The sequence below is a fragment of the Trachinotus anak genome, unplaced genomic scaffold (genome assembly GCF_046630095.1).
Source record: "Trachinotus anak isolate AG129_WGS33_773 ecotype Australia unplaced genomic scaffold, CSIRO_AGI_Tana_v1 ptg000019l, whole genome shotgun sequence".
NCBI classification, from domain to species: domain Eukaryota; kingdom Metazoa; phylum Chordata; class Actinopteri; order Carangiformes; family Carangidae; genus Trachinotus; species Trachinotus anak.
Genome location: NW_027273870.1, coordinates 6837701 through 7060647, shown reverse-complemented (window position 1 = coordinate 7060647; position 222947 = coordinate 6837701). Strand labels below are relative to the sequence as shown.

At 40.6% G+C, this 222947-nt stretch overlaps 17 protein-coding genes and 1 non-coding gene across 58 annotated transcripts; 6 read left to right on the top strand and 12 right to left on the bottom strand.

The window, feature by feature from the left end:
• Nucleotides 1-6311: 6311 nt before the first annotated feature.
• Nucleotides 6312-11887, bottom strand: LOC139636720 (C-type lectin domain family 4 member M-like). The gene is made up of 7 exons (XM_071505002.1): nucleotides 11736-11887; nucleotides 11317-11433; nucleotides 10156-10254; nucleotides 9263-10057; nucleotides 8968-9110; nucleotides 7851-7960; nucleotides 6312-7731 (listed from the first exon to the last, which is right to left on the bottom strand). The coding sequence occupies exons 2-7, from the start codon at nucleotides 11423-11425 to the stop codon at nucleotides 7593-7595; spliced, it is 1395 nt and encodes a 464-aa protein (XP_071361103.1). The 5' UTR covers nucleotides 11426-11433; nucleotides 11736-11887; the 3' UTR covers nucleotides 6312-7592.
• Nucleotides 11888-14256: 2369 nt separating this feature from the next.
• On the bottom strand, nucleotides 14257-17888 carry LOC139636982 (N-acetylaspartate synthetase-like). Its single transcript, XM_071505436.1, has 3 exons — nucleotides 17591-17888; nucleotides 17028-17192; nucleotides 14257-16157 (listed from the first exon to the last, which is right to left on the bottom strand). The coding sequence occupies exons 1-3, from the start codon at nucleotides 17802-17804 to the stop codon at nucleotides 15796-15798; spliced, it is 741 nt and encodes a 246-aa protein (XP_071361537.1). The 5' UTR covers nucleotides 17805-17888; the 3' UTR covers nucleotides 14257-15795.
• Nucleotides 17889-29650: 11762 nt separating this feature from the next.
• On the bottom strand, nucleotides 29651-34719 carry rtn4rl2a (reticulon 4 receptor-like 2 a). The gene is given in 5 exon segments (XM_071505151.1): nucleotides 29651-33027; nucleotides 33206-33439; nucleotides 33601-33827; nucleotides 34414-34521; nucleotides 34524-34719. Coding segments are annotated over 5 exon segments (1518 nt in total). The 5' UTR covers nucleotides 34612-34719; the 3' UTR covers nucleotides 29651-32166.
• A 15223-nt stretch (nucleotides 34720-49942) lies between these two features.
• crybb1l2 (crystallin, beta B1, like 2) lies at nucleotides 49943-54778 on the bottom strand. Its single transcript, XM_071505271.1, has 6 exons — nucleotides 54658-54778; nucleotides 53376-53476; nucleotides 52898-53016; nucleotides 51855-51987; nucleotides 51597-51739; nucleotides 49943-50732 (listed from the first exon to the last, which is right to left on the bottom strand). Exons 2-6 carry the CDS (start codon nucleotides 53469-53471, stop codon nucleotides 50561-50563), a joined length of 663 nt encoding a protein of 220 aa, XP_071361372.1. The 5' UTR covers nucleotides 53472-53476; nucleotides 54658-54778; the 3' UTR covers nucleotides 49943-50560.
• Nucleotides 54779-58416: 3638 nt separating this feature from the next.
• cryba1l2 (crystallin, beta A1, like 2) lies at nucleotides 58417-65478 on the top strand. 2 transcript variants are annotated; one of them, XM_071505147.1, is made up of 6 exons: nucleotides 58417-58550; nucleotides 58853-58929; nucleotides 59021-59139; nucleotides 63095-63236; nucleotides 63513-63655; nucleotides 65064-65478. In XM_071505147.1, exons 2-6 carry the CDS (start codon nucleotides 58855-58857, stop codon nucleotides 65209-65211), a joined length of 627 nt encoding a protein of 208 aa, XP_071361248.1. In that variant the 5' UTR covers nucleotides 58417-58550; nucleotides 58853-58854; the 3' UTR covers nucleotides 65212-65478. The 2 variants fall into 2 exon arrangements, with proteins under 2 accessions (XP_071361248.1, XP_071361249.1); XM_071505148.1 differs by lacking the exon at nucleotides 58417-58550 and adding an exon at nucleotides 58553-58610.
• Nucleotides 65479-65993: 515 nt separating this feature from the next.
• Nucleotides 65994-80963, bottom strand: unc93b1 (unc-93 homolog B1, TLR signaling regulator). Its single transcript, XM_071505145.1, has 13 exons — nucleotides 80760-80963; nucleotides 77723-77839; nucleotides 77436-77577; nucleotides 77159-77312; nucleotides 76903-77064; nucleotides 75662-75791; nucleotides 75432-75525; nucleotides 74136-74260; nucleotides 73787-73969; nucleotides 73327-73612; nucleotides 73094-73215; nucleotides 72856-72978; nucleotides 65994-69422 (listed from the first exon to the last, which is right to left on the bottom strand). Exons 2-13 carry the CDS (start codon nucleotides 77837-77839, stop codon nucleotides 69210-69212), a joined length of 1851 nt encoding a protein of 616 aa, XP_071361246.1. The 5' UTR covers nucleotides 80760-80963; the 3' UTR covers nucleotides 65994-69209.
• A 132-nt stretch (nucleotides 80964-81095) lies between these two features.
• Nucleotides 81096-84637, bottom strand: timm10 (translocase of inner mitochondrial membrane 10 homolog (yeast)). Its single transcript, XM_071505149.1, has 2 exons — nucleotides 84427-84637; nucleotides 81096-82341 (listed from the first exon to the last, which is right to left on the bottom strand). Exons 1-2 carry the CDS (start codon nucleotides 84495-84497, stop codon nucleotides 82146-82148), a joined length of 267 nt encoding a protein of 88 aa, XP_071361250.1. The 5' UTR covers nucleotides 84498-84637; the 3' UTR covers nucleotides 81096-82145.
• Nucleotides 84638-84803: 166 nt separating this feature from the next.
• On the bottom strand, nucleotides 84804-95108 carry LOC139636794 (BTB/POZ domain-containing protein 18-like). Of its 10 annotated transcripts, XR_011694465.1 has the most exons (8): nucleotides 94950-95107; nucleotides 93679-93794; nucleotides 92522-93579; nucleotides 91696-91791; nucleotides 89612-90116; nucleotides 86572-88485; nucleotides 86203-86293; nucleotides 85540-85657 (listed from the first exon to the last, which is right to left on the bottom strand). XR_011694465.1 is itself a non-coding variant. In XM_071505129.1 (7 exons), the coding sequence occupies exons 2-7, from the start codon at nucleotides 93779-93781 to the stop codon at nucleotides 85299-85301; spliced, it is 4014 nt and encodes a 1337-aa protein (XP_071361230.1). In that variant the 5' UTR covers nucleotides 93782-93794; nucleotides 94950-95108; the 3' UTR covers nucleotides 84804-85298. The 10 variants fall into 10 exon arrangements, 9 of the variants coding, with proteins under 9 accessions (XP_071361230.1, XP_071361223.1, XP_071361229.1 ...); XM_071505129.1 differs by lacking the exon at nucleotides 86203-86293 and having other exon boundaries at nucleotides 84804-85657; nucleotides 86572-88464; nucleotides 94950-95108; XM_071505122.1 differs by lacking the exon at nucleotides 86203-86293 and having other exon boundaries at nucleotides 84804-85657.
• Nucleotides 95109-95222: 114 nt separating this feature from the next.
• ctnnd1 (catenin (cadherin-associated protein), delta 1) lies at nucleotides 95223-122564 on the bottom strand. Of its 13 annotated transcripts, none has more exons than XM_071505132.1 (23): nucleotides 122417-122564; nucleotides 114762-114909; nucleotides 112619-112693; nucleotides 112397-112522; nucleotides 111873-112159; nucleotides 111633-111723; nucleotides 110894-111084; nucleotides 109414-109669; nucleotides 108550-108621; nucleotides 107448-107598; nucleotides 106634-106835; nucleotides 103664-103781; nucleotides 103278-103434; nucleotides 101982-101999; nucleotides 101604-101669; nucleotides 101310-101437; nucleotides 99865-100015; nucleotides 99536-99731; nucleotides 99238-99431; nucleotides 98902-98949; nucleotides 98697-98779; nucleotides 97824-97918; nucleotides 95223-97385 (listed from the first exon to the last, which is right to left on the bottom strand). In XM_071505132.1, the coding sequence occupies exons 2-22, from the start codon at nucleotides 114900-114902 to the stop codon at nucleotides 97859-97861; spliced, it is 2811 nt and encodes a 936-aa protein (XP_071361233.1). In that variant the 5' UTR covers nucleotides 114903-114909; nucleotides 122417-122564; the 3' UTR covers nucleotides 95223-97385; nucleotides 97824-97858. The 13 variants fall into 13 exon arrangements, with proteins under 13 accessions (XP_071361233.1, XP_071361234.1, XP_071361236.1 ...); XM_071505133.1 differs by lacking the exon at nucleotides 122417-122564 and adding an exon at nucleotides 122144-122410; XM_071505135.1 differs by lacking the exon at nucleotides 97824-97918.
• An 8159-nt stretch (nucleotides 122565-130723) lies between these two features.
• On the top strand, nucleotides 130724-138620 carry slc43a3a (solute carrier family 43 member 3a). 4 transcript variants are annotated; one of them, XM_071504691.1, is made up of 13 exons: nucleotides 130724-130895; nucleotides 131333-131717; nucleotides 132968-133097; nucleotides 133753-133799; nucleotides 134969-135045; nucleotides 135182-135274; nucleotides 135762-135901; nucleotides 136007-136149; nucleotides 136715-136858; nucleotides 137024-137131; nucleotides 137236-137422; nucleotides 137871-137994; nucleotides 138234-138620. In XM_071504691.1, exons 2-13 carry the CDS (start codon nucleotides 131534-131536, stop codon nucleotides 138381-138383), a joined length of 1527 nt encoding a protein of 508 aa, XP_071360792.1. In that variant the 5' UTR covers nucleotides 130724-130895; nucleotides 131333-131533; the 3' UTR covers nucleotides 138384-138620. The 4 variants fall into 4 exon arrangements, with proteins under 4 accessions (XP_071360792.1, XP_071360795.1, XP_071360793.1 ...); XM_071504694.1 differs by having other exon boundaries at nucleotides 130725-130895; nucleotides 131333-131548; XM_071504692.1 differs by lacking the exon at nucleotides 130724-130895 and adding an exon at nucleotides 130932-131148.
• LOC139636539 (uncharacterized) lies at nucleotides 137874-148474 on the bottom strand. Of its 3 annotated transcripts, XM_071504689.1 has the most exons (9): nucleotides 146088-148321; nucleotides 145813-145999; nucleotides 145078-145409; nucleotides 144834-144898; nucleotides 144017-144174; nucleotides 143293-143808; nucleotides 141193-142685; nucleotides 139620-140288; nucleotides 137874-138001 (listed from the first exon to the last, which is right to left on the bottom strand). In XM_071504689.1, the coding sequence occupies exons 3-9, from the start codon at nucleotides 145225-145227 to the stop codon at nucleotides 137963-137965; spliced, it is 3090 nt and encodes a 1029-aa protein (XP_071360790.1). In that variant the 5' UTR covers nucleotides 145228-145409; nucleotides 145813-145999; nucleotides 146088-148321; the 3' UTR covers nucleotides 137874-137962. The 3 variants fall into 3 exon arrangements, with proteins under 3 accessions (XP_071360790.1, XP_071360789.1, XP_071360791.1); XM_071504688.1 differs by lacking the exon at nucleotides 145813-145999 and having other exon boundaries at nucleotides 148179-148474; XM_071504690.1 differs by lacking the exons at nucleotides 145813-145999; nucleotides 146088-148321 and adding an exon at nucleotides 144269-144316 and having other exon boundaries at nucleotides 145078-145135.
• A 1472-nt stretch (nucleotides 148475-149946) lies between these two features.
• noctb (nocturnin b) lies at nucleotides 149947-163466 on the top strand. Of its 2 annotated transcripts, XM_071505712.1 has the most exons (6): nucleotides 149947-150104; nucleotides 154537-154837; nucleotides 160668-160810; nucleotides 160927-161101; nucleotides 162081-162412; nucleotides 162486-163466. In XM_071505712.1, the coding sequence occupies exons 3-6, from the start codon at nucleotides 160676-160678 to the stop codon at nucleotides 163005-163007; spliced, it is 1164 nt and encodes a 387-aa protein (XP_071361813.1). In that variant the 5' UTR covers nucleotides 149947-150104; nucleotides 154537-154837; nucleotides 160668-160675; the 3' UTR covers nucleotides 163008-163466. The 2 variants fall into 2 exon arrangements, with proteins under 2 accessions (XP_071361813.1, XP_071361812.1); XM_071505711.1 differs by lacking the exons at nucleotides 149947-150104; nucleotides 154537-154837 and adding an exon at nucleotides 158008-158685.
• Nucleotides 150112-154484, top strand: ccdc175 (coiled-coil domain containing 175). Its single transcript, XM_071505695.1, has one exon. The coding sequence runs from the start codon at nucleotides 150374-150376 to the stop codon at nucleotides 152735-152737; it is 2364 nt and encodes a 787-aa protein (XP_071361796.1). The 5' UTR covers nucleotides 150112-150373; the 3' UTR covers nucleotides 152738-154484.
• Nucleotides 163467-165176: 1710 nt separating the features above from the next.
• Nucleotides 165177-184602, bottom strand: elf2b (E74-like factor 2b (ets domain transcription factor)). Of its 12 annotated transcripts, none has more exons than XM_071505705.1 (12): nucleotides 184151-184551; nucleotides 180140-180274; nucleotides 179944-180000; nucleotides 175997-176157; nucleotides 175609-175861; nucleotides 170519-170632; nucleotides 169836-170024; nucleotides 169303-169389; nucleotides 168968-169160; nucleotides 168124-168525; nucleotides 167809-167986; nucleotides 165177-167365 (listed from the first exon to the last, which is right to left on the bottom strand). In XM_071505705.1, the coding sequence occupies exons 4-12, from the start codon at nucleotides 176069-176071 to the stop codon at nucleotides 166751-166753; spliced, it is 2106 nt and encodes a 701-aa protein (XP_071361806.1). In that variant the 5' UTR covers nucleotides 176072-176157; nucleotides 179944-180000; nucleotides 180140-180274; nucleotides 184151-184551; the 3' UTR covers nucleotides 165177-166750. The 12 variants fall into 12 exon arrangements, with proteins under 12 accessions (XP_071361806.1, XP_071361807.1, XP_071361797.1 ...); XM_071505706.1 differs by having other exon boundaries at nucleotides 175609-175858; XM_071505696.1 differs by having other exon boundaries at nucleotides 168968-169163; nucleotides 184151-184550.
• A 356-nt stretch (nucleotides 184603-184958) lies between these two features.
• mgarpb (mitochondria localized glutamic acid rich protein b) lies at nucleotides 184959-199815 on the bottom strand. Its single transcript, XM_071505710.1, has 6 exons — nucleotides 199516-199815; nucleotides 196299-196399; nucleotides 195352-195424; nucleotides 191403-191696; nucleotides 187926-188864; nucleotides 184959-185554 (listed from the first exon to the last, which is right to left on the bottom strand). The coding sequence occupies exons 1-6, from the start codon at nucleotides 199586-199588 to the stop codon at nucleotides 185517-185519; spliced, it is 1518 nt and encodes a 505-aa protein (XP_071361811.1). The 5' UTR covers nucleotides 199589-199815; the 3' UTR covers nucleotides 184959-185516.
• Nucleotides 193216-193307, top strand: trnar-ucu (transfer RNA arginine (anticodon UCU)). Its single transcript is given in 2 exon segments — nucleotides 193216-193252; nucleotides 193272-193307. It is a non-coding gene; the product is annotated as a tRNA-Arg (tRNA).
• A 5663-nt stretch (nucleotides 199816-205478) lies between the features above and the next one.
• Nucleotides 205479-208404, bottom strand: LOC139636564 (ras-related protein Rab-33B-like). The gene is made up of 3 exons (XM_071504739.1): nucleotides 208047-208404; nucleotides 206034-206212; nucleotides 205479-205861 (listed from the first exon to the last, which is right to left on the bottom strand). The coding sequence occupies exons 1-3, from the start codon at nucleotides 208263-208265 to the stop codon at nucleotides 205531-205533; spliced, it is 729 nt and encodes a 242-aa protein (XP_071360840.1). The 5' UTR covers nucleotides 208266-208404; the 3' UTR covers nucleotides 205479-205530.
• A 488-nt stretch (nucleotides 208405-208892) lies between these two features.
• Nucleotides 208893-218673, top strand: wiza (WIZ zinc finger a). 2 transcript variants are annotated; one of them, XM_071504737.1, is made up of 9 exons: nucleotides 208893-211291; nucleotides 211893-211966; nucleotides 212510-212995; nucleotides 213200-214009; nucleotides 214184-214537; nucleotides 215459-215673; nucleotides 215785-215956; nucleotides 216046-216205; nucleotides 217393-218673. In XM_071504737.1, exons 2-9 carry the CDS (start codon nucleotides 211954-211956, stop codon nucleotides 217547-217549), a joined length of 2367 nt encoding a protein of 788 aa, XP_071360838.1. In that variant the 5' UTR covers nucleotides 208893-211291; nucleotides 211893-211953; the 3' UTR covers nucleotides 217550-218673. The 2 variants fall into 2 exon arrangements, with proteins under 2 accessions (XP_071360838.1, XP_071360839.1); XM_071504738.1 differs by lacking the exon at nucleotides 208893-211291 and adding an exon at nucleotides 211312-211711.
• Nucleotides 218674-222947: the final 4274 nt, after the last annotated feature.

The following is a 222947-nucleotide window of genomic DNA, read 5'->3' as shown; positions in this document are numbered from 1 at the left end:
TTGTTTGTTTGTTTGTTTGTTTGTTTGTTAAAAGTCTGGCAGCTGCATTTTGAACCATTTATATTGAGAAAGGGTGGAATGGTTCAAACCCATATAAAAGGAATTACAGTGATCAAACCGAGAGGTGATAAAAGCATGCCTGAATGTTTCCAGATCCTTCTGAGAAAAAAAATAAAAAACAGCTTTAATTTGGCTTTAAGAAGTCTGAGACCAGGTCTCCTCCAATTTACATAAAACTTTGCCCCTGACTGTAATGTGGGGATTTGAAGGATTGTTTGCTGTTGGTTCATGTAAATTTAAAAATATATATATTATTTAAATTTATTTGAGTCTGTGCTAAACCAGAGACAAGCTCCCACATGAAACTTCATATATTGCATACATAACATATGAAGTGAAAAAGACAATGTTTTGTCAGTATTGTCAGACTAATATAAACCAAGCATTCAAAATGGTTAATGGCTAAAAGAGGAAAAATAGCCTACCTGAAAGAATCGCCTGGTAAATCAATGCTTGGAGAGCTGAAACACAGCTGAGTGTGTTGAGTTAGAGAGCGGGGAACAAGATAAAAGGAAGAAGAAAATATTGCAAAATACCACAAAGGTAGAGTGACTGACCACTCCCCCATGAGTGTAATCTGTAACTAGTTGAGGCGGCAAAACTCTAAGACTCCTAGGCCTGTCACAAAACAGCACGTGACAATGTGTGGACACCAACGTGTGTGTGTGTGTGTGTTCAAGTTCAAGTTCCACAGACAATAAAATGACACACCAATACAACAATGGTACAATCTGTAATATGAAGAGTTATGAAATTTTCTTGTTGTTGATTTCACATGAATGTCTGAACAAAATATTTTAGTTCAGTCACAAAAACATCCAGAACTCATTCACATATTTCATGATTTCATTTGTAAGTTCGTCCAATTATAAAATGCAGTTTTTGTAGATCCTAAGGAAAACATAAAAGTAGAACAGAGGCGCGTCTATAGACACTGTAGAAATGTAATGTAATGATCAGTCTAGATCGCACAGATTACGGGTGTTTCCAAGAGCACCTGTTACTTTAGTTCATGTATGTCCAGCAGAGCAAAACAGATGATCCTCTTTATACTGCGGTAGTGGTGCACTTCAACCCTTTTGTGGTCAAAATGAGTATTACAAAAACAGTTTCAGTTTCATCTGTGAAAACAACCTCCAAAAGGCAAGTGAAAAGAAAAATTGGTGGTGGGTGGTTTCAATTAAAAATAAAAAATAAATTTTAAAAAAGCTGAAGAAAAGAAATTTTAAAAAAATATATGTTTCTCTTGCCTCTCAGGGTTTTTTTTCTGATGACAAAAAAATTTGCTTGCCCCTCAGGGCAGTAATAATAGAAATAATTAATAAAACATAGTTTGGTCAAGATGTTTATATGAGTGCATCAGTCCAATTTAGTTTTTATCCTACTGTATCTCACATCATAAATGGTAACATGCTAGCATCATCAAATGTGTTGTGCTTACACCGCCACACATTTGACATGAAATGCATAAAATGCTAAATTTCAGGGAAAATGTGTTTAACTGTCTTCAGGCAGCTGTACAACATTGGAAGAATCATTCATGTTCTGGTTTTTTTATTTATTTATTTATATATTTTATTAATTTCTGATTCAGATTTAAAGGTTACACCTTTAGCGTTTCGGGTCAAATTTGACCCATCTTAGAATTCATTAAGAAGCACTGAAAAAAAACTCATTATCATCCAGTATCCCATTTGTTCCAAACATCTCTTATGGGCACAAGTTTGTCTTCTCACAACAAGCCAATCTTTAGCATGATTTTCATTGTGAATGACAAAAAGTAGCCTAACCTGTTTCAGCATCCTATACACTAGAAGTGGTGTTACTGTTAGATTTCTGTGTGTTTTTATTATTACACAGTATCATTATACAATTATTGTAGTATTCTAGTACTATTATTTTTTGTGAAATGGGATCAAAATGTATTTTATCATATTTAGTAGGCCATTGTTGAGGGTGTAATGAAGTCTTTCTTTTGCTTTGAAAAAATAAAGGCATATTTCACATATTTAAACATGAAAAAGGGTCAAATTTGACCCAGACACAATAGAAGGGTTAAACACACCAATTGGCTGGAGGGTATTGAAATATTGAAATAGTTTATTTATATTATAATCTTTCTTTAAGTATTGCAGCATATTTGTTACAAGTATTTAGTTTGCTCCTGTCCCCCTAAGTGTCAGTAGAGTTTTATTCTGAGTACAGAGTCCACCCTTCTCCCAACTGTGCACCTTATGATCTGCAGTGGATACCAAAATACCACTCAGACAAACAAAGTGAATTTCAAGGTCAGAAAAAAAGGTCTGTCATTTCTACTTTCTTTGTTCTACTTACAACAAAAGAATACTGACATTTTGATAAAAGTTTAATGCAGTTGTTTATATGATGCTTAGATGTTTTGATTTTGCTATAAAGAGGGGGCAAACTATCTAGCCGCTTTCCTAACGAGGACATAATTACATTTAAATTTTGTCCGCTATGTCACAATGTGGAGTTTTAACACAGTGTATCAATCACATTGTGTGTTGAAATAAATTTGAAGTATGTGAGGCTGAGACTTTTTCTTGTACCTTTCTGAGGAGTAGTGTGAATGTACATGAAGCAGCTCCCACACAGCAGAAGGGCCAGACTGAGAACTCACCACCTACCTGTTTGAGTGGGTGGGGTAATGAAGATTCTAGATAGACAGGCAGGAGAATACACAGAGACACGCACATAGATGTATGTGTGTGTGTGTGTGTGTGTGTGTGTGTGTGTGTGTGTGGGCTGAGGACTCCATCTTCCACACCCACCTGTGGCTGACCATCACTGTCCTTTGGAGTCTCTATTTATACACCAAGCATCAAATCTAGTCAAAGTTCTCAGTTTTTGAGAAAGGAATTTGTTTAGTTTTACATAGTGAGTCTGGGATCTCAGTGGCTTGCTTGGTAAAAAAATCAATCAATTAAAAATCTAATGTTTTATCCAAACCACTTTACATTTAGCTCTTTATTCAACCAGCAGCATCAGTACAATTAGAATTTGGAAGTGAGCGAATGGAGCCCAGTTGAAAATAAAATGTTTTGCCTGTTGTTTAGACAAAAAAGCAATTTTGTCTCATCTTAAATTATATAGTAACATGTCATTTTTTCAATCCATTCCCTCCCAAATTTTTGTGTCATTGTCAGGAGCATTCACCATTGTTTGACCATTACAGTAGTTATAAGAATCAAGGCACCTGTAAATGTCCGCTGTTGGGTCATGAAGCAAGGATACCGGGAAACAACACGAACTACACTTCCCTCCATGTTGCTGGTGGGTCACATCTTATTCCTCAAGGCAAAGATCTCAGCTGCACTGTTTCAAGGCATTGCATCAACCAAAATGGCTCACCAAATCAGCAGAGCAAGTTGTGCATGTGGCATAAGAGCTGACTGGTACTGATCAGCTGACATTCTGAAGTATAAAGTAAAGCTGCACTAAGTGTATGCATGTGTTGACTTTACACTGTGAGAATGATAAATGGATAAATAAATGTGCTGTAAAGTATTGCACATTAACATTTGCATGTCTCCAACTGTTCAGTTGTTCTGAACTAATGTTTGTTCAGTTTTTTTTTTCCTATTTCCAGATTTCTGGACTGTATTTCAACGAGTTTGTGTAGTTAAATTGACATAGACATTTATGTTAGAAATTGAATAATTAATTCCCCTGTTTAACACTAGCACCTGCAACTTGCCTTTAAGGCTCAGAGTGATTGCCAGAAATACTCACAGAGCAGATGGGGCTCAGCAATGAGGAGCCACAGACACATGGAGGATGTAGAGAAGAGTGAGGGAATGATAGCTAAGAAAATGGACAAACAGATCCATTTAAGATTTTGAGATAAAGTTAAGTAAATTAACTGTATAAAACATTCTTCTGCTCTAAGTGAATCTTATGTTAAATGTATTTATCTAAAGACAGTTGGCATTTCTACTATAGTTTTCATTATTTTCAATATATTTGGGATGCCTGTTGTTTTTGGATGATGAAACTGAAAAGGTCAAGTTTAAACATGTATAAATCAAAAAGTTACAATAACTCCAACAATGTTGTGCAAGTTCACACCTCTTAAGATCTCAGCTCAAAGTTCAGTTTAGATTAAAATAAACTAGATCACCTTTATTTCTTGTTTGTTTTTTTTATGAGCTGCTCTGATCTATTCTTTTTCAGCAGAACCTCCTCCTACCCATCCATCCCCAGCCCCCAATCATTCCCATATTAATCTACTACAGACTCACAGACAGAGATTATTAAAAGCCAAGAAAAACCAATGCAAGAATACGTTTTCTGTGCATATGCTGTAAATTGAACTTAGATTCTTGTGATCATCTTTCACTCGCAGATATTTCAAAGGACTGGTTGGCAGTGTTGGGGAGTAGTGAACTTCATATAATTAAACTAGTAGTTTAACTACATTTTGCAATACTGGTTCAACTATAGTCATATGTGCATAGTGATTCAAGTTGTTAAATTACTATTTTGCTGTTTCATGTGGTTAACTACTGAAACTACAAACAATTTTGGGGCCATGAAAGGCAGGGAATGAGGTTTTATTTTACAATTGCTTTTCTACTGTAATTGAGCCCCCTTTGACCAGCCTGATCCCTTTTTTCTTTCATCCTGATCACTATGAAGGCATGCTTAGGCAGGTAGTCAACACTGCACACTTCACCTTTGTTTAGTGTATGTGCAAAAACCAAGGGCAGGTGTTGCTCAGTGCTCACACAGCAACAAAAAAAATTAAAGCACATTCAATAAACGTTGCTAATTTAGTTTGTTCATGCATAACCCTGAACCTTTATGACCCTACAGAGCCACAAAAGATACAACTGTTTTCACAGGCTAGTGACAAGTAAGCTAAGCTTTTGTGTGAATTCCATAGTGTGCTGCTTTCATAAAATAACATTAGTTCCTCAGACATGTCCAAGTCAGGAGATCAGGTGGTGACACCAGCAGACACCACCTGTGACATCAAGTCACCCAGACTTGATTTGGGTGAATGTTCATCATGAATAAAATGGTTTTAATAAACTACTGTACACACTAGCTGAAACCTATGATGAAATCTATCCAAAAGAATCTGAGGAGGAAGGAAGGAGCATCTATAGTAGAGATAGAAATGAGAACACACTCTCCAACAATTGCGAAGGCGGTCTGGAGAGGAATGAGTAGGATCTCTGGTATGGGGCTGCCAGGCCAAATGGTGGAGGAGATTCAGGCAACAGTGCGATAGATTTACCCTTCTGTAACAATATATACTGTTTTGCTGTTTAAGGTTGCAGATGGTTATCCGTTCAAGCGCACTCTGACGCTGTGGCACAACTGGCCTACATCCTACATCTTCTTTTCATTTTGGCTCCAACTTGTCAGCACAGGGCTGTCTCTCATACAATCAATACTTTCACTGCGTTCATTGCTGACATTGATCTATTCAATAATGTACTGTTTATATGAATTAAGATTAGTTGATGTAATGGTTGATATATTTGCTTAAAGCTGCAGTCATTTATTTTTTTATTTATTTGTCACTTTGGAGCAAGAGGAGAAAAATACATATTATCATTTTATAAATGTTATGGAATCATTATGAATTACGTGGGCATTATGGAGGCAGAGGAGATCTAATGAACAGTGGCGGTTCTAGCTTGTATGGCGCCCTGGGCCAAGCGAAAGATCACATTGTTGATGAAACAGAAACAGAAAATGTTCATTATGACTTCAGACACAACATGTTTATTCACATTTAACTAAATGATATATGATATATGAAGCTTTCTATAACCTTAGCTAAAGTGCTTGTGGCCTGTGTTGCCTGAACATAGCCACAGACAGGACTCTGGAAGAGACTCTGGTGTGACGATCATGTATTTTGTAGACCCGCCATTACATTTCCTTCAAAATGTATTTGTTGTTTCAGTTTAGTTGTACAGAAATGTCATTGTAAGGAGACAGGGTTGCTATAGTTGGTCAGTTTTTGTTTGTTTTTTTTCTTTTTGGCGTACATGACTAATAGCATTCCCTTTTTTTGAAAGTCAGTATTGGTCCTGGGCCTGGGGCCTTTCTGTGTGTATGTTCTCCCTGTGTCTGCGTGGGTTCCCTCCAGGTCTGGGTCCAAAGACATGCACATTAGGTTAATTGGTGACTCTAAATTGCCTGTAGGTGTGAATATCCAAGGTACATAAACATACTGGTGAACTCTGAATATAACTCATTTCACAAGTGAACTATTTCATTTGCAATCAGTTTATTGCATGTCTTAACATGAAAGAATATTTATAAGTTTATTGAATTTAGTTTATTTCGGATATTAGTTCAAAATAATAATTGAATTCTAAGCACAGTACAATACAGCCTTTTGTCACATGTAGATTTTAGTAGTAAAAGCAATTCAATGGATATTAATAATACAGTAGTAATATGATATATTTATTGCTGGGCCCATTTCCCCTGAATCAGTGTGTGAGCCACTTTTACTGTGTGAGCTAGAGCCCTCCTGGTCACATAAAAAGCAATATAACCGAGTACAAAATAGCTAACATCAGTAAACTAACAATTAATGAGTACAGCTCTTGGCAAATGCATTCATTAGTCACTGAATCAACTAATCACAGCAGCAAATTATCTAAACATAATCTGGAAGTGTCTTTTTCTATATAAAGGTAAACTGTAAATTAGATAGCTATCATTAATCATTCTTTAAAAAAAAATCAGTAACAGCACGTCTAATCATCAGAGGCACAAATTACTTATTACACATCATCACTATTACACAGAATTGTCTCTACTGCTGTGGCTCCCAACCTGTGGGCCAGGGCCCACTAGTGGACCGTTAAGGTACTGCAGGTGGGCCGACAAATTAGCAAAACGGTACAATTTTGTTGAAATGTAATTACATAAAAATTCATTTTTAAATGTTTAAAAACTCACTTTCATTGTCTTTTTTGTTTTCTCATAATTAGACCTATCACTGTGAAAAGCCAATGATCAGCCTGTCAGACCATATTACATGTTTGTGTGCTATCTCAGTCTAATTGCACGCTAAAAGGTTACGTCCATAGTATCAAAATGGATAGCCGTCAAACAAAAAAGAAAAATGAAGCTTCCTCTGCTTTCAGTTCAATCCTGAATGTTCAATCATCATCATTTTTAAAAAAAAGTGCTCTGAGAAAGTACTATTTGGCCTACTGTTACGGATGAGGGTGGGCCATGAGTTGGAAAACGTTGGGGACCACTGCTCTAGAGTATGTACACATATCAATGCAAACCTCCGTTCCCTTTAACCAAGCTGGTTCCAAATCACCAAGACAGTTTGCTCCAAATGTTGATGTAAGTTCTATCTGTATTCACTAGGTCAACCACTGAACTTCTTCATACATTACTCACTGCGAACCAGTTCATTTCAGGTTTTAGCTATTAGCAATGCTGCATTTTTTTGTTTTACACTGATATTACATGATGGTCATTAGTGCAATATTTGCCAAAGCTCTGGCCCTCACTGAACAGGAAAACTAGTTCTCACAGATATAGTTTTGTTCTATATTACAGTTCTCATCATTCCAGTCGCCTTTCCCTGATGCACGGTGCCAGAACTCCACACAGTCCTGGTTCCTCCCGTCATAGCTGTTGGGCTGGCCTTTACCCCAGAACCTGTAGGACAAGGTGAGACATCCAAAATAAGACTATCTGCTCTATCCTTGTGCAGATGAAGTCAACATTGCCAAGAGTTTTAATTCTGTATATTAAAGGATGTGAGTTTAGTTTCTTACGTTGTGGTCAGTGGTGTCCCATCCACCCATTTCCACTGGCCTTCTATTCCTTCATCAGTCAGTCCAATCCAGACTTCTTTGTCACTTCCATACAAGCCATTGATGAAGGTCTATGAGGGAAGAGACATACATTTCAATGTTCCTGTCATACTTATCACAAATAAAGTGACATTAAAATAGTATATCATACATAAGGTTACAGATGATGTATATTTACATATGTATGTTAAAGCTACAATATCTTAATTATGATTTAATAATTGACACTATAAAGGAATTAAGCAACTAACTGATGAACACAGTGGAAGATTTAGCAGCTAAAGAACCAGACATTTACCTCAAGACTGGCCTGGACTATAAAAAAAACTAAATAAAACTATATTCCTGTTTAAGAAATACGATAAAGTATTAACTGATGGACTAAAACCTGCAAATCAATCATGTGCCCTTAATATAAATACATTAGATTCACAATTTATTATTATTGGTATTATTATTATTACATTCTTGATCAATAAATTAACCATTTCTTTTTTTCACTAGGTCATTGAATCTTTGTTTGCTGCATTTTTAAAAGTACCTTTATCTTAGTTTAGCTTCTTGTGTGTCACTTATTTACCTATCTATCTCAGGTTTGTGTTTGTTTCAGGAGGTTCCTGGACACTATAAACTGCCAAAACATCCTGTAATATATATGTGTTGAGGCAGTAATAATTGATTTTGCGCAGCAGAACTAGCTGTAAACATTTTATCAATACATCATCATCTCCTAAAGTGATGTATGCATTGATGAATTGAAGTCTAATATTCACTCTCCTTTTAGCCCTGATTTGCTCTCTCGTAAATATCTACTGTGTGTACTGTATTTATATACAGTATATGTTTTTGTTGCTGACAGATGCTAAAAAGCTTGAGAGGAACTGCAGTGTCAGGTTATAATATTTGTGGGTTCATAACTACATGCCACTGCTTTCACTTTACACATAGTCAGTTGATCAATTGTTAATATGAATATATTAATTCGTGGAGCTTTATTAAAGTAAAATGCGCTTAGATTTATATGGTGACCTTTTAGCATAGAGTTATGATGACAGATGATGCACACAGATAAACACACCATTTCATTTTGGCTTTTTATGATTGCCAGGTCTGCTCCTCTGCTTTGACAGTCTTCTCTGCTCTTGCTCCAGGTTTTCTTGCCAACAGACGTGAAGTAGCAGCTGTACTGAAACTTGTTCCATCCAGTGGGACACTTCTTATCTGTAAATGTGAGATGTTCATTCATTAATAACCAAACACTAAGCATTTTTAAAGTGATATGTAGTGGTTTTCTGTGATAAAATAACTTTCTCCAGGTGAGGACACATTTTGCAAAATAACGCACATTTTATTGTCAGTTTCTTTTTACTTACTTTGGATCGTTGCGTTCAGTCTCTCAGCTTCATCCTGTAGAACATCTTTCTCAACGGTCAGGTTCTCAATTTTCGACTTCAGCAGGTCTCTCTCCGTAGTCACATTTTTGCAGCTGCTTTCAAGCTCTTCTTTTTCCTGAGCTAAGGACGCATAATTGACCTGCAACTCATCTGTAGCTTTTTTAAGTGTGTTGTAAGTCTCCTGCAGAGTGTCTTTTTGTATCGTCAGGTTTTGGTGACTGTTTGACAGCTTGTCTTTTTCACTGTTAGAGAAGTTGTATTTGTCCTGTAAATGTTCTACATCCTTAATCAAATCATTGTAACTCAACTGCAGCTGCTTTTTTGATCTGGTTACATTATTCAGTTTGTTCTGTAAATTGTTCTTCTCCCTGGTCACTGAGTCAAAACTGGTCTGTAACTCATTTTTGCGTTTGAGCACTGAATCATATTGTTTTCGTAACAAGTCTCGGTCTTTTGACAAGGCATTGTTATTAGTATCCAGCAGGTTTTTACTGGCTTTAAGCTGTTCAAGCTCTTTGCTTAAAGCATCATTACTGGCCTGTAGCTGGCTTTGGCTAAGTTTAAGTTTGTTTGTTTCTTCAGACAGTAAGTTGTTATTTGTCTGTATTTGGTCTTTCCTTTTAGATAAGTACTCATAATTCTGCTGTAACTGATTACGATTGGTTTCAACATCCCGTTTCTCTTTCTTCACTGTCTTCAGGTTCTCCTCAAGGTTCTCCATCTTTGTAGTCATTGTTGTTAGGTTGTTTTGTTGGTCTTGCACCAATTTTTTGTCTGCCAGAGAGGAGAAAAAAATATGTTGTGAAGTAATTTTACCATAACAACTTTCTACGACATGTGAATAGTTGACAGAAACAAGGAGGTAGACTCACAGTGGACACTCTGCCCGATGACGCCAGCCAACAGGAGAACACACAGGATCCCGAGGAAAACTGTGGCAGCCTTGTATGGGCTGCTTCTCAACACATAAACTACAAGAGAGCAACCAAAATAGAAAGGGAAACTTTAATTTGATGAAGTGATCTGAGGAACTTGTAGTTACATGCATCATCTGGATAGAAAATCTCAGTAGTATTGCAAAATACTATACAGAAGATTTGTATCAAGCCAAAGCGCTTTACACATAAATTACATATATAAATTAAAAATCTGAAAATCAAGATACTTAAGCCCAGTCATTCAAAAATTCTGCAAATCCTGTATTGCCATTGAATGGCATTGCTCAGTGATTTGCAACATTGTCCACATTGATTGACATTGATGGACATTAATGTCCACATTTTATTTTATTGCCTCACGGTAAATACTGTCATCTAATGCCCTGGTTTACAGTGTGTTTGGTTTTTCTGTTTGTTTGGTTTTTTGTTTGGTTTTGTTTTTTTGTTGTTGTTTTTTTAACCACTGAGGAAGATGAGAGTATGTGATTAGAAGAGCTCTGGTCAAACATCACATGGTTTAATTGAATGAGGAAAATAGAGATACAGGTATAAGTGAAAGCCTAAGTGACATTTATATCTGATGCATCTGTTCTCATTGCTCTTTGTTGCACTTTGCATATTCTACCTCAGCCAGGTGAACCCTTTTTTCAATTGTTTTTTCTTTGTTTTTTCATTAGTTTTTTTTTAATTTCTGGTATTTTTCTATTTGTTTAAAACATATGGAATATATGGAAATGATTGTATATTAGGTTGTGTAAATTGGCAATTAATTGTTAAGGGAACAGTATGTCAGTATTGTGTTTACAGCTTATCGTGCTGCCCCCAAGAAGCCAAAAAATACAATAAAATTTAAAAAATGAAGTAATGTAGCCTTAATTCCATTAGTTCCATTGGTGTGCATTTTAGTCCATTACATTTTCTCCATTGTAAGCAGGAATCTTAAGTATTTCCACCAGCAGTGAGACTAAACTAAAACAATAAAGTTGTGGGCCCTGAAAGTTGCTGAAAAGCTCTTTAGAGCTGAGGGGAACTGATTTAGTTGTCCTATCATTGTCTCACCCATCTCTATTTAGAATGAAGTTCTAATTTTATTACCTGAACAGTGGAACTTGCTGCTGCCATCCGCTAAAAGCTTCTTATATCCAATTTTACTGTCTTCGATGTCCATGTTTGTCACTGTAGAGGCATGGTACTCGACACTCATCTTTGCATCTGCAAAAAAAAAATTGGTAACATTAGTTTCTGAAATAGCTGCTGAGCTTTTCAGTAATGTTCCTTTGAAATGTGTCCCCTTTCATATATTTCTCTTTTGTTTATATTCCTCTTTTTCCTGTAAGTTGCCCTTTGTGTTACTTTTCCCATGACTCAAACATCTGCATTCAGTACATTGTCAAGGTCCCCGTTGCTGTTTACTTCAAAAAAAAAAGTTGGTTTTCTAGGTTTAGTGTTTTTGTAGTGTAGATAAAGATAAACTAAATACAATGAATCTAAGATGTAATGAGAAATAACCTTACCTGTGCTTGTAGAGATGACAACAGTCAAAGACTTGGAAATATTAAAGAATTTGGTTCTGTGCAAAGAGTGAAACCCAACCTCGTCAACTTCCTGTAACTGCACCCTGCAAAAGCCTTGCACATCTGCTTCATGAAATGCCACACTCACAGTAAATCCTTGGTTGGTTTCCTTTACACTTGTGGTCAGTGGGGCAGAAATTGTGGGTTGGGGAGTAGGTGGAGCAAGAGCCTGCCTCCTTCCTAATTGATGGTGAATTGGTGAATGTTCGCTTGAGATGTTTCATCTCAAGATACCTATTCAGTTTTAATTAGAACTGCAATTTACTTATGGACCAGACAAAATGAATTTATTTGGGAAATAAATATATGTGCATGGTTGGAGAGAAAAAGCTTCCACCTCTCAGACCATTGTGGCACTTGGGTGAATACCACTGAACCATACTATGTTTGAGATTATGGCAAATAAAGTTGTTTCTTTTGGCCCACTGAGACCTTTACATAGTGCAGCAGCAACTATTTGCCAATTTCACAACATGAAATTATGTTATGAGGAAGAAGATATTTCACAAAACATTCAATTGCTGAACATGCAGTTTTTACAGCAACTTACTGTGGAAAAGTCTGAGTCAGATCGATTGCTCAAATTTTGTTCCAAAATCCATTTCCTGAGTTAAACATAAAACTATACTGTTTTTAATTTTAATGTGATCATAGAGCTTTGCTTGGTTAAGATCTACTGGAGTAGTAATTTGGCATATAATCTTTTTTTCCTCATATTCATTTGAACTCAGTGGACATTTTCATATTATTGAATAATGCAATACATTCATTCATAAAATTATTTGTGCTACTTCTACATACAGTATATTCTCTGTGGCAACTGTATTTGAAAATCTCACTCATAAGTTCACGTTTCTGGATCACAATAATAACACAGTGGTAATTGGAACAATTAGGCAGGAGCTAACATGTCAAAAGCCCTAATGGGTCCATACTTTGTCAGCCATTCAACAACTCATGCTTAGTCTGGTTACTGTTTGAATGTCACAGCAAATCAGCATTTTCTATTTGACACAACCCATCCTGAACATACAGGGCAATAGTTGGGTAACACACAGCTGTATTGAGTTATGCAGGTGCTGCATTGGCCTCCCATCAGCCCTGACCTCAACCCCACTGGCCGGATTTGACCCCCATTCACATTAATGTTAATAATTCTGTGTTCATTACATTCATTACATTTGATCAGATAAAAATGGACTGAGACTTGTTTGCACCCACATACAAATGCTGGTGAATCACCTGCGTGTTCCTGAGTGTAGGTATTTTCTGGGAACATGTTCTGCTGTTACAGGGTAATAGGCCTACTGAGCAACATTCTGTTTTTTGGGGGTAACTTAAACAGGACTTGTACTCCACTATAGTATTATATTTGTAACTATAGTTGTAGTTAATATAATATTTTTAACTACTGGGTATCTATTCTAATATTGCCAAGTCCGCATGCAGATCATTAATGAGCGTTCACCATTGGCTGCGACTATAGTCTGAGGACCACAGGATACTGTGATTTTGATTTGTATATCTGTTGCCTGTGAATACACCAATGGTCTGCTCAGTTCTGGATGATAGAAGGATTAAATAGTTTGAAGTTAGTTTACCTTTAGAAGAAATGTGGTGAATTTGAAAGATGAAATGACCCATAGCACACATAAAAAAGTTTTTTATAATTCATGTACTCCTTAACAGTGTCAATCCACACTAGAGAAGATCTTGCAGTGGGATCACATCAGCCACAACACCTGTCAACTTGTTGACTTCTGACCCCTTAGTATTCAGCAGCCGTTGCTGCATTATTACATGAGTCCTCAGTAGTCATGCGTCAGACCACACCCATCTTTGAATTCAGTCTTCATTTCGACCTTAACTATACACCTAAAAGGCATCTATGATGACACACACACACACACACACACACACACACACACACACACATTCATACATACATACAGACTCTCTCTACAGTCAAAACAGCTAAGGTCTTTGTAAGTACAATGCTGCACCCTATAAGTAAGCCTACTTCACAACATACACAATAACATATAGGCCCACAGTCCTGGTCCTGACTAGCTCTCCCAGGAGACAGAACAGGTCAAGCCTAACTTGAGACAAAATAAGAGGAAGTGAGTCCTGACAGAGCTGTTGCAACTGTTATAGCTGTTTTTTCACAATCAGTTATAGGAAGTAGGCATTTAGGGTCAGATGAGAAAGATGCTATTGAGATGGGAAATGTTAGGATCGAGCATTTTTGGAGCTGAGTTGTAACATCTTGTGTGAAACCCTCTTTATAGAAATGCAACTATATACATTATATAGCCTTTAGTTGTCAGGTAATCTAATTGAGATAACGATCTCAGACCAAACAGAAAAAGATATATCAAACATATCAAAGTACACACAACAAACACAATCAGACAAATAAACAGCATGTACAGCAGCACATACAACAGACAATACATTGTGCGTTTGTGTAACATATTTATTTAGTTACTTACACATATTGGCTCATATTCAGGAATCTAAACTGACCTGAAATAATGATTGAAAATGTAGTGAAATAAAATATATTGTTTATACATTATACATCCATAAATCATATATATATGAAGACCATGTTATTTTACTCAACTTTCTTTGAGCTTCTGAATCATTAGGGTCTTTGTCCTTTATTTCAGAAACTTCCTCCTTTATTTCATACTCATCCTGTTCTCCTTCCTCATCATCATCATGATCAAATATATAATAAGGGGCTTTTAGAGTTATGAATGTTTATGTTGACAACTGCAGATCCTGAATGATATGTGTATAAGGCCTCAGACAGGTTGTCCTTATAGTAACCTCTGTGACGCCTTGCCCACAGAGAAAACATTCAACACAAGAAAAAAGTGGTTCCTGTAATATTAACGGCATAAAAATTTTACAAAGTTACAAGTCCTGAATGTGTGTGTGTGCTTATTATGCCAGGTGTGGAGTGAGATGCGAGAAAGCCCCATCCCATCCTGTATACTGCTGTACAGCTGGGAGACAGGAGATGTGTGTGTGTATGTACACAGTTCTGCTGTGTGTGATTGAAAGAGAGACTGGTTGGTGTGTGTGGCATCGCATTTGCTGCATGCCACTCTACAATTCAAATTTGACCTGTAACACCACAGATGTAACTTTTAAAAAAGAAAAATTATTAAACTGTGTTTTATTATATTTAGTAGGTCATTGTTGAGGATATCATGAAGTGTTGTTTTGATTAGAAAAAATTAAAAGTATGTTTCACACATCTAAAAATGACCCTAACACAATAGGAGGGTTAAACCCATAATTAGCCCTGAATTGTTCACCAACTTCAGAATCTGGCTGAATTTCTGTCACGTTGGTTGTCGTTTGACGTGCAGTGGGTCATGATTCCTGACAATTGCCTGAACAATCAGGAATCTGGTTCTTGGATATTTTATTGGAAGTCAGAAATTTAATCTTACTTGTGTAGTATTTTACATATTGTGGCTTAAACTCTTGAGACTGTTCTGTGATATAAAACTGAACTTCACTTCAGAGGACAGACCATTTAGTCTGTATCTTCATCTGCAACTTCGTCTTCTCTTCTTACTCTCCATTCATACTATAACTGCACAAAGATATTCTGCTTATCTCTTTCTTTTTCAACATGTTTGAGAATTTGGTCATTTTGTTTGAATAACTATGTTGTGGCCAGTTCTTTGATCCATACAGTGTGAGCATAAAAGTCAAAGGTTCTGCCTGTGCTGAAAAGTTGATTAAGTGAGTTTACACAATATACTACATTAATAGAAAAATACCTCAGTGTGAATCCAGCTACAACAATTCTGTTGTGTCTAAGAGAAGACGGTCATTACTCGCATGGTCACTATGGTTGCTGCTCAGACAAACATAGACATAGACCATAAGTCTTTGAGCAGCTGATCAATGCTGGTGTTTTGTTTTCTGCACTGACACTGGGTTAGTGTTGTCCATTTTTAGTGATCTTGCCATTTTACAGGTCCAGCCTGTAGTGGTGATGGCGGACTCTGTAGAATATCATTTCCAGTAAGGACCCTCTCGCACCAGGTGTGACATACCCATCGGTGACCCGCACACAGCGGAAACCCAGACGCTGGTAGAGCTGGTGGGCAGCCAGTGCATACGCCGTGGTTCCCAACACAACAGAAGAGTAGTTGTGAGCGGCTGCATATTCCAGCACTTTCCGTCCCAGTGCAACCCCGACTCCACACCGCCGACAGTTCCGGTCAACAGACATCCGCTGCAGCTCGACAGCACCACCTGAATTCTGCTGGCTGACTGCTGCTACAACACCCGCCACTTTGCCTTCCAGCACTGCTACCCACAGACAGGAGTCTGAGGTGGAGGTCAAGGACACAGCATGAACATAGTGAATTAAAGAAAATACAGCAGGAAGAAGCAAATCATTCTGTTTAAATTATAATTCAACTCCTTTGTTCAGTCAGTTAAAAAACATGGACAATGCCCTTTTTCACTCCATTATTATCATGTGTTTGTAGTCTTGTATGTCCATTATCAAGCAATACTTCAGACAGACACATTGGCACAACAGTTTTGAACTTTAGTAGCAATATGACTGATGATTTTCTGTGATACTTACATGAGTCATATGATCACATTATGTCGTTCCTACACTGTAATATTTTTATTACCAGACATAGAATATCTGTCTCCATTTCAATTAACAAACCATGATGGAATAAGTCCAGGACTTAAATGTTATATCCTTGAAAAAGTCTAATGCTGTATTTCATTGAGAAATTAAAAAAAAAAAATAACCAAAAACGAATGGATTATTCTACTGGAAAACTCGAGAAGATCCCTTATCCAAAGTTGCAGCCTCAGTAAGGCTCAGTGTATCTAATTTTCATTTTTAATCTCATTCTCATCTATATAATCTACCGGTATTTTTGTAAATGACTTGTAAACGTAGATGGCAAGGCTTCAACTGAAAGCACAACTTTGGTAGTGATAATCAATTAAGCAAAACAAAACAATTGTATTATTTTTTCCCTTACATATATTTCAGGCCTTGAAAAGAAAAGGTATACTCTAAACAGGATGGGATACATTTTCTTTGATACATATATGTACAAACTAGAACTACTGGTGGTAAATTGGTCTATAACACTGCATATGAATGTATATGCATAGACAAAAATGCATGTGAAATGTAAATAAAATTACAAAATAAGCAATGTATACCTGGTGAGTTCATGTAAAACCCCTCAATGTCACCCATGTCTCTGCTCATGGCACGTTCCATATAACCATGGATCACATGCCTGCTGTAGAAGTAGCGTCCACAGAGCACAATGGCTGGGAGGAGTCCTATCACCCACCAACACATGGTGATGGCAAAACATAGAACTGCCAGAGATAAGACAGGGACAGATGTGTGAACATAACAAAACTATAAAGTCGTAGTACTTTTACTGTAACTTTCCCCATGAATACAGAACAAAGTTGAGGCCAAGACCAAGGGAACAACACAATAGAACAGAAGAAAAACAATGTCAAATTTGATTCAACATACATACACACAAGGAAAACACAATAATTAATGCTGTTTTTACAGCAATCAAGAGACTGGTCTTTTGCACTAAAACATTTTTTAAGATGTGTCCTAAAAAGAAATCCTGAGCTTCTCTGGTTGATCACAATCACAGTCTGAGGGCACAGTGTCAGGGTACTTGCAATTACCACTTTACAAATTGTTTCCAATCTGCAGAAGCAAAACAGACACGTCATTTATGGATTTATCTTACCTGTCATAGCAGTGTAGAGCACAAGACTCTCAGGGTGATGTCTCAAGCCTCTGAAGGCTGTGTCTGGTACCATCTCCATTAGCCCTTCATAAAAGATCCTCTGTACCTCTGGTTTGTCCACTGGGGTAAACTCACGCACAACTACAGTTGGGAGTTCACATTTATGTCCTTTTTGATGCATTTTGTGATCCTTTTTCTGTGCTTTTTGCTCCATATCAAACAAAGAATTATGTGATACAGTCACTAAAGTCCAACTTCCTTCCTCAATAATCCTTCCTTGTTTTGTATGTTGAGTACTCTGTGTGTGTTGTGTAAGTTTCTCTTAGTTTTTTCTCTTTTTTTCATCAGGCTTGCTACAGATAAGATCCCCAAGGCATGTTTCGAGGGCACACACCCTCTTATCAGTCCCCATATGTCAAAACATTTGTTGCAGGACAATAATACTAACTTAAACTAAAGGGAAAATCCTCAGTTTTACACATCAAAGTGTGTACAACTACATGTGTGAAAAAAGCTGCATGAAGCCTTTTCTGTCTACAGAGGGATCTGCACAAAATCAGATAAATTGCCTCAAGTGATCGTTTGAGTCAGACGACTCAGGATCTTCTTGCTATGAAGCAACAGTCCTAACTGTGAGCAGCACCTGGCAGTGACACTTTATTTAAAGGGGCTATTTGTAAGTTTTCTCTGCCCTGCCAGGAGCAGGTGGTGGTGATTGTCACTTGACAAGAGCTTCAGCCATCGCTGTCTTTATAATTCAAGTACAACAGGTTATAAAACGCCCTCTGAGCAGCCCTACATCTTCAGGGCAGAGTGGAGGTTACAGTGAGTTGCCATGGGAAAGTGACAAGACGGGCTGGGGATGGCTGGTTAGCATGCTACTTCTTATTTTCAGTAAGTAGTATAAGGGACTAGAATTTGAAATTTGATTACAGTTACTAATCCCAGTAACACTCCATTACGTCAGCCACTGCCAGGATGGCATCATGTTTGATAGGAGTCTCTTCATTATCTTATCTTAAATACATATGGTTCAGGAACATTTTTAATCCACCACTAAACTTCAGATTGCACACAAATTATACAGACAAATGACAGAGGCAGGCTTTGAATGGGTACATTAAACAAGATGCACAAACACCAACTGTTTCTATGTTGGCTCGAGGCTTAAGATTTAGCCACAAAAGATGCAGTTTATCCATTAGTACTACAAAGGGATGTAGCTAATGTAATGTAGTCATTTTATCATAACTTCCACAGAATGAAAATAGACCATGGTATTGATGGCAGAAGGCAAGCGGCTTGGGGGAGGCAGGGAAACTGGCGGAGAATGACTCACTTCGAGTCCAAGAACTCTCAAAGGGTCTAGGGGGATCAAAAAGAATCAGTGTATATCAGACAAGACTAAGCATGCCAAATGTGACATGAGGGTGGGACCAGTTGGATTCTATATTTAACTGTGATGACGCCTATTGTGATGCATGTGAAATGATACTGACACATAGTATGTTGGAGTGGTGGAAGGCCTGAATGAAAGGCTAAAACAAGAGACAAAAACCATTGAACCTTTGATAACAAGAGCACTTTTTTTAAGGATCATTACCTGCAACTATGTCAGTGTGATCTGAATGATCACACTCATTCCTTCGGTCTGACAAGCACCTCATGAATAATTAAAAAAACATAAATAAAAATTGCACGGTCTGCTTAGACAAGCTTTATCGCACATCTTCAGAAGGTAGCCTGTTTCCTACGCAAGAATAGTAGACAGAATTTTATAATAAAGCAAGCAAAAATGAATCTCAATAATGTCAAACCAGAACTCATTAATGAGGCAAACCTTGAATAGTTTTTGAAATATTCACTCACAGGACCACAAAAAACAAATGCACCCACACAAATTCTCCCCATCGCTCATTCCCTTTGTCAGTATACATACTAGCAGCACATGCTGCCTCCCACTCACTACCACACACTTTTCCTATATGATTAGCATCATATCTATCATTGCTATTCTCATTTATTTAACCCTCTTGTTCTATACTATACTCTCCTTAGCTTAAGAAAACCCATGATTAAAAAACAAGCTCAAGATCTATGGGTTTAACAGAGAATTTATCATTTCTAAAGCGATAAAAACCTGACAATAGTCAACTAGACAAATTATCTTGTACTGTAAATTTACCACTTATTTATTATCTGCTGTATATATATATTGATTCCTGCCATGCATATTTTTGAGTGCTAGCTAACTAACCTCAAGGGAGCATTATTAAAGATATAGTTTGACATTTTGGGAAGTATGTTTATTTATTTTCCTGCTAAGAGTAAGACGAGAAGGTGAATACCACTGTAGTGTCTGTGCAGTTATTACAGAGCTAGAGCCAGGAGGCAATTAGCTTAGCTCAGTGCAAAGATTGGAAACAGGGGACTCTCTTCAAACTTCCGAGTCTTTCGAGTCTTCATCATTACATAAGTACATTTATTAACTTTGAGGGAAGTAATGCCAGCTGTATCCCCCGCTTCCAGTTTTTATCCTAAGCTAAATTATACACTTCCTGGCTTTAGTTCCACGGTTAGCACCCAACCACAAAAGTGGTCTCAATCTTCTCATCTAAATGTCAGGTAATTTTCAAAATGTTGACAAGTTATTTAAAAGCCACACTCGCCACGCATGCAGCAGACTATCCTATCAATATTTGAGGTCATTCAAGCCTCTCCTCTGATTGGCTGTTTCATCATGCAGCCACAATATCTCATTCTAAAGTTAAACTGACCTCAGTGGTACCACCTGGGATTCAGAGAGAGTTTCCTGTCAATTAGTCATTGCAGCATCGTTTGATCCTTTCCAGGGAAGATATTTCCTGCTTTTCAGCATCTGCATGTATTGATTCCAAGGTCAGACTGGGTGAAGATTTCTCAGAGCCAGGAGAGTTTCCTGTCAGCCTGCGGTGTCATTTAAGCCTCTGACTGATCTGCCACACTTTGATCATCCATATCTGGTGTTCCCCCAGACACATTTAGATATTTGTTTATCCTAAAATTGCAGTGGCATGAGTGATAGCTTGTTTTTAACTTAATTTAGCTGGTGACTCAGTAAACTCAAAAGGAACCCACAGCTAAAGCCATTACAGGAGACACATTTTCTTTAAGCAGTAAAATTTGAACTATGCAAATTGTGTACTGCCATCCATAAAACCTTCCCACAGAGGATGTAAATACACCATAATTTATATGAAGAAAATCTGACTAAGCAACCCACACCTTTAAAAAAGAAGCTTAAACAGTTTCAGAACATTTTGTCAAACATCAAAAATAGGTGCAGTTGCAGCTGGTTCAGGCTATCCTAATGTGTTTGGCTGCAGAAGGGAGTTACTGATGTTTAGCTGAAACAATACAACTGAAGTAGCGCCGAAATACAACAAAAAGCTATCATTCAAGTGTCTGTCTGACTAAACCTCAAAACAAATTCTAGAGAAAGCCATATCCCCAGGAAATTCAGGAGGCAGTGACCTGAAGCAGCCATTTAAGACTTCAGTCACTTATGCTAATTTCTCTGCTCTCACTGGAAAGGAGAAGAGAGAAATGGATCAGAGCCAGGAACACAGTTTCCTCAGAGTAGCAGCAGTTCTCTCACTTACACTGCAGGGAAACAACTGTCCTTGTTATGTTTGTTAGTGAGTGCTGCACTCAGTCGAAATCCCAGGAGGCCCAGGCTGTTCAGTTTGTGCTGAGTGGGCTATAGTGTGAAGGTCTCTGTGCTGGTCTGTCATTTCTATGTTCCCCCGCCATGCCTCTGGTCAAGTTGTGTTTGCTGCAGTTTCTCCTGCTTCCTGGTGAGAATTAGTCACCATCAAACTGTCTACAGTGCAATCAGAAAGTAAGATGCAGTGATACGTTTTTATTATTTTTACTCTAGCTCAAAACTAGCTCAAAACAAGAACAAAACTACGAAGAAAATCAGACAAAGCAAAGCAAAAAGTGATGATGGCCACAAAAGGCCTATATCTGTTCACTTTTGGGTTTCCGAAAAATATTCAACCAAACAGTAAAATGATGACTTTCCTGAAGTTTATATGTACTAATCCTTTCTAATTTCCTTTATTCAGTAGGTTGTTTCTCCTATCCCTCAGGGTGTGGGCACACAGCTATTTCCTGGAGGCAGTTCATATCAGTGTAAACTCAGATGCTCCTCAAGGCAGAAAGGCAGAACCTTTGGCCTCTTTGGCCTAGAAAAATACTCCAGAATGTTTCACTATTCCACCCACAAAACTGCAAATCAATATTTTAATTGTTTTATTTCTAAACCACTCTACTGTAGTAGAGATGAGACAATCATCCTGTCCTCATTCTTTCTGGCTGATAAGCTCTGACCAGGTCCCTCTGATCCATGTATTTACTGCACAGTAGAGGAAACTGACACAGGGAGAAACCTGTTCATTGTAGACAAACAGACGCCTAGATAAGAAAAGGCAGTGCAAGGTAAGTTTATTTGTATAGCACCTTTCAACCTCAAGCCATTCAAAGACAATGTGAAATGAAAGACAATAAAGAGCAACAACCTCAGGCTAAAAAGCAGTCTTATAACCCTCCCTGTTTAAGGTCAGAAATGTGCTTGGAGTCCTGTGCTGTGTCTCAGTTAGTGTACTTCCATATTTACACTTACTATTTTGAGTGCATAAGCGCGTTCCCATTGACAAGTTAGGCAACATGCAGTGCATTATAAATTCCTGGTAGATGCACTTAAAACAGTAAAAAAAAAAAAAAAGAAAGAAAGAAAAGTGTAAAACGCTGGACATTTCTCACCCTCAACAGTCACCATGTTAGCTACATAGCAGAAGGTGACGGATCACGTATTTTCAAACTTGTGGAAACAGCGACAGGGGGAGGAGGACACATCATCTGCACCATTGGCAGCCTATTTTCATGTTGCATGATACAGGGGGCACACACACAAAGTAAAACATTCAATCTCAAGTTTAGAGTGGAGTACATTGTGACATCGTGAGGGTTTTAAGTTACCCTTTAATATAGATATAAAGAGATGAGGCAATATGTAAATAGGTTATATAGGGATGTGTGCATTTTTTTTTATTTTGAATTAAGTGATAAAGTGTCCTTCTGGTCTAAATTATGACTGCATGAACACTACATATCGTTCATGATCAAGAATGGTTTGATCCTCTATCCTGAATAACAAACATCTGAGGAGACAAAATGAAGAAACAGTAAAATAGAAAAATGAGTGAAAACAACACCTCAGCGATAGGGACAGTCATCACTTGTAGAACAGAACAGAACTCACCCAAGGATGGCAGAGGAGGAGAAGAAAAGAAGAGGAGTTGGAGAGAGAGAGAGAAAGAGACAAAGAGGTGGGAAGATGTTGGGATGAACACAAAGTTTCATTCTGTGCTGCAGGAAACAAGAGAGAGCTGTGATAAGGAGAAAACAGGTGGAGAGGCTCCATGTGAGTCTGAAAAACGTGGACAGAAAGATGAAAGAAGGAGGCAGTGATCTGGAGAGGGCCAGCTTCATGGAGAGGTTTCGGTTAAAGCTTGTGCTGTAGTAAGTCTGTGACCGTTTTAATCAGTGAGGCACAGAGGGAAATTAGGACACAGAGGAGTGGGAGGACTAATTTATTGGTGTTGTATCATGATTACATGAGATAGAGAGATCAGACATGCCCACCCCCTAGTTTCCAGAAATATTTTCTCTGAGGTTTATGGCCTCTAGCAGTTAATAACATTAGCCTAAAGAATTTACTGTGGGACAAACCACAGCTTCCTCCAGACCATAAAAAACATTTGCAGAGTTCAATTCCAAACCACTGTACATCCACTTTAGGAGGAAATTATGAAGTATTTATCCTTCATAATAGTGACGTTGTCTTTCTATGTCATGTATGATGTGACAAGTATGCAGTTTTCTTGTCATTTTGCAACTCCTCAAAGGTGTCTTCATCAACATTAGCTATATTAGTTTACTACAAGCGATGGGGTTCTCCATGAACCCACAGTTTTCCTGCCAACAAATAACAGTTATTTCGCATAATAGTAGTAGTGTTCGTGTAGGTGTTTTCATCTGTGTTTTTCTCATTGGTTTGAAGTGGGGAAGAGTTTATTAAGACAGCCCTTTGGTTGTTTACTTGTGTTGCAAATTTTTAATTGTATTTAAATCTGATCAAATCGCACCAGTGTTAAACCCTTAATGAATATTGCTTACTGTAAGGATGTTTTTCTTTTTATCTAGTTGGGAAAATTTTAAGGGATGTGGTTAGATCTTTATAATTTTAACATCCAATTTTCAGGGGCTATAAAACTTTATTTATACCAAGCACAAACCTCTGATGCTGAAGTGCTCAAAATTGCAATTGCCTTTTGAGGCCAGCCCCAAAAGGTGAGACTCCATGTTAAAATGTCCAACTTTACAGCAGAAATAAACATGTTTATAGCCTGGTACAAATAACGGTTTTGGTCTCTATAGCTAATTTCCTCCTTTATGACAAGGCTGAAAGTTATGCATAACTGAGATCATGGCTGCTTTGAGTGACAGGAGGGTGCCATCACAGTTGGCTAGCCCCATGGTTTCTGGCCACTAGTTGTCTTCTTTGCATCACCTGAGCTAATTCGAGTCACTGAATTTGACCTCCCAGCTGTTTTTGTGGTGTTTTGCCTTGTGGAGGATTTTTCATGCAAATATTGGACAAAAATTATATGGCTTACTGTGCGGTTAATTGGCTAACAGCGTGAGTAAGTCTGGGATTCCTGTATTTTGAGATGAGTGAACTTATTATTGAACTCAAATGTTAGCACTAATTAGCAGGTATCAGTATCCATGCTTACATACCTGGCTTGTTAGCTTACCTCATTAACTAGCTAATTAGCCAGCAAATTAATTAGCCTTGGTTTATCCTTCAAGCAATGCCCAGCTATGCTAATGATGCTAACAGGAGCATATGTTTGCCACAGTTATTAAACCAGCATGCATATGGCTCCACCCATGCCCGCCCACTTTGCCCATGTTTGGATTAACCAGGAAGTAGGGAAAGTCAGGAACTGCCAAGATGGTGACAGCAGAACAGCACACTCTGAGCCTCAAAATCACCCCTCTGAAACCTATGGGTGACCTCACTGAGGCTACATCCATCTTTACATACAGACTATGATTTATACTTGTGTGTTAAAGGATTACACCATACCAGCAATGTCCAAGTACATAGGCTCTGTAGCTAGGTAGAATACATAGGCTACGCTGTTGCTACATGCCAGGGCTACAGCAGATATGAAGGTACCACGTGGACACTTCTGGAACTGTCATCAGGCAGCTTGTGTTTCCTGCTTCAGCCCTCTGATGCCGTTGGAGACTGAGAGCTAAGACAACATGAAGCAAGTTTAAAAAAGGCTCAGTTATGTTCTTTTTTTCAGAAACATAATATACAGTTAGTAGTCATCCGTACTGCAAACCCTCTGCTCGTCACAATTGCCACTCTCTATCATATTTAATGAAAGAACATAAATACGGTGCAGCGTATCTGATATTCATTAATGAAATTATGTGTAAACACATTGACTGTGAGGAACACATGACAGTCCCATACCTAATCCACATTCTTGAAAGTGATACATATAGATATATCTAAACAACAATTGGTTTCAAGCCCTGAAGGGTCCAGTCTGCTTATGAAAACTTGATGTGGACGTTTCTCTGATCTGGACAACTAGGCCACCTGGGCACACTCTGCTGTTTTCTTATAGATCAAATATAATGTCAGGTTTATATGACCTGATTCTAATCATATGAATCTCACCCATAGATTGGAAATAAAAATGGTCATAGACTCTGGGTCTGAAAAGTGAAGTTAATGTGGAAATGTCTTGAACCTGCATTCTATGTAATGACATCAGGGGGCAACTCCACTGGTTGCAAGAAGAAGTCTGATTGTATTGAAGTCTATGGACAAATGGCCATACTTCAGATTTAATTATTTACCTCATTAATTGTTTCCCTAATGAGTTTATGGTCTCAATCACTAGTTTCAACTCTTCTTCTATATAACATGATGTTCAGAGCATGGCTACCGTTTGATTGACAGACTGTACTACACATGGCAACCTGACAACATGTCAATCATGATGTCAGGGTGGGTTGCCACTAGTGCCTTTGACTTCAGCATGAGGTGATGATGAAGTGTGGGCAGAATCACTGAGGTGTTGAGAGAGTTTTGGAGTGAAAAATTAAAAAGTGAAAAAGAGAAGTAGGAAAGGTCAGGTTTGATAGGTGATAACTGCCTCTCCTGGACTAGTGAAAACCGTCATCTATGACCACTGCTGTGTCTTGTAATAACAGTTGAATGTTTTCTGAGTGTGTCCATCTGTTTGCTGTGTGTTTGCGATGATATATCTTTGCATATCCATTACACTCAGCTCTGTGTGGACACTTTTTCATGCGCACATCAGTGTTTCTGTAAAAGGGTGGAATTTTATAAAAATATATTTGCCGGGGGAAACAGCATCACAGCAGAGTTCATGACGTATTCATCACCTCAGAAACGCTAAAATATACACTGATATGCAAATGTTTATGTCTTCAAAAATGTGCACATTTCAGAGCCACCTAGTTGAGAAAATGTGGCAAGTATATCCACGTAAGAGTTTATCTTTTGTTTGCATTGCTGTAGGTGTATGTGTGTGTGTGTGTGTGTGTGTGTGTGGGCATGCATGTGCGTGGATCCCGCTTGTGTGATGCGATGAGGAACGTCTGTCTTCCAGTGGGCCTCTCTCTAGGCACACCAGCAACGGCAAACACTGCCAACGCGGGTGCGTTCGCACGTGTGTGTGTGCACACTTGAGCCTTCCAAATGTTCTCGGCTGTGAAGAGATCCAAGTACATGACTCAAACGTCACACGTCTTCTGTTGCTATCTTTCGGTCTCCCTCTCTTTCACACAAATTCTGATTTCCATCCTATTCTGTCAACATGAGCTCTGTTTTCTACCCCATATTGGCGTCAATAGCTTTTCACCTTTTCCAGGCTTTTTGTTGCAAACACACAAATACAGCCACTATCTATTTGCACAGTGAGTCTCTTCTGTGTCATCTGACATGACTATGCATGTAACATCACACACCCCAGTCTCAGATATCACCAAAGAGGTAAAGTGACTTTTGTAGTTTATTTAAAGTATTACTTGTTGCTGAATTGCATTGTATTGTAAAGATGTTGCTTTTAATGCATCCACCCCTTTTTGTCCATATGGTCTAATGCAACTATTCATCTGCATATTCATACATTTCTATGCTAGTCGTGCATGTGTTTCATATTTGTCTAACTAATGACTGCACCTCAGATCAAAGGGCTTTTTGTTGTCTTGTCGCAGCAGCCGACTGCTATTCTTATCTCTTTGATATGGAAAATATTTCGATTCCTAGCACTGGAAAGAGACGACAAAATCAAATAAAGGGAAAAGATGTGTGCAAAGGGCTTCTATGAAGAAACTGCAACCAAATATTGTTACAGTAATTAAAAGTTATTAAGGAACTAAAAAGGAAAACATGGGTGAAAAGAACTGGACACAGAAAGAACTTAGTCACAGCTACTGACTGAACAGACGCACAGACAATAGAGGTGACACATTTCTACTTCACATTATGAATGAGTGAGAGAAAATCCATGAATCAGAGGAGCTTGCCTCCACATGCTGGAGGTTAACATGTTAGGAAGACAAAGGAACAGACAGAAGAGATGTGAGAAGAGGGAATAGAAAGAAAAAGAGGGGATGTGTGAAAGCAAGAGCACAGAGACCTGATGACAGAGATGTCATATTGGAGTCTGAGAAGTTGCACAAACTCAACACCTGAACACATGAAAAGATGAACAACATGCAAATTGCGTCTGTGCATGAAAAAGTGAGAAAGCGTTTGCATGTTTGTATATATGTGTGTGTTTGTGTGAGTGAGGGGGAGAGAAAGAATGAGGGATGGGGCCCAGCAGGTGGAGAGAAGTTGTAACCAACTAGTGACGCACTTGAAGAAGCGCGCACCAACCACCCTCCTCCCCGTCTCTGCTTTGCCCCCTCTCTTCTCATGAATAAACCGAGAGTCATTAATATTCATCTATTCCACATTCAGCTTCCACAAACATGTTCACGCCCCACCTCCCCACCTCACTCACAGTGTTTCCCATTGTGTCTGGTGGTTGAGTGGCATGGATGTCGTCCAATTGAACCCACACAGTTTATATGTACTCTGTGAAGAAGGTGCGTCATGGAATTTTTCTGCCACACATAAGCTTGAAGACCAATGAGAAAGTGAAGTATGAGCTGTCTTGTGAGCTTCTTTCATCCTTATATAGGCATTACAAGCTGTGATTCCTCTGACTGAGCTCAGTGCCAGAGTGTGATCTCTATGTGTATGTGTTTGCAGTGTGAGTGTGACTTTTGTATGTAACAGCTCTCTGTGTGCTTTGTTGTCTTTTTGCACAGAATGAAGTCTGGTCTTAACATATTGTTGGAAGAGTAATAAAAATACTTGAAGATTTTGTCTCCTCACTAAATTGTACATGAGCAAAGCATAAATCGTCCTTTACCCACCAAGTAATGGTTTCTGAATATTTACCTGCCTGCCCAGTAACTCTGTGCAAGATGCAAAGGTCCCATGACAACAATGAAAGTTAAATGTTTCTTATTAACAACTACCAATGAACTCATAAACATAAGCTGTCATTTGAAATGGGAAAAAACAAAACAGCCAAACCATTTAGCTGCAGAACAGCTTCCAGAGTTCTGGCTTCAGTAGGACTTTGTACACATGACACAGGATACATGCAGCCCTGAAACTCGAGTGCCTGAAGACACAGCCAAAACAAATTGTTTTGAACATATAAGTTAAGGTTCACTTCAGATTACAAAAACACCCGTTTACTTGAAAAGTTTACCATCTTCTTTGTGTAAACAGTGTCACAGCTCTTATCAATCAGATTAAGTTTGTTTTTATAGTTTTTCTGTGACAAGATTTTGTAACATCCTTAATATATTATATCTGCTCCTCAGGGCACTCACTAGCATTGTGTCCTACGAATGCAGTGTCCCGGTCGCTCTGGATAATCCACAGACCTCACTGTGTACAGGTTCAATTGCTGCTACTTTCTACTGAATAAATAGTCCCTTTGAAGAAGAGTGAGGTGATCTGCAGAAACCCAGAAATTGTTTCTGGAAAAACAGTTTGCTGTTGAGCTTTTATGCATGCTAGCATCGTGGCTCTAGTTATGGCAACATCGGTCAGTTGGTCCGCCACTTTGATCCAGAAACTACTGAATGTATTGTTCATGGTGCCAGGAGGATGAATCCTACTGACTGTCCTCTGACTTTTTGTGCAGTGCCACCAGTGGCTCAATGTTTCTCCTTTTCATATCAAAATTTTCTCTAATATCAAAATATATTAACAACTATATGTTTTTCCATGACAGGAGGAAGAATTACTCACTGATCATATGGCCATGTGACATGAAAAAAGATGAACTTATCCTTTAACTTTTTGTCAATCATCATTACATTTTCAAGTTTCTCTTTGCTTAAGATATAATCACAGATTTTTTAAGGTAGACCTGTCTGAATATGACAAACTAACTGCTCATGCTCAGCACATTATTGATTTTGTTAACAGTGCTTCTGATCCTGTATTAGTGTTTGAATGCTTTTTTTCTGCAGGTGATGCTCAACCATGCTAATTATCACAATTATATTATTGCTATCTATGCTGTTGTTCTGATGATCTGTCAGCACATTGCGAGAGCAGGTGTTGTGTGCAGGTGTTAGAGACGCTGGTGAAGAGTAATGAAGGTTATATTGCTCATGCTCCGTTTCCATCTCCACACTTCCTGTTTTTCGTGTTCCTCAGCTGAGCAGTTCATAGCTGAGAAAGCTGGACAAAAGCCTGGAGGACTTACACAATGGCATCTGTGTCTGTGTGCACATGTATATGTGTGTAGGTGTGTATGAGCTTTCATTGCTTCAGGTGGACAAGAGCCAAGACACAGAATGAAACGCTCACATAGAAAAAAAACATTTAGTTAAAACAAGTATGAATTTATTCTTTCTTTATGCCGCATCTTTCAAGAACATCTTTTTTTCTTTTACAGTAAAAATAAATTACAAATAAGCCAATCTGTCATATACAATTATTTTTTCTTTCTTAGATACAAAACATAGGACATGCACATTGACAGACTAAACAAGGAAACTGGAGAAAATGGTATAACTGGCACTTTGGTCGTCTGAAAATGACCTCACTGTCATGGCCACTGAAGAGCACCCGGGCTCAGTTCTACCTCGTCCACAAGACTTAATAAGCCACTAAACGACGAGATGACACTGAATATTTCCCAAGATCATTCTTACTCAGGAACTACTAAAAACTAATCTTTTCAGTAACTCTGAAAGCTGAGGAGAGAAAAAAAAAGATCTAATCCTGTTGCAAGGCTAACTGGCTTTGTGAGTGGATCTGTGTGCGTGTGTATGTGTGTGCGTATCTGCCTCACTTAAATTACCTCCTACTCTTTCACTCCTACTACATATTGGCCTTGCCCTCTATGCTGCAGACCCTCTCCTTTCTTCCTTTAACTGCCCTTGAGAGATGGCGAGAGCTTTAGAAAAACTATATAAATAAAAGAAGATAGAGGTTGCTATACATCAGCAAGCCAGTAGTATTTTGCTTCCAACCAAGCAATGCGGAAATCTGTTCTTAATAGAAATCGATTAATAAACACTGCTGAAGGAGAACGCGTGGATGCCTATATTTGGTGACTTCCTCCTTCTCCCTATTTTCTTGCTGCTTCCGCTGCTCTCTCTAAACATTTCTTCTTAGTTTTGCAGCCTCAGCATTTAACAAAGCCTGCAGCTTTGACTTTAAAGCCCACTTCTCTATTACTTCACATCCTCTCCATCAGTCTATCGGCACATCCGTCTGTCAGTCCTAATTTGACCTGTGCTCTCTCCAGCTCCAGACTCTCCCACTGCTCTCTTAGCCTATTTACAAATCAGCCAATTTGCACCTCTTCTGTCCATCTGGCATCGCCCATCGATGAGTCAGTGGAGCGACAAACCGACTGACGTATTTGCCTTTTGCAGTGTTGCCAGCTTGTGAATCCATTCATCCTCATTTATCCACACACACAGATGCCCATCACAGCCAGAGCCAATCCAAGTGGCCTCTAGCTGTGACATCAGGTCCATGTGGTCAGACCTTTTAGTTCGCTTAAATCGTGGATTATTCACACAACGGCAACCTGCTACTTTTTGATGGATTTTTTGTTTTAACTCATTTTTGTCCCACATTTGTTTGTTGCCATCTAGAGCACCTTAAATCCCCCTTTTTGTTACATTCTGTAAAACATTGCCCCAAAGAAAAGCATGATAGACAGCATCACTCAGGAAATATTCAGTATATCTTTTTATCTAGATCTTTATCTGCATCCAAGTCAACAATCTTTACACATTATATCAATATGTCACAGAAAGACATCCAACAACCAAAATCTCTGGCTTCCTGACAGGAAGCATTCGTTCCCTGTGGTTGTCTCAAACGACACCATATTTGCAGAAAATGGTGGATAGTATGATGGATGGAACAACTAGTGATGAGAGGGTTTATTACTTTTCTCCTACAGGTTGCTGCTTCTACGGCCAGCACTGCCCTTCACAGTGTTTCACTGTACTCTCGCTGCTTCTCCTCTTATTGCTGCATATGTTACCCCCCTCCTTTCTCCTTTTTTCCTCTTCCTCTTTCTAATCCTGTGTCTCTAGAAAGATCCCTTCCCCTCCCCTCGCTGTCATTTCTCTTGTTACTCTTCCTTCTTCTTTGACATCCCTGTATCCCCCCCCCCCCCCCGCTCTCTCTTTCTTTTCCTTCCCTCTCAGCTTCACAGAGTATTTTCTTCTCTTCTTCCTCTCCTGGTAAACACTCAGCCTCACTGTGCATCGTGCTCTGCCCTGTAGAGGCACTAGCCTTCACAGTTTTCCTGGATAAAGATGAAAGTGATAGTGCTGGACCACAGATATCAGTTCGAACACTCACTAAACACATAACTATTTACATGACACTTTAAGTGGTTACAGTATTGTCATTACTGTGCACTGATTCTAACAGTAATTGTAGTAATTGTAGCAACCAGTTAATTGGATGCACTAATAGCACTAGGCAGTTAACTAAGTTGAGGTGACAAAATTAACAACATCATTCACAACTGCTATCAAATCGTGTTGATATTAGAGATGGACTCAGCCCTCATAGCCCTGATTGCAGGGAATCGTGACATCATACAGGTGAGACGCAGAAAGCCATACCTGTAGAGTATTGTAGATATATATGAACATAGCTGAAGAACTCTTAGCAGCCCTGAAAAGTGTTAAGCCCTGTAGGTGGTAGATTCAGAATCTAACCGTTCCCCCTATCTCCATCGCTGCGCCTTGTAGAGTGGCATACAGCTAAGCAGGCAAAGGGGGTGTAGAGAGTCTAACAGGGGTCCTCACAGCCTTTAAAACAGGCTGGAAGGGATGGGGGGGATTGGTACTAAGAGTCCAGTTCAGCCGAATAGTAGGTGGAGGTTGAGGCAGAGGGTGAAAACAGAAAGGGCAAGTAGTGAGAAGAGTGAGGGCGAGCAGGATGAGGGAGAGGAGGAAGATGGAGGCAGGTCAAACTCGGGTGGACATTCGAGCTCGAAGCACCGCACAGTGACACCTGAGTCCTCATTGCCGTAGTTTGCCCAGTACTCTTCTGGGTCAAGTTTGGGCAGCGCCAGCTCTTCCTCCCCTAGCTCATACTTGACTACAGAGGTGGTTGTTGATGGGCCTTTCCCGTACAAACCAGCCTTGACAGTCTCTGAGGACTTCTCAAAGAGGCCTTTCGTGGATGACTGGGGCTTGTTCTTGTGGAACCACCAGCGGGTCTTGGTGCTGAAGGTGGTGGTGGTGGAGCCAGCGATGGAGCCTGGGTCGGGCAGGGGGCAGAGGGCGAAGTCCATCTCACGAAGGAAGCGAAGGTCCTGGCCACGGCGGGTGGAAGGGGAGGCGCAGATCACCTCGGATGAAGAGACACGGGCCTCACGGAACCACTCCCACAGGGCGCGGGACTCACAGCCACAGGACCAGGGGTTGGCATTGAGACGGAGAAACTCAATGCCCTGGGTGTCCCTCAGGGTCTGGCTGGGCAGTTCTGCCAAAGAGTTGTTGAAGAGGAAGAGCATGGTCAGGCGGCCGAGGTCGCGGAAGGCGCGGCGGTTCACCTGCCTGATGCGGTTATCATGGAGGAGAAGGCGGTCAAGGTTGACCAGGCCGCGGAACACATTCTCTGAGAGAGTGCGGATACGGTTGCCATGCAGGAAAAGCTGGCTCAGGTTGATGAGGTCAGAAAAGATGTCATCCTGCAGGAAGTGGAGATTATTCTCCTGAAAAAGGGAAGAAAAAATGGTAAAGGGTTTAGCATGAGAAGAACAGACACTCTGGGATTTGTAATATTTGATTCTGGACATTTGTGATGCTGTGTGTATGGACATGTGTGGGTGGCTGCATGAGTGAGTATCCAAGTGTGCGTCAGTTATCAGCATGTCTCTCCAGCGCCCCTACCTGCAGATAGAGGAACTGCAGGCTGTAAAGCTTGTGGAAGATGTCATGGGGCAGGGCAGTGAGCCGGCAGCGGTGCATGTGGAGGCTCTGGAGTTTCTCTAGGCCGCGGAAGGCTCCCCCCTCCAGCCGGTGGAGGTTAGGGTTGTCCCCCAGGTCCAACTCCTCCAAGTCCCTCAGCTCACTGAAGGCCCCTGCCTCAATCCACGTGATGTTGTTGGAGAACAGCCACAGAACCTGATGAAAGAAAACAGAAAGATGCAGAGGTGAATATTTTTTTCTGTGGATAATCTTTAAAGATACGTTGAAATCTATCTTTTCTTTGTTTAAGAATGAAGAGACTGCTTCAAACTCCTCCATCCCTTCATGCAAATGCAATTTTCCACATTGCTTCTTACCTGAGTTCCGAAGCCAAAAGAGCCAACTCTAAGCTCCGTGATCCGGTTGTTCTGGAGGAACACACGCTGCGACTCATAGGGCACTCCGACCGGGACGGCGGTGAAGTTCTGCGCCTGGCAGCTCACAGTCATGGGCGTCGGGTAGCACACGCAGAGGTGCGGGCATGCCGACGCCGGACTTGGCTTGCCGAGGACCAGCCAAACTACCAGCCAAAGGGAGAGACCGCCTGGATGAGGGAGAGCGGGGAGAGAGGAGAAGAGGTGAGCGGGAGCTGTCCGTGGGGCTGAAACCAGCCATTACCAGCATACATACAACACCGAGTCCGAACGCTTATTTCTCCTGCATGTTACCATTGCATCTGTACTTTGCTGATATTCAATTTACTGCAATTGCATCGAGAATAATAATAATAATAATAATAATAATAATAAATGAAGTTTGCGCTTCAGCACTACACTTGCACCGAGCATTACGCACAGCATCACAGCAAAAGTGTTCGGTCAAAGCATAACAACTGTTTTTTACAGTTAACAAAAAATTCTTATTATATTCATCTTCAAATCCTGGATAACATTTATACTATTATAAATCATAAAATAAGTAACTGTCTGACAGACTTCCGAGTTTCCTTTCGATTATATATCATCCATGTATCCAGTTCGATGTTACTTTGAATATATCAAAATTGCTCTAGAGTTTTTAGATTAAAAACTTAGAAATTGTTTCATAGGTTCTATTGAAAAGCACAATCAGCTCTATGTCTGTAGAACCCATGCGGTAACCAAAACCAAAGTAGACAAGGAGAAACTTACTTTTGCAGTTGCGCATGATGGAGCATCGTCGGCTCCGAAAAATCGAAGAGGTTTCCATCCTGAACCAAAGCCCAAAGCGAGTTAGCCTAAGAGGGCGAAGTAAAGCCTGCTATCTCCGCTGATGCCCTGGTTCCCGAGTCGGAGCGACTGAGAGTGTGCCGGTTGATGGCCACCAGTGTCCCATATATACTCCAGCATCCCGTTATTGCCTACGGCAGAAGGCACCGTGGAATCTCCTACGTCACCGATACGGGGTCATGAATGAGTGAGGGCGGCAAGAAACGGAAAGGGGAGGGGCCGACCATAGGGGATTCTCTTGGAGAGCTTGTACGCGCGTAAAGGCTTGTTGGAGACGTGCGCTCAGACTCTGTGAGAGGAGGAGACTTTCTCGACGCACATAGGAACATAGAGGGAGGGAGGGCCAGAGAGTGAAAGTAAAAGCAGTGAAGGGAGGGGGGAAGAGAGGGAGGAGCGAGCCAAGGCACAGTGCCCGGTAATGATGACTGGGTTCTGTGGAGGAGCGGAGAACGGGTAGGAGAAGAGCGCACAGCTCCTTTCCTGGCTGGTTCTGTCAGAGACCGTTATGGTCTGTTTCCGGCGCGCTGCAGCCAGACAGAAAGATACAGAAAAACGCCTAGATGGTTATGTCTTAGGAAATGAGGATGCCCCCGAATTATGATTCAGCCACCAGAAAGAAAAATCAGCGCCAGAAGAGAGTCACTCAAAACAACCATGGTTGAGTAGTATTTGTTGTGGAGGTTAACTACGACATGGTCCAGTCATGCTGTTTGTACCTTAATTATAGCTCCTGACATAATTCCTCTGATGATGGAGATATGAATTGGATAATCAAGGCAACAGTGATCAGATAAAACTGTGCTTTCTCACTATTTAGGGACACTTGAATCAGTGAAACCAAATAAGATTAAATATGAATCAGTTTCAACTACATTTTTTGAAGTGAATTGGACAGTTGAAGTGCACTTCCTCTCAATACTTATGTGTAATTTCTCTGTTTTTATTGCACTACTTCAAATATTGTTAATTAGCTTCATAAATGGGGGGAAATGGGCAAGTAATGAAGCCAGAAAACAGAAATAACGCAAAAGACAACAGATGCCTTAATATGCATGCCACTTCAAGTCTGTTTCGCTGTGTCTGTGCCTCAAGCTGTCACTGCTTGTGTTTGACCACCAGCTGTAAGATAGCTTGATGGCATCAATTGTGATAGTGATACACTGTGATACAGAAAGCTGTCATTTGCCTTTACATTTGATCAATCCAATTTTTTTTAAAGTAGTTTACCATTTGAGCAACCAGGAAAACAGAAACTTGTGTACACAGCCATCCAATACAAAAGTCCTATAATCAATACTTCTTTTGTGAAAATTTTGATTGTATGGAAACTAAAATTGCTCATTCAACTTTCTTCTGCTGCTTTGATGCTAATTACATTATGTACATCCTTTTTTCTTCAGCACAGCGATTTCCAATACAGTGCAGTTCAATACGACTGCAGCATAAAGTGCCCTCTCAAGCCAAGTCAATACACAATGTAATCAATTGAAGTTGTATAGTCTCAGCAAAGAAAGTCAGTGTTATTAGCAGGGCTATTGTATGATATAGGATTACATTGTAGATCTGTGCATTTTTCTTGCCACTCAGTGCATCTATAGATTGCTCAATTATGCCGTGACCATGTAAAGAACAAATTTATGTCGAAGATGACAGAGCAGTACTCAGTATTATTCTACATAAATACCAGAAAAACGCTTTTTGTTGCCATTTAGTGCAATTTTGAAATGTCACAGGAAGTTGTACACTTGTATTAAAGCTAAGCAATGTGATCAACAAACATACAATGAGGTACCACAGCTGCAGTGCTTACATATTGAATAGTATGGAAATAGTATGCTTTCAGGTTTACATCAGCTTTTCAAAACAGTACTCTGTTTTGCTTGCTTCCCCGTTTCCTTAATGTATCACTCAATTCTTGTTTATTGAATGATCTAGGAGAGCTTTGTTACTATTAATCAGTTCAGACATGCCTGCACAAAGAGCTCGACGAGGAGGCATAACAAGCTGTATAAATATGTGACCTTGAAGTTTTATGGCATAGTTTTCAAGCCACATTCTGAAATGATGATGAAAATAACCTTCAGAGTAACATTAGTCAGGCTTCAGAAGTGTGATCACTTAGAAGTGGTCAGAATCAACCTTGGAGAAAGATTCCAGCTTTTTGCTATGTCTGACATGAAAATAAATAACTGCTGCTCAGGCTGAGAGCCATGAGGAGACAGACAGCACAAGAGCATCCATTCATAGAAACACACAGGCGGCTTAACAGATGAGCTCATGAGGCAAGAAGTAGTCACATGTAAGGGCGTTAGCATGCATGGCTGCACACACATCAACACGTGTACAGTACAGTATACACACAACGTTTTCTCCTTTCTGCACAAAGCCAACTGAGCCACAGGCATGACAAACAAATGAGTAATTGAGGGGATCCGTTACACGGTGTGTTGTTATTCCTTCTCACCTCCTGCTTTATCCTTATCTGGACTTGTGGACGCATACAAGTTTTAGTGCCCACTGGCCACCTGGGACCAACACCTTTCAGGCTTTCCCTTTACACACACCCACAGTACCAGCCGTGCAAGTGTGTGTGTGTGTGTGTGGGTGTGTGTGTGTGTGTGTGTGTGTCAGTGAGTTTAACTGTGCATGTGTGTTTGCTGAGGCACCGCTTTGTCTAAAAGCCACTGCGGCGTGTCAGTCAATCAGTGTTGTGCTAGTCACCCACACAGCAGGTTTGCGGTACTGTGTAGGCACCGTCTTCTCAATGAGTATGATGATCCCAACATCGTGTTTGTGTAATCCCCACACAGAAACAAACCAAGGCTTCCCCAGCCCGCACTCACTCCAGCACATCTGCCAGCGCATCTCTCTGTCTGTCTGCACGTCTGTCTTTATCTGTCCCTCATGCTGTCCCTTGCCTTACTCACACTTTGCTCAGCTTTGATCTACAATTTGGTACCAACTGAGGAGTGCGTCACCACACCTACCAGCACGGCGTGTTGTAATCTTGCTCTTTGTGGTGTGAGACACCCTGAAATGAACAGATTTAAAGTCTGGTGACCTACATGAGCCTCCAGGTGTGGCTGCGCAAGTCTGTCCTGCGTGATGTCAACACCGTCACACTGACAGCAGGTCAGATGGCATGTTGGTCAGGGAGATGTAGCAACACACAACCTAAACACACCAACATGTTCTCAGGCCTGTGATGAAGATATGAAATATTATTGATCTGTTATTGAACTGCAACCTCTTTTGCACAATTCCCATTGGTTTAAAAACACTTCACCTGGTTTTCTTCATTAACATCCTGAAGAGGTATCAATTTTAAAAGGATGCTGAGGGAGGGAGGATGACTTCTCTTTAATGAACTTAATCAAAAGACTGTGTTTGCATGCACGACTCGTACACTCCCATTGAGGCAGGCTAATGAGGGGGTACGAGAGACACAATCAGGATGCGCACACGTGCCCACTAATGGTAACAGCACACAGTGTGATGTGCACTGAGCAAATTCAGACGCGGAGAGCTGAAGACACAGACAGAAACACACAGGACATAAACAGCATAGTGTCACACACCTAAACAGTGAAACAAAGAAAACCAGGACTTGAACTTCTGAACGTGACTCAACATGTCTAATTGTTAAGGAGCAAACTGTCGCTCTCTGGCACAACCCGTCTATCTCTCACACACACATTCATGGAGGCAGCAGCATCTTTCAGCGTCTGTCCAACTGTCACCAACAAAGACGCTCGTGCTATTATTCCCTGCCTTGCACATCTCCCCTCACTCACATTGCTTTTCTCTTTGTCTGCCAGTGTCTCCCTCCCTTTTTTGCCAGTATCTTTCATTTGTTCTGTCCCTTGACGTCACCACTTCCGCTTAACCATATACTGCTGCCTTCTTTCCACACACACTGGCACACACAGCCTGCAGCACAATGGATACTGGAGTGGCATCTTCTTATAAGGCAACTACTTCTTGAGTTTGTAAAATGCTAGACAGCCAGTTAGGGAGAACGTCATCTCTATTGTGGCAAATATTTTTAGAACAAAATATTCTATACTTCAACAAAAGTTTAAAACTTTTATTAACAGTAAATTGTATCCATTTTATAAAATTATGAAAATATGTAGTAAATGTAGACCTATTAAGATATATTATTATTACATAGTTTGTATTAGGTGTTGCCTAAGAATTTATTCTGAGTACTGTACAGGGCCAAACTGACCTTCTATGGGACCTGGGGGCAAACATTATCTGTGAGCCCTTATTGATGCTCCACTATTCTGCATTTTGTGCACTGTGTATGTCATTAGAGGAGAACTTCACCAATTTTACAAAAGACACTAAGTTTATACATTATGAAGAGTTCTATGTGCAAACATTTGTGAAGCTAATATCTTTTTTAGTGCTGGAGAACATTTGTCAACTCTGAGAAAATAACTCTGATGATGTCATCGGGGGTTAATCTAAGTTTTGGTTTGGGTTAGGGTTATAAAACACTATGTTACACACAGCAAGTTTAAAAAGGCTTTGGTGTTTACCAGACATGGAGGATCTAATTACAGAATTCCCATAACGCAATAGGAGTTGCATTATGGGAAATGTAGTATCTGCTGTTATTGAAGCTTGAGCCTGGGTACTAGAAGTCACAGATGAAGGTATTTCAACCTCTGTTGCAATAATAGAATAATATGAATAAAATAATTAAGATAATACTGTGGCATTCTGACACAGGGCCCCTCTACAAGCTTGTGTGTGTGTGTGTGTGTGTGTCGTAACAGGGACCCACTTGTAAAATCACTACTGATAAAATCACTAGTCGTCAAAAACTCCACCAGGTGGTTTTATAATGCCCCTGTAATTTGACTCTGTATTCATGTGTACAGTTGTGTTTTCCATACAAATTTGAAATAACCACAAATGAATTGCAGAAGTGTTAACTTGGAGCCTTTGGGTCCCCTGGTGGTCCGTCACTGGGGCAGCTCAGTAATCCAGCTTTGTCTCCAGAAGGTGTGTTATTCTGTACCACAGACTGCAAATACTGTTGTTTTGAGTCTTGAGAAATTATGAACAGTTTAATAAAAGCTGGGCCTTGCATGTCCAGAAGTACAGAACATAAGTTTACAGAGTAGCTATCATGAACCAAATAAACCTATCATGGAACCCGAAAAGTCCTTTATACAGGGATACTTTCTTCTGTCGAGGCCATTCAACAAGAAAGGGGCTGGACTCACTCTGCTTTCTTTGGTCAGTGTAACTTCCTGTCCTCCTCTTTCATCTCCAGCAGAACAATTGTATAACACTCAGCCATACATGTTTGCATGTGTTCAAATCAATATTGTCCACTCTCCCTCCTCCTCCTCCATCCCTGCCTCATTCACACGCTCGCTCACTCACTGTATCCATTTTTCTCTTCAGAGGTGATCTGCTCAGTCTCCACTCACTGCTTCCTGTTGCAATTACCGAAAACATGAAAGCATTTTCCACTCACATCTCCATCTATCTATCTCTCTATCTAGCTATCTATCTATCATCTATCTATCTATCTATCTATCTATCTATCTATCTATCTATCTAGCTATCTATCTATCATCTATCTATCTATCTATCTATCTATCTATCTAGCTATCTATCCATCTTCAGATTCAGTGTATGATGAAAACACTATATGTAAAAACATGTGTACGTAAAACATACTGAAATGAGGCCCAGTCACACAGCAGCTCTATCACTGCCTGAGATCAGTGTATATTTACACCAACCACAGCAGGTGATCCTTCAGCCATGAGGGTCACTAACTGTTCTGGCGTCTGAGGGAGGAGAGAAAAGGAAAATTTATCTTGGAACGATTCCCGCTACGAGAAATATTTTTCACAGCAGAGGATGTAGTGCTTTTCTTATCATGCAGTGACCACACACATGCTTCCCTTTAGGGAGCCTTTTCCTTTATCTACAAAGGGCTGATGATCAAGTCTGTGTTTGATCAGGTTGTTGCACAGAGGGCAGATAATCTGCCAGGCCATATTTTCTACATTGAATCAAATAGCAATTGTGTTCTTCTTTCCTCTGATCTGTTGCAGCGTTTGATCCACTCTGGGTCCATCTGTGCCTCAAGTGAGTTTAGTTCAGTTCTCTGAAGCTTTACTGACAAAGCACACTGTTACTGTTAATGATAGATTCACTTAAGTTTGCAAATTTATTCTCTCTCTCAACTTCTCGTTTCACACATCTCACACCAGCATGCTTTACATCATCATTTCCTCCAAGTATTGTCGGTGTGTGTTTCGCCTCTGTGTGTCTGTGTGTGTGCATGTATGTGTTTATTCAGCACATACATTTTCTTATTAACACCTCTCTCCAGGTGTAAGGTTTTTTGTTTTTTTTGTTTTGTTTTTTTTTTGCTTTGTATTGATCTCAACAGTCTTCTACTTAAATACACATGCACATCTACAGAGCATATTGTGTTTACAACAAAAAACATAAATACTAGTTGATTCAGCCTCTTGTTGAACTGAATGAACTGCTGTCATGTTACATCACTACACCTACAGTGTGGCTGCAGGTGGCACTTCCTCCTGCAAACTTGACAACTGCCACAGACTGTAGAGACACAGCAGCAACTTCCAAGTACTTCAGCTATTGTCTTTGACAGGCTTGTCATCTGAAAACCCAACACCAACCTTGTACATCATCCCAGCTGCCAAAATATAAACACAGGCATTCATATCCTAGCTGTCAGACAGCAGAAGCTAGAGATTTGTGTCCTTAGTGGGGATACTGCAAACCATATTTCTACAGCACCAAACCCTGAAATTAAGTCTAAAGGCCGGGGTATGTTCGGAACAAACTTTCTATATGCACGGCTGGATTACCAGCTGGGTGAAACACAATTGGTTTGTGTTAATTTAATAAAAATTTTGTGAATATGCACCTCTAGAGCTTAAATTAAGAACATGATAAAGGGTCCTGCTTTATTATCTAATCTTTAGATCAAAATCTTCAGATTTGTGCTTACATGTTGCATATTCATAATTCAATTTGTATAATAAAAAACACACAACAAATCTGTGGCCAGCAAATATTCCAGTGTAAAAAGCAGGCTGTCATAGATATTGTATTTAGACATGGCAGTTGTTCAATTGGGAGAATAGCACAGTCTCCTGGAAGGCATTTGTGGTGTAGCACTTGGTGATACACACAAAAAGTAACAGAAATAGTTCTGTTAACAATTAAAAAAGGGAGCTTGAGAGAGAAGTCCAACTCCCATATAACCATCTGATCCACACACCTGGCCGCAGTTCCAAGGTGAAAATACACACTCATGGCACTGACTGCTTATTTCACTCATGATATGTCTTGTATTATATAAAAAAACATATTGATTTGTTAACAAGGTTAAACACTTGATTTTTATCAGAGGGGTTTTTAACCGACAATCACAAAAGAATAATTTAGAGTTAAACCTGACTTGCATCCTAAACCTCAACAAAGCCTAATTCCAATGATTAACCTCTACAATACAGACCGCCCATAACCAAAATATACTCTGAGAAATGACTCCGAATTAACTTTCAAAAACACGTTTTTACTTTTGGAAATTCTTTGTCATCATTTGGCCATACTAAACATAGAAATACATGATAGTCGATAAGCACACTTTTCCAGGACGCACACTACACTTTATATTTGTTTGGTTATTGTGGATACTGGACATTAGCTCCCTTCACTCAGGATTTAGAGGCTTTCATTAGTATCTGTGTCCACCACTGACCGCCTGAGAGAAAGCATTCAGTTGCTGTGACACCCCAGTGGCACCACATTTACAGGTAATGGACTGGAGAATAGATAACATGAACAAACAAGTATCACAGTAAAACATGGATTTATTACTTTTCTCCTGCAGGCTGTTGTCTCTGAGACCAGTCCTCCCCCTCGCTCCTTTCTCTATCCTCCATAACTTCACCCCTAGTCATCAGTCCTCCTCTCTTTTCTCCTTGCATCCGTCTGTTCCACTTTCATCTATTATTTTTAACCCTCAGACATGCCTCATGCGTGACGCAGATGGACGCGTAATACGGACACAGTAAACTAAAGAGGGAAAGGCCTGGGCTGCAGACAGAGAGAGAGAGAGAGAGAGAAAGAGAGAGAGAGAGATTGATGCGAGAGAGGGAAACAGGCAGACACAGGGGGTCTTGTTAGGGAGACAAGGAGGGAGAAAGACTGAGTTAAAGCCTGGAGGCGAGGGATGAGAAAGAGAAATGTTATCATCCTTAGTTTTACACAAAGCTAGGAGCAAAACAGGTAGCACCTCCCTAAAATGTCACCTGTCACACATCACGTTAACACCTGCTTGCACCACTTTTTCATCCCCTGCTGTGGAGTAAACAATGTCCAAAAAAAAAAAAAAAATCAGCATTGCACTATTCCCACTTCTTCCCTCTCCCTCTCTACCCCATCTATCTTCCTGAAAGCTCCACACACCCACTCATTTGTCTGAGCAGAAAGAAGAGGAGTTACTTATCAATCTTACATCACTCAACAGTCAGACTTTTAATAGAGGCACTGAATGAGCATCAACGCTCTGTGACGCACACCAACTGTCAGGTTGAAGTATTTATGTGCTTGTGTGTGTGTGTGTTCGCACATGTGTGTGCATGAGTGCAAATATGTGTGAATGTATTTGTGCATGGTTAATTTGTGTGGCAGCATAGCAGAAACTAAACAGAAATCATCAACAGAATCATAGGAAATTTACCTCCATATGGTCCAACAGGTTCCCCTTTCCCCTCCACCTTACAATAATGAGTTACCATTACTCATAATTGGACAATGACACTAAAATTGTCAGTCCCCTCCTACTCAACATACGTGTGCAGGCTGTTTCCAAACTTATACATCACAATCCCTGCACATAACAATGGCAGCATCCAAATAACTGCTAATTGTAATGATTAATAAGGCTGCATGTAGGACTTTATTATTCAAATATCACAGTAAAATTAGTACAGATGACACATTTAGTTTCTGGAAAAAACTTAATAGCAATAAACAATACAGAGAATCATCTGCTTGGTGGTTTCATTTTATCTGCCTGTAACTCTGACTAAACTCATTAGGCTTGCTGAGAAACAGTTACAGTGCACTTTGTGGGAAGGAAGATGATGACTTCAGTCTAATGTACGGAGGACCAAACAAAAAATAAATTCATGGGGGAAATACAATAAATAAAAGAAATACTCATATAAGAAATACATTTTTTAAATAAAATGGTAAATGCTAATAAATGAACACATTAATGAATGTTAAACTTACAAGTAAAGGAAGAAAATGTATATTAAAATAAACAAATTTCAGAATAAAAGGGGGGGGTCAACAAAATAGACATGTAAATTGATGAATAAATACACATAATGTTCATGAATATAAAAATACATTTATACATGTATATTATTTTTATTCAATTTTTTAAAATCTTTTATACTCACCTTTGGTCTTAATTTTCCCTGAGCCAAAATGATACATTAGGATAAGATGAGATAAAACTTTATCACCCATTTTGGATTTGCATAAAATGGAAATTTTAGATTTTAGTTGACTAAAAAATGAGCGAGTTCAATTAATGTTGTTCACTCAGCACATTCATGTACAACACTGATTATCAGTTTATTTTATAATATCATATCTATAATGTCATATCTGATCCTCCATAACGCAGCTCTTAGGAGACTGGGATTGTAGTTTGATTGTTGATTTATTAAACTTGACAAATCCATGGATTGAAGAAATTCGATTACAGTCCCTACAGCCTTCATTGTGAATGGTTTGTTGTATGTCCTCTCTTCTACAGAAATTGAAAATCACACTGTTGTTATGTAAAACCCATTTCTTCTTCATCCACTGAGGTCTGTACTTGAGTGACTTCACCCCTGTGGGAGAAGAAATGTGATGGAGAACATGTGTTGACAAACAAGGTGCAAGCACACAGTTTCTAATGAATGTGATATGTTTTTATTGCCACCACTTAAGGACCACCTGTCTGAGCAGCCAATCAGGCAGGAGACCTAATAAATCACCAGATGGAGTGAGAAGAGTAGCATTAGAATTGGAATAAAAGGAAGTGGAGAGGAGAAAGTGGAGACTACTCAGTGGATATGTAGCTGTGTAACGATGTGTGTTTGCTCTCTCTCTCTCTCTCTCTCTCTCTCTCTACCCATTATTAGGCAGTATGGTACCTCAAGGAGTCATTAAGCTCTTATAAGCTATCCCCATAATGTCCTGCTGCTGAGACAGTCCCAATTCACAGAATGACATCAGAAGCAGGGCTGGAAATAAGAGTAGCCGTATGTGTGCTTGTGTGTGTTTGTGTGTGTGCGTGTGTGTGCGTGTGTGTTTGTGATTGTGAGTGTGCCGGCTTGTGCTTGGGTCTACTCATGCATTCACATCCATATGTGTGTGTTAGCTTGTGCGTATTTGCATGTGTGTGCGAGCGTGTCAGTCTGACGTCAATACTCCTCCGATCCACATTTAACTGCATAGTGAGGAAGGCTCATAGCACCTTGTAGGTGTCTTATCTCAATTTATTTATAGACTGAACTAAACTGGGTGCCAGTGTGACAGGTGAAGGGTGTTTTTTCCCTCTCTGATTTGAAGGGAGAAAAAGGGGTAAGCTGAACTAAGAGAGTTTATTTCTGGAGAGAGAGTGCATGGAAATTAAAATGGGTTGTACTGATGTTTCAAAAGCAGATATAGAGGTAGAGGGATGAAAAAATAACAAGGAAAATGGTGCATCATCGCATATTAAAGTAGACTTGGAAGACCCAAGACCTTTGCTAAAGCGGCTTAAATTTGGGTTTTTCTTATTCCTGTCACATGATGTCAGAGATATTTCCTGCACAGCTATAAATGAGCAGAAAATCACCAAAAATGATACACAAAAAGTAAACATACAGTGAATCGACCGAGGCCACAAGCCATATTTCTTTAAAGTGGCAAAATGTTGACTTTTTCTCAGCTGGAAGACCTCTTCCTGTTTTTCTATTTCTGTTCCTCTCCCCCCACCTACATGTTTGTGTGGTGACGACTGTGTGCTACAGCTGTATCCACGGTATCTGGGAGGTCTCCATTCATCGTGCAATATTCATTCATGTAATAACTGAGCGTTTCATTTTACTCTCATAATTGAATAACCCAAACCTGCCACTCAATTAGCTGTCACAGGAGAGCAGCAAAGAGGGTGGGGCCACATTTGAAACCTCATGTCCCTCATCATGGCAGCATGGGTTTATTTAATGACACTAAAGAGCCACGTCACAGTGAGTAGATCTTAAAGTTGACATTTTGTTCAAGAGAAATCTTTTTATTTCCTTTGGTGGCTTCAAGTACTACAATACCCATAAGTCTCATCATGTCTTTGTTATGGAGAAGAAGGCAGCCAGAGTGAATCACAGCTGCATCAAATTCAGAAGGCTTTGTTGTTGCCTCTAGGACCAAACATTGCACTGCTGGTGAATTCTTCAAACACTGACCCAGAATCAGAGAGTGAATTGATTCATAATGCAAAATCTATTAATGATTAATAGGAGTCTTCAAAATGTAAACTCAAGCTTCAGTTGCCATTAGAGGCGCAGCCAACAGAATTTTAAGCTCAGTTATTGACTTTCTCTTACTTCAATACAGGAGTTGCAGTGACCTTTGCTCCTTGTGTCTTTTATATTTTGTCAGTGCACCTGACTATTTTTCAACACAGTTGCTCTTCTTTCACACTGATGATTCAGCCCGGAGAGTTTCATGTTCATCCAAGTCTTAGCAGCGCTGCAACTGTTCCAACTCAAACAATGTCTGTGAAGAAAATCGACAGCATCCAGAGCTCGTGACGCCTGAAATATCTTTCCACTTTGGGACTCTGCACGGGCAACAAACAGTTGGCTAATACCATCTAGTTAGCCATCAAGATGTTATGGAGTTCCCTGTGATTACCCTTATGTAATCAGGAGTTTAGTGAGATAATGCAAATAATACAAAGTAGTTATGCAAAGATATAGATGTAGTCCACAGTTCGAAGAGGGCTTACAGGATTTCAGTTAGTTATTTGTGCAAGCTGGAGTCCAAACTCCTACAAAGCAGTGTAGAATGCTACAATCAACACAACATCAACAATCACAATATTTATTTTCTAGGTTAGTACCCTGTCTGATTTCCTGCAGTGCCTGAGAGTTTTTACACAACTCCCAGCAGGATCAGGGAATAGCGATCCACAAGTGCAAGAATTCAGAGATCAAAAATAAATGAACCCTTCCACCTTTCTTGTCTGATTTCTCCCTCCCATCATTGTCAGAATACCACAAGAGGCGTGCCATTGACGTCAATTGTATTTGGAGTCAAATTGAAACTAAAGTTCAAAATCTTCTTAAATCAGCTAAATGCACAGAGCTGGAGCCACTCTCTCGTGGCTGTGCTCTGTTCAATTTTGAACCTGCACTTGTGCTGTGAAAACCCTGTTACGCGGAAATTATACTTCTGCCGAGATGCACGTAAGCCGTGTTTCAAATCTGTGCACAAACAGTATGATGAGTAACCCAGGCAGCATCCACATCTCCCAAATCTCAGCCGTGTAAAAATCAATCAGACTGATTGATCCCAACTGTCTGTTAGAGGGAAATTGGAAACAGAAGCCTGGAACTGATTTGGACACTTTAAAATTATACCCAAAATTCTTACAAGTACAAAAGAAAACAGCAACATGAACATCTCTGAACAGAACCTGTGCATGTTTACTGGCATACAAATTTAACCAGACTCACCAGTCAAAGTATTAGCCAGACTTACCATTGTAGATTTAAAGCAGCTGAAATTCACCAGTCTGAGACTTAATGATTGCAACATGTTTATGCGACTTTGTTCCCCCATTCCCAGCCCCATCTATCAATGTCTGTCTCACACAGAATCAACCATTGAACACTGTAGGCTTCAAAAGGTGATATTTTACAGGGGCTTTGGTTGTTGTATTTCATCAGATTGTGCAGGTGTTGTAAGAACTCCATGTATTTTGCATCATTACTTGACTATGGACAGTATTTTTCCACAGTGCCAAACTTGTTAGATTTCTCTGCAGGAACTTTGTTGAGACAGAAGAACAGAAGTTGCTTCGTTTATGGTATCTTTTCAACAAGACGTGGTGCAGCATGGAACAAATTTTACAGCTCATGGTCATTATAAAACCACTGTGATATTCACATTACATCAAACCACTTCCTGGATACTGGGATGCTGTTTACTGAAAAATCACCATGTATGAACTTTAACCTTCTTTGTAGACACATTTCAAACAGTGGGAATAAACATGTTATTGTGTTGCATCAGACATGTCTTAATGAAGCGTGCCCTCTTGTCATCATGACAATATTAGTCTTTTGTTGCAGTTAAAAAGAATGTATGTATTAGTCAGGGGGTTGGAGAGAACATAGTATTTATGCACTGCATGTACTATTTCTGGCCTAACAATGACTGAATAATACTCTAATGCAGTGTACTCAATATGGCCTCATTTTACTTGCCTAATTTGAAGCACTCTCAGTAATCTATAAAAAGCCTAATCATCACTGACACAACAGCATGGATAACATGGTACAGAGAGAATGTGCAGATTACATTATGTAGGATGTAGTTGGTATTTTTCAATATTTGATCATCCTTAGGGGAAGAATTTAGCATTGCATAAATGATCACACTTTATAAAAAGAAAGTGTGAATGCTAAAATGTGGTCAAATCCATTTCAGTGCTGAAGTTTGCAGACCACACCAGGCATCAATATTCTCTTTGGTGAGGAAGATAAATAATGAATCTTTCATTTCAGAAAGCCTCAAAACGTGACGTTCTGTTTTATACAGAGCTCCATGGTAGAGGAGGTAGAGTGCTTTCTTCTTTCACAGTTCAACAATATCAGTCCAAATTGTTTTCCATCAGCAAAAATCAAATCTGTGTCTCTGCACGCATTATATTGAGTGATTACACTGTGTTTGGACTGGGGGATAGAAATGGCTAATTACCCGAAGATGTGCTCTAACAATAACAAATCCAGTGAGACGGTCGATTCTTCAAGTTATTTTAAGTGTGTGCACTAACAGTGCATTTTGAGACTCAGAGAAGAAAATGACAGCAGTCCGATTAAACATTTGACCATGTTTTGTGGCATTGTTCTGGAAGGAAGTCTCACTCCTACACACTTTCTAAATGATGAAAATGTGTGAGATCATAAATCTCCTAATGTGCGGTTCCAGTTGATTATAGACTATAGTTACAATGTATTATACAATAAACCCCAAAGATATTGAACCCAAAGACACAGGAGACCCTAAAACTAGAAACTCTGTTTGAAGTGACACTTTTTTGTTGGGAAGTCCAAAGCATAGACTGTAAATGAAGATGGACGTAGCCTCATGGTTTCTGAAGAGCGGTTTTAGGATGCTCCGCTGTCGCCATATTGGCAGTGCCTCACTCTGCTCAACCCCTGGCTAATTGGCAAATGGGCAAAGAGGTGGAGTGTGTGTCCCAAGATTTCAGTGCACACCAGTTTGTGGCAAGCGCATGCTCACTCACCTGTCATTCAAAGCGCCACAACCTCAATTATGCAGAACTTCAAGCCATCATAAAATTTAAACAGATGAGTTGAAGATTTTCCCATACAGTTGCCATTAAAGGGGAAATTAGTTATAGAGACCAAAACTGTTTTTTATACCAGGCTGAAAACATGTTTATTTCTGCTGTAAAGTTGGTCATATTAACATGGTAGTCTGTGGGGATTGACTCACTTTTCGAGCCAGCTGCAGGTGGCTATTGAAGGAACTGCAGTTTTTGGTACTTGGTGTTGGCTTGATTTTTCAGTCCAGGAGGTTGGTCCAAAGTGGGGATGTGTTGATCTATTTTTCTGTACTGAAATCTCCATCTACTCAAAAATGTGCTTTTACTTATTTTTACTTGGATGTTTGAGCTTCACTTTGCAGAATTTGCGGTTTTGGTTAAATGTAAATATACACTTAGCGTCTGAAGATGACCATGATTGTTCTATATTATATCCATGATCATTACAGTCCTCTAACCTGAGCAAAGTACTTATCTTAATCCAAATCTTGATCTTTCCCTAAACTGAACCAAGTTTTTGTACCTAAGCCTAACCACACCTCTACCACGGCATTGTCACATCATAAAAGTTAGTTACTTATTTTTCAACTGATTTTAACACTTTATCTTTGACATAAGTCCTGCTGCCATAGGGGCGCTAGTTCAGGAAATGCTCCTATAGGTCATGGACCACTTGTGATCCAGGGGTTTTTGAAAAACAGGAGGCCCCTTATGTGTTTGTGTCCTGGAGCCCATTGTGTCAGTCCATCCATTTAATGTATACATGTCAAACCACACCTGTTAAAGAAGACTTCATTTCAAGTGGAGCAGGATGTGAGATACTTTATTAGGGTTTAGGGTTGATGCAGATTCAGGATCTGAGCACAGAGAATTTGCCTCCACGCTCTTATTGTGGCTTCCTCCTGTCTCACATCCCCCACACAAGCACACACAAATCCACACTGGTACCCACCCCACCCACCTCAGTTGGGCTCTAACGGGCGAGTGAGGGCTGACGTTGATGGGATGTGGAAGCAGAGTGTGTGAGGGGGAGAGAGGGAGCAAGGGGAGGAGAGAGAGGAGAGTGTGGAGCAGGGAGCTGACAAACAGAGACGTGAGAGAGGGAGAACAAAAATGGAGAGAGCACTTATTATCAGATACAGTCTCAAAGGTCCATGTAATTATCTCCTCTTCCTCGACTTCATTTTGAGTAACTTTTCATTGGTCACCAGATTACAATGTTCCCACACCTAAAAATAACAACCTACAGCTTTCCATCTCCATCCTGCACTCAAACCACCGAAAGTTTTTGGAAAAGAGAAGAAAATATTACACCCTCTCCCACCTCTCTTTCTTCACCTTCCCTCCTCTTTCCCCTCCATCTCTTTTCCCACCCTCAGCCTCCGTCCCTCCTCTGATCCCCCTCTTCCTCGCCCTTGCCGGGTTTCACTTGGAGGACATGGTGTAGCAGCCGTGTGGGTGCCACTGCATGTCACGGATGCGCCTCATGGACTGCATCTGGGGGCAGCGGGCACCATACTCGTTGAAATGTCTGTAATCACCCTTCTCCAGCAGGTACTGGCTGCCACGGTATCCAGGGAACTGATAACCCACCCAACTGAGGAGAGGAAGAGGAGAGAGGAAGGAAAGGGAATTTACATTTTTAAAGAAGGGATGGATAGCAAGAAGAAAAAAATGCAAGAAATTACGAGAGAGAAATGTGGTGAAGTGAGGAAACAGATGCCTGATAAAACTGAGAAAATTGAGAGAAAATTGAGAGAAAATTGATTCAAGGGAGGAAAACAAAGTTGAACGATGAGTAACAGACAAGCAAAATGTGAGAGCAAGATGCTAGAAAGACTGATGCAGAGAAATTAGGAAGGACAGAGATCCAACAAATAAACATTGATCTGTTTGTTATGTTGTCAGCATCAAACTGCAGGTCAGTCTGCTTCCCTGCTGTTTGTTTCAGATAGGGGGGGAGCTACAAATGAAGTAATCACAGTAGTTAAGAGGCAGCGTTTGCTGCCTGCCACACCTCTGAGAGCCTCAGCCGCTGACGCCGATGACACCCTTATCTAGCTGGTGATGAGAAAGCCTCTATTCCTGAACTCGCTCCCAGGCACTCAGAGCACTCAGATAGTTGGTGATTATGCTGCTGTTTCTGCAGTTTGAGAATGACGTCCCGGATGTGGAAGCTGTCTGACACACGTAGGAAAATGTGGGGCTGGACTTTTTTTGACGCAACTACTGCAAAAGCAGGGTGTACTGTTTGTAGTTGGTACTGTTGAAAAATATATGATTTGACAATCGAGCAGGAAGGATCTAAGCATGCTGAGGCACGGCTTTATGTTTAAAGGAATAGTTTTGGGGAAAAAATTGTCTCCTCATCTAACTGTGAGCAAGAAAGCAAATAAATGCATTTCCCAAAATGTTGAACTATTCTCTCTGAAAAAGCAAGAAAACGCTTGTAACAACTCACGTTCCACAGCTGACCATGATGCTGCCCACTCTGTCAGTGAAACCGTAGGAAAACAGGCTGGGGACATCATCGTCCATGATCTCCATCTTACGACCCTTGAACTCTCCGACCTCGTACAGGCAGATCTTGTGCTTCTCAGGATCCTGCAAGGAAAAAAAAAAGTGGAGTAAGCAGTTGAAAGAAGAGCAAACTACCACCAGGAAATGTGTGGGAAATGTAGATAAATCTTCAGCCGAGTGGACAGGCATAGGGCTTTACCATGCGGACGGGCCTGAAGGACAGCAGGTAGTCGTTCCTCTGGCAGTTGCTCCAGGAGTCCCAGCGGGGGTATTCACCCTTCTCCAGGATGAACATCTCACCACAGAAGTTCATCTGCTCAAAACCCACGAAGCTGAGGAGAGAAAGAAGACGAAGGAAAGGGGAGGAAGGTGATGAGATCCAATGATCATTGGACTGAAGTCCACCAGTTTTATATAAAAACGTCAGTTACTCATGACAAGAAGTTCTACTCATCCTGTGAAAAGAGTTGTATAACGTGTCCAGAGTTCAACAGTTTGAAAAGATAACCCCTGAGATGTCTCAGAAGTATCTCAGTCTTTGTCGCCTCAGTTTTGATATTTCTTTTTGGCAAGACCACAAACAGCAGGGTCTTTAATACCACAACTGACTGACTAACTGACTGATCATATTACCACCATTGGTCAGCCCTGTGACTGAGTTAGAGTTTTCCCATTGGCCATTGCTCTTGAAAAAAGATTCGGCTCATACGTTTGTGGTGGATCTAGAGACTGGATATAAACCTAGTACATGGCTAGACCGTGTATGGGTGCCAATTGGGGGCTTAGGGCTACACCTCTTGTTTTAATGTGTCTCTTGTATGTACCCCTTTTTATGGAAGTGTGATATAAATAAGAATAAATCTCTGGATGTGACCTTAGGGGCAAAATGGGCAAAGCACAGTATAATAGACACTTTGTCACTGTTCCCCTGTTGTCCTTCTATTTTCATATTGGTCTTGAAACTTTATCTCATCTCTTTACAAACAGTCATTGCTGTTTGTTGCTGTGCTATGTCAGTAGTTTAGGTATTGAAGTTCATTCTACTGCTGCACTCTCTGCAAATCACTCAGGATAAAAGCATGAGATGAATTCCTAAAATGCGGTGTGTGAAATGTCAGATAATGGTGAGGTACAGCAGTGAAATTACTGCTCTTTGCTCAGACAAGTGTGGGTGCTGGGTACATTTTACTCTCATGTGTGGGAGGATGTGTACATGTGGTTGTATGTGCACAGGCTACTTACGGTCCACAGTCGACGCGCAGGGAGCGCACCCTATCCATTCCCATGTCGCACACATTCATGCACTCGCCGTTGATCTCGATACAGCGGCCCTGGAAGTTCTCCTGGTCATACACACACATCTAGACAGGTGGGGTAAAAGAATAAGAATGGGGTGAGAAAGGAGTTCACAAAGTTGGTTTCAAAGTCAAGGGCAACACTTGAGATGAGCAAATATAGAACTGAAAGACTGTGGTTGAGGAGAAACTTTCCATGAGGAGCTCTTAAAGCTCCTCATGGAGCTTTAAGAACCTCCTTAAAGCTCCATGAGGACCCTTAAGAGCCAGTAGGTCGTGATAATAGACATTAGCCCAGAAGGTAAACACAGGGTCTGGCCAGCTGCCTGACCCTGTGTGAAAAAGACTGTATCGTATATGTCTAGATGTTTCATCATCAGTACTGTATGTGTGATGTACTGTATGTGTTTGTGTGTGTACTGTACCTTGTAGGACATCATGCCCATCTCAGACATCTTGTTCTGAGCCGCCTTCCCATCAGTCTGGGAAGCAGACTTGGATTTCTCTCCTCCAGCAGACATGATGACTGAGAAGAAGAGAGTCACAATAAAAAGAAAATGCTTGGGGTGGTGGTGATGTAAAGTCCTCTCTAGTGTTATATGTTAATATTTTCATTAGATTCTCCCCTTGACTGTGGAGAAATTCGCAACATCCTCCCTGCAATATCTCAGAGTAACATAACAAAATATCCTAACATAATATAGCAATTTATTTTTACTCCAATTTCAACCTTAATGTTAATGAAGTAATAATTTAAACATAGTGACTGACTCAGATAATAGAAGTGGAATCAGCAGTTGCCAAAATTGTGGCAAACATAACAAAATTATGCATCCTGAATATTCCAGCCATTCTTTATTTTTGAGCTAAGCACTGTCATTGTCTTTTTATATGACCTGTTATTTTACATCACATGTCGAAGGATGTGTCCTTTGGAGAAATCATATTTTAACAATTTGAACTTTTGTTGGTATGAATGTTAAAATTACATTATTGCCAAAGTTTAATTATGTATTACTGAATAATTACTATTTAAAATCATTTGTAATCAATTTGTAATTTACCAAAGACCACTAAAGAAACTCCCCCACAGAAACTGAGATAACCTCCCTTCAGCAAAAAAGAATAAGAAATTATTTGCAAATATTCCAAAACAAAGCTGAATTCAATTCAAACTTAACCACACAAACTACCATCTTGTCACTTGCTTTACACTCATATTTATATTAAGAAAAAACTTTTCCATCAGAATTCTATTAAAAAAAGCATCAAAAATTGAAAATCAAACAAATTTCATTCTTTGCAAACACCAAAAATTTTAACAGATTTCAGTAGTTTGAAACTTTTCTCAGTTTTAAACTGAATATTTAAAAAAGGAGCATTCATGCAAATTCAGAGCTGCATTTGTAGAACCAACTGGATTTTTAATGTTATAGTTAAGATTTAAGAATTGGTTTTGGCATAATTTGTGCTCAGAATAAAACAAATGTTTATTCTGAACAGGCCACATTGCATTTATTGACAACTACTGGATTTGCACGAAAGAAATTCACATTTTACCAGCACTGTTTGACTTCCTGAGCTTCAGCTTGAACTATAATTGACATGCTAGGTTGTTATCATTATAAGGTATTACATCAGGTTACTCTTGCTCTCTGTCTACCTCCCCTTCTGTCTTTACTGTATGATGTTTGTCCACTGTCTTACCTGTGGCAGTGTGTGCGTAAAGGAGTAGACTCGGGGCTGAGACTGGTGGTCTGTGTGAGTGTGCGGTGGGCCCCCCTCCACTTTTATATGCTGGCGCCCAGAGAGAGGGGATTATAGACACAGAAACAAACTCGCTGAGCTCACAGCCCCCACAGAATAGAAATACCCCATCATCAAAGAGAGAGAGAGGCAAAGAGAGAGAGAGAGAGAGAGAGAGAGAGAGAGAGAGAGAGAGAGACAGTGGGGCAGAAAGAGAGGCAGACATGCCAGGATATATGTTGAAAGAGGAGAAGAATATGAGGAAGAAAATGTGACAAAAAACTAAAAATCTGTATATTTCCCTTTGGTTTACTTACTGAAAAACAAAATATCATAATATGAATCCATTAACAAAAAAAGAGACAGCTGAAGCAAAGTGAAGTAAAAGTGAGACTTTTACTGTTTCTGGAGTGGCCTTCTACATACAAACTATTTTCTAAGCCCATAATAATGATAGCCAGGCTGACCAGGTTCACATTTAACAGCCTGTCACAAAATTATTCACCCCTATTCCCTTCAGGGCTGTAATCAAGAGGTACTGGGACAAACAATAACAGGAAAAGCAATAAGCTGTGAGAAGCAATAACCTTGCTGTTCCACCTCTGGGTTAGCACAGAGGTTCAGAGTGTGCATGGACAAATAATCTGAATCTCCCTCTTCATCACAGTGGGAGAAAGCTATTAAATTAAAGCCCTCTGCCTTTTTTCTTGTGTGGGTGGGTATAATATTGTAGTGGGTGTAAGCTGCAAGAGGAAAGTCCATAAGATATGTATTCCAAAGTGCACACAAGAGAACAAGCAAACCTGTCGGCTGTAGCTCTGAATATGTTCGCACAGGTGAGGTCAGACGGTGTCTGATATCAAGGCTTTACATGTGCTGGTGAGGACAGGAAGGAAGTCAGGGAAGCAGCTGTGCACCAGATGAGATCCTAATGCCCTGAGGTAAAAATTTTAGTCCCCAAGTTTATTTATCCTGCAGTTTGAATTTCAAATCACCACTTTCAAGTGGGCATCAGTAAGAGATCAATGGAGGAATGAATGAAGGTGTGAATTGCATAGTTCCCTCTCAGTGAGAGTGAATGCATAATGGAAATGGACGAGAGCAAGAGGAAATTAACTGAGCACCCTGGGGCACAGCTCTTACTCATACATTTTAGGCTACTCGGTCAAGATCCTCCAATCACAGCTGGATTCTGTGATTGCACACAGTCAAGGCCCATCATCCAGCAAAGCGTGGGGATACACAGGTGCATCCAATGTGGAAGTCCATTATTAGAATATTAGACTATATTTCCTTTCTTTTTATGACTGTTTTACTGACATCTTTCCTTTAGCGAATCGTGATGATGAATAGTGTGTGTACAGTCAATATACGAAGTAGGGGACTGACATGATAAGCATATGCAACACTGAAGTTATGCAGCTTACACGTCGTGTGACGTGCTGTAAAATGTCTATCAGTCCTTTATATAAAATCTGATCAATCCATTTAATCTGATGACAGATAATGATATAAAGCCAGCAGAAGAAAATGATGTTTTCCAAACCACAATAAAACATACTCTTTAAAAAGACCATTGATCAATATCTGGAACATGACTGCACCAAGTCTGCGAAATTCACCTGGCAGATGAACAATGGTTTGATTGATCTGTAATCCCACAATTTGAGAATAAATAAAAGAGTTTATTGTAAATAAAAGAGTTTATTGTTCCTGATATTTTGTTAATTTTTTTTATTTTCATATACAGCCCATATACAGGCCTATTTGATATCTTTTGTTTACATCTTTAATTTTCTGTTGAATAAATGAATATAGTGTAGAAATACCCGACAGCCTTCAGTACAAAAGGACACCACACCATCTGAGCAAAACCAAATTTAAAGGGTAAAACAACAAACAAATGATCTGAAAGTCACTGAAGTCGATTAAAGGTGACACTAGACTGAAAAAAAAAACATGATGCATTTTGACCCATTTTGAAAAAATGCATCTTTTGGGTTGTTGCATCTCACTCTTTCATCTCTGTCTTATATCATTAAGTGAATGGACCTTCCACAACAACTATTTATATACCTAAATATCCATCATTTAAGTAAGTTGACTTCATCCTTTATAGTGCATGCGTCCGAGAAGTTGATGTGTGTGCAGGGAATTAGTCGGAACCAAATTTTCCAAATGTTAGGTGGAGCATCCCGAGGGTCCTCTAGCAGATAATAATGGCCTTTTGGTGATGTATATCCATGTGAGTGTTTTTGAGTAAAAGTCATTCACGTCAAAGCATTCAACAAAACAATACCCTCTGTCTTTCTATCACGTAAGAATGGAAAGCTCTTATGCATTTTAGTTGTAAAGGAAAGAGTGATAATACATCTGCATTAAAAGTTAAGTGTGTGTGTGTGTGTGTGTGTGTGTGTGTGTGTGTGTGTGTGTGTGTGTGTGTGTGTGTGTGTGTGTGTGTGTGTGCCTGCTTGACGGTAACTTGGTACCAGCTTCCTCAGAAGCTCTCCAGATGAAATGGGAAGGACCAAGCAGCAGATAAAGCAGGGGTTGCTGTTGCTGTGGTAACTGGGGCCCTGTGTCTGAAGTGATGGACTGGGGGGATAGTGATAAAACATTTGTGCAAGAATGTTCTGTGCATGTGACACAGGGACAGCATTTCGAAAAAAGTCACAAAGTTATTCTTTTCATGTCTTGTTTTTGTTTTTGTTACAACAACATTCACTTTTTTAAAACACTTTCAAGAAATCATTATTACCATACTGTTATTATTAATTTTTAACTATCATTCATCATTAATTGAATATCGCTATTCCAATTTCCTCAACTTATGGGACGCACCATTCAAACAGGCTCGCCGGATGGCTGTCCAAATCCTCCTCATTCTCTGCCTATAGCCCCGGCCATTGTTGCTCTATACGATGGCACTGCTGACCTATACGAATAGACCAACAACAGCCCCGCATTCACCACCCGCACCTCTCAGGCTGCGCTGTATATGATCTGCTGAGTCGACAGGTCGCATAGGGTTACAAAGAGAGGGGGGGTGGGCGGGGGCGGGCCCACGGGTGCGCGCACAGGCACTTTTTGTTTTTTATGGTGGAGCACACGGGCCCGCCGACCTCTCACCTGCGTCAAGCTGCTCACAGTTAGCTAGAGAGAGACCGGAAGTAGCTATTCTCCCCTTTGCCCTTGTAATGAATATATTATAGCCAATAATTATTGATTATTTCATATATATATATATATATTCAAATCATGATTAGCCTATGTAAAACATCAAAAAGCATCAGATCCTCCCAATTGAGAAGCTGGAAATATATAGAATGTTTGATATTTTTAACAAATTACTTAACTGATAAAAAATTAAGGCAAAATTTTGTCTTATTGTGAAATTTAATTGTTGATTAAGTTTCCTGTTGATTAATAATTGATTAATTAATTTGCCTAATCATTCAGCTGTAGCATTAGGCCAAGGCAGCAAACAGCTCAACTCCTCAAAAATTCACACACTCACAATAACAAATAAAAAATAGATCATCTGGATTACTATATAATCCATACCCAAATTAAGACTTTGTGTTCATTCAAATAGTCATTGCAAACTGCGTGTTATTGTTCAATAGAGTTTAATTTTGAAGAAGCTAACCGGAAGTGTCATCCGTAATCGAGAGGAAACTTTGCATTTGACAAACCCGTCGCGTTCATCGTCGTTAGCGCGGAGGGGCAGCACGCGCACGCGCGCGAGCACGGCCGCGCCGCGCGGTCGCCGGTATAAAACGGAAGCGCCAGCGCGAGACAAAAGTTTACGTCAAGAGGATTTTGTGTGTGAGGAGCGCGAGGAGAGCATCCAGGTGAGACAAGCGGGAAAAACGAGTGGCACCTGAACGTCACTATGGGATCTATTCACAGATGTAAATATTTGCATGTGATAATATATTGTAATAATAATATTGAGTTGTATTGAGTTCATACTGGCTGCAGGAGAAGTTCAATGTCCAAACATGGTTCTGTAGAGCAAATGGAAAATGTTTAGAATCACTTAAAGTTTATGTAGATGAAAATTATGCCATTAATTTGAACTGTTACATTTTAATGTTTAAACCCATTTTCTGATCCATGGCCCCTGCTCTCTCTCTTATCCTCTCTTCCATAGAAATGTATAGAGTCACTAGAACCCACATGACCTCACCCATGTACTTCCCTGGCATGGGCTCAGCCCCTTTCTTTAAGGTGAGTTCTCTCTCTCTCACACACACACACACACACACACAGACATACCGCACACACCCTCATGCCTCCCCCTGTCTTCCCCTGTGTACAGGTGACTGTGTTTGACCAGGAACACTTCCAGGGCAAGTGTTTGGAGTTCACCTCCGAGTGCTGCAACATCCACGACTGCGGCCTGGACAACATCCGCTCCATCCGAGTGGAGAGTGGAGCGTGAGTCACACAGCCTGTACGCCTGCTAGTCTCTGTGGACAGCTGACTGACTCTATGTGTGTGTGTGTGTGTGTGTTTATGTAAGTGTGTGTCTGTGAGACGGAGGTAGAAAGATGATGAGATGGGAAATAGTGACCAGGCTCCCACCATATGTCTTCTTTTTCTCAGTTTACTTTTTTAGAAAAAATACCAAGAAATCATGATCACCTGAGGAGCTAACGGGGTCTTTTACCAGTCTGAAAGCCATTTAAACAGCAGGGTTTTCTCTGTGTGGAGGCTATTCAGACCTGGCATATGCGCCTCGCCTGTGGTCAGCAGTTATCATTGATCAGCAGTAGATAATTTAAGGCCATATGGGTGTTTTTATTGCTTTGATAAAATTATGTGCCACTTCCTTTTCTCACACAGTGTATCCATAGAAAAATGTCAAGGTCCCTCCGCTGAAAAACTTTTAGAAACTGGAAACTGCTCTGAGAACTTGTACCTAATATTATATTATATATTGTTAATCTCTAGTTTAATGGTCTGAAAACTTGATTTCAAATGTTGACAATGATAATTCTGCATAATAAGTACTTTTTCTTATTTTATTTATATTATATTGCTGATACTTTCGCACTTTTACTGAAGTAAAATTTGAATGCAGCACAACAAAAGAACATTTTTATAGTGTGGCAATGCAACTTTCACTTAAAGGTGCTATATATAAGTTGCCACCAAATGTGGTTTCTTGCCAGGAGTGGGTGGTGGTGGTGGTGGTGGTAACGGTTGCTTACCAAGAGCTTCAGCCATTGCTGTGCCTTACAACAGGTTAGAATAAGGCCTCTGGAATGCTGAACTGAGGGCAGTCTGGATGTAACAGTGACTGACTATCGCAAAGCAGCATTACAAAATAGGATGGGCGGGGGTTAGGTGGTTATCATACTAACTTCAGCAGACGAAAAGAAGTGACAGAAATAGAAACAAAAAAGTAATGTAGATTAAATGAAGTTAAATTTCCACCATTGGAGAGAGTCCACCTAAAAGGTAAAAAAAAAAAATCAGTTCAATTGTACACTATATTTAGAATCTTTACAACTCAAACAGCTGATCTGTGGCGTAATACAGTGTGCAGCATAGGTGCATTTATGCAAAGGAATGCGGAATTCAATGGCTGAGAAAACGTAGAGCCAAAGGAAAGGGATGTCTACTGCAGGTTACACACTGACAATAGATAAATACCTTATACAATCGCCATGTCAAACAACCCAAACTATCACTTTAAGTAAATGATTTGAATACTTCTTCCACCATTGGGTATTGTCTAATAAGATTTTAACCCCTAATAAAAATCAGTGAATCTGCTTCATCAGGACTGTGTGGGTGTTGTTTGATCAGATTTGATTGGTAGTACCCCCACAGTCTAGGGTTGTGGCGATGGAAGATGATATCATCAAAGTGATCGTTGATAGCCCATGCCTTTTCCAATATCAAGACAATATTTGGCTTGTTTTCCCATTAATGTATAAGCGTATTATTATTATCATTTATAGTATTAAATTAATGTTAATTTTAATTTGCCCCACCATAGTTTAACATATATAACCACACATAACCAATGCTTGCAACACCAAGGTGGCACACACAGACTCCGACCAGCTGAGGCTCTGCTTATTGTGTGTAGGTGTCACACTGTGATTAAACAGAACGGAGGAGATCAATAGACAGACAGAACATTGTGTTCAGTTTCTTAGATGCTGCTTTTTATGGTTATAAACAGGACTTTTTGGCTTTCAGTTCTCTCTCCCTTTCTCTGTATGGAGATTTTGAGTGAATATTGTGATAGCTCTGATTATTAAGTGTAAATAATTAAAGTTTTATTTGTGATGACAATTTTGGTTTAACATCAGCATGAAATGCAATCGTCATCCTATTGTCATCACTCAAGGTACGCAAGAAAGTGAGAGAGAGAGACGGTCATATTTGCTATTGGCAGTTTCACAGGGTGACAATTGGACTATCAAGACTATGGATAAGATCGTGCAGCCCTACAACAGTCATTACACTGTCTTTTGGTGTAGAGACAGGAAAGGGCCAGTAAGTTAAAAACTGACAGAAAATTCTCTTTGTAATGAAAAGAGTCAAAAGAGTATGGAACACTTAAACGTAACGTAACTTCTTTTTGCTACGTAAAAGTAGCAAAAAGTCAGACCTAAGAGTTGTTCTCAGTTCCTGATTGCAGTGACTTGTAAGCATAAGGGTAGCAATAAATCAGCCAATAGCAGGCCTCCAAAGTATATATGTAAATGCTACATCACACACTTTGATCAGGTTGTAATGTACAACTTTTAGGTAATATTAATTAAACAGCCAGTTTAGCTTATGAAATGAGACGAATCTAAGTATGTTGATATCTGATGTACTAATTGGGACTCATTTAAAAGAAAACTGTTAAATTAATTAGAATTTAAGGTTATATCATTGATAGCCATTCAGCATTTAACATTTTCTTCTTCTGTGGGTATTAAGAAGGCCCTTTATTTTGCATCATTACCTGCATTTCCTAAACATCTTTTCTTCCTCGGAAAGAGTGCCATCACTTCCTCTGCATACATCATGCAGCCATCTGTAGGAAAAGTTCTACCAAATAATTTAGGAGCTGAGGACAAGTTTTAACAATCAGGAACTTTTATGCATTGTCAGGCTTTTATTTTTAACTGAGTATAACAGTGAACTGGTCTCACCCTGTTTTTACGCAAATAAGACCAGAACTTTACCCTAAGTAGATTTATACAGAACAGCCCAGGCCTGAGTCATGGTGTTTAAAGCTTGCCAAAGTCAGAGCAGTGATTCTTCCAACACCTGCTGAATTAAGCAGATTTAGCTCCAACTTATCCGGGCTGAGCACTGATTCTTATAGAGAGTGCAACTGTGTCATTTAGGTAGGTTTGGGAGGGAAATATGACCGCTGAATAACAGCTCAGACTATTTTGTTGAAGCTGAGTGGATGAATACAGGCCATGGTGGTTACAGGTTACATTCAGAAACATGACTTAGCCACCTGCAAGTATTTATTCATCCTTGTAATTGTAATTTAATTCAACGGAAGTATTGTCCTTGCTTGGTTGTTAACTAAATTGTTTCATAACCAACAGGAACAACTCAAAAAGGAATGATTGTCTTTCTTTTTTAGTTAATGTAAAAGCTGACCCATAGAAAAATGAATGTTAAAGTTTCCAAAAAAAAGATCCAAATCCATTTTTAAAATGACCTTTAAATTTATTTAGTAATTTTTCTTAGTTGAACAGGAATTAAACTTTTACAAAGCAGGAAATGATGGAAATGCTGTTATGATGTGAAGTACTTAAGTAACTGTATAGGTTTACTGGTGTTTCACCTTAAAAAGTCCCACCTTTACACTTCTCCTATGTAGGAGATGTAGGCCTCTCTCTGGAGCTCTAGTAACAACTGGTCAGTGAGCCAATCAGAAGAGAGTCTGAGCTTCTTTTCTGATTGATTCTGACTGAAATAAAAATAAAGCAGATTTCATGTAAACACTCAAAGAAACCAAATCCTTCAAGGTTGGATGGTGGGTCCTGGTGGGCCGGGCTTGGGGCATGGCTGACAGTGGTGACTGCTTTGTTGTGACATCACAAAGTTACAGAAGCCCCTATAGCTCGTTTTAAGACACAGTTTCTGAATATGGGCTGTGTGCATTTCTCTGTGGACTGAGCACTTTGATACTTTCACAATATTAATATAGCACCTAGACCTGTTTTGTAATCATAAAAGATATGGAAATTTCCATTTATACAATATGGGACCTTTAATTTCCCAGCTGCAGACTGCTCCCTCTCTTTTGTCCGATGTCCCCTGTCACTTGTCTGTTTTATGTTCAGACTGATTTCAGACAACACTGTGAAAGATTTTTTCCTCATCCATCTGACAACCTTGCCTCTTCCCTTCATATGTCCAGCTGGGTGGGTTTCGAGCATCATGACTTCCAGGGGCAGCAGTTCATCCTGGAGAGAGGCGAGTACCCCAACTGGGAGGCCTACAGCGGCTCCCTGTCCTACCACATAGAGCGCTTCATGTCCTTCCGCCCCATCTACTGTGCTGTGAGTACCTGTATGGGAGGGGGAGGGCTAAAATGAGACAGAGGAAGAGATAAGTGGGAATGACAGAGCAGGAGAGGCTGAATGGAAATGACAGTGAGTGACAAAGTGACAGAAGGAGGAAGTGATCAGACGAGTGAGCCACACAGTGCAGTGACTGAGGCGGTTCAAAAATAGAAATGAGACAACTCAGTGCTGAATGTCTGCTAACTGTGTACGTCTGTATGACAGACCTGATGCTAAGTTTGACACTGATTCTCTGCTCTACCCTCTTCACAGTCTCACCAGAGCAGCCGTATGATGATTTTTGAGAGGGAGAACTTCATGGGCCGCAACACCGAGCTGTGCGACGACTACCCCTCCCTGCAGGCTATGGGCTGGTTCAGGCCTGAGGTGGGCTCCATGCATGTGCAGAGTGGAGCGTAAGTCAGCAATGGGTTGATCCTATTACTTTCTGATTCAAGTTGGCTGATGATAAAATGATAATAATTAAAATTCTCTGAGGACTTTAAAGAGAAAAAAATAGAGAAATGAGATGGAAGCAGAAAAATCAGCTAGATTTCATGGTTGAAACAGGTGTAAGTGAACTTATATACCTACCTACTCTTAATGTAGTTATATCAATTTGTACCAGTTCAAAAAAATTCAGGTGGCGGATCATAACCTGAAGCATTCTGTTACAAATAATTTTCTATTCTAATCATAATAATAACAATTTGATTTGCTTTGTACATGCACAGATATACTCTTACGGTGCTGCCTCTTAGTGTCTTTACTGTCTGTCTCTTTTACAGCCGCATCAGTTTAATTATCTGAGTTACTCCTCTCCACTTTAATCCTTAGAGCAGCTTCAGTGCTAGAAAACAAATCTCAAGTCTGCACTACAGGGTTACACTTCCAACACTTGCTCAAAGCTAGATCACACTTACAGAGGGATGCATCCAAAACCATGGTGCCATTATTTGTAGCCACACTATTGGAATGGCTGTTGGTTTGTTGACTGGTCAGTCTGCCACTTTGGTTCAAAGTGAAATGTTGCCACAGTTATTTTCTGGGCTTTCATGTTCATTGCAGAATGAATTATAATAACTTTGTAACAGCATTTTATGCAATACTGCCTGCAAAAAAGACATTTCCAGCTGCTTTATGTTTTGTGCTAATTCGTAAATGTTAGTATGCTAAATTGGTAAAATAAGATGGTGAACGTTAAACATTATATGTCCTTAACATCTGCATGTTAACATTGTAAGGGTGTGCATGATAAGATGACAGCCACTACCGTTTTTACACTTATGTCACCACAATTGCTGCAGTTCAAAGGCACATATGGTCCTAAAATTTTACATCGAACTATTTGGTTTAATTTACAATGAGCAGTGCAGCGTCAGAGCCTCACTAGCATGGCTCCACAATGTGTTTGACACATTTGCATTGAATACATGTTAACAGTCTATAGGAAACCTATGGAGTCTTAAGTAAGGTCCTAAAGTTTTAATGTTTATATTGTAGTGCAACATGTATTCAATTAGAGCTTTGGAGCATTAATTATTAACTTAAAAATTTGATAAGAAATGTCCCACTCACTACACAATATCACAATTGTGTGTGTGGGGGTTTTTTTTTGGGGGGGGAGATTTTATGAATACAAGACATTATCAGATTATTTACTTCTCAAATGTTGGTATTGGCTCGTATTGGAAGCTTGAGGAGTTAAACCAAAGAGAGACACATACAGACAGAGAATGTCTCTATGTGAAGCAGCTCTTGAAAATTAAATTCAGCTCCTCTTGCTTACTCTAATCTGCTCCTACTGCCTTTGTCTTTGTACAGCTTTGTGTGCTATGAGTACCCAGGCTACAGGGGCCAGCAGTACATCATGGAGTGTGAAAGACACAGCGGAGACTACCAGGCCTGGAGAAACTGGGGCTCTCACTGCCAGACTCCCAAGATCCAGTCCATCAGACGTATCAGGCATTGAGAGGGAACAGATAAGGAGCAGCAACAGCAGCAGAGCCTCGTCTCAAGCTAACACCTGGGCACTGTGCTTTGATGGCCCGGATATAAGTTCAAAGCCAACTTTAGGTTTGGCTCTGAGCTTCAGCATCAGCAGTCTGCACTGTGACTACAACACAAACCATCAGTGACGTAGCAGCTACCTCTTTTATCCCAGTTCATATTTCTGTTACTCTGATACTCATTTTGTTTTAGGATAAGTAAAATAAAGTTGAGATTCAGAACATGAGAAGTCCTCCCTGTAATTCCTGCATGAGTGCACATATTCAGAGACAAGGACGTTGGCAATTTACAGATCAGTTCGTCCATAAGTTAAGAATCAAGAATGGAGCAGAAACAAAGGTCACTAAGCAATAAATGCTAATGATCACATACCAGTTTGCGTGTGAAACTATTAAGGTAGAAATTTTTCCACATAAGTTTTCATGGGTTTTAATTGTGTTGTATCAGAACACACTTAATGAGTATGCAAATGAACTGAATATATCATGTGCAAAGTACATTTGTGGAAGTACAGACGTACTGTTTAAGGTACAGGCACAATGTTTGAGAGCTTCTTTGCTGGTAAAACAATCTTTTACTCATTGGTCCATATTACTCAAGCATCACAGACTCCCTGTTGAAAGTTCAACAGTTGATTGTTATTATGTAATTGTATTTCTGAGGTTTTCAACAGCTGAAACAGAACTTTTACTTTTTCCAAGTTCATTATAGTATATCTAATCTTACATAAGTAAAATACATACATTTTCATGGATGTAATCTTTATTCATAAATGTGTGGGTATGTAAATATACTGTGTCACAATAACTGTGATGAAACATTTAGTCTTGCTATTCTTTGCATTGGTTACATTACTTTAAAGTTTCCATGGCGATAAGTGTTTGGCTGTCACCACTGGCTTAATATAAAGTTGGTGACTTTGACACCCACTCATTGAGGGAAATACAATCCCAGACAACAGCTATTAACTTTAACACAATCTTATATTTACAGTGCAATGCATTACATCAGTTAAAGGACCAGTGTGTAGGATTTAAGGGGATCTACTGGATTGAATTGAACATTCACTTTTATGATTTCATTAGTGTATATCACCTGAAAAGAATCACGTTGGTTTTTTTGGGGGTGGGTGGGGGTTCGTATACAATCAGCCTGTCATATCTTCATAGGGAGCAGGTCCTCTTCTGTGGAGCCCACAATCTGTCACCGTCATGCTTCTACAATAGCCCAGAATGGACAAACCAAACGCTGGATCAAGAGAGGGTCTTTCATGTTACCTGAAGGCCACCATAGACTCTCCTACATGCTTGGAAAGGGAAAGGTGAGGGGTATTTTGGTTGCGATCTGCAACCTCACCACTAGTTGCCACGGAATCCTACACACTGGTCTTTGACAACTTCATGGAAATCAGTGCAACACTGAGTACCTTATGGTAGGATCACAGAATTCCACAGGTGATTTGCATCACAAAAACTAAATGTTAAATATCCACGTCAGAATGTATATTCTATTACTTTCTTCTACAGCTAGTTTACATAGAAATCCATACTGTAATTATTTTAACAGGGTAAACTATAGGTTATTCTCTCCCAATCCTAAATTCTAACTATAGTACCAACAAAAATAAAAGAAATATCAGATCATCAGTGTGAAAACAAACATGCAGTCCTGAAAAACTGCCTGGTAAATACAGGTTACTTTCAGGTGAGCATGATGTAACTTCAGAAACTGTAAATGGTCAGTAAAAGAAAAGTTATACTAGGAAATGAAGTGACACCTATACATTTATATTATAAAAAGTACAGTCTAGACCAGCTCTATTTGAAAATTTCTGTTGTAATTTGGTGCTATGTAATTAACAATTGACATGACTTTAAAAAAAATGACTACAGTAAAGTAGAAACAGGAGTGACGCATAAGTTTTGTATCTTGCATAACTAAACCTGCTGTGCAGTGATGACAACTCAACATTCCCTCCCCCAAACACTACATGAGCCAATAGCAGGTCCCCAAACTTGCCAACTTGTCATGATTAATATGCCTTTTTCACACATTTTGACTTGTCATAGCAGCAAAAGCATGGGTGTTACTAATAACATCAACAATGGCTCAGTTTCATTCAAGCACTCAAATATGTCAGTGAGCCAATTACACAATACCAGGACCCTGAAACTGAGGAAGCTGAATGGGATTCCTCAGCCGTAGTTAATTTTATAATTTCCATCTGTGATTTTTCTGTTGTGACGTATCAAAATGTCTTCCAAGTAAAGGGCCTGTTGGGAGTGGGCATTCAGCACAAACAAAGCTGTTTGCATCATGAAAAATTAGATATCAAATAACTGTAGTGTATTTAACACTTTTTAATACTTTTTAAGCCTTTAATGAAGACAATTTTTTCAATACTCACTTGGATTTCTAAGAACATGTGGGCACCATAATATGTGTGCAGTTTCAAGACATGATCTATGTTGTTTGTTGTACCAATGTCTATGCAAGTTTGTCCTGTTATTTTAACCACGTCAGCGGCGTGACTCTAGGGATGGCAGTGTCGGTCACATCGCCACTTGAAAGATTGAAATGTCTCAACATTATAGCGAGCCACAGTCCTGGCATCAGTTTTTAATGATTTTTTATTTATTTCTGGAATAGAATCCAGAAGTTACAGTTTTACTTTGGCTCTATGCCTACTTAACATCAACGTGTTACTCAGTCCGCATTAATAATAATACCCCACTGGTTACTGTCTACTTCAGTCAGGTATGGCCAATGCTGACCTCCAAAACCTGCTGCCTGCACAATGAACAATACAGCATAAACATACATTAATTTACATTCATATTCAATGACGTGGGTCTATGTGAGGTACTTATCCATAGTCAGTGTATTACCTGCAATAGATTCAGATCAGCGCGCTCCCAGTTTAAAGAAGAAGCTGGAGCACTGACAGAAAAAAGCTAGTGTCAGTTGTGTCTAATAAAAAGTGTTCGCTTTATTTTTAATATTTTCACCGCTCTATCTGCCGTCAAACAGCCCTTTCCTTTGGAACTATATTCTTTCAACCATTTAACTACCATATTACTACACACAGGTACATCACTCAGCTTCTGTGTCGGTGCCCTGGCTGCTTTTCTAAATTGGGAGAGCACTGATCTGAATCTACTGCAGGTAATAAATTGACAATACATAACTACATAGAACCCTACGTCAAATAACCGGAACATTTTAACTCCTCCCAAGACACAGGAAACTTACACGTGTCTGGCTTCTGATATTAAATTAGCTTGCTTTCTCAAAGAAATGTACATAAACAGTGGAAGGTTAAAAAATGCTGAAATATAACTAGAGCCGTTTATGCTGTTCACATCCAGCTGTACCATGCAGGCTCTCTAAATATGACTCCAATGAAACACACCTCTCCCTGCAATTAAACACAAAAAAACAATTCCTCTTTTCTTTTTCTTTCACTTGCAGTTCTTTGTAAATTTACCAGTTTGTATATTACAGAGTTTGTAGAATGATGAAGCACAAAACCAACAATCCCCTCTATAATTATGGGTATTTTTGGTAAATATGAGCCACAAACTGCAGTGAAAGGAAAACAAAAGTATTCTTGTTGTATTCTGAGTTGTCATCTTGTTTTATCCAGTATGTGCTACCCTTTGATACTGTGCCTATTGTTACATAGCAACATAGTTCTTTCAAGTTTCTTCACCTTTTTATCTGGATGACTGTTATGATTACAGCTGGTCATGGATTTTGAGCTTTTTAATTACAGCTTATGCTAGAAAACATAATTTTGTTTAGAGTAGTATGATTGCGTTAAGTTTAAATATCAACATAGAAATATGAATGGATTCATGAACACAACAGCATCCAGCACATCTCTAACTCCCTTCTTTTTCCTTTCTGTCATCCTCCCTCACGCTCTTCCCTCTCTCCATCCTTCACATGGGCGTCCTCTCATTTGTGGCGCTGACCCTCTGCCCCTCTCCTCCTGGCTCTGGGTGAGTCAGCTCCATGGGCCCCTCTGTCTTGGCCTCCTTCCTCCCTGTCCTCGGCACCCATCTCTTCCACCACATGCTCTTCGTCCTCCTTCTCCTCTTCATCCTCCTCACTTTTGTCAGAGTCTGACTCATCTGAGTTGTCCTCTTCAAGGTAGCGGTAGCCTTTGACCTGCGTACATAAAATGGTATGTTATATTAATGACTGTGGAGAGAAAGTGAATCTCTGATTTTGGCTCTGAAGTTAAAATGTGTTTTCAGTCGCCTTTTAGTCATTTCTTAATTTTTCACAATAAAGCTCTGACTATAATGACACTTCTGTGTAAAGGATTTCCTCCATGGGGCTGGTAGACTGAGGACAAATCACTGTTTGAAATGTCACAACACCATAGATTTAACAATAAATGAATCTTTACTTCTGCATGACACAAATAAATATTCTGTAGTGAATTAATACTTTACCTGCTGAGAGTAAAATTATTGTTTGCTCCTGTAAAACTCTATGCATACATAAAGAAATGTAGTCTGTCAGGCAATGGCATGGGTTTGCATATGGACAGTAGGGACATGTCCCTACCAATATTTTGGGAGGATAGAAATGTCCCTACCAATATTTGAGTTTGTTTGAAGTGAAGTCATTCATATGTACGTATGTCATAAATGATCCCAGAAAGGCTGCTTTCCTCTCCGAAGACAGTCACACCCACCAAAATGACAGAAACCACAACAACTACAGTCAAGCTAGCTTCCAGAGACGATAACCTGCTGCCACCACAGGAGGGCAGTAAATTACATGATGAATGCAAACAGGTATCAGATCCTTTATGGGACAGAAAGCTGTTCTGAGATCAGATGTAAGGAGATATGTCACTTCCACATTAGCATGGTTGTGACTGATGTCTATTTTTAGCTTTGACTGGTCAAACACTGCTTGCCTTGCTTGTCCTGATGCTAACGAGTTGAATATTTGAACTTGATTTAAAATGATTTATGTGAGTTTAACTGTTCTTACATTCATCTGCTGAAAGTGGTAAGTTTCTCTGAAATGAAATATATTTAAATATTCACAGGTTCTGGTTAATTAATAGCCAACACAATAACATGATGCATCTTAATTGATGCATGATAACGGACTGCATCTTTAAACATGTCTTTTTTATTTATAGTAATTATTTGTGTTATTTTCTTGTTTTTTCTTATCAAAAATTCAAGTTACTTATTTGTAGACCTCAAATTACTCAATGGCCTTTGTGCCGCAAATTTTTCTGTGACATCACAGGCCAAATTGCCTTGCCCCTAAAATGACAAAATTCCTACCCCAGTCACCAGCCTTACATTATAAGATTGTTAATACTGACGCATCACTGGATATGCAGCATTTTACTGTTGTAGCTGGTCAAGGTGCAAATTTAGCTTGGAGCTAGTTGTGCATAGGAAAACAAGGGGAAAGGAAAATGGCAACACTGGTAGGCCTACTGAATATAAAAATGATGATGTTGTTTGCAAATATATTATTAGTATTAACAAGTAAGTTCCTAAAGTCTTCGATCTTTTACTGTGTTGAGTTTTATTTCGATGTCAATACAGATCTTATATCTAAATAATCATTTGGCTGACAGCGTTAAAAAGTCCTCTTTGTTTTGGAAGGGTGGCGGGGTCGTTTTGTCCCCACCAATGTTGAAACCAAACCTAAGCCCTTGCTGTTAGGATTAAATCAGTTTCTGGATTGACTGTTAAAGCTTCAAGCAGAAGATCGCTTGATTGGTAGAAATCAACGAATCGTGGCAGTCTGGTCTTTCTCCTGAGTTACTACGGAGTAATTGTTTAATCATATGATCTGTAAAAAAGTTTAAAATACCAATTACAATTCCCTAAAGCTCAAGGTGATGCCATGAAATTGCCTGTTCTGTCCAACCAACACTACAAAACATAAACATGTTCAATTTAGTATCATATAAGACAGAGAAAGGCAGAAAATCCTCACAATGTTAAAGCTATAGGTAATATTTGGCATTTGTACAAGAAAAATGACACTTATTAGAGTGTCTAACAAGCTTGCTCTGTCAAATGCTAGTGTGTCAGGTCTATATGTAACCAACCCCAAGCTTAACAGAAAAAGCAATAAAACAACTTTACAGTAACGGTAGCACTGACGTCAAACAACACTGCACTGAGGTCAAACAGAACAGGGATCTGCTGAAGAAAGCACAGCAGTGGCAGACTGATTTCACACTGTGAATTTCTGTTCACTGTTGGTGTGACCTCGTAAGAAATACTAAGGCCATGAAAATACTTGTTGCTGACTGGCTGTTTGGTAACAATTCATTCTCCTTTTGGTCAAAGGTTTAAACCTCGTTCTAAATTAGTGCCCAAGGTATATTAAACTGCTGGTAACCGTAGCAACGGCACTTCTGACTTGTGCTAGATTCACAATTCAAACCACAGGTTAAAAATGACTCTATAAACATTTAAAAATTGATTTCTATTTGAATGCAGCTTATTGTTTCAGCTGAGTGGCTGAATGTGTTATTACAGTGAGATAGAAAAAATATTGGACCAAGTTGTTTGTTACCAGGACACCTCCATGTATTCTTGCTTTGTTAATATGCTTTTGCATAAATCACTGTATAAGTAAACTTGTCTAAACTTCGATGGCATTAAAGCTTCTTAATTTCATACACACATGAGACCACGTGCAGAAGTTTATATAGTTAATAGTGCATGTAAAAGTAATGAGGGTGAGGGTGCAGCTGTGGCTCAGGAGGCAGAGCAGTGGTTTGATTCCCAGCTTCCAGATTCCAGTCCGCATGTTTAAGTGTCCTTGGGCAAGATATCAAACCCCAAATTGCCTCTGATGTATGTGTGTGTGTGTGTGTGTGTGTAATAGCAAAGCACAGTATGCATATAAGATGTCCTGTATGAATGTGTGTGAATAGGTCCATGCGCAAAACATTACTTATTTTGATAAGTAATATAAGTGCAATATACGTAGCGCTATGTAAGTGCAGTCCATCTACCACTTACTGTGGTCCTGCTCTGTGAAACAAGCTGCCATCACAACTATTTCCACATTGAAAAGAAAACTCAAAGTTTGCTTGTGTGTGTGTGTGTAGCCGCATGGCAGCACTTGTTTATCGTACAGTTTGTTACATGTGCAGCAGGGGTTTCTATTTGATGTGTTGGGGATTTTTCTGCCAGTTATTTTCTCATGTGTACGCCTGTATTTTTATGTTTTTTCTTTCAATGTAAAGCACGTAAAGTTTACTTGTAATGAAATGCGCTACAGAAACAAAATTGCCACTGCCAATGGCTGCCCACTCATTCTAGCAAAACCTGCTCAGCCAACATATATGCAACAGAATTTGTTTCCTTTTTTGCAATTAGATACATAAAGCATGCGAAATAACAGCACATGTAGTGACTGATTCATGTTGCTTCTTCTACTATAGCTGGGCTCAGTGGCAGCTGAACTCCTAGTTGGAATTTATAAAGTTAACTACACTAAGACACCTTCTTCTGAGGCAGCATAATCTCTGGCTGACAAAAAGAATCAGCTAAATTTGACAGATTCAGACAGTCACTCATGACAGACTGTGACCAGTTACCTTGTGCCGTGGCCGAGGGATGCGAGGCAGTCTGGGGCGTATGTCATTGGCCAGCCGACGCTCCATCACCCAATAGCAGTAGCAGGCCAGCAGTAAAGAGGCCAAAAGGATGGAGAGTTTGGCCTGAGGGGTGGGGAAAAGAGAGGAAAGAAAAGAAAGAAAACATGAACTTAATTTTTTGCAGTACATAAAACACAAACACACACTAAACATTCTCTAAACTCACACAGTCACATACCCTCATAGGCAGGTTGGACCACAGGTAGACTATGAAGATGGCGATGGCCTGCCACCAGTGGTAGATGGTGTACACAACGTCCAGACGTTCTTTTTCCTCAGCATACAGCATACCAAGCAGAGCTGAGACACACACACACACACACACACACACAGAGGAGTTCATGCTTACACATGTCGCGTGTGAGTTAGTTCGCTGTACATATATAAACCTGGGCGACAGCTGTTACTCACTGCTGACGCCCGTCTTGTTCAGGGCAGTGCCGAGACCCCACAGCACGGTGATCACCAGCAGAGGACCCAGATACTCTGCATAGGTTTGGCCCTCCTCACGTTGTAGAGAAAATGCCAGGAGAGCCACCAGCAACACAAAATGCACAACAGCGCCGCTCACCAGACACAGCCAGCGTGGGAGGCGCAGGATGCAGAGGGAGAGGGAGGAAAAGACGGAGCAGGAGAGGCCATAGACGCCTATGAGGAGCCACAGTTTTTTCAGGCCCAAAATGCAGACGCCATATGTCTGTGGAGGGAGGGAAAGTAAAATACATATTTTTCTTATTACTACAACCTACCTGCTCCTTTATAAATCCACTTGAATTTTACATTTGAATCTACTTAGAAACAATTAAAAACAATATTAAGCGTTAAACCTACTCTACTATTAGTTACACAAACTCCACTGCAAGCACAGTACCAGAGAGAACCCGGTGATGACAAACAGCACTTCAAAGCCACTGTAGATAAAAAAGGGGCAGAGCAGTCGCAGGCGGTAGTCCCTCAGGTGTTTGAAAGGCAGCTGGAAGATGTTTCCCCAGCCGATGCTCCGAAGGTCGATCTCCTCTGTTGGCCGGTAGGCGGCGCCACACAGCGCAAGGAACTGTGGACAGCAGCAAACAGAAATGACTTTATTATGAATTGTTGTGATTGACCAAGCATGTAGAGCAAAGATCAATCAAGATCATCACAAAACAAACAAATGATCTAAACACACTGAATCCTAGGGAGGAAGAGGCATGTGTCTCTGTGTGTCGAGGAGATCTTACGATGATCATGGACAGGAAGGCAAAGCCCATGAGGACACTCTCCACCTGGATGAGCAGCATGGAGCGCGGCAGGTTGGTCAGCACGGTGGTGTTGAAGCCAGGGATCACTCCACTGACTTGCGCTCCTGGTAGAGGAAGAAGGAAGTTCAGATATTAGCAGAGGTGATGAGAAGCCAACATCTTTCAGCCCCACACGTTCTTTATCAAGTCACAGCTGATGTGTCTGACTCTATGAGACCGTATCTCTGCTTTTTAGAAAAATAATGTACACGAGAAAGCTGACAGGGTAACTAAGGATAACTCTTCTATTTTGAAGAGGCCACCTGTGGTCATGTGGAGGTCTGAACCAGTCTGCAGTTGTTTCCGCCTGTAAAAAAGGAAACACTTTTGCAAGGAGGGAGATAGCATGAAAAGCGCCTTGCTGTCTACTAAAGTATAATGGACAAACGCCTATAATACATGTAGCTCTACTTCATGCAAACCTATGAAAGTTTTACAATAGGAGTCTAGGACTAACCATGTGCAATGCATTCAGGAAATCCAAGAAGAATTCATTCAATTCAGGCAAAGTGGAATTTAATGCCACAAAAATCCTATGAAAATGTATTATTTTCATTCATTTATTTATTTATTTTGGCCTCTTTGGAGCAGCAGAACAAGATGAAAACATGGACAAGTCCAGTAATAATAGTGATAATTCTTCTTAGGCCGGCCAGTCCAAGTGAACTCTTTCATATTTCACATATTAATATGAACTATTGTTTGTACAAAAAACAACTGTAAGTTACATCGTAATAGTACAGTCTATCATATTTGCGTCTTGAATTCTAAAACTTTTTTGGTCAATGTTAACAGTTTAAAATTACAAATAAGTAGCTAGAAATATAACATTGATTCCATACTCAATAAAAAGCACCCTTGCTCAATTCAATGCACTGATGATGTTTTGCTGCTACAGTCTCAGTTGGTCTGTCATGACCAAAAGCTTACAGTGGCAAATGTTTGCTAATGTGAGCAAACTTTAGATAGATATTTTTGCATAGCTTATATTACTGAGTCAGTGCCTGAACTGCTCCATGTGCTACTGTTACACCATGTTTTAGCATCTGCCATCATCCTAAAACTGTGACTTGTTGCTACAGTGGCTGCTGGTCAGTAGGAGTTGCATAGTCTGGCCTTAACCGTAACGATTTCTATCTTATTGGATAGAAAAGAGTGAATCCTCGTACATTGTTGCCCTGTGATTATTTGTGTGTAATCACTCATCAGTGGAGGTGAAGTGAGGTGTGTCTTTACCGCAGACTTTGACATTGCAGAGAATGTGCTTGTCTTCATGCAGGTAGCTGTTGAGGACGAGACGCATGGGGAACTCCGCAAAGACAAAACTCAGCTGATGAGGAAGAGAGGGAAGACGGGGACAGGTGCATTTTTTTTCGAAAGAAGTAAAAAACTTTTCTGACAATAAAAACACTGCACACAACTTGAGGAAGATAGTTCTTTCAGTCTAGTCTAGTTCCAAAACTCACATGGAAGATGATGTTGAAGACTGATTGGAAGACGATGATGTAGCTGTGGCACACTCCTTTAGGAAGCTTCTTCTGCTCCTGCACATGCTCCTTCTCATAGTTGACGTACTCGTAGTACTGCTGCGCCATCCTGCATGCATTTGGCGTGAGAAGAGCAATGTTCATGTGTAAACACTCAAAATCCATGGTTTGAGTTGCTTTGTCTTTCATTGTTTAACTTCAGAAATGTACCATTCTTGTCTTGAGTCTATCTTAAAAAGAATATCTTTTTTTTTTCATCAGATTTCTTTTAAAAAAAATCTAAATCCAGTATTTTATGTGACCAATAAAGTAGTTTTTGGCTGCCCTCATTGGTCATGTGGTGATAAAAGTATCTAAATGACACATCTGGTTGGGACCCTCTGTGAGTTGAGATCTGTGGTATGATGGCTATGTTGACTTTTAAAACTTTGATTGTCATGCTTAAGTGTTGTTTGTTATACTAGAAATGGTCAAGATTAATGGTTATGTTTAATTTTTACATGTGACATGAAACATGTATGGTTATATGGTTATATTTTGTCATTGCACATACACAGTGGGTCACAAATATCCTATTATATGAGGTTAGAAAATAATTAGGCACACACTGCGAGGCTCACCTGGTAAATTCTGTAAAATCTGGAGACCTTTTGTGAGATATGTAGCAGAGGAGCTAGAGCTCCCTGAGAACCCTGCAAATGTGATTATAGGATAACAGTACAGTCTAAATATCAAATATCCCGCTCTGATAGACCCTAAGAGCTAGGATGGTCTCTCCTGAACTTAATTTTTCCTGTTTTTAAATTGTTTGTTTTGTTTTTTATATTGTCAAATATATTTACTTGTTTACTTGGTGTACTTTTATTTTATGTACTTTACTCACTTTGTATGTGGGTGGGTGGGGGGGTTGTATGTGTTTTTGTAGGCTCATCATTTAAAAAATGCAATACACAGAGATTCAAAAGATAATAATAATAATTAGTGATTGCATTACAGATTGGCAGGTTTAGTGTAAGGTGAGAAACTGTTGAGTTAGTGAAGATATGTGGTGATGGTAAGCGCAGACAACCCATCTTTCCATTGCCATCCCAGCTACCTGCGCTGATCGACCTTCAGTATACTCTGTGTGATGTGACGTCATGAGGGTCAAGCTTCAATAGCTTATGAAACATCTTCAGCCACCCCCCACCCACCCCTCCCACACACACTCTGTTTCTCACCTAGTGATGTAACTTCCCAAGGAGGCCCAGAGCGGCACAATGGCCACACCGATAGCTATGGCTGATGGAACCAAGGTGTAGTAACGCTCCCAGTAATTGGTTGAGACAAAAAGTGCATAGATTCCTGAAGCCAGGAACATCATCCACTTAGTACCTAGAAACCTGAAGGACACATAGTGTACGTATAGAGTATGTGAAAGGCTTAATCATTTGAGTTTGTGTGTGTGTATGTGTGTGTGTGTGTGTGTGTGTCTACCTGATGAGAACAGGGGTGTACAGCAGGCCTATAATGGGCGTGACGTTAATGCCCATCAGCATCTTGCGGTCGATGTCCTCCAGGCCGAGGTTGCTGTACTTCACCTCACGGTATGTCATATCATAATGGAGGATCAGCTGCATTTGCAGAAGGCCTTAAGCACACATACACACATACAGACACACACAAAATGAATGTAAAAGAACACGAGAGTCTGCAACTCTGCCTGTTTGTTTTTCTTTGTCCCCTTCACTATCTTTCCTCCTGTCAAACTCACCCATATATACACTGTACACAATCATGGCTCCAACACTGGCTGCAAGAACATTTTTGATGACTCCCAGCCTCTTCCTCCTGTAGTATTTCCTCTCCTCTTCCTCCTCATTGTACTCTGACTGCGGACCCAAAAACTCATCCATCTGAGGAAAACGTTATTCAACTGTTTAAAAAGAGCAAAGGCAGTAATATTCTATCACACTCACAGAGGAGTGTGTTATCTTACAGCTGTAAATTAAGAATGGCAGAAACTGTTCCAAGGTTTTACCACAGGACAGCTGACCTCACCTGGCCCTGCATGTTGTCATCTTGCTCCACATTCAGCAGTTCATTCACGCCGCCATTGGGAGGTGCTACAAGATTATCAGCATCTCTGATTTGCTCTTCTCCATCAGTTGCCTCCATCTGGTGACCAAAAGGAGTAACATGCTAGATTACTGGATGGTCAATTGCACTTTCTCTCACCGAAACCAGTCACTGGAATGTCCCTGTAACATTGTTCTTATTATGTACCAGTTGAGACTAGGGATGTCAAATCTTTTACATACTAATGAGACAACATTCAGATGCTTCTATAAGTTTTCACAGGCCACAAAAATTACTTAAATAAATTATGTTATAACTACAGCTTATATAGTAATAGCAGCAATTCTTGCAGTAGTAGTAGTATTTGTGTCTTCTGTTAAAAGTATTTGGGTATCTGTATTACGGTTACTATCACATTCAAAGTATAAAGCTCATCATCTAGGTAAGGGACTGTGTGACAATTACTGGGTAAGGAGGGTTGCTGACAAAAATAAGCAAGGCCTTCCCCAGTGCGATTCTTTGAAAAGTCACATTTACTTAGAAGAAAAACTGCACAACCCTCACCCAAATATCTCAAAATAATATATTTAGAGCTGAAATGCTTGATCAAGTAACAGATTAGTTGATCCAAAGAAAATAAAGCCGCAACTATCTTGATGAACTGAATAATCAATTGCATAATTTGTTCTATCAAAAATTGAGTTTCTGTGGCCTCTCTTATGTGACTGTTTGTTGGTTTTCCCAATTTTATAATATTAAGAGCAAAGGTTTAAAATTTTGTCTCATCAGACTAGAGAATCTTTTTCCTCATGTTCTCAAATGTTGTTCGGCAAACTCCAAGTGGGCAATGTGCTTTTTACTCAGAATGGCTTCCATTGGCCACTTTAATATAAAGGCCTGATTGATGGAGTGCTGCTGATTGTCGTCCCTCTGCAGAGGACATCTGAAGCTCCAGCAGAGAGGCCCTTCTTGCTTGGTTCCTCTGTTTGAACACACAAACAACTCTGGTGTGAGTCCCTGTGGTTCTAAACTCCCTCCATACTGAGGCCAATCTGCTCCTGGGAATATCTTTGCCCTGATTTAGGCCTAACCACAATTTTATCACAGAGGTCTGTACAGAGTTCCTTTGACTTCATGACTTGCTTTTTGTCCTGACATGCAGTGTGAATTGTGGGACTGTATATACACAGGTGTGTACCTTTCTAAACTATGATCAATTAATGCAATTTGCCAAAGGAGGACTCCAGTCAAGTTCTAGATACATGTCAAGGATAATTAAAGCAAATAGTATGCACATGACCACAGTTTGGAATGCCACAGCAAAGGGTCTGAAAAATGTAATAAATAGGAGATTCCACATTTTGATTTTTCATAAATTAATAAAAAAAAACTTCTACACTGGGTGACCCAATGGCGGAGTGGTTAGGGTGCATACCACATGAGCAGATGCTCTTAGGAGGCAAGTGCTGGTTGGACTCCTGACCGTCCCAACTCTTTCCTGCGTGTCATTCCCCCTCTCTCTAAGCCCCTTAACTGTCACTCTCTACTGTCCTGTCAATAAAGGCAAAAAATGCCCTAAAAAAAATCTAAAAAAAAACAAAAAAAACTTCTACACCAGAGTTACTGCCTGAGTTATGGCTAAAATCATGTTTTGTGAGGTCAGTGACCTTCACCTTTGACCGGCAGACAACCAAAATCTGATTTATTCTGTCTTGAGTCCAAATGGATGTTTGTGCCTCACGAAAATGGGATGGATGGACGAACAGATGAACAGACAACCCAAAAATAGTTTCCCTCTTTAACAGACCAGCTGTCCCACTAAACCTGAAAACCCTGAATGAAAAAAACAGCCTCTTGATGGGTTTGAGTCTATAGTTTTTAAGCAATAATCAATGATCTTCAAAACTTTACATGAGCATACTAAGAAGGGATGTAATATTTCAGTAAAACACAATTGGTGCAAGTGAATATTTGTTATAGTGACAGCCCAGGACATGGTGCCCACTTTTGCTGAACCCACCCTCTGGGATTTTGGAAATAGTGATGTACATTTATTGGACAACACAAAATAATCAACTCACAGACAAAGTAATAGAGGATTAAACTATAATAAAAAATAATTGTTATTTGCAACCCTAAATAAATATATGGCAAAAACGTCAAAATGGTGAAAATATAGCCTCTTATTTTTGAATAAAGAACTACTGAATTAGCATTTATTACAGCCACCACATGTGAGAACCAGGAACAGCTTTCTAGCTTTCTATGCTAATTGGATCTATGAGATGAATGAGGAAGCACACTCTCAGCATTCGTTGATTTAAATGAGTGTGTTTGACAATAAGCATATCTCACACACTGAGACACTCCAATTTTCACAACAGGATTTAATCTGTCTTGACAGATTAAGTTGACAAAGGAAGTTTAACTGACTCTGTAATGGTTCATACACATCTCAAGTCAACTCCCTAATTCTCACCATCGATCTAACCTTGTGATTTACAATATATACCGTTTGTATACTGTCCTGTGGCGGTTTTTGTTCCCTTTATTGTAACTCAACCGTGTGATTGTTGTAAGAGGATATGCCCCATGTTATTGCTAACATGTTCTTCAAAATGTTAGCAATAAATACAACATGCTCCAAGCTTCATGGACCTCTACACCAAACTTCAGCGTGTTTTACCAACACCGGAATTGAACATAATTCTAGTTATTTATGGAGACGTGCAGGTCATTTCCACTATTTCCCCTCCTTTAATATTCCTGAACAACTAAACATGATAAAAGCGGGTCAAACTCTTCTGTATCCTCGATTACACTGTTTGACATTCCTGCTTGCTTGTGCCGCAGGTTGTCTGAAATGGGTTTTATATGACACAGTTCGTACCAGTGTCTGCCAGCCATTACAGTTTGTCTATAAACCTTTCTTTAAAAAAAAAAAAAAAAACACACCTACCTCACACACACCACGCCCTTTTCTTCTATTTACCATGTTGACACCTTGAAAATCACCTACCGTGTTTGCTGCGCGGGGTTCCTCACAAGCACCAAAAAAGAAAAGTTTAGACCACCTGAGGGACGGAAAACGCAGTCCACCTCTGTCCCTGGTTCACTGTCTGACTTTGAAGAGCTTAGTTCCCCTTTCCGACGTACAAGTGGCAGGCATAAATACGAGTTTCACGGGGGAAACGAAAGTTATATTCACTTCCTCATTGAAATCTGCCACATTTGTCTTAAAGGTACAGGCAAACATTAAGGAAACCCCGCCCCCTCTCTGCCAGCACTGAGAGACAGCTGTGACTGCGAAATGGTACCTGTGGGATAGTAAATAGGAATTGAATACCTCATAATGTTTATATAAAGTATGATGTTGTTTAATTTGAGTACTTGATAACAATGAAACACTACAGCTTCTCTAATATGCAGATTAAAAAGATGTGTCACGGTGGTTAGCACAGGGAGAAAAAAAAACAACAAAAAAACCATCACAGTCAAAAACATGGTCCACTGACATACAGCACAACACAGTCTACACAGGCATGACAAATGAGCAAAAAGTTAAGTCCATTTTCAATACACATGTAACCAGAATGACCCAGCTATGAGCCCGTATCTTTGTCGTTTCAGGGCTGAAACAGAGTAAACTATACAGTGTGTTGTATAAAAAGACATTTTGGCTCACACCATACTGCAATACATAATTAATTCAGTGCATGCCCAGATCCACATATCCGATTTGCTGTATTTTGCTGTTGTCACATAAGTGGCACTACTTTGTAAAAATGTATCCCTACCTGAATATAATGTTGTGTTGAAACCTCATGAAGAGGGCCCATGTTTACTTTGAGCCCTTTCAAAAATAAAAAGGTCAAAGGGTCATCTGGGATCAAAGACTAGTTTCTAATCATTCTTTGTGTTTGTTTTAACCTGCTACTAGTGCCAGATGGTTGGAACAACAACGTTTCAGCAGCAACAAAGCATTTGAGTTTCTGCACTGTGAGCAGCTGAAAATAAGCACAAAGTATGACTTAGAAATAATGTTACACGTCCAAGGTCTTTCTTCTTTCCAGTCAATTTTCAGGTGACTCCTTGAGGACCGGGCCAACCTGAATGTAAAACAAATTGGAACGATCCAGAGAGGTCACTGGATCGATCTGAGCAGTTTCAAGATATGCTACCGATCCACCGAGTGCTCCGGTGCATCCTCCAACCCTGTCCTTTTTATCATCCTCTACTGCAGTAGAGGAGGCAGTTTGTCTGAGTGGACCCCAGTATTCATTTAATATTTTTTATTAACCCGCCTTTACATTAAAACACCACTCTCTCATGTTAGAGAAAGTAGATATGCTAACCCCGTCCCGACACCTGGTAATTCCCCATGTCATTTCCTTCATCAGTGTCTCTATCCGCTCCCGACAGCTGCCTTCCTCATCATTTCCTCATCCTGGACTGAGAGCTCTGTCAGCTTGCGTCCCAGTCTCTCATGAAGGTCCAGGTATTTGGCCACGCACCGGTCCAGGCACACTGACTCCCCCTTCGTCAGCTCTGGCTCCTTGTAATGTGGCGGTACACACTTCCTGTGGCAGGCGTTCGTCATTCTGGGAGAAATGGAAGCCAAGGGTCAGTCAAAATGTCACATGTAAAGATGAATAGGGCTATTAGGCTATTTTACTATGCCTGAGCATCTTAATATGATGTCCCACCAATACTCAAAAGTCATTGTAACAACTATACACTGGTTTCTTTTTTTTTTTTTTTTTTTTTTTTTAAATGTCGAGTGTAACCTTCCTTGACCAAGTACATTGTTTTAACTGTTAAAACCTCAAACTCTTGAGTATTATTCTGGTAACACTGGCACAGAACAATTAATTTCATTATTAGTTTACAGATTATTTCACAGTTTCTTGATTTATCATTGGGCCTATAAATCATCAGAAGACAGAAGTGTCTTAGTCATCAAATGTCTTGTTTTATTGAGCCAACAGTTCAAACCCCAGTTTATTGCACTGGAGGTCATGGGAAATCAGCAGATGTTTGGAATTTCTATTTTAAGAAAGATCTAAATATTTAATAGATTATCAGAGAAACTGCCAATGAAATTTCTGTGGATTTGGTGTTCAATATGCCTTGATTTGAACCCATTAACTCCTGTGTCTATGGGATTCAAACACCACTAGGTGTTGCCAAAGTCACATAATGAGGCTTTAAGTTTGACTGCATGATTTTACTTTGTTTTTGTTTTTTTTTATAGGGATATTACTCTGTGATAAACAGAAATTACAGAAGTTGTCTTCAATTATCTTCTCCACAAAAAAATACATCTAATTTCCTGAGACTGTTTCATAAATATTGTTTACAAGTAGCAGTGACATCCAAAACAAATATTGTCACATTGATGGTAGGGATACTGAGTCAATCTTGTCTTTGTCAAGAGATCCTTTTTCACTGCAGATATGTGTCATGATAGGAAAAGCACTGGTGTTATTAATAATGTCAACAATGGCTCTGTTCCATTTCGGTGTCCCACTAAGTCACGACAGTGTGCCAGTCTGCACAACTGCAGGACCCTGAGACTGAAGAAGCTAAATGGCCATCATTAATTTAATTATTTACACCTGAGCTTTTGCTACTGTGACATGTCACCCGACCCTAGATGACCTAACTGGAATATAGTCATTAAGAAACACCTGTGTTTGTCAAGTCAAGACATCCCTCGCTTTCACTGTCATCCTAGCCAAAGGTTTGCTTTCTTTTCTGAAAGCAGTTCCATCAACAGTCAAACTGCAAAATGGAGATATTGTTCACAGGTATCAATGTGAGTGCTTGTTATTTACTGTACCACTGCAGTTGGATGCAGGTAATAATATTACAGAGAGGACACCTCTTCAATCTTTCCCTTTCACCATTATTCTAAATGATAGTTATCACAGAGCGTTGTCAAGCCCTACATGTAGGCTGTCCGCAGGTTGCAGATATGTTTAGACCTTGATAAGTTCATGCTCGTCTAGGCAATAATTGCTTAAAATGTGTTATTGTTTTGGGATCAGTGTCAAAGTTACACTTGATATTTTTGAAATATTTGATCATGTGGATGATTCAGTTGTTGGCTGCAAGCACATACTGTATGTGAGCACTTTATTTAATTCAGCATTAATAAGCTGTTACTGCTGGCCCACTTTCAACAGATTTATTTCATGGGGAGGAAACAGACCCTCCTGCTGTTGAGTAATGGAAAAACAAATATGTATTTAACCATAAGGCCAAAATATAGCCCACATACTTTTACAATTCTCAATTCTGCTATCGGTTAAAATTACAATGTGCAATCCAAATATTATTCAAAATCAAATTAATCTAAATTATTTCCAGACTTCACATTGTTTATCTAGTGATAGGCAGTCTTATTTTTAAAATACCTTGTGCATGATCACATCCACGTTTTGCATAGCTCTGGAGAAAATCTTGTACAGCTGCACTTAGCTCCTACAATTCAATGTGCAGCATCGAAGAGGCATTTACAGCTACGCCTGTACTCAGCTAAGCTTTGTAAGACCCCTTCTCACCACATCACGTGTAATCTGATGAAGACTGTTAATGAAGACCATGAGCCAGCGTGCTGCTGCCTGAGAGGAGGCGTAAATAAGAAAACAGCTAACTGAGCGGTTAGCTGCTCTTGGCTTTACCGGTTGTACATGTCAGCCATCATCTCCACTTCCAGCTCCGCCGCCAGCTGCTGTGCCTTCATGGGATCCATGTCTGCGCTTCCCTGCTGCTCACCTCACACCCGGCTTTTACCACACACTCTCCGTCCCGGTGACCCTCTCCAGCGGACAGCCCACAAGAAACCTGCCCGCTGCTTCTTCTGTAACCTTCAGATCTGCAAGAAAACACGTGTGTACGGTTTCCTCTCCTACTTCCGGTGTCAATAAAGTTGGATTCAGACAGGCGGGGAGAAACAGTGCGCCCTCTGGTGCACATGGTGAGGACGCAATCTTGGTGCTGGTGTCAGGGAAACTCAACACTGGCATGAAAAGACAGACTGTTTTGTTTTGTTTTGTTTTTTTTTTAATAAACCATAATTATGTAATTTACATAAAACTGCGCTTTACAAATACAGGCTCAAAAAAAGGTTTTTTTTCTACAGTAGTTTGTTACTTATAGAGAGACACTGCCACTGAAGTGTTTTACCTTAATCAAATTTCACTCAGAAGGTAAAATGAATAAAATTATTGACAAACAGTAATAGTGTAAACGACATTAATACTTTTTTGTATGAATGCTTAAGCATATTAATGAAAATTAAACAACCATTTCAAGTTTGTATACTGAACTAAATGAAGCTATAAACATATCTTTTTTAAATGTATAAAGCTTATAATTGCCAGATAATGACCAATGATGAAAAACAACAAAAAAAGGATGTACAAATCTATGATACATAGCTTCACATCTGTGAACATAAATAAAACCAGAACAGAGAGAACAATAGATCTGACACACCAAAGTGCTGAACTAGTCACACAACAAATTATAAAACTACGCATTTATACAAGAGTTACTCTGCCTCATCTCCAGTCACATCAATCTCGTTCACATCTTCCTCCTCTTCTTCATCTGGAGTTATCTCCATGTTGTTGAGTCCATCGTCACACTCTCTGGTTTGAGGCACTTTGAGTGGGGAGTAAAGCAGAACATCCACCTCCACTTCCTCCTCCTCCTCCTCTTTATCTTCATCCCAGCCTGAGGTCCTGAGGATCCCACCAGCATCTGACAGAGGTGTCTGTGGGTGGGAGTTGTGCTCTGACAGCAGTTTGATTTCCTGAGGTTGGTGAGTGTCACTGTGAGACAAGCCCTCGTCAGTGATGGCAATCTGCTGTGTTGTATTTGACTCCCCTGCATCACAGGTTGTTCCTGCTTTAAAAAAAATAAATAAATAAATAAAAAATAAAAATCATAAAGGAGAGTCCAGAGTGACAAGGACGCAGTTACTTTCCACACCTGCCTTACAAACGCTAAGTACAGTGAATTCACCCAAGGATTATACCTAAGTATAATTGAGGTACATGTACTTCACTTGACATTTTCCATTTTATGCTACTTTATACTTCTAGTCCACTACATTACAGCAGGAGATATGTCACTACATGTATTAGACAACCTGATTTATCATTATCACATCCTGCATTCTGCCGAGTGTCAGCTGTTCTCAGCCCTTTCATCTGTTTGCGTCTCTCCTACTCTCTGTGCTCACATATACAGTATTTTAATACAGCAAAACTTCTAATAAAGCTGTTCTCATATACATGATGTTGTGTTTGTCAGACAATGGAATGGAAGTTTAAAATAGTGACTAAAACACAACCTATTGTGTTTGCTATTCTTTTATGTCTGACAAAATCACCAAACACAAATTGAAAACAAAGCTTGTGATGTGATTTCAGTTATATTTACTCTCTCACAGAGAAAGTCAGAAGCCACAGAATCTCTCTTATTTTGTCCGTCACACAGCATACAGCCTCCATCTGGGTTAGAAACTGCTGCTCCCACTCACTGAACAGAGCAGACAAGAGAGGGCATTCCTGGTGACTCTCTTCTAAGTTTGTCAAAAAAAGGTCTAAATCTAGGGACAAACATGGCAGGTTGGCAACACTGCAGACTGTAACACCCCCCCCCCCCCCACCCAAATGATAGAGATGCATTATCATGCATCTCTATCACTCAATCAGTTATGTACATTTGCTATTATAGGGCTGGCCCCACTGTTGGGACCAAAAGAGGCTTCAAAGTCTACCAATAATCAAACATGACTACAAGAACAAACACCTTACCTTCATCAGGATTCGTCAGTGGCTGCTCCCTCTCAGCTGCTAACTTGGCCACCTCTTCTTCCAAGACATCAAAGGAAAACACGGGAGGGGCTTCACTAAACAAACTGGTGTCCATGCCTGTAGAGTTGCCTGTGTCATCGCGCTGTGATTTGTTATTCTCATCTGTTAATTCTTTGGAAATTTGATTGTGATTTTTATCAACTGTGACACTAATGATGACCTGAGATTCATCACTCCCACCCCCATCTTGAGGCTGAGTAATATCTATGTCCATCTTTATCTCCTTAGTTGACTCTTTACACGTGCCGTCTCTGCTAGCCATCCCTTCATTTTCTGCATCTCTTACAGTTTCATTTGTTTCCTGGCTTTCTTTTGACTTCCTAATTTTTGAGTGTTGCCTTTTAATAAGATTTTTAAACTCCTTCAGAGTGACCATCTGTGGCCGTTTGGGCGTCCCAGGTTTTCTTATGTCTGGGATAATCTCAATGTCTGCATCAGGCTTGCCATTGCTCTCAATGCCCGCGGTCTTCTTCAATGGAATTACCCCCACTTCTGTACTTCTGTTTATCCTCCTTTTTTTGCCCCTTGGCTTTGTTTTGTCCCCATTTTCCAAATCTGCCTTTGGCAAATTGTTGTCCATTTTCTGCTGACTTTCTTCATTGCGGTTCTTTTTTTCAACAACAACAAGATTGTTGTTCAGATAGGTAAACTCTTGAAGTTGTATTTTTGGTGGTCTTCCACGTTTCCGGCTTGTGACTCTTTGTTTATTCACTATCTTATCTCTGTGGGCCATGGTTATTGGAAATAAAGTATCTGGGCTGGTGTCACTTGACTCTTGAGCTTTTTTCAAAAAACCCCTGGTTCTGATCCGAGTAAGGTCAGTATTCACCCCAGGCCCTGTGACAGGTGTCAGTTGATTCGGTTTCCCTGCAAGTTTGGATGCAATGTTCAAAGAGTTGGTGGCCATTTCTGTGTTCTTCGCCAGCACATTATTGCTTGACAAACTAACTTGACAAACACTCAAGTTGATTTGACTCTTTGTTCCATCACTGACTTTCACATGTTTGTGTGCCAAGAGAGAACCAGCAGCATCTTGCAGATGACTGGTGCACTTTTTCTTCTTCCTTTTAGGTGCTATTGCATCCCTTGTAGTGTCACCTTCTTTCATCCTCCTCTGGTCAGATTTCCATTCTGCAGCATTTTGTTCACAAGCAGACACTGCTTCTCTCTTTTCTATCTCTTTCACAGTACAAGACTCTGCCCAGGTTCCCCCATTCTGTGGATTCAGCTTCAGATTTTCCTGCTGTTGCTTTGACCAACAACTGCAGTTTGTATCCTGTGGCGAAGACACACTTTTATTGTCTCTTTGAGTGATGGCACTGAGAGGAAACTGTAGTGATCCAGGGTCTTCTGTGAGCCAAGGTCGCTTATGTAGAGATGGCTGAATTTTAACACCAATGTTCAGTGGGTTGTTGAGGGCAGGCTGATGCTTTGTTGATGAGGTAGATGGCTCTAATGGAGACAGACAACGAGGAAGCTGCAAATCATCCATGGAAGGTAAACAGAGGGAATGTATGGACTGTGTCTCATTGTTTAGGGGTAAAAGCTCAAGTATGTGCTGATCGTCTTGTGGAGTGGGTTCCTGGAACACTGCGTAATGTAGTTTCTGCCCAGCAGAGAGGAAAGCTGAGGGCATAACTGATCTTGTAGGTGGTTCAGGATGTAGACATTCTTGACTTTTGGACAGTGGCGTGCTCTGATGGCTCATTCCATCTCTCTGCCACATGGATCTGACAGATGAGTGATTCTGCGGAGAGCCCCCCTCCTGTTGTTGGATTACCGCATCATCCAGAAGTACAGATGAAAGGGTTGAGCAGCTGGGCTGGTTCTGAGCTGTGAAACAACAGTGGATACCTGTACAACGGGTGGGAAGACCGCCATCAATCCATCTTGAATTAACAAAGCCGAGGTGGTTAGTGTTAGAGTGGGGGTTTTGGATAAAGGGAGGCTGACAGTGTGGGAATCTAGATTGTGGACTGAGACTGAAATCAGGTTCAACCAAGTCTGCTGGTGTGATAAAATGAGAAGTGCTCATAGAGTGGAGGATTGAGGGGCATGAAACAGAAAGAAAAAACATAAAAGATAAAGTCTGAGTTCTTTGTTTGCTTTAGTAGCTGCTGCCATCACTTTAGCAGAATGTATACAGGACAATTGAAGAGTCTGAGATATTTTAACAATGTGGCTCTGCTTAAGATAGAGATGTCAAAATTAGAGCCGCAATAATTAATTAGTTGTTCATTCTGATACTCAGTTGTAAGGAATTGTGCTTTTCTTTGTCTCACGTGGTAGTATATTGACTGTCTTTTGGTTTTACTCTGCTGCTTGGGCAAAACAAGTTATTTGATGTTATGTTTTGGTGAGCAATGAACTGAACATGTCATCTGTTTGCAATTAATAACCGGAACATGCACATTGTTCAATCTGGTGAGAGTTAATGACGCTCACTCACCAGAAGGTGGCGGCAGTGAACCAAAAAGCTGTTTGCAGAAGAAGAATTGTGTTTTAGTTCTACAGCGGCACACAAGGGTTTCAGCACCGGGCATAAGTCCGGTGATAGCAAATACAAACAGCACAGCCATTTGTATTGGCCCATAATAATATTTCATTAGTGTACTGATGGAATTGAAATTAAAAAAAAAAAAAAAGGACAGTAAAACAAGTGGTAATATTTGGTAATGCCTATATAAGTGAGTAACCCAGAGTAAACTTGACAAGCTACAGAGAATGTGGAAACATCATCTTCCGTGATTAAGTGAGTAAAAAGTTAAAACAGCTTGTAATTATTATAATATTGCTTGGCAAGAGGCAATATTAGAGAGAAAAACGCATATGTTCTTCAGGGAAAAAATATAAAGATCAAAGAGATGATAACTAACATTGACCATAAATTTAATACCTTTATAGTATGGTTCAGCAAACCTTATTTGTTAAGTGGAAAAAGTGAAACATCTCTCTAAAGCAAACTAATACATCGACATACCTGTGCTTGTTGATGACTTGTAACTTTGTGTCTCCAAATCCTGGTAAAACACACACCCTGCTGCACTGACTGCAGTGTGCATCTGACTGTGCCCTGTGTCATTCTGTTGACCTGGGATCTGGGAAACGGTCGGTACTCCATCCTGGCTCGGTTGAAGGTAATGAGACTTCTTGCTGTCCCTCTCCAAATTGGGCAGGATGTTGAGGCCCATCATGATGTCCTCCAGCAGCTTCTCTATCTGCTCATCAGACTCCTCTACAGAGCCCTGTAGCTGGAGGAATGGGGCTACCTCAAAGCCATTGTTTTGGTTTGGGGTGAAGCAGTCACTCGACAGTGTCTGGGAGTCAGAGGAGGTGTTGGGTTGGGGTGGTGATATTAGGAGGCTGGTGGTTGTGGGTTGAAGAATATGGCAGTCCGGTCTCTGTATCAGGCCTGGCTGGGCAGTGGAGGAAGGAGGCGGAACATTTGAAGGATCTTTGTCTGGCCTTTTGTGGCTGGAGCCATCCTACAGACAGGTGAACAAGAGGTGAGCAAGGCACATGTCTGCTGTTAAGTTCAATATGAAAATAAGATTCTACTCAGATCAGAAGGGTTAAATACAAAATGTGGTCATTTGCAAAAATAAAAATAAATCACTCAAGTTAAAGCATTTAACACAACACATTGTCACATAGATAGACAGAAAAATTAAAAATAAATTTTTTATATATATATATATATATATACACATACATACACACACATACACACACACACATATATAATACAACATCAACACTAGTGTACTTAACATCATAATTAGAGCTCTAACCTATAACATAGATATTTCTTATTTATGTGAATTTCTTTTAACATTGGAGATATCTGTGTAACTGACCGACCATATTCTATTGTCATTCTATTTGACAAGTAAGTAATGGTACAGGTTCCTAAGAATAATCAGCATCTAGGTTGGAGTCTGGAACATTTGATGAAACATGAACACATGAATCACACTGCTCTTCATTCTTCACAACAACCCAGCTTTCCCAAGAACCTGCATCACTCCGCCAGGACTTCCTCAAGGTAGCGTCTGGCGATTTTGAATCACAGTATGTTGCATAAAGAATTGGCAATTTCACAAAAAAAGATCACACAAAATGATGGAGAACAACTTTAACGCCTGAGAAGTTAACACATTAGCAAATTAGCAGCATGTATCAGCAATAAAAGAGGCCTGACAATCAGCACTTTGATGCAATAGTTTTCAAATATCAGTTCCTGCCTAAATCATTAAGGTGGAAAATACGAGCGTTTCTCATACACTGATTTATTTGTGCTGGCCCACCCATTACCCACATATTGATTTTCTTTTTTTTTTTTTTTTCCCTTCACTATTTGAAATGGATAAAATCTTATTTTACTTTAGCGTACACAGTGGATTGATTGACGCAGCCCCTAATACTGAAGTATAGTTTCAAAGACTCAAAAGGGCACGTCCTGAGGAGGCGCAAAGACAGTCGGGACCGGAGGTACTGGCAAAACAGAGCACATACAAGCAAGCACACGTGGGAAAGCTGAACAATCCGACCAGTGTGATTCGGTATAATTTGTTCAGAATATGTCCAGGCTTCAGTGCTGCTGTGGCAGCAAGAGACGGTCAGGAAGGGAAAGTTGTAGCTAATGAGAGAGATGCAGAAGAGGAAGACGAGGACAGCAGCCAGTATGCTGCCCAAAGGTCAACTGCCACCACAAATAGCATCTTATCCTGTGGGAAACACTGCAATACTATACTTGTGATTAGCATGGAAGCTGCTATGATCCAGTTTTGTGGCATTGTGCATTTGGAAAGGAGATCTAGTTATATACTTATTTCAAAGTTAAAGTTATATAGTTGTTTATCATACAAGGCCTACCCTTTATATAAACAACTGCTGTCTATTTAACCAACATGTTTCAAAGTAAAAACTATTAAAAAAAAAAAAAAAAAAAAAAAAAAAAAGACCTACTCTTGTTTTTCTGCCCCTGCACTGCCACGCACCACCAAGAGTGAAGCGAGTGACAAGTGTGTCTTTGTGTGTAAATTCCCCGTCACACTAATCTACCTGTTTCAGCGAGGCAAGAACTGACAAGGTCTCTTCCGTGTCTTGCATGTTCACCACCTCCCACAGTTCTCCTTTAGTCCTCCTCCTCAGCTTCACCTGCACAGAAGGAAGAAAATACAGTGATGAAGCGAACACACAGAGGAGGCTTCCCACACATCTGTTTCGACAGTCTGAGGACATCACAAACACATCGCAGCTGAGTCATGACAATTCTGCCATGAATCTAAATGTTCATGTTCTTGCTTTTCTTTGTTCATGAAACGTAGAACTGACGAGCCATTTTTACTGTCGTGACTGCACTTGAGGGGAAATGGAGATAAGATTCAAACTTTCCATATATGTATAGTGTGTGTGTCTATATATGGTCACAATGTTATACCATATAAAATTAATTATAGATATTTTTCATATATCTACATATACACATTTTACTATGGGTATATGGGTACATATATGTTATAAACGTATCCTCATATATTCAGAGGATGTATATATGTGATAATAATATATCTCCTCACAGGTGACATATATGGCAACATCACTCTTGGTATAAGGACATAGAAGTCATATATTACATTTCTGTATGGAGCAGGATATCACAACCAAACAAAATGATCTCTCATCAATCAACAGCCACTGCTTGCACTAAATATCATTCCTAGTCCGTTAGGATCATAAAAATTTGTCAACGTCACTTTGGACTCACTTGTCTATTGAAGTGTAATTTATCATAATCAGAGAAACTCTCACCTAATATAGCTTCATAGTTTATGTACACACCTAACTATGAAAGTGAATTCATTCCAAATGTACCACTTCTTCTTACCTTGATAGAAATCTGTGTGGTCTCCATCATCTGCTGCAGCTGCTTCATCCTGGCCAGGCTCTTCATCCCTACTTGCCTCTCCTCTGTAGACTTTCCTCTTTCTTCTCCTGGCATCTCATCGCTGTTAGCCTGGCTTGGCCGTCCCCTATCCCCTCTGCCGTCAGCCATCTTGCCACTCCTTTTTCTACTCTCCAGTTCTGTCCTTTCCTCGGCAGCCAAAGCCTGTATGCTGCCACCAAGCTCAGGGGACTGCTGGTAGGTGCTGTCTTCCTGAGGCCTTGAGGACCCTGAGTCATCATTAAGAGAAATGGGTGGGGTCAACGTGTCACTGGAGAAAACTCGAGTTGACGTGGGGTTTTTTAAACTGCCAGAGGATTGGTTTAACATAGACTCTCCATTGCTCGATGCTCCAGTGGGCATGGTGGGAATCACTGGGCAAAAAGTGGAGCAACATTGTTTATCAAGTGCGATGCTTTGGGGTTGCAACATGGCAGTAAAATCTAAACTTTGAGCTACAGAGGGTGCAGACTCCGGGGCTGGAGGTGTAGCTTGGCTGGAGAGAGAGACAGAACTGCCCACTGACTTTACACCAGCTTTGACAGTCTGTGTTCCTGTTGATATACAACTTCTCTTTTCAGCTGGAGAGGCTGTATCCATTCTTCCAGCCACCTCAGCCTGAACTTGTGCATCCTGCATTTTCCTGCTTTCATTCCTCCCTCTGCTTTCTTCTGCATGAAAGCCATTCTCTCTGCAACTCCGCCGACTCCTCTCCTGAAGTTCTGCTTCCTTCATCCCGCCGTCTTCCTGTCCCTCTACAAGGTTTGCGATCCCAAACTGGCGGGCTACAGCCAGCACGTCATTTTGCTCTGTACCTCCTTTTACCTCCAGCTCCCCAGAATACAGCAGGCCGACTAGCTTCAGCAGGGTCTGGGCCTTAACAGTCTGGAGCTGGAGCTGATACTTCTGGCCAGATGGAGGAGATGGGGAGGCTGACAGCTTCTGAGACAGGTATGGGCTGAGAGCTGCGAGGACACATCTGTGGGTAGGCACTGAGATACCTTACCAAAAAGGAGTAGATGAGAGAGAAGTTTAGTTTTGCTTCCCTTTCCTTTAAGTATGCTACATCAGGTTTCAGTTGTGATAAGCTACACCCTTACCCTCAGTTTGCAACAGGGTATCACAGAACTGGGCGCTGTTTTGTTGTCTCTGCAGCTCTGCAAGAAGCCGAGTCTCATAACCTGGCCACGAGTACCTCCGCATGTCCACATGAGCACTTGGAGAGAGGACAGACAAGAGGACAGACCTGGAGGAAGGACTATGGTATACACAGTATTGTTGGTAGTGTGGTACATCCACTCAGAAGCTTTAGATTCTGATTTGGTTTTAGTATTTACTATTTATCAATATTCTCATTTGAATTTTTTTTGTGTGTGTTTAATATTTTTATCTTGTCTCATTTGCGTTATTGAGCAATTTGTAAAGCACTCTGAACTTACTATTACCAACAAATAAATGACCCTACTGGGGCACTGTCATTGCCTTGTATAATGAGACAGTTTCCACTTAATCACCAGTATGAACAATGAATTTGCCAAGAGAGAAAAACAGTTGTAGTTCTTTACCCGATTTGAAGGAACTGTTTCCTTAAAAAACCTAAAACAAAAGGCGTGTTTTGCAAAAAAAAAAAAAACACCACAGCCCAGGATGAACCCAGCAGCTCGGCTCGGCCTTCACGCTGGACCGATAGCAGGCGGCAGCTAAGAAGCACATGGGAGCTGCGCCCACGCAACGTTCACGTTAGTGAGCTCCGTGTTAAATATCCGACATATTTGGGCTTTTTTTTCCTATGCAAGTTCAATGTCACGACCGGGTGTATTACAGAACACTCTTCGACGAGTTTCAACAACCAAACCTCATCAACTGCTGTAGAAAATGCTTTCAATAAAACTCAAGTGCCGAGAGCTGGATAATGTTCTGACTCCACACGCCGCCATCTTGCTTGAACCCTCTGCCTGACATTTAACTTTTGACGGTAAAGTTAAATATTTACTTCTAATTATTCCATTTTCTGTTAGCATTAGCCTACCTCTTTTAGCCACAGGATACAGTTTCACAAAAGATTTTTCTCAGTTATGTTGACGATCACAGTGTTGCTTGATTTAGCATCATGTAGCCAAAGGGGCTAACAGTAGCTTGCTACATCATTAGCTGAAAAAAAATGGGGAAAACCCTGTTCGACAATTTAAATAAAAACACACTGATCACCTCATTCATCACAAATAATAGTTTTAAGTAGCCCATTAGAACGAAGGTTTAATTAACCCAATTTGACCGGTCAAGCTGCAATTCAAAGTAAGGACGTTAGTTAACTCTGCAGTAAACTTCACACACAGCAACTAAAATGTTGTAGCTGCAAAATTACACTTACCAGTACTTTTCTCTTGCGCAAGTCCAGGTGTTTTTGGACAATTTAACTTCAAACAATGACCGTAAATCTCTTAATTGAAGTCACAGGACCATTCGATGTTTAGCATGTCTCCCCCTGCTGTCTCATCTGAGTAACGGCGACACCCACTGACCGGCCCCCGTCGATGAGGACCGCTCCTGTCCCTGAGACTGGCGGTGATCCCATCATCACCTCTCCTCGCCGGGTCATTATAAAATAGTGTGATCAACAAGAGGCAAAAGAAAACAAAGGCTCTGAGAAATGATTTTCTTTTTTATTAAAAACAGTATTGCTAGTTACATAATTCATTCATAAATGAGAATGTGCAACTTTAAGAGCCAAGGCAGAGATTAAGGTGTAGCCCAGAATCCGATTTTCTCCATTAGTGTTCCAGTATCTGATGAGTGTGTTGGAGGATTTCGTTTAGCTAACGTTATTTTGCATTTAATTAAACAAACTGAATGTTTTCAATCAAAACATCAAAACTGATTGCATATGCGTTCACCCAGAGCACCCAAAACAATTAAACCCAAATCAGAATATAAAAAAAAAAAAAGAAATACATAAAATCATTAAAATTAACAAATATTCTCTTGTATATATAGTTTTAATGTGCTTTTATTTTTTCCTCCACTTAATCTAATAGCAAATTCTGGTCTATGCCTCCTTACACAGATTTTCTACCACAAACAAACCCTTGCTCTCCTCTGCTCTCTTCTTGTAGTCGGTCCACTCTTGAAGGCAGCTTGTTACTTTGAGAAATGAGGCATCCTCTGTCATGTTTCATTTATGTGGAAAAGAAAGGAGAAAAACAAGAAAAAAAAAAGGGGGGGGGGTGATCAGGGACACATACCCCCCAGTGCTTCTTTTAATCATCCACTCAATAAGTATCTACATCTCAGTCGGCACTAGGAATATTGATTCTTCTACAGAAAAAGCACTGTACTAAAGAAACGTGGGCAGACACAGACAGTACTGTGTCTTCTCCCATGTACTGTTCTGTAGTCATAAAGCCAGGTAGGCTAAGGGTTTGTGAAGCTGGAAATTATACAGAACTCAAGAGTTTTATACCTCGTAAAAAAAAAAAAACAATCCCAATAACAATAATCAACTCTCACATACGAACAAGTTCATATATTCCATTATCTCACAGAAAAGAAAACTGCTGAGTTACAGTTTTCTCAACTAGTAACCTGCTGAGAAAGAGACACCTTGACAGGTTACCAATGTCGTGTTGGACACATCCTTCAGACCTATCCTGAATGAGCGAGGCACTCCAGTTAGCCCACTGTTAGAGACTGTCTCGTATGTACACATTCATAAGATTATAGATCTGTGGATAAAAGGAAATGCACCCACTGAATCTTGTGATATCTCCCCAGAAATTACAAAGGGGCTTACATTTAACAGAGACAGAAACATTGCACAGACTATACTGTCTATTCCAACGAGGTGGACAATCATTTCTCTGATGCCTATCTGTCCCCTTTATATCTATGGATCACAATCAAAATAGAGAAAATGCAGCATCCTCATGCATCTTGGTGATGGGGTGTCACCAACACAAACTGCGTACAAAACAAAAGCAGGTGACAGTTTTCAGTGTAGCTGCTGTTAAAAAGTCTGAGTGTGTGAAGTTTTCGCATTCAGTATTGGCAGTTGCAGCAGTAGCCGTGTCGTTTGGCACATGTACATTACTGTGGTACAGAGCAAAGCAAGAAGAGGAACACCACTACCAAAACAGAAGCAGAAGGCTTACACATATCTGATTAATTGATAAACACTGGTAGGAAATGATGTTTTGTAGTATTTAACCATCAGAGAGAAAACAACACATCCCCTCATTTTCTTCAAAACAGAGTGTTATAGCCATTTATGTAAAATTTCACCAAAAAGAGTCCTGTTCTGATCCCAACAGTTCCTTTTAATTAGTTTAATAATAGTTCAGTAAGTCAATGCTCCGACCTTCCAAAATTACAAAAGTCCTCAGATGAAGCTAAAGTCTCTGCCTTTTGTTGAAGGTGGAGCTTTAGTGTCGTCCAAGCAAGTCATAGTGTTATTGTGTAGAGATGTCGTGTTGTTCCCACAGCATCTGAATGAGTGGTTAGCGTTGTTTTGTTTTTTTTTGAGCTAAGGGACTTAAAGTGGTCATAGTGTCACATCCGGTTGTCCACAGGGAGCGTAGATCCACATCAGTTTTCCATGTGGTGTCATTAGTGTGTCAGCTGCAATGGAGGAATGTAACAAAGAGAAAGAGAGAGAAGAGAAGCTGCAAAAAGAGTAAGGAGGGACAGAAGAGTCGAGTGTAAAAGGATGGAGTTTAGTCCCATCTGTAGTGTAATGGTCCCCCGTTGTCAGTTCAGCAAGGGCAGTAGGTGGGAGGAGGCTGTCGTCTTGTGATACACACAATCAGTTTTTCTGCAAGAAAAGAGGCACAAGTGTGGGAATCGATCATGTGCAGCAGCTAATGTAAGGCATTCAAGCCTCAGTGGGAAGAATCACACATTTCAAATTCAGATTCACAGCAGAGTTTTAAAACAAAAAAAAGAAAAGAAAAAAAAAACACAGTACAAAGTACGTTACACAATAGTGGCTGCAGGCAACAAAGTCACCAAACGTTAGATAAAAATTACACAGAGAAAAAAAATTAAAATCACATCTCAGGAGAACTAAAATCAGACACTTGACACTTTTCACCAGCAGGGGGAGCAAAGAAACAGTCAACTACAGTACAATGGAAGCTCATTGACAACACTGGTCACTGTCAGACACACAAATAGTCACAGTTCTTAGTACAAAACCAAGATATTAGGCCATACAGTGAGCTGAGAGGAGCAGCCAGGGGGACACACATACCATGCACTGACATGCAGTGTGACAGTGGGTGTAGCCTAACCATCGTAAGAATCCATTAGAGGCAAAGAGGCCTGCCTCTCCCCATACATCCCTCCCTGAGAGAGAGAGACAAAAAATAGAGGAGGAGTGTGTGACAGATAAAGAGACAGAAAGAGGAGGAAGAGAGGCCAAAAGAGGTGGGGGTGAGTAAACAAAGAGGTTTAAGTGTGAAAAAGAAATACAGAACAGCAAGTCAGAAAGAGAAATAAGTGGAGGGAAATGAAGCATCAGATAAGAAAAGAAAGAGGGGTTACAAAAAATTAGTTCAATGTTAGGTCATGTTTAAGGGGAAAAAAGAACACGGTGAGAAATTAGGTGCAAGACACACATCAACTGCAGTGCTTAAACGAGCGTGCATCAACATGCTGTCTGTGGGTGTGTGTGAGAGCATGTCCGTTCACACGGTTACGTTTTTAGCTGGAAGTGAGAGGTTGGTCTGTATATCATGAAATCTGGAAGCCCAAGAGGTGTGTACTTTCGAGATGATTAAACTGACCCCCACCCCACCCCACCCCCCCATGATCCTGATGATGATGATGATGTCTCCTGAATTCACAAGAAAAGTGGTGCAGGGGAACAATTTGTAAATGATAACAAGTTACATCCTGTGAAGGACTGCTCTACTGTTATAAAAAAAATCTTGAAAATGATCTTGTCTGGTCTATTATTCTCGCAATTACCTGCTGTAAGCACATAAAGTTATATTGGGGTTAGGAAAGGGATGTAGCAAGTATGTAGTCAAGTTTATGTTAGTAAGGGAGTTAAGTAATTGTCATGAAGGTGCAGTCATGCAGGGTTATGTGCGTGAGAGGGGTGTGGTGTGTGTGAGTTTACCTGTACTGCATCTTTGTCAGCAGGTTCGAATGTGTTATCCAGAGTGTTCCTTCTCCCTCGTTGGTCCAGTGTGGAGTAGGCATCTGAAGAGGAAAAAATGTGTTAAAACAGAGGTAAAGAGGTGTGTGTGTGTGTGTGTGTGTGTGTGTGTGTGTGTGTGTGTGTGTGTGTAATCTGGCCAGGTCTTATCTGTTTTCACCCTCACCTGGTCCCATGTCATTCATTGGAATCATTTCCCGGTCCCCTTTGCCGCCTGTGTATCAAACACACAAACACAATAAGCATCAATAACACAAGTTGTCTGTAAAGTTAAATGTTTTTGTTCCCTCAGAGAGTCAGCCAGAGCACCTCGAGCCAAAGATAGAAGTGTGTAGGTGTGTGAATGTTTTGTAAGTGTTTCTGAGTGTCAGACATGAGCCAGCTAGTCAAACACTTGCTGCTGTTCAAGCAATAATTAAATTAGACAGAAGATCAAAGGACACTACTTAAACCTGGTGCCATGTGCACTACACATGCAAATGTTTCCCTTTCACTTCCTCACCTTTGTCTATGAGCGGCAGAGTACTGTCCTCATATCCTCCGTTGGCTCTGGTGTTGTTGCTGGGAGGGTTTAGGTTGACCATGAAGTCTGTCTTCTTCCAGCCATCCTTCTCCAAAGTGCGCCGCAGTTCTTTGTAGCCCCACACTGTCTGCAGCACCAGGCCGGCGCCACGCACCTCCCGCTCAGAACGATTACTGGTGATCACAGTAGACAGGAGAGGCAGAGAGAGGGAATTAAAAAAGAAGATCGGGCTTCTAAGGAACCCATCAACAGAGCAAGTAAACAGATCAGCCCTTACCCATCCTTGTTAATGAGCACCAGTCTCTCAATGCCCTGTGAGGCTCTGAGGGTCTTGGCTGCTTCCAGACTAGAGCCCAGCACCTCATGAAGCGTGCTCAGTACTGACACCACCGTCTCTTCTGACAGTCCCCGCACCGGCTGACTCTGACCACCGCCAGGGAGGTTGGCCACCAGGTGAGGCACCGCATGTTTACCTAAAAATGCAGGAGTGGTTAAAACATTAAAGCACACTTAAATGCTGACACTGCTCTTGATACCATAAATCATTAAAACAGTACTTTAAAAATTATGGGAATTATGAGACACACAAAACACTCTGAGCCTCACCTAGTAGATCTCTATTGCGTGCATCAATGGCCAGGTTGCGGAGGGCTCCAGACATGGCTCGGACCACACGGTCGTTTCCATGGGCCAGCAGCTCTGTCATCATGGGTAGACCCTTCTCCTGGCGCAGCAAGGCACGGATGTATCGTCCATACTAAACAAAGACGCATATTTTCATTAAATTAAGGGACTATTATCTGTCTGTGACAGACTTACGGCTGCATTTTCATTAAGTGTATTGTTCAGATGCTCATCATCGATGCTCAACATGCTGAGGGCACTGCCGCGTAGACACCACAGTCTCTTCAAATGTTTTCATGTTTTATAATTGCCATTATACATCACTAGTAGGTAAAACACACGTTCGCATTCAAATTCATTTTCCAGGTGGTCTCTCTTTGCAGGGGGAACTCATTATTTCCACCCTCTGCCATCTACATCTACTCTGAAATATATCCAGAGAAAGAAGTGAACGAAGCTGCATGAAGACAGCCATGTGGTTATACAATATATTTACAGCATCTTGTAGATAATCCTATAGAAAGACACGTAAATTATTACTCTGTATTTATGTTGGCATTAAGAAACTAGAGCATTTGGTGTCTTTCCCAAGGACATTTACTGAAGGGCTGCACCAGCAAGTATTCAAACTCCCATTTTCCTAGATTACGCCATTCTCCCACTAATCTCGTGCAGATTTTTACCTCTTAAGAGTATTCATGACTGGATTTGCCTCCTTTAACAGTAACCCAAGGATTAACATTCATCAGAATCAGAATCAGAATCAGAATCAGAATCAGTTTTATTGCCAAGTATGCTTTCACATACAAGGAATTTTTCCTGGTGATTGGTGCAATTGATCAGCAACAGTGGGGCTCTCTAGCCTTGTTGATGAGGCTAATAGCAGATGGGAAGAAGCTATTTTTGTGGCGAGAGGTTTTGGTCCTGAAGGACCGCAGCCTCCTGCCAGAGGGGAGTGTCTCAAAGAGTTTGTGACCAGGGTGGGAGGAGTCAGCTACAATCTTCCCTGCACGCCTCAGAGTCCTTGAGGCGTACAGGTCCTGGAGGGACGGAAGATTGATTCTGAGATTCATTTTTCCTCTCCAGTAAATGGGTGGATTTTCAAGGTCAAGGCAAGGTCAAAGTTGTGGTTAAGTGGGATAATAGGAAGGTCTCAGAAAAGTTGAACATTAAAGGTTACATGATAATTTGAGTAAAACAGTGGGGAGGTGCTGTGTACTAAGGCCTTGGTCCATCTAACACTGCCTTAGATTCTAATGACTTATTATCTTCTAAGCTCTGTTTGGTCCTGGAGTCACTGTCAGAGCTGTGAATAGGTCTAGGTTCATGTTTGCTCAGATTCCCACAATTTGGGGCAAGATTGACTCCACACAGGGAGTGGTGGTGCTATAAAATGGAAAAAGATGATAACAGATAGCGGCTCTTACAGTCCAGCGGCCGGCACACAGGTTCTGAACAGCACCAGCCGAGGCCTCCAGCACAGTGGGGTTCTTGGACTCCTTTAGCAGAGAGGTGTAGATGCGGACCACCTCCGGCTGGTACAGCAACTCATAGCCTACACAAAAGACAGAAAAATGTGGAGCAGCAAGTAAGAACAGCAGGAGTGATTGATGGGAAATAATCAGGGGGACAGAGGGGCAGAAGAAACAGAGATTATGAGCAAATTCATATTTTTCTAAGTACAATACCAACAGTGAAAGTGAAACTGAGTCAGTCATTACCTTTAGCAGGTGTGGTCCTCTTTGGAATGTCTATTATATCTGCAGCGGCATCCTCATCTTTCCTACCTGGAAGTAAACATCAACATTACAGTCTTAGAAACATGTAACATCTAAATATGACAGATTCATTTTAGAGAACTATATCTACTGTTAGTATTTTTAATTTGGTTAGATATGTGTTGTCAGTGGAAATCACAAACTGAGATGTATGTTCTCTTGTGAGCATTTCACTACAACTCTTTTACAGTGAGGAGGAGTCGTGCATGTTAGTACTAATCCAACCTGTTTGCTCAGCTACAGCTCTTCTACTACTGCTAACACTAAGACAACAGCAGGCAGCGGAAGCAAAGTGCAGTCATACAGAGGTAAAGAGCTTACCTTTGGAAAACCACTCATCTGTAGCCCAGCGCAAAAACAGCAGAGAAATGGAGAGGAGGGAGGAGAGAGACAGGGGGTGAAGAGGGAGAGAATGGCAGAACAGGAGGAAGAGAGAGCATTTGAGTAAGAGGAAAGCAGCCATAATTGAGCCACCCAGTCAACACCTGATTACATCACCACGGTACCGCTGCCACCACACACAATCAGTAATGTGACATGCCGAGTATGAAGGCCACATGAAGCGAATCAAAGCGCACAACAGTTTGTGTAATTTCAAATTCACACATCCTAACTGCTCTGTACAGCATCAGTTTGAGAAAAGCAGTTTATTAAACCTATAGGCTTATCATTTCTTGTATGCTCCCCTTCTCTTTCATACAGTAGCTGTGTGACTGTTGTTGCATCTCACTGCAATCTGGTCTGGCACCATGCAAAAGTTCACAGTTAACCTGAACATTTTTTCTGTCAAACTCAAGGTTGTTGTTACTTAATCATTATCTGTTTTGGAGTATTTTAGAGTCATTGATTAATAAATTAGTTGACCTGAAAAAAATCAGGTGTTTTCTCAATTAATCATTTCAGTTATTTTACAAGACAAAATGCAGAAGTGTAAGGATTTGCTGTTTTTCTCTAAACTGAATATCTGAGTTTTGAGCTGCTCATCTGAAAAAACAAGACATTTCAAGACACCTTGGGCTCTAGAAATCTTTTTTATATTTCATACACTACATGAACAATCGGTTAAATTAAAAAAAATATCTGCAGAAATTATAATCTTTTATTGCAGTCCTACATTTTTAATTCTTATATTATATCTTCAGATGGTCAATGACTTTATGGATTTATTACATTTTATTCCCACACTGCCTCATTATATTCAAATAAAAAAGTCTGAAAAAGAAAGACAGCTAGCAGGGAGGATACAGCATCTGAATTATTCATGTGAATGTCAACAGATGGTCTTTGGCACTGCAAAATAATTTTATTATAACACTGGCAAAGCTACAAAACAGTAGAAAGGGGGTTTGTATTTGAGAAAAAAAAAAAACCAAATCAATACTCTCAGTGAAACACAAACAAAGCAGCTGGAGAGAGCATGAGCTTCCTCTCAGCTGGGGAAATTGTTAACATTCCTCTACAAGCCAGTGGTTTTGTTTGTGCAAGTGCGCTTGTGTGTGTGTGTGTGTGTGTGTCAGTATTAGTCTAGTAAGACACTGTTGACAACAGTGACATCACTGCAATTCTAAATCTTCCTGATCAAACAAATACACATCTCTCTCTCTCTCTCTCTCTCACCTTTGCCCTTGCGGGAGCTGAAGCACCCGCCCTTTTGGCTGGAGGGGGCGGGGCCCTGGTTGATAGGCGCGGCCTCCTGGTAGCGCTCACAGCCAGGGATCTCGCGGTGCACATGATAGGACAAGTTCCTCAGCAGACACACACTGTTCTCTATCAGCTGCAAAGATGGCGGGAAAACAGTGGGGTGAAATACAAATTCTCAAGTTTCTCATCTTAAGTACATCAAATCACTTATTTTCAGGTGATTATATGCTATTATTTTTTTTTTTAAAATGCCTGAACTTTGAACTCATTACTACTGAAAAGATAAACTTTATTGATCGCACACAGGGAAACAAGGGTCAACTAAATGGTGGAAAAGTTTAATGTCAAATAAAGCCACAAACCTTATTGTCAACATCTTTACAGTCAATCTGGGATTGGACAATGTACATGAGCGAATCCACCAATCCTGTGCACTCCCTCAGCTTCCTCCTTGCCTCACTTCGCTCCGAGCTCACATTTCTTTGGACGAGTGGAAAGTTGAGAGGATGGGAAACAAGAATGTAAAACAGAATAAGGATTAGCAGTGTGAACGGCTGGAGAAACAAACAAGGCAGTTAAGGGGTTGAAGGGGAAAGGAAAGAGTCACTACAAAAGGATTCCAGCACACAATGTCTGAACACACCCCCAAGAGTTGTTTGAATCAAACTCCTGTTCAAACTACTGCTTTACAAACAGGGTACAGTTTGACCAGATCATGTTACAGCCCTGGACCAATTTCTTCAATTGATCTGTGACTGAGTGCCACTTAAAGATCTAAGAGAACTGGATGGCTGGAAAACTGAGAACCAGTTAGTCCCTCATTCACTGATGTAGACGGGACGTAAAGAAAGGATCACAAAGGAGAAGACTCTGTGGAATGATATTCAGCCTTGGTCTTTTGTGCTGGCCTGTTTTTCCTAGTGATGGACACTCCCTCTCACACAATAACAGGACACATTCCCCTCCACAGCAGGGGGCCCTGATTTCACTTCACTGCATAGTTCAGGAAGTTTATTTACATGTTGCTGTAGGAAAACATTTTTAATATTAAAACTATAGACAGAATCAAATCATGACTGCAGCACAGATGTTACTACAGTTCCCCTATTTTTCTGCATTTCTACATTTCTAATGTCAGTTGTAGTCACTGTCAGTAAATCCTCTCTACACACAAGAGACAGAAAGAAAAACTCTTAAGTAAGTTTTAGAGTAAGTTCAGGGGAGGGTGGATGAATCAGTGTTAGATCTTCTACCTCATCGCTAAACTTTAATAAAAAGAATAACAGAGCAGCCAGGAAGGTAAAAATGAGCACCAGAAAAGCCTATCTCTGTCTGCCGGCTTCTGTTTGACCATGAACGTGGTCAACTACAAAATTTAAATTTCATTAATTTCATATCATATAATCTTAACAACTACTACCACTTTTCCTTTGGGCATCAAGCATGGAGCTCACTGACATCTTGTGTATTCATGAGATACATTGCTGATCTCCATCTCATTGCTACATTTTGTGTAAAATGCTAGGCAAATAACGAAAGTCATCAGACCCACATGGCTCAGCCTCGTGTTGAGACACACAGGTGTAAACAGATGTAGGTCCAATAAAGATACATCGAATAAGCCTCTACAACTCTGCTAAACTTCAAATTCAGATTTTATAGCATTTCAGATGTTTTTTTTTGCAAACTTAAAGTCTTGGTGTATTTTATATAATCTGGTCTCCAGTGCAGCCTTTTGTTTGTTTAAGGAGGCCGTAAGAGTAGGGATGTCACAATACCAAAAATTCAGCACAAATACCAATGAAATTCCACCAATGGATGTGCTCACACACATGCTCAGCTCTGAATCAACAGTCAACACACTGAACAGTAGAAGGTTTCTTGCTGATGTTATGAGCACCCAGGTCACATTATGAGCTGTCACTATGTTTGCCTAAACAAGCCAACATTAGTTTTGTCAACGTTGTGTGTGGAGTTTGAGGTGTTTCCTGCTGTGGCACCGATCACATACTGGCTTTTGATAGTCTATAACTTGTCTTTGATGATCTGCATCAAATACAAAATATCTCCTTACACCATGATGTGTTTTTTTTTTTTCCCCACAAGTTGGAGTGGACCTGTTGCTGCACTTGCACTTTCTGCTGCCATTTCATTTGTTGTTTTTTCCTATGTCAGCCTTCTTATTCAGACTAGGACAACTGTATTGTTATTACACTGCCCTCATCACTCCTGGAAGTATTACATCTCCACTACCTACAACATCTATGGTATCTACGCTACTGCAGAAAAACAAGTACCATCACATTTACAGATTTTTTGCCATCGACTTGGTACCAAAGCATCGGTTCTTGTGACATCCTTTTTAACAGTATTGATCTGTAGCACTACTCTGACACTGCAGGTCTTTAACTCCAGGATCTAGTCAAACTGTGTATTGAATGATACTGTCCAGACACTTTCTGCAAATACCAAACTTTTTAAGCCTTCAAGATTACCAAGTTATTCACACATACTTTTCTACAACCACAAGCGAACACTGTAATTAACCGTGTGGTCAAGGGGAATGCATAGATAACAGACCCGGAGGCTAGAACATACTGTTTACACTGTTTAAGTCAATGCCCCACTGTCCTCTACTCACCCCCTCCCTGTAAACTCTTCACCCTCGCCTGATCTCTGCCTGTTACTGAAAGGCATCAATTCAGTCAGGATTTCTTCTTTAATAAATAACTGACATTTAACCCAAAATATTTTAATGAGCACTATATAAAATTAAATAAGATATACTGTGCAAACGTTCTAGTCTTATCTCTCTGCGCTGCAGGACTGAGCGGTTCAGGAAATCCTTTGTTCCCACTGCCATTAGATTTTTTAACAACTCAGACAAAGGCAGTTGATAATGACACAGACTCAATCTTAATTTAACTAAATACACGAATAAGCCACAGGATAATTGTGAATTTCTCTATAGGGATAAATTAAGTATTTCTTATTTTTATCTTATCTTAAGTAACCAGAGAAAAGGCTTCAGACATGCAAAATGAACCAGATGGAGCATCCCATTACAGACTTTTGAATATAATGGACTTGCATTGAGTTTATGGTGCTCAATGGTTCATGCCTGTAAAAGTAGCATTAGAAAAGTATGTTTTACCTCAGTTATTATATGATTATTACCCAGAGATTTCAGCATGTTTTTAATCTCTGATTATTAGTGGGACAAAAGGCTTCACATTAACAGTTACTTTCCTTCCTCCTTTCAAATCAAACAGCTCTAATCTGCTTTCTGATACTACCTCCACCCTTCCTTCTTTCCCTCCTTTCCTCCCTACCTCAGGCAGCCTGCTGTGTTGGTGAGGGCCGTCTCCCACTCAAGGTGTCTGGGCTTGCAGTTCTCCTCCCCACCTCCTGCTCCGTTGCTCCCTTGCTCCCAGCCTGAATGGGGCACCATCACCTCATCAGAGAGAGCATGCAGTGCATGGTCCACAATTTCCATTTTCACAGAGTCATGAGACGACAGGTTCCACAGCGTCCCTGGGGGAAAAAAACAAAAAAAAAAACAATGAAAATACATAAAAATGTCCAGTTTAGTAATGCAGCTTACTGTCACTTCACAGCCCTAAAGAAAATCACAGCTTGGTAGATGTTCCTGATTTGTGAGACTAGTTTCAGATTACATCCCTGTTTATCCAGAGTCATATAAAATAACTGTTCGTGTTAAATTGCTGAGTAATGGCTAAAAAGTGTTTTGTAAGGTCACACTGACCTTGACATTTGACCACCAAAATCTAATCACTTCATCCTTGAGTAAAAGTGGACATTTTTGCCAAATCTGAATAAGTTCCATCAAGGCGTTACTGAGACATCATGTCCATGAGAGTGGGACGGACAGACAGACATACGGACAACCCGAAAACAATAAGCCTCTGGCCTCTGCTGTTGCCAGCACAGAGGCATAAACACACCACAGACTCAAAATAGCTCAAAGCAACATCACAGAGCAGCAAATAAATCCAATGAGTCCAATGAGAACAAACAGTTGCTTTTATTCTTATACTTATTATTTCATGTTGTCATTATTTGCCAGTAAGTGTTAAAAGGGAAACATTTGATAGTCATGAGTGTGTGTTTGTATGTGCTTCTAACCTGTGATAGTGTCAGTGAGGTCCTGGTCATGGGTCTTCCTCAGCAGCCTGACCAGAGCAGGCACTCCATCACAGTTCTTGATGGCGATCTTGTTGTCTGGATCTTTGCCGTATGAGATGTTCTTCAGTGCTCCGCAGGCTGCGTAGTGAACCTACAACACAAACAGTTTAATGAGAGATTGGTCATGATGGAGAACCACAGACACAGCACTGATTTCACTTACATGGATTTAGCGTAGTACTAGAGAACAGTGTCATGTCCTCATAACTGTTAGCTCTTGGCAGGGCTACTCATGCAAATAATTTCCTATAATCAATGTTGAATTTGTTGGCCACATTTCTAACATATTTTCACTCATGTTAATATCAGCACCAGTTCATGAACATCCTATATCAATATCTTATGTCGCTTTTGTTTCTGATACACTTTTAAATACATTTTGAAAAAGTTTTCATGAGTCGTATCTTAGCTTTCCACATGCACACACTCCACCCACCCCCACCCACTCGCTCACACACACACACACACACCCACTTGCTCACACACACACCCACTCGCTTGCTCACACATACACACACACACTGTGAGCCTTTGGAACCACTTAAAAACGTTAAGAGGATTGCTGTCTGACCCACTTCTCCAGTCAGCAAGTCACACCAGACTTCAAACTTGTCATTGGCTGCAGAGCATGAAATGTGAAGTAAAGATGTTTCTTTGCTTCGAGAGTGGAATGCATGATGTGGTTTGTCTGGTAATGCCCATATAAACATCAGCAAAACTTTGCCACCGCTTGGCCTAAATGAAAGGGAATCATAAAAAAAAACCACAGAATGTTTTGGCCGAAACCATATTTAGTACAAGTGTTGACCTCCAGGATTTAACCAAGAGAAGTCAAATATGTAATGCTTATTCCTATTCCTTATTCATTTGATATTAAGGCTCAGTCTCACATCCACCTTGTCCTTATCTCAGGCCAATGAACTGTCTGACTATTGCATCAGAAATACACTACATTTCCTAAGCCTCACTTTCACCCCATTTAGTCCAGTGAGAACACATTTCTAACAAGGTAAAGAATTGAACTGAAAACCATGGAACTGACCTCTTTGTTTGGATTATCAAGCATAGAAACTAGCGCCGGGATGCCTTTCAGACGACGCACATCAGACTTCACCTGGAAAGCAAAAGGATGGACGTTAGCAGTGGATGTAGATGTGTGGTCATTGAAGTCCAGTTTACTGTCTTTAAACAGCTCATCTAATCAAAATTATATCCTGGAAAATCCTTAAACAAAAAAAAAAAACATAGGTGGGAAAATTCACAAATAAATAATATAAAAAATGATGCCGTTTGTGGATAATGTCTCCTGACGTTAGACAAACTTCTTCAGTGCGTAGTTTTATTACCTTTTGCTTTATCACTACTGATATTTGTAAAGCTTAGCTACACTTTAGAGTTCTATCTCTGGTCCTTGATATACTAAATATAACATGTGCACTAACAAATTCATGATCAGCGATGTTGACTGAGAAACGGTCAAAAATTTGCAACTGAATAGCTGCTCTAACTAATTAATAAATGAAATCAAACTGCTTTTTTCTACAATTTATTTAGTTTAGTTCCTTTATATGTGAAGCCTGCTCCAATTCAGAATTAATCATTGAATCACCTCTCAACATTTAACTTTGTAGGACAGAAAAAAATATTCTCCACTGTCTTCTCCCTGAAATACAGATTTTGACCAATCCAGCTAATTTTACATCTCAGTCCTATCACATGTCTTAATCATTCTTAGAACATATACATAATTAATCATCTTTAATCTCTCAAGAGATGCATCTCTCACCCTCACACTCCTGACAACTAACTGCTTCTCATGTAAAAATTGAAGCCTATTCTACAGTAAGTGCCATGGGATAAGAGCTTTAAATTAGAAACGTTGTGCGTTCACGTGTGTGTCTCTTACTTTATCATTCTTGTAGGTGAGATGTTGCAGGTATGCAGCTGCGTTGCTCTTGACGGGGTCAAGCCTGTAGTTGAGCATGGCGATGACTTCTGGCAGCTCTGGCTGACGCCAGCCACCGGGGCCTGGACCTTTCCTTAGAGTGCTGTCCAACGAGGCCATGCTTCCTCTTTCACCCTGGGCTAGTGGTGCTCCTGCACCCCAATAGTACATGTCCCCTGGGCCGCTCATGTCACCATCCAAGGTGCCCTCATAGCTCCTGAGGATGAGAGGGAAGAACATCTGTCAATACATCTTTCATTACAAACACAAAGGAAAATTAGACACTGGAGTCTGTTGGATATTGGCACTAATCTCCCGATTAAATTCAATTTTTATTCATAAAGTCCAGAATCACCTCAGTTCAATTTGATTCAATTTGATTTGATTCTTGATGATTCAACGATATCAGATAAATACAACTGTATAAAGTGCATATTATGGGTTAAACCTTTAACACGGTTCCATATTATAAAACCAACATGATAAAAAACTTAAGGGCATCGCCATCATGCATACTTAAAAAAAAATAAAATAAAGGCTAAGTGCTATCTCATACAGCTATGCAAGAACTGTCAGCAATAGATTCATCACCTTAGCTCCACCATCCACTTTATCATCAGTTTGAGCACAGTTAGGGCAGAAAATGAAAGTCTGCTTAATTTATCTGTACTGTGCATTTTGACAGCAGATCAGCATGATATCTGCAGACAGCTGGTTCTGTTATCACCCCGGCAGGGACCAACTGACTAAAGCAGAATCCACACGATGTTCATTTAACTTCCTCAGCTTCTATCTCATAGCCACAGATATCTCTTCAACAAACACAAACCCAGACCTCAGAACAAGGTGCAGTGTTTTTTCAATCTATCCATCTGTAGATGAGATTTTTAGATTCACTATGAGATAGTGAGAGTCAGCAAACCATCCTGAGTCATGACAATCCTGTAAAATCCAACGGGTCTGCGTAGGCTGAAATTATTTATGTCACAGTTTATGGGACTGTTGTGACTGAAGGCAGTTCGTATAGCAGTTCATATAGTTCGTATATTTCCACTAAGTAGATATTTTACACATCATGCAGCCCTGACTGAACTAGTCTCAACAAGTAACCACTGCATACATATGACATTTGGTGCAGATGTTTACTGAGAAAAGATTTTAAGAATCCCAAAACAACAAAAAAATGAACTTTAAAAAAAAAAAAAAAAAAAAATCACAATCAGAAAGTTTTGTTTAAAAACAGTCAAAAACAGTTAAAACATTTTTTCCATTACTTCACCATTTCCCAAGCATTTAAGTAAATATGGAAGAAAATTATCTTGGGCACTTCACTGTCAGAGATGACTCACACACTACATACAGTGCAGACATATGGAACATACGTCTAGAGGTTAGCCATCGCTACAATGCAGATGAGTCACCACAAAAACACACTTCTTACCCAGTCCTGCGTGGAGGCCCGTGGGGGAATGCGTGGTGGTTGCGAGGCACAGTGCTGTAGTGCATTGGGTGTCCCATGCCATAGTCAGGCTCATCATAGCCCATGCTGCGCTGATCATCCTCCAGACCATAAGGCTCCGGAACAAACCTTGGGATGGAGGAGAGCTCCATAGCACTTCCCATACGTCCAACCTACACAGGGGCAGGAATTAGTGTTGAGTGATACAAGCTACAAGCCCAATGGAAGACTATTCCTACAGTAGGGCTAAACAATATGCAAAAAAACATATTGCCATTATTATGGCAGATATTGTGATTGCAATATGAGTCACGATTTTAACTGGAATAGTCATTTTCATTGAAATTTTTTTTCAATTGAGGATGATGTGATTTTTGCTGGCTCTTGGGTCTCTACCGAACAAGCATGTTCCCTTACACAATCTCTGTAGCAGCATGATGCTTCATTTTATGGTATGTTGTGACACATTTTACCTTTATCAAAAAAATTGCAGCTCCTGCAATTTGAATATTGCACTTGGCCATATTGCGCTTTCCATTTTATTGTAATTAACTGTGCAGCCCTGGCCTATAACTACAGAAATCCTATTCAATTCAATTCATACAGGATGGAAAAAAAGCACCAAATTTAGCAAGTGAATCCTGAGGTGTCAGCAGGGCAAGTTATAGTCCTGCTAAAAGAAAAGCAGCAAAGCAAATGATGCAATGACTGTTGAACACACCTGTGGTTGAGCAGCATACGGATCCAGCTGGCTCCTGCTGGGGGCTCTGTAGCTTGGATCCAGAGTTCTGTAACCATCTGGATGGACTGGCCTAGAGAGCAGAGGGAAAGAGGTTGAGAAAGGGATTGGTGGGAGGGGAAATATTGGCTGAGAGATTATCAAATTAACATTTGTGAAGTCATTGTCTACTCTGTTTGATCATGGCTTGAATTCTACATGAATGTCAACAAACATGGTTACCTGTAGCGATCATCCATGCGAGCACCCCTGGTAAGGCTTGCATAGGTCTCAGACGGAGGTCCAGTGCGGTATTCGTCATACCCTCCTGGAGGTCCGTAGTGGTAGTTTCGGGGCACAGTGTGAGTGGGGTAGTCCATAGGTACGCCTCCACTGGGTGCCTGCCTGTAGACCATGGGTGCAGGGTAGCCCCCCATACCTGTCACTGAACCCCCACCATCCAGGGAAAGTGTGTCTGACACAGAGGGGATGACTGTGCGAGTGGTGGTGGTCTTTACTACCTTCTTTACCTTAAAGAGCAAAAGACGGGAGGCAGGAAACACGATGTTAGTGCTGAATTTTATTATGCATGAAAAACTAGATGTTAGAGAGATGTAATCCAAAGGGAAATCTTCTAGTTCATCATAACAGCTGCAGAATGATCCAAGACAGAACTCATCTGTAACCATTTCTGCTAGTCCGTCACTTCAGTATTGCTTTATACAGCACACTTTGCAACAAGCATTTCTATTTGCATCTCATGTTACCGTGGTTTCTGTGCGCCGAGTGGTTCCATCTTCACTGGTCTCCACAGAGACGACAGGCTGGGACTCCTGGGGTTCCTCCTGCACCATGAACGTCTCCTGCACCACCTGACCAGGCTCCATCCTGAACTACACACAGAGAAATAACAAATGGAGGTTACACATGGGGTCTCCTTAGGGTTAAAAATTGAATGACCTACACAGAGGACTCTGATCGGTGCTTACGTGATGTGTCCCGTTGATGTAGCCCTCGTTCAGTGTCAGCCTCTCTATGTCTGCATCACAAGGAATGCGGCCGTTCTGCAGAGAGAAAGAAATACACTTGAGGGGATCCGACACACACGCACACAAAGATATAAAAGAATAATTATGCAAGAACCAAGTGAAAGTCAGTGACGGTTTAATGCTGGGTTCACAGTCTGAGCCAAAGAAGTCTGCATGGACTGTAAGAATGAAACTGCATGAACTCCACAGGTATGTAAACATCACGAACACAAGCAAACACACAGAGGCTTTCATGTATGCACTCCTCACCCCTAAACACAAACAATGAGGTAGTTAAATGGAACATACTCATTCAACAGACTTGAACAAACATAAATGAACTGTAATGATGGAGTGAACAGATGAACAAAATTAGTAGTGAAATGAATAATGACCCACAGTGAAATAAAACCTCTGTCTCATGTGTTACCACTTGCATTGCCTGACCCCAGGGTGGTGATGGGTGTGGTGCACTTCCCATTCCAGCCACAGGGGGAGCTCTAAGCATCTCTACTGCCATCTCTGAAGTTTTATATCCACAACATAAGGGGATACAAGGAGCACAGCCAGGGCGGGGAAGTGCTCACCACTGATTCAAGGATGAAATGCAGTCATCTGTGACTGACAGAAATTGTGTATTTTCTAATTTCAAACGCAGAAATGACCTGAAGTTAACTTGAACTACTTCCTGGAGGGTCAGTGACAACTTTTTGAAGTGCAACTCAGGCCGGATCAAGTAGACAAGACATAGATTAAGCAAATGAACACGCTCTTTAGTGCAGATCAGGGCTCAGTCCGAGGGAATAGTAGAAAGTGCCGGGCAGATGTGAGCGTGTGGGAACCTGTCAGTAACGACAGAGGTCGTGTTGCACTGCCTGGGAGAGTGGCAGAGGCATGCCGAAGCCTCTGGGCTATGTAAACACATACAGAGATAAGAACTAGCACAAGCTACTTTTCTGCTGCTCTCACTATAATACAGAAAACTCTACCTAAATTTCTACTCCTTATCAGCCACAAAAATCACCTGGGACAGGGATGTGACCCGATGAATGCGAGCCAACATGCAAGAGCAGCAGATGACAGATGGAAAGTGAGCAGCTGTAAGAACCCAATTGTTTATTTTCTAAGATTGCCTCAGGGCCAAAAGTGTGTATGTGTACATGTGTTTGCCAGGTTATTCCAGCACGCTAATGACCAAGAGTGTCAATAAGGAAGCGAAAGAATGAGCAAGCATGGGTGTGTGTGCCTGCACGTCTGTCTGTAAAAGGTAAACTCAGAGCATGAAGTCACTCGTCACTCTCTGAACCAGATAACTGACTCACCCATGATAAAGAGGGTGTATAAGCAAACAGACAGCAAATAACACAAGTTATGAAACTGACTTGGAAATCAAGACTTTTATTAAGAATCACAGCTGATGAAATGTGTCTGAATAGACTGTAGATAAGGAACTCTGAAAAGGCAGCTGAGGTATGTTTTTCTTATAACGGAAATAAATCAAACAACCTATAAATAAACCAGCTGGTTGGCATATTGCCGCTACATACATAAACTCTTGATGACGGTCCAGGAAAAGCCCAATATCACATATAATTAAACATCAAGCAAGACATCTCTCTGCATGCAAATGCCCACGGACAAGTGAGGACAAACATGATGGGTTGCACTGTGTTGTTAAGTTTGATAGGTGGGGGGATATGAGGATGATGAAAGGAAAACTTATTTTGAAGGAGACAAGGATGGTATCTGAGGAACTGATGGAAGATGGAAAAAATGCAGTATTAAAAGCTGCGCAGAGCAACAGAGGGTGTAAATTACCTCCTCGGGAAGGCTTCATTGGAAGGTGTTTTAGTCGCTTTATTTGACTCAACTTTTAATCATCAAAAGTCCAGCCTGATTAACACCCACAGGAGGAGGTATTTTTCCCCCCAGGCTTCGTCTGGGTTCTGCTGCCATCCAGCCAGTCCACACTGATGGAATGAGGGTGATCATGGAGATGACTTTGGATGAACTCACTCGGATCAAGGAAGAGTGAATCCGAGGGAGTTTTCAATGGAAAGTGTGTGTGGGGGTGAGGATGGACAGGGGTTTCATTCCGTGTTACCTGCATGTTGGGGAGGGGGCGGGGCAGGGTGCCGGCACACGACCTCCGCTCCTCCTCCAGAGCTCGGCTCAGCATCTCAAACTGCCTCTCCTGCTCCCGCACCGAGGCCAGCAGGGAGGCCGTACTCGCACACTGCTCCATTCACACGCTGAGAGCAGAGCACAGGACAGGACAGGACAGGGTCAACACCAGAGAGCAGGAAGGGATTTAACCAACACCGGGATGTCATCAAAGAACAGACATACAGCAAGACTGAAAAACCCAAGTACAGAGGTATAAAGAGAGGCCCAGGCACGGTGCAGATGTAGGAACCGACACTGTGAAGAAGTGCTAATGAAGTTGATATTTAGAGCAGCAGGAGCTGATGCAGAGAGGCTAAGCAGGGGAAGATAAATGAGGGAGGAGAGAACAAACTGGGGAGATAAGGTAGCAGGTACAGAGAAAACGTGACTACAGACAGAACAAAAGTGAGAGAAACTGAAAAAAAGTGATTATTCAGTTCAAATTCAAGGTGAGAAGAGCATCAGCAGAGCAGGGATAGAAGTGAACTACTCTCACTTTTTTCAGGGCATTTCATCACCTTCTGCTATACAGGGTTAAAAATAGAGAGAAAGTGAGATACATGACGAGAGACAATTGCAGCATGTTTTCAGCTTGTTAACACGTCTTCATTCCAAGGGTGCAGAGCAAGTGAGGAAGGATGAAGAAGATGAGCGTGAGAGGAGTTAGAGGATTTATTAAGAGACAGTGTCACACCATCACACCAAAACTGAAAATCCAGAGGTATTTTGAATTGAGGGTGTGTGCTCTCCACAGCAAGAAAAAAAGGGGGGCAAGCCTCGTTTCTCCGCACCGGTGTGTGTTAAATGCTGGCTAACACTGAAATGCTTGATGAAAATTTCTCTAGAAATGCTATTAAGACTTTATATTGTACTTAATGTCGCTTACTAGTTAGAATATGGATGGCATTTCATCTGTACACATTCCATTTGGTTTAACAGGAGATTAAATGAGGGCCATTTCTTTATAGCTTGGCTGCTATTATTTCTGCAAACTCACCGGAATAAATGAGTTTTAAAATCGCAGGAGAAGTCATAAAACTGGAGCTGGTGGTCAATGACCTTTTTATCGTGCATTTGGCTTTGATTCAGCACTCCAGAGTAAATGAGTGCTAAAGCAGCAAAGACGAAGAGCTCCACAATAATGAGAAAAATTATTATTTTCTTTCTTATGCTCAATATTGCGATCAGGAGACAAAATGTATTGAGAGAAAATGGTTGTGCCTTCTGTTGTGCTTTGATTATTTGAGGGCACAACTTTAGCTCAAAGAAACTTTACCTCCATCTGGTTTACAATCAAACTGTGGTGATTACAGACAAATTCAAAAGAAACGATTTACTCTTGATCGTTAAGTTGATCAGTTTTTTTGACTTGATAGAACCTGCTGCTGCTCCTCTTGAAATTCCACTTTCCTAACATGGAGAGTTTAATGGTCATTCACATGTAAAGGGATTACTTGATACACCAGACATGTTAAGGGAATGCATCATAATGAAACTAGTATTTCAGAATAACCACCTGAATTATATAACCACTGATTATGGAAGCAATAAATCCTGATAGACAAATACCAATGATTCATTGTGAAGCCATACAGAAAGGTGCCTGCAAACAAACTAAGCAAGAAAAGCAAACAAGAAGAAAAGTTTGATCATCAAACTGGCCTTTTAGAAGGAAATGCAGTTTAACACATGCCACAGATGACCTAAACCCAAATTACAGAGGCATGATAATAAATGAGTATCACTCTATCCTAAATTAAGACAATGACAAAGTCCTTTTCCTCAGACATCCTGATGAGGGAGGAATGAGGAATCTGTGGAGGATTACTTCAGCAGTGTCTGTCTAATAACGGGATGACATGAGCATGGCTCATCTCCAAACCAGGGCAAAAACCATTTTCTACTTCAAAGTTCACTGACTCATGTAGATCAAATCTACTCTCCATCCGCGCACACAGGACTGGCAGAGTGAACAAAGACTCCTGTATTAAGTCTGAGTGTGCACATACACCAGTGAGAGTGTGTGCTCGCATCCGTGAGAGTGTAGAGTGTGTATGTGGGTCAGAGACTAAATAAAGGTGGCGAGTGTGTGTGGCTGACGTTGATTTTATCCTTGAATACTCAAACAGAGCTGCAGCAAGTTTTGGTGAAGTTAACGGTGCTCCTTGTTTCTTTTCATTTGTGTGGAAAATAAAACACACATTGGAGGACAGAGGCACAGATGAGCCACACAAAAACACACACACACATACACACACAGCCATTGTCATACATTCCACAGTGAGATTTAGCGTGTCATATCCTGTCTCAGCTGTTGGAAGCTGTCCTAATAAGGGAGCCCTTCACTCTTTCATTGTGCTGCTCTGATCCATCTCTCACACCAAAGTATTTTCTTCCCAACCAAACACTTCAGTCCTGGAAAAGGGAGAGTGGGAGCAGTAACTTTCTCTGACCCAATCAGAGTGGCCAACCACAAACCAACAAAGTGCTTCTATAGTGGATAATGCTCACAAACTGAAAACCTTGTTGAATTGATTTCAAGTGGGTATATGTGTCCTCTGTGTAAAGCTATGAGTGCACTCAAAGTTAAATGGAAACCTTGACATATCAGCAGTTATTAGCCAAGATCCCAAAAACAATAAGAAATAAAGGTGACAACATGCGGCAGCGAACTACAAATAAATGTTTGCAGTGTCATGAAGGCTGCCAGGAGCAGTCGTCAAGTTTTACAATGGGGACTATGAATGACGAAACACTGACACCACGCATTAGATAAGTCAATGTAGTACACTCTGAGCTCTTCGTTGCAGCTCTGTCAAAATATCAGCGCTTTTAGGAGGGCATAGAAGATGGTGTGCCTGAATTTAACAGGCAGACAGACCCACAGAGTCTCTGTAGCTATGTAAGTCTCACCGCTAACATTCTTGTGGCAGGGTGTAGTTTCTTGTGAGAGAGTTTTAAATGGTTTTAGCCACTTAAAGCCTGGGCATTAGTCATTAATCTATTGTAAGGCCATTAGCAGCAACGCAAAATCGTGTCTGCTAATGGGATAGCCCGGGAATTACACTGCTAAGCCACTTACCAACCTGAGCCAACACACAAAACAGATGTACACACACACTGTTAGTGTCCACTACTCACTGAAAAAACGCCACACTCACAATCAGTTTGTTCGTCAATCAGCCAGTGTGTATTGTGACTGCAGTGTATTCCCCCATTATCATATGCTATCATGGCTATTTCAGTTGTGGTTGTGGCAGGGTGACATGCATCCTGTTCCAGTCCACACACACACACACACACACACACACACACACACACACACACACACACACACACACACACACACACACACACACAGCTGAGGTGAAGCTATGGCAAAATGCTGTTGTGGCTTGGCCAAATGCTCTGCTGACTCAGCCTCATTTGAATGGACACACAGAGATTTGGCCTGTGTGTGTGTGTGTGTGTGTGTGTGTGTGTGTGTGTGTGTGTGTGTGTGTGTTAGCCTTGGCCCACATCCAACAACTACCGCCTTTACCATCCTGACTTGAAATCATGAAACCACCCCTCCATCACCCCTCTCCCATGTGGCCTGCAGTGTGGACACAGTGTGGTAGCTGCAGAGACACACACGCCCACCCACACTCAAATTCACGCACACACTCCACGGAGACTGTTCAGGGACCTCTGCAAGGCCAGCTGTCTAATCTACAGGACACCAACTTACTATTCTTAGTGGGGAAGGAAACGTGCGGGCAGCTGTAAATGAGACGACAAAAAAAGAGGGGGAAAAAAGGACCAGTGAGTTGGCGTATGTTCACAGCAAGGAGATATCTGGACACAACATCACTTTGAGGATGGATATCATCTGGGTTTTTTCTGTTGTTGTAATATCATAAAAAGCATTAGTGTTGTCTTTTCTTACTCCTAAAAGCACCATTAGAGTTAGGTGAAACAATTTTTACTTGAATGAAACAAACATTAAATGCCTCTACAAATGAATTTCGCCCACACACAGTATCACCTACCCTTACTTTAAAACACTGTATCAACTAAGTGTTTCAACTCTATTTCGTTATTGGCTGATCTGTGTCTGTCTCAATAAATTTTGTCAATCAAATGTCAAAGAAACTAAAGAAATATGCCAACCACAAATTTCCAGAAGCCAAGGTGACATCTCCAAACAGCCTGTTTTGTCCAATCAACAGGCAGAGATATTCAATTTACGATGATATAAACATAAAAGTAGCCAACTGTCACATTTGAAAAACTAGAACCAGCAAATGTTGGGCATATTAGCTTGCTGAATGATTATAATTATTTATTGAATCACAAAATCATTGTTGTTCATACATGTCTGTCTATTGACCCATTTACTACTCACTACCTGCTTGGCCATCACACCCCATTTGTAATGTATTTGACATCAGTGACATTATCCTCTACAAAGAGTTTCCAGCAGTGTTTTACAGAGAGAACACACACATATGTCACACAGAAAATGTTTGTGGCCATTGACTAAGTAATAATCTACTAACTAAACTAATCACAGGACAAGACTCATCAGTATCCAGGTGCCTTACTACAAAGACCAAACTATTTCCTGAGGGACAACCTGTTTGCCTCCATCAATTTATGGTAAATATATTATGGCATAGTTAAAAATCAATCTCATAATTTCATGCACTTTTCATATCACGATATCACAGTATCGTAAATGTAACCAAAGTTAATTAAAGGTCAACATATAAAATGATGAAACTTATGATAAGAACTGGGTTCCACTGTTAAGCATTAGATCAGATAAATCTCTTCACACTTGTGTGACTTAAATACCGCAAAACTGATACAAATTAGACCACAGACCCCCATCCAATAAGACTTTGTCCCAGGGTTTCCTATCTGATAAGATTTTTGCTTTTAGATGTTTTATTACACAAAGTGTTTGAAACCCATGGCCAAAACAGTCATACACTCTGTCATTGTGTTAGTTATTGATGGAATCATAGTGAAAATTAATTGTTATCCTTTTTGCTGGGAACCCTGGGGAACCCCCTGAAGGACCCCTGGGGGCCCCTGGGCACCACTTTGAAAATCAGTGAATTAAGTAACTAATTTCATTTGTTTGTAACAAAATGTTGTTCATAATTGTTAACTCTGACAACTGAATTTTGTAAAAGAGTAACTCATTATGTTTTTATCACGAGTCCACTAAAAGTCAACAGACGAAAATACTGCTTTGTCACCCAGCTGTAAAACATTGTCATATATGATTTAGTTAATATAGGCCAGCTCCATGTCTACCTTATCCCTCACTGTAGTTTTTACTTCAAAAGACAATAAAAATAATAAACAACAAAGAATCTATGTTCTGGGTCAATCACTATAATATAATAATTGACAAACCAACTAAAAAGTAAATGTTCAGCAGTCAGTGAAGATTTACTACTGGTGAACTGCAAACAGAGTTTGACCACTGCTTAACAAGGAAGTTGGTTAAATTGCTGCAGTAAAAATGCAAACTGGCACTCAACCTTTCCAAGAAGTCAACCACCAGCACTGAGCGAGGGTACCATACGACAGCTCAGCTTCACAGCTTTAGAAAAATCTGTGAAGTCCGTGCGTATTATCACACACCTCACAATTCCTCTTCTGAATGGACAGTGTACTGACGTGCTCACCGTTCAAATAAAAACATGACTGCAGGTGTAACCGTTGGAGGTGGAGAGATAAAGAGAGACAAACAGAGAATGAGAGAGAGAGAGAGAATACAGACAGGGAGGAGGAGCAAATATAAGAAAACCCCAGCTTCTGTGTGTCAGAGGGACACACCCGTGGTGTGCTTTGAAAGCCCGTCATTACAGAGGCTCACAAATGATAGCCCTGGTTAAAAAACTGGCTGAGCAGCAAGACTTCAGCCCCCACAGACAAAATAGCTAGGAACAAATTCTAGACACCAAAAAGAAATGTCCAACTTTTGACTTTTCTGCCCCTCCTTTTTACATCTTGCGGAGGGGGCATTTCTGAGCAAACAACTTGTCCAAACTTGCTCACAATCTCCTCCATCTCTGTTCCAGCAGGTCAAAGCAGACATACCCGCAGGGTATTTAGAGGAATATGCCAGGCATGTCCATCCTGTACTTTAACTCACCAATCAGCTGACTATATCATCACAAATCACAACAGCAATTTACAATTACTATAGACAAGCTGTCAAAAATATCTCAGGTCCGTCTGTCGTTCTTGTGCAAGAATTTTTGTTGGCAGACAGAAACTACAGAAGATCATGATTACAAACTGAAACCAACAAGCTTAATCCAGGAGTGATCCACTGAAGCAGATTCAGCCAAGTCCCTCCAGTTCACACTGAAAAACTGTAAACTGAGAGGGTGTCTGTGTTGCAAGTCTCTTCACAAGGGACAGAATAATGAAGCAACAAACACGCCTGCCACCTTACCACACCCCACACAATCAGACCCACACAACAGGTTCTTGCTTTTGTCCTTTGTAGCTCCACCACCACAAATCCTGTCTCCCTTCTCCACCTGGCAGACCACATCAAAAGACAGTGGCTGAAACACTAAACAGTGCGTTTTCACAGCAGACACACAAAAATGCTCAAAAGGCCAAAAAAAAGAAAAAAGAAAAAAGACACACCTTGCGTTTCAGTCACCTGATAGGAAACGAGTAGCACCACTGTCCGCAGAGAGGGTGATTCAGGTACAGCACATAATAGAAAATTGATAAGTAAACCGAGACTGGACTTTGACTCCTAAATTACGGTCTGCAACGCGACGAGCTGGCCATTCACTTCCGTGTACTCTCACCTGTCCTGGATACCTCCCAGGTCGAGGAAAACTGACGAAAAGCTCTTGTGAAATCTTGCTGCTTCAATATTGAAAGGCAGCAAAGAGAAAGCACGCAGTGTGAAAGGCTATCCCAATCTTTAATGTTATAACGTTATACACCTCCCAGCCACCCACAAACCACACCATTCATGTAATAAATTGATGTTAGCTAGGTAGTGTTACGTTAACTGTCTAATGGACGGTTTTAGCCGTCCACATATAGACAAAGTTTAGCTGCATGTATAAGTTTTGCTAAACTTTTTACAAGTCCCACTCTTGATAAGTTATTCATCAAGCTAACGAATGGGATACACTAATGCTAGCCACATTAGCTTGCGCTTTGGTGGCTAGCCTGCTAACGCTCCGTTACAACAATCAAGTTCACCAAATTAAAATCACTCCCTTTTCCACCCACAACAACTCCCAACTAGCTGCACCGAGCACAAAACACCAAGAGACCGTCCATTACCTATTCTGGAGACTGTTAGGCTTGTTTTTCAAAGTCCATAAGTGTTTGCGAGGTGGATTCAGGCCTAGCCTAGCCGACCGCTGCTGCTGCTGCTGCTGCCGCCGCTGCGCTGACACAACCCAAACCTCGACCCGCAGGCTCGGAGAAGAAGTGAGTTGGGATGAGACAACAAAAACACCTCGGCGTGGCCGCGCAGACGGCGTGAAACGGAACAAAATAAACCGTCCGCCACGGGGCGAGAGCACTCACGGCGAAGACAGAGAAAACACCCACCTATGCAATTTCCGATCCTCCGTGCCTTCGCTTGTTGATCACTTGTCTCTGCTCTTCCTCTCCGCTGGGGGGGGAAGGTGGGGGCGAGCGAGGAGAACGGAGCGGAGTAGAATGGAGCAGCGGAGCGGAGAAGAGAATAGCGCTGGGCTGGTTTACAGGCAATACACGTCTTCTTAGGCTTATCTATCTGATAGTTATTGTTAAAAGACTACATACATTACATTCAAAATAAAAAAAAACAAACTGTGCAATAATATCATACTGAATATTTTGATTAATATTGTTAAGTCATTGTTTAGTAATTAAAAAATCTATTTAATTTACCTTTATTCACTGTAAATAAAAAAACAAAGATACATTTTATACTACAGCCTAAAACGAATTCAGTATCAACTTTTTCTCCTCAGCTCTCGGCCATCAAAATCTCAAATTATTATCAAAATATACATATAAATTGTATTAATGTCCTCTAAAATTAAAGATGCCAATTATTTGTGAAGCTCTGACATTGCCCTCATGTGGTCATACAATGGAAGTGCTATTAAAGAGCAGGAAAAATAGCCACTGGGGAAAGTCATTAGTGGTGGAAATATACTGACCATTTACTCAAGTAAAAATAGCAACACCATACTACAAAACTACCACATTACAAGAAGAAGTCCTGCATTCAACTTTGCACTTAAGTGAAAGTATATAAGTGTTAAACATGTGTCATATCAAAAGTAGAAGTATGGCCCGTTACATTATTGGATTATTATGTTGTAGTATTTTTAACTGCTGTATAAGCAGAAGTATAAAGTTGCATAACATGGATAAATTCAAATAAAGCACAGTACTTGGGTAAATGCACTCAGTTTCTGTCCACACACAGTATATTGACTTTTGTACCTCTGTCAAATTTTGAGATACTTGAACTTTATTTGAGTATTTCCTTCCAAAATACAGACCTTTTTACTCCAGCACATTCAGAACATTTTACAGCTTAACCGTGTTCCAAAGATAAGATAAAGATAAAAATACTTAATTAATCCCTAGGGAAATTCAAATTGTCTAGTATCTTATTCATGTATTTAGCTGAGATTAGATCAGCACAGCGAGATGAGAAGTTGGCTGCTGCTGTAGCTGCTTCTCTGGCCTGCAAGGCTATGAAGAGGGTCATAGAGTCAAGTTTCACACCCAAAACAAATGAATAGCTTTGAATGTGTTATGATTTGTTATACATTGAACTGCAAAGCAATGTCTAATGTAGCTGAAATTAGCAGACCTACATTTATCATTTCCAGTATTGATTTATCTTTGGCTTGTTCTGTCAGACCAACAGTTCACAACAAAGATATTTGAGATCTTGGATATCTTTTGGTGGAAAACTAGCAAATCCTCACATTTTGGATCCAAGTTAGAGGAAAAAAATGTTTGAAAATGGCTCAAACATATTTTATTATCAAAATGAATTGTCTGTGACTCATTATTTGATAAACTAATTATTTCAGCTCTAAAAATTAGTGCCACCATATCCAACTTCAACATTAAAATTCTGCATTAGTAATAATTAATAATAAGTCAACAATATGATTAATATATATATATGTATGTATATATGTGTATATGTATGTATATATGTATATATGTATGTATATATGTGTGTGTGTGTGTGTATATATATATATATATATATATATATATATATATATATATATATATAATTCAGTTTCACTGAGCTCCCAATCCCAAGTAGAGCCATACAATCAATTTTAGAGCAGAAACAGTGTGCTGTTTGGATGAAAGCAGCCATATCAACACAATATGCCCACAAGCATCTCTGGTTTCATGTACATGACAAAGAATAGTTTGGAGCTTGGATTGGAGTATTTTTACACTGAGGTATTACAGCATTTACTTAAGTAACAGATCTGAATACTTCTTCTATCTCATTAATCAACACTCATTTCAGTTTAACTGAACCACTGAATTAAAGCGGACAACGCAGATTTTTAAAAAAAAATGGGTATTATCACTTAACAGACTATATTTAATAATTTCCTAGTCCCACAAATGGCCAGTAAGTGGCGCTATACTGTAACTAATGAGGGGAAGGCTTTTACTGCTGCTGCCAGCAGACATGCCCACCACCTGTCATGTCTGTGTGTATTTCTGTACCATACTTAATACCATAACATGATGCCCTGACAATTTTGCTATGAGTTGATTCATCTCTGTTGGCCTACACCCATCGTCCCTTCAAACCAAGCTTTGTAATATACAGTAAACATGCTGGTTGTTTTTAGGAGTGGGGTCACAAAGGCTATAACCAAGTATATTGAAGTGCAGTGTGCAAAAACAGCAGATGCAACATCATCATCATATTGTCACCCTTGATTGTGTAAATGCAAAGTAAAACTGTTTATAGAATAATCTAATTTTAATTTTCACTTTATCACCTGCATAATCATTTATTTAGGAAATGTCAGTGATGTCCGAGAGAAATGCCTAAAGTCACTTGAACCTGATGTTATAATACGTTCCACCTTACTTCATTACATATTGGATCATCAAAAGTGTACATGACTTCTAACATTATTTTTCATCCTAAATAAAAAAAAGGACGAGCAATACAGTATAATTGTTGGTTTGTGTTTGCTTGTTTATTTATTTATTCTAATTTTTTATTTTGTCATATATAACATGCTTGCATTATAAATAATGTATTTGAATGGTTTTGGTTAATTATTGTCACCTCGCAGACTTCCATATTTGTTTATATCAACCCTCAAATATTGCTGACTGTGTAAAACCCCACTATATTCAGAACTTGTGTTGAATGTTTTTATGCTAGAAAGGAAATACAAAAAATAGTGGTTTATAATAATAAACTTATTATATTTATTATTATTTATACATCACTTCTTAAAACAGAGTTAAAAACCCACTTTTTCTTCTGGTGAATGGGTTGTAATAACTGAAACTTGTCATGGACAAAAAAAGAGAAGGAAGGAAAGACAAACATATCATGTGAAATATAAATATCTTCAAACAGGAATCTGTTCAACTCCAGAAAACATCAACATTCGTGTGTGTGAGGATTTTAGGTAGTATACCAGCTATGCGCTCTCAGTTCATTGTTATCTTGTAGGCCATCATAGTTTTCCTGTGTGTACATGAATAGAGCTGTGTTGAGTGAAAATGGTATAAATGAAGGCAATGCTACCAGTGTAGGATGGAAGTGTCAATTTGTTGATCACTTTGGACCAGACTGAAATATCTGAACAAGTGAAATTTGGTGTAGACCTCCATGATTATCAGCTGATGTGGCCCATTTACTTTGGCGACCCTTTGGTTTTCCTCTAGCAGCATAATGAAGTTAATATCTGTGGCTTTGAGTGAAATAGCTTAAAAAACTGTTGGATGGATTGTCAGGAAATTTTATACAATTATTTGTGGGCCCTTACCATACTAATAGTTAAAAATAAATAAATAAATAAAATCCAAATCCAAGACTTAGCTTTAATACTTGTTTGGAGCTAATTAGCCAATGACATGTTGATTTTCTAACATAATATACAGCATATGTATTAAATGTGAGCCTGTTAGTACAAGACTACCAATAGAATTTCTATTTAAATATTACCTGTATTTTCAAGAAATGCACACAACAGCTTTATCTCCTATGAGTCTTAGCTGAATCAGTCCACTGGTGTACTGTAGTGAAATACTTAAAGCAGTTCTAATAAATATTTCTATAATAATTCACTCATAGTTTTGAACATAATTATCGCCTGAAGCTGCAGCTTACTTCTATCTTATGGAGCTTTATGGGTAGTTTTAGCTTATTGTTTAGCTACAGCTTTACAGTTCTGGTGCACTCTGTTAAAGCCACTGTCCACGACCTGCTCAGCACCAAACAGCAGGCAGACGCAGTTAGAAGCTAGGTGGTGAACATAGTGGAGCCAGATATTACCCACAGGAGTTGATATAGACCAAAAAAAGAGCTGAAAGAGAGAAAAATCCCAAATTTAAGTCTAAGTCAAAACTGTTTATTGTCAGTATGGTGGTCATTTTAGAAGATCTCTTAGCTTCCTTCCTTTCATCAATTTAAGCTGTAGCCTACTTTGTCGGCCACAGGGAGCAGCAATACACAATGGCAACGTTCAGACCACCAGACCAAAGATGAGACGAAGCAGAAGTCTATGGTCAGTCCACTGGTCTTTCCACTGGACATCAGGACGAGTCCATGGACTGCAAATAAAAAGGGATGAATTGTGCGCTAATGGAGGAAAATATTAAAGCTTTGTTTCACTGTATAGACTCAACAATCAATCCATTATTAAAGAAAATAATTTTCAGACATTAATAATGAAAATAAATCTAGCCTTACAGTATTTCTATGATGGAATAACACTAACTTCCTGTGTGTTTTTTACTTGTTTTAACTGGATCAAACACTTTACAACTAGCCACGATAAACTAGAACAACGAAGGTCATAAAACGAGATTTTGACACAGGCGTCCTCGACAGGTCGGAGCCAGAAGATAGAGGGCCTGTCAAAGTTGATGTTGGACTGCAGTGGTGCAAATTTCAACAGATTTGCGGTTAATTAATTATGTAGATCCCAATGACAAGTACAGCTGGAGCTTTTGGGACCTCTGGGCAGATGCCAGCTTTTGCCAGTTCAGCCCTCTCCAGAGCCCATACCCTCTGTTCTATCATAAGACAGTGTGCAGAGAATCCAAGTAATTCAGGTGTGACTGGTGTTGGCTGTGTGCATGGTCACAGCAAAGCAGAGCAGATGAATTCAAGTCTCGTGTTTTAGTGTGATTATTAGTCTTATTTTATAATGTTAACTTTTTGGGATATTGTCTTTATTTGTTTATTTATGCTTAATTACGTTAAGAAGAAGTACAACATTTCTCTTCATCAGATAAAGAGGTAACAAATAGATGTCATCAGGTACCGCCTTGCCTGATGAAGGGCCAAATTGAGCCAGAAACAGGGAGCAGATATTATGTGACAATAACCACAGAGAACTACTGAAGAAATATCACAACGTATAGTGGCAAGCTCTGCTGCCAATCTCACAACTGAACATTAGATGGTTGAAGGTTTGATTTTGCTATGACAATGTCATTTAAAAAAGTCATCTAAGTGTTTTGCAGAGTTTCATTCATTGAGTGTTTGCCAAACTTTAGGGAACAATAGAGGCGGACCACGGCTGCAGTCTGATCAGATGCAGAGCAGCACACGATGGAGGAATGAAGAAGAAATTGCAGAGGAGCAAGAGGAGGTGAGGCTCACTCAGACCATTAAAACCCCTTAAGTCTAATCTACAGGCAGAGATACAAGAGAGGCACATCTCAAAGAGATTAGATATCATGAGAACAAAGTCCACAAATGATTATGACTTTTTCAGGCTAATCAGTACTTTCCCATGTGACACCAGTTGTTTACTGAAAAGGGCAATGTTGGCTGTGATACAGTTTTGATTTGATGTTTGTGTGTCACAGGAAACGTTAAGGTTGGCTGATCACGTGTTTGAACCTGAAAAGAGTAAGCATGAGGAAGTTCCCGAACAACAACCAGAGCTGAAAGGTTAACATAAAACTAAAATAAATTAATAGTGCCATGGTCAGATACGATTTTTATAATGTCTGTGATGACCTTTTCTTCTATTCTTTTTTTTGTAGTAGCTCTTCTTCTACACTCAACCACTGAACGTCCTCAGCATCAGAATGCAGCTGAACCTCCAGAGATCAGTGAAGGTCAACACACGGACTATAGGCAATCTGTGGAAAAGCAGCACCTGTTCAGTACACCCCCTATAGGAGGCTGTCAAACTGATGTGGAGTTTTGTATTAAAAGAGAGGCAGAAAGTCCAGGCCTCTACACCCCAGGAAAGAACACAGATCAGGATTTTGAGATCCAAATGAACACAGACTCTGGAGCATTTCCCCTGGGCAGCACTCTGCCTGACACCCCAGAGCTCACATGTTACAGCAGCTCGCTTCCATCAGGAAACCAGCACACATCAAGACAGCCATAACTTATCCTTACATGGACAGCACACTGCAGGCGGTGTCTCACCCAGTCTCACACAGTGTGGGATGAGCTTTATTAGACGGAGACACCTGAGGCGCCATGAGCTGCTGCATTCGGGTGTCAAGCCATTTACCTGCCAGATCTGTGGCCGCAAGTTTTCTCGTAGTTCCCACCTCAACACACACATGAAGACACACTGGAGGCGAACACATCTCTGTGTTTACAACCAGCTAAAGGCTCTTTTCTCAACTCTGACCAGTCTCCCTGCCCCTGTTGCTGAGAAGCCAAACCATAGCACGATGCTGCTACCACCATGCTTCACAGGAGGCATGGTGTTACCGTCATGATAAGCAGTGCCTGCTGTTCATCAGACATAGATTTTGGAGCTCTGCTCATCCTCATGCTCGCAGGGTCCTTTAAATGCTGTTTGGGAAGCTCCAGGTGAGCTGCCATGTGCCTTGTACTCAAAGTGGCTTCAGTCTAGCCACCATGAAGGCTTGATTGTTGGGAGCACTACTGTGATGGTCCTTTTTTGCCTGGCTACTTAGTTTTGCCAGATGACCAACTCAAGGAAGAGTCCTAGTGGTTCCACACTTCTTCCATTCCACAAATATTGAGACCACTATGCTCCTGGGAACACTCAAAGCTTTAGAAATGGCATTATACCTTTGCTGTGATCTATGCCACAATTTTATAATGCTGGTCAGACAGTGAGTTCTTTGGACCTCATGACTTGGGCTGCCTCCGAAATCACTCACTACTCACTATATAGCCCACTCTATCGTGAGTTCTCCATTTTGTAGTGCAGTCCAAATGTACAGCGAGAATTATTATACCATAAGAAGTGGACTCATAGAATACACGCACAATGCATCAGGAAAGGTAGTGCAAAACCTATGAACACTAACGAAGCAATATATACCATCATGCATCACAATCATGCTGAAAGAAAGAAAAATGGCACTGAGAAAATTAAGTAATGTTCAAAAGTGCTTTTTTATTTTACTGTTGAGTTCACTATATATAGTCCTCTGCAGTGGCTCACCGACATTTTCAGCAATGAGTAGCCAGATAATTTTGTCAGGAGATGACCAAGATAGAGCTAAAAGGACTTAAATTCATTAGATAACCAAACAAATACTTGCTATAACATGCAATAACATGTCTGATTGTGTTTATGGGTATGCAACAGCTTTTTTTGGAGTTCAAGTGAACAAAAAGTTATACAGCTTTAAGGGAATAGTTTGACATATTGAAAAATTCCCTTATTATCTTGGTTTGATCAGATAAAACATTTCTGTCCTCCCACATAAGGAGCCACACCTAGCAACTGGTTAGCTTACCTCTGGAAAGAGCCAGGCTAGCTGTTTCCCCCTGTTTTCAGTCTCTGCGCTAAACTAAATTGATAAATCTTCTCATCGAGCGTTTAACTTTTGGCATGTACAGCGTATTTCTGAAAATGTTGAACTATGAACAAGAAAAGATATAGTGCTAGTTAAAGCTGCATTACTCCATAAGTGGCCACTGGAGGCAGAAGAACTGCAAAACAAGCTGTTTTCAGTTGCCTCCACATCCAGCAGACACTGAGCAACGGCATTCATATAGAGAAATGTACCACAATTCAATAATGGACATAAAAACAAGGATGAGAAATAAGTTACATTTACAATTCATTTAAAATGTTTAAAGTGATATGACTTTCTCCAGTGTATCAGAAAATATTGAGCTTTTCCATCAAATGACATGACAACAAATTGAACACTTTGATGAAAACATTTTTACTGACCTAACCATGAGGCCATGAGAGCTGTGTGGGGCATATTGCATTTAGATCATCAGTGTGTTTTTCATTTAGACTTACTTTTTGCACACAAATTTATTTTGTACATGAATGAGTCAATTCCAAATCATTATAGTAATTTCACGGGGGGGTACCACCATAATGACTGCAGTTTCTACCATCATCACACACTGAAGCATGAAAACAGAAATCATCACAATGCTTCTGCAGGCCCATGGATCTCATTATTTTGGCTCCGGATTCAGGGACTGAACGGGGTTAATTAAACATGCCGTTATAATGATGTTGGCTATATAATAGAAAATCCGGAAGATTACCCTCTAAGTCACAACTGAACTGTTCGGGAGAGTCACTGCGTATATAAAAGAGAGCCATGTGTCACCATATGACCCATTTAATATGCTTTCCCGCCCTGTGTCCACCTGTTGCGATTATATCTGGACCTCTGACAAGCGGACAGAGGGAGGGGGTGAGGGGAGGGGGGGGGGGGGGGGGCGCAGCTCTGCATGTCAGACGTACAAACTGCACAGCTCGGTGCAAGGTGCAGAGTCCCTGCAAGAGGAGACGACAATGTTTGGATCACCTGGGAATGACCAGATAAACATCATTCCACATGTGGATGGGAGTGGGAGCGTGTTTGGCCTGAGGTGAGTTTTAGGAACGGAACTGGACTCCTGTTAGATATCACATGTGCGTTCATGTTGTGTTCAGCGATAAACGGTGTGAAAGCGTGTGACCGCCACGTTGTAAGGGTGTATTTGTGCCAAATGTCTGTACACACAGATTAAGTGAACTAATCTGGATTACAGTGAGCACCGCCTGGCGATAACTGCCGCACCGTGTCCTGTCCGCGGTCCTCACGCTGGGGTGTGAGCTCAGCGGCTGAATGATCAGGGACCTGTATGTGAAGTTTAGAGGGGAGATCCTCTATTTTAAGGAAAATGTATATAAAGTAGTCAAAATATTTTTTTTTAAATCGTCCTTTTCAGAGTCTTTATGATATTGTTCTGTTTAAACTGTAACGATGATGAAAGAGAAGTCATTATCTCCCTCACACCTGCTCTGCTTTTGTTCTGTGTTGTAGGAACTTTAATCCGGCAGAGACCCACAGGCCCCTGGACGAGCTGAAGCTTCAGAAACTGAATCTGCTTAAACGGGAGTTATAGGAGGAGGATAAAAAAAAAAACAAAAGAGAAGAAGACTGACTCCAACTTTCTCTGAGGAAGAAACTCACATTGGGAGATAACATTTGACCGTTTGGAGACCTGGGCAGAGGAAGGGGAGCATGCAGGGACAGGAGGTTGGTACCAGGGTGCTCTACCGGCTGACTCTGGCCTCAGGGATGCTGGAGTGCCTCTGCTTTGCCGGCGTGGTGTTTGGTTATGCCTCTCTGGTGTTTGTGCTGAAGGCCGATAAATACTTCGGTCAGCTGTGTGACACTGTCCCAGGCACCAACCTGACCTCTACAGGTGAGTGACTCAGGTGTTGAAGTCTCAGGGGTGATGCTGCAGGGTAAAGGGCAGATGGACATCATTCTGTTATTTAAACTGCCCAGCACCACCAGGGAACAGAATAAGAGCATATTTCATAGAGGAAATGTTTGAGCTCAATGAAAGCAGTTGGCACATTTTTATTCACATTTAGGGAAGACATCATTCAATTATTAAAATAGAAAGAATACCTAATATTTACAAAATAAAGGGACATATATATTTAAACTGAAGCTTAAAAAGGACAAATACTATAAATTAAAGCAGTATTTATTTCATAATTGATAATTGTACCACTTGGGGGCAGAAAAAACACCACAATACCCTGTCATACTGCAACTTTTCTTGTTGTCATTTATAAGTTGCACACTTGGCACAAGCAGGACAACATTTCCAGGACACCTGACAATCTAACTCCATCATTCAATCTGCTTTTAGCTCTGTATTGGTGTCGACTCTCTTCACCAGCGAGTTGCTAATTTTGTCTGTCTGCCAAAATTGAAACAATGAGCTCAATGAGGTTAAATAGCTCCACAGACCTGAGCTTTGTGATAATTCTCTGTGGGGTTGTCACTACAAGCATCACATTTCATATTACACAGACCCATTTCGTTAATTTTTAAGATCTTTTATTTTGAATAATGCAGTTTTAAATGAGAGCATGGAGCATGGTTCTTTCTTCTTGTGACTATCTATTAACAGGTCATTACACCCTTTTATAACATTGAAAGTGGGAGTGAAAGTTTACAGTCTCTGTGTTGTGTTGAGGATGGTGATCGACTAAAGGAAACATACTGAGTGAGCTGTAGCCAAGTTCAGTAACAATAAACTAATAAATGATATGACCAACAATCTAACCTCACCAGGATCAAAAATTTCCTTTACAAATTATACAGACACTATCAGTAGGCTACACATGGGTTAATACACTTAGATAAATAAGTCTATGATGTTTAGCAAACGCCAGCTATAATACTGTATCTTCTGCGGTGTCTTCTCGGAAAAATACACTTTACATATGAGCTACTCTCCTGCACGTGCAAAGGAGCATACAGAGCATGGCCTGTAATTTTATTCTGAAGGGAAAACTGTGTCTTTGCATGCCACTGCACAGTATGGATGTGTGTGACTTTCTCATCTGTTTGGGTCTAATTTGCTCAATATTTTCCCCTTCCCTTATTTCCCATATTTTCCATTTTCTTCTGTTTTCCTTTGTTTCTCTCCTGCAGACTGCAGTAGACAGGATGAGATGTTCTCTCTGGTCTTCACCATTGCCTCGTTCCTCAACAACTTCTTGAATCTCGTCAACGGCTACCTGTTTGATCGATTTGGCACCATGGTGACCAGGCTGCTGGGAATGTGAGTTCATGTCATCTTTCTTTCTCCAACAACAACAACAACAAAAAAAAAAAAACGTTTTCAAGCTGCAATCCAATATTTTTGTTGTGTTAATGACATATTGTTTGTCCAAAATGTAGTTGATTGACAAACCGAAGCTTTTAAATTGTATATTCTTTGTCAGTAGTTTAAGAGACTTTACTCAGACCTCCTTGGAGAGCATCCTGACATAAATACTTCAGAATTTTAGGGAATTACTTTGGTCTCCAATTTAGCAGAGAAAACAAGAGGCAAACAATTTGAAATGAGTTATTACTTTAAAGCTTTTGATCCCTATCATACATTTCACTTAAAACACACACATCTACAAGTATGTTGCTGTTCGAAACCAACACCTGTTTCCTATGTTTTTTTGTGGTCTCACACATGGGGCCAATATGAAATTGCCTTTTCTTGTGACTTATTTGTGCACAAAGGTACACTAAAGAATGTTGATTTTTTTTTAGCTTTTTTGTTACACATTGACAACTGAGGTTACTAATTTACACATAAATGCATATCTTAAGATCACGTGAGAGAGGTTATCAGGTTAAAGAGCCCACCCAAGACATCCACTAAGACAGTAAATGAAATATGGACATGGCTGCTCTAAATTCAGTCATATGTCTCCCTCCAGATGTTTGTACACTACTGGAACACTTCTTGTGGCCTTCTCCAGTGCAGGTAGTTGCACACAAACACACACAAAAGCATACACAACATACATCAAATAATACCATCATGTAACTGTTTCAAGCGGTTAACATTTTAAACATCGCCTTATTTTAATGTTTTAAATACAAGTTTTTACATTGGCTAAAGGTGAATCAATTCACCTGTCTCCTCTGTGTCATCACACCAGCTCATTTCCTCTTCTCATAATCATTTCACCGAGGAAAAATATTACCTCACCCACTGCCCCTTCCTCCAATACCACAGACTGACCTCTGACCTTTTAGAGGTGAAGACTCCGGCCAACACAAACACGCTCACACTTACACATAAGTTACACATACACACTGACATGGACAAGAACCACTACAGACAACCTACCTCTGCAGACTTTGCACAAACTCTTTGTGTTATATTTCATTTGCAGACTGTTTGCACACACCCTTCATGTGCCCAGATTCTTCATGTTTACATAACAACATATATATGTTTTGCCCTTTTTGTATTTTTGCTATTTATGTCTTGTGTCTTATGGTATTTAGTGATGTATTATGTTGCTGGAGGGTTTCGCAGACTAAGAATTTCATTGTACTGTGTGAGAGACTGTTTGACAATAAAGTTTGAATTTGAATGTAGCATTTCTGTCACATTTGAAGTGTGTATCATGGTGCCAACTTTCAGGCTGACACATACAGTTTCAGCCTCTTGTATCTCTCTGGATTCTTCTCCCATTTCTTTTAAAGCAATTTTATTGCACAACCTTTGAAATAACATCTTTGTCCAGTTAGAGTTTGCATAATACATCATGGTCTAGTTAGTTAGTCCAAAGTTAGTCCAAATAGCTCCTAGTAAAAACTATGGCAGTTATGATTAGCAACCCAATGATTACAGTACATTGTTCGTGTTTTAATCATATCAAATCCATATTTAATTCTTAATTATCTACTGAAAACAGCCATAACCTGTTTGAACCGTTTTCATTACTGCCACTGGACTAAAATACACAATACTGGTTTAACTGATCATCAGAGCTAAACTCCCCACTTCTCTACTTTATGGATCCAGCACTAACCAAGTGAAAGAAAACGGAATATGTTATGTCCTAATTACTTAGTCAAGAAAATAATTTCTTGTGTGAAGGATATTTAAGTATGATGAGTTTGTCTCTCACTGTCCTGTAGCATTTTCAGAGCTGCTTTTTCCTGCCTTGTCCTCCATCGCTGTGGGAGGAATTCTACTTCTTCTAACTAACATGCAGGTGAAAACTCCATAGTAACAGTCTTGGCATAGAAACACAGTGTCTGTCCTAAATAAAACTAATTATACACCATACAATTTTGAAAACTTCAGCAACCTTAAATTTTTGTATTGATGCGACCCTGTGTGTCTGGAAGGTGGGCAACCTGTTCCCGGCTCGCCGCTCCACCATCATCACTCTCTACAATGGTGCCTTTGACTCCTCCGCAGCCGTGTTTCTCATCATCAAGGTAAAACAATGAAACTGATTGTCTACATATGTCCTGGCTATATTTGAAATTGTTCTCTAGACTGGAGGTTGTCAAATAAACAATGTCAGACACTATTTTAAGGTGTTCACATTGCATGGTGGTTGTAATGTTCTGTCTTTAGAACTGATTATTCTCATCAGAGTTAGCCAGCTTGCTGAGGTGGCAGAGAAAATAACAGATTTTACATACAGCTACAGATAGTGCACTTTCTTACTAATACAAAGTGGAGTGTTTTTTCCTCAGCAGCAAAAAATGTAGAATTTGGTCATTTTACATTAAATCCAGTTTAACTCATGGTTTGAAAGGCAATTGAATTACACCATTGAGGTCATGGTGCTTGGTACCTTTTTGATACACGTGTATTTTTATTTGAGTGAAAAGGAACATGTAAATAAACTTATTGAAAAATGGCTATTTAATATTTTCTTGAAGTTTAACCAAATCAATTTTTTCATCCTCTTCTCAGGTTCTGTATGAGCAGGGAATCAGTCTCCGCTCCTCCTTCATTGTTTTGTCCGTCTGCAGCATCATTCACCTGGTGAGGACCTTCCTGCTGATGCCCAGGACCCACATCCCATACCCTCTTCCAGAATACTACACCTATGGGTGAGAACATTACGTAAACTTGGGAGCAGTTGTTTTCCCTAAGCTGTTGCAGATCACCTTCATGTAAGAGACCTGACATATACATCCACCTTTTCTGATGCTCAGGGTGAATTGTGGAAAGGCCAACGCATACAGTGTGGAACAGTTTGAGGGGATGAGGGGAGGCGCGATGACAGAGTCCAGTGGGAGGGACAACACACTGGCACCAGCGCCTGAGGACGGGACAGAGGACCGAGACTCTGCTAATGGTACTTATCCTCATTGGTGCCATCTTCTCCACAACATCCACAATGTCATGTGTGGATGATAAAACTGCCAACAAATCATTATCTACTTAAAGTGATACTTTAGAAACATGACATTCAAAACTAAAAATAGTTTTTTCACATGTGCCCATGCAGAAAACAGGTAGAAAAAAAAAATTTAAATGATCACGAACTCTGATCTTCATCAGTATCTTTTTCCTAATTGCCACTGTCTTCCACTCTGTTCACATACACACTTCACAGGAACAAGTTTTCTACTATTTTTTCTCTGGTAATGGAATGAGTGAAGTTTTGGATCTGCTGTACAGTCATTTTACCAGAAACAACTTTGATTATTCTGCATGTAGCTGTAAAAGGATGACCACAGTAAATCCACAGATTGGAAGAAATGTATGGAATCACTGTGAACTGAGCACTGAGTGATTTTTCTAACCCAGAGCCGAGCAGATACAGGATGGGATAAAGGACAACACTTGTTTGAAATGTTACAAATAGATATTAATAATTGTAACATAACGCAGACTTTAATGTGAACTTATGTGTTTAGTGGCGAGTTTCCGGAGCTGTGTGTTGTCCTGGTTCTTCCTGTGGCACCTGCTGTGGTTGTCCATCATGCAGCTGAGACACTACCTCTTCATCGGCACACTCAACTCCATGCTCAACCGCCTGGCTAACAATGACGCTGACCTGGGTAACAGATTACAGGAGAGTCTTCATCACATGTATTAACTGACCGTGATCTAAGGTTTTCTGCTTGTTCTTTCTTTCTTCTCCATGTCACCATCCAACGAAACCTACTGTCTTCTTTTCCATGCTTGTCTCCGTGGCGGTTTCCTTCCCACCCTAACTCCCTCAGTAAGTCAGTACACCAATGCTTTCGCCTTCACCCAGCTGTGTGGAGTGCTGTGTGCTCCCTGGAATGGACTCATCATGGACAGACACAAGGGAAAGCCTCTGGCTCCTGGTAAATCAGTGACTGGTGTTAAAATGTCATCCCTGTGTGTGTGTGTGTGTGTGTGCAACAGAGCAACTTTACTTATTCCTTCTTAACCATTTTCTGTCTTGTAGGAGAAACAGAGCAGGAGGCAGACCTGCGCTCCTCCTCTCTGTCTCTGTTCCTGACCTCCCTGCAGTGCCTGCTCTTCTCTGTGTGCGCCTCCATTCGTAACCTCCCTCTGCAGTATTTCACCTTTGTTATACAAGTCCTCAATCGCTCCTTCCTCTATGGTGGAAACGCAGCCTTCATTAGCATTGCGTGAGCAGCCATCATATACGCTATCATACACATACACTTGTGCTTTATAATAAAAAAAAATAAAAAAGCTTTTCAGTTTTTACAATATGGGACCTTTAAAGCAGTTGCTGTCTGAACGGCAGATCCATTAGCAAACACTGCAAAATGATGTTCTGTCACAGGGAGTTGGGGATTTTAGAAAATAGGTTTATAAAAGGTGCCAAACATAACACCAGCACTGACTGAAAGACATTTTAGAACTGAAAAAACTTTCACCTGCAGCCTCAGTGTCAACTAAGAGTGTCAAAAAAAGCAAACATGATGATTGGTCAAGGGCAAGGGACATTGAACTGAAACTCTGTGGTGATTCAAAGCTTTTGTTCTACACAATATTTTGTTGTTGCCCAGACGACACGTCCTAAGTTACAGATAATAGCTTACCCATGGAAATCACACATCTCTCTCTCAGTTTTCCAGCCTGTCACTTCGGGAAGCTATACGGCCTGGTGATGTCCATTTCTGCTGTCGTCTCCCTGCTGCAGTACCCCTGCTTCGCCCTCGTCAAAGGAGCTCTGGGTGGAGACCCCTTCTTTGTAAGTGCTGAAGAAAGTTTACAAAAGAATCAGTGGCTAAATCAAAAATCAAATCAAAAATAGCTGTACTAAGCCAAGATTTTCACCTCACTGACGACAAATTTAGGCCTCAGTGCATTTTGGGAACATTGACACCCAGCTTGTGTCAGGAGTGAATTCATTTCAAAAAGTAACATAGATCCACATGTAAAATTAAACTGATGTGTGATTGTAACAAATGATGCTTCGATGTGTTCCAGGTGGACATTGCCCTCACTCTCCTCACTCTGCTGGTCTTTATCCATCCCATCTACATCTTCATCCACTGTAGGAAACTTGCCCGCCACAGGGAGGACAGCACCCAGACTGAAGCCACTAATGACTCCAAACTGGCTGAATCCAAGTTATAGAGGGATAATAAAGCAAATGTGTAGCCTCTGTTTTACTTTTCAGATTGTTAACCACTTTTCTGTCGCTTCCTGTTCACTGTTCATTCATGGATTACAACCCTTTGTATAACTTTTTTTTATCCAAGCGGACTGATACCGTGTCATTTTTTTATGCTTGTGAGAACAGACATATGTTTTGTAAACTCCAAAATGTGTTGATAGTTTATGTATATTCATGATTAAATTAGTAAATGAACCGCTCAAACAAAGAAGACAAAAACTGTTACTCTGCATGTATGTGACTATGCAAAGATTCAACAACATCACAGTCTAAAACAGTACAGACATTGTGTTAACAGTATATAATTTGGTGCTGGAAAGTGCATTATACTTTGTATAAGTTTACGGTTTCACTGCACATCTAACAAATTACCATCTGAAATACAGCAGACCTACAGTATCAAGATGTAAACAATGTTTCTTTACAACTGAAATGAGAGCACATTTTATTCTATGCAAGGAGAATAAATAGTTGGTTTTTTTTTTAGCTTCAAATAGTTTTTCTGGGATCCTTTTCCAGTGATGACTTCTAATTTGAGTTCCACTGATAATTTACTGACGCTGTGTTTAAATTCTATAACATGAAAAAAGCAGCATGAAGTGAGCTCATATTCAGTCTTTGGAGTCTTTCATAATCTACTGATTTATAACAAAATACAAGACGTGGTGCAAAATTAAGTCACATGGTAAAAGTTTTACCCAGTACTACCATGAACACTCGCAGGCACCGTTACATATGTTTCTTAAAATTTGGCATACCGTACCTTTAAATCTACTGAATGATAGCATTAAAACAACATAAGGCACTTGGTGCTACAAAGTTAAATGTAAATCTGTAGTGGGATAGTTTTAACTACACACACTATGTTTTCTTTGTCTGTCCTCTTTCTCTTTAGTCTCCAGGAAATTAAAAATGAAAATATCAAATGAGTTTTGGTGAGTACACAAAATGACCTTAACAATTAAGATTGGAATATGCACTTATTTTACACTTTTGTATGATCTGAATGTGTCTGTAGTGCAGCTGACCTCAACATCCTGTTTTGTCTTAGCTGGAGACATTGTGCTGTTTCTCTCTTTCCCTCTTGGATGAGGGTAAGTGTTATAGATGTAGGTGACACTGTTAAATTCAGAGCTTGTGAAAAAGGAATAAATGTTGTGAGTGTGAGTGTGAGTGTGAGTGTGTGTTTATGGGACCTTTTCAATCCCACTGTTCTTGTCATCATTCCTCAGCACTGTTTGCCCTGCGTCAGCGGTGGGCATGTGGTTATGGTGAAGAAACAACATCGCATCCAAACTCTCTGGTGGGATGTTGGCTCTCTTCCTGGACGTGGCTCCCGCTCCTTCCTGCACAAAGTCCTTTGCAGCATTACCTGCCACAGCGGGGGCAGCCAGATAGGCCCGTGCCACTGTGGCCAAGAGTGGAAACTGTACTGCCTTCGTCCTCCACCACTGCAGAGGCTCCACTCCCAGTGATGCCCCCTTGTCGGCTCTGAAGACAGACATCTCCATGTCTATAGACTCCTCCACAGAGCTCTGCCTGCTCCGGGGGGCAGAGCAGAACAAGTCTCCCAGCAGGAACTCCATACCAGACAGCCCGCCCTGAGAGCCTGGGTCTGCTGACTCATTCTCGTCAGTCTCTCCTACATCGCTCTCTTCATCTTCATCTTCGACCTCTCTGAAATTGATAGGGCGGGATTCTTTGAGGCGTTTGCTCCTCCGCAGGAAGTCACTCTCTGACTCTGGAGATCCAGGGGAGGGGCTTCTCTTACTCTGGCCTTGCTTCTTATCTTGGCCCCTCCTCCTGTCCTCCTTCACAATCCTGACGGCCTCTTTCTTCAGCCAATCAAAAGTGAGTGTCTGCTCCTAGAAAATAATCACAACAAAAATATCTTATTTGTGTTCCCGAGTATTCCTCACAAAACACGTTATTTTAGGTGTGATTGATGATCGGTGAGGGAGAAGTTTCTCAACAAAAGATCAAACAAGCAGCCTCAAGATTTAATATCATTCAATCTCCTTGAACAACATTCAAACACAAATGCACAAGAAGTGAACATAAGCAGGAAAACTGTAATCCCCCAGTACACATTAATATCTATGCTATAACAAATTGCGACAACTTTGCAAATCACCCTAACATGTTTCAAAAAGAAAATGTCAAAATGTCTCAATATCCACAAAAATGCAAATATTCAAGAAAAAGTCAAGTCCATTCGAGTCATCTGTCCCAACTCTAAGTCAAGTTTCAAGCACAGACTGTAAATAACTGTAAATAAGTTTCTGAAGAGCGGTTTTGATGCTCAGTGGGCTGCTCCGCCATCACCAACTTGCCCGACTCTGTCTAAAATTAGTTATAGAGACTGAAACTGTTTTTGCACCAGGCTGTAAACATGTTTATTTCTGCTCTAAAGTTAGGCATTTTAACATGGGAGTCTATGGAGCTTGACTCATTTTTGTAGCCGCCCTCAAGTGGCCATTTGAGGAACTCCAACTTTTGGCACTTTGTGTTGGCGTCACTTCTCAGCTGCAGAGGTTGCCACTTGGTCTCAAGTCATCAATACCAAGTGAAAGTCAAATCAAGTCTTTCATCAGTATTACTCAAATGTCTCAACTCTTCGCATTTGTGACTTAAGTCATGTGACTTAAGTCCCCCACCTCTGGTATTTGGTCATAAACTTAAATTCAACCTGATAATGGCATTACTTACAAAGGTTAGGACCCTAGCTATTCACTAGTCAGTTTCCTTCATTTAAACGTTATGACTCACCTTCTCCTCCATGAACCCCAGCCCATGGAACTGGGGGTCGAGTGAACATGCCACACACAGAACCCTGTTGACAACAGGGTTGTGGTAACAGCTCGCCAAGTTCCGCCTCATCATCCTCTTCACCTCCTTTATGATGGGTGACGAATCTCCCGGCCGGGATACAAGGTGGCGGGAGAGCAGGCCAATGAGAATGGGTTTGATGAGGGACAGACGGGGGAAGGCCTCCTTGGCAAGGGTGCGACATGCCACATCCAGAGGTTTGAGGACCAAACACAGCTCCTCCAGCGCCTTCCATTCAGAGTGCATTGTGACATTTACCGAGGATGTGTTGGAGGTGGGGTTTGAGTGGCAGCTGCCAGATGAACTGGTTTCTGAAGCAGTGTCTTCTTTAAACAAGCCCTCCCCTCTAATCTCTCTTATTATATCACAGAAAAGGCTTTTATGTTTTATCAGAGTGCTCAGTAGCTGGTAGAGTTTATTCCACGTTGGCCGACTGTGAGCCCACGACTTCAGCTCAGCCTGCTCTTGTTTTGTCAGGGTCTGCAACAGATTCTGGACGTGATGCTGACATGAGCCTCTGTTTTGAGCAGGTGGCAGGAACAGGGTTGAGAGAATACCCTGGAACTGGCAGAGGGTCTTGGAGATGACAGGATGTGACATCACTTCCTCGATACAGTCCTGTACAGCACTGAAGAAGCACGTGACCGATGGCAGTCCCTCACTGGAATGGCCATGCTCAGAGCCATGTGGTTCCTCAGGGGACACAGAATCATCCCTCTCAAGAAATGTTGTTGAGTTTGGGTGAGGGATGCTTCCTGCAGCCTCGCCACCTTTCTCGCTCTTTACTGGCCCCAGCCATATCTTATTCCTTCCCTCCCCTCCCAGCAGGACCAGATTGGGCTGGGAGATTCCCCACTCCTGTGCCATCACTTTCACTTGAGCCTCCACTGCTCGGAGGGTGTAGTCTTTCACCTCACGCTCAGTCAGCCTTTGGGTTGCCAGGGCCACGTTCTGAAAGCTAAAATTAGAGTCTATATAGTGCGCCCAGAGGGTGAGGTACTTCTCAGTGTTGCCCTGCCAGTTGTGGGACCAAACATCCACACTTAAAGTGACAAAGTGAGGAACTTCCCTTCGACAGCTGGCAGGCCGCCCACGTCTCCTGGGCTCAAACTCAATGGGAGCTGTGTAGTCAGATATCTCCTCAGTTTCTCCGCTTCCTGTTTTCCTTCTCAGCAGCTGAGCAAGGCTCGCCTTGCCTTTGGTGTGGTGTTCTTTCAGGAGGTTCTCCAGCTGACAATGTGACGGCAGCTCCTTGCAGGTGGGCAGGATGGTGTGTATCAGCTGTCTGAAGCCTTCCCCTTCTACCAGAGCTGGAGGCTGGAGATCCATGATGAGAAAGGTGGTGATGGCATCAGTCACTTGAGTGGACAAAACCAGGGGGAGTGTGCTGACTAGACCACTGTTGACCATCATGGGCTGAGAGCGCTGTTGACCTGTTGAAAAAAACCCCAAAAAAACGAATAATCTTCCACAGTTTGACAACACATTTCAACAAAGCCATAGTACACACAGCTATCTTTAATCTCTTTTTTCTTTTATTTATACATATTTTTATTTTTATACTCTAATTGCATTTTTATTCCCTTCCTCATTGTATGTGTGACGTGGTTGCTGCAGCACTGTAATTTCCCTTTGGGATGAATATAGTACTTTATCTATCAAGATTTGTAATATACTGAATACCAGTTTATTTGGTAAACCTGCACATTTATATGCTGGAAAAAGGAAAAAGAAGGATGAATGGATTGTTATGACATGTTATGATGTCAATACAGAGATTTAAGGCTTTTAGTTAAAAGTCTACGGTCATCAGGTCAAAATTTTATTAATTTATGGTTCCAAGATGATGAATCTGAATAACTTTGGTGATTCCTTTCCAGCTTTCCTTTCAAGCGTCATCATCAGGTCAAAATTTCAATTTGCCCAGTACTACAGTTTATGCCCAAATATCTGATAATCTGATAATACTCTATAATGCTGCAACTTTGATACTTGGTATCTAATGTGCAATGCAAACAGGCAGTAGAAAGTAATTGTTACCTATTATCAGAAGGCTTCGATCCTTGTTACTATCACGTGGTCTGATGTGGTGCTTGTTGGTCAGATGGCTTTGGAGGTCCACTGCTCCTCCAGCACAGCCCACATGCTCCACACACAGTTTACACACCACAATGCTCCGGTCCAGAGGCCGCCCAGTTGGATCCGGTTCAAATCCAAAAAAGTACCACGGGCTGTTCTGTGTGGCGTTTGGGTTACTCAGCAGTTTCTCGGTTCCAGGCATAAAATCGTACTTCTCCATCAGATGAGAGCTTGGGGATGGGAAGGAGATCACGGAGGAGGAGGAGAAGGCAGAGTTAGAAATCCCGCCTGGATCATTAGCTGGGTCTGGGTTTGACATCGTCGTCACATCACTGATGACAGGCATGGGGCTCTGTGATTGGCTTTGATCTGACCAAAGGGAAGTGCTGCTGGGCTCCGGGAGGGTGACCAACTGGATATCCTGCAGGAGGCGCAGAGCTGTCTCCTTGTCTCCAACTTCACATTTCACATTGTCACCTGTATCGCCCCACCAGAAACAAAAGCACAGATTATTAAAAGATATTTAGCAAGACAGCATTTTCCAGTTTGAAGATTTTCAGAATTAAAGTTACAGTTAAATCTAAGTCTACTGTCAGTTGAAAAATGTATGTGAACGTGAAAAACCAATTTGGTTCAGCTAGTCTGTATATATCACATGACAGTAACCCAGTGGGACAGAACTCACCCATCCCCAGGCCCAGCAGGGAGGCATAATCCTTTCCAATCCAGACCCTGAGCTCTGCTCCCTCTGGGATAGGCTGGGAAACCCTATAGTAGATGTGACGGTAAAACTGGAAGACGACCAGATTGTGTTCCTCCTCACTGCTCGTATATGTTACATACCTAAAATATAGAGTAAATACAAATATGTCACTGGGACCAGCAAAGTAAAAGTTGTCAAAAAATGTTGTACTTTAAACTAAACTAGAATTACCACCTTGTGGTTGTACGCCTCCGTCACTCAGACTAGTTTCAGGTCGCATCCCTGTTTATCCAAAATCATATAAAATATTAACCATTTGTGTGAAATTTTGTCATAATTTCTGCATGAAGTCTTGAGTCATGGCTGAAAAGTGTTTTGTGTGGTCACACTGACCTTGACCTTTGACCACATTTGGGCCAAAGTTGAATGTATTCCCTTGAGGAATTCCTGAGATACTGCATTCACCAGGCCAAAATTGCGTTTTGTGAGGTCACTGTGACCTTGATCTCTGATCTTTAAAGACCAAAATCTAATCAGTTCATCCTTAGTCCAAGTAAATGTTTGTGTCAAATTTGAATGAAGTCCCTCATGGCGTTACTGAAATATTGTGTTCAAGAGAATGGAATGGACAGATGGACAACCTGAAAACTTAATACCGCCGCCTGACTGTCACTGGCGCGGGGGCATAATAAAATACAAATAACTGAATGTCTAACAGCTTTACAAAAAAATATATGAAGCAAGATGGAGAAAAGAAACTTAGAGGGAAATATTACTTAAATCAGTAAAAACTACACACCTCATCCAGTTGGATTTGTTTTCATCAGAAGCATCGACGTAAATGAAAGCAGCATCATCCCTAATCTGGGGATGGGAGCAATGTGCCAGTCAGATATACTTATGACCAATTCTATATGGAATTTCTGTTGGTTTATCAACACAAATTATAAATTATCTCTTGGATTTTAAATGCGACTGGAATAAAACAGATTTAAACTGGATTTAAACTGCCTCTTTATGTCGAGTCAAACCAGTCTACTTACAGCCCAGGCATATTTGAGGTTGTTCGGCATTTGTCCCCTGCACACTTCTCCTACAAAGGGCCCAAACATGACACCTTGCTGAAGGTGACACTTGGCGTACACCTTCATCTCTCCCATCTGCTCCCCGCCCGTAGATGCAGGACCAGTCATCCCAGACCCATCATCTCTGCACAGGCACAGGCAGGAGGGCAGAGATAGCAATGCTCTGGAGGGGCCGCCATGGAGCCACGGCTCCCCAGGTGGCAAAACAGCATCTGGGACGTAGTTCTGATTTGAGGCATTCTGGAGAAATGGAACATCCTCAAAGAACTCTTCATGGTTGAGATCCAAACCTAGAAAATAAAAGAATAATTAGCCCAATATGATGGGATGTTGTCATTGACAGTCCTCCTTATGGGGGAAGTTCACTCTTTCTTTCGTTGTTTTGGTTAAAAAAAAAAAAACAGATAACAGAAATAGGGAACACAGGACAATACAGACAAGACCTTTGGAGGATGTCACTGCATCAGAATTTGATTGCTACTATACAACATGAGTATATTACATTATAGTAAATACAGAACATTTTACACATTAATCATTTATAGCAAAGACAGAAGCTTTGAATTTGTTTTGATTTGTTTTATTTTGCTCTCCAACCAATAAAAATGTATAGCATCTCGTATCCAGCATCACATTTCTTCATTCTGTCTTCTGTAGACATTTATCTGAATATTTCACTCAGAGTGTATTTACTAAATTAATGAATCCATTGCAGCAGTGGTGCAGAATGTGTGTGCTTGAGTGATCTTCTGTTAGGAGAGCCCACTTGTCTGGTGGCAGACCTGCTGGGCCAGCTGAATAGTTCTCTGGTAATATCTCACTCCGCTGCCTTCGACTGCCGAGACAGGATGTCTGTTGACTTTGGAGGGAGCTTTGAGACCTGTTAGAAATATGGTATTTACACAGTTTGATGAAGTGAAATGGGACAAATGTAAATTAAATTGCACACGTGAATAAACTCATCCTACCTGCACACACTGACAGAAATAATGTCTCTCCCCTCCAGTCCTGCGTCACACAGTTGGTGAAAGGGTGTGCTTCTGATGCAGTGATTGGTGTAGATCACAGAGGTTCCTGCTTCTTTACACATGCGAGCCAACATTGAGCCCAGGTAATTGACACCTAGGGGGACATGGCTGTACCACTTATCATCTGTCAGCTCCTTCTTAGGCTGCAGATAAAGGGCGGTAGCATTGGATGGGAGTTTGCTGAGGTACTTTAAAAGAGAAGTAATGGGACAGAGTTCATTGCCTGGCTTCTCAAACATAGAGCATTGGTCCTTCTCATTATACATTTTTGTCTCGTCACCAAAAATTAAAGTGCAGCATCTCAGTCCTCTCTCGTCTTTCCTGATCACGAATGAATCTGGCTTCAGATTCCTGTTGGCCTGCTTCCCTCTGCGGCCAAAGTGTACCTGTATATCAAACCAGACTTTGTTCAGAAGTCCCCTTGGAGCGCTGGTGTCCATTGCACGTGAATGTCTTAGGATGCGGATATCATCAGGCGACAGTGCCTGATGGTGTGATGTTATGTCTCGACCTGACTTCCTGATTCTCTTGAGCACTCCCAAAAAGACCTTGTTGGCTGAGGTGAACTCAGCATCTCTCATTAAGCACACATGGCGGCCAACAAGAGGCTCTTTGAAGTAACGGTTCAGCCCGGCTCTCAGGGCAATGTAACTGGCAATCCCATAGAGCTCTCCTTTGCTGTTTCGTACTGATCCATAAAAGTGTCTCAGCAGCCTGTTCAGGTCGGTCTTCTCCACTGTAGTCAGGTCCACCTGGAGCCCCTGGGAGTCCAACCAGCCTGTGAAGCAGTTCACAGCCCATGTCGTCTGCTTCTTTGTAACCTTGCTTATTTCAGTCCTGCTGTCCTCAAGTTCATCCAGCTCCAAGTCCGATACCATCGCATGTCTAAAAATGTCATTGGTATTTACCTCACACTCTTCCTCTTCTTGTGACTCATCCTCTTCTTTCAGAATGATCTCCTCTTTAGTTGTCATATCAGAACCAAACATGTCCAAATTATCACTAGGATCCCGCTGGTCTGTGTTCATAATGTTAGCTGTTAGCTCCATCAGCTGTCACAGTAGTTGCTAATAAATAAACAATGCGGCGAGCGCAGCAGGTGTTAATTTATGGTCATGTAAACAAGGCGGATGGATACCAAACCGTAGTCAGGTTCGGGTGCTATACGATTATAGCCCTGTCATTATCACCTTGTATTAAAGAGTCGGGTCAGTCTGGTCAAAAAATGGGTTTTAAAATGCTAAAGATGGCGGCTCACAATGGCCAATCATCGTACCAACTGTTAGAACTGCAGAACTGTTATTTATGACATGACATATCATGCCAGCATGACAATAGCAAAACCTCCCCTAACAGCTGATAATTGAATAACAAAATATTACCAGATGTTACCGTCAGCTCATTACAATGGACTACGTGAATGTCTGTTTAATTGATACCATGGCAACGACAATGAGACTGTCGTAAAACAGACCTCTGGCGTGTGGCTCTAGTGTTCTACGCATGCGTGCAAGCATCTTTAGACGTTTTAAAGATTACTTTTATGACGAAAATCAACACTCTGCCTTGAACAATGTATAATATACCGGTGTCCCGGTTGTGACATGGAAAATACATTATATATTAAAGAACTTGACATTGGATAACCCCCTGGTGAAAGAAATATATAGTTTTATTCAGAAACTTGCCGACCGGTCTTACGCAAACGACGCTTGAGTGTAACGATCTTGATTATATACATTCTTTGTTGCAGAGCATTGCCGGAATTACATGTTGCATTCATAAATGCGGTACGTTTAATACACTCACATCGGTCTATGTTGCAGTATTAAATATCCTAAGTAAAACAACTTATACTGTATCACATGGTCTATGATCTAAAGTGTGTTGTAAATGATGGAAGAGGGGTCAGGGGCTATTTTTTTCACCTTTACCTGCTTCTTATTGTCATGCAACTTTATTACACCCATCATAGAGCCTGAATGCGCTTCACACACTACAGCGAAATCACTGAATTTGAAAGCAAATCACCTGGCGCCTCAAACAAAGCTGCGGAGGTCGTGGAGGAAGTGGTCTCGAAAAAATCTGCACGATGTCGACGTCTCAGATGACTTCTTAAATTCGTGGTATTTCCACCTTTTGCAAGCACAATTTTTCGGCATAAACGACAAATGGCCTCGCCAGAGTTCAAAGGTTGTCCCTTTTCATCTGCTTTCAGGCCAAAATACAGCCATACGATAGACTTGCTTCTTGGTTTACTGATAAGATCCATCTTTCTGTAGCCCTTCTCTGCTTTTCTGCAGTCTGCAACACTACTGCAAGACTTGTGATGGATAGAACGGACACCCCGTGGAAAACATATAAAATATATGTATATAAAATTGCAGCATCTATTTTTGATGCATTGTATAAATCTACGCAACATTAACACGATGACGATAACGAAAACTTTGTGTCTTAAAAACATGAGACTCAAACTCATATATTATAATATATAATATATTATTTTGAACATATTTAAAACACACAACACTACAACATAAAATGATTCCACTGTCGTATTCAATATGCCATTACAAACGATGGAACAAAATGTCTAAAATTTTCAGTGGCTTACATAATAGCGGACAGGATGACAGCCAGTGTATTAGTGATGCAACTTCTATATGCTCTGTTTCTGTGCTTTTCACGTCTTTATTTGTGGACCGACGACAACATACCGCGACAGGTCAGGGTTGCCAGGTCCTGTTGGATATAGATCTGCACAAACTTCAGTCCAAATATTATTTAAATCTCATTTAAATGTCTTAAAATTTGTATTTACCAAATGTAAGTGAATGAACAACAACAAAAAAACAAAACAAACAAACAAACAAACAAAAAAACAGGATGTTATCATTAATTCTGGATGTTTTACCTTTGAACAGATCCATGCAGGAACATTTGTTCTTACCATGTCTCTGGCTACATGCTAACATGAATAAGCATTAATGTGGCTCATTGTGTATTATTATTATTATTATTATTATTAGGGTTCAAACCTCAAAGGGCAAATTTATTGATCAATTTATTAGGTGCATTTGACTTTATGTGGCCCTGGATAGGCATATATATACTGAGGCTCCGTCAGAGCTGAGGTGGAACTGAGTCCTCTTTCAAATAACCTCAGGATGTGAACACAAAAATAAATGAGAATACCTGCCCGAGCAGTTATTCAATGTGTTACCTTTCCCCTTAACCCATTGTTCTCAATGTTTTCATAAAACATTACTTAAATTTCATTTCAGGTGTGCTGAAAGACTACTGTAAACTTGTGTCTGACCTGAAAATGTTTTAGAACAACATATTTTTGAGTGAGTAAACAGTTTGTAAAGGTTCTGTAAACAATATGACATATTGAGGGTATATTTTAAGTAAAAAAAAAATGCTCTGCTGGTTTTCCATGGGTCTTCCTGGCAGGTTTGAATAATCTGAAAATCAGAGGTAAAATGTGTTTATCTAAAGCAACTAAAGAACGAATAGACTAGCCTGAGCTACAATTTCCCACTAGTGAGAACTGTTGAGATGGTCAGGCCACCAGTCCATACATTTACTAAGTCACTGTGTTTAAATTATTGTATGGCTCACACCTTCCATGGTACTTACTGAGGCTTTTAATTTTTTCATTTTAAGTTCTTAGGAAAAAGTACAAATAAATCCAACCAACTTTCAATGTAGCAACTGTTGGCAACCCCCCACACAAAAATCTGAGATTCTCCTTTTCAACCCACTTACGTGAAATTTTCAAATCTGGCAACACCGTCGGTACAACTCCTATCTGCACAGTCCTCCCTCACTGCCGCCCAGTTTGCCGTCAGCTGTCACACCAAGCACATCTGACTTGTGACACACACGTTGGGTAACCGAGAGTGATCCCGAACGTCTGCCCTCCTGCTCGGGAACTGCTACGCCTTTCAGGTAAGCACCAAACTCACTGTTGAGCACTCAACACTTATATAGTGGTATTTTTCACGACATTAGAAGCGAAAACACCTCTCGCAAGACCACTATGTTTGTTCATCCTTTAAACACATAACTCGCCGTGTCGTGTCTGTTCACCTAAACTTCAGTCTATCGTAGTTTCTCGCCTTTAGTTTCAAGCGTACTGGTAGCGGTCGCTTGGGTCCACGGTTAGCTTACGGTTAGCCACGGCTAAAAACATTGTGGCCTCGCTGACTCGCCGTAGCATGCTGTCTTCTTCTTCTCCTTCTTCGTGGTGGGCCAGCTGTTGCCATGGCGACTGCACTCACAAGTTATCGGAGGTGGAAACTAAACTGAACTTTAAAGCAGCTCACACAGAGCTAAAACAAAACGCATTTAGACAAATTCAGAAAATGGCTTCTTGCTTGGTCCCCGACTTCCCGGCCGTTATGGTTGCTCTCGAACATTTGAAGGAACTGGACAAACAGCTGAAAGAGGAGGGAGTACCATTCGCACCTGAAGCCAGCCTCCATCTGGCAGAAATGACAGCTGCTATTACTGACCTGGAGTCGGACCGACGTGCTGCCCATGAACATTTAGAAGTGGAAACCATAGAAAACAGTAAGCTGAGACACCAAATTAACAATATACGTGAACGAATGAGCCAGGAAATCATGGCTGACGTAGCAGCAGCCCGCTCATCCAATGCTGAGGAGATAGAGCAGCTGCACAAAGACCTGAACACAGTCTCTCAGCTACAAGAGGACACTGTGAGGAGGCAGGAAGTCCTCTTGAGCCAAAACAAAGCACTCTACCCTCAGCGAGAACGAGTAAAGGGTGAGCACGAAGAGATCATTGCTGCTCTGAATGATCAAATCACCCTTAAATATGGCTTGCAAATGCAGCTGGATCAGACACAGGAGCAGATAGAGGAGCTGAAGTCCTGCATTGCTGCTGTTGAACAAGACAAAATAATGCTGGAGCAAAACATGGCCCTGGAGAGACAGGCTTTCACTGTGAAAAAAGACAACCTGTCCAGAGAAGTGGATCAGACAGATGAGAAAATTAAGCAGCAGCAGCAAGCAATCAGGAGGAACAGAAGAGAGCTAGACAGAGTTGATAATAAAAAACAAGAAACCCATGACCGTCTGGGAGAGCTCATGACTGATATGGCCAAGCTAGAGGGCAACTTACAAAGACTGATAGTGTCTCGGTGCCAGTTTGAGAAACAGCTGGAAGGGGAGACTCAAAAACATCAAGAACTGAGAGAAAAGAGAGAAAAGCTAAAGAAGGAGTTGCATGAATTAGGAGAAGCTTTCAGCCTTAACATTCAGAGTCTTAAAGAGGAAATTGCCACAGTGGAGGGTAAGATAGACGAGAGTCAAGCATCAAAGTTGCTCTGTCAAGACCTTCTGGCTCAAATCTACGAGATATTCAAGTATCATCATGATGAAGAGAACGAAGTAAGGGCAGAGCATTTCCACATCTCACAGCAGCTGGAGCGGTCCAAGCTGCAGCTGGAGGAAAGCATTGCCTCCATAGTCAAACACAGGAAGGAGATCAAAGAGATGGATAAGCAGACCCAAGAACTTCTGGAAGCTGACACGATCAACCAGCGCGTGTTTGAGAGGAATCAGGAGGAGCTGTCTGGTAACATGGACACAGAGAAGAAGAACATCAACCATCTTCAGGAAGAGAAGAGCAGGCTAAGGAGACTCCTGGAGGAGGAGAAGGGGAAGCAGGAGGAACACGTGGCGAAAATGACCTCTGACATCAGCAACACCAGGAGGAGATACGAGGAGCTGCGACAAGAGGAGGCTGCGCTCCACCAGCGCCAACCCAAGAGCACAGATGCGGACTTACTAATGAGTCACATGACCCAGTGTGAGGTGGAGTACAGACAGATAGAGATCAAATACCATCAGGAAATACAGCAACACACTAAAGAGACTGAGAGCATTACAAGGAGCAATGAGGAGAATGAGAGGGAGGTGAAGGAGAAAGAGGAGTGGCTGAGGGAGGTGGAGGCCAGATGGAATGAGGAGCAAAGTAGGCACCAGAGACTGAAAATGCTCACTTCTGAGCTGAGGTGTAGGAGGACTGAGCTGGAGTTGACCATTCAGGGGCTGAGGGAGAAAACCAGCTCTCTACTTCAGCCCAAAGAGGAGATGAAAGCTGAGCTGGAGGAAATGCGAGCAAGTTATATAGATGTGCTCGAAAAACAGGCCTCAGAGCTGAAAGCTGTTGAAATGAGCATCTATGACAACAGTGTGAAACTGGAGCAGGTCAGCATGGAGAACAGCAGGCTGCATCTCTGTATCAGACAGATGACAGAGGATGTCAGCAGAGCCAGGAGCAACAAAGACAGATACTGGCAGGAGATTCACCAGTTCAACCAGGACATAAAGGCCTTGGCTGACAGTTTGCAGGAAGCATGGAGAGAGGATTTATTGCTAACTGAGGACTGTCAGAACAGTGATGGTGTGCTGTTGATGTCTATGAGTGCTCTGTTGAACCATTTGAAGACTAGGAGGCAGCAGTTAGGAAATGTGAACATGCTCCTACACCAGCAAATGTTAGATTTCAGCAAACGACTCGGAGATAAAACAATTATAGGCCAGCGTAGCTGAGTTGATTAAAGTGACTTTATGTCACAACATATGTCTGTATGAATTCAGATAACCTGTAAACTCAGAAAACTTAATAAAACTGAAAGCAGCAAAAAGATCATATGAAGACATGTCTGTTAAGTTTATTTAAAATGCAGGCTCATACACACAAAAATACTCAAAATAGTAAAAATTTGTTGACATAGACCTTTATCTCAACATTATGACCTGTCAAACACAGTGCATGTGATAAAATGATTAATTTCTGCATTGCTTCAATTGCTGGTATGGAGCTACGTTAATGTTATTAGTCACGCCTGTGCTGTTCCTGTCACAGTGGACCTGCTGTGCAACTACTTTAAGTTGTGTTTTATTAGGTTAGATCTCAGTCAATTTTAGGTTTAAAAATTTTTGGCATTTTTCCTTCATTGGTAGCTGACAGTCTTGAGAGACACAGGAAGAGAGAGAGTCAGAAAGAGAAAGAGTCTCCTGGCCAGGAATTGAGCCACGGACATTGTGGTTATGTGGTATGGACTTACCCATTCCGCCACTTTGATTCCTCTGTAGCAGAATTTCAGTCATTCTTTATATTTTATTTCTAATTTTTATCTATTTATCAATAAGCCCTTTTCACAAAAGACATCTTGACATGTCACAGTGGGAAAATCACAGGTGTAGATAATATAGTTAATGATGGCTGCATCCCGTTTAGCTGCTTCAGTTTCAGGATCCTGGTAGTGTTCATGCTGACTCACTGTCATGACTCACTGTCAGGATGCTTGAACAGAAGATAGCCATTGTTAATGTTTTTAGCAACACCTGCATTTTTCTTGCTGAGACATGTCTGCTCTGAAGAAGATCTATTTGATTATTTACTAATTCATTTCTAAATGTGTGCTCAGTCAGTTTTGTAGCTTTGACTACTTTAAATCACAGGTTGGGGTAGAATGGAGTTATTAAGTGGAATAGCAATTACTATACCTCAGCTTTGACTAAGGTCTGACCATAATAAAGAAACCTAAAGAGATCCAGTAAGTCCAGATAGTCGCGTCCTGAATGGAGGCTTTACATAGAATATATGTTGTTGTTGTATACCTTGACATGCGAATCACTTTCAGAGTTAAATGTTCATTTGCAGTGGCTAATCCATAACATTAGAAAAGTATACATTTACTGTTGCTGCTATGACTTGTTTACAAAATCTTTTAACACAAATGTCACAAATGTAATACTTTTCTTTGTAGCTGTAGCTTTGTAGCTGTTCTTATATAGTGTTTTGCACATACAGTAGCTATTATAGATCTAAATATAGCTGTAGCCATGTGTTTAACGTAATAAAACATGTACTTGTTGGTAACTATTTCTCTTTATCTACTTGTGAATTAAATAAACCCAAACTTTCACTTGTTTTCTTTGTTGTCATTAAAAACACAGTAACAACAAAATTCTTTTGGACTGATTTCTTTTAATAGGGATATTTTGGAGTCTGTGTAAGAAATTAGAAGGTTGTCACTCACCATCACCATTAAATGCACTGTAATTTCCCAGTATACTTAGCACACATGCATTTTTTAGGACTTTTTCCCTATTAAAGCATTTTTTTAAAAAAAGAAAACTACTGTTATTTTAGTGTTACATTAGATGCAAACATGCCAAAATAAATGGAACATTTTAAACAGTAAAATCCTAAACATGAAAAAGGCCAGACTTCTCTTCAAACTGTTGCCTATCATGTTCATAATATTTTTTCCAGTGCCCTTGTTATATTTTTGTTTGATTCAGTATAACTAAGCCTGTGAATGATCTTATTTTCTTTTCAGATTTGGTGCATGAAGCTTGGCAACAAAAGACACATATTTCCTGTGTTGCTCCTACCAGCAGATGGCAGAAGGGACCAGGTTTCTCTCTGCTGTGACCTTGCCCTGCAGTTAGAGGGTCAAACAACCACCCACTTCCCTCTGAACAAAAACATGCAGACACATGCACACAGAGGAACATTCCCTGCTTCTGTCTCACACGCTGTTAGGACTAAATAAAGGCAAAGAAAGACAGCTGCAAAACAAGGCAGCTGCTGCACAAGTGGAGCTGAACGGAAATCACCAGTTAATTCCAGTAAAGAAGGTAAGACAAACATAGCGTAAACTTTGCTTTTAACTCTTTTGTGCCATTTCACCTGGCAGCTACAGCATCTGTGGCTTTATGGTGTGGTCAGACTATATCATCGCATGTGTTTAGAATTGATTTTTGCGTGCAGGCAATTTGGATTGTCTTTAGTGATCCCTCTGTCAGACTGTATCTGCCTGCAGCTCCTCTCTCGGATCAGTATTTATTTCTGCAAGCGGTTGATGCCAAAACACAAATACATTTTGCTGTTGTGATATGAAAACTTTGATTTTTCCACAATATAGTTAGTTGAAGGATACTTGCTGCTGTTAAGTTTAAAAATGTATCAACCTCTGTGACTAAAACTAATGTTTTATATTTCGCACACTGAGACCAAAACTGTCTTTTATTCTGAGAAGTTTGATTGTGTCCCATTGTTTTTGGTTATAACAAGTCTTTCGGGAATACTCCAAAGCCTTTATTGTGTTTTGCAAAGACACAAAATAACCTCACCCACTACGCTTACACTGCCCACAGGTCTCCTTCGTATTTACCCAAAAACAAATACTAAAGAATCTTATAATGTGATCTTTGTGGTGAGAGTCTGCTAATGTTTTCACAAAGAGAGGGACTTTGGACAAATGTTGGGATCAGTGTTGGGTGCAAACTCATGTAATAACAGTCTTTATTTGTACCACAACAGCAAAATTATTCTTATAACAACCTGGAACACTAATGTTCCTAGTGGCTGTAAATAGGCAACCAAGTGGTTATGTAATGATATGAGACTGTGTGATTGGTAAGTTCCTATCCTTTTTAGAGGTAGCACAATGCAGTCTAAACTCTACAGCTCTGATGTAAAGAGCACTACTCTCCAATTTAAGTGTGATCTTGATATTTGTTCTGCATTAAAAATAAAATAAAATAAAGTCAAGTGAAGTGGTTGTAACAGTCTGAGCTAAGGGCTTGTTGAAGCTCTGTAATGTCCATGTAACAAAAGACACAGTGTATGATCAAAATGGGCAGAAGTGGGTCACATCTCTGTCTGTTGTCAAACAGCTCGTATGGACAGCGTAGCTCCTTTTATGCTGTAGGTTATGTTGAGACAGCTCGGCAGCGGAGGAGGCAGCCTGTTTAAAGGTCAGAGAGTAAGCGGCAATTTAACACCACAAACTAGATATAACATACGGGATGTTCACTGTCAGGTCCACCAGGATATGACACAGATATACACAAACAACTGCACGTGTCAGTGCAAGATGTAAGTAAACACGACATGGCATCATTCTGAGAGTGGTGTGTTTTTTAATAAGGATTCTTTGCAGTTGAAAACAGGCTTTAGTAGATTTGTAAATACACATTTATTATTTGAATCTGGTTAATGTTTCACCTCTGGTCTTGAACTATAGTTTATAACAAATGTAAACAAAACTTATTTATTGCTATATTTGTTTTTTATGCTGTTAGTTTGGTTGTGGGTACAACAGCGTGGATTCTGCCATTTGGTCCATCAGTTTGGTGCAGACACAAATTTTTCGACGACATATGGAAATGTTAATACAGATATACACATATAAACAGCGGTGGCACTTTCACAGACATCACAAATAGAAAGCCAACATGATGAAACTGTTGGAATCAGCTGCCACAGAGGACACCACACACACATAAAAACTCACCCACATATCGTAATGTAACGAGGCAGCTGCCCTTCAATGTGGAAATGTCAATATGCCACTTAAGGATACTGTGACACCCCCCCCCCCACCCCCACTCACACACACAGAACCTCACTCTTGCTCTCGCCCTCGCTCGCATCCACCTCATCAGTCTACTCCAGTTAATTATTCTGCCTGGGGGCATAAGAGCTTGTCCACAGGATATGATCACACTGCCCTCAAAGCACATGCGTGTACACATACGGACATACAGACATACAGTATCAGTGAACGCTCAGTCAGCCTGTTTGGATGTCGGTTGTTTGTGGCTCTTGTGGAAGATGATTTTTTTCCTGTGTACCACCTGCTGCTTAAAAATGACATCCATACTGTTGAAATCACATATTCTGGCATTGTGTTGTGACTTGTGATAAAGACATTGTGCACAGTCTGAACACACAGGATCAGTGAGGGTAAACTGTACTTTTCAAACCCCCTGATAACAGTGGTTCACAACCTTTTTCCCCCATGATTCCTTTTCCCTTCACAATGTTCTGTCAACCTGGTGCCTCAGACCTCCCCAAGAGGGTGCAAGGGAAGTCTGAGGGAAAATGGTTAAAGTTATTATGAAATATGTAGCTGCAACAAGACTGAATGGATCACCAAGCTACCAGCTCTGTGAGGCTATAATCTGGGCTAAATGCTAATCTCAGGATGCTAACATGGTCACAGTGACACTGTTAACATACTGATGCTTAGTGGGTTCATCACATGTTGATCATGTTTAGCGTGTCTACATGCTGTAATTTCACCTAAATACAAAACACAGTTCAAGTTGATGGAACTGTTATAAGCTTGGTTGGTATTTAGTCATAAGTATTGTACATAAAAGTATTGAACCAATAAAAATTTTGAATTGATGATGGCGCTAGATGAAAAGTTAAAGGATCAACAAAATTATTACAATGTGTCCATCTAGGAAACATGACTTTTGTTGTAATCCATCCAATAGCTGTTGGAACATTTCAGTAAAAAAAAACAAAACACAAATGTCAACCTTATGGTGACATTTTGTGCCAATCCATCCTGTAGATGTTGAGGTATTTCATTTAATACATGCAGGAATCGTGACTTTTCAAGATTTCATTGCAATCCATTCGATAGGTGTTCAGACGTTTCAGGCTGAAAATCTCAAGTCTTAAACTGGCAGACCAACAGACCAGCATTTCCATGCCTAGAAACATGCCTGAGAAGTTCAAAACACTGCAGTTTGCACATCTATAGATCAAGATCAGAGTAATTTATCATTTAGATATATTTTACAGACCTGAAGAGGACAAATGATCCAATGTTTCTCAAATAAGATTAAGCAAAAAATATTTCAAAAAAAAAAATTGTGCAGTTCAGCAATCAACTTTAATTGCAACCCCAAAATATAATTGACTTAATTTGTAAGTTTGGAAAAGTACAATGTGTTGTGGAAAATGACACTCATCACTGACGCAACAGATAAGGAAACTGTGATCAGAGTGACCGGCGGCTGTTACACCACGCAAACTGAGGAAGTCATTATTGCGAGACAGTTGCACACACAGGCGCACGCAAACACACTCAACATTTGTACATCCACGCAGATTCATGTACTTATTCTTTGACATAACATGACATTTTTGTCTGTATGATTGTGAGTGTCCATCATGTTACTCATGTTTTGGCTCTATATTTGTTTTCAAGCACGAATGTGTCAGACTCCACATGAGTCTGTGTAATGAACCTATCGGTAATATATCTGGCACATACACTGTGTGTGTGTGTGTGTGTGTGTGTGTGTGACAGTGAGAGAGCAGCGGTTTGTATTGCGCATTGTATCCCTCTCTCTCTGTCTCTCTCACCAGCACATGACCTGTAATACTCCATATGGCCTGATGACGTCTATACTTCCTAATCTCTCTCTCTCACCCTCCCCGAGGTTTTATAGGCGGCAGTGAGCAATGAGGAGTCAGATTTCTGCGTCTGCACAGAGACGACACGTGCCACTGTCTCCTGTTGAGGTGAAAACACTTTGAGCTAAGCCAGGAAGCTTTAATCTGTCTGCTCACAGCGATACAGAGTATCTGTTAGGGTGACGGTAGCAGTAAAAAGAGGCGTCAAGGACATTTTACTGAAGTGCAGAGTGGACAGAGCTGTGGACAGTGATGGAGACTATGGGTAAGAGGCAGCCATTCTTCATTTTATTGTAGACCTGATCATGTTTGGATGTACAATATGTATTTCACATACATGAGTGATGTCATTTTAAGTGTACAAAATCAAATCAGAGGTGGGAGCCAGGTATATGATATTATATTTATTATATAATGTTGTGCATATTATATTTATAATATTAATCAAACATAATTAATTGCATTTAATAGGGGTAAAATGGTCTGTTTGTAAAACGGTTTGTTTGATGTGTGGAAAGGATCACACAGCATTTCATCTCTCCTTTTATAGTCATATAGTTCTGGTCTAGAGGAGCTGAGGAGAACTTAGTAGCTGTATGACAGAGATACAATAAGTCACAGTTTTGTGCACCTGAAGAACATTTTTTCTTAAGATTTGATGAACCTGTTGCATATTACCTTTTTGGAAAATTGCAATTAGGGCTCTAGCTGGAATTTAATTGGTTGAGATATGTCTGCATTTGGAAAATGAAAGCATAAATCTTAACTGGATAAAACAAATCTTGAGGTGTTTTTGTAGCACTCTTGCTGTAATTGAGAGAAGTTGTGGATATAATGTTGTTGATGACATTTAAATAACATGATTATGATTATTTATTGTCTGCTGCATTTGGAATTAAATGAGTATGATGTGTCTTTGCAAAGCAGTTTGACCCACTTTGGCTTGACCTGCTGCAGTCCAAAGTTCCCACAGATAGACACCATGATAAATACTCCATGATACTCATGGAGGCATGAACTAGAGGAACAGATGGCGCCTGTGTGTGTGTGTGTGCACGCGCGCATGACAGTGCATATTATCACCATGGTGTGACCTCTGCAAACCTTTAAAACTGAAAGTGCTGATCTAATGAAGACTTCCTGGTTATCCAACAATAACAGAGTTGATTCATGGCAGTTAAAGCTGCTGTCGTCACTATGATCATATTAACAATGGATCAAATGACTGAGTGTATTGTGAAAGTGGAATGCAGAGAATTATAATCAACAGTTCCCTTCAGATATACGTGTTGCTTTAGCATCTGCTCACTGTTTTGATTTCCAGGCTCTGCCACTTTAATGTGTTTGTTTGTAAGGTGATGATAATGTCACTGTTGCGTTTAAAGCACGTAAACACAACAAAACACAACAAAAACATCAGTTACAACAGGCTTAAGTTGTGTCATCATAGTCGTAGTGATACAGTCTGTGAGGTTGCCAACAATTTATTGCCAACTCATTTCCTAATACTCTGAAAGTCAAAGCATCGGTCTTACTTTTAACTTCACTTATTTTTAACTACTTTTGCATTAATGATTCAGGTCCCACGTGAGCAGACATATGTGCTTTTAGGACAAAAGGAAAGCTGAGCTGTCATATCATACTGAGACAAGCAACAAAAAAAAAAAGCAGGGATTTGTTGCTGTTGCAGCTTAAGATGACTGGACAGCTGAGACATTTCCAGAGGTGCTCACTCCCTCTGATTATCTGAGCCGAAGCTGAACAAACAGTAAATAAACTATCTGAGGATTTATAAGGATTTGTAGAACAGCACCACTTGCTATTCAGATGTATTACTCGCCATTAATTTATAGATGTGTGTTTGAAATTTAAAAAAATCTCTCTTGTCCAGTTCCTGTACCATAGACTAACAGATATGCCTAATTTTGTTTAATTTTCTCCATCCTCGTCCATTTTTCCATCCCAATAAATAATTTAACAAATAGTAAAGTTGGAGATGTCAGGTTTCATTCATCTTGCAGGATGTATTAGAAGTTTGGCTCACATCTTTTGGGCGTTTTAGTGTCTTTAGGTTGATGTTTTTGTTTTTGCAGCTGGCAGTCTTAATGTTTTGGTTCGCACTCACCTCTTGTTTGGAGTTGCAGGCGACTGTTTCAGTGAATAGGAAGGGTACACTACCCACCCAGCAACAGCAGACAGACAAAGTTAGTCCATTAATCACATCCCTGTGTTTTCCCTCCTCATCAGTCTATCCAATGGGTGGAGGAGCCACCAGGCTGTACAGCAGTGTGACTCAGGCCCTCAGCAGCAGCTCTCCTCTCCCCCTCCCGCCATCCCACCTGGACCCCCACCAGCCTGCAGTCACAAACCTGGATCCAGATTTCTGCCAGGTGAGTCCTCCTCTCTTCACGGTGCAGTTTTCAACAGAATGGCACACAAGATCTTTATTTAAATCTTCTCCCTCGGTTGAAATAAATGTGGAATGTCCTGACTGTCTGTTCTGCAGGGGCAGAGGGGGTCCTCTGTGTGTCCCCCTGATCCAGTGGACCTGCTTCGACAGTGTGAGGAGGCCCTCAGGGACAGACCACCTCGCTTCCACAGGAAGTTTATTCATCTTAATAATGGAGACAGCGCCCCCAGCAGCCCCATTAGGGTGATGCAGTGGAACATACTGGCCCAAGGTATATGGCTTTTATAACACACCACACTAGACTGTAGGTTCTGATATAATGACTTACAGATTTTAACTGAATGAATATTGGATGTGATTTTTTTTAATGTGACTTTCACACTGTGTACCAGTCTGTCCTGATAATTTAAGACATAGTACAGTTGGAGATATCAGGTTTCATTCTTCCCTTCATTGGCTTCCATTCATTTTTAAGCAAGTTAAGGATCCATTAATAAATGTTTATAAATTAACAATGGATCAAATATGTGTAACGTGAAAGTGGTTGCTCGCAGTGATGAACCCACAAATATTTATATCCCAACTCTGCAGTTCTGCTCACACCATGTTTTAGTGTCTTTTAGGTTATCGTTTTTGTTTTTGCAGCCGGCAGCTTTAAGGTTTAAGTTCACCCTCAGCTCTTGTTTCCAGTCGCAGGCGGCTGTTCTTAATTAATTAAGTATTGCAGAGATAAAGTTAGTCAGTTAATTCAACATGGCAGAGCATTATCAGCTAAAAGTGACCACACTTTTATATTCAATAACATGCACGTGCTACCAGACTGACTACCAAAACAAAGACCAGAGACACTCAGATTACAACACACTCAGAAGGGAAGTGACTCCACTCTCTGCTAAGGACGCCATTACTCCACTATATCTTTACATAGAAAATAGTTGTTTACTGCTCTATTATTGTTTAAAATCTGGTGTACAGAACCTTTAAGCAGAACTGTCCAACAGGAAGTAATCCCTGAAAAATAAATCACATTACAACCTTGACTGTTTATCTTAGTTTTTAAAAGTTAAAAAAAAAATGTAGGCACAGACACAGACAGCAGGAAATGGGTGTTCTCAGCATGAACATTTCCAGAATGGTAGCAAGGAGATATCCTGATCGAAGAAACACAACTATGAAGCATTGTTTGGTTACTCGCGTTAAAATGAAACTGCATACTAAAGTCAGACCTCCCTGTTTCTCCTGTCTTTCAGCTCTGGGTGAGGGACTTGACAGTTTTGTCCAGTGTCCCCTGGAGGCCCTCAGCTGGTCCCGGAGGAAGTATCTCATCCTAGAGGAGATCCTCACCTACCGACCTCATATCCTGTGTCTGCAGGAAGTTGACCACTACTACGACACCTTCCAGCCGGTTCTAGCAGGCCTGGGTTACAGCAGCAACTTCTGCCCCAAACCCTGGTCGCCCTGCTTGGATGTCGAGGGCAACAACGGCCCCGACGGCTGCGCGCTGTTCTTCGATCAGTCACGATTCGAGGTCCTTGAGAGCGTGAACATACGGCTCACTGCCATGAGGATTCCTACCAATCAGGTGGGTGAGATTCCACTGTCTTTCATTAAAAGCTACTCAAAAACACCTCTAACACACTGCTCTCTTGCCACAGGTTGCCATAGTAACAATGCTGCGTTGTCGGAGCACAGCGAGATACGTGTGCGTGGCCGTGACCCACCTGAAAGCCCGCTCTGGCTGGGAGTGGCTCCGCAGCACCCAGGGCTCCGATCTCCTGCGACACCTCCAGAATCTGGTCCAGAAACACACCGGCGGTCCCGCGGGTGACCCCAGCTCTGACATTCCTCTGCTCATATGTGGTGATTTCAACGCAATCCCAACTGAGGAGGTGTACCGACACTTCATCACATCACCGCTCAGTTTGGACTCCGCCTATAAGAAACTCAGCCAAGACGGTTTGACAGAGCCAGAGTACACGACCTGGAAGATCCGGACTACAGGGGAATGTTGTACCACTCTAGACTACATCTGGTACAGTCAGGACATGCTGAGAGTGGACGCTGTGTTGGACATGCCCACTGAGGAACAGATTGGACCAAACAGGCTTCCATCCTTTAGCTATCCATCTGACCACCTCTCTCTGGTTTGTGACTTCAGCTTTAAGGAGAAAGAATGAGGAGGAGGTGATGAATCAGCACGCGAGAAGGGATGACGAGTCGAGATTGGCTTCTGGTGGGCTTCACTCCACAAGCAGGCGTGCGGATGAGACGCCACGTGTGAGTGAAACAACGAGGATGAAGACAGGAGGCCGAGAAACCAGAGTGGGAAGCAGCATAGTCAGATAACTCATGACACTGAAGTTGCAGGGTTACATGCTGCAACAATACAGTCTACCTCCTCAAACTCTAACACTGTGCTTGTGTGTTTTCTACACCATGCTACTGTCCTGTACCGTCATCTGTACTCAAACACAATCTGCACAGTGAAGCTAATGAATAGCATTTGAACTTTCGTTTTTAATAGTTTACAATAATCCTCAAATCAAACTGTATTTAATTGAAACTGTAGTAAATAATGTGCTTCACACTGCCAATGTACTACAGAGTGACTGAGAATAAAGTGTTTCTGCTGTTCATTTGTGTTGGATTGATCAATGCTACATTTCCAGTACAAGTACTGTGTAGATTTCACATTTACTCTCTCAGACTACTCAGTAATTGGTTTGCTAATTACTTGGTGGTTTAGGAATTAAATCGTCCATCCACCCAAATTAGAAAAAGATTTTCTTACTTACATAGGTAGTTTTGGTTAAACCTGTCCAGGCTTAGAGATATCCAGAGATTTTTGACATCAGAGATGTCCAATGGACCCAGTGAACTTTGGGTTTACTAAAGGAGTAGTCCCTATAAAACTTTACAATGCTCTAAAAGTTTTTTTATTATTTGGGCGAACTGGCCGTTAAAAGATTACTCACTTCATTCATTCTAGATCACGGGTTATATTAAGTTCAAATGTAATGCAATGTGAACGTCAAGCCTATACACAGCTGTCGGGGCTGTGAGTGTCGACATACTGCTGTCTAAACATTACTATCAGTAAGACAGTGAAATCTGCAACATCACCAGCTGCTGCAAGTTACTGACACTGATTACCAAATCGCTTGTTACAGTATGAACTGTTATAATCTCCATGGAAACAGATCTATCAGAGATCTATTCAACTGGAGATAGGACAGAAGTCTATAAGATGCCATTAGGAAGGGAGCCTATCCTATGGCCAGGTACTTAAGTCCCTATACAGTATCAGAGCACACCACAGTGCCACAGGGGTACTGTTCATGTTCCTGTTTTCATCTGTTGAGACATACTATTGTTTTCTGGAACGTACAGTACGTTACACTGAGGATACAAGCACATAGCACTATATTGGATTATCACACTTTAGAAAGACCTCCCTATTTATTGTTAAAACATCAGGACAGTTGCATCTGTCATTCACTTGTGGAATTTCCTGACCCTGACCTGACCTGAATAATCAAGCATTTCTGTTGACACTCTTTTCTGGTGTTGCTAATGCCTGTTTCAGGTATTAGAATATATGATCTCTGTTACAGATATATCTTCAGTTTCAGAGATATCTGACAACATGTTTACACTCTATTTTCACACTAAAAAATATGCTAAAAGGATTTTTGATAATGCCATAATATCAAGACTTTTGTGTGCCTTGGACTTCTTACAGGGTAGACACCACAAGCCAAAAAGTACCTTTTGCAAGGAACCTAATATGCACACCTTTTTTATATCAGTGTCGGCGACAGCTCGGGCCAGAGGGTTGTCTGCCTGCCTGTCCAGTTCTCCATATCTCAGTAACGGCTTGAGGGAATTTCTTTAAATTTGGCACAGACATTCACTTGGACGGATGGAAGTATGAACTGATTAGATTTTAGTGGTCAAAGGTCAAAGTTCACTGTGACCTCACAAAGCACGGCTACAGTGTAACTATTTGTTTCCCTGTTGAATCGTATCAGCGTACTGTGTAATCACGGAGAAGTGATTTATCTTCATCAAGGGTTCAGTTAAACAATACGATATATGATCTTAAGCAACAGGTCTGAAACAGTCTGCGCTCAGTTCTGCTGATACATCGAAAAGGTTATCACTGATTAAGAATGCCACTCAGATTTGATTAAATAAATGTAGGCCACCATTAGGCCTACTATTTTATCTTGAATATTGCCGATATGTACAGGTTTGGAAAAACATGAACTATGTATGACAAAATGTAACAAAATCACACAAGAAATCCAAAGCAGTAAATCCTAAACACACACATTCACATCAGCTTCAGTGTGAAACTTGAAAACCCAAGATGAAAGCGACAACTGTTGGGTTTCAAATGTCTTTTTATATTTCAGTAAAATCTACTTGAATACACTTTGAAACAAGAGTACAACAAAATAGAATATACTTCAAATGTTGAATATACAAACAGTTCAGTCTGAACACAAACATCTTTATTTCTATTGTCCCTCTTTTTAGATTAAAAAAATGAAATGAAATGTAGGGCCAAAATGGCACAGACTGTTCTGGCAAACTGTTTTAAGGGGGAAGTAAAGTGACCTGGGATCCACAGTGGTTGAATATTTCTCACAGGTATTTTGCATAAACCTGTGATTTTCAATGCCTCTCTTTAATTAACTCTTAAAATAACAGCTTAATTACATTGGTGATCTCTGGATTCCTTTCCAGAGACATGGCGGCATGCACTGGCCCTTATTTAACATTCTTTGCATTTCCATGCAGCCAGACTGAAGGCTCATGAAGAGGAGAGCAAACAAAACAAAAAAAAAATAATAAAAGAATTGAGACATAGCCAAGATCATTTTGTCAAAAAAAATGTGAAAGTCAAACCGAGAGATTTTTCTAGAAGCTGGAAGACACACTGCAAGCAATCCGGTCACTGACCTACAAAATGTTACTGTTTCTCTATGTGAGCATTAACAGCCTGATAGACAGAGGAACTAATGATAAAACAAATATTAGATGCCCTAGTTTCAGTAATACTGTGCTTGGTACAAGGTATCAAAACACAAAAACAAATTTCAGCTTACTGTTCAGACAATATATGAAAAAAGAAAATTAAAATTAAAATCTAAGGCTGTTCTGTTAACTTTAGCTCCATAATCTGTATAGTAGAGATATATATAAATATGTACATACACAACCATTGTCTGTCTGATATCGTTCCTATTAGAGCTTCTTTCAGCTCCACTCTCTCTCTCTCTCTCTCTCTCTCTCTCTCATGTAGCACCACCCATACTTGATCTGCACAGTGATATAAGTAAAAAAAAAATAAGTTGCTGGTTTTAACATCCATAGAGGCAAAACTGGAAACAAATGCTGTCTACAAAAGAAGTTTTATTTCCCTCCCTTGTTTTTTTTTTTTCTTTTACAGTTCACATTTTGGTTGGTCTTAATTATTTGCCTCGTTTTGTAGTGTTTCAGGTTTTTTTTAAATATATACTTTCAATGTTTTTCCCGAATTTGAGTCAGTGATAGCAATGCATTTAGAAGGCAGAAATTGTAGTGATCAAGGTTGGTCCCTTTACCTTTCCCAACAACTCCCTTTAAAGTCTGTGTGTATTCCTATGTTGCAGGGTGCAGTTTGTGCTCCGAACACAACACTCAGAGGTTTCAGTGTGGTTGTGAGGGGAGACCGGCTTAGTTCAGTTTAAGTCCGAGGCAGCAACAGGGAAGATGCGAAGACAGGTTGAGGACTCAAAACAGACCTTCATGAGTCTTTAAAGTCTCTCAGACTGCTGCTGGTTATTACAGGAGTAAAAATGACTGAAGACATGTACAAACGAACCCTCTCTGGCAGAGAGGGAGAAGATGGGTACTGGTAAATGTGTGCATTTCAACACTCAGGCTCTTCTGTCTTTATTGGTACATCAGGCCTTTCCAGTTTGATAACGACCTCAGTGTCTACGGCCTCTGATTGGACGTTCTGGACAGTTTTGGGGTTTGCCTGGTTCTGTTGGACTGCCACTGGCACCTGCACAGCCTGGACCTGGACTCCCACAGCCTTCAGCTTCTCCACTGCAACTCCTGTGGTTGCTGGTGCTCCTATCACCAGCTCTGAGCCATTGATGACGCCACTGATGATGCGAGGCTGTGCTGTCACTGTCTGATTGGCTGTTGATACAGTTACCACCCCACTGCTGATGCTTCCCGGCTGTGACACCACCAGAGTTTGTTGTTGCGCCTGCGTCGGGACGGTGAGTCTCATCACTTGTGTTCCTGGGGAGACGCTGACAGGAGCTAGGGCCCGGACAGTGAGGGGACCCCCGAGGAGGCTGATGCCCGCTGCGGAAGCTCCGACGCTGGGCTTGTTTGTGCCCGTGGAGGTCTGGAGCTGACACTGAGCTAACTGGTGGGCTGGGATTGTGATGATCTTGGCAAGCTGGACAGTGATCTTGTCTCCGTTCTCTGCTGTGGCTGGGACCATTGTGGGGATAGTCTGGATCACAACCTATACAAAAAAAATGTTTTTTAAAGTTTGTCAAAGTTAAAAGAGACAGACTAAAAATTAAGGGTGTTGTTTTTCCAGTAACTGCTCTATGAGCCTGTATGGAGTTTAAATTTAAAATTTACTTTTTTAGACATTAACCCAACAGAATGCAATTTAATACCTGATTCAGGATCATACTGTCCAAAATATTAAAGTATGATGGAAAAACAGTAGGAATGATGATCAATATTGCACAATATATATGCAATATATAACAATAACTCCCTATGATATAATTAATCAATGTGACCTGGACCCATGAAGTGGGTGGATGAATTAGCCAAAAATGATTCATTCAAAGTAAATATGACACATATTGAGACACTGAGTTTCTTGGCTGCTGTAATTAGCAGTGGTACAGATACTGTGGAGTAATGTGCTGAAGTGTTTCAACATGTACAAACCTTCTGTTGTGAGTTGGTGTTACCAGCAGCACCACCGATAGCAGGAGAGTTGGTGAGGAGGGTGGTGTGGCCGGCTGCCCCCGCTGTTCCTGCCGGCTGCTGCACAGCAACTGTTGAGATCTTCTGACCCAATGGTGTTGTCATGACTACGGGCACCTGCATAGCCACCCGCACTGTCCTGCAGACGAGAGGTAAGAACGCACAGAGTCAAAAGTTAGTGCTTACTGTTGGGAGAAGTGCTAATATTTGCATTACTCATGTGAGACATGCTTAATCTCCAAACTGAAAGTCCTCATCCCTCTGCAGGAGTCTTACCTGGGCCCAGAGGCGCTAGGGATGAGGGCTGTGTGAGACTGCTGGGTCTGACTCTCATCTGGTGCTGTAGAAACCGTCACTATCCGTGGCACCCCTGCACCGCCTCCTGCCACTGTCTTGCTTCCAGCAGCAATAGGAGCCTGGACAACGTTGGCTCTGTTCCCGCCCCGCAGGATATTGGGCTTCTTGGGGGACGATAACTCAGTTGCCTGAAGCAGCATGTCCGATGGTGGCGGCACACGTTCATAGGATGCAGCAGTGTCTGAGCCCATCAGGTCGTCAGGGGCAGACATGTCTGCCTTGTCGTCGTCGATGATGACAATGTTTTTGGGCATCTCTTTGAACTGGTAAACCAGCCGCTGGCCCTCTACTTTGGCGAGGATGCCGCGCTGGTAGTAGTATCTGAGGAAACAGGATTATCAGAATTATCAGTTCAAAACTGTTGTGGAGGAGCCATAAACCAGCAGTTACTTCCAAGTTATTTCCAAGGTGCTGCTCTGCACTGTTAAAATCCTGATTTTTAGACTGTGCTGTGATTTTGGCTACGTTTAATTGTAAAATGATCACTCTGAGAGAAAGTTAGAAGTGACAGAATATCTTTTTTATTTTCTTCTCTCACACAAAGCACAGATGGAAAGTTGCTGAGGTTTCCCCCCCAAAAAAGTAGCTGGATTTGTCTGTAGGGGCTTTTTTGGGAAGAAAAAAAAGTCACTAAACGGCTCTGAAAAGTCGGTAAATCTAAAAACAAATGCACTAAGTGACCAATCGTGTGACTTGCTCACTCACTCAGTCATGTCTATAGATCTGGCCCCACTGGAGCGGTCCAACCACACAGACTACTCACCTGAGTGCCCGTCCCATGGTCTCATAGTTCATGTCTGGCTTGTTCTTGTGTTTGCCCCACAGCTTGGACACAGCCTTTGAGTCAACCAGTTTGAAGATGCCCTTCTCCCTCTGTGTCCACTTGATGTACCTGGGACAGGTGTTCTTGTCCTGGAGGAGGTCCAGCAAGAACTCCCACAGGTAGGTGGTACTCCCTGCTAGGAAATCACAGTAAATTTAGTGCATTGCTAAATTCAAATAAATCTTTATCAGAGTGTAACCCAATAAAAACAACAGTTCGCTCTAATGTATGCACCTACGTCAGTGACAGACAGTAACACCGCTACTATGGGATACCTTTTCCTTCTCTTGGTTTCTTCTTGATGCCAAGGTCTGGTGAGCCGTTGGAAATAGATGACTGATGTGTCTTTGGCTTCCGTCCAGCTACAAGAGGAAACATTTTAAAGAGAACTTCATCATTTTTTCAGGGCGAGAGACATTGATATAACTGATCAATAACACACAGCAGAGACCCAAAAGTTGACCACTAGATGGTGCTGTTGGATTATGTTGTTCAGTGTAATTAACAATATAACTTAAGGTTGTGGTTTGAGGTCTGCAGCCTGTCTTGTGAGGTAAGGTAAAATCTGAAAACTCACAGATGTTTCCCATTTTAAACTTTGCTTGAAACATTCAAAACATTTTCCAAAGCTTAACCCTCCTTCTGCCCACATATATGTGTATATATATATCCATATATATGGAGCTGATAGAAGGTCTACATCTGCATGAAATGAGGGCTTCATAGGCCTTTTCACAGCTTTGAAGTACTAGGGACTCAGTTTAAAGATTAATTCTGTGTTGGCAAAAAACACAATGTTTTTGTCTACCTTTTCTCTTCCTGACAGGCTCGTGGTCAGGTTCTGGTTCTGGATCCTCCAGCAGAGTGACCATCTCCTCATCTTCCTCCTCACAGCAGTCCTCTGTCGATATCTCCACCTCTGTCTCTGTAATCATGTCGGGACGCATGGCAGCGTGGAGGAAGTCTGGAGTTGCTACGCATGGTGGGATAAAAGATTCTGGAGGGAGGAGAGAAATGGGGAGGAGGGAAGAATTGCAATTTTGTTTGAAGCTAGAGTTTTGTTAAAAGTTTCATTGATGAATTCTGACTATCAGTATTAAAGCCCTTGTGGCTCCTTTTGCAAAAAGTTAAAATGTATATTTCATAAAGTTGGTCCTTACACCAGTTATACTGCACCAATTGAGTAACTAATGCTTATGGTTTTGTATAATTAATAAAGGTAAAGAAAACAGACACAAAAATTCCTCTGATTTTCTGTAACCTCCTCAAAACTATATTTTGAGCTTTAAATAGGCATTAAAGGGGGAATACAAAAAAATTATCAAACCACAGCAAAGATGACAAGGCAGCAAAACACCAAACACATTTTAATATTTCACCACACTCTACCCTAAAGATGACTGAAATAATAATATCTTATTTGTGAAACATAAGTGTTCTAAATTGTATAACTACTTATGTTTTCCTGTTGTGCTAGCCTGTGCATGTTACCTGGACTACGGTCCTCTCTGAGGCTGGACGGTGAATCCATGCGTAGCAAAGCCTCGGCTGCCTCAATGGTCTTGTCAGAGCAGTGGACACTGGTGCCATGGACAGACGCCTCCACTGAAACACACACGCGCGCACACACACACACAACAATTTCGCAAACGGTTTAGGGAAAATAAAGTTCCACTTACTTAATTAATCCCCACAGGGAAAACCTGACACTTCAGACTAGTCCATCTTGGTGCCAGATATCTAACGGCGTCTAAAAGGCACAATTTCTGCATTTACATATCAATTTTAATAATATACCAAAGAAGACACCAAACAAAACAAGAACAATACGTTTTTAATCTTTCACATTATTAACACAATGCTACAAACAACATGCAACTATATGGTGCCCCCTAGTGAAAACCCATTGTTTTTCAGACACTGATATGGCATTTTCAGTAGTCAACACATTCACTCTGATCCAGACACAGTATGACTTAATGTAAAGTTCAGCCTTCACAGTAGGAAATGTCTTTATTTTCTTGCCTCTTTTCATTTTTTGAACTACCTACTTAAACGTTTTTATACCCTGCACCTTTGCCTTTTGTCTGAAGCCGATACCAGAACTGTTTAAAAATGAGACTGACATGGTGAAATATTTACAGAGGTCAGGTAAAATCAACTACACCTACAGCTGCCCTCCAATTATCTGCATACGTGTAGTTAGAACCCTAAATGTTTTCATGGCTTACTGTCTCACACTTGGCAAGACAAGGTGCAAAAAGACATGTTGTTTGATACAAAAATGGAATTCAACCTGTTGTTAAAAAAAATGGTACGTGGGACCCTGAGAAGGAACCCAGGGCACCTGCTGCTGTTGTCAATCACTAGTGGGAAATACGAGATCCTGTTCCATCCTGCCCTGTCCATGTTTGGCTATCTCAACAAGGCTATGGGCAAGGCATAGGAGAGAGAAGTGGGCTATCTTTAGACTGTCTCACTCATTCAGGCCCTCAAACAAACAAACTGGACATGCTGGTAGCCATCCCAGCAGAGACCCTATAGCTGGCTGAGCTGTCCTTGCAACTAGGCAGCTGTGCTGTAATAAGACCACCAAAAGGTGTGAGGTCAGAGAGTTGCAGCTTGGCTTGACCTACATAAGCACGTATAGAAAGTCTGGCCATTTCTGTCAAGTCTGTCTAAATTGTTAGAACTGTGATTTATAATTAATTATTGAATGATAAAAAAAAATTACAAACATCAATACTTTTAATAAATCAACACTATTTAAGGGTAAAGTATTAGAATAGTTTTAGTTAAGAAAATGTCTATTATGAACATATATTACAATGTAAAGGCGCCAAGAATAGCAGCAAGTCCGACAAAAAGTAGTGCTGCCTCCCGATGACTTCCGTGTTTACACTCCTCATCCTTTCCCTCCAGTTCTCTTCGAAGAAGCTCACAAATCCCCTTGTCACTCAACAACCGCCTCACCTCCTATTGGCTCATTCTGAGATTAATAGCCCGCCCCCGGTGAAATCTGATTGGATTCTTGCTGACGTTTTAAAGGACCCCACACGCCATTGGACTAAAGGGCAAGTCACTCAAAGGCACGCCCCACCCCTCACATAAACAATGCTTCCGCCATCGAAATGGGACGAAATACTTTAAATAATACGATTAAACACAAGTGGAAACGAAGCGGTGTTTTCACGACCCATCGTGAATTCGCAGTAACAGTTAACACATGGATGAAATTACATAAAATGCGTATCTGTGGGTCAGTATGGTCGAAGGCTGAAGCCGCACTTGAAACAAGTACAAGGAAGAAAGCGAGTGAGCCAGGCCGTCCCACGCTTCAGTCACAGAGCACTACACGATAACGGAAACCATCCAATAGCCCAACCTTTGACACGGGAAACTGTGCTATGAGCTCACCATGGCTAAAAATCACAAAATACAACATTACACAATAATCTTTTGCAGCTAATGGACTATTATTCGGGGACAAGACTAATACTGCGGATTATTCCGACAAACGGAACAAACTAAAGCCAGCCACGGTTAAGTACTGAAACACACGTAAATCATAACACCAACAAAGGTGATATGTGACAGTGCGCTCGAGGTTTATGCTAATAAAAATAAACCCACATGTCCTTCCGACTCAGACAGCGTGGCAAAGACGTAGGAAAGACAACATCTTTACACTTCCTGGTTGTGCAGAGCCGATCTGCAAACCGTTATTCTACATCCCACTGCTGTGCGAAAAATCCGCTCCAACATGCAAAACACACTTCGTGCAGACAGCTGTCTAACTGTGCAGACTGGCAGGCCCTGTGAAGTTTTTCCCCTTTAAAACCGGGTTTTATAAACCGTGTAGCATCGCCATGCAGGTTGCTACCAAGGTGATCACTTCCTGATTGCCCTCCATTACTTCACTACACTCCTCAGCGGACTGAGGAGCAGTGGCCGACGTTAAAAACACAAGCCGCGGGTTAGCGTTAGCTCTGGTGTCGGGGTTATGACGATATAAAGTTACGTTACCGGCTCTGATGAGTAGATCGAGCTGGTTTGCGTGCCCCCCATGCTGTGAAGTCGCCATGTTTTCCCCTTGCTGCAGATTCACATTGACTTCTCACTGAATTGTATGGGAAGCTACTAGCTCAGATCATTCCGCCGCTAATGGGAAATCTCGATTTCAACGCGGCACGTTACAGCGACTGAAATGTATCCCTCCGCCGCCGACACAGGAAATCCTTCCTTCGCCCTCCCTCGCTTGCGTAGTGAGTACGTCAAATAAAGCTATACCATGATAACTGTCTTTTATAAACACACTGGACAAATTAATCTAATTCATAACACAATAAACCTGCAGTTTGAACTATGAAGAACTGCAAACAAGACAGTGCATCTAAAGGACTTCCTTTCAAAAGAATGAACAACACAAATGTTTTGAAAGGACTGATTACATTTGTTCGTTGCTCTGCTTCAACTATGGAGTAAGATTACTCCACAGCAAGTACTTTGCTGCCTTGCAACTTATTTTAACGGGGTTTTCATGCAAGCAAAATGCTCTCCTACAAATCAATAAATGTGTCAATCATAGTGTTTAATATTATCATTTCTATAATTGACATTTCTTCTTTACCTACTATGGACGGTAAAGTTTAAATGTTAATTAAAACATTATTGGTCAACTCTCATACTTAAGTGTTCAGAGTGCAAAATATTCCTAAGGTTTATAATATAAGGTCTGAGGCAACTAACGTGTTTGCTAAACATAAGTGTCACAAAACATGACATTACATTTTAGTTGAAAACTATGCAGTATTGTTTCCAAGTAATGTGCGGTACTAATGCGTAGTGGAAATGCTTTTAGTGCAGCATCTACAGAAGTTTAAAACTCTTTTTTCCCCCAATGTCGGCACCTGCTCTTTTGTTAGATGTCATTGTCCTTCTGTCTCTATGTAGTTAAACAGACACAAAAGAATGAATCATATGAAAAGACAATATTTATGCATTTAAAGAGGGTCATTTTGAGCACTCAAGTTCCTTCTCAACTAATGGTCACAATCCATGGTGGTGGGTATGCAGTACCATTACATTTTCTTTCTCCAAAAAAAAAAAAAAAAAAAAAAAAATCACTTCATACTTAAGCTTGAAACAGCATATTTTGCATTTAGAACCAGGGTTTAAATAAATACAAGTGATCCCTTCTTTGTCAAAATATCTGACATCCAAGCAGAATGTGCAAAATGGTCAAACCTATGTAGTGATGCAAAAACATGTAATTATCATTAATTCTAAATCCTGTTCGAAGATATTTCTACTTTTGATTATGTGCAAATGATGATGTAACCTAGGATGGTGTGAATGAATACAGCATCTATATGTTCAAAATTGTGTTGCATCTGTTTGACTGTTTTATACTTATGAACACTACACTGGATTGGACAATAGTCACTATTAAAAATGGATTAATAGATTATTACTGAGCTGATTACTAAAATGTTCATGAGGGAGTGACTGTCCAAAAATATCCACAAGGTGGCAGCACAAGGACACAGAGATCTGTAACCCTCTCCGCCTACTTTACCAGATTGTGTCACTGATGCTGGCAGCAGAATTGTGTGACACATATGCCCAATTTCAGCTCAACCACAATAAAGAAAAATCAACACTTTCTGATCTTGAATTAATGAATCCAACATGTGGACCTCGGATTTAGATTCATTCAATTAACAAAATGTTTAATGGTTCCTCTAGCCTCTAAAATAGACTTCACAACTTTTTCACTTAAAAATGCATGTCAGCCAAAGAAGCTTTGAAGTCAGGGGTGAGGAGATAGAGAAAGCAGATGTACTAATGAAATACAGGAGGAGACAGAGCAAAGCTAAAATAACAGATCAGTTATATTGGAAATAAAAGGTACAGCATAAAAGGTACAGCAACACCACAAAAACTGTACTTTAAAAAGATGCTGGGCAGTATAATATAATGAATGGGTTAATTTTGACTTGGTGGATTCAGTACCAGGACAAAGTCAGGGGAAAATTGATCACCATTTTTAGTTGATGTGCCAATCTCACTGATGGCTCTGTCATCTGAAAATATGTAAATGCATAAATCTTAACAACTGCGAAGCAAGTCAGGGCTCCTAATGATAAGCTCAAACCAACAGCTTGTTAGTTAAAGAAAAATCGGATTTGTTAATGTATCTAAAGTCCAGAACCAGTGTGTTGTTCCTGAACCACACAGCCCAAAAAATGCAATGCAATGCAACAGCAGGTGCATTTCTTTTCCCCAATAATATAAAATTTTAGTGACCTGATGAAAATGGGAATGATACTGGTGGTATCAGGATATATAAAAGAAACATGAGCTAAATTTCTCAGCATGTTGGGTAAAAGGCTCAATCAGGTTAGTTAAGAACCGTGCTTTCCTCTGGGCATTCTGGGTAGCATGGTGCCAGTGAAATGTTTTGCAACAGAGACTGTATGATAGTCATCTGGTGCACAACCGTAGAGCAGCAAAATGAAGATTAAGACGTTAACATTGAAACCCAATCTCTGATAAATACAGGCATATTTGTACCTCACCTGTATCCCCTTCAGTCTCCACCTCCTGCTCATCGCCCACTTCCTGCATCAGGTATGCCTCATCATCGTACACCAACACCTGGGCAGAGTAACTCTGCTCCTCGATCAGGCTGGCACCAGGTACCTCCTCCACTATGACTGCTGGGTAGTCCTCAGCCTCTCTGTCCTGTACCTCTTCATAGGCCTCCTCAGCTTCACACTCGCCCTCCACTTCTCCTTCCAGCTCCAGATCCACCTCACACTCTCCCTCCTGCTGGGGAAAGGAAGTGAGGAGCACAAGAGAGCAAATTAAATAAGAACAAATTAGGTCAGAAATGAGAAAAAAAGGCAGCGTTATTATGGTATTGTTTTCACCTTGTGACTCTGCTTGTATCTGTGTCCAACCCACCTGCTGGGGGTCCTCTTCTGCTGTGACATACTCCACCACTGTCCCACCAGTGTCGACCAGCACCACCGAGGTCATGATTCATGCTCCTTGAGGATCACACAGCCACCGATTCGCCACAGCTCCTGTCTGGTGGCCTCCACCTGTGTGGCGAACAATGGCCCCTGGAGAGATGAGGAACCACTTGATAAACAAAACTTACAGCAATAAGATAAGACCAGAGTTTGTCAAAGGTGAGTTGAACTGAAGTTGATCAAAACAGTGAATGCCCTGCCCTGTTACAGAGTTGCAGATGTGTAGCTGACATTGCACTTAAATCCTCCTGTGCAGAAAATTTCCCTGTGGGGATCAATCAAGGAATAATTTAACATTTTGGGAAAATTGTTACTGTTCAGACCTCAGAGAGCTAGTGATTCTCTCATTGAACTCTTGGCAAGAAAGCAAACAAGTGCATATCTCAAAATATCAAACTATTCCTTTAATGTATTATGAAGTCCGAATACTTTACTGTAAAAAAAAAAAAAAAAAGGACGTTACTGACGCACTGGCAAATCTTGACTCAATCTTGCTCACGCTTAACCTAACAATTCTTTACAAAATAAAAGTAATCTGATCAAAATGTCACTACACCTTCCTTTATCCGTCTCAACTGTATTCATTAAGGGCCCGAGATCTCTTGTATCTCTTTCATGTCTTCCCCTCTGACATCGGCCTGCAGGAAGTGCCTGTCTGCTATTACAGGAAGAAATGCACTGACAGGAAGCCAAGTCATTCCCTCAGAAACACGCACACAGTATCCAGTGGAAGACCTAGGCAGGGCGGACTGGACCCATGGCAACAGTTGCTAAGAACCACAGGCGTTCAGTTCCTGTTCTCTGCTGCTCTGTGTGGTGACAATAGGATATAAGACAAAGGAAAAGCTGGAGCACAAAGAGACAGGCAGATAAACACACACACAGCATGATACTGTTTTAACTGCTGCTCCACCTACTCTTGCTTACAGTTTTTAAAAGGTTTTCTTGGCCACTGATCTATCGGAATTTGATGAATTCTTTGAGTGGTAAGTATGCAGCTTTCAAAATGGAATGGAAAACAAAAACGCAACTTAAATTGTCAGTGAAGTTCGAACAAAATGATTGTTGAATGATCAAACAAGTGTCTGAAAGCCCCTCCACCCACATCTTTGCAACATCAGAAGTGACGGTTCACAAAAAAGGCAGTGTACGTGAGGCTGCATGAGCTGAGCTGATACTTGATACTACTGTATCAGAGTTTAGGGTAACGTTAGTGGTTCTGTCTTGCTCTTTATTGGACCTGGGGAAGTTTCCACCAACCCCATTTAAACTCCTTACCTAAAAACATTATGGTTTACCAAAGAAAAAACCCAAAGAAAAACACTGATCAGTCATCATCCTAGGAGCCCCTTTTCCTGTAGCATTAAAAGAGAAATAGACTCTTTGAAAATACACATATTATATAAAGCATAAATCCAACCTCTGTCTTGCCTGTCCAACTACCTTATCTAAGCCAAACAGGATCATGTTGAAGCCTGATCTTACATTATTCCTTATACTTTGTAGCACTAGGAGTAGCTGCCTCTACCCTACACTATATGAGCAATGCCACTTCTTTATTTCCATGTCTTCCACATTAATCATCTGTGAGGATGCCAATTTTTTTATCCTTTAGCATGATATCAGGCATGCAGCCATCAAGTACATGCTTGAGATCCTTTACAGGGCTTTTTGTTTTTAAAAACAAGTCAACAAACAGTCATGAAACAAAAAAAGTCAGCCAGAGGCAATGTTTTTAACAAACACATAGAACTGATATTAACTTAATTAGCTTGCTAGCTACAACTGATAAAATCTAAATATACCCCCATTTTCACTGCAAACTGCATATGTGCCATGCAGGAACTGAGAGCTTAAAAGGCGTATTGACAGTAACTAAAGGGGATAGGACTTAGAGCACTTCAAGCAGCAATTGTTCAGGTTTGTAGGGGTAACAGAGCTTGAATTTCTCCCTGCATAATCTCTTTTTTTCTAGTTTCACACAACTACTTCCATCACCTTTCATGTGGAAAACCAAATGCAACACCTTTAGTAAGAAGAGATTGTCTGAAAGTGTGCATCATTATTCTTATCAGCCCAATCCTCACATCTTGACGGCAGGCTCTTCATCTGGCCTCAAACAGCTTATAAACACTTTTGCCTTTGGATGTGCTCGGACAACACTTACTAATTCATTAGAAGCACATTGGGCCCATTATTTCTTAACAAAAACAGGATCCACAACAGAACAAACTCTATTCTCCTTTTTAACCACTGCACATCTCCCCACTTGTTCAGGTGCCCACCCTCTGCTTAAAGATAACCCTACACAAAAATTCTTTAAATTCTTCTCTAGGCACAAAGACAAGAAATAGGAATAACTCTTTCTCACTCACACTTCAATTTTTCGATGTAAAAGCTGTAACATATTTCAAAATACCCAGAGCACTATGTAAAATTCATGCATGATCCAGGGAATTTTTTAATTTTTTACATATCTACTGAAGCAGCCTGACCGTACAACGTCCTCTTACATGGCATGTATGAGCACATGCTCGGTTACTCTAACTGCTGTATAATGGATGAACCATGCTGTGCCAGTGTTCCCTCCGTTACTGAGACCAACATGGTTCCAGCTTAGATGGAAACCCTCTGCTCAATTATTCAAACACATAGAGCAGGCACTCATCTACAGACTTTTACATACTGTTTATGGATGGACATCGAGAGTCCCAGAAAATCAGAGCTGAACAGGTTGAAACTTTATGTTACAGAGTGTCTTTTCTGAAGTTAAATCGTAAAGACCACAGAGGAATAAAAAACTCTCTCTGACCTCTAATCCTTATCATCTCCTATTCTAACTTTTATTTGAATATTTTATGCTTCACCTGTTATTTCGCTCCAAGCTGTGCACAGAAAGGTGCATACACGTGCTGCACTATGTGCCGTTACTTTACTGTTAAACTGTCAGACGTTATTATGTAAGTTTATGGAAGAGTTGGAGATTGTGACACACTGGGTTTTTGTAATCTATCCAGCCCGTCTAACTCCTCTCATTAGAAAGCCAGTCAGGCAGAGAATGAGTGTCAAGGTGCAAAGTCCTGTATGTGATGGCTGTAATGTATGTTTTTCCTTGGTCAACAGACCCGCCTGGCATTAAAATGAAAGAAAAGATCAGTTTGGATCAGCACTCGCAAATCTTTCCACCTACTAAGAGAACTTCATCTAAGTGAACAAATGCAGTTCCTCCGACAATTGCATAATACAAGGTGCATTGTCACATGGAGTGTTTACTGCAGGGAGAGTTCTGAAATGGGTTGATCACACGCACATACACAGAAAGCAAACACACACACAAGATCTGTTACTGCTACAACAGGACTTGCAGGTTGCATTGATTCAAACAAGTATTACAGGACCTGCTGGACAACTGCGAACATGTGGCTGCCTTGCTGCTTCTCAGCTCAAAAATGAATGAGATCTTGCATTATTACCACCTCAACAAGCTACTTCATTTTGAATCTTCCGGCAGATACTTGTTATGTTACCAGCAAAGGAATTTATAATTTTACAGGTCAAAACACGACCTTTTTACACAGTTAGCTACTGGTAATGTTGGCATCATAGGAATTAGTATTCCTGCTACGGTAAAAAAGTAATTCTGGATAAAAGATACAGCTACATGTCTTAGCAATTAATGTCTTCATTTCACATTTAACTTTTGATTACCAGGGTGATAAGTAGCTTGATTCTATTACAAATGTTGTTCTGGTTCAAGTTGAGTCGGTGGCAGTTTCAAGACTTCACAAGATACAGCACAGTCATCCTGACGGGGCAACTGTCCCACCACGGCATCTAAGAGAATACATCAAAACAAGGAAAAAAGTACAAACTTGCCTTGTCACAGAAAAGTCGACGTGACTCATAACACAGGCTGGCATCTTTACTTGTCTGCTGTTTAAAAATCCACAAAGAGACAATGAGGAGAATTCAAAAATAAGTCAAGCTTTTTTGCCAAGGCAAGAGAAAGCAATACAACTTTTTTTCTGTATCTTTCTCTGTCTCTCTCTGTCAGCCTGACTCTCTCACACACCTCTTCTCTGTCTGACATCCATCCTTCCATCCAGCCGGCCATTCACCTCCTCTCCCTGCCTGCATGTTCGCTGTCTGCCTGTTCCCTGGGTGGAAGGAACCTCTCAGAGCGACTCAGCACTTCTCAGACCCTGCCCTGAGCACAGATCACATGACAGGGGTGGAACACACACACACACACACACACACACACACACACACACACACACACACACACACACACACACACACACACACACACACACACACACACACAGTCACATGATCTTTCAACAACAGAGCTTTTGTTCCAAGTAACTGGGGCTGCTGGTAAAGATACAACGCCCTGCCTTGTGCCCTGCCCTGCCCTCCACTAACACACACACACACACACACACACACACACACACACACACACACACACACACACACACTGATGAGACAACGAGCAAATACATCGCATGATTTACTTGATATCCAATCAGCCCATACAGCCGATAAATTTCAGTGTAACTCAATGTAGTCCTCAAGCTGTGTTATTTCTGTTGTGAGTCATTACCGTTCTACTGCTACTTTCTTATGAGTCATTGCTTTAGAGGGTTTCAGATATTTGCTTAAAAAAATGTTCTGGGGTCAAAATCAGCCCAGAACTTCTGAAGAAGTTGTTCTACAATAGAAATTACAGCATCAAGTATTTTGGTGGTAACATATTGAAGAAGAGTAGGTCACACCCACCATCATGAAGATAGCAGCAAACTGTACATTCAAGCATAGTGCAAAACATGGGTCAACAAGTAATCTATAACTAAATTAAATTAACTATCACATAACCAACTTTTGTCTATAGGATACTAGATTCTTTAGCTCTAAGTCAAAAGTTTGATAAAATTTTTATAACATGTAGATGGAAAAAATAATTCTTTGTCTTCTGATACTTTAAATAACATAAACATAGTTTTCCAGCCTCCATCTTAGTGTCAAATGGCTTCATGCAAATACAATACATGAACAAGCAAAGAAATTGTTTACACTGTAAACATTTTTCTCAATGAGGATATTCGCACATCCAGATATATTAGATGCAGGTGTATTGGAGAGAATGGCTTCAGTCTTGAAAGAAAGAAAATCACAATCTTGCAAATGCAGAATTAAACTTTGGTGGTGATATGACTTGCTATAACGATATGCAAAGAAATATAATAATAATATTGCAATTATTTTGGCAGATATTGCAATATTGCTATATGAGTCATGATTTCAGTTGGAATGGTCATTTTTGCCATTTCATATTCATTGAAAAAAAATATAAAAATGTTGATGTGATTTTTGTTGGGGCTTGTATGAAACAAGCATATTCCTCTATCTGGAAAATATGATTCTGTAGCACCACAATGCTTCATTTATGTTATGTATGTTGTGACACATACCATAGTGTAAAGACAACTTAAGTAGGAATTGCTATTTATTCCTACATTTTATTTTTTTAGATAGTAATCGAAAGATTCTATGGCATTCCTGTACCTGTTCGTGTGTTACAAAGGGTTTAAGCTGAACAATACTGAGAGCAACTATATCACACCCATACAGGGTTATTAGGATACAGCTGTCGCAATGGTATCAAATCAGCACATGGTATCAGTAATGGGAAGGAAAAAATGGTATCAGAACATCTCTAGCTTAAACATTAGAATTATTATAGACCTGATCGCCCTATTTAATTCAAAAACCCAACTGAAATCAGCCCGACGCAGCCTCGATTGCACAACTAAAGACAAAACATGAAAATGAGTTATACAGTAGGGATTTACAGAAAAGTGACAGTAAAATAAAAGTAATGATGTTAAGTTTAAAATAACCCTCAGCCTGAGTGCATCTTGGTCCACTGCAAACTTGAACATATACACTACAAGCTTCCCTTTGCAACATCAAAGCCCAGCCTTTGAGGTTTACTTCTATCAGCACTCACCCTCGTCTCCTGTAACCCATCATACAGCCATCTCCAAACCCTACACTGTCTGTATCTGGCCTCTCAAGATTAAGCTCCAACACAGAGCACTCAGGCACAAGTGTAGCCACCCAGCAGAAACCTTCAGACCCTAGTTCAACCGTTAGCTCAGAGTGCAGGATAAACTGGCTGAGCAAAAGGAAGGCTGGTCAATCATTTACAAGTACACGGCAGAGAAACTCCAACACAGTTCGCATTAGAAACAGCAGACCCAGGACTCTGGCCTCTCTACACTAAATAACACTACAATCAAAACTGATAATTCAAGCGGCCTGCAGACCTGTACCTGAAAAGAGAATACTGTGCTACACTAAGACATTAGAAAATGCTCACTGATAGTGTCTTCAAAGATAGCATCCACAGGTAGGTGGTGATTATATAGATAATTATTGGAGGAACTATTAAATGTTTTAATGTTCATCCATAAAACGCAAGTTGAAACTTTTATTTTGTGTCTTAAATGATTACTTGAACATTAAATTTTTTTCTTTTAAGAACTGAGTAATTAGAGTTGTTCTGATACCGATACTAGTATCGGAAATGCCTCCAATACTGCCTAAAATATTGTATTGGGTATTGGTGAGTACGCAGGTCCATGCTATGATCTGACACCACATAACTTATTACTAAACTTTATAGTTTCATAGTCAGACAAAATGGCAGTTTTCCTGGACGTCGATTCATCTTCACCACTCTAAAACAGTAGGCTTCACAAGAACTTGCACTGTGCAGCCACTTGCAACTACTGTTTTAGAGCAGCGAAGAAGAATGCACTTTGATACATGGTATAATGTTAGCCATTAGCAAAATGTCAGCAACTTGCAAGGCTTTAATTAGGTGGGGTGACACTAGTGTAGGAATTGTTTTTTTTATTTCTTCATAATTGACTGTCAAATCAGATAATAAAAGATATATTCTTTGGCATTCGTGTATCTGTTCATGTTTTACAAAGGGTTTAATCTGAGACATGGCATACAACAAGAGCAATCATGTCACATACAGGGTCAGTGGTATACAGCTGATTTTTTTTTTTATGCAATTGTATCAGATCAGTACTTGGTAGTGATACACAAGTTCAGGTATCAAAAATGTAATCTGAACATCTCTATGATTGATCATCTGAGAGATTATCAGTTAAAATACCCCAAAAAAATCTCCCTGAATGATGCTTCGCTTTCCAGACAAGACAGTGTTAATTTTAGGACACTTTGAGCTTAGTCTGATCCAGATAAACTAAATTACATGAATGTCAAAAAGTAGTATAGTGAGATAATTAAATCTTTATACCAGCTGTTGACTAGTCCAAATTCTCAACAAGCAATGAGAAACTAGAAAAAGCTACTAACATAGTCTTACCACGTTGACAGCATGCCACCAGCATCAATGGCCTACTTATCACCACCTGTTACTACATCATATTGCAGGCTAACAATACCATGCACTCACTTGCTATCCAACAAAGCCAATATAGTTTCAGTGTGTTGACACTAATCTTGTTTGCTTGTGGTTATACCTCTGACATAAAAAAAGCCAATGCAGTCAGATCCAAGACCAAAGTTGGTTTACGAACAGAGTCTCCTGCACAAAGTCACACGGCTGGCTGCCCGCCTGTTTGCCTTGATTACAAATCATCAAAGATCATCAAAGATCATAAAATACATCAGAAAGAGTATGTCAGTCATGCACAGTCGGTCTCAGGGCTGTTGCGATGGTACCTTTGCTCTTCACTGCAGCTAACCTTATCAATGAATTATTAGCCTGCTCTTTCTTTATGTACATACAGTTTTATGACAATAGTGTAACTAGTTGGCAGTGAAATTGAGTGCTACAAGACGCATTTCATGAATATGTAATTTTTGAGAACCCGTCGCACACAAGCGGCAGCTGAATAGAAAAAGAAACTGAATATTGACATTAACTTAGCTAACGTTAGCTAGCTGAGTTAGCGCAGTGACAAAAACATGCTGCCAGAGAAGAATCCCAACCAATCATGTGGCTAATGCTAGCTAATCAGGTCACTTCACTTACCTTGAAATCCTTCTTTTAGCTTCTTGCTGGTAACCAACTTAGTTTACAGGGAGCAGCCTGACGTTAGCTGACTGGCTAATGGGAGTTTGCTGTTTGTGTATGTGTGTGTGTGTGTGTGTGTGTGTGTGTGTGTATGTGTGTGTGTGTCATCCAATAACCTCTCCCCCTCAGGACGACTCTGCCCTGCTGTCGACTGTCAGGCGGAGGAGTCCCGCTGCTAATGGTAACGCTAGCTAACCTGACGTTAGCTCTCTGTATTCATAACAAGGAGCCCCGCAGCCTGCAGGCAGAGCAGCGTGAAGACCTCGGTGCTCCGGGTGTTTCATGTTGGATGAAAAGTTGATGGAGACGCCGTGGCGCGGCTGGTCCTCTCTGCTAATGGAGACTGACTCGGTTGTCAGTTTACTCCGTTTGTTCAGGCAAATTACACTTGTGACGTCACGACGTACAATAAACAATCAGGGCTCGCCAGTATAAACTCTTTCATTTCACTTTGTTTATTTTCTCTATTAAAAATTAACTCCAACTGATGTTGTATTCCTCAAGCTATAACCAACAAATAAATAAACATTTTAATAGGCTGTATATATCTACATACACACACATATTCTTCTTCTCAGAAGGTATTCAGAAAGAAGCTCCTAACGAACTAATATCTAAATCCTTGGACAAATGAACAAATAATTATAACAGTCAAATAATAATATGTTTCCCTCAGGTGGTCAGTAAGCTATCATTCACTATAGCGCAGCTGTCAATTAGTAGGACGGGTTAACAGGAGAATCATTTCATGCACAGCAAAACTGAGTTAGTGTTTAGACATGACTTTATTTAAAGTGTCTATGTGAACACATTATCACGTCAACAGAGTAATGACCTGAAACAAACAATCTTTATTAACTATTTTATATATTGATATATAGTACATTGTTAATCTATGATAGTTTATGCAGTACACCTACTAATATATTTAGAACAAAGCATCCATGTATAACTCTTAGAGACATGGAGGCATTTTATTGTTTATTATAATCATCTAGTGAAAGGGTACAAATCAATATACTGTATATAAGTTTAAACATATTATAACGCCTTTAACAAAACTTATATACTGTTCAACTGGTCATGAAAAGCTTTACAACAGTGGCACCTAGAGGACAAGAGACATAATGTGAGTCATTTCACAAATTCTAATACACATTGAACAGAAACAGAAAGAGAACATATAAGAAACTGTGATAACATTTCAGAAAGGACACATTAGTCAGTTAAACCTGTGGTTATTTTGCTTCGTGTTGTTTTCATGGGTCATCCTGGCTTGCTTGACAGAGAGGCGAGTGTAGTGGAAGGCACACTGTCCGTCACATCACGACTGGGCTGTCACCACCACCATCGACTCTGTGGCTGCACCAAACAAAAAAAAAAGCAGAACACCAGTTTTGTAGAGCAAAAATTCATTAGTTTAATGTAAAAAACTATATGAATTTGCAATATACTTATCCTAGAGTTTAAAAAAATAGAATGGACATTTGTTACATATCTGTATAGCCTTTATAACGTGCATTATTATGAAACCTTCTGTAATGTATACAAGCCACACTGGCCTCACCAACTCTGAGCATTTAAATGTAGCTGTCTGAGAATAATACAGTTCAAAACAGACAGCTGGGTTCGTAGTTGTGCTGCGTTTAACTGATTACCTTCTTAAATGTACTATTACATCACTGAGCAGCTTTTTACAGTCCAGATAGACACCTACAGCCAAATACAGTGTAGACTCTGATTTTGTTAAAGTGAACAGCAGTAAAGTGGTTGTCAATTTAGCCACATTTTGTTCAACACTCAAAATAACAAGGTGGTCTGTTCATTGCACCAGCCTTTCATAAAGCACTGATTAAGAGTGCTTAGGATGTGACAGCTTTCTAATTGAAAAGCCCTTTAATATAAACATTTAAGTCTTAGCTGAGGTAGACTCAGGTTTAGCCATCCTGAGAAAATGTCCATATCCACAGTCATTTTTGGAGAGGGGGCCTGTATCAACTCTGAAACCTTTAAGTTGTGGATGATTTTCTTTAGCTGAGTGTCTTTGTGTGTGGAAACACATCAGTCCATGTCTGCCCTTAACTGAGTGATGTAATTATTGTCATTAGTTACACCAGTGAGTTACAGGTCAGTGTTTCTGCTGTGACAAATGTTTACTGTGCTGCCATCAAGTGGTTGAAATCCTGAGGGATTTCTTTTTTTTTTTTTTTTTTTTTTTTCTGGCAAAAAAATAAAGAAAATCTGATTCCCCTATTTAGCATTTATAAGCAGTAGGTATTATAATAACATTATAATATAATTACAAGCCAATATAAAAGAAAATAAGTAAGCGTTTATTACTTTACATCAACAATTCTAACTTAACCTATGATGACATGCGTTACACTGTTTTATTGTATTGTAGGGCTGTCAATCGATTAAAATAATTAACTAATTAATCGCACATTTTGAAATGAATTAATCGAGATTAAAGGTTTATTTTCCCTCCAAAGACTAAAGCTTTTTATAGGGCACATTTAAACGTAAAATAAATCAATAAATAAATGAGTAGCTACTCAGAAATGGTGTATATTTCAATCGCCACTGTTTAATAGCTTCTCAAGAAAAAAACTACACAGAACTATGTAGTTTCAGAGAGAAAACTCAGGCTCATAAAGTGCAACTTGATTTCAAAATCAAGGCTCAACTTAGATAATCACCATCTTGTACGCGCCAAGATAAATGTATGATCTATGTTGTGCCTGAGAAAGTGTTAATAAAATAATACGCTTTCCATCGGATGTTTTGCATGAAGGTGACATTGTAATGAGGAACTGCTCCTGTGATAACTAAATTCGGCTTTGAAAACTGTGCATATTGCTTCTGTTTTCAAAATAGTTCCCCGGAGCAGCTTTTTAAGTTGAGATTTTCCGCCTAAAACTCCCTCCCTTGCGGTGGCGTTAATTGCAATTTATTTCAGCGCGTTAACTATTTTGAAATTAATCGCAATGATTAACGCGTTAACTTTTACAGCCCTATTATATTGCCATTCAATTTCTCTGCACACACCAGCAACCAGTTGTTTTTAATTACAGTGATGTAATTACACTCATACATTATTAAACATAAATGGCTGCTTACAACTATATTAAAATGTTTCATAAACTAATTATTAAATGTTTATATGCTGCTTATGAATGTTTAAAGGGAGACTGAAAGTCAAATAAGTGGATCTGAGGACAAACCTTCCACACCCTACCCTCCTTATCTTAGTCAATTATTGTGTCTAATACAAGCTGTAACATTGGGTCTAATAAATCTCTAAGCCATCAAAACAGAGTTAAAGGTACATTATGTAAATTTAATCAAGATACATCTAATTACTATTACATCTAATAATTGAATCTGATTACACATGAATAAGTGTAATTTCATAAACTTCATGTACAGGTATTTCTTATTTGACATTATTATATTGTTGGTTAAATTTGAATGGTCCACTTTTCAGTGGCTTGTTTGTGTTAATTGGAGAGCTGTGTGCTGATGAATCAAGATAATCTGGCCATTTCTGTTATTCCCACTTATACACAAAGTCCCAAACAATTCTTAATTGATTGTTAAACATTCCTGTAATAATTCCCTTTCCTTAGATTTGACAAAACAATGGGGATATTTATTATGTAACATTAAAGGTAATGCTAAAATAGACATGGGCTGATCAAAAACTGTTGAGTGGGAGCTAGTGTGTTCTTACTTTGTCCCTCCACCAGTGACACTGCCTCCTTGTCCTCATGTGTTAAATCCACCACTCCCTCACTGACCAGCTCCCCTGTCAAAGCAGCAGGTGGCACCACCTCCACTCCAGCTGAAGGAGCAGCGTGGCAGGAGTGGCAGTGCTTTGCCTCGTGTACTGGAGCCTCTGATGTAGATTCTGGTTCAGCAGCTGTAAGGACTTCCAGATCTGATCCAGTGGAGGCTGCTGCCAGCTGAGTCGTGTCCACAACTGCTGCAGCTTCACTGTGTGTTGACACAACTTCAGCTGTCTCCTCTGCTGAGGCTTCATCTGCTCCTTCCCCCACTGATGTGTCAACTGCAGGTGTCATCTCATCTGGAGTCGTCTCATTCTCTGGAGCAGCTTCAGCATTGGTGGTGGCCTCCTGTGCAGGTGTTACTTCCTCAGCTGTGTCTTCGGGTGAGGCTTCTGTTGAAGAGACAGCTTCCTCAGGAGCAGCATCAGGGACCGGTACCTGGTCCTCAGCTGTAACTTCTCCCACCTCTTCCACTGTGGGTGTTGAAGCTGTAGCTTCCACAGGAAGAGATGCTGCTGCTTCCTCCTCTTCTTCTGCAGCTGCAGCTGGAGCAGATGTCTCCTCTACTATCACATCTTCAGCAGATGGAGTTTCTACAACTTCTGCATCAGCCACTTCCTTAACGGCATCAGCCTCTGCAGACTTCAGGTCCTCCTCACTCACTGCAACAGCTGCCTCTTCGGCTGCTTCCTTAGCTACCACCTCTGTGGTCGCTTCCAGGATTCCTGCCTCTGCCGTCTCCAGTGTGGAGTCCAAACCTTTCCCGTCTTCCTCTATTTGTCGGACAGCTTCCACCAGACTTGTCTCACCAACAGAAGCTGCTGCGATCTCAACTGTTGAACCAGCCAAGATCTTCACAGCTGTGAGCAGATCTGGCATAGACTCTGAAGTGAGGAAGGATAGGAAGTAATGGCTGAGAAAGATATTTCTTATTCCAATATTCAGTATGCAGTAAATTACTTTAATATCAAGATCAAAATATGATATCTTGAGTAAACTTGAGCCTGCTGTATGATGTAAATCTGTACTGTATTAGTATTGTATTTTTATATTCAACATGCTGTGTGATATCTCATCTGAGGAGGTAAAAACCATCCTGTGCCATGAATCAAATTCTATCTGATAAACACAGTGCATTAGTTTCTTTGTGATATACTCTGCTGTTTTGTATAAATTCCACTTACCTTGACCATATGCCTATTAATGGATGGTCTACAGCCACCACAGGCTCAGGAAATGCTCTACAGGAGACTACCTGCCCAGTTCATGCTCCTCCTTTTAGAAAAAGTGTCCTGAGACAGAAAGTATATCTGGTGAGCACTCTTAACACTTTTAATAGAACTGGGTTGATAGCACTAAATATCAATATAGAAGCTTCTAATATGGCTTTACTGATATGGAATAACCCTGGATGTATTTAATGGTGATCGCCTCACAGATTTTAGTTACATGGCATTTATGTATTGCTCGACAGTAACCAGAGAGTCAGAGGTGTAATTTGCCACTCAAGTGTCCCATGATGTTCCTGTCTGTGTCCACCAGGACACCGTAAAAATGAGCACTGTAATCTTGGATTAGTCTTATCCTGTCTGTGAGGCAGATTTAAACTGCACTACTCACTATGTAAATAAAAGGTTGATACTAATCTATGATTTAACAATAAAATCTAGGGTGAATTTAAAAGGTAAAGAAAAAATAAATGTTCAAGCTGTAGAAACTTGTAAGCATGTGAGGGTTCTTGGATTTTTTTTTTTTTTTGCTTGTTGAGCAGAAGCTGCTTTCTGAATGATGCCTGCAGCTCTTTCCTGCCTGTTGTACAAGATTATGAATATATTTATGCAGATAAGTATATCGCAGGCACTTTGAAGGTAGGTCGATTTGTGCCTCTCACTTAAATGTATGTCTTTTATTGTCGCATATGAAAAGCATTATTCTGTGATTGCTTATGGATTACTTTGATCTCAGCAAACTTTCCTCTCAATTTATAATCTTTTGAGAAATGCCTGTGATAAAGGACTATACAAACTGATTCATTAGAAATTATATGAGCATAGTGCGGTGTAACATGCAGAAAATTAAAAGTAAAATCTTTGTCATTCAATCTTCCACTTGAATTCACAGGAGCATGAACATGACACAGGGATTCTTCAGGAGGGGAAGGATTTCTACAGAAGAGGGTGTTTCTATATCTACAGTCTAATTATTACAATATTTACTGTGCCACATTCTTCACATACTTTGTTCAGAGCAACAAGCAAAAGCATCTATAAGTGTTGAAGTTAAAGATACTGATTCTGATCCCATTTTGGACAAAGCCTCCCAAAGTTTTGATAAATGCAAACAATATTCATACGATAAAAAAAATTAAAAATGTCAATTATACATACTTTCACCACACAAGAATAGAAATGCAATATTGAACCAAAAAACTTTCTCTTTATTGAAACACTTCAAACTTACTTATCAATCACTAACTGTATTAATCATAATGACAACTTTCAATGCTCAGTCATAGAAGTGAATCAGATTTCTTTTCTGTATTGTTCCCTGAAAGATTAGTTTCACAGTTAAAGAGACAAGATGGAGAAAATGGCTTTCTGAGAAAAGGCTGAAAAAGATATTGTAGATACATGGGTGAGTTATATAAAGTGAGTGAAGGCTGGTGTTGATAACTAATAATGGTAATAACGGAAATAAAAGTATCTGAAAGTATGGGACAAAAATGTAAATTTCTAAAAACGACAGAAGAAGAAAATCCCATTTGACAACACCAGACAAGAGTTTCAGCCTAGAAAAGGAACTACTTGGTTTTTGGTCACACTTCACAGTAAGACAGAGGAAAATGAAGCAGACTAACCTCATGTTTCATCTCCCTACTGTTTGCATAATAATCCTAACCTAAGCAAAGATTCATGGGACATAGCTGGAAGTAAGAATTTGCTGAGCAGAGGAAGACCAAGTGTAAAGGATGCCAAAAGAAACAAGACCAACGGTGTCTTGAATGGACTGCATCCATTCACCCTGCTGACATCTTTAGATACGTAAAGGAACAAGATGCAGGACCATGTCCTGTTTTTAAGGGCACTTCAAATATGCCAAATCTTATGGTTTGGCTCTGAAAGCTGTGGTGAGGTAAAGGGAAGAAAGGCACCTGAAAACTGGACTGATGAACCCTTAACTGGTATCCACTAACAAAGTGGAAGTGAAAACTAAATGCCGTTTTCCCCCTTCACTAAAATAAGGGTTCATGAGTCCTTTTTTCCTGGGCCCAGAGAGGTGGGACACAGCACAACTAACTCCTAGCCCTCCACAGCTTTAAGCAGCCACCTCTGCAGCAGGGGCAACCTCAGCCTCAGGGGCCACAGGCGCAGTCTCTGCCTCAGCAGGGGGAGCAGGAGGGACTTCATCTACTTCAGCCGTACCAGCGCTCTCTGCTGCGGGGGCCTCTGCCGGCGTCTCCTCTGCGACAGCGACTTCCACGATAACAGGAGCAGCTTCCTCTACCGCTGCAGCTTCCTCTGTGACTACTGGCTCCGCCTGAGCCTCAGTAACGATGACCTCAGAGGCTTCTTCAGACACGGCCTCGACGACAGGTTCAGCAGCCGTCTCTGCTACTGCAGAAGCAGGGACCAGCTCAGTGACGACCTCGATGGCTGACACCGCCTCCTCCACTGGGGCGGGTTCAGCTGCCACTGGTGCTGCCTCAGCTGAAGAGGCTGCAGATAAAGAAGTTGTGAACAGAAATACGTGAATGCAACCTTCTTTGACAGACCTATCCATGACTTGTTATTTGCATAATAAAAATAACAGATAGTGCTAGAACCTTAGATTTCTAAGCCTGTTTTTTATTTGGGCCCAAATTAACTTTCCACGGAAAGGTGTTGACGTGATGAGGCAAACATATCCTTGGTGAGCGCTAGGTGAAGACGTCTAACTGTTCTTCCAACCCCTTCAACTATTTCTGATGATCTCAAGTAAACTTGGACACATCATGTCACTGGAAATCCAAAGGAAAGGGACAGAATCTGAAACTATGGCCACGAGCTGCCTTCCATAATCCAGCTGGCCAATAAAAACTTTTTTAGACCTTTAAAAAAAAAAGGTCAGATTTGAACTATTTGACCTCAAATTCCCATCCGCTGGTAACATACAGATGAAGGTCAAGAGCTTAGGTCTTAAAGGTCTAAAAGGTCAAGCAGCTGCTGTTAAAACTGTCAACATAATATGAGTAAAGAGAAGGATAATCCTTAATCCTAACATCACCGTCATCAGGGGGACAGAAATAACTGCTGACCTCACTGGTTACTGGCTAGTTGGTCTCTAGCTAAAGGAAATTCTGTTTTGGTTTATACAGATCGAGAAGATCCTTAAAAAAAGAAAAAGTGATGGAAAATTGTACTCCCTATTATTTTCCCGATAATGAAAAAAAAGTGCAATCATTCAATAAATACAGAGTGCTGTATAATGTGACAGCAGAGTTACTAAACAGTGGCACAAAAATAAGCCCTCTGGGGCTAAAGTTTAATGGCGGAAACATCAAATCTGAGCTAAAAGCTGAGCTACAGTGAAGCTTCACAGGGTCATAGCTAAGTTGAAATGTGCAATTACTTAGAAAAATAAGGGAAGCAGGTGTGATGTTTTAAAAAATATGTTGATAGGAGCCTGAAAGTGTAGCTGAAAATAAAAAGACTCGGTTACATTGGTCATACTTTTTAGAAATAATACATTTTAGAAAACCCCAAACCCACAGTACAAAAAAGGTTGTGCCTCAAAAAGTTTAATATTTCTGTCTCCTTTATTGATTTTATTTTTCCTCACAGCGAACAGTGTTAATGTTGTTGTCTAGTCATTTCAAATATTAGCTCTAGTACCTGAAAAATGATTTGCTCAGCTGATGAACGGTATCAGTACTAAAGACAGATCCAATGCGGATGTTATATATTGAGGTAAATAAGTTAAATACACTGAGACATAAAAACACCCTTTTAAAAGGGCACACTTGTAAGGAAATAAATAAATGCTTGGCTCAGTATGGCAGCCCATTAGAAGTAACATCTAACATTTTCACAAGCTCTGCTATTATCTTCCACCTGGTATAACCAACTGATTTAAAGCAAAGTTTATTGCACTGAAAGAGTGAAACATGAGACTGACGGGCTCCACTGTGACCACGAAGCAAGTCTGCCAGTGCCTCTAAGAGAGCATGTAATCCTCCTGCACAGCTGCTCAACACATGGCTCTGTGGCGCAATGGATAGCGCATTGGACTTCTAGTTAAGCTCTGGAGAAGTGATTCAAAGGTTGTGGGTTCGAGTCCCACCAGAGTCGCACTTTTGAAATAGCAACACTTACACATGAACTAAATCCATATATGTTAGCATGAGAGGTATTTGTCCAGTTTCCACTGTAGGATCATCTAAGATAAGAATGATCTCGTCCTTAAATAAAGATCAGTGTTACAGCAGAAAAACAACTGAGACACAGTCAGGGTGGGAAAGGAAGAGCCACAGCATATGAAGCATTACTTGATTAAATAGCAATGTATGTGATTGATATGACTTCTAGTTGTTCATATGTATTTGATTCAACACAGATATGTGATGTAATACCAGACACTACAGGACAACACATCTCTAAAAATGTGACTAAACTTTTGCCTACAGTTATGACCACAATCTTGTTTCCACCAGTGAGCTTCAACTACTAATTCTGTCTTTACTACACTGAAGTTTAACGTCCATTTAGACTCATTATGACAACACGTTTTCTTTAATCTCACATGGAAACGGTCAGTTCCCACATCAGAACATTAACGTGTCTTTTTTAACAACTACCAAAACAAATCGAACGTTCCACCTTATTGTTTTACTTAAGAACACTAAATCTCTCTGTAATAAAACTTTGTGATGAGTACCCAGATAATGTGTCAGGAAATATGAACCTTGACCACAATCACTTTAATTACCGTCACTTTGTGCATCAAGATGTTTCTGTGATTTTGTTTCCTTGAGATTTTTGCTCAGTTACATAATACGATTAGTGGCCAGTTTAAAGACCAAATTTCCAACGCTGTACGGGGCAGAGCTTTAGACTCTATTTGTGAGCAAAAACAACACTTCCAGGCTGCATGTTCACAACTGAACCAGTGACAGTGGCTGCTTATCCCCATTACAGGCTGGTTAACTGCTCTGGGCGCAGAGCCACGATCTCTCCAGGCCCAAACTGGCTGAATAGACAAATAATTTGCAGACAGAAATCAAAACAGACAGGCAGATAAAGCTATTGAGAGTGATCAGTCTACCATGCTTGATATTTGGGTGGTAAAGCCAGATCCAACTCAGAAATACAGCAAGATCTTCTGCTTTCTCTTTTTCTGTTTTATCTGTCTCAAATGAAACAGCTACAGAGGCTGTCCTTTACCTCATCTGTAAACTCTGAACTGTTTTATTTGAACCATGTTAATCACAGAGATGGCTCTGAGATTAAAACCTGCCTTTGGCTCAGATTCAAAAATATTAGATGTCATTAGTACTAATCAATCCTTCATGAAAAGTCTCAACAAAACATGAATATTCTTGCGCAGATCAGTCATTTTTATGTTGACTTTCAGCCACACCAGCAGTCCCAGGTCTGTCCACCACTTTGATCCAGAAAGTCAAAATATCTATCTATCTATAATCAGATGGATTGTCATGATGATATTTCTGGTTAAGACACTTGCTGTCTTCAGAGGATGAATTGTAAGCACTTTTTAGTGGTCCCTAAACTGTTCATCTAGCGCATCATCAAGTCAAAAGAATTGTCTAGTACTTTGGTTTATCACCGAAACTAATGTACTTTGTGCTTGATGCTAATTAGCAAATGTTAATTGAAAACATTATACCTGCTAAACATTAGCAGTTAGCTCACAGCCTCACTAGCATGGCTGTAGACTTGTAGTCTTGTATAATTCTAAATATTCTGTGTCTGTAATTCATTTCATTGCAGACGTGGCAGTCTGATATTCTAATGAGGTAATTTGTTTTTTGGGACTTCCATACTAACTAGAGTTTTAGACAGAGAGAGAGAGAGAGAGCCCATACACAAATACATGTACATATATAGAATTTTCATATATGTACATATAAAATACAAGCACTGTGTAAAAATTATACATGAAACCTATTAGAAACTGGAATAATTTCATATATGGACATATTCTAAATTTTACTATGGGTATTTCATATATGTTATAAATGTATATCTTCATATATCCAGAGGATGTATAAATGTGATATAGGTGACATACAGTATATGGCAACATAACTGTGTGTGTGTGTGTGTGTGTGTGTGTGTGTGTGTGTGTGTGTGTGTGTGTGTGTGAGCAACTGACCCTTTGCTGGGGAGCCCATGTTGGCCAATCTGTCCTCATAGCGCTCACTGTCGCCGTTGACCGTCTTGTAAGCCTGAGAGAAGGAGGCAGATATGCGTCCATTACATTCCATCACACATCAAATGATAACGGTGTAAAACCGAGAGTGTATTACAAAACGCCACCTAAACACTGACATTCTGGCTATCATGAACCAGCACAGCTGATACTGTGATTTGCCAAGAGCCTGACAGTAAACAGGGAGCAATCTGTCCAGACAATGCTGCATGTGGCAGAGTTTGTCTGAAAACACAAAGACATTTCTCTGTGCCTTTCAGTGTCTGAGCTGTGGTGATGTCTGCTCCACACACTGCAGTCTGCAGCTGCATGTTAACTGGCTTTCAGCTTACAACAGTAAACTAGTATCAAAGTGCTAAATCCACAGAGAAATGCATGCAGCCTGTATTCAGAGACTGAGCCTTAAACCAGTCGTCAGGACTTCTGTAACTTTGTGATGTCACAACAAGGCAGTCACCAACTTCAGCCATGCCCCAAGCCCTGCCCATCCAGACCCACCATTCAGCCTTGGCTAATTTGGTTTCTCTGAGTGCTCACATGAAATCTCTATTTTTATTCAATCACTCAGAAGGGCAGGGAAGGTGAGAGCCACACTGACTTGTTGTTACTAGAGCTCCAGAGAGAGGCCTGAGAGACGAGATCTAAAACTACATTAAGATGGTTTTTGGTAAGATAAATATATCTTCTTATGGATATCAAAACTTCAAAAAAACACTGGAAAAGTGTAAAATATGGGACCTTTAAAGTATTTCGTACACGTGAAAACACCCACCCCTGATACTTGTATTTGGGTGGAACTTTACTTCATAGAAATTATAGTAGAGCGACACGAGTGTAAAATATCAACACTTACAGGTCACAACTACAAATCTTAAATTTTTGATGCTCACATAGACGACTGCAGCAGTGAGACCTCCGCCACACAGAAGGAAGTACGTCATGTTGGTGGAGCCACCAGGAACCCCAAAGGCCATGTGTCGCACTGGAGCAGCTGAGAGACACAGGAGAGCAGAGTTACAGGGTTAGCAGGGCAATAAACATGGAAGGTGACCTTTAGTAAAGAGATTTAAATTTACTCATACATACAATATTTCAAACAGATCGTAATCCCTGAGCGGCCACAGAGCATTTGTATTGTATGATAAATGAAAAATAAAAATCAACCTCACAGAAAAACTATTTGACAATTTAGTGGTGTTTCATTTGGGAAAGTGTCAGTCCATGTTGACGTATGACTTGACACAAAGACCAGTGCATTCTGACAGTGTCAACATGTCTGTTAATCCAGTTACACAATGAAGCTCTGGACATTTGTAGCAGAGGAGATGGAAAGATTTAGCTGCAGCCAAGCTAAACACTGAATTCTCCCTTAAATTTAATCCCCAGTAGCACACACACAAACACTGAAACACTTCCTGCTTCACAACAAACAAACAATTTCAAACATAACTTGTGGACTTGAATTCATTTGAACTGGTCTTAAAACACATATGTCAGGACTAATAGGGGATCTGTTAAAGGCTTCTTAATAGGCTGTTGTTACTGTGGTTGATCGGGGAGCGGCTTGAACGTCCTGTAAAAAGATTTACTGGTGTTTAGGGGATTGCTAGTGGTGCATGCAGAGGAGGCCATAAATAAATCCACCCATCATCCCAAACACTGCCTCGGCCTAATCTCTTCCTACCTAGATTTCTCTTACACACACACACACACACACACGAAAGAGCACATGAACACAACATATGATATCCTTAGCATGACTTACACCCTCTGTGTGCGCATGTGCACGTGGTTAACTAAGCAAGCCGAGCAGGCCACCTGCAGCAGCGAGAGTACACAATGTACGAAACAACCCGCCCCTTTTCGTTCTTGCCATGTTTCATACATGTGTTCAGGTAAACTACAACTCACCCTGTGACTTCTCCAGTCACAACTTGTATGTATATGTAGACCTGAATGATCGTTCACCTGTTGCATTCACAAGACTTTTAACCGGTCGCTGAATTTCAGAATATTTTAACTGGTTTCTTCAGGTAATGGTTAAGCACCAGGAACACTAACAAATCAAGTGACATCAGTGGCCTTGATAACGACCTCACAGAGGCCAAATACCTGGATCTGTTCACCAGTCAGACCTGAAGACGCCTCTTCAAGTATCCACAACCAAGTCCAGTTTTCTTCCATTCTTGTATCAAACAACAATGTGTTTGACCTAGTGATGAACGTGCAGAGAATAATCACCTAAGCCTGCAGCTCCCCTTGGCTTCACTGAGCTTTATAGTGAGTTTTAGCTCATTGTTTAGTCGCCCAACCCCCAACTTTACTGTTTTGGTTCACTGTCACCACTCTCTTAGTGTTGTTTTCGGCTGTAGCAGGCAACTAAAGAGCTCTAAATGACTATTGTAAACCACCAGCTCAGCCCCAACAGTTTTAGGTATTCAGAGTTATAAAGAAATACTAATGACCAACTTTTTTTTTGGAAAAAGTTAATTTGATGTTATTATTTATTTCTAACATTTAGGTGAACACTCGTATTCATTACCTTTGGACAGAGCCACCATAGCTACTTCCCCCTATTTCCAGTCTTTGTGCTAAGCTAAGCTAGCATCTGCTAAGAACATTTTCAGTGTATTACCACTAAATTACAAGTGATCCATTAATAAAACTTGGTGAGCAAAACAGAGCTGAGCATCGTCCTGTCATGGACGCCTCGCCAATGTAGCAGTAAGCCCTCTCCCTCCTCCTCTAATACCCATGACACAGCAGCAGCATGCAGGGACAAGGCCAAGTACAGGTTATTTATACAGGTAATCAGTTAATCCCTGCAGTGAGGTTCAAGCCTGTAAAAATGGACACGCATGTCATGCAACAAAGGACAAAGATGGGCAGCAGTGACACATGTGGACATGCATGATGGGTGAACGTGCACTCTCCTCTGCCTCTGTCTGACAGCTTCCATGTGCTCAGTGAGACAGAATGACAGGGGACAATAAGGAGACTTGCAGGACAACCAGAACAGGAATGGTGTAGCCCTGCTGCATGTAAGTGCTGCCTGCAGGCTGTTGCGCTCTGTGCTGCGTAATTACAGAGCAGTAGCCAACAGCATCCACCTCCGCTTTCTTTCCTATACTCACCCATTAGCTGCAAAGTAACGGGCAGATTTCATGATCTACTCTGACAGACGCAAAAAAGCTTCTATCACGTCCAACTGTAGTCTCCCAGGTCGTATTCAGGGTTTGCAGCATCAGTCAGGACTTTGCCACAAGTTTTTAAAACAGGAAATTAAAGCAGCAGCTTTCCCTCAGGCTGAATTCCACATGCTCAGTTCACAAAGTAAAGAATGATCTGGGCAGGAACGCGTGAAAAGAGAAAGCTTCCTGAAAATACAAGTGATCAAGTCTGAAATCCCTCTCTGCTTACATGCAAACCCTCCAAAGTGAGGTTTAAAACATAGATGTTAGTGTAAAGAGGCATTGTATAATTTACTTATTGTGCAAATAACATTTTTAAAACAAGTCACACACTTGGGAAGACTGAAACTTGAGTGAAGAATAACTGATTTCCATGTGGCCCTGCTCATTGAAAAGAGTGCTGGGACAGTGTGTTACCCTGACATGAAGATTTCTTTTTACAAACACTTTGTGCTAGAAACTTAACAACTTGCATTTAAAAAGAAGTAAACTTCACGTAGTATATTAAAAAAAAAACGAAATTCAAAGGTATTTTAGTTGTTCTGTGATGCGCTTTTTCATGACCAGTGCGTGAGAACTGTCTGTTCCCACAGCAGGATACGCCTCCCTGTACCAGCCTGACTGCTGCAGCTCCACGGTGCACCGCGGAAAAACCCACCAATATACCTGTTTCTGCCACTTTCACACACTTTCACATGACCAACAAGATGTAAACACTTACTGCTGCGAAAACCATCCTTTAAAAAAACAAAAAAAATCACTTGAGAGTTATACCTGCCAGATTTTAGACAGTAAGACAGTCGAATGGAAAACGTTTCACTAATTCCCATAAAATCCGCGGTGGTTTAATTGCACCGCTCAACTTCACTCACATTCACGCATTCATTGAAAAGTCTCACTGAACAGCCCGACTCACCATATCTGGGTATGGGTTTGAAAGCCCTCCGTGCCAGCGGCCCGACCCTCTGCCATGCCCGTCTGCAGAACATCTTTCCTCGGTAATCGGTGGCAGGTCCACGGGTGCGTGTGTGTGTGTGTCTGCGTGTCCGTGTGTTCCCAGCAGGTTTTGAGGATACACGGGGAGGTGCGCTCAGTTGATGTCCACGGCGCCTCCTCTTCGGGACAGATCAGCTCACCACTGCGACATCTACAGGCGATGAGGCAAAATAACAGCACCCGTTCACAGGCAACCAGCTTTCCAGCAACATTTCCCTGGGAATCTGAAGCTGCTTCATTTACTGTGGATTATTTTTTTAGCAGAAGTTGTCGCACTGCATTTATTTGTGTCATTATAGTAACACTCTCTAACGCCTGTATTTGGCCTCTTTTGAGGTAGATTTTGACCTGTTGAATGTGGCCCTTTTGCAGTTTTTCAATAAGCTGTATAATCCATTAATCATTCACAGAAATCACTCCTCGGAATGAGATGACATCATGTTGACTCTGCTGTGGCTGTGAGGAGGATCAGACATCCCCGGTTCCAAGTGGATTACACTCTCGTTTGGTAGTGTGGAAAGAGACAGTGAACTGTGGTTGCATAATACACTCTGTGCCAGAGTGCTATTGTGGGCCTGCATTGTCATCAATAAAAAACAAACAAACAAACACAAAAAAAAAAAAACAAAGTGAACCCCACAATATGCTGAGTTGGTTTGACCAAGTGCTGGGTTTTACCCATAGACAATCTGTGGTTTTACCATTTAATCATTTAGCCCAGAATGCTTTATTTGTTTATTTGACCCAACCTGGTGAATAAAATAAATACTGTTACAACCCATACACTGGGTTATTTCCTGTCTCACTGCCTTGATACTTTTATATTTAATAATGATGATAATAATAATAATAATAATAATAAGAGTATATTGTATAACAATTAGCATTGTTGTGTTCTTCACAATAATTTCCCATAATCATGTAAAATATACAAAAAGAAGCAACTGTGAATGTGTATTTAATTATATTTTACATTTTTTCTGCTAAACTTAGTTGTTATGCATGAATCCAAATCAAGTTTTATTTATATAGTGCCAAATCACAAGAGGTCAAGACCTTCTCTATAAAGTATAGGAAAGAAGGAGACCCAACAATTCCCACCGAGAGCACTTGGCGACAGCGGCAAGGAAAAACTTCCTTTAAGAGGCAGAAGCCTCAGGCACAACCGTGCTCAGGGTGGGCGGCCATCTGCCTCGATCGGTTGGGTTTGAGAGAGAGAGGGAGAGAGAGAGAGATAGACGGAGCGAGAGGGGGACAGAGAGAGACAGACAGAGAGAGAGAGATGCACTAATAGTAGTAACAGTAATAAGCAGTAACAGCAGCAGTGATCATGTTAACGATAATACTGCTACTGATATAAAGACAGTATGAATGATAGTTGATAACAGTGACAATCATTCAGCAACAGGTGTCGAGCAGGATCGTGGAGGCAGTTGCAATTGGAGATTCTAACTCTGCAGCTCGGGGCAGAAGGACCTGTAGAGAACAACAGGGGGAGAGAAAGAAAGAAAGAGAGAGAGGAGGGGTTGGGGGGTGGGGGGTGGGTCACATGGAGACGGAGAAGGGGGAGGAGCACACAGCTTGGGTGCCCATGTGCATGAGAGATAAACAGGCAGTTAGAATGATACAGTAAATTCAGTAAATTCAGAAAGTTCACAGTAATTTCGTCAGCAGAAGAACCTGGGCTATACTGTGTCTATACTGGGTATGATTGATTTATTAAGACGGAGGCCCACCTGTCGGTATTAGGAGAATAACAGGTACAACATCTGAGGTAGAGGTAGGTTAGAGAATATACATCTAAGTAAAAGTTAAGGTATAGAAGTAAGTTTTAGGTTTAGATTTAAAAGCATGAATTGAGTCGGACAGTCTGATATCAGCAGGGAGGTTGTTCCAGAGCAGAGGGGCTGGATAGGAGAAGGCTCTGCAGCCAGCAGAAGACTTTTTAACTCTAGGAACAGACAAGAGCCATAAACTCTGGGAGCACAGATCATGACCAGGAGTATAAGGTTGAAGAGGATCAGACAGGTATGAAGGAGTCAGTCCGTGTAGAGCTTTGTATATCGTCAGAAGCACCTTAAAGTCTGATCTGACAGGGGTAGGAAGCCAATGGAGGGAAGCTAAAACTGCCGTAATGTGATCACATTTCCTGGATTTAGTTAAAATTCTAGCTGCAGCATTCTGAACCATTTGAAGACTTTTAATACGAGCACGTGGCAGGCCAGAAAACCGAACATTACAATAGTCAAGTCTTGATGAAACAAAGGCATGAATTAGGATCTCAGCATCGGTCATAGACAGAAAGGACTAAATCCTTGCCATATTATATAGGTGAAAAAAGGCGATCTTAGTGATATCTTTAATGTGCTGCTCAAAGGAGATGGTACACACCCAGATATTTGGCTGTGAGACTCTGAGAAATCACACAGTTGTCTGTAGTTAATGTAACATGATCAAACAAAAGACATCCAGCTTTTTACAGCAGACAAACAGAGCTCTCGCTTTGCAATCTAAGAGGAATCATCAGCCTGTATGGGCAGATACAGCTGAGTATCATCAGCATAACAATAGAAATTTATTCCATGGGTGTGAATAATTTGCCTTAGAGGTGAAATATAGAGAGAGAAAAGCAGAGGGCCAAGAACAGAGCCCTGGGGTACTCCATATTTCACAATAGAGTATGTTGATATAGTGTTTTTATAGGAGACACACCGTGTCCTGTCAGATAAGTAAGACTTTAGCCAGGTGAGGGCCAGACCAGAGACACCAAATGTGTGTTCCAGTCGGTCAAGAGAATACAATGGTCTATCGTATCAAAAGCCAAAGGTCCAATAAGAGGAGCACAGAGGTGGAGTCCATAGAAATCAGAAGATTATTTACTACTTTAGTGAGGGCTGTCTCAGTGGAGTGACAGGCCCCAAAGGCTGACTGAAATGGTTCAAAAAGATTATTAACAGACAAGTGGGTTGAAAGCTCCTGAGACACAGCTCTTTCCAGTACTTTGGAAAAAAATGGTTTGAGACTAGACGGTAATTTTTTAGGGATCCTGGATCAAGGTGTGGTTTACACACCAGATCTTCCATGACATTGTTTAGAAACTCCTATTCCTGATTACACAGGACCTGGTGAACATCCCTGGTACTAATTAGAAGGACTGCAGATAGAGGGACTCTGTTCTAGACCCAGAGGTAGAAGCACTTTCCCTGAGGTATAGAACTACTCTACCTGGCCATTTCTACAGGATCAGTCTCATCTATTTCTGCATTTAGTGATATAAAAGCAGTTATTATTAAGAGTAGCCCACTATTATAAAGCTTAATTTAATTTGATCACACAATGAAAAAAAAATTACTTGGCTTGTTTGATAATTATTGGCAATAAGTCCATAACTATGATCATTACATTATACTATAAGAAGAGAAATAATTGCCCCAGTGGCTCACTAAGGACGATGTGCACCATTTAGGCTAAATCTTGCAGTGTATAGTATTGCAGTGGCCTGGTTTCAAGTCCAGTTTGGGCCCCTTTGCTGCATGTCATCTCCTCTAAATTAACTTTAGTCTCACTTTAAAGTGAATCATTTCATGCTTGCTCAAGGGTTACTCCAGAGATTTTGTATTGCAAATCTATACTATTTAGAGACAGCTTTAAAAAAACAAATGGCCAAAGCCTAAGCAGCTGATGTTGACACATTCTGACTTTTAGTCCCTGGGCTTGTAAAGGCTTCAAACAGTTTGTTACTTTGTAAAGGCGTTCTGTTTACATTTTTTTAGACCTCCAAGCACAAATAACACTGATGCCAGCACGACGACACCATCATGAGGTATTTTCTCTGACATAAAGCTCCTGCACAACAACAGACCGCACAACTGTTTTCACATGTTGTGTAGTACTCTGCAAGAATAGTAAATTGTTCTTGATGTGTAATTGCATAGTTCACCATTTTAAGCAGTTTTTTTTTCTGGAAATCCTATCTGTTACAGAGAAAATAATATCCGATGTGCAAACATAAGCTTTGGAAACTCTGGAGCTGCTAATTCCACTTTTTATAAAAAAAAAAAAAAAGAAACCTATTTAGTAGCCTACGCTGTATTTCATTTAAAATGTTTGCAAATTCACAAAAATATAAAAGATCTATAATGAAATCATCTGTCCTGAGTGTAGAGAACAACATCTGCCATTGGGCTGGTGAATGTTGCACCAACGTGACACTTGAATGTGCACACTCACATGCACTCAACAGGACATACCTCTCTGTTGAGCAGAAGAGTCTGCCCCCATCATGTGACCACCTCTGAATCATCGATTACACACAAAATTACAACATGTGATACACTTTCCATCGCCCACATTGTTCATGCACAAGATCGTTGCATGACTGCTGTGATGCTTTGTCTATTTGGACACAGTGCTATGGTGGAAAACCCTTAACAGCCAGGATTAGATGGCACTGACTCTTGGAACCTCTGCATTAAAGTTACTTGTATACACAGCAACATACAGTATAGTGAGTCAGGACGCTCTCATATGGAGAATCCTGCAACTGAGGGAGCATACTAAAATTGATCAAACTCTGCACTTAGCCGTCATCTTACGGGCCATAGTTGCTAGTTGAGTGATATCATGGGTTGGAGCTGTGCATTTAGATGTTAGTTGGCAAAAAAAAAGGTACATTTCAAAAATCACATTCAGTTTCAGTTGGAAATATTTAATAGAAAGTAAGAAAGAAAGATGCTGCAACAACCATTTCACTGTAACCATAAAGTATGTGATTATAGAATTGATCAAAAAATTCTGATGGCACAAACTTCTGTATTCTACCTGGGATGGACTTGCAGGGGAGGGAGGGTTACGTAGCAGAAATGGGAAGGACTCCCATGTTTCACATTAAGGGTCTATGGCTGATGTGAGTCATACATATTTGTTTGGTTTTCAGGCACTTCCAGCAGACATTTTCAAATTCTACATATGGTGGCTTTAATGATAGTGATATCATGGTAGTGTCCTCTTGATGATTGCAGGTCCAGTTGATCCTTTTCTGGTTTTTATGTATTCCAATATATCCCACTTGGCACTAAATAACATGGAAGTGAAGTGAAGTGAAAAACAAAACAAAACAAAACAAAACAAAACAAAACAAAACAAAACAAAACAAAACAAAACAAAACAAAACAAAACAAAACATGAATGCCGCATGTCATCCAAGGTCTCCCACATCTAATGGCTGTAGAGCTACTTTGCTAGCTATTACAACATTTCCAATGGTCACATGATCAACTCTGTATTTCTACAGCCATCTTGAGATGCCTGATGGTGAATAGAGTTTAAATGCTGTGAGAAAACCCAGTCAGGTGGTTCATGGTGCGCTGCTATCTGTTGCACCAAGGGGCACCATTACATTACAGCAAGGAAAGAGTGAGAGAGAGATCTCCCCCCAGATCCAGTTAGTTCCCAGTGAGACCACACATGCTGAAAATAAACACTGTGCTGAGAGGTCATTTGCATCAGAGCCTCCACCAAATAATGTTTACATTCACAGTTTTTTATTTTGAAACTATTTTAAACAATAAGATCACAAATATACACAAAATTTCTCACATTTTTATAAATATTAAAGGTCTGTGTGGGACTGACAGCAACCGTACTTCATATGTTAATTGGTCAAAAATGAACAGTGTCACATATGTTCTCTCTCTCACACACACACACACACAAACACACACATACACATACACACAGTCATAAAGAGCTAAAAAGTCCCATTCTTCTTCTGAACAGTCTGGCACCTCTCTCTCTCTCTCTCTCTCTCTCTCTCTCTCTCTCTCTCTCTCTCTCTCTCTCTCTCTCTCTCTCTCTCTCTCTCTCTCTCTCTCTCTCTCTCTCTCTCTCTCTCTCTCTCTCTCTCTCTCTCTCTCTCTCTCTCTCTCTCTCTCTCTCAGCAGCAGTTCCACAGCTCTTTCTCTGGTCTTTTCTTGCTCAGGACGTTAAAGGACCCACTGTATGTCAGAGCATTTGCTGCTGACGGTTTCTTCTGTCGCTTCAGTTTGGCACCAACAGCCAAGACGATGTCCTCCACCTTATCCTGCTGATATGAAACCTTCCTGTCACCTCGTATTCCGTTCAAACGTTTGAATGGCGGGTTCTTGGCGGACGTCTCAAAAAACATCATGCTGTGGACCTTGGCGAAGCTCATCGCCTGCTCCTGGCTCACCTGGCCTTCAGGCCTACTGGGGTCCCGGAGGTCACTCTTATTACCCAACAGGAACCTGCATGGAGAATAGGCAGCGGAAAGGGACAAATAATGAAGGCAGATGACATTAGGGTGTCACAAAATAAGTAATGTTGTCATAGGATAAAGAAAATTTTGATACGATTAAATCAAAAACTGTCCGCTGTCTTTAGTGAGTAGCAGTACATACAGAAAGTTGATGCAGTTACCTGGGGATTTCCTGCCCAAGGGAGTTCTGCCTGCACTCTTCTATCCAGGAAATGAGTCCGTTGAAGCTGGCAGGGCAGGAAACATCATAAATGAAGAGCACGGCATGGGCGTTTCGATAGTAGTGCTGCACCATGGACTTCCTAAAGCGCTCCTGTCCTGCTGTGTCCCACAGCTGGAGCTGATGGAGGAGGAGAGACAATGAAAGAGGAAAAGTGAGACATTTACATGTAGGCTCTTCTCACTGACTGGCACTGGGGAGGAGGTGGTAGGGGCAAAAACAAGAGAAAGAGGAAATAAATGAGAAGGCACAAAGAGGAAAAGAAATCATGTGTTGAACAACCCCAAACCACACACACACTCACACACACAATAACATGCACAGAGACATACCATGAGTCATCACCGAGAGGGAACAAGAAAAGGAGTATAAACATGTTGATATGATAGAAAGTCAGATCTCAAACGACAAACCATGTGACTCTTACATAATCTATGCATTTAGCACATGAGCACAAAACCTATGATGACAAATCCATGTTCCACAACCTTGTGTTAGGACTTGACTTACTTTAGACTCGATTTATTAAAGATTTGACTTGAGACTTGAAATCAGAAACTTTCAAGTCTCAAGCCGTGACCTTGTACAAACAGCAGCTTTTACACAGCAGTCCTTGTGGAATATAAAAAAAAGGGTCTTGTGTAACCCACACAGCTCAAATATTTGATCATTAGCTCTATGCTTTGAAACTGTGTGGTCTCAGCTTTGTATAAAACACACTGTGGCGTTGAAACAATTGAAACAAATTCAAATTCCATGTAATAGTAATTGTTAGCCTTCGAAGACCTGGAGGATCTGCAGTTGACTTGGAATTTGCTGATGAGGCCCGACACCACTCTCGACTGACTCTAGGCCTCAAAACTTTACGGTCTGTCTTGATTGCCTTAAGACGTGACCGGACTGAGTCGAGACTTGACTTATGACTTGCCCTAGAGGACATGAGACTTGTTTTTCACCAACTCAAGACTTCACTTGAGACATGCCTTCAGATCCTTTATTGTCTTCACTGACTCAAGCCTTGACTTGATGCCTTACCTTGACTGACATAAGACTTTTCTTGAGTAGCTCAAGACTTGTCTTGATTGACTTGAGACCTGACTTGTACTTTGCCCAGAAGTCTCACAAAAAGCGCTGGTAATATTGTTAGTCACTGCCCATAAAATAAAAACACAATTTTACCACTCTTTGAATTATTTTTCAATATCCATTCACATTTTAAGATTTCTTACATCATACATTCAAACTGATCCAAAGACTGATCTATTCCCTACTGAAGATAAAGCTTGAAAACTCTTCTGCCCTGAAGTAACAAACAAATCTGCAATCACCACCGACAGACACTTCCTCTGTCATGTGCTAGTTTCAAAACACTCTAGCATAAACTAACACCCACACATTTAATATGAAGTCATCAAACAGAGTCCTTTATCATGTCTACATGACTCAGCTCAAGTGAAACTTTATATACCTTGCAGTTACATGATCAGCTAAAAATCGACGTGAAATATATGCATTTATGAAACTGTTGATGTTGAGTCAGAGCTCAATAAAATCAAGCATGCAACCCTCACAGTGAACACAAGCAGCTCTGCTGATTTTCTGCCATCCGGAGAATCCTCAGTCTCAATTTCAGACAAACACGTCTGTGTTATTTCAGCAGAGCTTCACTGGAGATAAAGGTGCAGTAGGCCTATAATAAAGTCACTGTGTATAAAAGCTCACTCGTTCAGAACCGGTATGAATCTTATGGCCTCTTCCACTGTGGAGCTGCTGGTGATTTAGTGGTTTTTGTTTCAGGGCCAACTGACGATACTGAATTTACTCTCAGAAGTTCTCTGAATAACCGAGCTGCTTCGTTATGCGTAAAAGCTGCTGTTTGCTACAGGCTTGCGCACAGATCCTGTTACTGGTTCCATTAATTTGCTTAAAGTGCTGCAGAAACTTCCTCATCTACCTTAATTTTTTCTCCATCAATGTCCAGCAGTCTCTCACGGAAATCCACCCCAATGGTGGCCTCCACTCTGTCGGGGAACTGTCCGGCGCAGAGTCGGTGTGTGAGGCAGGTCTTCCCCACACCGGAGTCTCCGATCACCAGCACTTTAAAGGTCCGACAGCGGGTCAGCAGGGAGGACACACTGCCCAAGGAGTTGGACAACTCGAGAGATGACTCCATTGTACGAGCTGTTCACAGTGAATTCTGTCGAAGACAACGCGCAAAAACGCCCTTGGCGTCAAACGCCCACTCCAATAAAGGGTTTCCACAGTTTTCACACTGTGGTCGAGCCCGCCGTCATTCACGTTTCCGTGGTCAAACCCCCCCGCTCCTGTGTTTCGACTGCGCGATCTGTTTGACATTTACGGTAACCGCAGTGAAACCGCTCCGGGGAGCTGCTGGAGGCGCAGACAGGAGTTCAGAAGTGACTTCAAATACAGCCTCACATGGGATGTTACAGAAATGCTGTCATTTAATTATATCATTAATTATTCCGAGCAATGACCTGAATAATCGTTAAATATATACACTGTAATATAGATTCCAAAGTAAAAGTTTAGTTTCCAATATTGTCTGTTGTTCGAAAGATGATAATTAATTCTGTCAAAGTCCTTCCCAGAGAATAGAAATAAAAAAAAAAATCCCCTAACTAAAAACTATTTCTTCCATGAATAGTCCAAAACCCCTTTTGGGCCTACTGCTGGACTTAGTCCTTCTTAGACCACTTGCACAAATACTATGAAATACTTAACCCATACACCAGTGGTTTCAAACTTTTTCACATCATCTACCTTAATTTTTTCTCCATCCTTAAGTGACACAAATTTGACCACGGACCCCCATGTGATAAGATTTTTGCTTTTAGATGTTTTACAGCAGAAAGGGTTTGAAACCCATGAACAAAACAGTCATACATTCTGTCATTGTGTTACTTATTGATGGATTCATGATTATGAAAATGAATCAGTCCTCTTTTCTGCTGGACACCCCCAGGAATACAATACCAGATGAGTGATATGACGTGTTTTGAGGACAGTCCACTTGGTGGCAGTGCAGGTCTATTACCAAAATGCCCTCCATCGAAATACAACTTATACATTTTTGTCTTGACCAAATCAAGTAAAATCAAGGTGGTCAGCTTTTTTCTCCAGGGGGAAAGGGGACCCAGAACAGCACAGGCATGTGCTTCAGTGAAGTGATCAAATCCTTAGGGTATCTTGCTTGTTTCACATAATTTGGTAACTAAGACTAATTTTATCTTATGACCCACCACATGTTCTTTGAAAGACAGACCCATGAAATTCATTCTTTTGTAAAAACCTACACATAAATACCATAAAATCCAGTCACTCCCATTCAGTTTCAACACAGTTCTTTAAATTCTTTCTTCTCACATTCTTTAAACACTTGGCCTGGACAAGAGAATCAATTTTCTGAGGTAATAATGATGGTTTTGCTGACACCATCTCTGTTGTAAACTTTGGTCTCTGCTGGTGTAACTTTATTTATTTATTTATTTATTTTATCTGTTTAGCCTACATCTCCTTATTTTTCATTCCTCCCAGGCTAACTGGACCTGTCCAGTCTATCGAGCTGGTGCCTCTGAGATCCAGCAGGATTCTGAGTCACCTCTTTGACTCCCTTTTGGATTTTTTATGTATTTGTTATAACCTTTTTTTCATTTTGATTTTAAAAATGTAGCTCCAGGTTCGTTCAGTAGCTGTTCAGGAGCTATCGGCCACATCAGATGGTCCTCATCAACAGGTTGGTCTTATTCATTTGCCAGTGAACTGTAGGAGTTCAAACTTTGCATGATTCTGAACACCTCTAAACTACATGTCCATCATGCTTTGCAGTATAAAAAAACTCTATGTTATGTGTATTTGTATACTTTATGGCATTTTCTGTCATGCCTTCTCTTATCACCACACATTGTGAAAACATTTTGAAGTCAGGCCACAGGTTTATTGACAAATGAACGTCAAAAAGTTAAAAATACTTAAGTAATTTGCTGATTCACGGCTTTTCATTTCCACTGTGGAAAAGTGGGAGACAGCTTCTGTCATGGCTGATGTTAGTAGATCAGAACAATCAACACCAGGAGACAGAAATGTGACTAACCAGGCTGGATGAGTGATACTAAATCCTCCTCATCCTCCAGCTTTGCAAAAACATTTTCTGGACTATTAAAAAATGTCTCCTCATGGGAAGTCATGGCCTTGCATGCAACACTCGTCCTCAGTAAGGAAAGCCTCTGAAAGACATTTGGCTCCACCATATTTGCTGTCAGGTTTTTAGCCTAATAGTCGTGTTTTGGCTATTGTGTTGCTCCACAAAGAAACATTTTTAAGAAGTCAACAAAGTGTTGCACCTGGAACAAGAAGAATTAAAAAAAAAAGTTTAGAATTTGTCTAGTAGCCTTATTGAATTATGGAAATACAGTCAATAAATGAGACTCCCACTTAATCTGTTGTTTGTTTGTTTTTGTTTTTCTGTGGGTATTTTTTCTGTGGGTAAAATAAATTGTTCTGCTGACCCCGTCCACATCAGCACATCACTCAGCTTCTGTGCCTGTGCTCCTGGCTGCCTCTCTAAACTGGGTGCTGGCTTACTGCAGGTAATACACTGACTATTGATAACTACCTCGCTCAAACCCACGTCAAATAACTTGAACTATCACTGTAAGTGGAATAATTATCGGAATAAGACAGAGGAAATATGCCTGGCTGGGTCAGTAATATCTTTTTAAATCATCTCAAAACATGCTTTTATTAGAGAGCATATCAAGGTTTTACTCAATGATTTTTAAATTTTTATTTAATCTAAATATATATGTATACATTTCTTTCAATTGCATTTATTTCATCCTAGATTGGAATTGGTTTTATTTGTGTAGGCTTACTCGTTTATCACAATATCTCGGGTTTTTCATTGTTGATTTTCATTCGCTGGCTTGTATGAAGCTCTTTTTGAAACTTGAGTGCTGTATAAATAAAGAATATTAGCACCGTCTTCGTAAATACGACTTTCTTTGTGGGGGGGGGGGGGTCACTAGGGGGCACATGTGATCAACTGAAACTGTCTCGTATCCTCGGGTCTTTTATTGTGAAAAAAACTATAGCGCCGGGAATGTTCCGACCACTACTTCCGCTAATCTTGCCAGTGAGTGAGACTGATGTTTTGAGCCGCTCTGTTCATGCTATAAGGTGATTTTACTTTTATTTGGAAGTGATCATTTTAGTTTGGTTTTGGTTTCGACGTCGCAGCATGTGTACCTAGTCGCTACTTCTCTAAGATAGCTGTAGTTAGGGCTAGCGTGTAGCTAAGGTTAGCATGCGTTAAGAGTAATACAAAGGGTGCTACAGAGGAAGCTCAAGTTAGCTTTCATATCTGTAACCAGAGGATGCTCCGACCACTTACAGTTTTATAATTTGTCTATTGAGTTTTGCAAAGAGATACTTTGTTAAAATGCGAAAAAGAGTTAAAATTAGGGAAGTTCCTCTAACGGTGAACAACGTGTCATTACAGTCTCCAGCTGTAGGGATATTTCTAAACGAGCTACTTTTTATCGCGGAGTCACAGTCGTGTCATTTTATCTTAAAGCTTCCTGTCTGTCCGAGCAACAGGTTTGTTTTTATGTCCAAGTCTGGCTATGTCAGGGAAATAACGTTTATTTTGGATTTTGAAAAGCTATCATAACTAAAAATCTATGCTAACCGGTAATTTGTTGTCAACAATAGTAATATAATTTCCCTTTTTTGTAAACCGCAGTCATTTCAGTCAAATTTTCAATTTATATCTTAACAGGATCCACAGGAAGACAACCTTTTTTACCCCTCAAAATAAAGTCACAACGTTATAAGCAGCCATGGACTCACAAGGTAAGAGACGCTTATGAATGAGTTACCAATGCTTACATTATTTTTCATGTTACATTGTTACAAGAACCTCAGTGTTCTGCTGTTGTGTATCCTTGTGAATTTTAGTTCATGAGGAGTCATCACTGTCTTTTGAATGTGATCGTAGTACCAAAGTAGATTCGATTCATGAATAGTTTTTCCATGATCACATTTAATAAAACAGGACGTACATTAGTTCTGACAACATGCATCATTTAAAAATCCAAGTTCAGCTCTACAATTATCTTTCATTTCCTCAGAAGCATTTAATTGTGAATATCACTTTTTAAGGCTTGATCTGTAGAAATGCACTGGATTTGTAATAGGGCCAACGCTGACCTTGTTAAACTGGACCAATCCACACACAAAACACAGTTCCATCAATAATGTTATGATTTAATGTTTAGTGTTTCTGTCTTTAGTGTTGAATTTAGGAAAAGGAGAGAGAACTGGTATCTCTCTCTTTTGACTGTTTCTTAGAGACACAATTTGTGGTGACAAACTCCCATTTGAATTCCCCCACAGCAACCCCACAGCCAGTCATGTGTGAAGTCTGTGGAACATACTTTGAGACACGACGAGGGCTCTCCAGCCACGCCCGCCTCCATCTACGTCAGCTTGGTGTGACGTTGTCAGAGAGCAGCGGAGCTCCCATAGAGCTCCTCTACCAGCTTATCCAGGAAAAAGATGGCTCCCTCCCCAATTTCAAAGCAGACTCCTCTACACTAGAGGTGACCCCTCTCAAAAACACAACCGAGCAGGAGTCTACTCCCTCGGTGTCAGAGGACAAGAGTTCCCCTTACAAGGCAGCGGTTAGAGTCACGTCAGCTCCACAAAAAATGGATCATCAGGGATCTCCAGTTAGATTGAAAGAATCAGAATCCAATCTCCTCCCATCCTCGCCATCTTCTCTTAGGCTCACTGAAGGTGGCAGCTCGTCCTCCTTGGAGCACCAAACCACAGCCAAGCCACTATGGGCACCACTGGAAACTGATGCCCCTATTACCTTAGGTACGGTTGAATTCTTAACAATTATTTAAAAAATGTTGAAAATAGCAAGGTCTGCAGCTTCATGTGGAAGACAGAACTTAGGGTAGGCTACCTTATGCAATTATATGGCTTCAGATGTAACATTTAGATGTAACATTTTTGTTTTAACAAAGTACATCTCAACAGTCTCCTGCTGACTTGATACCTTTCCCCCATCATTTTCAGACACCAATGATGAAGTCCATGTTTGCCAGCTTTGTGGCTGCTGGTACGAGACACGCAAGGGCTTGTCCAGTCATGCTCGGGCCCATCTACGCCAGATTGGAATCCCTGACAGTGAAATTAAAGGCAGCCCTATTAATTTTCTTTATCAGATTATGGAGGAGGAGGATCTCAAACCCATAAACAACGAGCAACAGGTGCCACTCACCTCAAACAGTCCCTCCAGTCCACCTAGGTCCTCCTTGAGGCGTCCCTCAGATTTGTCCTCTCCGCCTGCATCTCCCCCCAACAAACGGCCTAAAACATTAGAGGAGTGCACCTGTATTCTGTGCGGGGAAGAGTTTGAGAATCGTAAAGGCCTGGGCAGCCACGCTCGCTCTCACCTGCGTCAGATGGGGATGACTGACTTAATGGGGAAAAACTCTGCAATCGACACCATCCAGGAACTGGTCAGCAGTGGCATGTTAGAAGCAGTGAAGCCCCCCAGAACAAACAGTACGTCCAGCTCATCTACTGTGCCATCTACAGCCCAAGCACTGTCTCCAGCTCTGGACCAGTCACAGAGCCCGTTGCCCTCCACATCCCTCATCCCAAGCCCTGCAAAGAACACTCCGTCTCCTCAAACTGCTGTCAACAGGGCCCCAAAGGCAAAGAAAGGCTTTCGGCTAGCAGTGGATCCCCTCCTTAGGAAGCCCAAGCCTGAGCCTGTAGAGATAGAGGTGTCTGTTGAACCAAAGGCATCCAATACTATGAGCAGCTCTCCCTCACAGAAGTCGCCCACTGCTGCTGTTGTTTCAAAGCCTTTCAATGCAGGTAAAGATGGCAGCCATACTCCCATAGTGGTTGGCATAGGATAGTTTAGTAGGTTATATTCATAATGTCAATATGTGCTCCAATTAAATGAATTTGTACACTTAGTTTTTTTTCTTCAATTCATTCAATTATTTGTTTGTATATGTATATCATAATTTGGCTGTATCCTCTCAGTGTCCCCGACAGATGTACAATCCCCACCAACAGTCCTTTGTGACTTCTGTGGCCAGCTGTTTGACACCCGTAAAGCCTTGTCATGCCACGTCCGTGCTCATCTACGCCAGCTTGGCCTCACCTGGTCGATCAAAACATCACCGATTGACCTCCTCAAAGAGGTCATGTTGCATGGTGAAGAAGGCAGGAAATGGTCTTCACCATCAGGCAAAGGCACATGGACCCCTCAGGGCTCCAAGAGGTCCCTGGATGGCCCCCAGTCGAGGGAACCAGCCTCTAACAGCTGCACCACACCTCTAGACTTCTCCATAAAAGAGAAATCCCCATCAGGGAAGAGTGGGGCCTCACATGCTGGTAAGAAGTTTACAGTTAGTAGTAAAGATGTTTGTGTCATTTTCTTTCACTGAAGAAAATGTTTTTTCACGTAGTGGTGAGTCTGCATTAAAGGTATAAGCAGTGTTGATATATGACAGTGGGCCACAGCGCACTCAGTGACATGTTTCTTAACTACAATTAACATGGGCTCAGTCCTTCATACTCTGCTGGTGCCATGATACTCAGTAGAGCACCAAATATGTGTTAGTCCATAGCTAGAAATAGTCACCAACAAAAGCGGTAGTTACTCTTGTTTTATTGTTACACAGCCAGTGTTAGCATTAACAGCTGCTGACTTATCAGTCCTGATCAGTTTACTGTGTGGAGAGAAAAACGTAGACCTGCACAGGTTTTCAGCATCACTGCAACTGTTTTCTTATCTGTGAGTCGGAATATTGTGGCAACAGAGTAGGAAAAAGGCATGCAAAAGTTCCACTGTTCAGAGGAGCTATTTGTAAGTTTTGCTATTGCTACATAGTCAACATTAGCATTAACAGTTGTTTACTTACCAGTCTTGCCCAGAGCTTCAGCTGTTCTTGCATTTACAAGAGGTTATAATATGCCCTCTGAGCAGCACTGGTTCTTCAGGGCAGACTGGACGCTACAGTGACTCTGTGTCAGAAAGACCAGGCCAGGGCTAGCTGGTGCTGACTAGCATGCTAACTAGCTATTGACATGCTAACTAGCATACTAACCAGCATGCAAAATTTCTTGTACACTGGTAAGTAAACAGCTGTTATTGCTAATGTTGGCTACATAGCAATAGCAAAATGTACAAATTACTCCTTTTTTAGGTTTTCTAAGTCAAAGAAAAAAATCTGCTAATGATTTGTGGAACTCACTAAATTGGTAATACATGACTAATACTTGCCTAAAAATGTCTCATCTTCTTTGTGACAGACACGTCCTGTGAGCTTTGTGGGTTTGATTTTGAAAACCGCAAGGCCCTGGCCAGTCACGCGCGGGCCCACCTCCGGCAGCTGGGAATCATTGAATGGAAGGCTGACGGAGCAAGTTCGCCAATTGAACTCCTCAGTGAGTTGATCCGAAAGGACCCAACGAAAGTGGCAGCAATAAACCGACGCTACCGTATGGGAGACCTTTATATCAAGAAGGTGGGCTGTGCTCTAAAATATGTTTAAAATGAATCCCAGTCAGATTGAGATACACCTAAAGATGTAATAATTAAATTAAATTAAATTTACTATACATTCATTTTCTTTCAGTCCCAGAGAAGTGCTGCTTCGCCCTCCCTGTCCACAGACTCTGACTCTGTGCCGGGCAGCAGCATGAAGCCTGAGCACAAGGTGGGCAGAGAGGACTTGGGCATCACTGCAGGTTCATCCAGACAATCACAAGGCCACACTCGGACTATTGCAGCCCACACTCAGCCAAGGGGTGAGAAATGAAAGACTCTGACTCTAACTGATAAAAACATGTAGATTTTTTTCTGTATGTTACTGTAATACCTCTCTGTGAAATTACAGGGGTCCATCCACCAAAACGCTCAGTGCCTACAGGGGAGGAAAATCAGGACACCAACTCCCAGCAGCCATCACGGTCCGGCAGCATCCCTGCACTGCTGCCAAAGCCCCCGCTAACACCGCTGGTCAAGCTGGTGGGCAAAGTCTACTCTCTGAAGTGCAGGTCAGTCTATAAAGCACAAGATATAAAGAATCACGTTCCTGTTGTATCCAGTGAATGATGCACTAAAATCAAATCAAGTAAGGCAGGTCAGACTGGACAAACAGTTTCATTCTCTGCAGTTTTATTGGTCCATTGTCAATGAGAGAGAGAGAGAGAGTGAGTGGGTGAGCCAGTGTGCAAACACTAGTTTAAACTGACTAACAAGGTGACATACATATGATGTGAAAATATTCATTTAAAAACAGACTGAATGGTGTAGCCTGATAATGAGCTGTGAGCTATGTTAGCCTAAGCAAGCTAATGTTAGCCTTTCTGAGCGTTGCTACAACAGATGCTAGCTGTAGCAATTCACACACAATAACAGTAACATTTCAGGACATGAACATTTTGATGACACGTTGTTAATATAAAGTTAGCAACTGAAACTCACTCAGCCTGAACTCTGTGTGTAGATCTGGATGTCTGTGTTGGAGCTGCTAAGATAAGTTTGAGGTGTTTCCTCCCACGGCACATTTGCACACTGGCATTTGGTCGTCTATAACTTGTCCTGATGATCTGCGTCAAATACAAAATATCTCCATACACCAGCGCATCGTGTGTATGTGTGTTTTTTCACACAAGTCACAATGAACCTGTTGCCACTGTAATTCCACGTGTTGTTGTTATTGTTAACCTTCTTCTCTCTGAGTTTGATGTCAGAATAGAACTGGTACCTTCGGTGCCTTCAGTACTGTAGAAAAACAAGTATCATAACATTTTGAGAATTTTGGCATCAACATGACACCTAAGTATCAGTTCTTGTGACACCCCCGGTGCATTCACATCTGTAATCAGAGCTGTCCACTTTTGACCGTGTCAGCTGAGACAGACGTTAATGCCAGGTCTGAACAGGGCGATAAAGTCAGACTGTGTGGAATAAGATGATTTTAATTACTTAAAGCTATTTAAGTAGAAACAAAAGGGAAAACCTGTATTGTTTGGTTCATTTTGACAACAAATCTATGAGTCACATTCACTTTCTTGAAAAAATTAAAGTGATAAATGATGAACACCAGATGGTTATTTGTTCCCCAGTCTTACATGAGATGCACCCTGTTGTTTAATCACATTATTATGTAATTGTTGTACCTCGGTTAAGCAGGTCAGATCACCTGTCTCTCTCTCTCTCTCTCTGTCCTGCTGTTCAGGTTCTGTGAAGAAGTGTTTCACGGACCTCTGTCTGTTCAAGAGCAGTGGATCACACACCTGCAGACACACATCCTGTCACTGGGCTACAAAGGCAAAGCATCTCCTCCTGCTGCACCGGTGGCAGCTCCAGCTCTTGTACATCCAGTTGCTGTCTAGTCCACAAAATCTTTCCCTAATCCATATATTTTTTTAAAGTTGTTATTTTTAACACATCATAGTCAAGAGGAAGTATCTATTTTGAGGGACCATATTGCAAAATAGATGTTCCCTTGTTGTGGAAAGGGCAAACATGAGTCATATTAGGTAAGCAGCAGAGTGGAAGCCACTCAAGTGAAATCCATTAGGCACTATATATTGGGTAATACAATTATCACAATACAGATTACTGGATGTTTATGGAAAAGATAGTTCATCCCTCATTTTGATGATGAGTACTTTCTCCCCCCTGCTCACACATTCCTTCCATTTGTACAAAAGTCAAATGTGATTCAGTGTTTGTCAGTGACCAACAACGTGCCCCACACTGAGAGACTGAACGTGGCCTAAATTAATGTCTCTTTTTATTCTTTGCCTTTGAATTGAGCCTTGTTTTAGAAACATACTTTTTAACAGTTTTACTTAAAATCTGAAAATATTAAAATTTTCTGCCATATGAGAAACATTTTTAGAAAAACGCAACACTAATACCAGACAGTGGTAATTTCTTGTCTTATCTTGACCTTGGACACACTGTGTTTCTGTTCTTCTTCAGGTGTAACTGCTAATCACAAACAGTTTTTCTGCTCTTTTTACATTACTTTTTTAACACTTGTTATGTAAATTAAATTCTGTCTTGTATATAAACGTGTAGTGTATGGAACGTGGGGTTTTTTTTCACAAATGCCATACAAATGAAAATCAGTGGAGATGAGTCTCTTCAGGAGTTGATAATAACAAACAACCTGCACTTCACCAGGAATCCCACCAAGATTCAGTTCATCCACATTGGCAGTAGATATACTTGTCTTCTAATACAATTCAATATGTCCATGAAATTCAGCACATAAACTCTCTCATGTCTCCGTTCACACACATCACAATCACAATCAGTGGTGCTTATCACGCCGTCCCCCGGGCTGCACTGGGCCACTCTGACCATGTCATGGTCCACCTGATTCCCACATACAGGCAGAAACTAAAACTGAACTAGAACCTCCAAGAACCTCCAATTGCACCAATCACCAGAACAAATTCCTTGTATGTGGAAACATACTTGGCAATAAAACTGATTCTGATTCTGATTCTGACAAATTTTATATACCCTTGTTTACCTTGTGTTTCTGTCTGATTTTTAAATAAATTTTTGGGATTCTGTCTTCTGTCTCACTTCCTTTCTAATCTAAAATCTCATCATTCATGTGTCTCACACTGGAGGCGACCATGATGACCTCCTTCTTCTCCTTCTTTTGGATCAACCTGTGAACGCTTCTGTTTGCATCACTGCATAGAGTTTACAATTTTTCTACTGGATGTTTTTTTTTTTTTTTTGATTTTACCATCAGTTTGCAACATAACAAAATGTGAAAGGAGTCTGAATTCTTTCCGAATGCACTGTATTTCTGGCACCCGTAGAGTTTTTTTTTTTTTTTTTTAAAGTTTATTGTTTACACATTCTTTGTTCGTCCTCCATATTGTAATTACAATATCTCTCCATTGTGTAAACCAACAAACTCAAGCTCACAGACATAGATAACATTTCAGCTCCACAGAGCATTGTTGTCATGAAAATGTGGAAATCATGAGAGAGAAAAGCTGCACATTCAGCATCAGAGCCATGAGTCATGTAGTTCTTCTTAACCAGGACCTCACCAGCACAATTGTCTGTTTCTGCACTCCTCCTCAACCCTGGAAATGTTTTGGTAGACGACGTGTCTTGATGCCAGCAATGACTTTGTCTGTTTGTCTCTTTTATTTATTTATTAACATCTCTGAGGTGCCATCACTCGTGACCATGACATTAACAGTGTGGCTTCTTATTTGAAGCCTCCACATTCCAGGGCTATAGTCATCGTTGTGTTGACAGGGGGTCATTAATCTTCCTACCTATGCGGCTTCTGCAGTAAGTCCTCCGTCCTTTAAGCTCTTAGATTGACTGTGAACCACTCTGCTGGAGGAAAGAGGAAAAGGTTTAAATTGGTTAACCCCCGTAAAGAATAGCTGGCCTCCTGTTTCTGCTCAGATTCTCTCCAAACATGATGTAGTTTTCAGATGTGGCAAGACACATTATTATTCATAATTTCCTTATTACTTTGTATGTCCACAGGTAGGACATGACTGAAATCTATAAGACTGTTGAAGTGTGTCTCGCACTTCACTTTCTCTTCGACACAAAAAAGGGGAAATCTTCCTGCACTTGCATGTTGAACAGTTGTTGAATTGACCCTCTTCTGTGCATCTCACCAGAGCGTCTCTGCAGGAGCTGAGAGGATGATCCATAGTAGGTTTCCATGCAGCACAACACTGTTTCTGTTTTCTACTCTGTCTCCAGCGTACACAGCACATGATCTCCACCCTCCTCTGTCTCTCCGTCACTGCCTCTGTTCAATGTTCCCATCACACTGATGGTCCCTGGGGTCTCATACTGTGTGATTTACTGCCAGAGGGAGTCTCTGATGGTATGCTAAGGCAGTTGTGGAGTGAGCGAATTATCCCACCTGACAAAATCTGACCAGGCGGTCGCTCACAGCTATCAACGCCTGATGGTTCAAACACAGGCGCAAGGGACTCAAAGTGGGAATTTCAAAGCACTCATTGAAGTGAGAGCCCAAATTAGGAGCACATCTGTCTTCCAGGGTTGTGGGATTTGGGGGATCTGGCATAATCATTTTTTGTTTCTGACTGTGGTTCATGGGTTTTTAAAACCATCGTGGCTTTATTATGGCCCCACTTTGCAAGGACACTAAACAGTAGGCCACTCTTGACATGACTGCAGGCATGATTTCAGACTTGAAATTATACAACAGTAAACTGAATGTCTTATTTTTATAACCGTAAAATACCAAATAATCTTTACAGTAATGATGTAATTAAAGTGACGTTTGTGGGCTTTTTGGGAACAATTAAAAGCTAAATTAATGGACTATGAATTCCTTAGGTTGCTTTTAATGGATTTTCTACATTATTTCCGCAGTGGAACCTCCTAAAATTGACCAAATAACAAAATTAATTTCCATATTTCTCGATTTAAGGACTAGTGTGTAGGATTTAGTGGCATTTAGCGGTGAGGTTGCAGATGGAAACCAACTGAGTACCCCTAACCTTAGTTTAGTCATAAACCAGTCATGTTGATTTGACACAGGTGTTAATAACAGTCTTAACTGCTGCATGGCATTGCAAAAGCCAAGCTGTCTGGTATGAGAAGGATCAATCTGATTAATTTGGTGAGCGACAGTGACAGCTCTAATGTATTAGGGTTTGTTTTTTATAGCTGCCAAAGAGAAACATCAAGAAAAATGTCTAAGAACCACTGTTTAAGCCCTTTTTTTTCTCAGGGAGTGAATGGTTGTCAAAAATATGACTCCAAACAAATGTTGTTGCTCTGTAATGTAATGTAATGTATTAGTCATCACAGTTTTGTCCGGTGATAAAATGTAAAGATTTTTATTATCTTATTAAATTCTGCAACATGTCACCATAAAGTAAATTGATGCAGCTATTTACTACAACACTGTTATTGTTGTTAACATATATAATGTGAAAAATAATGTGTAAGATGTTGTTACCATCTTTAATGTATAGTCTGGTTAAAAAAAACTTGTGTGTATGTGTGCAATAGAGTGATAACAAAATAAGTGTATAAGTACAGGGACACAAAAAGACACACAATACAACATGAGACAAAGAAGCCAGGGAGTGCAGAATGATGCTATGTGGAAATAATATGTACACTTAAACACACACACACACACACACTCGCACACACATGCAGCACATCCTTAAATTGCAAACAAAAATGCTTCCCTTTTATGCAGAAGAGGACACAGACATGACTGCAGTGCAAAAGTGGGAATGGGGATCCCCTGGGGGTGCAGAGCCCATGAAGAAATCTTATATACAGTTGTTTTAGATGGGTTGAGTAGTAAAAAGCTTCTCAAGCCATCAGGGTTTGTGATTCTTAGGTTTGTGATCACAAGTTAACTCTATTCTATTCTAAAAATCTGGAACAAATTAATAAAGATAAGCAAAGCCAAGCTTGACTCAGCACAGTTTACATATAAGCCTGCAAAGCTTTGAAAACAATGCAAACAAAAAGCCAACAAAACAGCCTGTACGGTAATATACAGAGCAGCAACATGCACCCACCTGTCAAAGTATGCTTCAATATAATTTCTAAAATATGCTGTGAAGTAGACGACAATAAGAGCTCTCACAGTTATGAGATTGAATGCTGTCTGCCATAACCTGATCAACATACCTAGAAGTGGTAACCAACCAGTATGAGTAATAGTATACAGCTGTCTCATCCATCGCACCACTTTTCAAAACATGTGTAATCCTGCACTCTGACCACAGTTTGTTGTATTCTGCTTTGATCAAACATGTGCCTACTGAAATGAAAGGTGGCTGCATTGTGTTTGCACATTTACCAGATGGTCTGCAGTCTTCACACCATCTGCAAGTCTGGTGATACACTGATAGTGAGCGCAAGATCTGAAACCACCTGATATGTCTTAGCTAAGAATACATTTATTCTTAGTATCCAGTCAAGTGCACTAAATCACTTCTTCTCCAAGTTGGTTTTAGTTCTTCCCCTTTAAAGGGATATTAAGGTAGAAGTTTATGACTGTTGCTTCGTTATTTGGGGGGATCAAAACGGAACAAGGTTTTCTCTCCTTCCTTGAGTTTGTCAATGACTCATGTGTCTGGAAGTAAATTCTTCCAGCATCTCCGTTTTGATTTATAGTATGTTTTGGGGGCTTGGCAGAAGAAGCAGTTTTATCACATAACTTGTGGCTTCGCAATCATCCCTCAGAGAGGACAGATTCCCCGAGACTGTGCAACTCTGGCATTGTTTCATTTGTACTTTTCCGTTTCTTTTTTCTCCTTGTTTCTATCTCTGACTGTGTCTCAAGGATAGGAGCTCACACACACACACACACACACACACACACACACACACACACACACACACACATAGAGGGGGCTATTTTCAGAGATACAGATCTATCTACACATCACTGTATGCAATAATAACTGTGTGTGTGCTTTATTAATGAATCAAATTTCTTCTTTGGTTTTTATACCGGGAGTAAAGCCGTCAGTCCCTTGGATCACACAGCCTGATTAAGCATTTTACTGCGCTGCATTATCAGGTGCTCAGGTTATGAGAAGGTCATCAGAGTGCACATCGCTGCTCTGCGTGTTTTGCAGTGTGTCATTTTTATAGCAGGACACCAGAGACGAGCACCTCTCCCAGGAGGCCGTGCTGCTACTGCTGCTGCTGGTGCCATCATGCCCGTGTTCCTGAGGCTGGTCAGATGACCTCGCATAACTCCTGGGTTGAGGTCACTACAGA

Excerpts from the sequence above, each read along its gene's own strand:
- LOC139636720 (XM_071505002.1), bottom strand. The coding sequence starts at position 11,425 with ATGAGTGTCGAGTACCATGCCTCTACAGTGACAAACATGGACATCGAA. Across the intron at positions 9,111-9,262 it reads ACTGAACGCAACGATCCAAA|ATAAGAAGTGTCCCACTGGA; the intron begins GTAAGTAAAAAG and ends TCACATTTACAG. Across the intron at positions 7,732-7,850 it reads GGGACACCACTGACCACAAC|GTTCTGGGGTAAAGGCCAGC; the intron begins GTAAGAAACTAA and ends CTTGTCCTACAG.
- LOC139636982 (XM_071505436.1), bottom strand. The coding sequence starts at position 17,804 with ATGGAGCAAAAAGCACAGAAAAAGGATCACAAAATGCATCAAAAAGGA. Across the intron at positions 17,193-17,590 it reads GCTCTACACTGCTATGACAG|TTCTATGTTTTGCCATCACC; the intron begins GTAAGATAAATC and ends TATCTCTGGCAG. Across the intron at positions 16,158-17,027 it reads GTTTTACATGAACTCACCAG|ACTCCTGTCTGTGGGTAGCA; the intron begins GTATACATTGCT and ends CCTCCACCTCAG.
- crybb1l2 (XM_071505271.1), bottom strand. The coding sequence starts at position 53,471 with ATGTCTGCTGGAGGAGAGAAATCCAAGTCTGCTTCCCAGACTGATGGG. Across the intron at positions 53,017-53,375 it reads TGGGCATGATGTCCTACAAG|ATGTGTGTGTATGACCAGGA; the intron begins GTACAGTACACA and ends CCACCTGTCTAG. Across the intron at positions 51,740-51,854 it reads CCTTCAGGCCCGTCCGCATG|GATCCTGAGAAGCACAAGAT; the intron begins GTAAAGCCCTAT and ends TTTTCCTTGCAG.
- cryba1l2 (XM_071505147.1), top strand. The coding sequence starts at position 58,855 with ATGTATAGAGTCACTAGAACCCACATGACCTCACCCATGTACTTCCCT. Across the intron at positions 58,930-59,020 it reads GCTCAGCCCCTTTCTTTAAG|GTGACTGTGTTTGACCAGGA; the intron begins GTGAGTTCTCTC and ends CCCTGTGTACAG. Across the intron at positions 63,656-65,063 it reads ATGCATGTGCAGAGTGGAGC|CTTTGTGTGCTATGAGTACC; the intron begins GTAAGTCAGCAA and ends GTCTTTGTACAG.
- unc93b1 (XM_071505145.1), bottom strand. The coding sequence starts at position 77,839 with ATGGAGGCAACTGATGGAGAAGAGCAAATCAGAGATGCTGATAATCTT. Across the intron at positions 77,578-77,722 it reads ATGACAACATGCAGGGCCAG|ATGGATGAGTTTTTGGGTCC; the intron begins GTGAGGTCAGCT and ends CGTTTTCCTCAG. Across the intron at positions 75,792-76,902 it reads TTGGGAAGTTACATCACTAG|GATGGCGCAGCAGTACTACG; the intron begins GTGAGAAACAGA and ends AAATGCATGCAG.
- timm10 (XM_071505149.1), bottom strand. The coding sequence starts at position 84,497 with ATGGATCCCATGAAGGCACAGCAGCTGGCGGCGGAGCTGGAAGTGGAG. Across the intron at positions 82,342-84,426 it reads ATGGCTGACATGTACAACCG|AATGACGAACGCCTGCCACA; the intron begins GTAAAGCCAAGA and ends CATTTCTCCCAG.
- LOC139636794 (XM_071505122.1), bottom strand. The coding sequence starts at position 93,781 with ATGCGGAGGTACTCGTGGCCAGGTTATGAGACTCGGCTTCTTGCAGAG. Across the intron at positions 90,117-91,695 it reads TTCTTGCCTCGCTGAAACAG|GATGGCTCCAGCCACAAAAG; the intron begins GTAGATTAGTGT and ends ACCTGTCTGTAG. Across the intron at positions 85,658-86,571 it reads ACTGACGAATCCTGATGAAG|CAGGAACAACCTGTGATGCA; the intron begins GTAAGGTGTTTG and ends TTTTTTTTAAAG.
- ctnnd1 (XM_071505132.1), bottom strand. The coding sequence starts at position 114,902 with ATGGAGCAGTGTGCGAGTACGGCCTCCCTGCTGGCCTCGGTGCGGGAG. Across the intron at positions 108,622-109,413 it reads TCACCTACAAGAATGATAAA|GTGAAGTCTGATGTGCGTCG; the intron begins GTAAGAGACACA and ends TTTGCTTTCCAG. Across the intron at positions 99,432-99,535 it reads GTGCTCATTAACAAGGATGG|TAATCGTTCTGAGCGGGAGG; the intron begins GTAAGGGCTGAT and ends TGTGATCACCAG.
- slc43a3a (XM_071504691.1), top strand. The coding sequence starts at position 131,534 with ATGCAGGGACAGGAGGTTGGTACCAGGGTGCTCTACCGGCTGACTCTG. Across the intron at positions 136,859-137,023 it reads TAACAATGACGCTGACCTGG|TAAGTCAGTACACCAATGCT; the intron begins GTAACAGATTAC and ends TAACTCCCTCAG. Across the intron at positions 137,423-137,870 it reads GCAGCCTTCATTAGCATTGC|TTTTCCAGCCTGTCACTTCG; the intron begins GTGAGCAGCCAT and ends TCTCTCTCTCAG.
- LOC139636539 (XM_071504688.1), bottom strand. The coding sequence starts at position 148,419 with ATGGATCTTATCAGTAAACCAAGAAGCAAGTCTATCGTATGGCTGTAT. Across the intron at positions 145,410-148,178 it reads AGCTTTGTTTGAGGCGCCAG|GTTTGGATCTCAACCATGAA; the intron begins GTGATTTGCTTT and ends TTTATTTTCTAG. Across the intron at positions 140,289-141,192 it reads TGGGGTTCATGGAGGAGAAG|GAGCAGACACTCACTTTTGA; the intron begins GTGAGTCATAAC and ends ATTATTTTCTAG.
- ccdc175 (XM_071505695.1), top strand. The coding sequence starts at position 150,374 with ATGCTGTCTTCTTCTTCTCCTTCTTCGTGGTGGGCCAGCTGTTGCCAT.
- noctb (XM_071505711.1), top strand. Across the intron at positions 160,811-160,926 it reads TGGATCCAGATTTCTGCCAG|GGGCAGAGGGGGTCCTCTGT; the intron begins GTGAGTCCTCCT and ends TCTGTTCTGCAG. Across the intron at positions 162,413-162,485 it reads TGAGGATTCCTACCAATCAG|GTTGCCATAGTAACAATGCT; the intron begins GTGGGTGAGATT and ends CTCTTGCCACAG.
- elf2b (XM_071505698.1), bottom strand. The coding sequence starts at position 176,071 with ATGACCTCGGTGGTGCTGGTCGACACTGGTGGGACAGTGGTGGAGTAT. Across the intron at positions 168,526-168,967 it reads ACCATGGGACGGGCACTCAG|ATACTACTACCAGCGCGGCA; the intron begins GTGAGTAGTCTG and ends CTGTTTCCTCAG. Across the intron at positions 167,366-167,808 it reads ACACCAACTCACAACAGAAG|GTTGTGATCCAGACTATCCC; the intron begins GTTTGTACATGT and ends TTTTTTGTATAG.
- mgarpb (XM_071505710.1), bottom strand. The coding sequence starts at position 199,588 with ATGTTCTGCAGACGGGCATGGCAGAGGGTCGGGCCGCTGGCACGGAGG. Across the intron at positions 195,425-196,298 it reads TCACTGCTGCAGTCGTCTAT|GCTTACAAGACGGTCAACGG; the intron begins GTGAGCATCAAA and ends TCCTTCTCTCAG. Across the intron at positions 188,865-191,402 it reads CCCCGCAGCAGAGAGCGCTG|AGTCTATGCCAGATCTGCTC; the intron begins GTACGGCTGAAG and ends TCCTCACTTCAG.
- LOC139636564 (XM_071504739.1), bottom strand. The coding sequence starts at position 208,265 with ATGGAGTCATCTCTCGAGTTGTCCAACTCCTTGGGCAGTGTGTCCTCC. Across the intron at positions 206,213-208,046 it reads TTGATGGAGAAAAAATTAAG|CTCCAGCTGTGGGACACAGC; the intron begins GTAGATGAGGAA and ends CTCCTCCATCAG. Across the intron at positions 205,862-206,033 it reads CTTGGGCAGGAAATCCCCAG|GTTCCTGTTGGGTAATAAGA; the intron begins GTAACTGCATCA and ends TTCTCCATGCAG.
- wiza (XM_071504737.1), top strand. Across the intron at positions 212,996-213,199 it reads TGATGCCCCTATTACCTTAG|ACACCAATGATGAAGTCCAT; the intron begins GTACGGTTGAAT and ends CATCATTTTCAG. Across the intron at positions 215,957-216,045 it reads AGCCCACACTCAGCCAAGGG|GGGTCCATCCACCAAAACGC; the intron begins GTGAGAAATGAA and ends GTGAAATTACAG.